Raw genomic sequence first — 288,358 nt, 5'->3', positions numbered from 1 at the left:
ATATTATAAAGACAAGATAGAAACTAGTAATAATTCTAAAGAACTTTATATGGTTGTTAATTCTCTTCTTGACCACAACCATGGTGTCAAAATATTACCCTCCGTAAATAATTTGGACTTGCCAACTCGATTCTCAGAATATTTTGAAAGTAAAATTCTTAATATTAGGAATAATTTCACTGATAAAAATTCCATTCATGACCATGAGATAAACATTTCAAGTGCTCTGGACAGATTTGAAATATTGTCTCAGGACGAAATCTCTCGTGTCATCAAATCTATGGCAACAAAATCACGTGCCTTGGACCCATTGCCAACACAGACACTGAAAGATCAGCTTCTGGTATTACTCCCGACTATTTATGACATCATAAACTCTTCGTTTAGATCCGGAACATTCCCAAATATCTATAAACATGCCGATGTAATCCCTCTCATTAAGAAACCCTCGCTTGATCCAAACCAAGTCAAGAACTATAGGCCGGTATCCAACCTAAGTTTTGTGTCGAAAGTTCTAGAGAAATGCATCGCAAAACAATTGATTGGTTATATATCTGAATTTAGTCTTCTCAGCACCTATCAAAGCGCAAACCGTCAACATCATAGCACAGAAACTGCACTGTTAAAAGTACAAAATGACATTCTCTTGTCCATTGATAAGCAAAGCTGTGTGTTATTGCTGCTTTTAGATCTTTCTGCAGTTGACCACAAGGTGCTGTTCTCGCGACTTGCTGGTGAATTTGGTGTAACTGGTTTAGCTCTCGAACTACTTAAATCTTATTTAACTAATCGTTCCCAATCTGTCATTATACACAACATACAATCTGACAAAAAAGATCTGAGCTTCGGTGTGGCCAGAGCTCAGTTTTAGGCCCAATTTGGTTCAGTATATACACCACCTCATTGTCCAAAATTATTGAGAAACATGGGCTGCAGTTCCAACTTTACGCTGATGACACTCAGTTGTACCTGTCGTTTAAACCCTCTCTGCCTGGAGATTTCAATACATCAAAATATCAAATTGAAGAGTGTATTAGTGAAATTCGCGTATGGATGGGAATCAATTTCCTTAAACTGAACGACGAAAAGACTGAATATATTCTTTTTGGATCAAACAGTTTAGTGTCTAAGTTTGATAAAGGTGTTTCACTCTTAGTTGGTGAGCATGAAATAATCCCAACATCTTCAGCCTGTAACATTGGTGTTATCTTTGACAGTGAACTATCCATGGAGAAACAAATTAGCAATATTTGCAGATCTTGTTATTTTCAACTGAGGAATATAAGTAAAATCAGTAAAAATTTGCCAGTTGAGTCCATCAAAACTGTTGTTCAGGCGCTTGTCACATCACGATTGGATCAATGTAATTCGTTGCTTATTGGTTTACCATCTCGTCTCACTGATAAATTGCAAAAGGTTCAGAACGCGACAGCTCGACTCATTACCAGAAGTAAATATAATGATCATATCACCCCTGTTTTAATTCAACTTCACTGGTTACCCATTGTTTTTAGAATTCAATATAAGTTCATTCTTTTAACTTTTAACTGTTTAAATCATATGGCACCGTTGTATTTATCGTCTCTTTTAGATATATATTCCCCTACTCGTACATTGAGGTCCTCAAGTGACCATTATTCACTTGTCTGTAAAACAGCTAGACTGAAAACTTACGGTGAACGATCCTTTACAGTGCAGGCCCCTAAACTGTGGAATAAGCTCCCACTTACTCCCAGAAGTTCACTTTTATTTAAACAAGCTTTTGATTTATAGATTTATTTTTACTGTATTAATTTTATACAATTTTTTTAATTTTTTTTTGTAATGTATATTGTACAGCGCATCTGAACACATTTTGTGAAAGCGTGCGCTATATAAATGATGATAATAAAATAAATAAAATAGAAAGGTTTTTGGTCAATAACATTGTCAATTATTATTTGATTTTCATAAAATTTTCGCCATGTGATGCCTTATGCCATTTCTGATTTCATAAAACTAATTTAACATTTCAATTCTCACCGGAAGTAATGTCATTTTAGCAAAAACTGTATTTTTAGCCTTCAAAACAAATATTTTTGGAAGTGAGTTATATTTAGTATTTGTTTAACATTATGATATTTCATTCCAAAGGAAATATAGATTGGATCAATACGATCATAAATATGTCAAAATATAGCTTCTAGCATCTTCCCTTGCCAAGAAACGACCAATTTCGTCAGGATCACTTTTTAAGACTTTTCGCATTTTAATTACAGTTTATGGGTTCTAAATTAATTATTTATTGCCTGATTTGTATAAAACTAAAGTTTATATACTCCTTTGTGCAAATTCTTAACTTGTTTCTACCAATAAAGTTTTCTGTCGGCACCAGAAGTGACGTTATTTTGCCTAAAACTTAAATTTTGACGGGTCATTAGGTCTTTTCCTAAGGAAAAATATTAATTTCTACAAATCTTATCAATGAAGATGAATCGGAAAAATATGTTAGGCTTAGTTTTTTTTTTTTAAAATCGGTTTTGTATTTGCGCCATTTTGATTTAAGGGTGAAAAAAAGGAGTAAAAATCAACTATTTACAAATGAGGTCATTTGGACAAAAACTTTATTTTTAGCCCCTAAAACAGATATTTTATTCAAATGAGTATATCTCAGAAACTACTTGTTGGATCAACCCGTCGTGTTTTTTTTTTCGGGAAAGATGGCATGACTAAGCGATTAAATCTATTTCGAACATTCTGCGACAATGCGAAATGTCCGAAATCACCGAAGTTGTTTTTTTCTAAATATTGCCGTAATATTAACAATAATTTCCGGATTTTAATATTTGATACATTTTTTGAAAATGTAATTTTTTTGTTACCGATAGAGTTATCTGTCGGCTTTGGAAGTGACATAATTTTAACAAAAACTATAATTTTGCCAGTTCGGTACCACTTTTTGAAAGCAAATATTATTTTTTCAAAATTTGATATTACCAAAAGGATGCGCCATGCAAATGTGCACAAAACATCGGACTCAGTTTTCTTAATTTCGATTTCGTTTTCGGGCTATTTCGATTAAAAAGGTGAAAAACGGTGTAAAATTAAGCTATTTACCACTCATTCAGCGTCTTCATATTTTAAAATATTTCTTCGTAACTTTCATAAACTCGTAGCAATAATCCATACAAAGAGGGTATATGTGAGAATTAGTTTGTAATATGAGCGGTTGCCGAGAAATAAGCAATTTTGGCATGCGTCACTTTTCCCGTTATTTTGCATGTAAAGGAGTAAATTATTATTCGTATTTCATTTTTTTTACCATTTGATGCCTTATGCTAAGTTTGACTAGGTCAAACCAATTTAACATTTTCACTGTCAGCGGAAATGACATCATTTGGGCAAAAACTGTATTTTTAGCCTTTAAAAGAGATATTTTATTCAAATGATTCTTATTTGTAATCATTTGAAAATTATGATATTTGATTCAAATCAAAAAATACAATAAACCCATACGATTATGAGAAATAAACGATTTTCTACATGTCACTTTTCATGGTTTTTGATGCATAAAAGTGTCAATTATTATCCGATTTCCATAAAAATTTTCACCATGTGATACCTTATGCCATTTATGATTTCATAGAACTAATTTAACATTTTCATTATCCCCGGAAGTAATGTCATTTTTACAAAAAATTGTATTTTTAGCCTTCAAAACAAACAATTTTTTGAAGTGAGTTATACTTATTATTCTTTTAACCTTATGATATTTATCTCCAATGGACATATAGATTGAATCAATACGATCATATAGATTGAATCAATACGATCATATAGATGTCCAAATAATTCTTCTAGCATCTTCTATTGTCGAGAATTAACCAATTTTCTCAGGATCACTTTTTAAGACTTTTTATCCTTTTTAATTTCCCTTTAGAAAGCCAGCTAACTTAGCGGTAAGTTAGTAACAGGATCACTTTTTTGACACGTATAACACATGGTAACAAATGTATAAATAGAATTGATATTGCTGGATTTGGTTGATTCTGCGTCTATTTTATAACACGTCTGCAATGTTTATGTGGAAATCTGTTTATCGGTTTCAATGGTACTGGAAGGGTAACTTGGCACCGAATGTGACATAAGTTCAAGGGTAATGTGGCACCTGTGAAACCCGTCATTACTGCTTCGCAGTTCTAGTGATATATTAGGTGCGAAATTTTGAAAATTTAAATTTTTACAAAAAACTTTTTTTTATTAATGAATATTTTTTGATGGTATTTTACACAGGATTAAATAGTCATCTGCCTTGAGCAAAAATGTGAACAATTCCTGTCTCAGTAATTCGGGTTAGCCGCCATTGGCTAATTCAGTTTTTCCATCCTAGATTAATTATTTATTGTTCGATATGTATAATAGAAAGTTCATAAGGTCCGTTTTCCGAAATTTCATTTTTTTTTGTTACCGTTAAAGTTTCCTGTCGGCAACGGGAGTGACATAATTTTACCAAAAACTACAGTTTTGACAGTTCGGTACCACTTTTTGAATCCAAATATTATTTTTTCAAAATTTGATATTACCAAAAAGGTGCGCCATGCAAAGGCGCACAAATCACCGGACTCAGTTTTTTTTTTTAATTTCGATTTCGTTTTCGGGCTATTTCGATTAAAAGGTGAAAAAAGGTGTAAAATTAAGCTATTTGCAACCCATTCAGCATCTTCATTTTTTAAAATATTTCTTCGTAACTTTCTTAATCTCGTAGCAATAATCCATTCGAAGAGAATGTATGTGAAAATTAATTTGTAATATGTGCAGTTGCCGATAAAAAGGCAAGTTTGCACGCGTCATGTTTCACATTATTTTGTCTGTAAAAGAGTCAATTGTCATTCGATTTTCAATTTGTTTTTACCATTTGATGCCTTATGCAAATTTGGACTAGGTCAAGCTAATTCAACATGTTTACTATCACCGGAAATGATGTCATTTGGTCAAAAACTGTATTTTTAGCCTTCGGAACAGATATTTTATTCAAATGAGTCTGATCTGTAATGTTTTTAACATTATGATATTTGATTCCAATCAACAAATAGAATGAACCCATACGATCATACAGATACCACAAAACGTTTCTAACTTGTACGGTTGCAGAGAAATAGACGATTTTCTTCAAGTCACTTTTCAAGGTTTTTGGTCTATGAAAGTGTAAATTATTATTCGATTTCCATACAATTTTCACGATGTGATGCTTTATGCCATTTATGATTTCATAGAACTAATTTAACATTTTCATTATCACCGGAAGTAATGTCATTTGGACAAAAACTGTATTTTTCGCTTTCAAAACAAATATTTTTTGGAAGAGAGTTATATTTATTATTCGTTTAACATTATGATATTTGATTCCCATGGACATATAGATTGGATCAATACGATCATATAGATGTCCAAAAATGGCTTCTAGCATCTTCCTTTGTCGAGAAATAACCAATTTTGTCAGGATGACTTTTACAGATTTTTTTCCCATTTTAATTTCCCATTAGAAAGTTAGCTAACTTATCGGTAAGTTAGTAACAAATTTTGTTAGGATCACTTTTTTGACATATGTAACACATGGTAACAAATGTATAGAAACAATTGATATTGCTAGATTTTGTTGATTCTGCATCTATTTGTGCAATGCTTATGTGGAAAACTGCTTAACGGTTTCATTGATACCGGAAGTGACACAAGTTCAAGGATAACGTGGCACGGGGAGTGACATAAGTTCAAGGGTAACGTGACACCGGTGAAATCCGTCATTACTGCTTCGCAGTTCTAGTTATTATTATTTTTTTTCCACTTGAGCATATCTCAGAAACTATTTGTCGGATCAACTCGATGTCTTTGGTTTTACTGGGAAAGTGTGTGACTTAGAGATTAAAGCTATTTCGAAATTTCTGTGACAATGCGAAATGTCCGAAATCACCGAAGTTGTCGTTTTTTGAAATATTGCCGTAATATTAACAATAATTGTCGGATTTTAACATTTGATACATTTTGACATAGCCCGAGACACGGCAAATAGCTATGATTGTTTAGATTTTTGATTTTCTATTAATCTTCGAAGATATTAGGCGCCAAATTTTGAAAATTTAAATTTTCACAAAAAACTTTTTTATTTATGAATATATTTTTTATGGCGCTTCACCAATAATTAAAGGGTCGTGTGATTTGAGCAAAAATATGAAAAGTTTTGTCTCGATAATTCACCGTGGCCGCTATTGGCTAATTCAGTTTATGGGTTCTAGGTTAATTATTTATTGCTCGATTTGTATAAAACAAAGTTCATATGCTCAATGGTGCAAAGTCTCAACTTTTTTATTACCGATAAAGCTTTCTGTCAGCAGCTGAAATGACGTAATTTTGACCCAAACTACAATTTTGGCGGTTAGGAACGTCTTTTCGCAAGCAAATATTATTTTTGTTTAAAATAAGTAAAAAGCAAGAAGATGAGCCATGTAAAGGCGTAAAAAAAGTCGGAAGCAGTTTTTTTAATTTCCATTTCATTTTTGCGCCATTTCGATTTAAAGGTGAACCAGCGGCTGCCAGGCAGGATACGCCCACATTTTCGAGAGATGGATAGAGAACAAGCTAAAAGGAAAGTGATTTTTCCTACAATCAAGGGCGATAATTCATGAAGTTACAATTCGATATGCGCAATATCAAAAGGAACCAATTTTTTGGGTTACAAACAAGCACTTCAAGTTTCATCAAAATTGGATTAAAATTGTGAACTCTACAGGGTCCACAACCTTGATATACCATATTTTTACACCTTTCGCGTAAAGAGGCGGCCATTTTGTCCGGCAGTTTTGGTTTGATTTTCAGAAAATTTGAACTCAACCTTTATTATGGTGTTACGGTGATATATTCAAACGATTTTTAAAATCAGATAAAAAGTGTGACCTTCAGAGGGGCCACAAGCTAAAAAATGCGATTTTTCGTATAATCGGGGACCATAATTCAGGAAGGTACAATCCGATATACGACATTATCGAAAGGAACCAAGATCTTTAGGTTATAAACATGCATTTCAAGTTTCATCAAAATCGAATTAAAATTGCGACCTCTACACGGTCCACAATCTTGATATACCATATTTTTACACTATCCGGGTACAAGCGGCGGCCATTTTGTCCAGCAATTTTGGGCCGATTTCACGAAAGTCGTACTGATATAATCAAACGTTTTTTTTAGATCTGATAATAATTGTGACCCCCAGGGAGACCAAAAGCTAAAAGAGGCGATTTTGCGTACAATCAGGGGCCATAATTCAGGAAGTTACTATCCGATATGCGCAAATATCGAAAGGAACCATGACTATTAGGTTATAAACATGCAGTTCAAGTTTCATCAAAATCGAATTAAAATTGTGACCTCTAGAGAGTCCACAACCTTGATATATCATATTTTTACGCTATTTGAGTACGGGGGGGGGGGGCATTTTGTCTGTCAGTGTTGGACCTATTTTTACGAAATTCGAACTCAACCATCCTTAGGGTGTAATGGTGATATCTTCAAACGATTTTTTAAATCGTATAAAAATTATGATTGCTATAGGGTCCACAAGCTAAAATAGCGATTTTTCGTACAACCAGGGACCATAATTCAGGAAGTTACGACCCAATATGTGCGAATATCGGAAGGAACCGAGATCTTTGGGTTATAAACTTACATTTCAAGTTTTATCAAAATCAGAGGAAAATTGTGACCTCTAGAGAGTCCATAACCATGATATAGGGCGGCCATTTTGTCTGTAAGTTTTGTTCCGATTTTTACGAAATTCGAACTCAGCCGTCCTTAGGGTGTTACGGTGATATATTCAAACGTTTTTGTAAATCGGATAAAAATTATGACCTCTATTGGGTCCACAAGCTAAAAACTCGATTTTTCGTACAATCAGGGGCGATAATTCAGGAAGTTACAGTCCGATATGCGCGAATATGGAAAGGAACCGAGATCTTTGGGTTATAAACTTACATTTCAAGTTTCAACAAAATCGGATAAAAATTGTGACCTCTATAGGGTCCACAACCTTGATATACCATATTTTTATGCTATTTGAGAACGAAGGGCGGCCATTTTCTCTGTCAGTTTTCGGCCGATTTTCACGAAATTCGAACTCAGTCGTCCTTAGGGTGTAATGGTGATGCAATAATACGTTTTGTTAAATCGGATAAAAATTATGACCTCTATAGGGTCCACAAGCTAAAATCGCGATTTTTCGTACAATCAGGGGCCATAATTCAGAAAGTTACGTTCCGATATGCGCGAATATCGAAAGGAACCAAGATCTTTGGGTTATACACTTACATTTCAAGTTTCATCAAAATCGGATTAAAATTGTGACCTCTATAGGGTCCACAACCATGATATACCATATTTTTACGCTATTTGTGCAACAAATCGGATAAAAATTGTGACCTCTATAGGGTCCACAAGCTAAAAACGTGATTTTTCGTACAATCTGGGGCCATAATCCATGAAGTTTCAGTCCGTTACATGTCAATATCGAAAGCAACCGAGATTTTTTGGAGATAAACCTATATTTTAAGTTTTGTCAAAATCGGATAAGAATTGTGACCTGTAGAGTGTCCAAAAACAATTGTGGACGGACCCACTCAGAGGAGTTGTGCATATTTTGGCTTGTGGGTTGCACCGCAGTTACAGTGCGTACAGAATCCAGTTCTAGGGTGCACATTATGTCCGTAATCTTAAAAGCTGCAACTCAAAATAAAATGAGAAAGGTAGAATTTAAAGTTACTCTTTTATCGAGATAAGTCAAGTTTGAAGTTCAAAACCAAGAAAGAATGTAGCTGTACTGAAGCGAGGCGATTGTCTCTTCACTGTCATTTACAATAACTTGTTTTAGGTGTATTAATTCCATTTCTAGGGTTCTGTTCCTAACCTTTCTAAACATGCTAATCCAGAAAATTGAGTCGGATTTTCATACAAACTGGGAAAAACAAGCAAAGTATTATACTTCAAACTTCCGTTTTGATACTCTTTTCAAATCAGTTTCTTTTTCTCGAGATTCAATTGTTGAGCTAACCTATTGTTGTGTGTGCCCATATTTTGCTAGGAAAGGGTTCCTAGTTGTTAAATTTGATGACATATCTCCTTTATTACATCACATTTCAATTAAAGAATCACCCCCACCCCCTTCTCTTATGATATGATTCATGATGATTAAGTAATTTGCAATGCATATTTTTCTTCAAATATGAGGTGCAACCCTTGACTAGAAAATGGCAGCACTGATCTCCCCTTTGACTACATAGATTTTCAAATTCAAGACTCAAATTCCCTCAGTCCGAAATTATGAGGTGATCGAGGATGATTGAATGGTTTAGTAAGTTGCAGCACACAAGTAGGTCTTTTTCTTCGAAACAATGAGGTGCAACTCAAGATTATAAAAAAATATGGTTACACTTATCTCCCCTTTGACTACATAGCTTTTCAAATTCAAGACTCAAATTCCCTCAGTCCGAAATTTTGAGGTGATCGAGGACGATTGCATGATTTAGGCAAGGATGGCAAATAGCCTAGATTACAGTGTACAGTATACAACATTATTGTAAAACAAAACCCATGATTTTCTCTCCAACCTATTTGACAAAAAAAAGATCAATTGAAAATATAAATTATAGATGTATGCTCCCTATTGCCCTCCAACTGGCCTGGAGGAGGGAATGGGAAGGGCTGTTTCACAGAGTTCAATGAAATGATGAAAGAAATACCAAATCATTATGCATATCAACTTGGTTGAAATCTTTCACAATTGTACTTGAGAAAAACATGATATTGAAAATTAGTTCTTTTTTGGGGAATAGGCATCTTACTAACCAAATCAAAATAGTCCATAAGGAATACACGAATGAGATGCAAAGCTGATTAGGGGCATGTACAGTGAGCCAGAAAGATGTGATTAACTAAAATACTTGATTTAACGGAATTTGTTTACCACCGGTAACGTATCTAAGAGACCTTATAACAATTATGGTCGGTTTTCATACCACCCATACGTTCAACAGGTAATAAAATCTACTTTGTGGCCCGCTGCATAGCCCCGAAATCGGTCTTGCATCTAATTTGTGAAAAGTCTACTGTGACTTCAGTACAAATAATCAAATTTTACATTACATATAGACAATCATTATATATGACTTCACTCTACTTAAACAATATAAGTATCCCCTTCATTTGAACAAACTTCAGAAAGGACATTTTAAGCATAATGTAAACCAAATTTGGATGAAATCCCTTCAGTGGTTTCAGAGAAGACTTTTAAAGTGACGGCCGTTTTTGCCTTTTTGGACCCCTGGTGGCCCAAACTTCTTCATTTGAACAATCAAAGGATCACGTGTGACAAATTCGGTTGAAATCCATCCAATATTTTTGGAGAAGTCGAAAATGTAAAGTGTGTAGATACAGACCACGACAGGTGTCACATAAGCCCTCTGGATCTATCTACTAGGGCTTGCCGACATTGGTCATAGTAATATCGCGATATTTATTCAAATAATGTCTGTGTAAATATCGCGAAACTTGCTATTCATTCAAAACAAAAGGATTGATGTAAGATGCGAAGCGTTACTGTGAAAACGCCACCAGTGGGCCAGTGCTTTCAATGATTTTTTTTTATCAGGACACCCTAATACCAGTAGACGAAATTTGCTTTAGAAAGAATTATTTTGATTTAGATTCATGAAGATTGCTTATGTTATAGAATCCTTTTAGATTCTTGCAAAAAAGGACAAAATTCTAGAGCCAAATTCTAATAATTAACAATATATCGCGATACATTTGTTTTGAAGATATATTATCGTGATGACGATATTTCGAGATATTAAGAAGACAGCAATATAATACTATAGATAGGAATTTGGATGCCTGCACTGAAAAAAAACTTGTGTTGAAACAACACAAACTTGTGTTGTTTTCAACACAAGTTAGGTGTCTCTATTTAACAACACAAACTTGTGTTGAAACAACACAAACTTGTGTTAAATGTTGAAACAACACAAGACTTGTGTTAAAATTTACCAAACAACACAAACTTGTGTTGAAACTTGTGTGAAAATCTACACAATACTTGTGTCGAAACTTGTGTTGAAGTTTCTGAAACTTGTGTTGAAATTTCTGAAACTTGTGTTGAAATTTCTGAAACTTGTGTTGAAATTTCTGAAACTTGTGTGGTTTCATAAAAACTTGTGTATAACCATTTTCCCTCAATTTAGCAATCTTTCCCATGCAGCCCCCCACCCCTTTTGCTCTGTTTAACCTGTAAAGTTTGATAAATGAGGTAACAATAATTATATTTGTTAAATTATCATTTATTCATAAAATGATAGGAAAAAGTAAATTAACACCACCAAATCAAAACTAAATAGATATCATTTGAAATGTTAACAGAAAAACAGAGATATAATTCTAATACTAATAAAAATTTTGTTATACTTTGCCCCCCTGCCCCCCACATCACAAAATTCAAAATAGCTATTTAATTTTTTCTTTACCCGAAAACAAGAACTGAGAAAAGAAAGATCCCTACCCCATACCCCAAAAATATATAATTCAAATATATCTAAATTTAATAACATCCAAACCAAGCCCTAATTAGATTAATTATGCACTAAATTGAAATACTTTCAGAAACTGAAAAGTGCTACAAAGTCATTACAAGTGATTTGTGAGGCATCTAGAAATAACTAGCATACACAGAAAACTAACAAAAGAAAAATGCACTATTTTGCAGGAGTAATAAATTGATGTAGAACCTTTTCCTCAAACAAAATGAATATTTTGTACATAAAAGGAGCAAAGCATCAAGATTACAGGATTGAAAAATAAAAAAATATCAGAGAAAATCGCAAACATTAAATAATATGTACAAAATATATATAAATAATCACAAGTCAAAAGCAAGGAGGAGCCACTGTGGTTCAGTGAGTGCATTGGCCTAGAAATTTCAACTAGATTTTCCGACATAGTTCCCACACATCAGTAGTGTAGGACATGGCAAGGGATAATTGGGTATAAGCCCAGAATTGAAACTACCCCCACTGCGTTTACTTTAAAGAACCCTTGACAATTGAATTATCTGACTCAATGACAGACCCTTCTGATCCAATGTGCGTGTGTTAACCATTCGGCCCTCCTGGGTTCCCTTTAAACAACCCTTGACAGATGAAATATTTGATATAAGAGTAGGTTGTAGGGCAGAATCACCATAATAACACAGAAAAGTAGGATATTAAACCCTATTTCATTTCATAAGCAAGGGAAAGTCACCTTAATGTAGGTCAAGGTTTTTTGTAATTCTGGGTATATTTGATCTACATTTGGTTTCTAGACTATGCCTATTAAATACTTTATGATTTCCGACCAAATTCTAAGTGATTTATATGTCACTTTACATTCTATATTATACATAAATTTCTGTAGAGAATTAAAATCTAATTGTGTTTGGGATGAATATTTAACAGTAAAAACAAAAAAAAATATTCAAAAATTGGGTCAAATGCATTCTTTTCCAGAATTATGCTTGGGATCTCTTGTTGTTATCATACATCAAATAATCTTCCAGCCTAAAAAATAAAAAGTAGGCAATAAGAATACTTTCTTACTATTTATGGTTCACAATGTTTAAATAAACAATTTATTTTGCCACATCTAGACTGAGTCTCTATTTTGTTTCATCTTTGGGTAACACTTATTGTGTCTTGTCCAGTAACAGACCCAGGCAGATTATTATATTTTATTTCCATCGACAACAAATTGGATATCACCTATTAAAATCTATTTGAAAAGTAAAATATTGTCCATTTTTATACTGCTATTTACTGTAAAAATACACATAGGGTCTATCACAACTTGAAGAAAATCAATGGATGTGATTGTCAAAAATCAAGAATGCCAAGACTTGAATAGGAGAGTCCTAGGCATTGCCCCAAGAAGAATAACTAGATTACCAATCAAGTGTATAGAACTAGTTGATGATTAAAAATACAAATATGTATGTTACTTACATTTTACCTGATTATCAAGCCCTGTGAGAAAAAGTTTCCATAATATGAATAGCCATTTCCAACTGTCTTGATCTTTCTGATGTAGTTAACTGAGAAAAAAAACATACTATGTTTTAGTTGACTTAAATCGATTCAATATTTAAATAGACGAAAGTTTTAATTTAATTAAATTGTATTGTAATGTGTTGGTTTGCTTTGTCACAGATGAGACAAAATGAAAAAAATGAAATGAAATGGGGTTTGGCGTCCTACTGTTCAGCTTCGACTGGGCTGATGAGGTTGGGCATATGCCATACAGTGTGCCACGAGAGAAATTTTGCCGGGTACCGTGACCCTAAGGCCTACTCTTGTATCAAATTCTAACTGCCAGGGGCTCTTTTACATGCACGCCAATGTGTACACGGGACCACGTTTTTTTGTTCAATCTGAACGACTAGACAGCTGTCCTTGTAAGGCCCCCCGTACTGCATCGTCTTACTGCAAACCCGCGACCTTAAAATATGCAAACCAGTGTCTAACCCACTTGGTCACCATGGGTCCCCACAGATGAGATAGTCATATCTACATGTATCTGGACATTAGTAAGATTCTGTCTGTGCACATACATGTAAGTGTACAGTTTTACTATACTAAACTGAATTTTAAATTTCAAAATATTAAAATGAAATCGAGGTTTATGTCACATCAGCTCCAACCGGGCTATATTGTGCCAAACACATTATGGTGAGATTCTAAAATACCACAACAACAATCTTTTCTATTAGAATTGAACACTCACCCTCCAAAAACACCTATGAGAAATCATAGGTGCTCAAATCACCATTTCTTCAGCTCTTTCTTTTCCCATATTTGGGTTTTTTGACTTATTTTATTATATGATCTTTGATTTGCTATGGCATCTAATATGGAAACTGAAAAATATGAATATGTGACATGTAATTAACTGTTTAAGATACCTTACCATATACAAACTGTGTGATATCTAAAACCATTTTAATCCCAAAGATATTACCTAAGCCGTGAAAATCTGTTTTAATAACCCTTGTTTGTCATGTGATTTGAGAGTCACAGTAATTAAAAGAGAGCCGTGTGGCTTAGTGTGTAAGGCACTGGCTTGCTACCCGGGAGGTTGCGGGTTCGCTCCCAGTGTTGACCGAGAAAGCTCATTTGGATTTTTCAGCATGGATTCCCTGTCTAGTCGTCATGGTGGCTAAGTGGGTAAGACGCTGGCTCGCTAGCCTGGAGGTCGTGTGGCTTAGTGTGTAAGGCACTGGCTTGCTACCCGGGAGGTTGCGGGTTCGCTCCCAGTGTTGACCGAGAAAGCTCATTTGGATTTTTCAGCATGGATTCCCTGTCTAGTCGTCATGGTGGCTAAGTGGGTAAGACGCTGGCTCGCTAGCCTGGAGGTCGGGTGTTCGATCCCTGCATTGGCCGAGAAAGTTCACCCAGATTTTCCGTCGTGGTTTCCTCTTGTAAGTGATGCAGGACGGAGGGCCTGACAAGGACAGCTGTCTAGTCATTCGGATGAAATGAAAAAACGAGATCCCGTTTACACGTTAACGTGCACGTAATAGATCCCTTGACAGTTGGAATTCGATACACCGCAGTGCCGCTGTCCGGGCAAAATTTCCCTCATAGCACACTGTGTGGTGTATGCCTGTCTTCATTAGCCCAGTTCGGAGCAAAACAGTAGGACGTTAAACCCCATTTCATTTCATTTCTAGTCGTTTCAATGGAACACAAAACCTGAGGTCCCATTGGCGTGCATTTAAGCCGATAGTATGGTAGTTGGAATTTGTTGGCTGTAGCACCCGTGTCACAGTTCGACTGCTAGTTTGCGATACCCACTCGATATGAATGAGTGGTGATTGGCTAATGAATTCTAAAATCAGACGAATGCTTCGGCGAAGCGGACACACCACTCAAATACAATTCGGCCAAATATATCAAACATGTTTGATTCGGGCGTATGTCAGTGGATAAACTAGGTGAAGTTTAGCGCCAATTGATTCAGCCAAATCCTTTGGCTAGTTTATCCAGCACTGAAGATTTAAGTTTGTACTTTCTTTATATGCAAATATCACATTTGAAAGAGGCTGTAAGCCTACTTTCTTTATATGCAAATATCTTATTTGAAATAGGCCATTATTATGTGATTCCCCACTTGAATGTGATTAGGAATAGGGTCGCCTGTCCAGCCTTGCGGGTTTTCTCCGGGTCCTCCGGTTTCCTCCCTTTCCTAAATACCCCTAGGGTGTATTCGAAACAGTGTTCCGGTGCAGAGAACGGACGGAGAATGGGTTCTTGTCGGACTTGAGCAGTCTGGAATGCGTTCACGAACACATTCCCGTTCTCAAATCCCACACTACCTCATAGCTGGTGTGAGGGAGAACAAACATGGTCGACGTATCGATAACTGCTGAGAAAACAGCATCATGGGTGCATTTATTAATTTAAAAGTTTAATAACGTTCGAAAATTGGATGTAGTATGTGGCCAGTATAACATGAAGTAAGTTAGGTTGCCAGGCAACGAAACATATGCCCACAGCAGTTTAATCGTTTGCGCAGTCAACAGGGATTGTCGCATATTCATTCTTTTGTAGGTAATGTGGGCATTTACAAGAAAATTTCATACAAGATTATAATTTTCGTCGTTTGTGGGTTTACAAAGGTTCTACAAACTGAAACAAGGGCCTTAATTGTTGAAATTTGACAGATTTTTTTGTTTTGTGTTTTACTAATTTAAATAATGCATACAATTTTCATACAAATCGGATGATAATTTTGTTGTTCGTGCGTTCACAAGGTTCGAAAAAGTGAAACAAGGGCCACAACTCTAGACATAATTCACAGAAATCGCAGAAATTTAATAGACGTCTTCGTTTCACTAATTTAAAAGATTTAAATGAATTTCACAAAGTGAAACAAGGGCCATAACTCCAGAAGAAACTAACAGAAATTATTGAAATTAAATAGGATTCATCTCATTAAAATAAACAACATATCAATTTTAAAATAATCAGTTCTGTAGACGACGGACAAACCTACGGACGAGGGCGTATCAAAAGGTGATGTAATCGTCATCCAAAGAATTGAAAAGGAGTAAAACGGTGTCATAATTTATCAAAATTATGCTTAATAGCGAAGTAAATACTAAACAAGTTATCGTAACAGATTGTATGAATTTAATTCATCTTGTTACCATGGATACCGTTCTCTCATGTTCGAGACTCATGAAAGTGTTTTCATGTTCTTCAGCCGTTGTCGAACCTGCGCAAACACTGTTTCTAATACACTCCTACGGTACGCGCAAGCAAATCATTCAAATAAAATTGAACAATATTAGCCTCGAAATTACCTAGCGCCAGTAAGTATAAAGGATCTATCCGACAAACACTAACAACAACTCTAGGTTGATTACATGTAGTTTCCGTGGCGTATTCCCAATAAGCGTTAGAAACAAAGATATACACCCTTAATCCCGGTGCCGATAAATGTTGGGTTGTGTGGAACATGCTAACAAATCTCAGGTACGATATATGTTTGATTCTGGTTGAGAACAGCATGAGAGCAACATGATTGTTTTCATTGGAGATGAGACGCAAATATTCAAAGGGGTCAGACAAACTCTAAACCAACCACGTTCCCTTCACTGAGTCCCTTCAAAGGAGGCCCTGTCTGTCTACCTGTGGAATAACATGCATTTGTATCTGTTAAATTTGTGTGGTAGACAGATTGATATTATTTATATAACGTCTTACCCCAAACAAATTGCAAAAGAAACCATGAAGTTTCTGAGAGCGATATTTCGTAATTAGTGTGCTTTAATGGTGGGAGAATAAATAATTAAATTTTTCAAACACAAACTGGTCATATATAAAATAGCATTTTCTGACAAGACCAGCGATAATCTCGTAAGATATGACTTTTACTATGTCTATTAAATGGTTTTCGACGTCTCTTCAAGGTCACCGTCTTGCGCCAAAGTCGTGAAACGCACCGTCGGGGGATTTGTTGGGGCCTGTCTCCCCCAGGAAAATTTCTAGAAATTTCAAGTCGGTCTTGCCTGGCAGTGAATACGGCAACCTGAAAGTGGTCGATTTTAATGTAGACATCTGAACTCCAATCAACAAATCAATCAACCAGGCTGTTGTCGTTGCATTCACATGACACCAGACGTGTCACCGATGAAACAAATATGCCTGAAACAAATGTCGCTGTTAGTGCGACCCATTTGTGACAATTTCAAGGTCCCAAATAATAGTCCTTTTTTACTATTAATAGTAATTCAATCAGTAAGTGCTATTTACCTTATAATAGTCGTCTTGGCTTTTACCCGACATTACACAAAACACCAATGGTAACTGTCGGGTGGTCTCTCCAGTCTTAATGAAGGCGTGTATGGAAAACAGCTGAGACCATGGCTTGTTCACCACCCGAAAAGTTGCATCCATATACCAAGTTTTTGCGCGTGCGAGTAGTTGCATCTGTCTATCAGTACAAAAAATGTGATGGCGCCTTTCCCCAACTTTTACTCTTTTTTGATAAAATCCCGGTGCACTATGATCGATGAAATCTTCGTCAAGCTAAAACAAAAAATAAATAAAAAAGTACATTTAAGTACATGTTAATAAATAAATAAAATTGTACATTTAATTACATGTTAATAAATTCTTATATACATGAGTATTTAATTGCATGAGTACTTACGCTTGACGACACGTCAGTGGGATCTTTTGGTCGCAGAGTCTGTCGGGTTCTTTATAGCGACCTTACAAGTGCTGCAATGGGTGGTCTGCTATGAATGGGTTCTTCTGCAGAACCGACACTGGATAAAACTCTCTCCGCTATTGAGGAACATGCCTTGGTAAAAACATTTCCTTTGGCTTCATGCTTTGCCTGTAATGATAAGATAAAACATATTAAACTACAAATATATTATTGGTTTATTTATATTATAACTAGAGTTAATTATGCAGAATTAATATAACACAACATACACAGATGGCAATAGAATGAGACAGTGTTCAGAAAAAGGGCGGAAGAAGACTACCTGTCCTACTTGATTCTAGGACATATATATAGCATGGACCTACTTGATTCGACCAATTTAATACAAGGAAATGAATGGCATAGTGTGTGGCAAGTGAATTTAGTGAACTTTAAACCCCATTTACTCGCCCTCTCTCTACAGAGATAAATACTTTTCGTGTTACATACAATAACAATTATTGGCCATTATTAAAAAAATATATTAAAAGGAAATGAAATTCTGTTACCTGTTTTTCTTTGTGTAGTACATGCTAACATCAATGACTGGGAAAAAAAATAACGAAACTGTAGAGAAACTTCTGAATCATTGAAAGTCTAATATTAGGCCTACACATTGATGACATTGATATAAAAAAAAAGGCTGATTTGTTTGTTGTTGTTTTTTTCTTTTACAGAAATAAGATTACATTTCAACTAAACAACTAACACAAAAGTTAGTATCTAGCTATAGTCCATGTCTGGATATACATTTCTCCTTTTGCCCGAACGTCTATAAAAATCAAAGATGGCGGCCAATAATTGCAACCGGGTATTACTATAAAATCAAGACAGATTCTTACCTGCTGGTCCTAGTCGGCGGTTTCTTGCAATTATAAGTATATGAACAACGGTGTAGCGCCGATTAGCTAATAATAATTAAGCACGATTTCAGAAAAATTAAGACAGATTCATTAGATTGCTGAATTAGCGGAACACTTTTAGAACACATCAAAAAAATTTTCTTTGTGGCGCCATTATATAAATAGACTTCCGGTGCAGTCAGTGGCAGTAGTTCTAAATCTGACTGTTTTAAACGAAACGAATTATTATATACATAGAAGCTATATATACATGTTAAATTAAATACACGGTTTTATTTTTTGTAAAAATTTACAAACCTGCGGTCTGGTATTCTATGTGACCATTATAATTTTTTTTAAAATATCACGGCTAAAGCACCCTGTTGATGCTAACTTCACTACATCTATCTAACTGAATGTCGCTGATATAATATCAAAGAAAGAATTTGTCGCAATGACTAAAGTATAGATACTTCTTCTTAGTTAGTTGTATTTTAAGTCCGCTTCCACCGAAGTGATATCGCAGACAAAAAGTATAGATAACTTGGAGAACCATTATATCAATAAGTCGATTATGAGATACACGTGGATGATCAATTAAATTTGATTGGTTACTTTTCAGTTAACCAATACTGTCCAATTTCGATTACATCAACCAATTACATTATTAAGAGTTTTACTCATTTTTTTTGTTCATTGTACATTGAATCAATTTTCGAAAACACCAGGGTGCTGAAAATCACATGTACACTATATATTCATTTGATCTATCAGTTTATTGGGTCAATAAAAAAAGACAGACATTTAACTTTACAGACAACTTAACATCAATTAACATTCAAGTCTGTCTGGCAATTGTCTGATTAATTGGTACTCACACCCTTCCAGTGAAGAACAGCATGTGATTTTCGAGATGTGAATTAAGCCCTTTATTACTTTTCTTAAAACTTGACGACTCCCGAATTCAGACTTTGTATGGAGTTTTTTTTTTAAAAAGAAAACAAATCTTGGAAGGTACACATTACTTGTGTTAATGATATGAAAAAAACACAAGATTTTATAAATCGACACAAGTTTGTGTTAATGCAATGCAAAACAACACATAACTTGTGTAGATTAGTTTTAACACAAGTACTTGTGTTGAGATCCAACACAAGTGTTTTTTCAGTGTGTATTTATCACAATATCATTGACCTGATGGGCCCACCCCATACACATGTAGCCGAACCAACAAAAATTATTTTTTCAATTTATCAATCATTCTATACATTTTTTTTTTCAGAACGTCTTTCTTTCTTTTCCAAATAACCCCTTCCAATTTCTTGCTGACTTTCATAGCTCCACGACAATCTTTTGGTGAAGGCCTAGTTTTAGATTCAAAGTTTTTCTCAAATAGGTGCCTTAATGCAGTTTGTTCCTCTTCTGTCCATTTTGATTTACCATTTAATGTTGCCTTTTTGCCTGGTTTCGGTTGATCATCTTCATGTGTTTCTAATTTATCTAATAAATCAGGTTCAAAAACTTCGTTCTCCAATTTCTTTTCTTAACCAAAAACTATGCAAACATATTAAAGGTTGAAAGTAGGTCTACGAAAGGAAAAAACATCTACATGTATATTCTCACATATCATTGAGCCCATGCGCCATTGGTCCAACATTCTATTGATGTTCTATATTCCCATCTTTAAGAGAATGTTTCTATCATTGTTCACCTTTCAAGACACCTAGTAGTAGAACAACTTTTTAAATTCTAAATCAGAAATGTCTAGAATAGGCTATCAAAAAGGACTAAAGACTCTAAAAACATGTCCTTTTTTTAAGAAATCTCTTAAGACCTAACTCTTTAAATCTGTTTACCCTTAGTGTCAATAACTATTTTGTTTATGGTAATTTGACCAGTTAGGACATTTATTTTGTTCATTCCTTCAATGTGTTTATATGTTTCTTGTGTCATTGTTATTTTCATGTTTTAAAGATATCTTGAGCAACCAGTTTACTGAAAGTCATGCAATTTTTCTATCACCTTCCCCTTTAAGTCATAATCAAATTACTTTATGTATGAAAGCCGCCTCAATATAATCAGGGTCCGAAGAGACTTAAATTCATACCTTCCCGCGTATGGTCAGAATTTCCTGTGATTCTAACAATTTTATTTCAAATGATGTCAAATCGCCAACTAAATGTTCACATCCGTCTCCCTTCTTTCTATTTTCAAGGGAGGTTTAAATTAAAAGGATTGTGGAATTGTGCCTAAAGGTTAGACTCTAAATCTTTGTAATAACTGCTAAAAAAAACAAAAATACAGAACAAGCACACTAATAAACAACGTTTCTTATCATATACAATGCATTTGAGATGAGTTTTGTATTTACCTTTATGCTTGTAATTCTCCTGTTCTTCTATTATATAGAACAACTTCGCTTAAATAGCTTCAGCAACCTTTAGGAATTTATCATAACTGCAGTGTTTGGTATCAAGATCTAAGCTGGTTATTGCATCTTCCAGATACATGTAACAGTTTAATTTTACAATATCTTCAGGAACAGGCAACTTCGTATGCGTGTTGTATTTCCTCTCTTCCAATAGAACAGTAGCCAATTTAGCAGCTCTAGTTCCCCAAAAGATCTCCATTGTTTTGGGAAGATCTTCTGCATGTTTGCGACATTCAGGCTGCGCATTCATAATTGATAGTCCAATCTTGCCATTTATAATTCTCTTTATATCAAAGCCTAATTTTCGTGCATTGCTGGGTTTTTGTAAATATCTTCAGAAAGAACAGAAGCTGTCATTAACGTAGCACGTACTATATGATCAAAAAACTGAGGTTTTAAGTAGAACCATAGATCCTGCTCCTGTTCAAATGGTTCGATTTCGCGTAGATTGATTAATAATCTAGCGCATAATCTCATTATCTGTGCCGTATAAGTCCCACGCATAAGTTTGTTTCCTACGTTTTTTTTCCATCCAGGAGTTGCCTAGTTGCACAATTAGTCCATCTTTTCTGGCTGTATTAGCGATGTGATCCATTTGAATACGTGAATAAACTTCTTTTACCAATATTTGAGAAGCCAATGGTTTTATTCTCCCACAAATTACATCGGATTGCGTCACTAATGAAGAAGAGGAAGTCTCTTTTTGAATGGAACAGGTCGCACAGGATTTCTGGTGATGTCGCATCAGATTCTTGCTTATCCATAGGTAGCAGTTTGGACAGGGGCCATAGTCTTGTACCTTAAAAGACTTCAAAGGTCTTCTCTCTAAAATAATTTCCCCTTTTCCCCTGTTCAAAGATTTCATATTAAATTCATGATTAAATTTTCCTCTTAATAAGGTTCTTAACTGTCTTGAGCGCTGTGGGTCCTTCTCATCATGTATTGCTTTCAGATCAGAATTCGCATGTGCAGGAAGTGTTAAATTTCGTGTTATATATTGCGAAAAATTTGAAACCTTGACTTCGCACAAACTACAATATTGGTAGCTATTATATACCCTACCTATTTTCTTTCTTTTACCAGTTTTAGTGTTTTCTTCTTTCAACACCTTAAATACATAAATGTTTGGTTGATCTTCTGCCCTCCGGATGGTCTCTTCATCTAGATCTTCATCACTCTCAGAATCATTCATTGCTTCAGCATACTTCAATTTACAGGAATCAACATAATTTTGAAATGAATGAGTGGTTTCCATTTCATCTGGCGTAGTAGCTATGATTGTGTCATTTTTGTTGAAAGTTGAAGGCCCAGCAACTTCAAAAGATAAATCTAAAGGCGGGCTTGTATCTTTCCCAGACAGTATTGGAAATATTTCACTCACATCGCTGTTTTCACAGCTGTCAGAAACATATTCATTAGTACACGAATCTGTCGATGGGCTAAGGACATACTCGGAACCACTAGAAAAGAGATCATCTTCGGATAAAGTTTGGTTATTTAATGGCACCGGTAACTGTAGTTGTGAGTTGTTAGTTTGACTATACTCTTCATCGGATAAAGTTTGGTTATTTAATGGCAGCGGTACATATAGTTGTGAGTTGTTAGTTTGGCTATACTCTTCATCAGATAAAGTTTGTTTATTTAATGGTAGCGGTAACTGTAGTTGTGAGTTGTTAGTTTGACTATGCTCTTCATCGGATAAAGTTTGGTTATTTAATGGCAGCGGTAACTGTAGTTGTGAGTTGTTAGTTTGACTATACTCTTCATCGGACGTACTTTCTGTATTTGTCAACTATAACAAAAAAATATGAATTAATGAACAAGAACAAAATCAACCATAATTTTAGTAATACTATAATAGTAGTTAAAGAAAAGAGTGCACTTAACCCCACTTTATTACTGGGTAGAGGCCTTTTTAGCTTTTGTATTCTTGTATAGGTTTCACAAGTTAACATCGATTTTGTTATGTAACAATGAATATTTAATAGACTGACCAAATGAAACTTGAAAGTGAAATGAAATGGAGTTTAACGTCCCACTGTTCTGCTCCGAACTGGGCTAATGAAGACGGCCTACTTTTATATCGAATTCAAACTGTCAAGGGATATTTTATGTACACACCAATGTGTACACGGGACCTCGCTTTTTTGTCCAATCCAAACGACTAGACAGCTGTCATTGTCAGGCCTCCCGCCCTGCATCACTGACAAGAGAGTACCATAGTTGAAAATCTGGATGAACTTTTTCGACCAATGCAGGGATCTAACAACCGACCTCAAGGCTAGCGAGCCAGCGTTTTACCCACCGTGACCCCCGCCCCCAACTTTAAAGTAAGCCAATAAAATACTTATAATGAAAGCCACCAACTTTAAAGTAAGCCAATAAAATACTTATAATAAAAGCGATTGAAGTAGACCTAATTAGTGTTGCTTCGTTTCGGGTTAGGAATGCAACTTAATTTTTAAGGAATACTGTACATGTACATGTATGATAGACTGCAAAGAAATGAACCTACCCTCTGCCCATTTGAGGCCTTCTACGAAACATCTCAATGTATTCTTTAATTTTTTCTTTTGTAGCGTTTCTGAAAAGCCAGAATTACACATGCATCACTAATAAAAACATGTTTTAACCACCTTGACAAAATTAATACATTTAACCCTATTAAGGCAGGGCTTTTCAAGGGCTCCTAAAGCACCCTAAGGGCTAGATAGACAGTTTGGCTTCCCCCAGTCCTTTTCTTTATGAATAAAATATTGTACACATAGATCTTTGGGTTATAAACTTACATTTCAAGTTTCAACAAAATCGGATAAAAATTGTGACCTCTATAGGGTCCACCACCTTGATATATACTATTCAAAAAAAGTAGGGGATATTTGATTTTGGGGGCATAATACTAAAATATGCAAATGACTACGAAAAAAGTCACTATAGAACCTAACAGGAGAAACATTTCCAGTTACATGTGACGCCCAAACGCACCAATAGCTACCGCATGGAATGCAGGTGATGCTTGGGATCATCATGGGGGTCCAACCCAAGATTTGCACGACTCTGACTTTGAATGTTACAGTCATTGTGGCATTGAATTCCAGGGTGGAAACATCAGTTTAATTGTTTTAGTGACCAGAAAACAAATTTTGATATGCGTCGGCTTACCCAAAATGAAAGGTTACGTGCCCTTGGCATGCTACAGATCGGCACAACACAGGCGGTTGTGGCGCGGACGATGAATGTTTCTCAGTCTGTCATAAGCAGGCTATGGTCCAGATACCGTGATACACAATCTGTACAGGACAGACCACGCTCAGGTCGACCAAGGGCGACAACTCAAGCCCAGGATCGATTTATCCGTACCTTGGCCTTGAGAAATCGTGTCATCACAGCAAATCAGATCAGCGCTCGTCTTCAAACAGACACTGATGTGAGAGTGAGTGGCCAGACGATTCGGAATCGACTGCATAGGGGTCACCTACCTTCGCGCCCGACGTCCTCGCGTGATCCCTTGTTTGAGAGATCATCACATTCAGGCAAGACGTCGTTGGTGTAGGGATCGTCAACACTCGGATAATCGACGCTGGAGCAATGTGATGTTTTCAGATGAGTCAAGGTTCACTGTTGATTTTTTGGACAGACGTAGGAGGGTGTGGCGTCGTCGAAACGAGCGCTTCCAAGACGTTAACGTCATCAGACATGATCGATTTGGGGGTGGTTCTGTTATGGTGTGGGGAGGCATCACTGTTGCTGGAAGAACGGCTTTACATGTTGTTGCAGGGCGTGTTACAGGCCAGTACTACCGGGACAACATCTTGGCAGTCCATGTTGTGCCGTTCGCACGATGTCATGGCCGCCGTTTCATCTTCCAGGATGACAACGCAAGATGTCACAGGGCCAGGATCGTTACAGGTTACCTCCAACAACAGAACATCACCACATTACCTTGGCCAGCACTGAGTCCCGACCTCTCCCCCATCGAGCATGTCTGGGACATGCTTGGACAGGGGTTACGTCAACGTCAACAACGTCCTGCCAATGTCCAAGAACTTGCTGCTGCGTTGCAACAGGAATGGGACAATCTGGACCAAAATGACCTTAGACGTCTCATTAGGAGTATGCCACGTCGGATCAATGCTTGTTTGGCAAACAGAGGAGGATTTACCTGTTACTGACTTGGTTGTGATGCTGTGGTAACTTTGCTGTTTGACCCCGGGTATCATTTTACCCTTATAATGGCCAGTCTGTGCCTTACTTAGTCTAACGATCATTTGGAATAAATCGATGAATGTGAACTTCATTTCATTTTGTCATTTGTTTCTTCGTCAGTTTCATTAGGTGACTTTAATAACACTTAAAAATCAAATATCCCCTACTTTTTTTGAATAGTATACCATATTTTTACGCTATTTGAGAACGAGGGGCGGCCATTTTGTCTGTCAGTTTTGGGCCGATTTTCACGAAATTCAAACACAGCCGTCCTTAGTGTGTAACGGTGATATAATGATACGTTTTTTTAAAATCCGATAAAAATTATGACCTCTATAGGGTCGACAAGGTAAAAATTCGATTTTTCGTATAATCAGGTGCCATAATTCAGGAAGTAACGATCCGATATGCGCGAATATCGAAAGGAACCACGATCCTTGGGTTATAAACTTACATTTCAAGTTTCAACAAAATCGGATAAAAATTGAGACCTCTATAGGGCCCACAACCTTGATATACCATATTTTTACGCTATTTGAGAACGAGGGGCGGCCATTTTGTCTGTCAGTTTTGGGCCGATTTTCACTAAATTCGAACTCAGCCGTCGTTAGGGTGTAACGGTGATATAATAATACTTTTTTTTTAAATCGGATAAAAATTATGACCTCTATAGGGTCCGCAAGCTAAAAACGCAATTTTTCGTACAATCAGGGGCCATAATTCAGGAAGTTACTGTCCGATATGTGCGAATATCAAAAGGAACCGAGATCGTTGGGTTATAAACTTACATTTCAATTTTCAACAAAATCGGATAAAAATTGAGACCTCTATTGGGTCCACAACCTTGATATACCATATTTTTTACGCTATTTGAGAACGAACGGCGGCCATTTTGTCTGTCATTTTTGGGCCGATTTTCACGAAATTCGAACTCCGCCGTCCTTAGGGTGTAACGGTGATATAATAATACGTTGTTTTTTTTAAATCGGATTAAAATTATGACCTCTATAGGGTCCACAAGCTTAAATCGCGATTTTTCGTACAATCAGGGGCCACCATTCAGGAAGTTACGTTCCGATATGCGCGAATATCGAAAGGAACCGAGATCTTTGGGTTATAAGCATACATTTCAAGTTTAAACCAAATCGGATAAAAATTGTGACCTCTACAGTGTTCACAAGCTAAAAACGTGATTTTTCGTACAATCAGGGGCCATAATCCATGAAGTTACAGTCCGATACATGCCAATATCGAAATGAACCGAGATCTTAGGGTGATAAACCTATTATTTCAAGTTTCATTGAAATCGGATAAAAATTGGGACCTGTAGACTGTTCACAAACAATTGTGGACGGACGGACGGACAGGGGCGACGACAATATACGTCCACATGAAAATGTGGGCGTATAAAAACGGTGTAAAATTGAGCTATTTACAAGCCATTCAGGCGTATCATATTTTAAAATATTTCTTTGTGACTTTCATAAACCAGTAGCAATAATCCATACGAAGAGAATGTATGTGAAAATTAGTTTGTAATATGAGCAGTTGCCGAGAAATGGGCAATTTTGCATGAGTCACTTTTTACGCTAGTTTGCCTGTATTATTATTCGATTTTCATAAAAGTGACACAGTTTGATGCGTAATGTCAATTTTAACTAGGTCAAAACAATTTACCATTTGCAATGTCACCGGAAATGACGTAATTTGGGCAAAAACTATATTTATAGCTTTCGAAACAAATAATTTATTAAGATGAGTCGTATTTGTTATTTGTTTAAAATTTGGATATTTGATTCCAATCAACTAATAGAATGAACCCATAGGATCATATAGATATCACAAAATGGTTTCTAACTTGTTCAGTTGCGGAGAAATAGGCGATTTTCAACAGGTCACTATTCAAGGTTTTTGGTCCATAAAAGTGTCAATTATTATTTGATTTTCATAAAATTTTCACTGTGTGATACCTAATGCAATTTACGATTTCATACAAGTCATTTAAGATTCTCATTATCACCGGAAGTAACGTCATTTTGGCAAAAACTGTATTTTTAGCCTTCAAAACAGATATTTTATTCGAATGAGTCTGATTTGTAATGTTTTTAAAATTATGATATTTGATTCCAATCAACAAATATATTGAACCCATACGATCATACAGATACCATTGTGAACAATATAAATTCAAACATCAGATTATTTGCTGACGATACCTCTTTATACTTAAAAATTGAAGACCCAGAAGCAAGTGCTGCTACCGTCAACGATGACTTAAATCGAATCAAAATTTGGGCGGAAACGTGGCTAGTAACTTTAACCCCCTAAACACAGAGACACTGATTAAACCCCAGATAGTTAAACCACCATTATTTATGAACCAGGAACAAATCAAAGAAGTAAGTGAACATAAACATCTAGGTCTAATCTTTCAACCTAACTGTAAATGGAATAATCATATAGATAGTATTGTAAGTATTGAATAGAAAATCTTTAAATACAATACACTGTTCTTTTATCCTTCCACACTTTTATTATGCCTTTATTATCTGGGTTTGGTGCAGTGATTATTTAGCTAACAAACTATAATCCCTACAATTAGATGCTCTACGCACTATCTGTGGGACGGTTAGAGGTACTAGCCATGTTAACTCTATAAAGAGACTGGGTTTGTCCCACTCTCGGAAAGACGACGTCATAAATTAAAATTAATGTATAAAATTATTAAAAACCTCGCGCCATCATATCTCTCTGACCTATTAGAACTTTCCTCTAGTCCTATTAATTATACTCTTAGAAACAAAGATAAACTAAAGGAAATCAGATGCAGAACCGAAATTTTCCCCGAGTCTTTCACCCCTTCAAGTATACGAGAATGGAACAAACTTAACGTTGAAATTAGAAACTCTCGATCCCTTGCTATCTTTGGAAATTCACTAAACAAATTAGATACCATCTAGCCACCATATTACTATTACAAATAATCCACTGTAAACTAAGATTATGCTGCTAAAAGCTACAAGGCCATAAATTCCTCAGACACGTCGATGATAGCCCTGTTTTCCTCTGTGGTCACAAATTAGAAGATCCCGAACACTATTTACTCGTATGCCCCTTACATTCAGATGCAAGAAAACAGACAATCCATAACCTTCAACATAATCATATGTATGTATGTATGTATGTATGTATAATGTGTACATGTATGTAAATCAGAGAGAGAGAGAGAGAGAGAGAGAGAGAGAGGGGGGTATAAATAGGCATAGCCTATTTCCCAATCCAAATTCAGATTTAATGAATAAAAATATTGTTTAAAAAAAAGATGTTCTCTACAAAACATGACTATTAGCACTTAAAACGATATAACACTTTCTATAAAACTTTCAACAAAAGGTCTCTAAATATACCTGAGTTGGTGTACGTGCAGTTTCTTGACAGCTTGAATATACTACTATAACTATATTAATTCATGTTATAAAGTACGAGTAATCCGACTTCTGAGGGAAAAAAATTGGCGTTTAATCGTGCAACTATGACGTAATATATAAAGCCTAAAATCTTCAGGGACTTTTGAACCTTATGGTCAATAGTTAAAGAAAGCATTAACTGCCCGTTTGCGTTTATTTCGACAGTCGACGCGTTATCTCTAGTTATTTGTAAAAAGGTTAGGGTTAATTTTGGCGGTTTGATTTACTTCTAGTTTGTCTAGTTTATCTGAAAGAAGTTAGTAGTTCAGACATTTATTTACACGACGAGACGATTTTGGATGGCCAAGATATTAATTGGATTAGAGCACCCGAGATAGTAAACGGGTTAACAAAATTAATTGATATACATGTATACATGTATGTAAATTATTAAATTATTATTTATTTATTTCAAGTACTTCGGTCCACCATCCTACAGATCAAAGTTTTAAATTTCCATTTTCCTAAACATGGAACATAAAATTTTATGGGAATTTGAATATGGTCAAAATTATTTCAAAATTATTTTCGACATACCAACATCAGGTGGTGGGGTGGATGAGATGTAATAAGAATTTTGCGTGCAACCACATTTAATATTGTTTATCTATACCGACTGATTTTAAAATATTGTTTTATGTGGGCTAACAGATAATTCATCAGTTAAAATAGATTGTGTTGTTTCTTAATTAATTATATACTTTAAGATGTAGTTAAAAATCGTTTACAAATGAAATATTTTCACCGTCGCTGTTTTTACTGAACCTGTATTCATTGACAAAAAGCAAGCCTTGAAATAATGTCAGGCTGAACTGATTTTCGGCCGGACTAAGACTTTATGTATATTAATATTATACCAAAAAAACCTGTTGAATTTTATTAAGTTCGATCGGGGTACAAGTCAATACTTATTTCCGCAGAAGTCGGGCCTTCGTCTTATACTCCACATCGACTTACAGATAAAGATAAAAAAAAGATTACAACCCGAAAAATAATTTAAATTATCATACTCGTAAGTAGTACGGTACCAGTAAAGTCAAACATTTGCTATCGTCTAGAACTATTTACGTTTTTCCAAAACAAATACTTGTCGACATTCTTAATATACTCTTCCAAAAAGTTGGGGATATTCAGAAACAATACAAAACTGCGGACATGCACTGCTATTTTTATTAGAGGTAACCAGTGTATGTTAATAACAGGCCAATTGCCTACAAATGAACATAAACAGTTCATATGGGCGACTTATCTGACGGCTCCATTTCACTCGCAAAGAGATACACCGTCAAAAGTGAAAATGGACGTTTTGGATTTTTGTCTTAATAATGAGTAATTGCTCCAATCACGATTTGGGACAATCTGACCCACTCGTCTTGCAGTGCCACGGCTAATTCTTGCAGTGTTGTCGGTTGACGTTGACGTCGACGAACATGTCTCCCGATCAAATTAAACGTAACACACTAAAGCAAAGATACACTAAACAGTAAATCTTATGCAAGAACCGATAAGAAAGCAAACTCTTCCTTGAAGTGTCAAATTGACAATGAACCCCTCCAACGTGTATGGCGCTATTGTGTGTCGCATGTGCAGCTCAGTGGTTCTGTTGGGGCGATAGGTTCTTCATCTGTGAACATACTCTCAATGCATGTCAAATGTCCATGACTATTTATCATATCGCAACCTGCATAGGTATTTGTAATTTCAATATCCCTTACTTTTTTTTGAAGAGTATATATAAAGTGTATTTAAAAACATAACCCCATTCAAAATATAATCATAAACGCTAGAAAACTCCATCAAAATAATTTTTTCTTTCAACATTATTCATTTGTAAATTTTGTTTATGTCATCTCTCGTAATTTCTCGCGTCTCGCGAGTGTTCTACTTTAGTTTTCTGTTAAATTAACCAGTCATACATAGGTGCCATCTATTTTTAGTAACATTCATCGTAATTCATGCGATCACAAACAGCGTGTGTATTGTCTAGTATTCATCGGATATATTGAAATAAAAACTGGTTCAAATGAACCAAGAACAAAACTTGGAATATTACTCAAGTTAGACCTCAATTTATAAACTGATTATTTTACATTAATTAATATTATGAAACAGTTTTTGACGTACATCGGCACAACTCCTGTATCTCGATAAAAGATTCCTACGATGGAGTTAAAAACAAAACATTCGTCTTGTATACTGTTTCGGCTTATAATACAGATGGATGGAGGTTTTCACTATGACTCGGGTCGATGATAGTATTGCAATTACATGACATATACAGCATTTTGGGACCCTCCGTCCCGCATCACTGACAAGGGGAAACCATGCCAGAAAATCAGGATGAACTTTCTCCTCCAATGCAGGGATCGAACACCCGACCTCAAGGCTAGCAAGCCAGCGTCTTACCCACTTAGCCACCGTGATCCCCGTTGTGGCTACCATTCCTGGATTTGAAGGTCAGGTAAAAGATCCCTTGAAGTTCGAATTCGATATTACAGTAGGCCGTAGCACTGCTGTCCGGGCAAAATTTCCCTCATAGAACACTGTATGGCATATGCCCGTCTTCATTAGCCCAGGTTAGGGGCAGAACAGTAGGACGTTAAACCCCGTTTCATTTCATTTTATTTCACATAGGCCAAGGCAATACTGAATAAACAGTAGGCCTAAAATATTTTTTGTCCGATCTTGTGACAGTCAAATCCTTTTATGAATAGCTTGTTTCCGGCATATATCCTCTCACAGTATCATATAACAACCTTTCAGCTTAAACTGGTGTATCAATGAGTTGAACGGTAACCTTTTGTGTCTCTTCAAAATATTTCAAATCTTTTGTCATGGATCAACAATTGCAAATATCTGTGTTAACAGTTATATTTGAAATGTGTTTAACCATTTCTGCAACACATTTCCCTCATAGCACACTGTATGGCGTATTGCCCGTCTTCATTAGCCCAGTTCAGAGCAAAACAGTAGGACGTTAAACCCCATTTCGTTTCATTTCATTTCACTAGCCACAACTCTGTTTTCTTTCACCAAAGACCACATAAATACCTCATTTAGCACTTGTCATTTGTTATTATATCACAAGAAGTTAATGCCTTTAAATTTCCCGCTCAAAGTTTTGAACTTAAAAGCTATAATACTATTGATTTAAACATGTATCAACAAGTCTTCCTGTGGTCCAACAAATATTTTGATAGAAATTTTTTATCAAATGTGAATAAATTGGTTAACCAGTTGCACTTGGGTTTTTAAACTTACATTATGCAAGAGCGAAATATGCCTATTGCAGGTCTTTCTTTATGTCTGAAATCTTATCTAAATTATTAATTTGACATTAATTATCTTATCCAGACCATAATCAACTCTCGATGTCAAGGCTAGCCTTCGAAATCGACTGGATTAGAATCCTATATGCTGCTTAACGCTCATTGATAATTAAATCAAAACAATGGATAATCGAGACTATGCTTTTGAACGTACTACTTAGTAGTGATGAACGAGGCTAGGCGGAAATTTCCAAAGCTAATATCTCGGTTTATATTGGATTAATTTGACTGAAATTTTCAACAAATTACCTTTACATTATCTAGTTTTTAACTATTATAGCGAGAACTGTCAGCTCTTTATCTAATCTCCCATAATGTATCTTTAATGAACAATCAACCGATTCAATAAATTTATATCTTAATTTATATCTTGTTGTTTATGATAAGGCCAAACAAGGGGGTTCTGTTAAGGATGCAAAATAGGGTAGGGTCGGTAGGCTAGATTATGATTTAAATATTTTCTTTGGGGGCAAATGAACTTTTTAATTGTTTCATTATTTAAAAAAAAACTGTTGTAGGGAGGCCAATTAGTTCAAGGGAAAGAACTCATAATGAAAACTTAAAAAATCATATCGTAATATTGCACGAAATAGGTCCGTAATAAATATACTTAACTTTTTTAAAGTACCAATCGAGCAGATCCTATCCACCTGTTTGAAATATACGTTCGCATGTTTCTGTCTAATTGTATACCGTTAATTATTAGAACGAAAGTTGTGAGGATTATAGCTTTTCGGAATGTGCAGTGGTAAATCTACACGAAACCTGTAGTCTCGAATTTCATGTCAGTTAGCAATCTTGCGTCAAAAGTATGGCAGTTTTTAATAAACGTTCACTGTACCAGCCTATTCAGATTTGTAAATGCAGATTCAAAGAACATATAGGCATTTTCAAGAATTGGGTAGGCTTAGGGCATTCTGAACAGTATCTCGATGAACAAAACAATTTAAGTGTCAGCAGGTTTTGTAATGGGTTGGTCGGGTTACCGGCAACAGAACATTTTTGGGGGGCCTAAAGTCATTTAATTTCAATTTTACATGGTAACACCACATCCATGTAGATTACAAATAGCATATCTTCATTAGACTAAAAGTATATGAAAACAGTCTTTATTCCTTTGCCATCTTCAGGGTAGGGTGGATGATCATAACATCCTCCGTCATTGAGTCCAATGGCATGGCTTCGATCCCACGTTCGTACATGACAAGGAGTAAGCTGGTGTCACCTGGCTACCATGTCCGTAAACAAAGCCTTCATAAATCTTTTTGTAACTTCTTTCGCATTACTGCCATCAATGGTGCTCAAATATAGGATCTGTAAAAAAAAACGATTTTGCAGAGAGATAGAATAAAGAACATATTCATAGTATACATGAGAATTATACAGTCTACACATGAGATGTGAATAGAACTTTTGACTATGGACGAAAAGCAATGAATGACTGTCAAGTTGAGAATTATCGGCCAAGTCAGAAGCTCTCAGACAATACTTCTACTCATTTAGGTTTTTAAGATTAGACTGTGGTGAGGCCAAAAATGGTGTAAGTGCTTTGACTAGAAGAAAAAACTTTGCTCTGCACATCAGCGGAGTGCGGGGCCATCATGTATGTAAAGGCAGTTGTTATGGCTATATATTATAGGCCTATATATATATATATATATATAGAAATGCTTAAGCAGGCTTTTTTAAAAATTGAAGTAGGCTGTATATAGACTACAATTGTATTCATTACCACTGTTGATTGCACCTTCGTGGAATGATAACTGAATTGAAAAATGTTTGGTTCCCGAAATTTTTGTTACCAGCTACCCGGTACCGTGATTTTGAAACCGGATTATTTTCAATTAAAGTAGTTTTGATTGTGTATAAATCGTGCAGTTACAAAGTTTTACATTCAGAAAATAACAGGCCATCTAATCTTGTGACTTGTTTTCACCGTTTTACGGTTTTTGTCATTTTGTGTAAAATTGTAACCGGCCATGTATTCGCTGAATTTGTAGATGCACAAATTATATGTAGACGGATGTTCGTATGTAAAAAGGCACTTACTTTCATATATGCTTCTACTAACTTTAAATCAGGCCACCATTTCGTTTTTATGTGAAATAAATAGTATTTTGTCCCAAATATCCGACAATTATCCAATTCTCGCCATTTTGCCGCCATCTTTGTTATACCACAATTCAGTTCGCTTTTATTATTCTCCAACACAGAAGCCGCCGATACGTATTTCTGATAATGGAATCTATCATGTAATCTGTTTCTGTGCGCTCTACTATATTTTATATTAGGACTGTATAACTACTTAATATACTATTCAAAAAAAGTAGGGGATATTTGATTTTTAAGTGTTATTAAAGTCACCTAATGAAACTGACGAAGAAACAAATGACAAAATGAAATGAAGTTCACATTCATCGATTTATTCCAAATGATCGTTAGACTAAATAAGGGTAAAATGATACCCGGGGTCAAACAGCAAAGTTACCACAGCATCACAACCAAGTCAGTAACGGGTAAATCCTCCTCTGTTTGCCAAACAAGCATTGATCCGACGTGGCATACTCCTAATGAGACGTCCAGATTGTCCCATTCCTGTTGCAACGCAGCAGCAAGTTCTTGGACATTGGCAGGACGTTGTTGACGTTGACGTAACCTCTGTCCAAGCATGTCCCAGACATGCTCGATGGGGGAGAGGTCGGGACTCAGTGCTGGCCAAGGTAATGTGGTGATGTTCTGTTGTTGGAGGTAACCTGTAACGATCCTGGCCCTGTGACATCTTGCGTTGTCATCCTGGAAGATGAAACGGCCTGTAACACGCCCTGCAACAACATGTAAAGCCGTTCTTCCAGCAACAGTGATGCCTCCCCACACCATAACAGAACCACCCCCAAATCGATCATGTCTGATGACGTTAACGTCTTGGAAGCGCTCGTTTCGACGACGCCACACCCTCCTACGTCTGTCCAAAAAAATCAACAGTGAACCTTGACTCATCTGAAAACATCACATTGCTCCAGCGTCGATTATCCCAGTGTTGACGATCCTTACACCAACGACGTCTTGCCTGAATGTGATGATCTCTCAAACAAGGGATCACGCGAGGACGTCGGGCGCGAAGGTGACCCCTATGCAGTCGATTCCGAATCGTCTGGCCACTCACTCTCACACCAGTGTCTGTTTGAAGACGAGCGCTGATCTGATTTGCTGTGATGACACGATTTCTCAAGGCCAAGGTACGGATAAATCGATCCTGGGCTTGAGTTGTCGCCCCTGGTCGACCTGAGCGTGGTCTGTCCTGTACAGATTGTGTATCACGGTATCTGGACCATAGCCTGCTTATGACAGACTGAGAAACATTCATCGTCCGCGCCACAACCGCCTGTGTTGTGCCGATCTGTAGCATGCCAAGGGCACGTAACCTTTCATTTTGGGTAAGCCGACGCATATCAAAATTTGTTTTCTGGTCACTAAAACAATTAAACTGATGTTTCCACCCTGGAATTCAATGCCACAATGACTGTAACATTCAAAGTCAGAGTCGTGCAAATCTTGGGTTGGACCCCCATGATGATCCCAAGCATCACCTGCATTCCATGCGGTAGCTATTGGTGCGTTTGGGCGTCACATGTAACTGGAAATGTTTCTTCTGTTAGGTTCTATAGTGACTTTTTTCGTAGTCATTTGCATATTTTAGTATTATGCCCCCAAAATCAAATATCCCCTACTTTTTTTGAATAGTATATATAAAGACACACGTAAAACTTTTAAAATATAAACAAACGATCAAACCCTTATCATGACCTATTTTATACATAAACCGCCACCCAGCGGCCATCTTTATGTACACATTTCAAGACATCTAAATCTTTAAATTTAACTAATGTTGTATTCAGATAAGTTTCATTTTAAGAACATGTTATTATATTGTCATATATGTAAAGATTAAAGCTAAAAGCTTTTAATCAACCCATCTCCTTATATTATTGATCGTGTTACAAAATACAAATACAAAAAATATATCTATGCAATTATTATTGACTTGCTAGGTCTATAATGATGATTATTGTTTGAAATGGTAGAAATTAGCAAATTTAACAATTTAATAATAAAATATAATTCATAGTTGGCATAGGTGTATGCTATCCCACAACATTTGGGCTGTAAGATTTTTTGGACAGTGCAAAAAAAAAAAGCAATTATGGTAGTGGTATATAATATTTGGGGGGAATTTTTTTATTTTACCTTACATGTAGCCCTAGTTGACAAAATAAAGTGTCCAAAATCTGATAATTTTTGAGTCGGGAGCAACTCATACTTTATGGGACAGTTTTCATACATTAATCCATATTTGTTTCATCAATTTTGGGGGAGTTGAAATTATATAATAATGGGATTTAAGTAATTTAACGTCACTGAACCCAAACTAGGATTTGCATATGATTCAATATAATTTCAATAATTCACTTGTGCTCGGGTTCTTTAGTAGTTGGAGGAAATCAGAGGACTCAGAGAAAACCCACGAGGTTGGACAGGTGAATCTATGGTCCATGTCATGTACAAAATGAAATGGGGTTTAACGTCCTACCGTTCTGTTCCGACTTAGCTAATGAAGATGTGCATTTGACAGGAATGTTGCCTGAACAGTGACTGTGCAGGCAAAAGGAATGTTTTACATGCACTCCAATGTGTACACAGACCTTGATTTTTTTTTAAACAATCCTAACGACTATGTACGTCGTCACCCTTCCAGGCCCTCCGTCACACCACTGACAAGTGGCAACCACGCCAGAAAATCCTGATGAACTTTTTCACCATTTCTACTAGGTCAATCGAGGATCAAAGAAAGGACTTGAACCAGCCAACATCTTACTCACTGAGCCTCTGTGGCTGTCCTTGAAACATACAAGCTGGGAGTACAAACCAAGAAATGAATGAAAATTTAAAATCAGCTAGTGTAACAAACAGTGTCTAGCACCAATCTTAATACTTTATTTATAGTTGATTTGTACATGTTTTAGGCAGCAATCATTTTTTGTTTTATCAGCAAGGGTTGGATGGCCGAATGGTTAGTACATGCGCGCTCTATCATAAAGTCTGTCACTGAGTCATATGGCGTGGTTTCAATTCCCCGGTTGTACATGACGAGGAGTAGGGTCGCCTGTCCAACCTCGTGGGTTTTCTCCGGGTCCTCCGGTTTCCTCTCACTGCTAAAGACCTCTACGTGCAATCGAATTATTGAAATAAAGTTGAACCATGTGTTAGTCTCGAAATGACCTAGTTTGTGTCGAGTGGACGTTAAACTCTCTCTCTCTCTCTCTCTCTCTCTCTCTCTTTTTTTTGTTTTATCGGGGATCACGTGGCTAAGTGGGTACGACGCTGGCTCGCTAGCCTGGAGGTCGGGTGTTCGATCCCTGCATTGGCCGAGAAAGTTCATCCAGATTTTCCGGTGTGGTTTCCCCTTGTCAGTGTTGCAGGATGGAGGGCCTGACAAGGAAAGCTGTCTAGTCGTTCGGATGGGACAAAAAACCGAGGTCCCGTGTACACATTGGCGTGCACGTAAAAGATCCCTTTGCAGTTGGAATTCGATATAAGAGTAGGCCATGGTGCCGCTGCCCGGGCAAAATTTCCCTCATAGCACACTGTATGGCGTATGCCCGTCTTCATTAGCCCGGTAGGAGCAGAACAGTAGGACGTTAAACCACATTTCATTTCATTTCTAAGTTTCATAAAAACAGATACAAATTGAACATACCAACAGCCCAATAACGATTACTGGATCCATTTATTTGAATCAAATTTTTTACTTGTGCAATTTCTTTAACATCAGATGAAATAAATAAGTAACCATTTTTTTTTTCACATTCTGATTCAGCCTCATAAAACGTTTTTTCTTCAGAATAAAGTTTTATATCTTTTCCTAATACAGCAGTAGAATTCCATATAAGAATAAGCCATGGCGCCGCTGCCCGGGCAAAATTTCCCTCATAGCACACTGTATGGCGTATGCCCGTCTTCATTAGCCCAGGTTATGAGCAGAACAGTAGGGCGTTAAACTCCATTTCATTTCATTTCTTTGTTTTATCAGCGTTTTCAGAAACCTTTTTTCTTTAAATTGAGCAGAACAGTAGGACGTTAAACTCCATTTCATTTCATTTCATTTCTTTAAATTGACAAATGCCGAAATGGATATTTAGAATTTAAGACTCTTAAAACTGTGGCTATATAGCACTAGACCCATTCTTCATTAATCAGTCTGCTTTAAGCATTAGGCCTGGATTAGGATCCAATCTGCTGCTCAACGCTCATTCATGATTAGTTCAGTTATTTAGTTCAGGTAATTATGGAAATGTGTGTTTAAATTAAAGTTACTTGGCCCATGCAGAGGCAAATCCAGGAATTTTTGCAGGGGGGGGGGGGAGCTTGATACCTAAGACAATCTATCTTAACCCTTAAGCTGATGAATTGTTGACGTCATATATGACGTCGTCAACTGAATTGTTTTGGGAATACATGCATGACGTTGGGTGTCTCTATTAAAACTGATATAGCTGCCAGAATCTGCAAATCAGATTTTTAGCACTGACACTTTAAAAATCTTGAGTCAACAACTTTGATCAAATTTTGACAGAATTCACTACCTTCATCCTTAAATAATACGTTTAACACTTCCTCGACAGTTTGCCGTGACATAACTTCAGGTTTTTTTGGACATGTATCATTACATACGTCCTCCAGATCTTCGAAATATTAGCGAAACAATTGTCAATAAAGCAACAAGAATGACAGCAGACTGCGCTTCTTTCGTTTAGTGAAATGCCATCTATCGAACATGGGAGTTAACTCTATTAAAACGCACGAAATGAATACAATCGGTAATCCTGGAATATTCCGGGTGCTATATATGGCAGGCTCATGCCGATCCGGGAATAATCCGGGTACCGCAGGACAAGGGTTAAAGGAGCAAAATCTCTATTTTTGGGTACCTAGAAATGGACAATGAAATGAAATGAAATGGGGTTTAACATCCTACTGGTCTGCTCCGAACTGGGCTAATGAAGACGGACATACGCCATACAGTGTGCTATGAGGTAAATTTTGCCCGGGCAGCGGCGCTAAGGCCTACTCTTATATCGAAGGGATTTTTTTATGTGCACGCCAATGTGTACATGTCCCATCGTCCCATCCGAACGACTAGACAGCTGTTCTTGTCAGGCCCTCATCCTGCATTACTGACAAGGGGAAACCACACCGGAAAATCGTGATGAAATTTCTCGGCCAATGCAGGGATCGAACATCCAGACTAGCGAGCCAGCATCTTACCCACATAGCCACCGTGATCCCAGGAATGGACACAAATGGGTAGCAAGGCATATAAAAATGTATATATGAATGTATATAAACGCAATTACGTTCAATCATTTTTGTGATTTCTGAAAGTTTTAATCCGTTTTGTTCGACGAAATATGCAAATAGTCGAAATTTAATGACAGTTGTTGATGTTGATTTAAATTGACCAATAAGTTGTGTTTGCGATGTCACACCTACTTTTTTGTTAATATTTTGTCTGTAAATAGTCTAGAGGTTGCAGTTATTAATAGATTTAGTTCAATTTCGACATGATCCACCAAAGGGTTGTACCTATTTATATGGGTCTATGCCCAGTCCCCAGTGAGTAACTTTATACCTAGGGCAGACGAGCATATTTTTTCGCCCAATCACACCAATTTTTAAAATCGCTCGAAAAATCGCACGTGTGCCCGTTCACCCCAATGACGATTCTGCTCGCAGATCCATTTACCCGGCCGATCACCCGGTACCTAGCATGTTAGATAATTTCGGTCGGCATATCCGCTCGTCTTTCCGTGTCCAGCGTATATTATCGAGCAAATCATTTTCATAAGCCAATGGAAACATTATTGATATCACATGATCTCAAAATGGCTTCCTCCACTGCTGAAGCTCTAAAAAATCACCTGTGTGTCCGTTCACCCCAATGACGATTCTGCTCGCCGATCCATTTGCCCGACCGATCAACTGGTATCTAGCATGTTAGATAATTTCGGTCGGCATATCCACTCGTCTTCTCGTGTCCAGCGTCTATTATCGAGCGAATCATTTTCATAAGCCAATAGGAAACATTATTGAGATCACATGATCTCAAAATGGCTTCCTCCACTGCTGAAGCGTGGAGTTTGACGAAAGAAGAAGAATTGGTGATTCTTTGGTCAGAAAGGCCTAGCCTGTTTTAGCAGCTACCACAGTAAGCTTACGTTTTGTACAGGTTACTTGATCGACGTAATTTACTCGCTATTCAGTCGATCACTACATGTGCCCGCTCATAATCGTCCCTAAAAATATCGCTGGTGAATTTTAATCACTGTGATGAGGCGAAAAAAATACACACGTCTGCCCGGAGCTAAAATGAATCCATTGGATTACAATTCTGACATAAAACTAACGTTACATTAATGTTAGAAAACTAACGTTAGATTTACGTTAGCAAACTAACGTTAGATTTACGTAAGCAAACTAACGTTAGATTTACGTTAGCAAACTAACGTTAGATTTACGTTAGAAAACTAACCATAAACTAACGGTTAGAAACCTGACGTAAAATTTACGTTAGATTAACGTTCGATTTGTAACCAATAATACATATTTTATAACTATGTCTGAATTCTGACTATTTATCAATTGTTAGAATGTGCATACACTGATATGGTTATTTAATGAAGAAGTATTCGAACCGAAAAAAAATGGTTAGAAAACCGTCAATAAATTTACGTCAGATTTACGTCATTTTCTGACGTAAAAGTAACCATAACCATTCTGACGTAATAGTAACGTAAATTCAACTGTAGAATTTTACCATTATTGGACGCTAACCAAAATCTAACCATAATGACGTAAAAGTAACGTAAATTCAACTGTAGAATTTTACCATTATTGGACGCTTACCAAAATCTAACCATAATGACGTAAACTTAACGTAAATCTAACCATCAATGTTAACTGGGTCGTTCTCAAATAGCGTAAAAATATGGTATATCAAGGTTGTGGACCCTATAGAGGTCACAATTTTTATCCGATTTTGTTGAATCTTGAAATGTAAGTTTATAACCCAAAGATCTCGGTTCCTTCCAATATTGGCACATATCGGACCGTAACTTCCTGAATTATGGCCCCTGATTGTACCAAAAAAAATCGCGTTTTTAGCTTGTGGACCCTATAGAGGTCATAATTTTTATCCGATTTAAAAAAGTGTATTATTCTATCACCGTTACACCCTAAGGACGGCTGAGTTCGAATCTCGTGAAAACCGGTCCAAAACTGAGACAAAATGGCCGCCCTTCGTTCTCAAATAGCGTAAAAATATGGTATATCAAGGTTGTGGACCCTATAGACGTCACAATTTTAATCCTATTTTGATGAAACTTGAAATGTAAGTTTATAACCCAAAGATCTCGGTTCCTTTCGATATTCGCGCATATCGGAACGTAACTTCCTGAATTATGGCCCCTGATTGTACGAAAAATCACGTTTTTAGCTTTTATCCGATTTAAAAAACCGTATTATTTGATCACCGTTACACCCTAAGGACGACTGAGTTCGAATTTCGTGAAAATCGGCCCAAAACAGACAGACAAAATGGCCGCCCTTCGTTCTCAAATAGCGTAAAAATATGGTATTTCAAGGTTGTGGACCCTAAAGAGGTCACAATTTTTTTAATCCGATTTTGTTGAAGCTTGAAGATCTCGGTTCTTTTCGATATTCGCGCATATCAGACGGTAACTTCCTGAATTATGGCCCCTGATTGTATCCATCTCTCGAAAATGTGGGCGTATCCTGCCTGGCAGCCGCTGGTTTACATCATATTTGACCAATTAGATAATTGAAGGTCCAAAACCCAAAGCTGCAAAACTATCATATTAGTGGGCGATTGGCAGACAACAGCTTGATTCTAGAAGGGGAAAGATGTAAAAGTTTCTAATAGCAGACTTGTCCATTCTGCCTGGCTAGTGTTTGAGAATGACTTTATTATTGTAATCTATTGGCGTTTTTGTGAGTCGATTAGATTAGGTTTTGATTTGCTAGTACGATTTGGTATGATTTCGATTTGATTAGCTATGGTCCACAAATGTGAAATTTGATAATTACGATTTGGTAAGATGGCTGCCATCACGGACACCGATCAGAAAAAAAAATTGTCTCTGCTAATTATTGATGACTTGTTAAAGACAAATGAAGGTTATCTACGCAAAAAAGGAAAATGGTTGCCGTTAGAAACAATCTCCTATGTCCAACAAGTTCAAGAATTTTTTTGAAAACTGAAGTGACAAAACATGTAAAAAGTGTCCTGAGAAAACCTAGGATTGAGGAATATATTGAAAAAACTGTAAATGAATAAAATTGCTTAGAGGTGATCTAACATTCTTGTGGACTATAAAGTTAACATTAAACACGTCAAATGCGTTTTAAAAAAATCATTTTTTTATGGAGAAAAACAACAATAAGCATTAAAAATTACTTACGACGTCGAACATTCCGCCATTTTGAAAAAGTCAAATCTAATCGCCTAAACACCTCCTGGGACGATTAGGTCGATTTGCCTAATCAGTTGAGTTAAATCGGCTCACAAATGTAACGATTAGCATAATCAACTTGGTTCACAAATGCGTATAATAGCTAATCGGCCTAATCTAATCGGTTCACAAAAACGCCTTATACTATGCTTGTATCCATATGTAAGCACCTATGATATATAAAACGTAAAAATGAACTGTTTCATTGATATAACTACTGAGAAGACAAACGTCTTAAGGAAACAGTAAGAAGTAAATACATAACTTGAAGCAGAAGCAAAGACAGCTAGAGACAAATTCTAGACGATCACACGGCTATTAAGATATGTAGTAAGAAAAGATGCATGGGGTGTACGCAGGATGTGGCGACCGGAGTTGGTTCCCCCGCTCTCCACTTCTGACAGAAGACGCATGATGCTACAAAATTAGATTTCTAAGAAGAATAGTAATATGGACATTATGTGTATTATGTATTGTTACTATTGATATGTTATCCACTTGGTTTGGTTTAACACTTAATTTTGTTAAGATTGTCACAAACAAACTAGGAATATCATTTATTGAAACGTTTTTCCCATTTGTCTCTAATATTAATCGATGTGTTTTATTTTCCAATTTCATCACAGTGTGTTTTTTTATACGAGTTGTTTTTACCCATTTAATGTGTAATATTCGATAGAACTCATTTTTTAAGGGCGGGGATGATGCCAAGTAGGAATATGTTGCTTATTCAATTTCCCCCCTATTTCGCCCATTTATGATGTTATTTCACTGTGTTATGGTTTACTTTTATATACTAAACAGCAAACAAAAAAAAACATAAAAAAAACGAAACAAAAACAAACAAACGTCAGTACGATTTCAAAATCAGAGAGGCACTTTAATCAAATCTTTCTAGAAAACGACTTACTAAATGGATCAAAGCATTTATTTTTGTGAACAGTATGTTGACACATTAGTGATTAATTCATCACAGCAGCGCAGCGTCTGTACATGGAGTGGATCAGACGATTTATGAACGCCATTGGCACCTGGAACCACACTCTCAGAAAAGCCTGACGCAATCCATCGGCTGTGTTGGTCTCGGTACGACGTTATTAAGTCTCCTTTGAATTTCATCGTAAGGATGTTCAATCGGGTTTAAGTCCGGACTAAGGGCTGGCCAGTGCATAACGTTGACACCGTTCTGCTGTAGAAAGTCTCGAGTAACTCTGGCCGTGTGGGCACGGGCGTAGTCATGATGTAAAATGTTGTTTCGATGACGTGCGAAATGTGGTATGACGTGGGGTCTAAGAGCTTGATCGATGTAGCGCACTGCTGTACCAAGATTTTGGAACACCACAGGACCCATTCTCTGGTTCAGGCAGATTCCATCCCAAACCATTATGCTTGGACCTCCCCATGAGTCTCGTTCTATGGCACATTGGTCAGAATAACGCTGGCCACGCCGACGCCATATTCTGGTCCTGCCAATACCGGAAAATACCCTAAATAGGTAACCCGGAGACTAGCACCCTAAATAGGTAACCCGGAACCTGGTCCTCTGTCTGCCTGGGTTAAGTTAGGTTTAAGAATTTGGGGGAGAGGTTAAGTCTCCACATAAGGCCTGACCTAGGGCGATGGAAAATTAGTTCGTGATATTTCCTAGTTTTATTAAAATACATACAATATATTAGGTTTATATACAAAGGTAATTTAATTGTTTTTTTGGTGTTGGTGGCGATGATGGTCTTCCTTGGATGGTGCTTCTGGTATTCTGGTATTTTTGTTTCTGAAGAAAAAAAGAATAAATTTGGGGCTCTCGGGGGAGAGCCACATTAGTGTGTTTCCTACTAAGAATTGGATTTAAAAGAAAGGGCTAGGGATTCTTATATCTAGTTGATTTTATTTACTAACGGTTAGGGATAGGATTTGATATATGGTTTGTTTTGGGTGAGGATGGTGACTGGTTTTATTTAATTTAATTTACTGTGCACTAGGATGTCGTTCATATTTTTATTTTTAGAATATGCAATTATAAGTTTCTGTGTGAAAATTTTCGGGTGATTTTCGTGGAGATCAGTATAGTGTTTTCTGATGATTTGGGATGCACTGACAGCTGTTGCGCTAGATGGAACTACAAAAGGGGCTATTGCGCTAGCCGTATGGATATTCAAACCTAGGGGGGGGGGGGCTGTTGTTTTCAATTTGTCAATCCAGAATTTTTCTCTTGTTAGCCTAAACGTTTTAATTTCTTCTGTAGTTTCAAAATCGCTCTTAGCCTTTTCTATTGGTGTGACAATGAGATCAGAAATGTCATGATTTGGTTGGTTGAAGTGAATTGAGACCGGTTTGTCTTTTTGAGTGACTATGTCTGACCGGTGACCGTTAATTCTTTCCCGAAGTGCATTTTGGGTCTCACCTACGTATTGCATGAAATTAGATATATACTATTAAAAAAAAGTAGGGGATATTTGATTTTGGGGGCATAATACTAAAATATGCAAATGACTACGAAAAAAGTCACTATAGAACCTAACAGAAGAAACATTTCCAGTTACATGTGATGCCCAAACGCACCAATAGCTACCGCATGGAATGCAGGTGATGCTTGGGATCATCATGGGGGTCCAACCCAAGATTTGCACGACTCTGACTTTGAATGTTACAGTCATTGTGGCATTGAATTCCAGGGTGGAAACATCAGTTTAATTGTTTTAGTGACCAGAAAACAAATTTTGATATGCGTCGGCTTACCCAAAATGAAAGGTTACGTGCCCTTGGCATGCTACAGATCGGCACAACACAGGCGGTTGTGGCGCGGACGATGAATGTTTCTCAGTCTGTCATAAGCAGGCTATGGTCCAGATACCGTGATACACAATCTGTACAGGACAGACCACGCTCAGGTCGACCAAGGGCGACAACTCAAGCCCAGGATCGATTTATCCGTACCTTGGCCTTGAGAAATCGTGTCATCACAGCAAATCAGATCAGCGCTCGTCTTCAAACAGACACTGGTGTGAGATTGAGTGGCCAGACGATTCGGAATCGACTGCATAGGGGTCACCTTCGCGCCCGACGTCCTCGCGTGATCCCTTGTTTGAGAGATCATCACATTCAGGCAAGACGTCGTTGGTGTAGGGATCGTCAACACTGGGATTATCGACGCTGGAGCAATGTGATGTTTTCAGATGAGTCAAGGTTCACTGTTGATTTTTTGGACAGACGTAGGAGGGTGTGGCGTCGTCGAAACGTCATCAGACATGATCGATTTGGGGGTGGTTCTGTTATGGTGTGGGGAGGCATCACTGTTGCTGGAAGAACGGCTTTACATGTTGTTGCAGGGCGTGTTACAGGCCAGTACTACCGGGACAACATCTTGGCAGTCCATGTTGTGCCGTTCGCACGACGTCATGGCCGCCGTTTCATCTTCCAGGATGACAACGCAAGATGTCACAGGGCCAGGATCGTTACAGGTTACCTCCAACAACAGAACATCACCACATTACCTTGGCCAGCACTGAGTCCCGACCTCTCCCCCATCAAGCATGTCTGGGACATGCTTGGACAGAGGTTACGTCAACGTCAACAACGTCCTGCCAATGTCCAAGAACTTGCTGCTGCGTTGCAACAGGAATGGGACAATCTGGACCAAAATGACCTTAGACGTCTCATTAGGAGTATGCCACGTCGGATCAATGCTTGTTTGGCAAACAGAGGACGCTTTACCCGTTACTGACTTGGTTGTGATGCTGTGGTAACTTTGCTGTTTGACCCCGGGTATCATTTTACCCTTATAATGGTCAGTCTGTGCCTTACTTAGTCTAACGATCATTTGGAATAAATCGATAAATGTGAACTTCATTTCATTTTGTCATTTGTTTCTTCGTCAGTTTCATTAGGTGACTTTAATAACACTTAAAAATCAAATATCCCCTATATTATGTTTGAACTACTGCATTGGGAATTTTCTGCCAGATGTTTTGTTATGGAAATGGTCGGATATTTTTATGATTTTGCATGCTTGTTATCTTGGGTGGCCACAAGTTTTGGTTTTGACTGCTGATGGCATATTATATGTTTCTTTGGCGGCAATATCGTTTGGAGTATCCCCCTCCCATAGTTTGCTAAATACCAATGTACACGCTGACTCAAAGTCGGTCTTCTGATTATATATCCTATGAAAACGGAGAATCTGAGATTTTATGATGCCAGAGAATGTATGTTTTGGGTGAACGGAGCTTTTGAACAATAATTGATGTGTGTCGGTTTCTTTGAAAAATACTTTAGTTTCCAGTTGGCCTGTGATTTTGGTGTTGCTACTTTTAAAAACGGTAGTTTCAAGGAAATCTATGCTGTTATGACTTTGACTTACATTTGCGGTTAACTTGACAGATGGATGATGATTGTTCAAAATGTTGAAAAACGTCTAAAATTCGCCTAGCGTGTACGTCCAGACTATGAAAACGTCATCTCGAAAACGTCCATAGAAATCTGGTTTTAATGGGCAGAGTGGCGGAACTTCCCTTTCCCACTCCGCCATGAAGAGATTTGCATAACTCGGCGCAAATCGGTTTCCCATCGCAGTTCCGGAAGACTGGAGGTATACTTGGTCGTTGAAAGCGAAGTTATTCCTCCTCAGACAAATCTCGAGTAATTTAAGGATTTCTTCGTCCGGTCTGGATGCTTGCGGGTTCCTAAGAAATGCTTTCCTAACTGCTTCAACTCCTGTGGTATTATCGATGTTCGTGTACATGCTCTGTACGTCAATGGATATTAAAATGGTGTGCTCAGGTACTCTTAACTGTTTGATTTTGTGAATGAAATCGTTAGTGTCTTTAAGGTAGGATGGGTGTTGGCATGATAGGGGCAATAAGAAATGGTCTATGTATTGCGATACGTTGTATGATTCGCTGCCACAGTCTGATATTATTGGGCGCCCCTTGTCGTTGTCGACAGTCAGATTTAGCGGATAGATAATCATATTGTTTTGCTGTTATGTATTCCTTCTCTTGCAATTCATGTAAGATGTTGTTTATTAAGGTTGCAGTGTCCTTAAAGATAGGTTGTCTAATTTAGTGTAATGTTTAGAATTATTTAATTGTTTTTTTGCCTCAGAGATATAGTCTGCGCGATTCATTATAACACAACACGAGCCTTTGTCGCTTTTCTTGATTATTATGTTTTTGTCTTTTTTTGAGGGTGTTTAATGCTGTCTTTGTTGCTCGATTGATATTTTGTTTCTGTGATTGTGGTTGAAGGGATAATATTTCGTCGAAAGTTTTTAAGATGGTTGGTGATAATGACGTTTTAGGTGGTTTCCATGTGGATTTTTCTGTGAATAGTTTTTTTTACCGGGTTTGTTCCTAAAAAAATGAGTTAGCGAAAGGGTCCTTTGGAAGCGATCGGTTGCCTGGGTGATGGGGTCTATGGATGTTATTGTGGGGGTCGGGATGAATTTAAGGCCTCTGTCAAGAATGTTCATTTCTAGGGGCTGAGAAGTCTGTCGCTCAAATTGACAGCAGTTGATGATCTCTCTGTCCGTGTCCGGGCTCCAGTGGATGGCGTCGTTACCTTTCAGGTCAATTTTGTCCTTGAAGTTTGGTAGTGTGGTGGTGTTTGGTGAAGGTGCAGTGGAGATCAATTGGTTGCAGCTGGTGAGGTTTTGGTAGGCGATCGGATTTTCTTGTCGTAGTCGGGAAGAAGTGGGGATCTGTGTGGTGAAGAGCTTGGTTGTTGGGAAAGCTGCTCTGGTGACTTTGAGTGAATCTAGCATCTGCTCGTGTTTCTGGTGTTTTCGGGTATTCACTATAACATGGTGTTTTCCGGTAGTTTTCCGGTGTTTTCCGGTATATAGTATAGCCCCCGACTCTTATCTGTGAACAGGAAAGTTCTCCATTACCCGTGTGTCGCCAGTTCTGGTGTTTTTGGGCAAACTGCAGATGTTCACGTCGATGGCGAGGGGTGAGGATCGGTCCACGGTGGTAAGGTCTACGGCAATGGATGTTCTCTCTGGTGAGACGTCTGACGTGCTGTCTCAGATGCCTGTGTAAAGGGATTCTGCACGTGCTCTCGCACAACTTGGCGGTCTTGTCTCCTTGTGGTCACCCTTGGTCTACCAGTTCGTAATCGATCATCCGTGGTGTTAGTGGCCCGAAAGCGTTGCTGAAGCCTGTAGATGGTCCGAACATTGACATGGAAATGACTGGCACTAAACCGAGACGTGCTCGAAGTGAAAAATTTGATATCTGAAGTGTGCATTTCTACCATACTTCCGTAACAATACTTCAAATTTTCAATGAAATAAAGAAGGCAGAAATTATGTTGAAAAAGTGTTCACCTCAACTCAGTGCCTATCGGGTGTTTTCTCACTTCAACCCAGTGTTTATCGAGTGTTTTTCTCATTTCAACCAAATTCTTATCGAGTGTCTTGCTCACGTCAACCTAGTGCTTATCGGGTTTTATTCTCACTTCAACCCAGTCCTTATCGGGTGTTTTTCTCACTTCAACTCAGTGCTTATCGAGTGTTTTTCTCGCTTCAACCAAATGCTTATCGAGTGTTTTGCTCACTTCAACCCAGTTCTTATTGAGTGCTTTGCTCACTTCAACCAAGTGCCTATCGAGTGTTTTAGTCACTTCAACCATGTGCTTATCGAGTGTTTTGCTCACTTCAAACCAGGGCTTATTGAGTGTATTGCTCACTTCAACCCAGTGCTTATGAAGTGCTTTGCTCACTTCAACCCAGTGCCTATCGAGTGTTTTTCTCACTTCAACTCAGTGCTTATCGGGTGTTTTTCTCACTTCAACTCAGTGCTTATCGGGTGTTTTTCCCACTTTAACCCGGTCCTTATCGGTTGTTATTATCACTTCCACCCAGTGTTTATATGGTTTCCGAAAAAGAGGCTTAAGTTTGGATTGCTGAAATTTATAGGATTTGTCCTTTCCTGGCCCCAATGCCACACGCAAAATTAAAAACTGAAGCCTCATCACATTCACAAGCTTTTTCAAAAAGGAGGTTATCTTCAAATCGCTGCATGTAGGTGAGGTTTGTGATCTCACGAACCCAATGCTTCACACCAAATCTGAAAAGGATCAATTAAAAACTGTGACCTCTATCAAATTCAGTTTTTTGCTAAGGGGCATAACTCGGAAGCCAGATCTAAAATGTGTAGGTTCTATCACATTTAAAAGGACTTCATCAAAGAGGGGTTAATTCTCAACAGGGTCCACAATTAAAATCAATGTTTCGTACAATCAGGTGTAATATTCCAGGAAGATAAGGTCCAATATATGCCAAAACTGAACACAAAATGGGTCTCCTGGATGGCCCACAAGCTAAAAACACAATTTTTCGCACAATAAGAGGCAATAATCTGTGAGTTCACAGTTGAATATGCTCGATCCCAGATAGTTTGGATATAAACATATATTTTCAATTTCATTAAAACTGGATACAAAAAATTGTGACCTGTACAGTTGTCCACAAACAAATCTCAACGGAGGTACATCTAACAGAGGCAGCGATATGAAAATGTGGGTGCATAAAAAATAAATATTCATAGACTCAAGGGCAGGTGTTTTGTAATTTGGATAGCGCCAGACTATAATCCCGTACAGTTTACACACTTCATACATTTTCTTGCATCTTTAGCACACCATATTCAACCCACAGGTGACTAATCACTATAAGATTGGTATCGTTTAATATGGTTGTTTTAGCACTAATAACTATGCATACAGTTTAATTTCAAAACATCGTTTGATAATTGATAATAACGCTTGAAAATTACAAAAATCGTTTAATTAGTACTATGGCTTAATTTAATGGTACAGCGTTTAATTTCTCCGAGAGGTGTTTAGAATTGGAGGATCCGTTTATTTATCTAATGGGTTTAATTACTAGCCGAGCACTTTAATTTCCCGAGATGCGTAAATAAATTAACACCCGATGAATTTATCTACAGGGTTTAAATATTAGACGAAGCGTTTAATTTCTCGCAAGTCGTTTATCCGATCGTTTATTTTGATTAGGGTTATTTACATACGAAGTACGAATAAAAAAGGTGAATATAAAAATGCACACACATAGATGCTCACCATACCGTAGTCGTAGTATTATTATCCATTATCCATTAAAAAAAATATGATTCCACCATTGACAAATACATCACAAATCGGTAAGTCACGTCCAATGTTATTATACCATTGGAAACCGGTAAAGCACAGCCCAGGTATTGTATTGTATTTTCTTTAAATCACAAATGAATGAACATAGCCTTTCACCTGTTCACGTCGTTAGAAGACCTGGCAATGCACACGTGACACTGTGATAATCTCGTGAGACCTTTTCACTGGCGCCAAATAGTCGATCTCTATACAAGCTATCGAACCCATTCCATTCTGCTCAGTGAGTTGTGATTATTGACGACAATTGATTGGTGATTGTTAAAGCAGTTTAAAAAACGATTGAGAAAGTATATAATCCGGTGTTGATTATTAAACCCATTCTGCTGAATAAGTTGTGATTGTGATAATTGATTGGTGGTTGTTATAGCGGTTAAAAATTGAATATACTAAGAATTCCAAAATGCGACACGTAATGTATTATTCATTACATAATAAACCTTAAATCAATTTAACTCACTGTAAGGTGGAACTGCATGTTTTCTGATATGGTTGGGTTATTTGAGCCTAAAAATAGAACACAGCAAGTCTCCAAAAGGTGCCTACATGTGAAGATATCACTTATGTGGAAGCAGACGTTGAACACCAAGAACGAACGAAGATGGGCGTACGTGTTTCTTTGATCTGTTATATCATGGACCGTATTACGGTTATATCACGGGGTAATTCTGTTTTTGATACCCAATTGCATGAAAATGGCTTTCGATCGTAACCGATGTACATTTAGTGAAATGCTGAAGCAATTTTAGCTTAAATATAGCCTTTGTGTGTGAATTACTACTATTAAGCAGGCTGTGTAATATCAATATGGAAATTTCTAATTTTTTTTTTTCAATCCATACAATTCACTTTTTGTTATTAATTCATCGTAGGTAATGCTTATTCGGCAGCCATTTTTATAAATGTAGCGCAGCCGTTGGATTTGATCAAATCGTTTAATTATATTTCACCTTTATTTCAATTTCTTTAAACACATTTAGGAAAACAAACTAATCTCGTGCATATTCTAATTAAGGCTCGGCAGCCACTTTTATAAATTTAGCGTAGCCGTTGGATTTGATCAAATTGTTTCACCTTTCAACATAGGAAAAAATACGAATCATGTGCATGCTGCAATTATATTTCTTTATATGTGATTGTTTTTCAACTTTATATCTATGAATCAGTCTTTTCCAGTGTTGTGTATTTTTAGTATTCATGTTATTTTTTAGGTATCACGTCATTTGGGACTCAACATAAACGACATTTGGAACTCAGTTGACGACGTTTGGGACTTGATTGGCGTCAATTGGGACTCAACACAAACGACATTTGGGACTCAATATAAACGACAGTTGGGACTATTTATTTATGAGATATATAGTAACAGCTGTCTTAGTTGTCTTTCGTTTTATTTAGTTGATCGGCGATTGTTGAGACCGCGATTAACACTGCTAGTTCTCCTTTGTTTTGTTTTATCTGCGAGTATAAAACTTCTCCTTTGTTTTGTTTTATCTGCGAGTATAAAACTTGACAATGATATATTGATGAAAATTTGTGTATATTTAGTAATACTTCGTTGTTTTTCTTTTATCAAATAGTAAACGAGCTTGATTGACCGACCACTGCTAATGTTTTTTCGTGAAACGGTATAACTGCAATGAACACACTGCCGCCATTCTCGATGATTGACAACTCACGTTTTTCCTCATCCACCAAAGAACCGTTAGGTTTCTTTGAACATACTGCAATAACATCGGGATTATCAGTTAATCAGCTTTAATTATCCCGCTTTGATCGTTGCCATTTCTTATATTTTCCACAAAAAAACTTTGCCGTGTACGCACTAATTTATCGATTGGTATTGCCATCTACGACAAGCATGTCAACGTGCAGCTCAATTTCTAGGGGCTTGTAAAAAAGATTGCATGTCGTGTAAATATTTATTTTGTTTTTTGTGTAGGTCATTTTCAAATAAATTCATCAGCATATTATTCGTTTTAAATAAATATATAACTTTTATGAGAAACGATGATTATCAAAGAACCGTAAGTGCAACTAATGTTTTATCGTTTGGTTTAGCCTTTTACTAACCACGTGTTCCATGGTAATAAATATTTTCTTTCGTGTTTTGAATTGGCCTATTTCTAATAAATTATCCCGAGTCCCAAACGTCTTATACCCGAGTCCCAAACGACGTATACCAAAGTCCCAAACGTCGTATACCCGAGTCCCAAATGTCGTGGTCATATTTTTTTGAGTCCCAAATGACGCGAGTCCCAAATGACGTGAGTCCCAAATGACATGTAATCATTTTTTAGTGTTCGTGCATATAGTTTTTTAGTGTTTAGTGTTCATGCATATAATACAATTGTTTTTTGTTATTAAATTATCATAGCTATTTATGTGTTCTGTTTTATTTATAAACCCTTTTCTTTTACGGGATCGGTATGACCCCATCAACACACATTATATTTTTTAATACCATACGAGTACATTTTTTGAGAGAGTAATGTTGATTTAGCAATACCGTTTGATATCGTTCTTCTGCAGTCAACATTTTATTACCCCCAATAAAGTGATTACGTAACATCAAGGCAGTTATCATTGAATCCTGTTTCCTTTTGATACTGTTTGAAGCCAGTCCTATTGCTTTGTCGAAAATGAGCGACAGCTTGTGTATTGAGATCGACTATTTGGCGCCAGTGAAAAAGTCTCACGAGATTATCACAGTGTCACGTGTACATTGCCAGGGCCCGATTCCTAGAAAATTCTTAAGCACGTTCTTGTGCTTAGATTTAAGTAGACTTTGCGTTTAAGTAAACTTACCTTATTTTGTGTTCCCAGAAAATTCTTAAGGACGTTCTTGTGCTAAGATTTTAAGTAGACTTCATTGTAAGCACAAGAACGTTATTATGCGTTCCAAGAAAAAACTTAAGCACAACTTCGTTCTTAAACATAGTCAATCTAAACACAAGTCCCAAGCAAGGTATACGGTTTGCTTACAAACCTTAAGTCTGTTTCTGCTTCAAAAAGATGGCTGACCGTAGAGTTTTTCGACGGCATTTCCGACACCTTTTGATACCAAACAGACAATTGCAAGACAGAGAAAATCCTTCTCCAGAAGAGAATTTGCCAATTAGTAAACACACAGGCTACTTTAAGATCAGGCGCTCTCACAATTATTCATTTAGTTTGTATGTGTCTGCGGTTTTTTTTTTATCTTGTGGCACATTTTATATGTGTATAGGAGACATGTCAAATGCATCTAAATCAACCATATATTATATATGACGTCAATGAAGCAGACGATAAATTTATGACGTAATTCGCATACCAAAGTTGTTTTTATGACGTTAAAGAGCATCGTAGTTTCAGTTTATGGTAAACTTTACCAGTCACAATGTGCTTAAACTTATACTTGACTTGTGCTTACGTAAGAATGGTCTTAAGAATTTTCTAGGGACGGTATTTTTATAAGTTTCTTACGTAAGAAAAAGTGAAGCATGTCTTTGTGTTTACTTTAAGAATTTTCTAGGAACCGGGCTCTGGTCTTCTAGCGACGTGTACAGGTGAAAGGCTATGTTCATTCATTTGTGATTTAAAGAAAATACAATACAATACCTGGGATGTGCTTTACCGGTTTCCAATGGTATAATAACATTGGACGTGACTTACCGATTTGTGATGTATTTGTCAATGGTGGAATCATATTTTTTTTAATGGATAATGGATAATAATACTACGACCACGGTATGGTGAGCATCTATTTGTGTGCATTTTTTTTATATTCACCTTTTTTATTCGTACTTCGTACGTAAATAACCCTAATCAAAAAATAAACGATCGGATAAACGACTTGCGAGAAATTAAACGCTTCGTCTAATATTTAAACCCTGTAGATAAATTCATCGGGTGTTAATTTATTTACGCATCTCGGGAAATTAAAGTGCTCGGCTAGTAATTAAACCCATTAGATAAATAAACGGATCCTCCATTTCTAAACACCTCTCGGAGAAATTAAACGCTGTACCATTAAATTAAGCCATAGTACTAATTAAACGATTTTTGTAAATACCAAGCGTTATTATCAATTATCAAACGAGGTTTTGAAATTAAACTGTATGCATAGTTATTAGCGCTAAAACAACCATATTAAACGATACCAATCTGCGAGCGGATATACAATGTTGCTATCAATCACCTCCACACCTTATACGGCCACATTCATAGGTTCTGATATTCTGGTTTGATTAACCTGAAATTAAAACCCCCAAAATGCATTCCATTAAAAGTAATTATAGGGTGGCTATTTCCAATAGAAGTATGGCAAGTTTGGATATGGTGTTAAACATCCACTCGATACAAACTAGGACATTTCGGGACTAACATGGTTCTATTTTTATTTCAATAATTCGCTTGCCCGTAGGGGTCTTTAGCAGTGGGAGAAAACCGGGGGACCTGGAGAAAAATCATAATGTTGGACAGGCGACCCTATTCCTTGTCACGTACAACCGGGGAATCAAAACCACGTCGTTGACTCAATGACAGACCTTATGATGCAACATGCACACGCTAACCATTCGGCCATGCACCACACCCAGATTCCCGGGAAAACAAGCGGATGCCATGCAAGATACACTCACACTTTGTAAGAGGTGGACAGAGAACAAGCTAAAAAAGCCATTTAACTCTCATCGATAATGGAAAAAATTGTGATCTCTATAGAGAGTGTCCACAATCAGGCGCCATAATCCATCAGTTTCGGTCCGATATGTGCGAATATTGAAGTGAACCGAGATCTGTGGGATTATAAACATATATTTCAAGTTTTATCAAAATCAGATTCAAATTGTGACCTCTAGGCGCGAGAGAGAAATGGAGTTTAACATCCATTAGGCACAAACTAGGTCATTTCGGGACTAACACACGGTCCAATTTTATTTCAGTACTTTCCTTGCGCGTAGGAGTCTTTAGCAGCGGGAGGAAACTGGAGAAAACTAATGAGGTTGGACAGGCGACCCTACCCCTTGTCACGTACAACTGGGGTCTCGAAAACACGCCAGTTGACCCAATGACAGGCCTTATGGTACAGCGCGCACGGGCTAACCATTCCGCCACCCAACCCCCCAATTTTTCATACAATTAGGGGCCATAATGTATAAATTACGGTCCAAAATGCGTGAATATTGAAAGGAACTGAGATCTTTGGGATATAAACATGCATTTTAAGTTTCATCCAAATCGGATAAAAATCACAACCACTACATTAGTATCAAATACTTTTACACTATTTGCATACAGGGAGTGGCCATATTGTCTGGAAGTTTCGGTCCTATCGAATTCAATCGTACTTATGGTAGAACATTGATAGGTTTAAATGATTTTTAAAATCAGATGAATATTTTGACCTCTAGATAGACCACAAGCTAAAGACGTGCTTTTTTGTACAATCAGTGGCCATAATCAAGGAAGTTATCATCCAATCTGCGTGAATATAGAAAGAAACTGAGATCTTTAGGTTATAAAAATAAATTTCAAGTTTCATCAAAATCAGATACAAATTTTGACATCTAGAGGGCCCACAACCTTGGTATTACCTACTTTTACATTATTTGAGCGGACACTTTGTCAGGCAATTTCAGTCACAAAAATCAGATAAAAATTGTGACCTCTAGAGTGTCCACAAGCTAAAAACATGATTTTTCGTACAATCAGGGGCCATAATCAAGAAAGTTACGATCCGATTCATGCCAATTTTGAAAGGAAGGAACCAAGATCTTTGGGGGATAAACCTATATTTTAAGCTTGACAAGATTTTGTTACAAAGGGGTGGATGACGGAAATATACGACTATATTAAAATGTGGATGCATACAAAAGATTACCCTATATATATGTTTTCGGGATCGCAGATTCCATTCCTGACATTTACATCCTTGTAAGATGACCACATGTTCACATACTTAGCATATTTCCAAGATGGCTGCCATTTTTGGCGGGAAAAATGAGAAGATGTGCAGATTTTGATTGAGTAGTAGTGTCAGGTTCGGATGACAAAACTAGTTTAACATCCTATAATACTTTTATTCTCTGCTTCTTACATATCAGTTACAAACATTGTAATGTCAAAGACACCCAGAACTAACTTGTATTGAGGGAGCCATGTCCTAGCCAACTCTCGGGCGCTCTCCCTCGTTCCGTCTCGTCCCGTGCTAAGGCCAAACTCTTTCTAGACAAAGGATGTCATATCAAGTCTTTAATACAGATTGCATTACCAGACAATTGATATCTAAGAGATTATGCAGTTGCGTCATAACTCAGGCCAGGGGTCGTAAGTAATGACTTCCGTGTGGCCGTTGGCCGCGTCAGACCAGTGTCAATGTCATAATCTGATAAGGCAAATCGATTTCATGTGTGGAGGTTGTAAATTGATATTTCCTCAATTGTGTAACACCAACCTCCCTTTGTAAAAGAGACAGGGCGCGACATTAAAGGTTGCCTGGGCAACAAAAATCATTTTCAGGCAAGTTAACTTAACAAATTACAAACAATCCCATCTATGAATTAATTATCACACAAAGCAAAATTGATGCAATTTGTACATTTGGGCAATCAGTTTCATTTTCAGGCAAGTGAAATCATTGAACTACTTGTCCGAAGAAGTTAATGTCGAGTTAGGAATGTGTCATGTTTTGTTTTCAAGCAACAATCCCAAGGATGATAATTTACATATTGAAATTTGGTTTAATGTCTACTTTTATGCTGATGGGTACCTTTTCCTACAGGACATCTGGACGACTTAAACCAAATTTACGACGACTTAACTGTAGACAAGTTCGTGTGTGGACATATTAACTCAATAACAGCCCCCCCCCCCTGCCAAAACAACCTGTATTTTGTTTAAAACAACACATTTATGTGGGTTTTCTTTTCTTTTATAATAAGTTTAATACCGGTAAGTTAATATTAATATTCCCCAATGGGCCAAACATTACTCTTTTTTTAAATAAAAATATGTATCGGTAGGTCCATGTTATCGGTGGTACCGGTAAATAAATGGAAGATAAAAAGAAGAAAGATAATTCATATTGATATCATTGTAATTAGCCTAGCCTAAATGAAATCTTATTGTTCTAATGATTTAATGTTAATTATTTTATCTTTACTTTTGTTACGGTACAGGAATTCTCTCTGTTATTTTTCTTATTTAATATTCATTCTGGTTTTACTCATATTACTGCTTAATAATTGTATTTAACATAATAAATTAAGGTTATGTAAGATTTAAAAAAAATCCATGATTAGCCTAAGTGCAGTGAAGAAATACAGGTTGTTAGATCTTATGATGGCCTTATGCCTTATCATCATGCCAGCAATATATAAATCATGATGGAATGGATAAATCAATGGACCCGTTTATAGGCTACATAGTTCAAATTAAGCTGAACAAATTTCAAGAACAAATTGTCAAATCATAATTGGGTGTTCTAAACAGAAAACATAAGCTATCTCATAGCAGTGTATAGCCTATTTTACTTCATCAATCAATCATTGAATATTGAATCAATGAAATGGGTCCTTCCGTTCCACTTCCACCAGTCATTCATGACATTTTTTTCCCCCGCGATTTTCACCATTTATGACATTTTATTACTGATAAAATGTAACTAAACATTAAAATGGATAGCTGGTCATTCATTACAACAATTAAAACTTTGAGACATTATATAAACTTACCTTAAATTGTTATGACTGCGAAAAACATGACGCCGATAATATGAGCCGAAGGCTACGATTGGATTAAATCTCACTCACGTCATTGTTGACCAATCCTTGACCGTTTAAGAAACACCGCTTAATCACTGCGATTGTCAAACACACAAATTTTATAAAATCATTTACTATAATAAACATAAATTCTTGTTCGTTTTGGTTATAGATATATTTCCTAAGCATATGTTAAATTATATATCAAAGCATTGTTTTCCAAGCATTGAGTAATGGCTATGGATTTAAAACAGTTCAGGCGGTATATATAATATAAAAAAACGGTGACGATAAAATGATCATCTATATGGCGATGAAATGATCATCTATATGCACTATCTCCCAGAAGTGTGAATGACAAGCAATTGTATATCGACTATCTTTCAGAAGTGACGATGAAATGCTGTGAAAACAGACCATCTTTTGGAAGTGTCGATGAAATTAACATTTCGGTGGAGTTTTTATAACACTTGAAAGGAAGTGTCTTTGGAAATGTTTCTAAAGTGAACACGTCGTTTAAAGTGTTCCTAGAAGTGTGTTATAAATGAACATTTCGATGGAGGTTTTTAAAAACTTCAAGGGAAGCGTTCCTAGAAGTGTGGCAGAAATAAACACTTCATTGGAAGTGAACACTTCATTTCGGTACGGGGTATGTTCTCTCTGGTGAGACGTCGGCGCACTGTATCGGTACTGATGGGTCTTCCGTGTGTTCCCACTGTCTGACGTGCTGTCTCAGATGCCTGTGTGAAGGGATTCTGCACGTGGAGTCGCACGACATGGCGGTCTTGTCGCCTTGTGGTAACCCTCGGTCTACCAGTTAGGGGACGATCATCCGTGGTGTTGGTAGCCCGAGAGCGTTGCTGAAGCCTGTAGATGGTCCGAACATTGACCTGGAACTGTTTGACAACGACTTGGGCAGTGTGGCCAGCGCTGAGTCTTCCAAGCGCCTGGTTCCTCTGAGCTGTCGTGAGTCGTGGCATGCTGCTGACGTTGTAGTGTGAATGATTCAACCATGTATATGGGTGCATTTTATAGGCTTGGTCCCGGTGAACAGGACGTGCAGCATGAGTTACATGAAAATCATTTAGAACACATTACCATCTCAGAAGTCAGGTTGCGTTTTTGAGAACATTTCCTGGGCTCAATTCTGTGTTTGGGATGGAGCCTTATTGCCCAGGTAAAGTTGGAGATGTGGTCACAAATATACAATAAAAACATTTAATTATTCAATGCCAAGGTGGTGTCTGACAAATCAGAGTACATTACCATTGGCTCAAAATCATCATGTGTTTCATCATTAGATAGGCACCCCATTCGTGTTGGAAGTAATCACATTAGCCCCGTTCAAACTGTTAGAAATTTGGGTGTTATGTTTAACACTACTATAGATATGTCCAAACAAGTCGCAGCGGTATCGAAGGCATATAACTTTCAGCTGTTAAACATTGGTCGTGTACGGAAATACTTAAATACAGATTCAACTAAACTGTTAGTAAACTCTTTAATCACATCTAGATTGGACTATTGTAATTCATTACTTTACGGACTTCCAGCATCTCCTCTTCGCTCATTACAGAAGATACAAAACACTCCTGCACGTGTGATTACCAGAACAAAACTCCACGACCATATTACACCTGTGCTCAAATCCCTTCACTGGCTGCCCATAAACAGGCGTATTCAATATAAAATAATCCTCAAATTTTGGGAACGACAAGGTCATGTTTAGATGTTGATAGAGTTATTCTTTCTCCACTTTTGATTTGTAGAAGATCACTCAGGTAGTCAGGAGCCAAACAACTACAAATGTCTTGCAATTACATAGCTCTGTCAGGGGTACCCCACCACTAGAAGTGTCGGACAGAGTGTTTTTATAATACCTGAAGACGTACGATACACTGCTGTGCGATTTTCATGTGGTACACTTTGGAGCTAATCTAGTCCAAAAATTCACGCCCAGAATCACAACCCTCACAGCAACACCCCACAGCAACACCCACCACCAGATATTGGGCAGACTTACATTCTGATGATACCAGATATACATGCACTGATACCATATAGGAGAAAATTGGTACACTTTTCAGCTAGGTTGACCCCCTGGACTCCCGCTCTATAATACTACCAAGCAGTTAAAATAGTTTAACTTTGTCCTAAAAAATGAACATACATCATTTTCGTTGCAGTAAAAAATGCGAAAATAACTACTACAACAAACGCCATTCGACACAAACTAGGTCATTTTGGAACTAACATAAGGTTCAATTTTATTTTAATAATTTGCTTGCGCATAGAGGTCTTTAGGAGTGGGAGGACCTAGAGAAAACCCACGAAGTTGGACGATCGCCTCTACTCCTTGTCACGTACAAGCGTGGAATAAAAACCACACCACTTGACAACATGTTTAAATCCACAGTAAACACAGTACAAATTTTTTGTATTCAATTTAAAAAAAAATTGTCGCAAAAGAGTGTCTCTCGACAAAATTTTTACATCCAGACTAAACACAGTACAAATTTCCCTTTTTGATTTTAAAAAAAAATTGGAAAATTAGTTTTACTATTACGTAAATGTCATATTATTTATTTCTCCCATAAAATATTTTATTATTTTTTCTTTTACCCGTCTCCCCGCCAAATCTGACACCCCCATCCCTCCTCACCTCTGGCTCGTACGCCTATAGGGGTAGTATTGTAAATGAATTATATGTTTGGCAAATAAAACCTAAGTTTGGAAAGAAAACATATCGGTATAGTAAATGGAGTATACGGGTGGCAAATAAAACACACGGTTGGGAAAGAAATTAATGTAGGCCTTGAGTAGTAAATGAAAAATACAGGAGGCCAACAAAACACTCGGTTTGAAATGGAATATATAGGTATTAAATTGAAATATACCGGTGGCAAATAAAACACGCAGTTGGAAGTGAAATGTATAGGTAGGAAATGAAATATACGAGTGACAAATAAAATATATGGGTAGAAAATAAAACATGCGGTTGACAATGAAATATATGGGTAGTCCGGGCAGCAGGCGGACGGGCAAAGACAGAACCATTTCAATAGCATGATGTTTTCGTTCGAAAATGTGTATTTCAATTTTGGTTAGTAAAAGTTTCTAAATTTCATAGAATATGGAACTTTTTACATGTATGCTACTTCCATCTACACACGATGTTAGTTTCTCTGTCTTTCGCTTCGCCGTGGACGAAGGTGTCTGTTTACACTGTAAAGCTTCAAATAACAAATGACAATTAAAATGGGGTTATGGGTCTGTATTTCCAATAAAAGCACTAACAATCTACTAGAAATTTAGGTTTGTTATATAAAACGAAGTCGAATAACCATGCTAGAACGATAAGGATGGTTATTCGCCAATCGTTTTATATATATAATACACCTAAAATTCTAGTAGATTGTTTTAGCTGTGTAAACAGACACGTTCGTTCATAACGAGGCAAAAGATAGAGAAATCGACATCTTGTGTAGATGGAAGTAGCATGTATGTGAAAAGTTCCGTATTCTATGAAATTTGTTATCTTACTAATCAACATTGGGGTTTAGCGTCGTACATTTCTTCCCAGACTCGGCTATTGAAGACGGCCATACGCCATGCAGTGTGTAATGAGGGAAATTTTGGCTGAACAGTGGCCCTATTACAGCCTACTCTAACATTGAATTCTGACTGTCGAGGGTTCTTTTAAGTATATTTAGGTAAGGTGACCCTGGTACTCACAGAAATACAGTCCACCGCTGATAGTTCGAGACTACCACTGAAGCGTGCACATTCGCCGCGCCGAGACAAACTGTCTGACAGTATGATACTATAAATAGCCATGGCACGTGCAATTCTCTACAAATCTATCAACTATTACAGCCGTAAAAAATTTATTGTTGACGATTTTGAATAGCAGTAAAATTAAGCTTCTTGGTTATTACAGCAGATTTAGAAATTACGTTCGTTTCATTTTTTAAATCGCTTTATCATTAACTGTACCGTTAAGAGCGGCATCTTTTGGTTTAGTACAAATAATATCTCTGAATCACTCGGGTTAGACAGGAACATGATACTAGCAGTAGTTTCATTTTACTTTTACAAGCTTCTTAAAACGATTGTTGAGCTACCTAACGTGCTTATTTCTAAATTCAATTTCTTGTTCTAGCTTTCTGTTATGTTTCGTAAAAAAGTAGTCTTGATTATCCCGACCTGTCAATCAGACGTAGAATGGTCGATAGACTGGTTAAGCGAGACTAATTTCAAAACAAGGGCACGTAACCTATCTTTTACTCAAAAGTGTCTGGATGTTATGGACGACTCTTGGAACCAGTTTTCAGTCTATTATTTATACATGATTAATGGTCATAGCTTATTAAGTACAACATGATCGTTTATTTAGTGACTATAATTGTGTGAAACTGATTTGAGGCTTGGCATATATATAAATATTGTGGCGTAATTGTCGAGATATATGGAGATATTTATTTATGGTGGGTCACCCTAACTTAGGAACTCGGTTTTTCGTCCCACCCGAACGACTATACGTTGTCCCTTGACAGACCCCGTCTTACATCACTGATAAGGAAGAACCACGCCGGAAAATCCAGATTAACTTTTCCGACCATCACCGAGATCGAACACGGAATCACCAGGTTACGAGCCAACGTCTTACTGAATGAGCCACCGCGACTCCTCCCATGTTAGGTACGCTATACTGCATTTGGACGGAGTAAGGGGGAATGGTTAACGCGTGCGCGTTGGATCAGAAGGTCTGTCATCTAGTGAAGTGGCGTGGGGTCGCCTGTCCAACACCGTGGGTTTTTACCGGCCTGCCACTGCTATAAAAACCTCTATGCGCTCGAGAATTATTAAAAAATATGAAATGACTTAGTTTGTGTCGAGTGGACGTTCAAATCTCTCTCTCTTTCTCTCTGTTCGACGCCATTTAATTTTCAACCATATGTCTTATTTCCAATCCGTATATTTAACGTATTTGTATTTATCGAATAAACTTTTTCTTTCCACTCAGTCACCTAAAGACCAGAATTAGAATTTCATAGACGGGGCATACAATATGGTACTTTTTCGGGTAGTCACCGTGTCAATAGCACTGTGTCAATCCGCATTAATTTATTGTAGTAGTTATTTTCGCATTTTTACTTCAACGAAAATGATGTATGTTCATTTTGTAGGAGAAGGTTTAGCTATTTTAAGTACTTGTAGCATTACCATTCGACCAGACATCGTGATAGGACAGAGAATATTGATTTAAAAAAAAAAATGTCAAATAACGGAAACGAATGGTGAATTACTCTTTGCCATTCGGATGGCGAATATCCTCTACCATTAATAAATGGTTGTGTAGGTCTCTGTTTAATTTTACTTTATTTTTCCATAATATTTTATTATATTAATTCATTCAGTAGACTGAACCGCCATACTGTCCTACAACACTAGTTCCTTCCTGTGTAATATAATAAAAAATAATATAAAATATATAGGCGATAAAATGAAATATTCATCAATAAAGCATGCAGAATTGGATAACCCTCTGACCCTGGATTACAGGGCATATAATTTAAGGCCCTCAGTGAGTCCTGCGCAGGGTTTGGCAATCAGGCTCTGGCTTAATCCACTCCCATTCCGTATAAAATTAAAAAAAAACTTAGTTACTTAACCCATCCATCCAAATAGGCGCAAAAAAAACAAAAAAAAACTATATCATCAAACATTGATAATATCTGTTTGCACTTTAAAATTTATAAATTTCACGACTGTTTCTCTAAACTCGAAACAAATAAACTAGGGCGGTTACAATTAAAATTGAGAAATGATCACGTATATGAAAAACGCGCGAAAGTGCGGCGTGGGATATTGGTATCAGTCGGATGTTACTACTTCTTGGCACTGTCGGAATGGTTGAACGGGTGCCTTGCTCCATCACGATCGATAAAAGAGTGTTAGACTCACGGCTATGGGACTAGTTTCTAGATGTAAAGATAGGGGAATGATAATCGTGGGATGAAATACAGAATTAGTCAACCATTCATCTTAACCGGTCTACATCACCATTGTTTGTAATTCACACAAATTGACTTATGGCCACCATCTTCTATCACCAATGTTGAGGTTTGTATCATTGATAATTTTCAAAATGTTTTGTGAATTCGGTAGATTTTGTTATTGTGAAGTCTGGAGATATAAGAAGATTTAGAATCGTGTATCTCAATTATCTGTGCCGTTGAGCCTCGATACAGAATAGATTATGTTTCTTCCTTTTGATCGAAAAATTCAACGAGTGCCACCGGTCTTCAGAACAATACAGTTAGTTGACAAGCCGGGTTTGCTTCGTGTTGTTTGTTTCTCAACAATAATTGGATTAAGTTTATATAGAAATTGGATTTTTCCTCAGCTCAGCAAATTATTTTCTAACAATTATTGAACACATATTTCTTCATTCTGACAAATATGTTATTTTGAACTAATGGGGAGAGAAACAGTTTTTAAAAGGCCTGAGAGATTCCCCGTGACTACATGTTTCAAGACTTAGGTATTCTTTTTTTCTTTTTGGAATGTGTGTCCATGATCAAAACTTTTAATTAAAGGCACAAGAAGCCAAATCATTCACATATATAGAAAGATTAAAATCATATGCTATTAAAATACTATTTTAACGTTATTATGCAATCTAGTTCATTCAAGTATAAAAATAAACTTGATGAAGAATGGGCTATCTTCAAATGTGGCATGCAAAACGGTAGAATTATTATGACTTTTTGGGCGTAAGACACATACAGATACATGGCCATGTGAAATCAATAGAAGCCAATAGAAATAAATGTAGACTTTAAGTGGCCACAACTTCAGTTTATCTATTAGCCTAATTTTTGGGTGTGATCATAAATTCTGTATTTAATCTTTATTCTGACATCTTATATTTTTCACAGTTGTTGAATATCATAATCCTATGGACAAAATTAATTTTTTTTAAAAAAAAAAACGTCTTCAATCTTGTAATTTATTTTAACATTTTTTGACCAGTTTAGATAATGTACAAATTTATCTATTTAAAAGTCGCTGACTTTCTGTGATTAATGGAATGATGTGTTAATTTGTATTAATTTAACTTATCTTTGTCTGTAGTTCGTGATGATTGCTTTCTGGAAAATTATTTGAAAACCATGAAATAACTGGCTTATAAGTTATATCTGTAAAATAAACAACCCTCGGCCTGCCTAATTATTGGAAATTGTTTATTTGCTGAGAAGAGATAATGGATTGAAGTCAGTCAAGTCTTATATAAGACAAGTGTTTCAGACAGTGAGATTGTTTTGAAGACGTTCAAATGAAAAGAAAGTATTTTCTTGTTGAGGTGATGTCGAGTGTTAATCCTTGTGTCGATAAGTAGAACATTTAAAAGTCTTCGTGTCTCATCGAATCAAACGTATCGTTGATTCCAATTTGCTTTTTACTACTCCTGTAACTACATGATTACGCTTTTCATTGTAGTCACAAAATGCCTACCGAAAACGAAAATCAAGTGTTTTTTTGTTCAATTTTTGAATGAGTTTGTTATGGATTTGGTTGTCAGACGTAAAAATGTTGTTAGATTATGTGTGACGATAAGTCGTCATTGGCTTGTCAGTGACATGAACTTAGACGTGAAGAGAAAAAAGGAATTTTTATTTTTGAACTGTGATTTGACAGACTATAAAGTTGATTTTTCATCCACTGACTATCTGATACCACTTGTCATCGGGCTGGTCTGTGAGAGAGGAATGTTGTTGCAGTAAAATATCTTGATATATACCGGTAATTCTCGTATTTAAGCCCTGGGCTTAATTTCAAATTTGACCATGTCAGTGATGAAACATTTCTTCTGAAATTAAGCCCAGGGCTTCAACTCGAAAAGAGGAAAACACGACAAACATTTGGGTTCTTTTTATAATTTTAAATGGAACGAATCAAATTCATCAACAAAAATGGCTTTTAAAACACAATTGTGATACACCGTCACATAAATGTTCTTAAATACAAAAAGAAACTGTCCGTACACTTTAAATTTCAAAGTTCTTTGAACAAATCAGATCTCAGGGCTAGCTTTTACTAGTATGGTGAGCATCGTTTACTCATCAATGTCCTCGTCTGAACTGGAATCCTCGAACGGGTCGTCACTGAGTTGATCCTCGCCTGGCAGTACAAGACCGGAGTGTGACTGGAGAACATCTCGTAGCCTGTAGTTCACAAGTGGTTTGAAAATTTAAAAGGGAGACCACTCTAAAATAAATTTTACATTTAAGCTCATGAGCTTAAATTCGAAATTTAAACTCGTTATTTAGCACATGGGCTTAATAACGGCAGGGCTTAAATACGAGGATTCCCGGTATAATATACAAGGATTAAGCAGACTTACTAAGTGGCTGGGTATTAAATTAAATTCATTCCGACATTATTTTTCGCTGTAGTTGCATTTTAGATGTAAATAATACATGTGTTGTACGCGAGGCAGAGTATGTGTATACTGTCAAAACACCTGATACCTCTTCTTATAACTGTAAGTAATACATGTGTTGTACGTGAGGCAGAGTATGTGTAATACTGTCAAAATACCTGATGCCTCTTCTTATAACTGTAAATGACAATGTTGTACAAAACTTGTATTTAATTAATATCAAGAAATGTTTGGTACACTGTACTTTATTAGATAATGAGTGTAGGAATTTAAAATCTAGTTTTAATAACTATACAGACAAACCAGATCTGTTTGAATAGTATTTGAGAGTGAATATATCTAAAATATCTAATTTTATGATATGTAAATACTGGTAAACAGCAGTTCAAATTCATATCCAAATTTTCCACTTATCAATATCCGACTTCCCTTTATTATTTTAAAGCCAGTGATCATTGTTTGGAGGATTTTAAATACCTTACAAACTATAAAGTTTAATCTCTGTCCAAAAATTGTTTAAATGAACATTTCTCTGCACATAATATACTATTCAAAAAAAGTAGGGGATATTTGATTTTGGGGGCATAATACTAAAATATGCAAATGTCTACGAAAATAGTCACTATAGAACCTAACAGAAGAAACATTTCCAGTTACATGTGACGCCCAAACGCACCAATAGCTACCGCATGGAATGCAGGTGATGCTTGGGATCATCATGGGGGTCCAACCCAAGATTTGCACGACTCTGACTTTGAATGTTACAGTCATTGTGGCATTGAATTCCAGGGTGGAGACATCAGTTTAATTGTTTTAGTGACCAGAAAACAAATTTTGATATGCGTCGGCTTACCCAAAATGAAAGGTTACGTGCCCTTGGCATGCTACAGATCGGCACAACACAGGCGGTTGTGGCGCGGACGATGAATGTTTCTCAGTCTGTCATAAGCAGGCTATGGTCCAGATACCGTGATACACAATCTGTACAGGACAGACCACGCTCAGATCGACCAAGGGCGACAACTCAAGCCCAGGATCGATTTATCCGTACCTTGGCCTTGAGAAATCGTGTCATCAGACATGATCGATTTGGGGGTGGTTCTGTTATGGTGTGGGGAGGCATCACTGTTGCTGGAAGAACGGCTTTACATGTTGTTGCAGGGCGTGTTACAGGCCAGTACTACCGGGACAACATCTTGGCAGTCCATGTTGTGCCGTTCGCACGACGTCATGGCCGCCGTTTCATCTTCCAGGATGACAACGCAAGATGTCACAGGGCCAGGATCGTTACAGGTTACCTCCAACAACAGAACATCACCACATTACCTTGGCCAGCACTGAGTCCCGACCTCTCCCCCATCGAGCATGTCTGGGACATGCTTGGACAGAGGTTACTTCAACGTCAACAACGTCCTGCCAATGTCCAAGAACTTGCTGCTGCGTTGCAACAGGAATGGGACAATCTGGACCAAAATGACCTTAGACGTCTCATTAGGAGTATGCCACGTCGGATCAATGCTTGTTTGGCAAACAGAGGAGGATTTACCCGTTACTGACTTGGTTGTGATGCTGTGGTAACTTTGCTGTTTGACCCCGGGTATCATTTTACCCTTATAATGGTCAGTCTGTGCCTTACTTAGTCTAACGATCATTTGGAACAAATCGATGAATGTGAACTTCATTTCATTTTGTCATTTGTTTCTTCGTCAGTTTCATTAGGTGACTTTAATAACACTTAAAAATCAAATATCCCCTACTTTTTTTGAATAGTTACAAACAAGCCAGCACCATTTTGGTACAATATTTTAATGAGCATCTTTTTCAATCGAATTGGATCCAAGCCAGGAGATTATCTACCATATAATTGAATGTTAAATAATCAATTTGAATACTTTTTTAGCGTCGATTATGCAGTGAGAAATTTGATTTATTTTTTGTCTATTTCAGAGGCGTAGAAACCAGTCTATAATGTTAGGCTACCAATATTTCCTTGTTGATCTTTCAACTTAGACATCATGTCACTTTCACCGTGGGATTTTGGGAGTGTAAGTCTTGGTTTTGGTCTATACAGGCCTCGAAGACCTAGCTACACCCTCGCTACACAATGCAACAGACAACGTAGTGAAAGTTATAGATACGCTACACGGAATGTAAATTCTGAATCGGAACCATGGGAACAATCTGAAGATTTTATAGATGATGTCATGAAGAGAAATCGTAAAGAAAGTTACATTAAAGTTACAAGGAATAGCCATGAAATAGAACTTAAAGATATCCCCGAACAAACAGAAGGTAACGAAATTAAAAACAAAGAATTGACATTCTATATTAATGATGAAAAGGTTCATGAGAAGATGATGCCTACATTAGAACGAATTGACGAACATAAACAGTTCCACAACAGCGTATCCCATATGACAACACTGGGCGATGTCGGGGATGAAGCAACTCCGTGTTCCAGTGAACAGGGAAGCAGTATACCTTCTGTTATTGTTTTTACTTTTAAGAAAAATTTAATTGTTTTATGTGCTGGTTTTATCTTAATTTTCTCAGCTTTTCGTGGAATTCAGAATTTACAATCTTCTATTAATTCTTCCAGTCATCTTGGAATAATAACGATGATGTGTGTGTATGGTTCCATGTTTTTAACGTGTATTTTTGCTCCAATCGTTATAAATGTTTTTACGGCTAAATGGGCGCTTTCAATTGGAATGTTGTGTTTTCTTATATGGTTTGGAGCAAATTTTTATCCACGATTTTATACTTTAATTCCAACAGCTTTGTTAGCAGGATTTGGACAAGGCATATTATGGAGTGCTGAAATATCCTATATATTAAAACTAGCTTTTGATTCAGCGAGAGTTACGAAAGACCAACTTGACCACGAAATGTTCCGTTTCCATGGAATATTTTTAGCATGTTTTCAAACGACACACATTTGGGGAAATTTGATATCCTCAGTTTTATTGTCACAGAAGACAGAAATACCGCCTGCGAACTATAGTAATGTGAACTACATATATGATATGGATACTGCAGTCGGTGAGTCAGTAGGGTCAACGGGACAGTGTGGAGCATTAAGTCCATGTGATCAGAGATCGAGTCCACCTTTATTATTTACAACAGAGTATGCAGGTTTGTTTTTTTTTCTGATTTTCTGTTTTATTTGAATTAATTGAACTTTTAATTAAAGTCAGATTTTTAAGTAGATGTATGGACTACTACTTATTTGTCTATCAGGTTCACGAATAAATAATGCCAGCCACATGGATTGACATTATTGTAAGTTAGTTGAATGCACCATCTTTCAGACATTCATTTATAGAATTAGAAGAATTTATTGTCTGAGACCTGTAAGAGATTTCTGCTCTAATATTTGACTGAATATCCCACCATCGAGATCACGCCAAGCTAATCACATTCTAATTACCGATTACATGTTCCGATATTCTGCTAAAGGTCACAAGTCAAACTGGCACGGTTCCATTGCTCTAATTAGTTGACCAATAGTAAAATGGATTAACCCTCAGGGACTGTTCAATGTTGGTATTTTAAGAGTTATTTCTTTCTTATAGTTCATATTTCTCCAGATTCTAATTCAGACAGTTCTAAATCTACATTATTATATGACATGTATAATGAATATATTCATGTTATGTATATGCAGACTTAGTGTACTGTAAGATCAAATAGTAGTAAAACTTATGCTAGTATTATTCAATATTAAATGGAGGAATATGTTTCAATTTTAATAATTGATAAAAAAAATATAGACAGTTGCTTAAAGTGACATATGTTATAGGACACTGTGAATACAAGTGGGTTTAAATACCGAAATCAAATGCAATATATGAAAAAAAACAGCCTATTTACCATGTCAGATTTTTTTAACTCAGAATATTGAACCGTTGGGATATGTTTGCTAGATTTGCTTAACAGGTTTACAAAATACATTTAAGTAATTTCTTTCTTCAATTATGAGTGACTTAGTAACTGAGATGAACACTTACTTCTATTATTTCAGCAAGATACATGGTTACACAACAAGGAATTTGAGGACTTATCATATTTAGAATAATTGTTTTAATGGGAGACTTTTGCTTTATGAAATTGACACACAGGAGCTAAACCTTTACGAAATTGACACACAGGAGCAAACCTCTGTGATGGAATGAGATGTATAAATAATATATTTATTGCATTAAGACATCCATTCGGGGGCGTAAATGTTGGCGGGGGGGGGGGGGGGGATAGTCGGTCTTACAATAAGTGCAGTCAGTCTTAAAGCTGCAATTTCATATTTTTAAGTTATATTTTTAAAATTTATTAAAATAAAGCCTTAAAATAGATGGTATCCATAAACCGTCCTACCTTGTTAAACAATAATCCTATTAATCCTATAATTCACTGTTGCCAGCTGAGAAATTGGCAAAATTCCAACGTTTGAAGGTAGCTAATGCATGGAGGCAATATGAAAACAAGGGAGGTAATTGTGTTATTATTCCCTGTGTCAATGATTTTTAAGGGTGGGAAATAATGCCCATGGTCGTATAATAATGAGTTAATAACCTATTGAGCAAAAGACATAATAATAATTATGTTTTGACTTTCTTAGAAAATATGAAATTCCCGCTTTAAAATTATGCATCGGTGACTAAATGAATAAATGCGGTAATCAAACTATGCCAAAATAGAGGGGAAAATTCCAAACACTTAAAGGGACATTATGAGAAATTTGATAAAGAGTTGACAGTTCTCCCTATAATAGTTAAAAAAATAGATAACGTAAATAGAATATGCTAAAAATTTCAGTCAGATTGCTCCACTCTGAACCGAAATAAATTATTAGCTTTTGAATTTTAGGCTAGCCTCGATCATCATTACTAAAGTCGGTACGATGAAAAACAAAGTCTTGATTATCCATTTTTACGTTTAATTATTTTTCAAAAAATGTATTCCAATCCGTTAAATATCGCAAGCTAGCGATGGCATCGAGAGTTGATTATGGTCTGGATCAGTTAATTTATGTCTAATTAATAATTTAGATAACATTTCAGGCCTAAAGAAAGACCTGCAATATGCAGATTTAGCTCTTGCATAATGTATGTTTAATATGAATATATCTGTGTATAGGTTTGATTGCTTTGATTAGATATCAATACGCGCCAGTTTTTCAAAGCTCAAATTAGTATAAAACTGTTTATGCGTTCAGTATTAAAACAGGAACCCCTCAATGATCTATTGACTCTTGCATGTGAGCTTAACCTGACGGACACAATCGATCTTGGCAAAATCGCCGATCGGTGGTCAAACTTGACTAAGCGCGGACGCCTGATAAAAATATGAGGACATAGTCATATCTTTGCGGATTTATGTATACTCACCACAACAATATATCGATGATATAGGCCCATGTAAATGATGTAATTATCACTTTCATAAGTTGTTACAGATTCACAGTACTTTGTACATTCTTGCAAAATTCTTAATAAATAACATGAATTCATCAATTTTAATCCTGTTATAAATATTTTTTGGCCATCAGAATTCGGCAAAATTCAGGAAATGGCATTTCAGGGACTCAAGATTGACGAATGACAACCAAATGACAAGGAATTTCTAAGCAATAACTGTAACCCTTCAGCCAACATAATTCAACTACAGTATTGAGTTTAATAAATATCTACTTAATTTATTTTTATTAGTGGTGGATCCGATGCTTACTCCATCGATCCACGAGTTACATTTATATTGAAGATAAATCAATCTAATAACAGAAATGATACATAGAGTCTAGATACTATTTGTTATTTTCTAATATAAAAATCAAGATTCAATTGCTGTGTTTAATTCTATGGAACATACGGTACTATGTATGGAATAGTTCCTAGCTTTGTTTATTGAATGACCAAGATATTGACATGTTCATGAAAAGACTGACGAAGAGAAGGACACGTGTTCACCGGACGAGTGACACAGACAATGATAAGAGATTCATTTTGTCATTCGTCCGTCCGGTAAATTCTGTCATTCACTATGCCATTCGTCCGGTGAATCTGTGTCACTCTGTCATTCGTCTGGTGATTCCTGTCAGTCTCTTCGTCATTCGTCTGGTGAACCCGTGTCATTCTGTGTCACTCATTTTGTCATTCGTCCGTCCGGTGAATTCTGTCATTTACTTTGTCATTCGTCCGCTGAATCTGTGTTCTCTGTCGTTCATCTGGTGATTTCTGTCATTTACTTTGTCATTCGTCTGGTGAAGCTGTAATTTGTCCTCTGAACCAGTGTCATTCTCTGCCATTTGTCTGGTTAACCCGTGTCATCCTGTCATTCGTCTGGTGAGCCTCTGTCATTCGTCTGGTTAAGCTCTGTCATTCGTCCGGTGAACCCATGTCATTTTCTGCCATTTGTCTGGTGAACCCGTGTCATTCTCCCATTGGTCTGGTGAACCTCTGTCATTTGTCTGGTTAAGCTTTGTCATTCGTCCGGTGAATTCTGTCATTCACTTTGTCATTCGTCCGCTGAATCTGTGTTCTCTGTCATTGATCTGGTGATTTCTGTCATTTTCTGTCATTCGTCTGGTGAAGCTGTCATTTGTCCTCTGAACCGGCGTCATTCTCTGTCATTTGTCTGGTGAACCCATGTCATTCTCTGTCATCCGTCTAGTAAACCTATGTCATTCATCTGGTGAACCCCTTGCATTCACTTTGGCATTCCTCCGTTGACAGAAAATGACACAGGTTCAGCAGACGAATGTCATAGAGAATGACAGAGCTTCATCAGACGAATAACAAAGTTAATGAGACGGGTTCACCGGACAAATGACAAAAAGAATTACAAATGTTGACCAGCCGAATGACACGGGTTCACCATACGAATGACAGAGGTTCACCAGGCCAATGGCAGAAAAGGATACACGTTCACCAGACGAATGACAAAGATAATGACAGAGGTTCACCAGACAACTGACAAAAAGAATGACAGAGCTTCAAAACGCGAATGACAGAGAGGATGACAGAAATCACCAGGCAAATGACAGAGAGAATGACATATGTTCACCAGACGAATGACAAAGTGGATGACAGTAATTTACCACGAATGATAAGCTGGATGACAAGAGATTCACCGGACGAATGACAGAGGTTTACCAAACGAATTACAGAGCTTCATCAGACGAATGAAAAACTGAATGAGACGGCTTCACCAGACAAATTTCAGAGAATGACATAGGTTCACCGGAAGAATGACAAAGTGATGACACAGGTTCATAAGACGAATGACAAAGTGAATGACATAGGTTCACCAGAAGAATGACAAAGCAAGTGACACAGGTTCACCAGACGAATGACAAAGTAAATGATACCTGTTTACCAGACGGATGACAGAGAATGACATGGGTTCATCTGACGAATGGCGGAGAATCACACGGGTTCACTCACAGCCCAGCTTAACCGGAGCGGGGCCCCATGCCTGAGCTGGGCTTTGGGTTCACCGGACGAATGACGGAATGACAGGGTTTCGACAGGCGATTGATAAAGTGAATGGCAGAGCTTCGCCTGACGAATGAGAAAATTGTAGTGTTATCGCCTCTTTAACATTGTCACTTTAACGTGACGTCATTACTGTTATGGGCTTTTCATCATGGCTTCCTAATAAACTGTTACGTCTAATTTGCTGTCTCTTTATTACGGCCAATACTGCACAATACACTATACAACATGGTGTCAGAATTGGTCACTTTGTACAGGAGGAACCCGAGAATCTGTTTATTGTCATGATATTGTGTGTGTGTGAAGATTTCAGGAAGTATTTGTGATGAAAAATTTCTAGAAGCTAGTCGTCAATATGCCCACGTTTTCTCGCAGCCTCATTTTCGCTAAAATCAAGCGTGGAAGTTTCCGGACTGCTGAAATCGAGTGTTGAAGTTTCTGGACTGACAGGTTCGACGTAAATAAAAAATCATGAATAATCCAATGTCACAAACCTGATCCACTGAGTTTAAAGGGAAATTTAGCTTAGAAATTTGAAAGTATTTAGGCAGAGTTTCGAGATCAACATGATTGTTTCTGGTTACGACAAAAAAACGCAAAGAAAAGAGGGGCGAACATTCTTCTTCATGTCATCGGAATTAATGCTGTCAAAGTTTATAATGGTTTTCACTGGGAAGATGGTGAGAATAAAGAAAATGTTGAGACTATTCCTGGAAAGTTTTATAAATTCTGTACACCCCTAAAGAACATCCAAGTAGAAAGACATAAATTTAACACCAGGGTACAACAACCTGAAAAGAAATTTGATGCTTTTCATTCTGATATGTGCAATCTTGCCAATGATTGTGAACTCGAACCCTTGAAAGACTCGTGTATTCGTGATAGAATTTTAAATGGAATAAGGGACAATAAATTAAGAAGAGATCTTCTAATGAAAGCTGATTACACGTTACAACAAGTAACAAGTAATTGACTCCTGTAGAGCTGCTGAGATCAGTTACCAAAATAATAAACTTTTTCAACAGTAAGAAAAGGTTGAAGAAACATTCCATGAAGTACGGAATGGCTACACATCACACCAGAGACAACAATCATACCATGGGTCTAGGAATGGTAATAATTATTATGGTAATAAAGGTACTGACAATAAAGCCTTTAGACAAAAGCCGCAAACGACTTACAGAAAACCGGCTGAAAATGGTAGAAACGGAAATGGGCGATGTAAATACTGTGGAAAACATCCCCATGGGGAAGGTCCATGTCCAGCTAGAAGAGCTGTATGAAGTAGCTGTCATAAAGTAGGTCACTACAGATCAGTATGTTTATCGAGGTCAAATGACAGATCAAGAGACGTTCACACGAAAATGAAGACTTTCAGGATGAAACATGTGCAGTGAATTCAGGAGATCAACCCAGTGCTAAATCTACTAATGACTGGTGAGTTAATATTAAACTAGGTCAAGTAGATGCCATATTTAAAGTTAATACAGATGCTCATTGTGGTACCAAAACAATCTTATATCAAATATTTTAACGAGAAAGGGTTACTTACTTCAAACCGTATTCTCATTATATCTGATAATCATCATCTTGATAAGCTGAGTTAAGCTGAAATGACATTATGGTTCGAGAAAAGATATTCGCATAGATCAACTCAGTATGCCTTTATTAAGTAGAGAGGTTTGTCATAAAATTGGCGTTGTACTATTTATGGGTAATATTGATCAATCGTTGTCAACCTTAGCGGGATTTCCGGAACTATTTACTGGTCTAGGTAAATTGGGGGAACCATATCATATTCAACTAACTGATAATGCTGAACAATATTCAGTTGATGTACCAAGAAGAGTTGCTATACCTATGTTACCTTTGGTGAAGGCGGGGCTAAAACGACTTAACTGTACTACTGAAAAAGCGCAAGCTTGATGAAAAACAAAGCGTTCGTATTTGTGTTGACTTGACAAAGCTAAACAAAGCTGTAAGACGAGAACGTCATATACTCCCGTCTGTCGATCTTGTTCCTGGACAAATAGCTGGAGGACGAGTGTTCTCAAAGCTAGATGCTAATGGCGGTTTTCATCAAATTCCGTTAACTGAGGAATCGTCATATCTAACTACATTTATGAGTCCTTTTGGTCGTTTCCCTTATTTAAGGCTTCCGTTTAGAATCTCGAGCGGACCGGAACTATTCATGAAAAAAATGTGTAAAATTCTTGAAGGATTAGAAGGCGTCGCCTGTCTAATGGATGATATAGTAGTATTTGGAATTTCTCAGGAGGGTCGTGATTTAAAATTAAGAAAAGTTCCCACAAGACTTCGCGAACATGGATTAACACTGAATAAATCAAAATGTGAAATTGGAAAAAGTGAAATTAAATTTTTGGGTCAAATTGTGAGCCAACAAACAAGGCATTCGTGCTGAATTAGATAAGATAAGTGCTTTTTAGAATTTCCCACAACCCCAAAATGTTTCAGATATAAGGCGTTTGTTAGGCATAATGAATCAATTGTCGACATTTATTGAAAATCTTGCTGAAATAACTAAACCGCTTCGTGGTCTATTGTGTAAAGATTATGCTTGGATTTGGGACAAAACACAAGAAAACTCACTTCAGAATATAGCTGAAGGGTTAACGGACACTCCAGTATTAGCGTTATTTAATCCTGAGCTTAACACTAAAATAAGTGCTGACTGATCATCCTAAGTTTTGGCGCGGTAATCTTGCAGTGCCATAGTAATGACTGGCGTCCTGTTGCTTATGCATAAAGGGGCTTAACCGAGACTGAGCAAAGGTATGCGCAAATTGACAAGGAAGCTCTTGCCAGTGCCGGATTAACCTTGTGGGGCCCGGGGCGTACCAACTGTGTGGGGGCCCCATTGTTGTTTGTTTAAATTGTTCGTACTATAGTATGTATTCCGCCCCCTTGAGTGACTGGGGTGTTTTCCTCCAGGAATTTTTTTTTAAATTAGGATTAATTTCAGTGCATCTGAGACAATTTAGGTTAAGATTAATGAGGTATTCATATGATATTGTACATGTACAAGGAAAAAACTTGTATAATGCTGATACATTGTCATGTGCCCCTCATGCTAAAGCTATTTATGATGATCTTATATTCCAGAATGATACATGTGTTTATGTCCTTTCTATTATGAATCATTGACCTGCTTCAAATAAAAGATTACAACAAATTAGGTCACATCAAAATAGTGATGACGTTTGTAAATAAATATTATTTCTTTGTTTAAAAGGTTGGCCAGAAAATATGCAAAAGTTGTCCACTAAATTAAGAGTTTATTATTTGCATAGAGGTAATTTATCTGTTGTTGATGAGATGCCGATGTATGATTCCAGGATTGTTATTCCAAAATTATTACAATCTGATATATTGTCAAAAATACATGACGGTCATTTAGGAATAAATAAATGTAGAGAATTAGCTAATAGTTCAGTATAGTGGCCAGGTTTAAGTAACGATATTGCAACATTCATAACAAATTGTGAGTTCTGTTGTAAGAAACAAATTAATAGATTAGAACCTTTAGACCCTACAGAATGTCCAAAATTGCCATGGCAAAAGGTTGTATCAGATTTGTTTGAAAACAAAAATGTAACTTATTTACTTGTAATAGATTATTATTCTAGGTATGTAATAGTTATATACCTTGTTTTCAAGGTGTATGGGTTGATAAACCGTCTCTTTTTTGAGTGGGGCTCCGAGGCGAAGCCGAAGAGATCTCCACTCAAAAACGAGACGGTGTATCAACCCATACACCGAGAAAACAAGGTATATAACTGACTTATACTAAATACTTTTTCGAGAAATAGAGATTTTTTCTATTTTTCCAATTTCAAAAGCATTTTTCATTTCACAAATTTTTCAAAGTTTCCCATTTAGAGCCCCCCCAATTATCTCATCGCAAACGCTTATTTCTACTCAGGTAAATGATGTCAGTACACCGCACGTGCATTTCACGGTTTAAATCAGGACAGGGAAAATGTTCATAACAGGGATATTGATTGGTTGAGAAAAGCAAACGTCATCCAATCATTTTGTACAATAGCCATTTCTTGTTGTTTTGTCAACATCCTGGCTGTGTCGATTGTAGTGGATGGCAGAAATGAATGCGGGAATTCGTCGAAGAATCCTACTTTATAATGTCACAGATATATATTTCTAAGACCGAGAATATCAGTTCTGCAAGATATTTCAATGATCGCGAAGATTTAGATTCCCGATCCTTCACAGAACAAGAAATTAAAGCTGTTGTGGTTAGTGGTCTGAGCCCGACAGTAGACGGGACTATTTTGTTGGGCATTCCTACGCCAGATTGTATATAAGCCGGAGGTGCACATGGAAGGACGCTAGAATTTATAGAAGTTACAAAGTATTAAAAGGTATCGTTGTAGTAGCGGACATAATCCGAAGTGGGACTTCGGTGATAAACACTTTATTTGGTAGTACCGGATAAAAATTATTTAAGTTTACGTTGATTGAAAAAAAGTTTTTTTCTATTGACGGGGAGGAGAAGTTATAGTAGGGATAATTGTTTAATCATTGATATTCATATTGTTGTGTGAATTATACACGTTGTTTATTTATTACTCGTAACACACACGGGTGCGTGTGCATTGCACGTGCAGACTAGCACGTGATTACATAACATTGTGATACATCCCTGATGTCTAATTAATTGGTATTGTTTATACATTAACAAATAAAGTGGTTTAGATCTTGGATAGTTTGAAATTATGTGGGTAAATATAAATACCGCTTCATTGTCTGACTTATTGGAATCTATTGATCATTTGAAATCTTGTTCAAGATCTCCATCTAGATCTCGCTCTCCTTCCAGGGAACAAGTTGCATGTTTTCATTGTGGAAAGCAGGGTCATTATAAGCGGGAGTGTCCGAATTTATTTTCTCCTAGGCATAGTAGGCCTACACCTTTGTCTGGTAAAACGGATGCCGACAAACACGTGGCTTTCGTTGCGGATTTAAACTAGAAAGGATCGTACGAACGGGCGAGCGTCCGGTCCCACCTAATTATGATTCGCCTTTATTACTTTTTGACGAGACGTTAAGCGACGCCGGTCTAAGCAGTACACCAAAATGCAGGAGTGAGCTTCTTGATCCGGTTTGTGATACCACCGTAGCCGTCGGTGCCACTGTTGAAAACACCGTTGCACCGGAGTTTGGTGTTAATATTGTTCCAGCTAATACCGTTGATGATGGTGTCATAGGTATAATATTCGCGCCTGCGAGTATTTGTCGCGTCAATACTGATGCTATGTATAAATTAAAAGTAAAAGTACAGGGAGAAGATATCTTATCTGTCATAGATACGGGTAGTCAATGCACTATTCTTAGTGATAGACGCTATGAAATACTTAAGAAAAAACCGCCAAAAATTACGGATGTTAAGTTGTATACTGTTAGCCGCGAAATGGATTTTCCATGTTTTATCGTTGGCTCCGCTGAAATAGATCTTGGCTCTTTTCAAATGGAACTAGATCATTTGTATGTCGCTCCAATCGAAGATGACATGTTGCTAGGTTTAGATTTTATGCGCGCCAATAAAGTCCGAATTGATATGTTAACGGTCAAGTTGCAAATAGAAGATGATGTTTTTGACTTAATTTATAGTGAAAACGATGAATGTGACGAACATGCTGATATTGCTGTTGGGAAACGAACTCATATACCACCGTTAACTGTAGCGCGTGTGGGATGTAGTCTATGTAAAAGCCTATCGCGATATGTTATAGAACCCATAAATCATCCTAATTTGTTGATAGCTCGATCTGCTCATTCTCACGTCGAAACGGAATTTCCCCGGATATGTTTAATCAATCCGTCACAAGAAACGATTGTATTAGAGACTAATCAAGCTGTTGGCAAGGCAGTCGAATTTAATGAAAATGACGTCTTAAAACCGTTAGAGACGGGTGAAGTGCAAGATAGTAACGCTGGTTTACTTAAGATTCCAGAGCATTTAATAGATTTATATGACAGATCAAAAGGACTGTTAGCTCCAGTTGACCAATTAAAATTGTCTAAGTTACTCGTCGAATACCAGGACGTATTTGCTAAAGATCATTTGATTTAGGGAATTTTACCTTTCTTGAGCACACTATAAAAACCGTGGAAAATGGACGGTGCCAACATGTAGGCCTACTAGAGAAGCCGAATCGTTTTTGGGTTTTGCTATTTATCACCGAACATTTATAAAGCAATTTGCCGAGAAAGCGTTTCCGTTATATCAAATTACTGGGAAGATAAGGACTATGTGTTTCCTAATTGCAATTAGGATTTTGGTCCCGGTACGTTTTGGCGGGTCAAAGGGAAGGGGGTAGGGGAGTACAACTAATAACTCTGTCCTAGGTTAGGAGGGGTTATTATGTGTATAATTGTATATATATTTGTTTGGTTTGAAAGGGCGTGTTTGGGTGAATGTTACGGTGTAAATAAGATACCGTCGCCTGAGTGTATGGTGTGTGAATGGATAATTTCAAATTGTTTCTTATGTAGCCCGGGAGAGGCTAACCTCCCGAAAGAGAACGGGGAGGAGGGTTGTGGTTAGTGGTCTGAGCCCGACTACTTTGTAGGGCATTCCTACGCCAGATTGTATATAAGCCGGAGGTGCACATGGAAGGACGCCAGAATTTATAGAGAGAGAAATGGGGTTTAACGTCCACTCGACACAAACTAGGTCATTTCGGGACTAACATATGGTTTAATTTTATTTACATAATTCGCTTGCGCGTAGGGGTCTTTAGCAGTGGGAGGAAACCGGAGGTCCCGGAGAAAACCCACGAGGCTGGACAGGCGACCCTACTCCTTGCCACGTACAACCGGGGATTTTATAGAAGTTACAAAGTGTTAAAAGGTATCGCGGTAGTAGCGGACATATTCCGAAGTGGGACTTCGGGCATTTATACATTAAAGCCATGCAGATGAGTCGAATTCCGCCAAACACGAGGAAAAATACCAATTGCATAGGAATATGGTGACACTTCGAGATCAGTACAAAAAGTTGGATTTTAACTTTTTTGATAAGCAAGGTACATTTGCTAATTTCCGCACAGATGAATTCATTAACTTCGCGACATCCACTGACAGACAAAAACAAGAACAGCCATTAAATGAAGACGAGTTGGAATTGTAGAGTTCTCGAGTTTGTAGTGTAGAAAATGCCAATGGATTAATTTATACTAGTAATATATTTGGATTACGTGCTGCGGATGAGCATAAACCGCGACAAAATGTGAAAGTTTTTAGTGTTGAAAATGCCAAGAGATTAATTTATAATAGTAAAATATTTGGATTATCTGCTGCGGATGACCATAAGCCGCGACAAAATGTGAAAGTGCGACAAAATGTGAAAGTACGACTAGATATCAAAATGTAACGAAATATGAGACAAAATGTAAGAATATGACTGAGAGTGACGCACATTCGAAAAGTGCTGAGACAGTTGAAAATGATGACTCTTTTGCCATAACATGTTCAAAACGGGTTGTAGATGTTCAAACAAATATGTAAATCATGATTTTGTTATTTTTGTCCCTTTTCAACTGATACACGGACACTTTTCAACTGATGCACGGCCACTTTTCAACTGATACACGGCCACTTTTCAAAAGTGGCCTTGAAAAGTGGCCGTGTATCGGTGTATACCCTCCCATTTTCATCAAAGAGTCGAGAAAAAGTATGGGTATAAATAGAAGTTGTACAGTTAATTGGGTTATCATCTAACTGTGCAATTAATTATTCGCATAACGGTATCCAAGAAATATTGGTCAGTGATAATGGTTGTCATTATTCATCAGATGAATTTGCCCAATTTGCTAAAGATTATGGTTTTACGCATCAAACGATGAGTCCAACTCATTCTTCCGGTAACGGTGAAGCATAACGCCGAGTTCAAACTGCGAAGCCGGTGGGACGATTTACCCAATACTACCCAATACCACCCGAATACCACTCCAATATTACCACATACTACCCAACACTACAACATAATGGTGCAAAATTACCATATTACTTGATTTTTATTTCAAAAATAGTGAGATATATCGCGAGAAATGTACTTCAAATGTGATTAACGACCCGATTGTTCCATTTGCCTCCCTATATCACCCAAATCAAGCAAATAATAACCCAATACTACCAAATACTTATCAAATACTACCCAATATTAGAAAATACAAACCTAATATCGTCAATTAGAAGCACATCAGTATAATAATTGCAACGAATATTCGATATTTTGCAGAACATTGAAATAGTTACACAGTTATCTCCCTTTACAACCGATGAATAGATTTTAGATTGCTATTCAGATTAATCATCTTGTTGGGCTTTGCAGTTTGTTTCCAAGACGACAAAGTTAAAACAAGTTATTATGGATGCCTCCGCTATAGTTTATTCATACAATATTTACACGTTAAAGGCATATCAGCATGTAACATAACATAAAATAAAAGGAGTTTTAAAAGAAATTAACAAAGATTTAACAATGCATTAAAATAAAATCAGTTTATAAAATAAACAGCCAAACATCCAAATAAAAGAGTATTTTAGGGGCTGATTTAAAAATGTTCATTTAACGGTTTCATGGCCTACTCAAAAGTCTTCTTATACTATATTTCTTCATCCTGGTGATTTTAGTATGAGAACACGCTGTCTACAAGTGCACGGTGTCCTGTAAAAATCATTTGGGTATAATTCAGGAAAGCACACGAATTTATCTTCATATCTGTATTATAATAACTTATTTACGCGTTTCCTTTGTCTTTTAAATGATTCCGGTTCCAAACCAGGCGCCTTTGAAAAATCCCCTCTTGTCAAAATTTTACCGATTCTTCGAATATTGTCACTATTGAACAAATTCTAATTATTCTACAGTATATATCCACAGGTGACGATGTCGCGGCGGTGTCATTACCACCTAAATGAATAGACACGGTCTCCAGTTTCCTCCCACTGTTAAAGACCTCTATAAGCGCATGCGAATTATTGAAATATAGACCGGAAATGACCTAATTTGTGTCGAGTGGATGTTAAACACCCCCCCCCCTCTCTCTCACACACACACATATCAACTATTAAATTTAACGAATCTGTTTATGTAGCTGGGTATAATTTGCTACTTTTCAGTTTGTCCGTTTGGTTGTTTGGTCTTGTTATTTAATTAATGGGATTTAAAGTTTTATTTTTCATACTTAAAAAAGTAAAAAAAGATGTTACGGGTTGTGGTGTATATACGTTTCTATTGTAGTTATACTTTTGAAGTCTTGGTTTTGTGGGAACTAAGAATTGATTCTTATGTTTGGTGGAATTTATTCTTTGTGTCCTTAGTTTAAAATATTGAGGAGTTACTTTTGTTCTAGAAGGTTTTGTTGTACATTTCACTTGGAGGTTGTTTATCAGGTGATATGATTTGTTGTATTCTGATTGGTTATTTGGGTGGCGCATTTTATTAAAAGATATGAATCAGTATCTTTGCTCACTCTTCTTTTTCTGCTTGGATGACTGGTTCGTTCCTGAGACTCATACAGCTCATTTCCACAAATTGATAAGACACATTTACATAACTTTAAAATACATGAATGCTAGATATGTAACTTTATTTTGTGAAATAAAGTGTGTAGAATGAATGATTATATATTATGATTTTATGAAATAATTTAGAGACTTTATCCAAAGATGGAACTCAATCATTGGGTTTACTGTGATATGATTGAGATTGTATAACATTGACTTGTATCATTAGTTTAGTATGGAATGTATTTTTGTTTCAGGGCATGTTGTTATTCTTATCCATGAGGCTTTTGACGTTCTTCATGTGATGCTCTGATGCTTCATCTTTAACCTCTAACCGCGTTCGCGGAATGATCATTATATTATTTTGTTGTAACTACATGTATGTGATATTTATATAAACTTTTAAAACCATCTTGCGTTATCATTTCTCCTCAAACTATCCCGAACACTTAAAGCAGCGAGTCTAAACTTTTATTTAGGCGCCGCATATAGCTGCGACATTTAATCCACCAAATTGCATACGTTTGTAATTATTTTAAAGATACTTTCTCAGAAAAGTATTTATCTGGTGTTTATTTCCAATAAAAGTGTGGCAATTCTGGTATAATATATATGGAAAGTAGAAACATCCAATCTTACTAGAAAAATACTGGATTCCATGAAAAACACCCATGGATTGCATACAGGGCAAAAATGTCAAAGGTAGCACGCGAAGATTGCCTAATCACCCAGCGTTAGTGAGCGTTTGATGTATATGTTGATAAACTTGATGGTACAGCAGTTTCTGGGTTAAAATCCATGGAAAAAAATGGGCAGTGGATAATCCGAGAATTTGTTGGGCTTCGATATTTGTAATAAAGACAATATCGTCTTGTATATGGAATGAATTCTCCTCCGGCTTCGCACCCGTTGCTAGGTACCGAGAGGGGTAAGTCACGTGACACAAACATGCCGTCTTTTGATCGATTTTTTATAGCAGGGGTACTCCCTGACAATAACAATGTTTTGAGAAGGATTTGAAGCAAAATTGTGATAAATAATTAGTTTGAATGTGTTCTTAGTCCAAATATATCATCAAATCACTCAGTTTGTAAGCGGGAATGTATTTTTAAATTTCATATGGTTATATTTATATTTTCATGTCAACTATTAAAATTAACGAATGTGTTTCACACCAAATTGCACATATAAGTATTTATTTTAAAATTAACTTAATAGTGATTGCTTTAACAAACAAACAAACAAACAAAAAAAAAAAAAAATGCATATGTTTATATTTTTGTTTTCATGTCAACGATTAAGTTATTCCACGTTTACTTAATGGACAAACAAACAAACAAAAAAACAAACAAAAAAACAAAACGCATATGTTTATATTTATTTTTTCATGTCAACGATTAAGTTATTCCATATTTACTTAATGGACGATGTTTTATTTTAAAATTAACGAAATTGCACCTGTTTATTACAATGCACATGTTTATTACAAATGTGTAATGCTCTACTTCAAAAAATTAATAAAAACTTTATGCAATATGTTTTGTTAAAGGATTAATTTTAAAATAAATACAAACAATCGACAAACCAGGTAATTTCGGGACTAACGTATAGTTCAATATTATTTCATTAACAGCGGCACCCATTTAACAGTGAGATGAAACCGGGGGACCAGAGAAATCCCATCTTGTTTGACAGACGACCCTACGCCTTGTCACTATCAAGCGGTAAGAGAGAGATGGGTCATTCTGAGAATAAAAATATATTGTATATCGTCATATTTGTTTTTCTTATTTTAAGTTTGACGTCTTGGAAACCAGCTGCAAAGCCAAAGAAGATGATTAATCTGAGCAGCAATCTAAAATCTATTTATCAGTTGTAAAGGGAGATAACTGGGTAAACATGTCAATCGTCTGCAAAATATCGAATATTCGTTGCAGTAAATATACTAATGTGCTGTTATTTGACAATATTAGGTATATCGTCATATTTGTTTTTCTTATTTTAAGTTTGACGTCTTGGAAACCAGCTGCAAAGCCAAAGAAGATGATTAATCTGAGCAGCAATCTAAAATCTATTTATCAGTTGTAAAGGGAGATAACTGGGTAAACATGTCAATTGTCTGCAAAATATCGAATATTCGTTGCAGTAAATATACTAATGTGCTGTTATTTGACAATATTAGGTTGTTATTTTATCATATTGGTAGTATTTGTTGAGTATTTATAGCAGTATTGGGTTATTATTGGCTTGTTTTGAGTGGTATAGGGAAGCAAATAGAACAGCCAGACATCGTTATCGCAATTGAAGTACATTTCCCGCGATATAGCCTTCGATTTTTGAAAAAAAAAAAAAATGACATGTCTATTTTGCATCATTATGTTGTATGTGGTGTGGTGATCATTGGGTAGTATGTGGTGATATTGAGGTGGTATTGGGTGAGTATTGGATGCTATTGGGTAGTATTGTTGGGTAAATCGTCCCACCCCTGCGAAACAGCTCATGCCTGCTAAAGATGCTTATATTGCTTTTCTGAATTATAGAAATGCCTCCCTTCGCAATGGATTTAGTCCCTCCGAGTTACTTATGGGTCGTAAATTAAGATCTAAAATACCTGTTGCACCTTATCAATTAGAAAGAAGAAAGATAGATACTGTACGAGCAGCCACTCCTGTTCAGCGACATCTTGTAAGAGGTCACGATAGATTCCCCCCGTAGAAATTCTATTGTTTCATCTCTTTAAATAACGGGGGGGGGGGGGGTTGGTTGGATGGCCGAATGGTTAGCACGTGCGCGCTGCGCGCTGTAACATACGGCCTGTCATTGAGTCAACTGGCGTGGTTTCGAATCCCAGGTTGTACGTGACAAGGAGTAGGGTCGCCTGTCCAACCTCGTGGGTTTTCTCCGGATCCTCCGGTTTCCTCCCACTGCTAAAGACCCCTACGCGCAAACGAATTATTGAAATAAAATTAAACCATATGTTAGTCCCGAAATGACCGAGTTTGTGTCGAGTGGACGTTAAACTCCATTTCTTACTCTCTCTTTAATCAACGGTCACTCCTCTAATGCGGCCAGCGGTCACTATTCACTGACTTACCGGCCCTTGCCGTAAGAGACAAGTGTCCCGACTGTTACTTTGTCTGAAACACTTGAGTAGTCAAGTCAAGTTCGCGCACAAGTTCACGATCTGTTGAAATGTCGCAAACAGCGTGGAACGGGAAAGTAAACCCTTTGCAAATAAATTTCTGAAGGCGTTAAGAGGAAATGGTTCACCCCGAAGATATTGCTCAATATAGTACCTGATGTAAATACCGAAACTTTAAATGCAATACATGAAGATGGAAAAAGGTTTGCGACTGACATAAACTTTGATAATGAACGGGCCAGAGAAAATCTTGGATGCTAGAATGGAGGATTATCGGGCATTATTTCTCGGCTATTAAAGTGTTCGACATGAAAGTATCTGAATCTGAATCTAGAAGATATAGTAATAGCATAATAATATTATATGTATATCAGTATTTGAAGAAAAACGTTGCTATGGGTCACGCACGTGCATGCGTCACGCGTCAATTGTGTTTAGCTGTGGTCGATTGATTAGGATGTATTAAATGTCTGTTTGTCTTTATTAATAATTTTGGGTGAGCCTGTTCGGCTTTGTTGTTCCGCAATATAATTATAACATAGAGCATCCACCAAAGGTTGTCTTATTAATTTCTACTGTGTAGACAAAGTAATGAATGTTTTCTTCAATAATTTGGGCGAGTCGTGCTCAACCTTGTTGTTTCGCGATCTAACATGGAGCACAAAATAAGGTTGTCTTAATTTATTTCAACTGTGTCGCCAAGAAGTAAAGCAAATGTTTTCTTTAATAATTTAGGGTGAAACTGTTCAGCCTTGTTGTTCCGCAGTCTAACATGGGACATACAATAAGTTTGTTTTAATTTATTTCTACTGTGTCCGCAAGAAGTAAACTGAATGTTTTTCTTTAATAATTTTAGGAGAGACTGTTCAGCCTTGTTGTTCCTCAATCTAACATGGAACATACGCTACGGTTGACCTCTTTTTTAGTATATAAAAGGGCTTTACCTGTGTGCAGGCAAGTAGTAAAGCTAATGTTTTCTTTAATAATTTTGGATGAACCTGTTCAGCCTTGTTGTTCAGCAATCTAACATGGGACAGAGACTAAGGTTGTTTTAATTTAATTTAGAGTGAAACTGTTCAGCCTTGTTGTTCCGCAATCTAACATTGGACATACACTAAGGTTGTTTTAATTTATTTATTCTGTGTCGGCAAGTAGTAAAGTGAATGTTTTTCTTTAATAACTTTGAGTGAGACTGTGCAGCCTTATTATTCCACAACCTAACATGGAACATACACTAAGAGGGCTTATCTCTGCGCAAGCGAAGTTAAGGGGGCTTACCTGTGTGGAAGCAAATTAGGGGGCTTACCTGTGTGGAAGCAAATTAAGGGGGCTTACCTGTGTGGAAGCAAATTAAAGGGAGCTTACCTGTGTGAAAGTTGTGGAAACAAAGTTAAGATGGCTTGAGTGGAAGCAATTTAAGGGGAGCATAGTTTAGATGGCTGACATGTGTGGAAGCAAATTAAATGGGGCTTACCTGTGTGGAAGCGAATTAAGAGGCTTACCTGTGTGGAAGCATAGTTTAGATGGCTTCCCTGTCACGTTGAAGCAAAGTAAGTGAGCTTACCTGTGTGGAAGCATAGTTTAGTTGGCTTACCTGTGTGGAAGCAAAAGGAGGCTTACCTGTGTGGAAGCAAAATGAGGCTTACCTGTGTGGAAGCAGATTAAGAGGCTTACCTGTGTGGAAGCATAGATTAGTTGGCTTACTTGTGTGGAAGGGGGTTTACCTGTGTAGAAGCAGATTAAGGGGCTTACCTGTGTGGAAGCATAGTTTTTAAGGGGGTTTACCTGTGTGAAATCAAAGAAAGGTTGCAAAGCAATTTGGGATTTGGGTATTCATCTATAATAGCCATTACCCAGTTAACATTGATGGTTAGATTTACGTAAAGTTTACGTCATTATGGTTAGATTTTGGTTAGCGTCCAATAATGGTAAAATTCTTTGGTTAAATTTACGTTACTTTTACGTCATAATGGTTATGGTTACTTTTACGTCAGAAAATGACGTAAATGTAACGTAAACTTTATGACGGATTGCTAACCAATTTTTTTCCCTTTGAATACTTCTTGATTAAATAACATTACAAGTGTGTGCACATTCTAACAATTGATATATAGTCGGAATTCAGACATAATAATTATATATGTATTATTGGTTATAATTCTAACGTTAATCTAACGTAAATTTTACATCAGGTTTCTAACCGTTAGTTTATGGTTAGTTTTCTGACGTAAATCTAACGTTAGTTTTCTGACGTAAATCTAACGTTAGTTTTCTGACGTAAATCTAACGTTAGTTTTCTGACGTAAATCTAACGTTAGTTTTCTGACGTAAATCTAACGTTAGTGTTAGTTTTATGTCATAATTTTAACCGTTAATTTAACGTTAGTTTTCTAACGTAAATCTAATGTTAATTTTATAACATAAATCTAACTTTAGTTTTCTAACATAAATCTAACGTTAGTTTTCTAACATAAACCTGATATTAGTTGTAAAACGTAAAACAAATGTCAGTTTAATGTCATGATACTAACAATTAAGGGCCTGACAAGACAGCCGTCTAGTCATTAAAATGGGTAAGACCCTGGCTCGCTAGCCTGGAGGTCGGGTGTTCGATCCCTGCATTGGCCGAGAAAGTTCATCCAGATTTCCGGCGTGGTTTCCCCTTGTCAGTGATGCAGGACGGAGAGTCTGACAAGGACAGCTGTCTAGTTGTTCAGATGGGATAAAAAACCGAGGTCCCGTGTACACATTGGCATGCATGTAAAAGATCCCTTGACAGTTGGAATTCGATATAAGAGTAGGCCGTAGTGCCACTGTCAGGGCAAAATTTCCCTCATAACACACTGTATGGTGTATGGCCATCTTCATTAGCCCAGTTCGGAGCAGAACAGTTGGACGTTAAACCCCATTTCATTTCATTACATTTTGTATCCATTTCTAAGTGCCCAAGAATAGAGATCTAGCTCCTTTAGTAGTTGCGGTCTGTAGGTGACACACAAAGAGAAACTGAATGAATGAATGATCTACTCTCATTTCAAATTCCAAATGTCAAGGGTTCTTTTACGTGCACACCCACGTGATGGACTAGACACTGTTTTTTTTAGGTCCTCTGTCCTACACCACTACTAACAAAGGGAACTTTCTCGACCAACATGGGGATCACGTTGGCTAAGTGGGTAAGACGCTGACTCGCTAGCCTGGAGGTCGGGTGTTCGATCCCTGCATTGGCTGAGAAAGTTCATCCAGATTTTCCTGCGTGTTTTCCCCTTGTCAGTGATACAGGACGGTGGGCCTGACAAGAACAGCTGTCTAGTCAGGGATGAAAAACTGAGGTCACGTGTACACACAGGAGTGCACATGAAAGATCCCTTGGTAGTTGGAATTTGATATAAAAGTAGGCCATAGCGCCGCTGCCTGGGCAAAATTTCCTTCATAGCATACTGTATGGCGTATGCTCGTCTTCATTAGCTCAGTTTAGGAGCAGAACAGTAGGACGTTAAACCCGATTTCATTTCATTTTTCTCGACCAACACGGAAATTGAACCCCTCATTTGCTAGCCAGTGTGTTACTAATTACTAGAGAGAGAGAGAGAGAAATGGGGTTTAACGTCTACTCGACACAAACTAGGTCATTTCGGGACTAACATATGGTTTAATTTTTATTTACATAATTCGCTTGCGCGTAGGGGTCTTTAGCAGTGGGAGAAAACCGGAGGTTGGACAGGCGACCCTACTCCTTGTCACGTACAACCGGGGATCCGAAACCACGCCAGTCAACTCAATGACAGACTTTATGATACAGCGCCCGCACACTAACCATTCAGCCATCCAACCCCCCCGTTACTAATTACTAAGTTTGTGAAATGTAGGTTTTTCCTCATGTAGGTTTGTCCTGATGAAGACAGGTACATAACATACTATGTGCTATGAGGGAAATTTTGCCCCAGCAGCGGCACTATGGACTACTAATATCGAATCCAACTGCCAAGGGATCTTTTCGTGCAAGACAATGTATACATGGTACCTCGGTTTTTTGTCCCATCTGAGTGACTAGACTACTGTCCTTGTTCCTGCACCTCTGACAAGGGGAAACCATGTCGGAAAATCCTGATGAACTTTCTCCACCAATGCAGGCATCGAACACGTGCCCTCCGGATTACCGAGCCAGCATCTTACGCACTTAGCCACCGTGGCTTTATCAAAATTAGTAATGAAGATGTGCTATGACAGAAATTTTGCCTGGACAGCAGCATTACCGCACTTACTAATGACGATGTGCTAGGAAAGACATTTTGCCTGGAGAGCAGCATTTCCGCATATAGTCATTACCAATAGTTCTAAGTGCACGCCAACCTGTAAAACAGGTCTTTACACACTTTTCCATCATAACCAATTACTAGTCTGTGGGTTCACTAGTCCGTGGGTGCACTAATCCGTGCATTCACTAGTCCACTAGTCTGACTCTATAAAATACTATAAATATGAGTATTAAAGAAACCCAGTAGATATGGTGACTGATATCACCCTTCGTAAACCGATAACCCAACATCACGGCATTTTAACCCGAAATCACAACATTTTAACCATTATAGCATATGCCCTTCTTCATTAGCCCACTTGGAACAAAATAGTAGGATTTTCAAACCCCATTTAAAATTCATTTTCATACTTTTCTGCACCAATCGGACTATTGAAGATAGTCATACGCAATGCAGAGTGCTATGACGAAAATTTTCTATGGACTGTGGCAGGGCGGAGGATCTGGCAAGGGATAAGGTATAGGTGTTTGGGTCATACAAAAAATCAAGTCCTCATGTACATATTGGCATGCACGTAAAAGACATTCCGACAGTTGTAATTCAATATCAGAGTAGGCCATAGTGCCGCTATCCGTGCAAAGTTTCCGTCATAGTACACTGTATATAGTGTATGCCTGTCTTCATTAGCTCACTCAGAGCAAAACAGTAGGATGTTTAATCTCATTTAATTTTATTTAATTTTCCTACTTTTCTGCACCAATGGGACTATAAAAGATAGGCTGGCAAGCGGACGACCATATATTTATCGTCTCTCGATAAAAGACCTATCTCTGAAAATTAAAATTCCCCGATTTGATTATTCTTTTAATATGACGTAATTATGTAACCTCATATAAAATATAGTAGAGCGTATACAAACAAATTATATGAATAGATTCATTATCAGAAATATTACAGGCCTTTCAAACAAACAGTCGCCATTTTTAGAGATAGATGTACAAATATATTTTTATCGTCTCGGGCAAGGTCAAGGTCACGATCTGTTCACGGTTGATGATTGTGTTTAAATCGGTTTATATCATATTATTTCTATTCACATTACAATATTTTTTTATAGGTTACGGTTATTGTTGTTATTTATCTAAATTGCTTTTATTATTTATTAAATATTTTTTGTTTGTTCGTTTGACCGGAACGTACGGAATTCTGGGATTTAAAATGGCGGCACAGGTTATTATTTTTCCCAAAGAAGAAATGATGCCGTGATTTAAAGTTAAATAAAGCTATTCCACACATACACAGACGATTTTGGATTCAGCAAAGTAAAGTTGAAGGTAAGTGCACTTTTTATGCAAACTTCCGTTGACAGTATACCGATAGATCTAATGTTGATAAAAAAATAATCTGGCCGTGGAAAAAGTTTGCACGCAACTTTGTATATCAGACAGTCAGTATTTGTTTTTAACACGATGCAGTTACATTGTCCGTAAACCATACTATTCATAAACAAAATCAACATTGCTTTAAGTTATCGAAAGTAATACTGGTTCCAAAATTGTTTTTAAAAAATCTGGATTAAAAAATTATCAACCACATAACGAATTTATTAATGATGTAGACTGTTAAAATTCAGCTGTGCTAATTATAATATAAGTACATGTAGTATTTTCTAAACATTTTTATGGGTGTTTCAGGTTGGGTTTTTTGTTATTGTACTGATATTTTTGCAAATTTAATAATGCATAATGCAAGAGCTAAATCTATATATTGTACGTAGGTTAAGTAGGTATTTCTTGAGACTGTAAATGTTAAATTTTTTTATAAGACATTTTAATGTATTAACTTGCTAAGTCTATAATCAAGTCTCAATGCCATCGGGTGCTCGAGATGTTCACATATTCAAACACTGGCGGTTAATGTTAATGATTTAATTTAATTGAAAAATGGATAATCAAGACTTTAAGCTTATATACATAGGCCTATTTAAATGATATAACATTAAATAACAAGTTTGCCCGTACATACTTGTACATAAAGGTTTCAGTCCTACTCCCCAGCTTATTTTTTCTTGTGGTGGCCAAGAAAGTTCATCAGGATTTTCTGGCATGGTTCCTCTTTTAACTGGTACAAGACAGAGGGGCTGGTAAGGGCTAATGTACAGTTGTTCGGATAGGACAAAAAACCAAGCTCTTTTGTACACACGGCCAGTCAAAATTTCCATCACAGCACACTTTCAAGCATTTGTCCAACTTCTTTAGCCCTGTTTGAGCAGCACAGTATGATGTTGAACCCCATTTCATTACAGATCCACAGTAGGTTGGCTGTCAGCCCAGTTGGAGCTGAACAGTAGGCCGTTTAACCCAATTACGTTTTTTTGGGGGAGTATAAAGTTGCTTTTTATTTTTTTTTTTTTTTTTACAGATCCTACATGTATATTTGAGCACCCTTGGTGGCAGTAATGACAAAGAAGTTCTAAAAAGATTTATATGGGCTTTATAATGAAAGTTAGACAACACTACTACTTGCCAAACACTACTACTTGTCACATAATGTAATGATATAAATATATATGTATCTATGGTAGCACAAATATCATCAGAATGTAGGCCAAAGCTTTACAAGCATTGTAGGCCTAAAATACTTTCTGTCTGAACTTTTGACAGTCAATTCTTTGATGACTAGTTAGTTTAGAGCAGATATCCTGTCACAGTATTATATAACAGCTCTTTGGCTTAAAGTCTAAACTGAGTTGTATCAGTGAGTTGAAAATCATCTGTGTTCCTGTTATTGCTCCCTGCTGCAGCCAGTAAACAATAAACTTTTGCGTTCCTTACAAATCTTCCAATTTTTATTGATAGATCAACCATAGCAAAGATCTATATTAAGATTATATTTGTAATGTGTGTAACAAATTCTATGACATAGGTATAATATTGGTGTAGTTAAGTATATACCATATTTATGCACACATTTCAATGTTGGCATATTATTAGTCTCTATCATCTAGAAAAAAATATTCTATATTCTACGAATATTAGTGTGGTTGCGTTGTCAACATTTGAGAATAATCGGTCATAGGCTAGATTATCCGGTCTTTTACATTATCATAAACAAAGTCTAAGGGAGGTAACTAGTCCTAAAACAAGATGTTGACGCCCATGAAATTTATATAAGAATGCCATTTCCGAAAATCCATTTGATTGCATTGTCAGTTCAATATCCAACACTCTTAATTTTTTTTATTGTAAAATTTCTCTCTTCATGGGCCATATCTATGTTTTTTTTTTTATTGAATCCTAATTCGTCATCACGATTCATGTTTGTTTATAAATGCAAGTGTTATTGACAACTGTCCCAGACCCTCATTATTTATATGGCCCAACTTTTCTTCGGCGTACACCCGGCACGGTATTAGACTAGGATAACAGTCCCGAAACTCATGGAGTTGAAAAACATTAGTCTTATATACCGCCTCTACTTAATTATGGAAGTAGGTTGGAAAAATGTAAAATTTGGCAATTTGACTTATACTCAACATCGACTTATACCCTGTATGGTAATGTGATGATGCCCCCTCTTCCAGACAAGACATAGGCTATAACTGTTTCAAATGACAAGTGCTAAATGAAGTATTTATGTGGTCTTTGGTGAAAGAAATGAAATGAAATGAAATGGGGTTTAACGTCCTACTGTTCTGCTCCTAACCTGGGCTAATGAAGACGAGCATATGCCATACAGTGTACTATGAGGGAAATTTTGCCTGGGCAGCGGGGCTACGGCCTACTCTTATATCGAATTCCAACTGCCAAGGGATCTTTTACGTGCATGCCAATGTCTACACGGGACCTCGGTTTTTCGTCCCATAACGACTAGACAGCTGTCCGTCTGTCAGTTCCTCCGTCCTGCATCACTGACAAGGGAAACCACGCCGGAAAATCAGGATGAACTTTCTCGGCCAATACAGGGATCGAACACCCGATCTCCAGGCTAGCGAGCTAGCGTCTTACCCACTTAGCCACTTGATCCCCCCCTTTGGTGAAAGAGAGAGAGAGAGAAATGGGGTTTACCGTCCACTCGACACAAACTAGGTCATTTCGGGACTAACATATGGTTTAATTTTTTATTTACATAATTCGCTTGCGCGTAGGGGTCTTTAGCAGTGGGAGGAAACCGAAGGACCCGGAGAAAACCCACGAGGTTGGACAGGCGACCCTACTCCTTGCCACGTACAACCGGGGTTTCGAAACCACGCCATTCGACTCAATGACAGACTTTATGATACAGCGCGCGCACGCTAACCATTCAGCCATCCACCCCCCCCCCCCTTTGTTGAAAGAAAACAGAGCTGTGGCTAGTGAAATGAAAGTTTAACGTCCTACTGTTTTGCTCTGAACTGGGCTAATGAAGATGGGCATACGCCATACAGTGTGCTATGTGGGAAATTTTGCCCGGACAGTGGCACTACGGCCTTCTCTTATATCGAATTCTAACTTCAAGGGCTCTTGTACGTGCACGCCAATGTGTACATGGGACCTCATTTTTTGTCCCATTTTAATGACTAGACAGCTGTCTTGTCTAGCCCTCTGTCCTGCATCACTAACAAGGGAGAACCACGCCCGAAAATCTGGAGTAACTTTCTCGGCCAATGCAGGGATCGAACACCCGACCTCCAGACTAGATAGCCAGTGTCTTACCGACTTAACCAACGTGATCCCCGTTGTGGCTACAATTCCTGGATTTGAAGGTCAGGTATGAAATGAAACGAATATTTTGAACCGGTTCACCAATGCAACCAATCCGTGACAGGTTAACTGATAGAGGGTTACATCCTTGATATAAATATACTTGTCGCGGGTTTTAAAAATAGAAATATATATATAGAGGTAGCTCAAAATTCATCTCTACATGTACAGAGGCCAAGGGGGGATCATGTGGCTAAGTGGGTAAGACGCTGACTCGCTAGCCTTGAGGTCGGGTGTTCGATCCCTGCATTGGCCGAGAAAGTTCATCCTGATTTTCCGGTGTGGTTTCCCATTGTCAGTGATGCAGGACGGAGGGCCTGACGAAGACAGCTGTCTAGTCGTTTGGATGGGACAAAAAAAAAACAAGGTCCAGTGTACACATTGGCGTGCACATAAAAGATCCCCTGGCAGTTGGAATTCGATACAAGAGTAGGCCATAGCGCTGCTGCCCGGGCAAAATTTCCCTCATAGCACACTGTATGGCGTAACCTTTTGCGTCTCTTCAAAATATTTCAAATCTTTTGTCATGGATCAACCATTGCAAATATCCGTGTTACAATTATATTTGAAATGTGTTAAACCAATTCTGCAACACATGTAATATTGGTGTAGTATATATCTTTGTTTATACACCCACATATCAATTTTGGCCCTGTTTGTCCGTACACTGGGTGTGAAATGTGAATCATTCCGATTGTGAGAGGACAAGCATTATCAATATACAGCTTTTCAGGACTTTGCTTTCCTTGGTTAATTCTCCCTATTCTAGTCGTTTGGATGGTACGAATGATCGAGGTCCTGTGCACACATTGGTGTGCACGTGAAAGATCCCTTGGCAGTTTGAATTCGATATAAGAGTAGGCTTTAGCGCCGCTGTCTGGATAAAATTCCATAATAGGACACTGTATAGCATATTTCCATGTCATTAGCCCTGTCGGAATAGGACATTAAACCCATTTCATTTCACTCATTCCAAAGTTAACTTCTATTCCATCAATACCTTGAGCAAATAAGATAGAGGCTATAGGTTTTGGCCCAATTTGGTCAATATCCCAGTTTTTTCTTTCTTATATGCATATCAACACTTTCATAGCGCTAATTTAGACCTTTTTCTTGAACATTTTCCCGTGTCAGTGATGCCGGACAGAGGACCTGACATGGATGGCTGACTAGTCATACGGAAGTGACAAAAAAACCAAGGTACAGTGTAAACTCAAGTGTGTGTGTGTGTGTGAAAGATCCCTTGGCAGTTGGAATTTTATATAAGAGTACGCCATAGCTCTGCACACTGTGTGGCATATGCCCGTCTTCATTTCTCAAACAGCTGTGGATAAAAACTGTTAATATTTAAATGTGTATTTTGTATTTTATAACATTATATTTTTGTCTTTTAAATAAAGTATATGTATACATACTTGTAGTATATTTTGTCATATAATTCTGCTAGTTTTTAAATTTTCTGTGCAATACATTTAGAATTCTGACTGGTTATGGGTAGATAGAGAGCAATGGGGTAAAACATCCAATAGACATAAACTGTCCTTTGGGACTAAGTGATTCAATTCAAGTTGAATAATTCATCCGCACCAGGAATCTTTAGTAGTAGGAGGACCCAGAGAAAACCCATGTTCAAGTTGGGTGTGGAAACAAACCACTTGACTCAATGACAGACCTTATGATCTAAAGCGCACACGTTGGACCACTCAACTTTTAGCCTCACCCACGGGTCAGGAAAATTTGATTATTGGTTGAATGTACTTCCCATTTACTGCCGCAAATAATGAATAATTTTGAAGGTTTTAATGCTCATCAAAATTTGACTTTAGAATTGCATCCGTAAATGATGTTAATTTAATGTTAGATTTACGGTATAATGATCGGTTAGATATCCATCATTTTGCTCATCCTTTTAACGACAATTTAACGTCAGGAAATGACGTTAATCTAGCGTAAAGTTTACGTCATTTTTACGTTATATTTACATCATTTTCTGACGTAAATCTAACGTAAAGTTTACGTCATTTTCTGACGTAAATCTAACGAAAATGACGTAAACTTTACGCAAATTTTACGTTAGATTTACGTCAGAAAATGACGTAAAGTTTACGTTAGATTTACGTCAGAAAATGACGTAAATATAACGTAAAAATGACGTAAAGTTTACGTTAGATTAACGTCATTTCCTGACGTAAAATTATCGTTAAAAAGATGAGCAAAATGATGGTAAACTGACTGACCATTTTTACGTAAATGTAACGTAAAATTAACATCATATTGTTATGTGGGTATGACCTTTTTAATCTGTGGCATTAAAATTTAGCTAGAATCATAGTGGTTAAATTATCGGGACTGAAACCACGAAGATATTCAAAAATGGGAACAGAATGTATAAAAGTTCAAAGCCTTATGTACGGAATAATTGACCAAGATACCAAAAATGGGTTAAACGGGAAAAATATGTGGTGGGATGAAGTGTGTTATGGGGCGAAGTGTGTTGTGGGGCGAAGTGTGTTATGGGGCGAAGTGAGTTGTGAGTTGAGATAGTATTGGATGTTAATAAAGTTCATGTTGTTGTCATTGTCTTAGTTTTGATATTCGTAAAATGATTCCAGAGCAGAAGCACTGTGCCTGCAATACTTAAATCTATAGGCAAGACGGTAATTCAGTGGAAAGTATACTATTCACTGAGTTACCGGCCCTTGCCGTAAGAGACAAGTGTCCCGACTGTTACTTTGTCTGAAACACTGGGGGACAGTATATGTGAAGGGCACGAGTAGTCATATGAGGTCGTCCGCATGCCTCTTAAGTAGAATACAGTGGGTTAAAGCCGTGTTTAAGAATTATCATAACCCCTCCTTCCAGGCAGCCTACATGGTAGTTAGTAAGATAATGCCAATCGGGCTCTGTCATTTGTCAGTAGTGTACCCCTCATAAGTAAGGTATTAAAAAAAAAATAAAAAAAATAGGGAGTTGCGTTTTGCCTATAGGACTCCTCACAGTAGAAGCATTGTGCCTACAATATTTAAATCTATAGGCAAGACGGTAATTCAGTGGAAAGTATACTATTTGACTAATAAATTTAGCAAAAAAGCGCTTATTCAACTACCATTGTTAAATGATACTATCTTGTCGTACTTCGTAGCACCTCCGCTAATCCCGTGATTAATAGTTAATTATATACTCCCCCACCGATCAGGTAAAATGAACTGTGAAAATAACAATAAACATGAGATTATCTGTTAATTAATCTTTTCTTTTATTAAATGACAAAGCCTGATCATTGTTTTCACACGTAACGAAACATTATTTGATACTGATTCAATAATCCGAGTTTTGTCACGATCATTTAGTATCTATTTTCCATTGCCATTTTGTTGCTAAACAGAAATTTGAGTTCCTTCTATGTGGAGGCAGACCACCATTAAATTTCATCATCTCGGTACCCACGAATTGTAGTTCGTCTATTTATAGCAATTCTCTCTCTCTCTCTCTCTCTCTTTTCTCCACTTTTGCATATGCCCATTTTTGTTGATTTTTTGGTATAGAATGGACGAAGAGGGTTTGAATTAACATTTTCTGCCAGGTTTTGGCATTGACCTTATAATACATGGACTGGCAACGGCTTAATAACCTAACCAGAGATGTGTGCCCCGCTGTAATTTGAGACACGTCGCGGTAATTTGAGACGTGTCAATCACGACCAAACGAAAGTTGTTAACGAGTTATGTCCCTTCACGGCGTCTGTAGTTACCTGGCATCCTTCCTGCTCCATTATGAGTATAATGGCTTACAACACCTATAAATAAATCTGCGAGCCGTCGGATGTTTATATTTTATTGAATAATATGCCAATAAAATTAAACTTATTTTAAACAAAATTTCTCGCTTCTTCTATCTAAATAAACTGGGCAAAACTGTGGGATAATTTGGGTCAAATCAAATACAGGTGGTTTATTCATGATTGTTGAACAGTACATGCATTAGTACTTGAAAATATCACAAAACAAAATAATTTTTTAAAAATGTTAATATTTGTTTTAAAAATAAGAATTTTGCCCAGTAACGTAGATAAGATATCAAAGTTTACAGAGAAAGGGGTCATTAATTCCAAAAATAAATGTTTCACTGATTGAAAGCAAAAATAAAATCACGTATTTTTTCATAAAATTGTCTAATAAGTGTTATTTTCGTTGTTTTTAGGAAGTAATTAACTATATTCCACTTTTTTAAAAATTGATGATTTTTTTCCAAAGCATGCCTTAGATTCACGTGTATCAGAATTATATCAGAAAAATATGAAATAATAAATAGATTTTGATTGAAAGCAAAAATCCTGACGCATGTTTTCGATTGTTCATATATCAACAAACAATGGCGACGTCTTCGTTTCGGAGATGCAGTCTACGTGTACTTTGAAGATGGTAATTACAAAGTTGTTTAAAATAAAATGTATACATATATGCAACGGAAATTATAGTTAATGACTTATCTTGTCAAACAAAAGTTTATTTTAGCAGTTTTTGGTAAATTCAGGACACAAAACGGAACGATGAAAACGGGTGATTATATACTATTCAAAAAAAGTAGGGGATATTTGATTTTTAAGTGTTATTAAAGTCACCTAATGAAACTGACGAAGAAACAAATGACAAAATGAAATGAAGTTCACATTCATCGATTTATTCCAAATGATCGTTAGACTTAGTAAGGCACAGACTGACCATTATAAGGGTAAAATGATACCCGGGGTCAAACAGCAAAGTTACCACAGCATCACAACCAAGTCAGTAACGGGTAAATCCTCCTCTGTTTGCCAAACAAGCATTGATCCGATGTGGCATACTCCTAATGAGACGTCTAAGGTCATTTTGGTCCAGATTGTCCCATTCCTGTTGCAACGCAGCAGCAAGTTCTTGGACATTGGCAGGACGTTGTTGACGTTGACGTAACCGCTGTCCAAGCATGTCCCAGACATGCTCGATGGGGGAGAGGTCGGGACTCAGTGCTGGCCAAGCTAATGTGGTGATGTTCTGTTGTTGGAGGTAACCTGTAACGATCCTGGCCCTGTGACATCTTGCGTTGTCATCCTGGAAGATGAAACGGCGGCCATGACGTTGTGCGAACGGCACAACATGGACTGCCAAGATGTTGTCCCGGTAGTACTGGCCTGTAACACGCCCTGCAACAACATATAAAGCCGTTCTTCCAGCAACAGTGATGCCTCCCCACACCATAACAGAACCACCCCCAAATCGATCATGTCTGATGACGTTAACGTCTTGGAAGCGCTCGTTTCGACGACGCCACACCCTCCTACGTCTGTCCAAAAAATCAACAGTGAACCTTGACTCATCTGAAAACATCACATTGCTCCAGCGTCGATTATCCCAGTGTTGACGATCCCTACACCAACGACGTCTTGCCTGAATGTGATGATCTCTCAAACAAGGGATTACGCGAAGGTGACCCCTATGCAGTCGATTCCGAATCGTCTGGCCACTCACTCTCACACCAGTGTCTGTTTGAAGACGAGCGCTGATCTGATTTGCTGTGATGACACGATTTCTCAAGGCCAAGGTACGGATAAATCGATCCTGGGCTTGAGTTGTCGCCCTTGGTCGACCTGAGCGTGGTCTGTCCTGTACAGATTGTGTATCACGGTATCTGGACCATAGCCTGCTTATGACAGACTGAGAAACATTCATCGTCCGCGCCACAACCGCCTGTGTTGTGCCGATCTGTAGCATGCCAAGGGCACGTAACCTTTCATTTTGGGTAAGCCGACGCATATCAAAATTTGTTTTCTGGTCACTAAAACAATTAAACTGATGTTTCCACCCTGGAATTCAATGCCACAATGACTGTAACATTCAAAGTCAGAGTCGTGCAAATCTTGGGTTGGACCCCCATGATGATCCCAAGCATCACCTGCATTCCATGCGGTAGCTATTGGTGCGTTTGGGCGTCACATGTAACTGGAAATGTTTCTTCTGTTAGGTTCTATAGTGACGTTTTTCTTAGTCATTTGCATATTTTAGTATTATGCCCCCAAAATCAAATATCCCCTACTTTTTTTGAATAGTATAGCTAATTAGCAAAGACATTGAGTAATATCGCTATTGGCTTCTCTCGTGTTTTCTCGCGCGGCAGACATTTAGCGATATTGCTTCTCGTAACCAGTCCATGTATTATAAGGTCCATGGTTTTGGTAAATATTCATGATTTTGAGGCGGAAGGATAAGAGGGTTATCAGGTTAGCTACGGCGATATGTACGGCAACTAGTTACATGTTTTTAGTATGCTTCTTTAAGTTTGTGTATCTCAAAATTTTGGTGGTCAACCTCATACAAATTTTAGTGCAAAGACATGACCATTTGTTCCTCTGTCTGTAGTGAAAAGCATTCAGCCCAACGAAAATTTGGGGAAAAGTTGGAGGTGGGCAAAGAGGGCAGAATTAACATTGAAGTCAATGGGGAAATTAATGGTGGTCTGCCTCCTATATGAAAACAACCTGACAGTGGATGAAAGGCCTAAATTTGATGATATAATCTCCAAATTGTAAGAAAATGTGATATATGGCATTTTGATAGTAAAAAATGTGAAATGGTAAAATTTCAAAAATATTTGACAAATTTTGGAGGGGAAATTTTGATTTTAGTCAAAATTTTGTGATTTTCAGTGTTTATTTACTTTTCAAAATTAGTGGAAAATATTTTAATGTATGATTTTTACTGTTTCTGCATTATAAAGGTTAGACGGGAAGAAAGTATCATAATTTCACTCATGATAAATTGTCTGAAATTCTTCAGATTACCCCCAATATTGCTGTCAAAATTTTAATTATTCATCTGTTGTAAAATGAAGCAAAATGTCTTGCATGTCTTTATTTTCATTGTTAAATAACTTGGCAAGAATCCATGTGTTTGTCAGATTTTAAAAAAGTATTCATGTGTTTGGCAAAAATTTAAAAATTAAAAAACTTAGTCAAATTATGTTCTACTTAGGTGTGTTAGAATTTTCAAAACATGAGTGAACTGCATTTTGCTGCTGTTTTCCTCAGGCTTAACACAATTTTAATCTTTCAAAACCTGAAATTGTTGCATTTCCCTTCTCGAGAAAGTAAAATCTATGTGTTTGCAGGGAAATTTCTCTGTTTTCATTTCATTTAGACTGGCTCACCCTCCCCACCCCACCCCTTATCTTGAAGATGATATTTGGATATTCAATTGAACATTTGTTGACTCCAAATTAGCAGTAATTTGATTTTGTGCTTGAATTGTAACCGAGCATTTTATTTGACACAAACAAATAGTTACATATAAGATTTCAAGGATTTCTAAGGCTTTTTGTTTATGGTCAAACATGTAATCCTATGACATTTCTTCCAAATGAGTCCACACCCCAAAATGAATATGTTGTAGATGTGTTTTTTGCAGCTTAATGTTTTACATTTTGGATGTAAATCTATTATTTGTGGCGATCTTTTAAAATGTGGCACTTACAGGGCAATAAAATATTAATTAATAGCCTTTTCATACCCCTTTTATGCTATGAATTATGTCAGAACTCCCTTTTTCCATCTCATTTTGTCAGGACATTGATGTAAAGATTAAAACAACTTGCTTCCACATAATATTTACACTATGTAATTTCAAGGATACCTCTGATTGTTAAAGGGCTAATCCCGATATTTTTCTTGGAGAAAAAACTGTTTAATTTGGTTTTAAAATCCCTTAAAATCTTTTACCTAAGGGCCGAGCAACTAACTCAATATTTGTGATAAGTTTTCAAATAACTGAAACCCCTCAGCCTTCATCTGGAAATGTGAGACGGGTGTCCCAAGCTGTATTATGCGGTGTCTAGATAAAACCAGACATTTTTTGTATAAAAATAATGTGTAGGTGAAATTTACCTTTCAATATCAAGTACAGCATTTGGGTCATTCACTGTATAGACCTCTCAATGAACGGGAATCGATTATCAGGTCTCCCAACGAAAAAATTGACCCGAAATCTTAAAAGGGTTACATGTCCGGATAAGCAGTTTTGACGGTCACGTTCAAATGACTTAATATTTTGAGCTGAAATTTTGAGATACGGTCAATACACCATTCCTCTATATTTTGGCGTTTAAATTTCATACATACTCAGACTTTTATTTTTGAGACTCTGTTCAAATAAGGGATAGCCCCTTTAAATTATTTTAAAAACTGAAATATTCCCATTTTTCAAAAAAAAAAATAGTGCTTTGCGACCCTTTTATTAGAGTGGCTGGTTGTCACCTAAATACAGCATTTATTTTACATTTATCAATCCATATTTTAATAAATAATTTATACTTCTTATAACAAACTGTGTTTATATGTAGGTATATAAGCCAGGGATAGAAGAACATGGCTTTTAGCCATATTCCCTCAACAGTATTACTTATGTGGACACAAGTGGGATTTGTTACCACACCAACATTTTTAGGGGGTGGGCTTACAGGTTTCACTATAGTTCCTTACAGTTACCTTCAATGCAACAAATTTGCAGCTTGTCTTCCTGTATACCGGGCAAGGTTTCTAGAAATAAATGCCTTTCATCTCAGACTTTCCCAGAAATAGGGAAATATTAGCATTTTGAGGCATACAAAGTGTCAAAAATGGACCATTTTGTAGAAAAGGGTAAAAGAAAGTCAATTTTTGAAAAATATTCCAATATTTTGAATATTTTTGATGTGACTTGTTTGAAACTCTTTAAATCTTTTCGCAGAACTCACATTTCGACAAAATTAAGAAAGAATCTTCAATTCTAGAACAAAAGGTCCATGGACTTGAGCTTCAATCCGGTATACAAAACAGTACATAACTTTAAAGGGTCACCATTTCTGCAGTAATTATTTTTTTTTGATTCTGTATTATAATAATGTTGCAAAAATAAATGTGAAGCTATAAAGAAAAGAATTTTGATGATATATGAACTTATAAAACCATATAGGAGGCAGACTACTATTAAATTTCACCATATCGGTACCCACGAATTGTAGTTCGTCTATTTATAGCAATTCTCTCTCTCTCTCTCTCTTTTCTCCCCTTTTGCATGCCCATTTTTGTTGATTTTTTGGTCTAGAATGGACGAAGAGGGTTTGAATTAACATTTTCTGCCAGGTTTTGGTAAATATTCATGATTTTGAGGCGGAAAGATAAGAGGGTTATCAGGGTAGCTACGGCGATATGTACGGCAACTAGTTACATGTTTTTAGTATGCTTCTTCAAGTTTGTGTATCTCAAAATTTTGGTGGTCAACCTCATACACATTTTAGTGCAAAGACATGACCATTTGATCCTCTGTCTGTAGTGAAAAGCATTCAGTCCAACGAAAATTTGGGGAGAAGTTGGAGGTGGGCAAAGAGGGCAGAATTAACATTGAAGTCAATGGGGAAATTAATGGTGGTCTGCCTCCATATTACATACAGAGTTGCACCCCCTGAAAATCGGTGACAAATTCAACAATGGTTTTTTGGACATGTGCTTATTTGATAAAATGAAATTAATTCACGGATTTTCTTAACACAAAAAGGATAAATATTACCGAATACATCACAATGGTAGACAGTAGTATCAATGTTGGTACAAAATGACACGTTGTCAGAAGATATATCAGAGATTTGAGTCAAGTTTCAGCGACGGCCAAATTTACCGATGCTCCCAATGCATCCAAGCGTAAAATTTACTTAACAAACACTGAGATTTTATTAAGAGGCCACTCCCGTTAAGCGGCCAACCATGAAACGTCCCTTGAGTGGCTGCTTAATACATGTAACGATATTGTAAATGGAGTACCCCCCCTTTAACTGTATTGCTATCTGTGTAATGTAAACTACCCGGATGTATTCATAATGACGTATGTGAGAGAGAGTTAGAAATGGCCGTTACATAAACTTGTCAAACTTGTTACTCGTCTTGTCTTTGCCTACACAGTGAACCTGACCGGGACAAGAGGTACCGAAACATGGTGTCAGAAGTAATGTGAACATTTTGGACTAGCGTATACTATAAATGTAGTTACTGAATCTTAGAACGGGTGGAACGGCAAGGCTGGGTGACCACATGGAAGAAACCAGTTTGATCCGGATTTCCTACCACGCTTTTCCTGGATGCTTCTCTGCGCACCAGGAATTGTCAACAAACAACTCTTCATCTCTGTGAAGTTTGGATTCGTCTCATCTCAGTGATTTGACTTTCTACTACTAAAAAGTCTCAGCGTTTGTAAAGGTTTGATATCGTCTCTGCGATTGACCTGCTGTCAACGATTGTCTCTGCATCGTTAAAACTTTGTTGACATTTTGATTAAATCATCTCTGTGATTAAAAGGCCTTCAACGATTGTCTCTGCATCGTGAAACTGAAATAAAATCATCTCTGTGATTTTACTAGACTCTAGTACGTCTGTCTCTGCAACGTATATTGCTAAGACCTATTCTACATTGTTGACATTGTTTACAATAATGGAACTTATAGTAAAGTAACTCGACTATGAAGATTATTGTGTGTTTTAGTATACTGCTAACAGTCCTACTTCTTGTTTCTGTGTTATCCTGTAAAGAAAATCTAAATACTTCAAGCATGGCTGAAGGTGATAGAAACTATCCTGTGCTGAACATACCGTTCAACTTACCTTTTCCCTCTAAACTTGACTTGAGTGGAAATTTGGCTTCTAACTGGAGAACTTTTAAACGTGTATGGACTAACTATGAAATAACCAGTGGCCTGAAATGGGTCAACGTAAAGCTACCCTCCTCACCTGCTTAGGGCCAGAAGCCCTCAACATCTACGATGGTTTGACTATTGATGATGATAATCAAAGAAATAACGTAGATTCTATTGATCAGAAGTTTGAAACTTTTTGTCTTGGCGAGACAAATGAAACTTACGAAAGATTTTGCTTTAATAAACGGGACCAAGAGTCTGACAATGTGGATACATATGTCACTGTGCTACGCTCTCTAGCAAAAACTTGTAACTATGGTGCTCTGGTAGACAGTTTTATTCGTGATAGAATAGTTCTTGGAATAAGAGACAATAATCACACTCGTAAGAAAGTTTTGCAAACTGCTAACTTAACGTTACGTGTCTGTATCGATATTTGCAGAGAGAGTGAGACTACAGCTGTACAAGTGAAAAACATGGCTGGTGTTGAAGAAATAAAATATGTTAGTAAATCATCTCGCGATGAGAAAGTAAACAGAAGAACTGCAAGAGCTGCTCCTTCTATACAGTCAAGTTCTCCTAGAATAGAGTGTAAATTATGTACTGCTCAACATCCTATATGAGAAAAGAGCTTTGTCCTGCATGGAGGAAGTCTTGTGGTGTTTGTGAGAAACTTAATCATTTTGCTGCTAAATGCCCTAACAAGCCATTGAAGAATCGCGGTTTTAAGAAAAAGTCCAAGTATAACTTTAACTTCGTTGAAGGATCTGACTCGTCTGATGGTTGTGTTATACCTGAAGAGGATCTGCTTACCTGAAGAGGATCAATGCTGTTATGAAAGTTGCTGATGAACTGGCAGAATTTCAGCTTGACAGTGGATCAACCATTAATATACTTCCTCTCAAAGTATATGATAAACATTGTAGTAACTCTACACTTACTCCTACATCAACGACTCTGTATATGTATAATCATTCTAAGGAAACTCCTATCGGTAAGAGCTCTATTAAACTTACCAACCCCAAGCATGGATACAGCTACATTTTGGATTTCCTGATAGTCGATGCTAATGTAAAGCCGATAATAGGTTTGTGTGCTATACAGCGAATGGAACTGATAAGGGTCAATGTTGAAAGTTCGAAGTCAATTCTACTGATAAAGTTGATGAACACTTACTTACCTGTCATAACTCTAGAAACCGTTCATGCTGAATTCAAAGATGTGTTTACAGGTGATGGTTGTTTTGATGGTAAACTTAGCCTTGAGTTAGATAAAGACATTAAGCCTGTACATATTCCGACTCGAAAAGTTCCTGTAGCTCTGAAATCACAGGTCAAGAATGAGTTAGATAGACTTACTCAACGAGGCATAATTGAATCTGTCTCTACCCCTACTGATTGGATCGCATCAATGGTAGTCGTCGCTAAACCAAATGGAAAACTTCGTCTTTGTATAGACCCCAAACCACCCAATGTAGCCTTAAAGAGGAATCATTATCCTACACCGACTATTGATGACCTGCTCCCAGAGTTGTCTAAAGCTAGAATTTTCTCGGTGGGGAAGATTCCGATGGAAACGTCTCTCGTCTCCCATTCGGAATATCTGTAGCTCCTGAAGAATTTCAGCGAAGAGTTGATCTTGCTCTAGAAGGTCTACGAGGTGTTAAAGCAATACATGAAGACATCATCATTTATGGTGCTGGAAACTCTGGTGAAGAAGCCTTTAGAGATCATGATCGTAACTTTATTGCATTGATGAAACGATGTCAACTTAAAGGTTTGAAGATAAATAAAGCCAAAGTGAAGTTTCATGTGGATGAAGTAACTTATATGGGTCACGTGATTACTTTTCACGGTCTGAAAGTGGATCCGACTAAAGAAAAAGCAATCTTAGATATGCTTCAACCGTCTTATAAATCTGAAGTTCAGCGTTTTTTGGGTATGGTAATCTATGTTCAAAAGTTTGTGCCTACTGTGTCACAAATCATTACTCCTCTTCGAGATCTGCTGAAGAAGGAAATTCTGTTCCATTGGGATGACCAAGTTCACGGCAAATCCTTTGAATCTCTTAAAAGGATTCTCTCCGAGGCTCCCGTGTTAAGCTACTTTGGCACAACTAAATCAACTGTGCTCCAGTGTGATGCCTCAGAATCGGGGTTAGGCGCTTGTCTCCTGCAAGATGGACACCAGATCGTGTATGCTCCTCGTTCTCTCACTTCAACTGAGATACACTACGCTCAGATCGAGAAAGAACTACTTGCTATCGTGTTTGGATTATAACGTTTTGAACATTATGTCTATGGCCGTAAAGTACATGTTGACTCTGACCACAAGCCTCTAGAAATCATTACTAAGAAGAGTCTACTTAGTGCTCCTAAACCTTTACAACGAATGCTCTTACGTCTCCAACGTTTTGACTATGTTATTACCTATAAGCGTGGCTCAGAAATGTACATAGCTGACATGTTAAGTAGAGCATACTTACCCCATACTAAGCAGGCAGAAATCAACGCAACTATTCTAGCTGTTGATACCAGATCGTCTATAGAAGTTGAAATAGAACAGATTAATATGCTACATCATTTACCTGTTACTGAGAAATCCTTGAGAAGAATTCAACAGTCTACTGAATCTGATGCTACTCTTACTAAGTTGAAAGAACTTATTCTTACTGGTTGGCCAGGCAAGAAAGACAGTTTGCCTACCTCATTACTGTGGACTATTTTTCTAATTACTTTGAGGTTGATCATCTCAAAGATAAAACAACCAAAACAGTCATACCTAAGATGAAAGCTCACTTTGCACGACATGGTTTGTCTGAACGTGTAATATCTGATAATGGACCTCCTTACAATAGTGCTGACTTTGTAAGATTCTCTAAAGAATATGAGTTTGATCATATTACCAGCTCTCCGACCTATCCCAAGTCCAACGGAAAAGCTGACAATGCTGTGAAGACTGCAAAACAGATCATGCGTAAAGCCCTTGAAGATAAAGCTGACGCTTACTTTGCACTCTTAGATTGGAGAAACACACCTAGTGAAGGTTTGAAATCGTCTCCCTGTCAACGTTTATTTGGACGTCCTTGTAGAACACTTCTTCCAACTGTACTTCATTACTTGAACCTAAGTTAGTTACTGATGTTAAGTCTAAGCTTGAAGAAAGGAATTCTCTGCAGACTGCTTATCATGATAGATCAAGTAAAGAACTCTGTTTATTGAAAACGGGAAATCGTGCGGGTAAAACCTGTTGGTAGTGATAAACGATGGGTAAAAGCTCAAGTTGAAAATCAAGTGGATGTTCGCTCGTATGATATTCGTACGGAAGATGGTAGAACTTACAGACGGAATCGTCGTCACTTGCGTAAGACTAGTGACCTGCCGTGTGTGGAAAACCCCAATTTTCAGTATACACCTACACGTACTGTGCCTGAGTTAGCGTGTGCGCGCTATCCTAATAATTTGTCAGTATACACCTACACGTACTGTGACTGAGTTAGCGTGTGCGCGCTATCCTAATAATTTGTCAGAAACTTGTAATTCTAATCAACTGCCGATAGTTTCGCGTTCACCTGTGAAATCTAAGAACTCTACTGTTAAACAAACTGAAGGTGTTAGTCCCAAACCTACAACTAGAGTTAGTGGAAGAACAGTTAAAAAACCTAATTACTTAAAAGATTACATTACAAATTGACATTTGTGTTGCTATCAAGTTCTCTTTATCATAGTTTTAAAGTAATGTGTAGTTTAAAGTTAAAAGTGACTGTAAAGCGAACTCTAAATGATATTTCATGTAGTAATCTTTTTAATTGTAATGTTAATGTTCAATCGACTTAATAGCTTAGTTGGCTATATCTCTTTCAGTTGTAGTATTAATGTTTTGTTTACATTATGTCTGAAAGGGGGCATGTAACAATATTGTAAATGGAGTACCCTCCCTTTAACTGTATTGCTATTTGTATAATGTAAACTACCCGGATGTATTCATAATGACGTATGTGAGAGAGAGTTAGAAATGGCCGTTACACAAGGCTGTGAAACTGAATTGAGGTCTAAACAGAAACAAGAATTTTGACAATCGACATGGTGTAAAATCTCTTAAATCTTTAGAAATGAGTGATTATGTTTATATTAAGAATAGAAAAGAATCTAGTGTTGTTAACAGTAAAGTCAGTAATAGATCTTATTTTGTCACAACAGATTGTGGTGATTTTAGAAGAAATAGAGAAAACTCCAAACATCACCAACACCATGAATTTTAATAATTACGTTACGAAAGTTTCTGTTTGTTTATGGAACCATTTTAAAACTGTTGGACCCAGGAAAATGAACAACCTAGTAGGTTTCCAGATATTGTTTCAAATAGTAATACATGTAGACCAAAACGTAACACAGAACGTCCAAAACGTTTTGATAATTAATCTCATCATTATAATTATGTTGAATATTATGTTTTCATTGCATATTATCTTTATTGTAAAACAATGTTATAAAGCACAAAGTAAGTGTGCCAAAGGTTTAGTTTAGTTTAACATTGTGACTTTAACGTGACGTCATTATTGTTAAAGGGCTTTTCATCATCTCTTCCTAGTAAACTGTTACGTCTAACTTGCTGTCTCTTTATTACGGCCAGCCCTGCGCAATACACAATGCAACAAAAGTGAATGGCAGGAATCACCAGGCAAATGACAGAGAATGACACAGATTCACCCGACCAATGACAAAGTGAATGACATAATCCACCGGACGGAGAAATGAGGTTCATCAGACAAATGAAAAAGGGAATGGCACGGTTTTACCGCACGAATGACAGAGAATGACAGAGTTTCCCCAGACGACTGATAAAGTGAATGGTTCAACCCCATTTCGACTACGTTCCATTTCGACTACACCTCATTTCGACTACAAATTTTATTACCCTCAAAATCCTGGTCCCCAAATAATCAGCAATAAACTGCTCCACCGATTAAAAGATGTAATTAAAGTATTGTTAAAATAGCTTATTCATTGTATATTATAGCTTGTTTTCTTTAACACCAAAGAAAAAATATCAACTCAGAGTACATCTTTGTTTTGAATATTTGTAATATTTGGAGATTACACTCAGCATGATGATTCCATTTCCCGTTATTCTGAAGGAACACCCCTAGGTGTTTATGGACCGACGTATCTAATATATACGTGTTATCATATTTAATATTAAGCGGATAACTAATTTTGTGATAACTGAAGATCATTAGTTTTGTCTTTTCTAAATTATAAGTCAATAACCATTTTTAGACCATTGTAATAATTTGGATAAATTAAAGTTTAATTCAGATTCAATCTTTTTAAAACATTTTGAAGAAGAAGACAAAGACGTATCGTCAGCAAATAAACGCGTGATTCCAAATAAACCATCAGAAATATTGTAAATGTAAATAAGAAATAATAAAGGTCCGAGGACTGAACCTTGTGGAACGCCAGAATTTGTATGTCCAATATCAGATGATGTGCTGTCTATCAGTACCACCTGATCACGATTTGAGAGATACGATGAAATGAGATCATGTAATTTTCCAGTGATACCGTAATTAGAAAATTTATGTAACAGGGCCCTGTGAGACGCTTTGTCAAAAGCTTTCGACATATCACAAAATATAAAAGCTATAGATTCTTTCTTATCTAGTGAATTGCATATGTGATCGTACATTTCAAGCAGTTAGTGCATGGTTGAAACTCCTGGAAGGAATCCAGATTGATATTTATTAATCAAATTGTTATATAAAAAATAGGTCAATAAGTGTTGATAAACTATACGTTCAAATAATTTAGAAACACTATTTAGTAAGGATATTAGTCGATAGTTTTGAGAATAACATCGTTCATCTTTTTTATGTAGTGGGATAACATGAGCTAACTTCAATTTGCTTGAAAATATTCCATGGCTTACAATACTATTGAATATTAAATATAAGAGGTAACATATAGTTGAATAAACAGAAACTAGTATTGTATTATTTAAATTACCTGGTCCACTAGATTTTGACGTATTAATTTCTTTTATTTTTTGCTTTATAATATTCAAAGATATATCAATAGGTTTACAGTCAGTTACATATCTTTGTGAAAATATATAGATGCAAAATATTCGTTTAATAAATTGGCTTTAGATTTCTGGTCGTAAATTAAAGACTTGTGTTCTTTAGAGTAAAGTGGAGGAATATTTCGGGAGGTTCAGTAGTCCTTTTGAGAATTTGATTTTAACTGATTGATTTTATCATTTATTGTATTATAATAATGCTCCTTGGCATATTTCTTCATATTGTTAACTTTATTCCTGACTTGCTTGTATTACTTAAGAGATGAGTCGTTATTTGATCTGAGTGCTTTCTTTCTTAATCTATCGCGTAGTCGTATTTGAATTCGAATGTCATGACTAAAGCATGGCTTGTTTTTTTGGACGAATTGTTATTATTTTTGAGGGTAGGTGCTAACATATTATTTCATCCATTTTCGTATCAAAGTTTTCAATGAGTTGGTCTATGGAAAAATTTTCACTTAAAAGTTCATCCCAATTTGTATTGTTAATTTCATTATTAATATCTGTAAAGTTTGCGCGTTTATAAATAAATATTTTGCGTTTAAACGCATTATTATGGTGTTCGAATGATTTAAAAAACGGAAATGTAGCATAGTGATCAGACACATGACTGGGGACTTCTAGGGTATAAGCTTTCAATAATTCAATTGTATTTGATATTATAATTGGGTCAATAAGACTACTGGAGGTTTGAGTTATTTTTTAGATCGTGTGCATATAAAATAGGTTGGAGCAAATTAGTTTAACAGATTGGCATTAAGATCACCTAATAAAATAATCTTGTTTGAAATATCAAATGCTTTTTCGATTGACTGATCTAATAAAGACCAGTAATTAGTCGGTGATTTTTCAGATCTATATCTACAACAGAGTACAATTTGTAAATTTATTTTAATCCAAATAACATCAGCATCAAATTCGAGTTCCGTTAGTCGGGTACATGTCATATCGCTTCGAACGTATATCAAAACACCCCCACCGTGACAGTTTCTATCTTTTCTGTAAGGAGAGTCGTATTTGAATTTGAATTTCATGACTAAAGCATGGCTTTGAATTTTTGGTTGAGAAACTTCTGCGGTTTTGACATTAGTTATATCACTGCGAAGTAGGTCATCGATGCAGGTGTGGTGGTCAACTTTTACTATTTTTTCATTAAATGTTACCCTCTGTGGACCAAACATTCAGAACTGATGGATGTTTAGATGTTCTAGAGAGTAACTTTGAATTGAGTGGTGTCAGATCTTCACTAATGGAAATACCACTTCCTTTTAATTTTCGACGATTTTTAATTACCAATATTTTATCTTTTCTAGAGAAAAATTTGACTATGATAGATCTGTTCTGATTAGGTTTAAAGGTGCCTATTCCTTGAGCTATATCGATTTGTTCTTCCATCATGCTAACACCTATTGACAAAAATACTTTTAAAGCTTCCTGAATTGACCCAGAATAATCTTCGTTCATTTTGTCTGGAATTCCAAAAATTCGAACGCTTGAGCGCCTTGTGAGTTTTCACATGAGTTTCGACTATCACCTCCAGTTTCTTGTTTTCTTCCCTCATTTCGTACATATCCTTTTCAGGTTGATTAACCTTATCACTGATTATTTGCATTACATCAGGTCTTACATTTTCTATTTTCAATTCGATAGTAGACTGTATCGTTTTCAACTGGGCCATAAGTTCTTCGTTTGAAACCGATGTAGCCATTTTAGATAGTATCTCCTTGGAGTGTGTTTCTAAAGATTTTTGTTTCTTCCCGATTGGTTTATTTCGGTTGACACTTTCAAGTAATGCTAAATGTAGAACTCTTTTTACGTTTGATGTGTTTTCCCATAAGGACCAGTCAATCACGAAAAATTTCTCGTGCAATAAAACTAATATGATTTTAAATAAAATCAATGTGTTAGTTCATGTAAAATTTGATATCTTCAATTAGCAAACATAATCACCACATATTGTTGAATTTTCGGAGTTAGTTGAATCTTGGTTTCATAACATTACTTTGTTATTTCGGAGTTCGAATTTCGTGAAAATCGGACCAAAATTGCCGGATAAATGGCGGCTCCTGGTACGCTAATAGTGTAAAAATATGGTATATCAAGGTTCTGAACCCTCTAGAGGTGACAATTTTCTTCTGATTTTGTGAATCTTGAAATGTAAGTTTATAATCCAAAGATCTCGATTCCTTTCGATATTCGCACATATCAGATCGTAACTTCCTGAATTATGTCCCCTGATTGTACGAAAAATCGCGTTTTTAGCTTGTGGTTCCTCAAGAGGTCACACTAATTATCTGATTTTTAAAAAAAAACCTTCGAATATGTCACCGTTTTACCGTATTGTTGGTTTAGTTCGAATTTCATGAAAATTGGACCAAAACTGCCAGACAAAATGGCCGCCCGTCTACGCAAATAGTGTATACATCTGGTATATTAAGGATTGTGGACCCTCTAGAGGTCACAATTTTGATCCGATTTTAACGAAACTTGAAATGCATGTTTATAACCCAAAGATCTTGGTTCCTGTCGATATACGCACATATCTGATCGTACCTTCCTGGATTGGTGTTAAGAAAAATCGCTTTTTGTTTAGCTTGTTCTCTTATACATTTCTTGAAAAATATGGGCGTATCCTGCCTGGCAGCCGCTGGTTAACTATTATAGTGAGAACTGTCAGCTCTTTACCTAATCTCCCATAATGTATCTTTAATTAACTTATCCAGACCATACTCAACTCTCGATGTCATCGCTAGCCTGCGATATTTACTGGATTTGAATCCAATCTGCTGTTTAACGCTCATTGATGATTAAATAAAAAAATGGATAATCGAGACTATGTTTTTTATATCGTAATGATGATCGAGGCTAGGCCTAAAATTCAAAAGCTAATATCTCGATTCAGAGAGAGAGAGAGAGAAATGGGGTTTAACGTCCACTCTACACAAACTAGGTCATTTCGGGACTAACATATGGTTTAATTTTATTTACATAATTCGCTTGCGCGTAGGGGTCTTTAGCAGTGGGAGGAAACCGAAGGCCCCGGAGAAAACCCACGAGGTTGGGCAGGCGGCCAGTCGACTCAATGACAGACTTTATGATACGCTAACCATTCAGCCATCCAACCCCCCCCCCCCCATCTCGGTTCAGAGTTGGGCGATTTGACTGAAATGTATCGGACCATAACTTCATGGATTATGGCCCCTGACTTTACGAAAAATCACATTTTTAGCTTGTGGACACTCTAGAAGTCACAATTTTTTATCTGATTTTGATGAAACTTGTATAACCCACAGATCTTGGTTCTTTTCGATATTCGTGCATATCGGACCGCAACTTCCTGAATTATGACCCCTGATTGTACGCAGAATCGCGTTTTTAGCTTGTGGTTCCTCGAGAGGTCACAATTATTATCCAATTTAAGGGCGTTGAGTAGTCTAAGATACACACTAACTTTTCAATTTCAACACCAATTTTATCAAGATTTTTTCCCCGACCTAGATATTAAAGTTCTTGAATTATTTATGACGTCGCACACACCGTTCACGTCATCCGCTGTAAACAATCATGGCCGTGTCCAGCAGCAATTTCACACTGGATCATCGGCGTCTATCTATATATGACATCAGAAGGAATTCCATCTAAGACGCGATTATCCAGGTCTAGCATCTATCGCGACTCGAACATGGCTGATTTTCACTTTTTGATGGTCGAAGGATAAATTTTTTTTTAGAGCAGCGGACTGAAGTAAATATTTACTTTTTACGTCCGAATGGTTGTATTTTAGAACTTGTTGTGGACTATTTAAAGAATTTACCGAAAATCACAAAATTTCGTTTAAAGGCGCCCATTCGAGGTAAAAGGCCCATGCCCTTTTAAGGAATATTAAATGACATGTGACAAGCTCGAACGACGTCATAATTACGAGGAAGAGCCTAGCACATTACAGACGGAAGTTGTTGAACTTTAGCTTATAAGTAAGTATTTTATTGTGTTAACACCATCTTCACTAATTTTCTTATAAAATATGACCTATAGAGTTTAATGTGCATGAACGCCTAAAGTCGGCGTAGAAACATTCTGTTAATATTAGCGCCAACAGACCTGGACGTGTAATCTGTAAAGGGAGCTAATAGTGATCTAGTAAACTTGATAAATATATGAAAGGTCGGACCACAAAAGTTTGTATGGGGGGGGGGGCAAAACGCCCATAGTGTGTGAGGGCAAAAAGCCCACCCTGGGCATTTTACCCCATAAAGTAGACCAAACACGTTATGCATTTTTAAGAAGTAACCTATTTTATTTATATTTTTTCATTGCAGGATGATTAGACATTACAATAAAAAAAACTACTAGAGGTCAATATGGTAACGAAAGATTACAGTCAGCACTGGATTGTGTCAGAAACGGAATTCCATTGATTAAAGCCAGTCGACAATTTGAAATTCCTCGTAGAACCCTAAGACGGCACCGAGACAAAAAAGTAAAGGTGCCCGGAACTTTGCATTTGGGAAAACACACCCCTATCTTGCCCGAGAATGTGGAGACGCAGCTATATGATCACATACAGTTTATGGAAAAACCATTATATGGTCTTACAACAATTGATGTTAGAAAATTAGCTTATGAGATCGCTGAACAATCAGGAATTCCGCATCCTTTCAAGGCAGAAACTAAGAAGGCAGGGAAAGACTGGCTTTCCGGATTTTTAAAGAAAAATCCAGATTTGAGTGTCCGGCATCCACAGGCAACTAGCCTATCGAGAGCAATTGGCTTTAATAAACCTAAAGTAGACCAGTTTTTTTTACATTATACCATGATGTGTTAAATCAGCATAAATTTGTTAGTTCCCAAATATGGAACATGGATGAAACTGGCATAACAAACGTCCAGAAACCAGGCAACATTATAGCTACAAAAGGTGTTCGACAAGTAAGCAAAATGACAAGTGGTGAGAGAGGTTCTACTGTCACTGTTATATGCGCAATGAGTGCGGCTGGTGTACATATTCCCCTTATGTTCATCTTTCCAAGAAAGAAGATGGTGGATCATCTGATGACAGGTGCACCCCCACAGTCTGTCGGATATGCAAGCCCATCTGGTTGGACTAATGGTGAATTGTTTTTAAAATGGATGGAACATTTTACAACTTTTACCAAAACCACAAAGGATAGTCCTGCTATTATCATATTAGACGGTCATCACAGTCACAAGACTCTGGCTGCAATTGACTTTGCGCGTGAAAATGGAAATCATTTACTGACCTTACCACCACACAGCACACATAAAATGCAACCACTAGACAGAACCCTTTTTAAATCTCTAAAACTGTCTTACAACAGCGAAGCTGACTATTGGATGATTTCTAATCCAGGAAAAATAATTTCCTTTGCTGAAATGGCTGGTATATTTGGTAAGGCCTTCCTGCGATCTGCAACTGTTGAAAAGGCCGTTCATGGTTTTGCCACATGTGGATTATGGCCGTTTGACGCTAGTATTTTTTCTGATGATGATTTCTCTGCATCATTAGTATTACTAATAGTAACAGATGAACTCGAAGTCCCAAACCAAGACACCAATACAAACAATGCAACTGTTATTGTATCAAACATCATTGAAACCATCGAAGCTAGTTCGTCTTCCCATGATGTTCCGTCCACTTCACAAATAAATTAAGATACACTGATCCCACCAACAGTTCATTCAGGCACTACTTCAACTTCAAAACCTCATGGAATTTCGACATTTGATTTAATTCGGTCGATTTCACCTCCGAGAAAAGAAAAAGAACACGTAAATCAGAATCTGCTGCCCTCTTAACTTCTTCGCCATACAAAAAGAGTTTAATGGATAAATTGGGAAATTTTAAAGGTTCGTCTAAAGCGGTCGGAAAGGGTAAGGAACCGGTTACAAGGCCAATTAAAGTTAAAGGAAGTAAATCTAAGAAGAACGAAGTAGACGATAATAGTGATGAAGACGAAGGCGATGAGTGGCCATGTTTAATTTGTGCAGAACCATTTAGTAATAGTAAATCACGAGAAACCTGGTTACAATGTAGTGTTTGTAAAAAGTGGGCACATCAAGATTGCACGTCCGGATCACCTTACTTTATATGCCCCAACTGCGACTCTGATGAATTAGACTAATTGTTTATAAACCGTTATGACAAATAAAACACCCCAACACTGTTTTTTTCTTTTTATTGATTTATTTAATTAAGATTATAAAAGTTCAATGGAAAGGGGTAAAGCGCCTATCTATGGGCTTGCTGGCCCACTGTGAAGGGCGTTTTGCCACAGGCCGGGACAAAAGGCCCACTTCCAAACCATTTTTTGAATGTAAAATTTAGAATAGTTTACAAGTCTCTGTACGTATGGGATCCGTAAAATGACGTAATATGACTTCCTTGTTAACTATGTTAATTTTCACGTTTGTGCTATTGTTACGGGTTTCGCTATATCATTTTCCGCTTAAGGGGGGGGGGGCGCCTTTCCCACCCTACACTAAATAATGAACAAAGATTTTTAAAATACTTTGAGATGATATTTTACGTTTTTATGTGTCGAAATATCATTTATAAGTCTACTTTCTATCTACTGGGGGGTTATTATGGTTGCTGATTGGTATCATGTCGTGATGTCGTGGTGCCGCCCTTCATAAGGCGACAACCCGACATCACGACATCACGACATTATAACCCGACACCACGACAACCCGACATTTTAACCCGACACTACGACATTTTCATCTGACACCACGACATTAAGAATGTCGTAATGTCGCGTAAAGATGTCGTTTTGCCGCGTAAAAATGTCGTATTGTCGCGTAAAAATGTCGTGATGTCGGGTTTACCAGTGTTGAAGCGGCCATGAATAATAGAGTGCTGTTACGAGTCTTCTCTAATATCTCTGTAAGAGACGACTGCTTTTAACACGTGCCGTCACAGCACGCTGCGTCAATCATTGGCTGAATGGTGCGTGCATTGTTTACACAAGACGTTACTGCTTCGAGCAGAATGCTGCCTTTTAGTCATTTTAATACCCATTTACACTAAATAGGAAATAATTTTTACCTACAAATACGTCAAACGTCTTTATTTATTTTTCTAATACATCAAAAAAAAGTTTTAGAATTTAATTTGTCGGTTGAAAAAAGTTAATATTTTAGACTCATTAAGTCGCATTGATGTCATCCTTATCAGTGATTATAGAGGCCTAGCGAATATTCACTGCTGATCAGTGTGCATAGATCGTACAGTTCTATGCCTTCACTAACAGCGAATCAAGCTGAACCTCACTACCAAATACGCTGGATGGCCATGACTTAAGTGTAATCATGACTTGAGTGCTCGGTATGGGCTAAGTCGAGCCCTCGATAAATAAAATGAATTGAACATAGTATATTATTAGTAACCCATTTCTTTGCTCAAATAAAAATGCTGTTATCTCTTCTAAAGTATGTAATCATGAATGTGCCAGAAAATAACAAGTAGATTTAAAGAGCCATAGAAACCTACTTTCCAGTGATGTATGACACAATAACTGGAATTTCGTATTAAGACACGTATTTTGATATTAAACACTCGCCCAACCCCACCACTCCCTTTAATTCAGCCAGTAAAGGCTACCAAACTTTAATTTAAAAAGTATATGCATTCCGTCGAAAATATAATAAATACATTTCAAGAGAGGATTAACATTACTTTTCAGTATAGATATTCGGAATTTTGGATTATGCCTGCATTTTTATTTCACCCCCCCCCCCACTTTCCACTTTTCAAGGCAAGTAAATATAAATGTGCCAGAAAATTATTTATTTATTTGAAAAGAACACTGAATGTGCTTTCTACTGATATGTAGCATGATATCTGGAATTTCGTATTAGAACCCGTAATTAGACATTGAATACCCCCCCCCACACACACACGGAATTACTTAATAGAGTTCAGTATTATCCAACTTTGATAGTTTGCCAAGGTAAGTAAATATAAATGTGTCAGAAAATTATTTATATATTTGAAAAGAAAAATGAAAGTACTTTTCAGTGATATATAACATATTATCTGGAATTTCGCATTAAGACCCGTATTGTTTACTTTGAATACCCCTACCCCCATCATTTAATAGATTTTTTGTACCATTCGTCTTTGATCACTTTCAAGGCAAGTAAATATAAATGTGCCAGAACATAATTTATAAATTTGAAAAGAGCAGTGATGTCGGGTTGTCGTGGTGTCGGGTTATAATGTCGTGATGTCGGGTTGTCGCCTTATGAAGGGCGACACCACGACATCACGAGATGATACCAATCAGCCCCCATAGATTATCGATATATCTTTTTAGCATGTGTAGTAATAGAATTTCCAAGAAAACTCGTCGTTTTTTTTTCCATTTCCATGGATACCAGACAAACCACAGCCTATAGCCAAACATTGTCCAGTGGCTTTTTTGGACTTGCAATTAGCATTGTTCATGCCAAATTTGATAAAAATCCATGTGGGCATAACTGAGAAATTCGACTTGTTGTCATCAACACTCTTTATTATCATGCTTTTGGGGCCAAGTTTGGAACATAGATGGTAAATAAAATTGGTATATTTTTGGTGCTTAATATGTAGTTTATCACCCCAAATAACAAAAAATGTCATATCTTATCAATAAAAATTGTGCATTTTAGACTGCTCAACGAAAAAAAAAAAACGTTTGAATATATTACCGTTACACCGTAATGTTGGTTGAGTTCGAATTTCGTGAAAATCGGACCAAAACTGACGGACAAAATGGCCGCCCTTCGTACGCAAATACTATAGTGTGAACATATGGTATATCAAGGTTATGGACCCTCTAGATGTCACAATTTTGATCCGATTTTGATGAAATTTGAAATACATGTACATGTTTGTAACCAAAGGATCCTGGTTCATTTTGATATTCGCGCATATCGAAGCATAACTTCCTGAATTATGGCCCTTGATTGTACGAAAAATCGTGTTTTTGGCTTGTGGTCCCTCTAGAGGTCATAATTTTTATCCGATTTGATAAACCGTGTGAATATAACACCGTTACACCTTGATGATGGTTGAGTTCGAAAATTTTAGCAAAACTGCCAGACAAAATGATCGCCCCTCGTATGCAAATAGTGTAAAAATATGGTATATCAAGGTTGTGGACCCTATAGATGCCACAAATTTTTTTTATACGCCCACATTTTCATTGTCGTCGCCCCTGTCCGTCCGTCTGTCCGTCCACAATTTGTTTGTGGACACTCTACAGGTCACAATTCTTATCCGATTTTGACGAATCTTGAAATATGGGTTTATCTCCAAAAGATCTCGGTTGCTTTTGATATTGGCATGTATCGGATCGAAACTTCATGGATTATGGCCCCTGATTGTACGAAAAATCACGTTTTTAGCTTGTGGACCCTATAGAGGTCACAATTTTAATCCTATTTTAATGAAATTTGAAATGTAAGTTTATAACCCAAAGATCTCGGTTCCTTTCTATATTCGCGCATATCGGACCGTCACTTCCTGAATTATGGCCCTTGATTGTACGAAAAATAACGTTTTTAGCTTGTGAACCCTATACAGGTCATAGTTTTTATCCGATTCAAAAAAACATTTTAGTATATCACCGTTACACCCTAAGGTTGGCTCAAAACTGACACACAAAATGGCCGCCCCTCGTTCTCAAATAGCGTAAAAATATGGTATATCAAGGCTGTGGACCCTATAGTGGTCACAATTTTTGTTTGATTTTGTTGAAACTTGAAATTTGAGTTTATAACCCAGAGATCGATTCCTTTCGATATTCGCACATATCGGACCGTAACTTCTTGAATTATGGCCCCTGATTGTACGGAAAATCGTGTTTTTAGCTTGTGGGCCCTATATAGGTTCTAATTTTTATCCGATTTCAAAAACCGTTTGAATATATCACCGTTACAGCCTAAGGATGGTTGAATTCGAATTTCGTAAAAATCGGACCCAAACTGACAGACAAAATGGCCGCCCCCCGTACTCAAATAACGTAAAAATATGGTATATCAAGGTTGTTGACCCTCTAGAGGTTACAATTTTCTTCTAATTTTGATAAAACTTGAAAAGTAAGTTTATAACCCAAAGATCTCGGTTCCTTTCGATATTTGCGCATATCGGATCATAACTTCCTGAATTATGGCACCTGATTGTACGAAAAATCCCCTTTTGTTTAGCTTGTTCTCTATCCATCTCTTGCAAAATGTGGGCGTTGTACGATTTTTGATGAAACTTTAAAATTTACGTTTATATCACAAAGGTCTTGGTTCTTTTCAATACTCGCGCATATCCGATCGTAACTTCCTGGATTATGGCCCCTGATTGTTCGAAAAATCGCATTTTTAGCTTGTGGACCCGCTAGAAGTCACAATTTGTATTCAATTTTAAAAAAAACTGTTAAGATATATCACCGTTACACATCAATGAAGGTTGAGTTTGAATTTCGTAAAAATCTAACTGTAACTGCTGGACAAAATGGCTGCTCCTTGTACGCAAAATATTCAGACGCTTCTATCTCGAAAACTACTGTTATTTCTCTTCTTAAACTTCTGTTACTCAGAGTCCTATCGGTGGTCTAGGGTGTGAATTCAAATTTAAAAGCCTCAATATGATATAAAGAGTCCAAAAATGGCCTCGATCTGAAACTTTTGGAACAGGAAGTTAAGTAGCAACGCCACGTGTTAAAACTATCCCGACAATGATCTGTAAACCGGAAGTAGTCGAAAAAATATCCGATATTTTGAAAGAAAAAATGGCCAAAAAATGAAGGTTTTTTTTCGAAAAACTCGATTTCTGCGTCGGATATTACCGGATCGAAACAGCTATCGTTGGAGAGCCCGGTAAATGAACCCTCGTATGATTCCGTACGTGATGTCCATCCGATTCCAGCGATATAAGTTTTATTCAGAGTTATCGCCCTTTATTTTTCGAATTATTTCGAATTTTCTACCCATTTGTTAACCCTTATATTTTTTGAAAGGATCAATCGATGTTTCTGACACCCCTGCAAAATAAAGCCATATGGTCAAACCGATCGATAAAGCAATTACAACAACGCTCCTTAAACCGGAAGTAGTCGAAATAATGTCCGATATTTTGAAAAAAAAGTAAAAAATGGATGCTTTTTGGATTAAACCAATTAGGGTATCGTTGAGTGGCCCGAGGATTGCACTGCTGTGTGATACCCAATTCATACGGATACTATGACCAGACAGCAAAATAATGGCACCCTGATAATCAAGTATCTTTTTTTATTTGGAGCGTTTTTGGAAACTTAACCTACGATTTTTGTTTAACTTTCTCTATCGAGAGTCCCTTCGATAGTCTTGTGTATGAAGCCATTCAATAAGATTTTGAAATAATTGGAATAGCACAAAAAAGGGACTGAAAATGGAAAAAAATCGAAAAATCGTGAAATTTTGGAAAATGCTACATTATTTTTTTATTTTAACAGATTTAAAAAAAAAAAGGGTTATACATTCAGATAGTTGACCTAATTACGATTCTAACGATGTATAATATGAATTGAGTTATTGAAATTTAATTTTCGATAGTTTGACATTTTTGCATTTATAGCGCATTTTAACATGGGATTCCTCATGGTGATTTCATCTAATCAGATAATGTAATATATCATTATAGAGCCCAGCGACTATTTAAACCGGTTATTAAAACTATCCCGACAATGATCTCCATACCGTAAGTATTCACAAAATGAAAATAAGGTTAAACAATATGTGCTCTTGTGAAAAACTTGATTTCTCCGTCAGATATAAGCGGACCAAAACAACCAAAGTGCTGTTGTATAGGCCCATTATTGGACTATCATATGACATCTAAATGATGCGAATTCAATGATTATGAAATAAATTATGGTACGTCGAAAATCTACAATTTTCCAATTTGGAGCCTTTTGTGACGCATTTTTCTCGAAAACGACACATACAAATATTTCCAAAACTCTCTTTACCCAGAGTCCTATAGGTGGGCTATGGTGTGAATCCAAAAATAAAATCATTGAAATAATATAAGTGGTCCAAAAAGGGTCTCAATCTTTGAAAAAAAAGGTTGAAAAATCGTTAAATTACTGAAAATGCACTTCCATTTTTCTTTTATTTTTTTAAAACTGCTCAATGGATGCTTCTGAAACTTCTGGAACAGGCAGTTAAGTGCCAACGCCGTGTGTTAAAACTATCCCGAAAATGATGAGTAAAGGGTCCAAATATGCCGTTATCTTTGAAAAAAGTTTAAATGCATTTCTAATCTTTTTTTTAAACAGCTAAATGGATGTTTCTGAAACTTTTGGAACAGGAAGTTAAGTGCCAACGTCACGTGTTAAAACTATCCCGACAAGGATATTAGCGGACCAAAACAACCAAACTGCTGTTCGATAGTACCATTATTGGACTATCATATGACATCTAAATGATACGAATTCGAAGGTTAGGAAATAAATTATGGTACGTCGAAAATCTACTATTTTGCATTTTGGAGCCTTTTGAGACGCATTTTTCTCAAAAACGACATATACAATATTTCTCAAACTCTTTTTACTCCGAGTCCTATAGGTGGGCTATGGTGTGAATCCAAAAATAAAAGCATTGGAATATTTAAGTGGTCCAAAAAGGGCCTCAATCTTTGAAAAAAAATCATATACTTATAGCCATTGGTTACTATATCCATTTTACGAAAAGTTCAAACCAATCTGATTAAAATTAATTCGTTCGTTTGTTCTTGGTGTTTAACGTCTGCTTCCACATAAGTGATATCGCAGACAAGACATAGGAGAGCCGAAGCTGATTCCTGTTTTTTAGAATATGATTTTGCAATCTTTCCATTTGACCTTAGGCCATGGATTTGGTTTAGTGGGAAGTTCTTCCCTTTATTTAATATAAAACATATCGTTTGGTAGATGATCTCTAATTCAGCTATTAAGGTTTAAGTATCCGAAAGCCAAAAACGGTTTGCAAATTTTCAATTACAACCTTAATCCGGTTGATTGGCTGGTGACGTCACAGGCACTACACATACGATATACATTATCTATGCAACTATACAAATTAGAAACCATTTTCTGGTATCTGTATGATCGTATGGGTTCAATCTATTTGTTGATTGGAATCAAATATCATACTTTTAAAAACATTACAAATCAGACTCATTTGAATAAAATATCTGTTTTGAAGGCTAAGAATACAGTTTTTACCAAAATGACGTTACTTCCGGTGATAATGAAAATCTTAAATTACTTGTATGAAATCGTAAATGGCATTAGGTATCACACAGTGAAAATTTGATGAAAATCGAATAATAATTGACATTTTTATGGACCAATTTTTATAGAAACAATTTTGTGAAATTTATATGACCGTATCAATTTTATTAATATGTGAATGTAAACCAAAAGTTAAAATTATTAATACATATTAAATAATTCTTGGTTGAAACAATTATTGATTTTAAAAGTTAAAAATGCATTTTTTGACAAGATGCATTTTTTGACAAAATGGCGTCACTTCCGGTGTCAATTTCAAATTGTAATCAATCTGATACGACGCATACTTGCTTTTTGAATCAAATGATGTCACTTTTGTGAAAATCCAATAATAATTGACTATTTTACAGGCAAAATTACGAAAACAGTGACTTATGCAAAATTGCCCATTTCTAGGTAACTGCTTATATTACAAACTAATTTTAAGATACATTTTCTTCGTATGGATTATAGCTACAAGTTTATAAAAGTTACGTAGAAATATTTTAAAATCTAAAAACCCCGAATGGGTTGTAAATAGGTCAATTTTAAACCTTTTTTTCACCTCTTAATCGAATTTGCTCGAAAATGAAATCGAAATTAAAAAAACTGAGCTCACACTTTTTTGCGCCTTTAAAGGGCACACTCTTTTAGTTATATCAGTTTTTAAAAAAAAAAAAATAATATTTGCTTTCGAAAAATGATACCTAACTGTCAAAATTGTAGTTTTTGGTAAAATTACACCACATCAGGTGCCGACAGATAATTCTATCGGTAACAAAAAAAATGACAATTGAGACAACGGATCATATATACTTTGTTTTCTACAAATCGAACAATAAATAATTAATCTAGGACTGAAAAACTGAATTAGCCAATGGCGGCCAAGTAAAAATTACTGAGACAAAGAAATAATTTCACATTTTGCCCAAGTCAGATGACTCGTTACATTTGTGTAAAACACGACTAAAAATATTCATAAATAAAAAAAGTTTTTGTAAAAATTTAAATTTTCTAAATTTGGCGCCTAATACCTGCGAAGATTTGACGAAAATCAAAAATCAAAAGTAGCGTAGCTATGTGCCCTGTCTCAGGCTATGCCAAAATGTATCGAAAGTTAAAATCCAACGATTTTTTTTAAAAATTACTGCAATATTTTTAAAAACGATAGCTTCGGTGATTTCTGACATTTCGCAGAACGTTCAAAATAGTCACACCCATTTTCCCAGTAAAACCGAAGAAATCAAAACGATGCGACAAGCAGTTGCTGAGATCTAATCAAAATGGAATTTGAATAATAATAATAATAAGAAGAATAATAATTTTAACAAAAACAATAGTCTGAAAGCCTAATAATCTTAACAAAAACAATAAGCTTTCATATGAAATATGAAAGCTTAATAATAACTAGATCTACATAGCAGATATCAAAGCTTTCATATTAACTGCAACAGGGGTTATTAGAATCTATTGAAACGATAAGTATAAATGTCATCAGGTAAGCAATAAGCTTTCATAATAATCTTAACAAAAATAATAAGCTTTCATATGAAATATGAAAGCTTAATAATAATCTTAACAAAAACAATAAGCGTTCATATGAAATACGAAAGCTTAATAATAATCTTAACAAAAACAAAAAGCTTTCATATGAAATATGAAAGCTTAATAATAACTAGATCTACATAGCAGATATCAAAGCTTTCATATTAACTGCAACAGGGGTTATTAGAATCTATTGAAACGATAAGTATAAATGTCATCAGGTATCTGAAAGATAGATTGCCAGGCAACGAAACATACGCCCACACCAGCTAAATCGTCCGATGAGTCAACAAGAGTTGTCGCCTATTTTTACTTTTTTCGGTAATGAAAGATTTATAATACACTAAAATCTGATTAAGAGCAACAACTCATGAAGTAATTATCAGAAAACCATTAGAATTTGTTTGGTTTTTATACAGTTCTGCCCCATGCTAACGTTTTGTATACAAAACTTTTAATATCATGGATTTAGCTGTTCAAGTCATAAAAATTCATTGTTCGTCTCAAGATCTTAAACTCTGTGTATCAATCTGAAGTCAATCGGATGATAACTTTAGCCTTTAGAGCGTCACAAAGGGATCAAGGGCCATAACTTTGGCAGTAATTATCGGAAATCGCTGAAAATCAATAGGCTTCTTCGCTCAAGACTTTAAACACTGTGTATAAATTTAAAGTCAATAAGATATTAACTTTAGCCTCTAGAGAGTCCACAAGCAATTGTGGACGCCGGACCGACGGACCGACAGACGGACGGACGGGGGCGACGACAATTATTGAAATGTGGTCGTATAAAAATTACATTTACCTTATGAACAAGATGGGGAAAATACAAAACAGGCATATTTAGAAAACAGTATATTATATACAGAGTACGCAGGCCAGGAAGTAGTTGTGCTTCAATGTAAACAGGCCCGTTCCTTGCATTTAGTTAGGTGTGATTTTCAAAGGATTCATTCGGAAATCGCTGACAATCAATAAGCTTCTTCGTCTCATGACCTTAAACACTGTGTATAAATCTAAAGTCAATCAAACATTAACTTTAGCCTGTGAAGAGCATCGACAAGAATTTTCAAAGTGGTCAAGGATCATAACTCTGACAGTAATTATCGGAAATTATTGAAAATAACTCTAGCCTTTTTTCTCTTGTGACCTGAAACACTGTGTATCAATTTAAAGTCATTCGGTTATTAACTTTAGCCTCTAGAGCGTCCAAAAGATATTTCTAAGAGATCAAGTGTAGCACCATGGGTTTTTCATCTGACGCGGAGAGCGGGCGATGGAAACCGGTCGCCACATCCTACGTATGACCATGCACCTTTTCTTACTACATATCTTAGTAGCCTTGTGATCGTCTAGAATTTGTCTCTGGTTGTCTTTGGCTTCTCCTTCACGTTGTGTATTTACTTCATATAGATTACAATGTTAAATTTATTCTCAAACCCTAGCCAGTCAGGCTCGCTGAGCGAGTCTGCTGATAGAAACTACTACATCTTTTCCCTTCTGGAATCAAGCTGCTGTCTGACCGATTCTCACAAGTATTATAGTTTTGTAGCTGTGGGTTTTGGACGTTCAATTATCTAATTGGTCAAATATGATGTAATTAAGCCAAATGATGCAATCGTGATTTTCCTATCACATATTTTTCGACACAATCTATCCTTGAACTTAGACCCTCTTTTCTGTTATTCTCACACTATTTCATAAACAATTAATTTGCGTTTTAAATAAACTCATACCATAGCTAATATACTGACAATAGAGAATAATTTGTAAAGATAAAAATATTGTTTAAACCATCTTATTTCTCTATTTCTTGTCTATAACTTTAAAAACAATGTCGCAACGACGATATTGCTACACAAGGACCATAACTCTGGCACTCCCAGTGTTGACCGAGAAAGTTCATCAGTATCTTCCAGCGTGGTAATGCAGAAAGGATGGCCTGACAAGGACAGCTGTCTAGTTGTCTGGATGGCACGTAAAGATTAATTGGCAGTTCGAATTCGACATAAGAGTAGGTTGTAGCGCCGCTGTACGAGCAAATCTCCCTCATAGCACAATGCATGCCATATGCTTGTCTTCATGAGCCCAGTCGGAGCAGAACAGTAGAACGTTAAACCCCATTTCAGTTCATTTCGACAGGACTAAAAATATCAATTATTCATTTATCCAGTTGTTTTCTTGGTAAATATTGACCAGATCGTATTGTAGCACCTAAATCGCATATATGTATCCTATCTGCAGTGGCTATATCCAGCATTAAAATACAAAGTCATCATTTCACAAGATTAGACAAGTCGACAAGAAACTGCAACCACTTTCCTCAGGACCTGGAGAGGAAATGTATTGTCTCAAGCTCCTTTTATAAATAGCTGACGGACAGTTTTGTCGTATGGTGCAGACTATCTCTACAGAACAAGAATGAACGACAGTATAACTTGTACCTGTGATGTGTCAAATTGTCAATCCTAAGTGTTTCAGCATAAGTTTTCTTCCATGTCACAACACCCTGAGTGAAAAAAACTACTTTCTTTTTGTTTTCAAGTGTCTGTAGATTCAATGTTTTTGTTGAAAATAAATCAGACATACTGCAGCACCATATAATAAAATTTAAAAGTGGTGGCCAAGTTTCAACTCCTCTCTCTGACTGATGAAATAGCTGTCTGAATTATGATAGCTGACTTGTATAGCTGTGCAAAGGTGCCCAGTTTAGAAGTGCCATATTCCATTGCAATATCGAGAGCCCGATTAACCGTCATTTTCAAGTTCATTGCTGGGAATACTTAAGATAGACGTATTCATGCCATTACTATTATAGAAAACAAACTTGCAACTGTTGGATTTTGGGTGGACAAATTCAAGTTGTGGATATTTAGTCGAAAGCCTAAACTTCAGTTGACAATTTCGATAACCAATGACTTCAATGCCCTCTATCTTTAGAAACAATTTGAACAGATGACTTAGACAGCTGTACATGTTTCTCTATAATTGCAGTGCAAAATAGAGAAAATGATTCTATGAGAGGATGACGTTTTTTTGTCGGTTTCTCCTTCATAGAGACATCTTGTATACATATGTCTTATAACACGACGCATGGAAGAAGACTTTAATAGACACAGGATCAAAATCTTGTACCTGAAAAATTGAATATTAGGATAGAGTTACAAGTTGATTGGTTGTACTCTCAGCTAGTGATTATTAGAACTAGATATTTTTTAAATATTTAGTGTGATTTCTTGGTGTCAGTGGGGGTGGGCCTGGCAGTTAGGAAAAGTGTCTAGTCGATCAGAAGGGAAATAAGAGTAGGTGGTAGCGCCGTTGTCCGTGCAAAATTTCCCTAGTAGAACACTTCATTCCGGTTAGTGCAGAATTTTATTCATTCATTCTTGAAATCTACAATGGGCAGAGAACAAGATAAAAAAAGGAGCGATTTTTCGTACACATTCAAAACTCAACGTTCATTACAATGTACTGGTGATATATCAAAACAGTTTTTAAAATTGGATAACCAGCGGCTTCCAGGCAGGATACGCCCACATTTTCCAAGAGATGGATAGAGAACAAATTAAATCAAAAGCGATTTTGCGTACAATAAGGGGCCATAATCCAGATAGTTATGGTCTGAAGTACGCAAATATAGGAAGGGACATAAACATATATTTTAAATTTCATCAAAATGGATAAAAATTGTGACCTCTAGAGGGTCCACATCCTTCCTATTACATAGATTATTACGAAATTCAAACTCAACCTTCATTGATGTGTAACGGTGATATATTTAAACCTTTTTTAAAATTGAATACAAATTGTGACTCGGGTCTACAAGCTCAAGATGTGATTTATCGAACAATCAGGGGCCATAATCCAGACAGTTACGTTCGGATATGCGCGATTATTGATAGGAACCAAGATCTATGGGATATAAACATAAATTTGAAATTTTATCAAAATCGGATATAAATTGTGGCCTCTTACTAGAGGGTGCACAACCTTGATATACATGTACCATTTTGTCTGGCAGTTTTAGTCTGATTTTTACGGATCAGGGTGTAACGGTGATATATTCACACATTTATTTTTAAATCGGATAAAAATTGTGACCTCTAGAAGGACCACAAGCTAAAAACGCGATTTTTCGTACAATTAAGGACCATAATTCAGGAAGTTACAATCCTATAAGCGCGAATATCGAGAGGAATCGGGATCTTTGGATTATAAACATGTATTTCAAGTTTCATCAAAATCATATCTAAATTGTGACCTGTAGAGGGTCCACTACCGAAACATACGATTACACTACTTGCGTACGAGGGTCAGCCATTTTGTCTGGCAGTTTTGGTTCAATTCTCACGAAATTCAAACTCGATCAACATTACGGTGTAACGGTGATATTTTCAAATGTTTTTTTTAAATCGGATGAAAATTATGACCTCTAGAAGGACCACAAGTTAAAAACGTTATTTTCAGTACAATCAGGGGCCACAATTCAGGAAGTTACGATCCGATATGCATGAATATCGAAAGCAACCATGATCATTGGGTTATAAACATGCATTTCAAGTTTCATCAAAATTGTAACCTCTACAGGGTCCACAACCTTGATATACTATATTTTTACACTATTCGCGTACATGCGGCGGCCATTTTGTCGGGCAGTTTTGGTCCGATTTTCATGAAATTCAAACTCACCCTTCATTACGGTGTAAGAGTGATAAAATCAAACGATTTTTATACGCCCACATTTTCATGTGGACGTATATTGTCGTCGCCCCTGTCCGTCCGTCCGTCCACAATTGTTTGTGAACAGTCTACAGGTCACAATTTTTATCCAATTTCAATGAAACTTAAAATATAGGTTTATCACCCTAAGATCTCGGTTCCTTTCGATATTGGCATGTATCGGACTGTAACTTCATGGATCATGGCCCCTGATTGTACGAAAAATCATGTTTTTAGCTTGTGAACACTGTAGAGGTCACAATTTTTATCCGATTTATTTTAAACTTGAAATGTATGATTATAACCCAAAGATCTCGGTTCCTTTCGATATTCGCGCATATCTGAACATAACTTCCTGAATTATGGCCCCTGATTGTACAAAAAATCGCGTTTTTAGCTTGTGGATCTTATAGAGGTCTTAATTATTATCCGATTTAAAAAACCGTATCATTATATCACCGTTAAACCCTAAGGACGGTTGAGTTCGAATTTCGTGAAAATCGGCCCAAAACTGACAGACAAAATGGCCGCCGTTCGTTTTCAAATAGCGTAAAAATATGGTATATCAAGGTTGTGGGCCCTATAGAGGTCACAATTTTTATCTGATTTTGTTGAAACTTGAAATGTATGTTTATATTCCAAAGATCTCGGGTCCTTTCGATATTCGCGCATATCGGACCGTAATTTCCTGAATTATGGCCCCTGATTGTACGAAAAATTGCGTTTTTAGGTTGTGGACCCTATAGAGGTCATAATTTTAAACCGATTTAAAAAAACGTATTATATATCACCGTTACACCCTAAGGACGACTGAGTTCGAATTTCGTGAAAATCGGCCCAAAACTGACAGACAAATTGGCCGCCCCTCGTTCTCAAATAGCGTAAAAATATGGTATATCAAGGTTGTGGACCCTATAGAGGTCATAATTTTTATCCGATGTTTTTGAAACTTGAAATGTAAGTTTATAACCCAAAGATCATGGTTCCTCTCGATATTCGCGCATATCGGACCTTAACTTCCATAATTATGGCCCCTGATTGTACGAAAAATCGTGTTTTTAGCTTGTGGACCCTATAGAGGTCATAATTTTTATCCGATTTAAAAGGACGGTTGAGTTCGAATTTCGTGAGAATCGGCCCAAAACTGACTGACAAAATGGCCGCCCTTCGTTCTCAAATAGCTTAAAAATATGGTATATCAAGGTTGTGAACCCTATATAGGTCACAATTTTAATCCTATTTTGATGAAACTTGAAATGTAAGTTTATAACCCAAAGATCTCGGTTCCTTTCGATATTCGCGCATATCGGAACGTAACTTCCTGAATTATGGCCCCAGATTGTACGAAAAATTGCAATTTTAGCTGGTGGACCCCATAGAGGTCATAATTTTTATCCGATTTAAAAAAACGTATTATTATATCACCGTTAGACCTTAAGGACGACTGAGTTCGAATTTCATAAAAATCGGTCAAAACTGACAGACAAAATGGCCGCCCTTCGTTCTCAAATAGCGTAAAAATATGGTATATCAAGGTCACAATTTTTATCCGATTTTGATGAAACTTGAAATGTAAGTTTATAACCCAAAGATCTCGGTTCCTTTCGATATTCGCGCATATCGGACCGTAACTTCCTGAATTATGGCCTCTGATTGTACGAAAAATCACTTTCTTTTTAGCTTGTTCTCTATCCATCTCTCGAAAATGTGGGCGTTTCCTGCCTGGCAGCCGCTGGTTTTAAATCGGATAATAATTGTGACCTTCAGAGGGACCACAAGATTAAAAAGGCGATTTTTCGTAAAATCAGGGGCCATAATTCAGGAAGTTATGATCTAATATGCGCCAATATCGACAGACACCAAGATCGTTAGGTTATAAACATGCATTTCAAGTTTCATCAAAATCGGATTAAAATTGTGACCTCTACAGGGTTCACAACCTTGATATAATCCAGACAGTTACGTTCGGATATGCGCGATTATTGATAGGAACCAAGATCTATGGGATATAAACATAAATTTAAAGTTTCATCAAAATCGGATTAAAATTGTGATCTACAGGGTTCACAACCTTTATATACCCTATCTTTACACTTTTCGCGTACAAGCGGTGGCCATTTTGTCCGGCAGTTTTGGTCCGATTTTCATGAAATTTGAACTCAACCTTTATTACGGTGTAGCGGTGATATAATCAAAAGGTTTTTAAAATCAGATAATAATTGTGACCTTCAGAGGGACCACAAGCTTAAAAGGGCGATTTTCGTACAATCAGGGGCCATAATTCAGGAATTATCAACATACATTTCAAGTTTCATCAAAATCGAATTAAAATTGTGTTTTCTACAGGGTCCACAACCTTGATATTCCATAATATTTGTACACTATTCGCGTACAAGCGGCGGCCATTTTGTCCAGCAATTTTGGTCCGATTTTCACGAAATTCGAACGGTGTAACGGTGATATAATCAAACGTTTTTTTTTTAAATCGGATAATAATTGTGACCTCCAGAGGGACCATAAGCTAAAAAAGGCGATTTTTCGGACAATCAGGGGCAATGATTCAGGAAATTATGATCTGATATGCGCAAATATCGACAGGAACCAAGATCTTTAGGTTATAATCATGCATTGCAAATTTCATCGAAATCGGATTAAAATTGTGACCTCTACAGGGTTCACAACCTTGATATACCATAATATTTGTACACTATTCGCGTACAAGCGGCGGCCATTTTGTCCAGCAATTTTGGTCCGATTTCACGAAATTCGAACTCAACCTCCATTGCGGTGTAACGGTGATATAATCAAATGGTTTTTTTTAAATCGGATAATAAGCTAAAAAGGGCGATTTTTCGTACAATCAGGGGCCATAATTCAGGAAGTTATGTTGCGATATGCGCAAATATCGAAAGGAACCAAGGTCTTTGAGTTATAAACATACATGTCAAGTTTCATCAAAATCGATTCAAAATTGTGACCTCTATAGGGTCCACAAATTAAAAACGTGATTTTTCGTACAACCAGGGACCATAATCCATGAAGTTTCGATCCGATACATACCAATATCAAAAGCAGCCGAGATCTTTTGGGGATAAACCTGTATTTCAAGTTTCGTCAAAATCGGATAAGAATTGTGACCTGTAGAGAGTCCACAAACAATGAAAATGTGGGCGTATAAAAAGGTGATTTTTCGTATAATCAGGGGCCGTAATTCGGGAAGTTACAATTCGATATGCGCAAATATTGAGTGTCCACAAACAATTGTGGACAGAGGGACGGATAGGGGCGACGACAATATACGTCCACATGAAAAAGTGGGCGTATAAAAATTGTGACCTCTACAGGGTCCACAAGCTAAAAACATGCTTTTTCGTAAAATCAGGGGCTATAATTCAGGAAGTTACGATCCGATATGTATGAATATCGAAAGGAACCAAGATCTTTGGGTTATAAACATGGACCCACAACCTTGATATACCATATTGTTACACTATTTGCGTACGAGGGGCAGCCATTTTTCGATCCGATTTTTCCGAAATTCGAACTCGGCCATCCTTAGGGTGTAACGGTGATATATTCAAACAGATTTTGAAATCGGATAAAAATTGTGACCTCTACAGGGTCCACGAGCTAAAAACGCGATTTTTCTTACAATCAGCGACCATAATTCAGGAGGTTATATGGGTTATAAACATAGATTTCAAGTTTCAACAAAATCGGATAAAAATTGTGACCTCTACAGTGTCCAAAAGCCCAAAACATGATTTTTTGTACAATCAGGGGTCATAATCCATGAAGTTACGGTCAGATACATGCCAATATCGAAAGGAATCAAGATCTTAGGGAGAGAAAATTCAAGTTTTGTTGAAAGCAGATTAAAATTGTGAACTGTAGAGTGTCCACAAACAATTGTGGACGGATCAGTCTGATTAAAGTACAGATCTATATTTCGTTTCGTTTTTTTATACTTTCAATTGCCTACACTACATGAAGATCTGACCTGTTTTAGCGATCGTTCGTGTCCGAGGTCATACGCGTGATTTTTGCCCCTATGATGTCAGACATTTTGATTAACCAATCAGCATTGACGTTTCTAGTGGATTACCCACAGTTCCGTGCAAAACACGCCTAAAGTTCGCCGTAACAGACCGTTTCATTGGCTAATCCCTCACACCATCAAAGACACGTCAGTGATAACAACTCTTCCAAATCCTAGTGTAGTAAAGACAAGTTAAACAAAATTTTGAACTATGAAAAACGAAACGAAATATGATCTGTGTTTTTTTTTTTATCAGATTGCACCCCAATATGCGCCAATATCGAAAGGAACAGAGGAATTTGGGTTATAAACACACATTTCAAGTTTCATCTAAATCAGATAAAAATTGTGACCTCTAAGAGGGCCCAAAGGCTAAAAACACGATTCAGCCATTCAGGAAGTTATGATCTTATATGCACAATTAGCGAAAGGAACCAAAATCTTTGGGACATAAAGATACGTTTCAAGTTCCATCAAAATCGGATCAAAACTGTGGCCTCTAGTCTAGCGGATCCACAACCTTGATATACCATATTTTTGCACTATTTTCGAACGAGCTACGACAATATACGTCCACATAAAAATGTGGTTGTATAAAAATAATAATAGAATAATTACCTTTAACTAGTATTCTCCCATCCATGTATAGCTGTGAAAAGATGCCCTGTTTAGGAGTGCAAGGAATTGGACAAGGCATTTCATATTCCAATTCAATACCAGAGCCTGATTCGCCATCATTTGGGAATACTTAAGATAGACGTATTCATGCCATTACTATTATAGAAAACAAACTTGCAACTGTAGGATTTTGTTTGGACAAATTCACATTGTGTATATTTAGTCATAGAGACACCTTGTATACATATGTCTTATAACACAAGGCATGCTAGCGGACTTTAATAGACACAAGATCAAACTCTGCTACCTGAAATAATAAATATATGGATAGAGTAACAAGTTGATTGATTTTACTTTCAGCTAGTGATTATTACAGCTAGATCTTTTTTAAATCTTCGGTGTGATTTCTTGGTGGCAGTGTTGCAGAATAGCGGGCCTGGCGATTAGGAACAGCGTCTAGTTGTTCGGAACGGATATAAGAGTAGGCCGTAGCGCCGCTGTCCGGGCAAATTTTCTCTCATAGAACACTTCATACCGGTTAGTGCAGAAAAGTAGGATGTTAAATCCAGTTTTTTTCATTCATTCTTGAAATCTTCAAAAACCCAAATTCAACAGTAATTGAATGAAATCATTGACCTCTAGGTAAATCTATGGACTGGTTGGCCAGAGCAGGCATCGTAGCTTCAAAATCAACAAAATAATAATAGAATAATTACCTGAACTAGTATCAGCCGTTGACTTGATCGGTGATCGTACTATTTTGTGGGCTGTCTTTAAGCCTGTGTCTATGTTTTTCTTGTCGGTAAACTTTGATAACATCGTCGGTAGTCTGATAATTAGGTATTTAGGCCGGGGATAGTAGCCTAATCCCCCCCCCCCACCCACAAGCTCTGACTTGAGACGCTGCGTATGCTCATTCAGGGCCTCAAGGAAATGAAATGGGGTTTAACGTCCTACTGTTCTGCTCCTATACTGGGCTAATGAAGACGGACATACGCCATACAGTGTACTATGAGGGGAATTTTGCCCGGGCAGCGGCACTATCGCCTACTGTTATATCGAATTCCAACCGCCAAGGGATCTTTTACGTGCATTCCAATGTAAACACGGGACCTCGGTTTTTCGTTTCATCCGAAGGACTAGACAGCTGTCCTTGTCAGACCCTCCGTTCTGCACCACTGACATGGGGAAACCACGTCGGAAAATCAAGATGAACTTTCTCGGTCAATGCAGGGATCTAACACCCGACCTCCAGGCTAGCGAGCCAGCGTCTTAACCACCTAGGCGACCTTCGGAAGTAGACTATGGTCGCGACTACAGTCTGAACCAGCACCCAAACGCAAATGGCCCTATCCATTGACTATTCAATATGGTGGCGACCATGTCAGTTGTTCCGCCTGCTATATCTTCTCCTATTTACTCATGTATTTTTAAAAAACTGGTTAATTTTCCATACTGCAATGTGAAGGCAAGCTTAAAATAGGTTACAAATAGGATTAGTCAATATCAGAATATTTTTCATTGGATTTATGTCACCCAACCAAGATCACCCAACGTACAGTTTTTTGTCATGTGCCTATATATATTCGAATAAGAAGATCCGAATTTGTCAAATTCATCCAAAAAAGACGAAAAAAAAATCAAATTTAACATCTATACTACAATGGCCTAGGGTGACCCGTGCACTCTACAGAAAGTTGGTCTCGACACGGCTAAATGTGCACGCTGGAACTGATTTCTGACTACCCCGCACTCTCTTTGAGTCGATAAATAGCCATGGCACGTGCAATTCTCTACAAATATATCAACTATTACAGCCGTAAAAAATCTATTGTTGACGATTTTGAATAGCAGTAAAATTTAGCTTCTTGGTTATTACAGCAGCTTTAGAAATTACGTTTGTTTTATTTTTTTAAATTGCTTTATCATTAACTGTAGGCTTGGCATATATATAAATATTGTGGCGTAATTTTCGAGATATTTGGAGATATTTATTTATGGTGGGTCACCCTATGTCAATGCCCATTCACTAACTTTCGGGTGTTAACATGGGCCCTATAATACCGACCAAGGTGTAAATAAGACAACGGCAATTTAATTATATTTGTCAGAAAATCTTCTCAAGTGTCAGTTTTGTCAGCTATCTTTGAACTATCCCGACCTTGCTTTATCGCATGGTACGGCTGGTCACGACCACCGGTTGAACTAAATGCCATTCGCATGCAGATGGTTCGACTATACTACGAAAATCCGTGCAACCGAAGGTCGCCCTAGCCACCGTGGCTCCCTACTCGTAAAAAGAGGTCAACAGGTTTTTTTAGGGGATTGCTATTGAAGGCAAATCTCAATAAAGTTTTGATTTCAACTGTCAGATTTGAACTTGGGGGGAAATAAACAAACAAAAAATAAACAAAAAAACGATGTAATGATATTTGAGTCAAAGAAACTATTCCCAAATTTTAGCCAAACCATCGACCGAGTTTATTGACTAGAAATCTTAGTGGTACTCAGGGTAATTGGTGAAATCAGATTGGCTAAAAAATGGTTGTTGCTATGGCCAACTTAAACAAAAGAATGCAATTTTAAATGCTAATAATTACTAATTAGCAAACCATTTCTATCGGGAGAACTACGGTCTATGGTCTATGTACGGCCTATGTTCTAATGTACTATGTAGCCTATCTATTATTTATAGATAAATGGTTTTTGTCAGTAAAATTCCGTTATTTTAAAACATTTTTAAAATATATTTATTCCAAAGAAACTATCCAAAATGTATTAATTTCGGAAACAGGAGACGTATTCACGAAACGACGGCCTATTCCGAGATTTTCAAGCCGTTAATGGGAATTTTTCACACTTAAACAACTTTGTCGACACTGAAAAAGTCAAAGGCGAAATCCGAAATTTTGAAATATTCAAATACCAAAAATTCGACCATGAGCCAGGTTATCCAGAAATGTATTAATTTCAGAAATACTAGACGAATTGAACAAACTACGGCCTATTGTGTTTATTTACACGCCCGTTAATGTAGACTTTTCACCGTTTTCCATATTCAATTCAAAATGGTGACAGTCAGTTGACCTAAATCAAAATTCTGCTTGGACGATTTTTTAGGCATTCCTGCAGGGATTCAAAAAATATAACTCCCGTGTCTGTTAGTAAAATATTGCAAAAGCCTTAGGGATTTTTCACGTTTCAAGACGGTGGCACTTCCGGTTCGATCGACAAACTGCATATTTGTGTACTCATCCGTAATTACTTAACTAGTATAGAAAAAAAAATCAAGGCCATCTGACCTATATTTCGTCGGGTTTTTTTTTTGGTTGAACACTTTGATCATTAATTTCTCCAAGGGGAGATAAGTTAGAAAATTTCTAAAGTCATTTTTCAAGTTGCATCAGTAAGATCTACTTACATACTAAATTTCACGAAAATCGTGAAACTATTAAAGAAGTTGTCAAGTTGGTCTCAACTTCCGGTTCGAAATCACAGCGACGAATTTTCGAAATTCGAAAATCTGAAATTGCAGGTGAAAATGCCTTTCGTCACGGTACTTAAAGAAAAAAGAATTAGTAAAATAGGTCAATAAACAACAGAGTTACGACTGTGCATTGTTAGTTTTTTCGTTCGTAAAATTCGGTGATTTCGAATTCGTTAAACGTTTGGAAAATATATCTAAAAAATACTCACCATCCATTTTTTTTTTTGGAGGGGGGGGGGAGGTCAAAGTTTCAGAAACATCCTATGGTTAGATTCTGAGAACTCCGATTTGCAGGAAACACACACACACACACAAAATAATAATAATCTTAACAAAAACAATAAGCTGCTATAAAGAAAAGAATTTTGATGATATATGAACTTATAAAACCATATAGGAGGCAGACCACCATTAAATTTCACCATCTCGGTACCCACGAATTGTAGTTCGTCTATTTATAGCAATTCTCTCTCTCTCTCTCTCTTTTCTCCCCTTTTGCATGCCCATTTTTGTTGATTTTTTTGGTCTAGAATGGACGAACAGGGTTTGAATTAACATTTTCTGCCAGGTTTTGGTAAATATGCATGATTTTGAGGCGGAAGGATAACAGGGTTATCAGGTTGGCTACGGCGATATGTACGGCAACTAGTTACATGTTTTTACTTAATTTTTAGTATGCTTCTTCAAGTTTGTGTATCTCAAAATTTTGGTGGTCAACCTCATACAAATTTTAGTGCAAAGACATGACCATTTGTTCCTCTGTCTGTAGTGAAATGCATTCAGCCCAACGAAAATTTGGGGAAAAGTTGGAGGTGGGCAAAGAGGCCAGAATTAACATTAAAGTGAATGGGGAAATTAATGGTGGTCTGCCTCCTATAGTACATTACATCCATAATACAAAAGTGGAGTTATCTCCCTTAGTGTAGACCAAGGCCTTAATTATATATGTTCTGGGCATATGTTCAAAGTGTCCATGGGTATAAACATCAAGGCAAATTACAAATTACTCTAGGCCACTAACTCTGCTTCAAAGATCTCAACTACTATGTTTGCCTTTAATATTTATCAACATGTACAATTTGAATAAAAGAATAAAGATAATCAAAATCCCTAGTGTTGTTTACTTTTTTTACAAATGAAATATTGCAAGACCACGCAGAACCAAGTGAGAGACCTCATAAATACTCATAATGCGCATGAAAGTCTTGCGGTGCTGCGCAGAAAACAGTATGTTTTCCCGCCAATTGACATACACCTACATGTATTTGAGGGATTATGCATCAAGAAACTGACACTTTTACAATCAGTCTTATTGTTAACAAATTCTAACACATCTAGATAATGATATTATGCCCAGAAAATGTGTTGTTACAATCATACATTTCAGTGGTCTACAAAACTAAACATCCACAAGTGACCGTTTCTCACGTGATCAATGGCATGGTGTACAGCGCTTTGTGACTAAATTTTCTATCACCGATCACCGAAAGACCTTTATTTGTAAAGGTTTAAATGTTTGACAGAATTAATCCCTAATCTCTTATACATGATAAACAATGACAAAGTGTATAAAATTATCAAAATACCTGAAGAGAGAGAGAGACAAGATATTTTCAAACATCCATTTTTTTATTAACCGGAAACGAATAGCGACGCACTCCTCAGTCTCGATTTGCAAGACTCTAATTACGAACCAACCGCAACGCTTGGCTGGAGCAGGAATGCGCAACCTTCCCGGTCAAAGTATGTCTGTTGTTAGATTTGGAATATAAATATTAAACACATGTAAATAGTCATATATTACCAATCGTAACACGGATTTGAAGTAAATGTTTCAAGGTACTCATAGAAAAAAGAATTAGTAAAATAGGTCAAATAGTCACAAAGTTACAGCAATGTAGGTCAAATGCATTCGTTCGTATGGTTAGGTTCTGAGATATAAGATTTGCAGGAAAAGAACAAAAATAATAATAATAATAATAACTAGATCTGCATAGCAGATATGAAAGCTTTCATATTAACTGCAAAGGGGGTTATTAGAATCTATTGAAACAATAAGTATAAATGTCATCAGGTATCTGAAAAATTACATTTACCTTATGAACAAAATGGGAAAAATACAAAACAAAAATTGTCGACTTGTGGCTACCATCCAAGGCATATTTAGAAAACCGTATATTATATTTATAGAGTACGCAGAACAGGAATTAGTTGTGCTTCAATGTAAACCGGCCCGTTTCTTGCCTTTAGTTTTAGAGTTAGGTGTGATTTTCAAAAGATTCAATCGGAAATCGCTGAAAATCAATTGGCTTCTTCATCTCATGACCTTAAACACTGTATAAATTTAAGGTCAATCGGTTATTGAATTTAGCTTCTAGAGCGTCCACAAGATTTTTTAAAGTGATCAAGGGCAATAACTCTCACGGTAATTATCTGAAATGGCAGTAAATATCAGATATCGCTGAAAATCAATACTGTAGGCATCTTCGTGTCATGACCATAAATTTAGAGTCAATCGGATATTAACTTTGGCCTCTAGAGCGTCCACAAGATATTTTGAAGTGATCAGGGGCCACAACACTGCGCATAAATTTAAAGTCAATCGGATATTAACTTTGGCCTCTAGAGCGTCCACAAGATATTTTGAAGTGATCAGGGGCCACAACTCTGGCAGTAAATATCAGATATCGCTGAAAATCAATCGCCTACTTCGTCTCATGACCTTAACCACTGTGTATAAATTTAAAGTCAATCGGACATTAACTTTGGCCTCTAGAGCATCCACAAGAATTTTTTTAAGTGATGAAGGGCCATAACTCTGACTAATTATCGGAAATCGCTGAAATTCAATTTCAATGTGGGCGTATAAAAATTAACCGATGGCATATAATATTTAATGTATGATAAAGACAAAATAGTCGATTTCGGTTTTTGGTGTTGCGCTCATTTTAAAAAAAAATGTCTTTTACGGATAATGTGTATAGTACTAATAGCAATCACATACGGAAGAGGCGATAAGATCCCTTTGCATTTGGAATTTCAAAATTAATTAAAACCAAATTTAAATTCCGAAAATCGGTTGTTTATTTTTTGCTGAAACTCCTTTTTTTAATCTGATCATTGGCATATTGTGTCCAAATTTCATGGTTTTGGGACAATCGGTGCCGGTTTCGTGGCGAAATTCCACTTTTTTCGCCCTTACAGAAGCCGTAAATGGCGGAAAAAAACGAACGGCAGGAACCGTGTCAAGAACAAACGATCTGAACGAATGCAGGTATCGCCTTGAAGTTTTCAGTGCACCTAGGTACCAACGTGAAAAGTTCCTCGCCGGAATTTGGTAGTCAACGTACCTTTGGTTCCAGCGTGGCACATGCGCGAAGCAAAAAGAAATTACGGTCGATTTTGGGATTTTGGCTATATTTCGGAGTGGTTTGGTAGATGACGGTGGATCAGGGACTCAGATTGATCTAAAATGGCGATCATAACACAACATGATAATCACTTTGAAGTATAGGTAAATTTTCGCGACCGGGTTGTTTTGCTCTTCCTGTGCTCCGATTGCCTTCAAATTTGCACAGAATGTACCTTGGGATTCTAGCTATCACATATTAAAAATAGAAGAGTGTTGGATTCCGATGGGATTCTAGCTATCACATATTAAAAATAGAAGAGTGTTGGATTCCGAGAACGTTCAAAATATATTCAAAACCCACCCCCAACAATCAAAGGTTTTTTGCTTAAAAAATTGCCGTATTTTATCGAATTTTTATTGTTCTTGATATCTGAGGATTTTCTCAATTTAATATGTGATAAATATCATCGCGGCGCAGCCAACCGCTAGAAATTCCAGAGATTTGGACCACCGGAAGGATGCCTCAGCAGTCAAAAAAGGTCAAAATAGGCGATTTCGGTTTCTAGTGTTGATACATCGTTACGGTCATTTTAAAAAATTGTCTTTTAAGGATAATGTGTATAGTACCAATACCTATCACATAAGGAAGAGGCGATAAAATCTCTTTGCATTTGCAATTTCAAAATTAATTAAAACCAATATTAAATTCCGAAAATCGGTTTTTTGCTAAAACACTTTTTTTTTAATCGGATCAAAATGGGAGTAAGGCACAGAGTCCGGGGTGGTAATGGGCGTACTGTGTCCAAATTTCATGGTTTTCGGACAATCGGTGCCGGTGTCACGGCGAAATTCCACTTTTTTCCCCTCATGGAAGCCGTAAATTGACTTGAAGCCAGGGTCCTTGAAGTTGTACAGCTGCACCCGGTGACCGATATTTATTTAACGGGGAATAAGTGATAATTCATATTATAGCAGTAAATAATTAAAATATTTCATAGGGATTATAATAATATGTATATCTTGTCTGGGTACAGGGTTAAAACCAATATTAAATTCCGAAAATCGTTTTTTTGCTAAAACTCTTTTTTTTTTAATGGGATCGAAATGGGGGTAAGGCACAGAGTCCGGGGTGGTAATGGGCGTATTGTGTCCAAATTTCATGGTTTTCGGACAATCGGTGCCGGTGTCACGGCGAAATTCCACTTTTTTCCCCTCATGGAAGCCGTAAATTGACTTCGAAAAAAAACGACGAAAGGCAGGTGACAAGAACAAACGACTTGAACGAATGCAGGTATCACCTTGAAATTTTCAGGGTACCTAGGTACCAACGTGAAAAGTTGCTCGCCGGAATTTAGTACTCATGGTACCTTTGGTTCTAGCGTAGCGCATGCGCGAAGTCAAATCCAGCTAAACTCGAAAACAACCTTGTCGGCACGGAAAACATCAAAGGAGAAATTCGAATTTTTGAAATATTCAAATACCAAACGTTCGACCATGATCCAGGCTATCCTGGAGACATATTCTCTAGGTCACGACCAATTGTATATGTTTTCAAGCCCATAAATGTGGATTTTTCACTAATTGTCATTTTCAATTCAAAATGGCGTCCATCATTTGCCGGAAATCAAAATTGTGTTATCTACCGTTTTTCGGCTTTCCTTCAAGGATTCGGAAAATATAATTGCCTTGTCTGTAAGTAAAATATCAAAAAAGCCTTATGTAATTTTCACATTTCAAGATGGTGGCATTTCCGGTTTGAGCTACAAACTCAATTTTTTGTGTACGAATCAGTAGTGTCGTAGCTAGTAAAGAAAAAAAAAATCAAGGCAATCTGACCTATATTTCGTCGATTTTTTTGAAAACTTTGATCCTTAATTTCATCAAGGGGAGATAATTTAGAAAATTTCTAATGATATTTTTGAAGTCGCATTGATAAGATCTACTTACATTCTAAATTTCATGAAAATCGTGCAACTATTAAAAAAGTTTTCAAATTGATCTCAACTTCCGGTTCAAAATCACAGCGACGAATTTTCGAAATTCGAAATTGCAGATTTTAAGTAAATGTTTCAAGGCACCCCTCAAAAAAAGAATTAGTAAAATAGATCAAATAGTTACAAAGTTACAGTAATGTAGGTCAAATGAATTTGTTCGTAAAATTCGGTGATTTCGGATTCGAAAAACGATTTGAAAATATATTTAATCAACATTCGCACCCCATTTTTTTTTGGGGGGGGGGGGTAGGTCAAAGTTTCAGATTGAGCCTATGGTTAGATTCTGAGAAATCCGATTTGTAGAAATGACACAAAAAAAAAAAAATAATAATAGGAACAAGTGGTATCAGATGCCTCAGAGAGAATATTCAAATGCTCCTTGTGATACGTTTGTAACACAATTATAACCTAATGTATTACACGGGAGTGGAGTGGGTGGGTCGGGGGGCTTTTCGATTGGCAGGGGACTATTAAAATGGGTAAGCAGAGATAAGCAATTTGATGAAACTTTGTGTATAGTTTCATTACATTAGTACCTTGACCATATTACCTTGACCAAGTTCGACAATGAGCATTCTCTTAGTCAGGATAAGCAAAGCAACTTGATTGGCCGGGACTTTGAATTGGTTGATGCTTTGGGGTATGATAACTTTGGTTATAATGAAGTACTGGAACATAACAACCCAGCTTTTAATTGAGCTAGAATGTTTAAACTTGGTGTAGATGTTCATCAGGTCTTGACTGAACATTTTGAGCTACAGCTTGGCAATTTCATTGGTCGATGCTTTGGGACAAGATAACCTTGATTTCTATCTGACAGAGAGTGATGAAATTTACAGTATAGTTTGATTGCTCGATACTTTTGAAAAAAATATGAAAGTGCGATTAATTAATGTGTCATCTTTTACTTTGGGGTTTTGGCGGGAGACATCAGCCATACTGTTTGCTTGTTTAATATCCCCCATACAATATACGCTCGACCTCATTACCCGAACTGGGGTAGAAAAGTGGGATCTTTGACAATGAGGCAATGAACTTGTACATTCTTTTGCAGCTGCACAAGAGGGAACATCAACGCCGGATTAACCATGGTGGTGGGGAGGGGGGCTGATACCGACCGTGAAGCCCCGCAAGGGGGTCGGGTCAGGGGGTTCTCCCGCTAAGAAATTTTAATTGGAGGCCGAAAACGTGATTTCATGGCATTTCAGGCACTTGTGTCGGAGCCATTTAGAAATACCTCCCCCAGAAAAATAAAATTCTGCCACAAAATTAGCCACAATCCATGCGGGTGCTGTGAAATTTCTAGAGGAGGGAGCTGGAACCCATGAGCCCGTTAAATTCGCCACTGTAAATGAGCAGAGCTACATCAAACCTAATTTTGAGTCCCTCAGTGATAAATAACTTGATTCAAAATCGTATTATAGCCCCAACGACGATTTGATGAATGGAGACCGTAACGTTACGACAAAGTCTAACACTGTAAGTACCAAATAGTCATACGAGATATGTGCATCTCATCAAATTCAGCTTATACCATACCCACAATAATGTTACGGAGTCAGTGAGTTCAAGTTAGACAATACGCTGACCTTCCACTGACCATGCTTTTAATATAAAATCTGTCAATGACAGTTGATTCATTGTTTAGTTTTTTATATGATATATTTAATATCAATAATATATGTATATGCATGCTTTATTTTACTTTACACGACCTCTAAAAATGCCCCAAATCGTAAAAATACGACTTTTTGGATTTCGATCTCCTTTTTTCGGCTACCCTGGACATTTTCAAAAAATGATACAATGATTTCACACAACAGGCCAGCTATTAGCCTCTCGATTGACAAGAGTTTCATCGCCCTCCATTCATTATAACCAATGTCATCGTGCCCTAAAGAATCAACAAATCAGCTTGCTTATCTCTGCTTACCCTAGGCAAAAAATGCTCATCTTTGAACTCAATCATGACATTGACCTAGTGAACGCCTACACCAAGTTTGAACATTCTAGCTTAATTAGAAGGAGAGTTCTTGTGTTCCAAAGTCCCGGCCCTTCAAATTGCTTCTATTTTTCATTTTCAATTCAAAATGGTGACCATCACGTGACCGAAATCAAAATTCTGATCCGATAGATTTTTAGGCATTCTTTCCAGGATTCCGAAAATATGACGCCCGTGTCTGTAAGTAAAATAGCAAAAAAGCCTTTTTGATTTTTCACGTTTAAAGATGGTGGCACTTCCGGTTCGATCGACAAACTCCATATTTTATGTACGAATCAGTAATTACTTGTCTAGTATCGAATTTTTTTTTTAAGTCATTCTGACCTATATTTCGACGATTTTTTTGAAAACTTTGATCCTTAATTTCACCAAGGGGAGATAATTTAGAAAATTTCCAAGGACATCATTGACGTCGCATTGGCAAGATCTACTAACATTCTAAATTTCACGAAAATCGCACAACTATTAAAGAAGTTGTCAAATTGGTAATAACTTCCGGTTCGAAATGACAGCGACGAATTTTCAAAATGCCAAAATCCGAAATTGCAGATTTGAAGTAAATGTTTCAAGATACTCAAAGAAAAAAGAATTAGTAAAATAGGTCAAATAGTCACAAAGTTACAGCATTGTAGGTCAAATGCATTCCTTCGTAAAATTCGGTGATTTCGGATTCGTAAAACGTTTTGAAAATATATTTAATCAACAGCCACCACCCATTTTTGGGGGGATAGTTTCAGAACGATCCTATGGTTAGATTCTGAGAAATCCGATTTGTGGACAAAACACAAAAAAAAAATAACAATAATAATCTTAACAGAAACAATAAGCTTTCATATGTAATATGAAAGCTTAATAATAACTAGATCTGATATAATACTGTCCCATGCAGATACGAAAGCTTTCATATTTATCGTCACGTGTCATGGATTATATCAAGTATGTTAAAAGCAAAAAAAACCAAGAAAAATAAATTATCAAAATCGGTGAAAAACTCTCGAAGTTACAAGTCTAAATGGGGGGTTGGGTGGCTGAATGGTTAGCACGTGCGCGCTGTACCATAAAGTCTGTCATTGAGTCAACTGGCGTGGTTTCGAATCCCCGGTTGTACGTGGCAAGGAGTAGGGTCGCCTGTCCAACCTCGTGGGTTTTCTCCGGGTCCTCCGGTTTCCTCCCACTGCTAAAGACCCCTACGCACAAGCGAATTATTGAAATAAAATTAAACCATGTGTTAGTCCCGAAATGACCTAGTTTGTGTCGAGTGGATGTTAAACCCCATTTCTCTCTCTCTCACAAGTCTAAATATAGCGAGAAACATTGCACCCGAGCAAAAAAATAACAGAAAACTAAAGGGAAATAACTGAAACTTGTATTGCTGTAATCGGAATGACTTCCCTTTCCAGAAGTTTCAGAAAAATAGACCAAGCCGTTTAAAAACGAGACGGATGAGAAATTGAAATGAAAATGGCTGGAAAGAACTAATCGTGAGCATCGCTAACGCTGCAATATACGTCCACATTCCTGCTTTGATTGATATGGTACCATTGATATGGTTAGCTGTGTTAAGACCTCAATGAGAAGCGGTATTAGATACCCCAGAGAGAATATTATGCAAATACTCCTTAGCCAAACTGGAGCAGAGAAGTGGGACCTTAAACCTCATTTTATTTATTCTTACAATACCTTCACTACAACGCGGATTAAGGCGTGTTAATCATTTGCAAAGTTATACATATACCGTAACCTAAAATGCACATTTCATGCTTACAAAGAATGTACTTGACGAGCACAAACTGTTTAAATGTAACATATACATAGGTTTATTTTGGAGAAACCACCCTTTTCCCTCATATTAGGACACTTTCGAGGTATAATCTAAAATGACTTGACCACTTTGATTTGGTTAAAAGGTGTAATATCAATTTAAATGGACAGCTTTTACTAAAGCTGATAGGCTTTAGCCTAGTATTTGAATCAAGTTCTTTTTTTAATCAACTTTTAAACACTTAGTTAAAAAGGAGAAAAATGGATATTCACAGATCACTTCCTGTCACATGGCATGGGTTATATAAAGAATCTCAAAAAAAGCTATTGTATTTGAATTGAGTTCTACTTTTAAACATTTAGCTAAAAAGGAGAAAGATGGATACTCACAGATCAATTCCTGTCACATGTCATGGGTTATATAAATAATCTCAAAAAGAGCTATAGTATTTGAATGGAGTTCTTTTTTTTTTTCCTTTTAAATTTACTTTTAAACACTTAGTTAAAAAGGAGAAAGATGGATATTCACAGATCACTTCCTGTCATATATGTCACGGGTTATATAAAGAATCGCAATACATGTATATATATATATGAAAAGTTAAAGATAACTACTCTTAGGTATTAAATACACAAAAATATACAAGTTTTTGAAAAAAGAACTACATTATTTGTCGATTACTAGCACTTTCGCTTATTTGATTAAGCCCTTCAGGTAAACAACATTTAGGTAATACAACAATGACTATGACGTCATAGCGTCATAATAACACAGTAATACATAAAAGGGACATTTAATAGAATATCAAATCAGATAACAATAACTAGGCCTATATGCAATAAAACTACTATAATTTTACATTTAAAGCTGGCCGATATTTGTCAATAAAATATGCCACTTTGGCTTCTAACAAATCATTATTATTGTTATTTAGCTTGTACATTGGAAAAACACTAAATTTGCAACCACCACAAACATCTATATGTTCACTAAGTGGGATCATCCTATATTGTGGATTGAGTATATGCTGCCGATGCAGGTTCATCCTTGTCTTTAGCATACTTATAGTTTTTCCAATGTATGTCTATTATAGCCAGAACAAACAATCACATATATGACATAACTGGATTTACAGTTCATGGGTTGCTTAATATGAAAAAGTTTATTAACGGTGATCTGGAATGAGGAGCCCGTAATTATTATTTTACATGTCTTACAATTTATTTCTCCACATTCACTTACCATAGTCATTGTTTTTTTAACTAAATGTTGTTTACCTGAAGAGCTGAATAAAATAAGCGAAAGTGCTAGTAATCGACAAGTAATGTAGTTCTTTTTTCAAAAACTTTTATGTTTTTGTGTATATATATATATATATATATCGTTATCGTTATCAAACGAATCGTCAGGCCATTTTAATGCCTGACGATTCGTTTGATAACGATGAAAGAACTAGCCAACATTTTAATTTTTAGTGTTTTTTCTCTAATACTTGAATTTTACTTTTATATATGATTATTTTATTACTGACATGTTTCATAAAATTTTCAAAGTAATGTAGATAACTACATTACTTTGAAAATGTTACCTACATTACTTTGAAAATTGTATGAAACATGTCAGTAATAAAAAAATCATCTAGAATGGACGCATTTACTTTATTTTATGTATATAATCCATTTCTAATGGAATCCTCTAACTACTTCTTTTGTCAAGAATCTTAAAAAGAAAAAAAAATTGTTAAAATCGGTCAAAAAGTCGCTGAGGTAATATGAGAAACATTTCAACCAGGCAAAATTTTCCGTTTAACATTTTATAAGTTGCATAATCTTAAAGAGAACAGAATTATTAACTAGGTTATCAGGGTAAATATTTCAACCGGGCAAAATTTTCTGTTTTAACAGTTTAATTTTCACAGGATCCTTTGATTACCACAGATTTTTTTTTTACAAAACCTGAAAAAAAAGCCCCCACTGACAAGCTTAATCCTTTGCGATCAACGTTTGACCTGAATTGAAAGTTCTGCACTTCTTTTTTAAAAATGAATGAAATGGTGTCACTTTAATAAACAAATTGGCCAACAACTGACTGAATTATAACGAGAAATATTCCAACAAGGCATCACTTCACGTCAGATGTTACTGATGTTGTCAAGAATTTTTAAAACAAAAAGGAAATATTAAAATCGCCCCAAAAGGCGCCGAGTTCTAACAAGAAACATTTCAACCGCGCAAAATATCGTTTCGTTACCAACCGATTTTGATAAAACTTTCAAATTAAGCAAATGATGTCCAACTTAATCGTTCGCGATCAACATTTGACCCGATTTCAAATTTCTGCAGTTTTTAAAAAAATTAAATTGAATAATGTGACTTTAATAAAAACAAAATCGGCAAAATTCGGCCGGCCAGGCATCACTTTACGTCAGGTGTTACTCACTTTGTCAAAAAGATGAAAGTATTATGTGTCATTTAAAAAATCTGTACAAGAAAAAATAATCATTAAAATCGGTCAAAAACTAGCGAAGTTAATGCGAATTTTCACTCGTAAACAACTTTGTCGGCACATAAAAGGTCAAAGGCAAAATTCGAAATTTTGACATTTTCAAACACCACAAATTCGACCCCGATCCCGGCTATCCAGAAATGTATTCATTTTGGAAATAAGAGACTTATTCTCTCATCTACGGCCTATTGTTTTCATCTTCATGTCCGTTATCGAAAATTGTTCACTTTTTCTCATATTCAGATCAAAATGGTGACCATCAGTTGACCGATATCAAAATTCTGATCCGATAGAGTTTTAGGCATTCCTTAAAGGATTCAGAAAATGTAACTCCCATGTCTTTAAGTAAAATATTGCAAAAGCCTTATGGATTTTTCACGTTTTAAGATGGTAGCACTCCCGGTTCAATCGGCAGACTTCATATTTTGTGTACACATCAGTACTTTCTTAGCTAGTATAGGACAAAAATTTCAAGGCAATCTGAACTATATTTCGTTGATTTTTTTGAAAACTTTGATCCTTAATTTCATCAAGGGGAGATAATTTAGAAAAATTTCTAATGACATCTTTCAAGTCGCATCGGTAAGATCTACTTACATACTAAATTTCATGAAAATCGTGCAACTATAAAGAAGTTGTCAAGTTGGTCACAACTTCCGGTTCAAAATCACAGCGACGAATTTTTGAAATTCGATAATCCCAACAAGGAAAAAACAATTATTAAAATAGACCAAAACTCGAAGATATATGCGTATATATAGTGAGTAACATTGCATCCGGGCAAAAAAATCTGGGAAATAACTGAGACTTGTATTGCTGTAATCGAATTGACTCCCCGTTCCAGAAGTTTAAAATACGGATCTAGATGTTGAAAAACGGGACAGATGAGAAAATGAAATGAAAATGGCGGGAAATAACTAAGAAAATGGCAGGAAAATGTCGAACAAGAAAATTGTGTCGTGCTGTTCTGCTTCTACTGGGCTAATTAAGACAGGCATGCGCTATACAGAATGCGATGAGGGAAATTTCGCCCGGGCAGCAGCACTATGGCCTACTCTTATATCGAATTCCAACTGCCAAGGGATCTTTTACGTGGGCCCCAATTTATAGAACGGTCCTCAGTTGATCGACCCACCCGAACAATTAGACAGCTGTTCTTGTCAGGGCCTCCATTTTGTACCACTGACAAGTGGAAACGAAGATGGAAAATGGTGATATTTATGCGTATATATAATGAATAACATTGCACCAGGGCAAACAATTTTTGGGAAATAACTGAGGCTTGTATTGCTGTAATCATCTCATTTTTACTATTTTAAAACTTGAAAGATATTTCTATAGTTCAAAGAGCTAGAATAAAGTCACCTGGCTGGGACAGCAGGTGTTTCCATATATCAGACAAAATAAAAACCATGCTATGGACAATAATGTACAAACATGAAACCCCCCAAAATGACAGAAACTGTTCGAATAGAACATATTGAATAGGTTTTGTGTCGGAGAATTTACTTTTTCCCCCAGATTACGACACTTACGAGGTTCAGTCTAATATCCCAATACCCCCCCCCCCCCCCCCCCCCGGTGCAATCCGGGCAAAAACAATTTGAAAATAAAGAGAAATAACTGAGACTTGTATAGCTGTAATCGAATTGACTCCCCGTTCCAGAAGTTTAAAATACGGATCTAGATGTTGAAAATATATTTAATCAACGTCCGCACCCCATTTTTTTTTTTTTTTTTTTTTTTTGTAGGTCAAAGTTTCAGAAAGATCGTATGGTTAGATTCCGAGAAATCCGATTTGCAGAAAATACACACCAAAAAATAATAATAATACTAGATCTGCTAGGCAGATATGAAAGCTTTCATATTCACGGTCAGTTTCTGTCACATGTCATGGGTTATATAAAGAATCTCAACAAGGAAAAGGAGTTATTAAAATCGATCAAAACTCGAAGTTATATACGTATATATAGTGAGTAACATTGCATCCGGGCAAAAAAAAAAAAAAAAAAAAAAAAATCTGGAAAATTAAGGGAAATAACTGAGACTTGTATTGCTGTAATCGAATTGACTCCCCTTTCCAGAAGTTTAAATTACGGATCTAGATGTTAAAACACGGGACAGATGAGAAAATGAAATGAAAATGGCGGGAAATAACTCATAAAATGTCAGGAAAATGTCGAATAATTAAATTGTGTCGTGGGATGATCATTTGAAAAATTATACAACCCTAAATTGCGCAGTTATTAATATGAAATGAAATGGGATTTAACGTCCTGCTGTTCTGCTTCTACTGGGCTAATTAAGACAGGCATACGCTATACAGAATGGTATGGGGGAAATTTTGCCCAGGTAGCGGTACTATGGCCTACTCTTATATCGAATTCCAACTGCCAAGGGATCTTTTACGTGGACCCCAATTTATAGACGGGTCCTCGGTTGATCGACCCATCCGAACGATTAGATAGCTGTTCTTCTCAGGGCCTCTGTTCTGTACCACTGACAAGGGGAAACGACGCTGGAAAATGCTGATATTTATGCGTATATATATAAACATTGCACCCGGGCAAAAAAAAAATTGGGAAATAACTGAGACTTGTATTGCTGTAATCATTTCATTCTTATTATTTTAAAACTTGAAACTACGGCCTATTGTTTTCATTTTCATGTCGTTATCGTCGATTTTTCACTTTTTCTCATATTCAGTTCAAAATGGTAACCATCAATTGACCGATATCAAAATTCTGATCCGATAGATTTTTAGCCATTCCTTTAAAGATTCGGAAAATGTAACTCCCATGTCTGTAAGTAAAATATTGCAAAAGCCTTATGGATTTTTCACGTTTCAAGATGGTGGAACTTCCGGTTCAATCGGCAGACTTCATTTTTTGTGTACGAATCAGTAATTTCTTAGCTTAGCTAGTACAGAAATAAAAAATTCAAGGAAATCTGACCTATATTTCGTCGATTTTTTTGAAAATTTGTCAAAGTTTCATAAAGATCCTATGGTTAGACTCTGAGAAATCCGATTTGCAGGAAACTACTACTAAGTCGAGCGCTCGAGATACTAAGTCGAGCGCTCGAGATAATACAATCGAACACGGGTCAACCGATGTTCTAATCTGTATAATTGTGTGCATTATTTAATGATAATCTTGCAGAATAAAGATATTCATTTGTTTGTTTTTACAGCACATCCAAAACTGCAATGACGGAGCGGACCCGCACCCATACACTAAATATTTCCCGTTATATTTACACCCTTCCAAGTAGGGAGTATATCGCATGTTATTATACGAATCAATAATTGTATATATCGAGGTTACAGAGTTTTGCTAGGAGAAACTGACATGTCCTCTTATCTAGAAGCTCAGGTCTGATCCAAGGTTATTTATTTCATATGTAGGAACTGATCATTGCCTAATTTACCCTGGCGCAAATGTCGTGATCGATCGTGGTGGAGGGGGGGGGGAGTGGCGCTCCGTCACTGCAGCTTTGGATGGGCTGTAAAAACGAACAAATGAATATCTTAATTCTGCAAGTTTATCATTAAATAATGCACAAAATTATACAGCTTAAAACATCGGTTGACCCGTGTTCGATTGTATTATCTCGAGCGCTCGACATAGTATCTAGAGCGCTCGACTTAGTATCTAGAAAATTTTCTCTAATATAGACACTCTCATTGATAGTATAGAATGGTCAGGTTGGTTAAAATGTGACGATGACCGTTAATGTGTAAATGTAAAGGGCCTTTAGTTTCGCCAAAATAACCCAGTCCGCCGAGTGTACATTCTATACCGTAGATAACATTGGAGGTTTTACAATTTAATTTCTCAAACCCACGTGTAAAATATGTTTTATTTATAGACGGAAAATCAGAAATTATAACCAGGCTAATTTTGAAGGCTTATGTAATTCTCTTAAACAAATAGAATGGTCAACAACGGTTTTTAATAGTAATGATATAAATAAATTATATAATGATTTTAAAAATGTCCTTGACGAAAACACATCAACATTCATTCCTAGTAAAGTAGTCACAATTAGTCCAAACGATAAACCTTTTATGAACAACTGCATCCGCCTAAAAATTCGACAAAGAAACCGAGCCCATAAGCGTGCCAAAAAGTCAAATAACCCAAACCATTGGCTACAGTTCCGTAAAGTTAGAAATGAGGTGATTTCACTCATACGTCAAGCGAAAGATGATTTTAAATAAAAAATCACTAATAAAATAAATAATCATAAAGTCACATCAAATCAGTTGTGAAAATGGAAAACGTAAACAGCAATAATCAAACCCCAATTAACCTCAATGGCAAAATTTATTATCATCCAATTGATAAGGCGACGGTATTAAATTCATACTTTACATCTGTTTCAAAACTAGATACCTCACATGAATTACTTCCCTTTGATGCACGCTCTGACATCACAATGAATGATTTTATCGTAACTGAACAAGAGGTTAAAGACCAATTAAAAATACTCGAATCTTCAAAGCCACCAGGTCCAGATGAAATCAGCCCATTAATTCTAAAAAAACATATCTCCCGCCATTGTAATTCCATTAACTCGTCTATTTAACCCGTGCCTTACAACTAAACAACTTCCAGACATATGGAAAACTTCACATGTCACAGCTGCCTTTAAAGGGAAGGGTGATCCACAATTACCAGATAATTATCGCCCCATTTCCTTAACGTGCACAATTTGTAAGATTTTTGAAAAAATTATCCTAAAACACCTGTATAACTTTATTAAAAAATATGATTTATTATCTAAACATCAGTCAGGATTTCAAAAAAATGATTCAACAATAAACCAACTTCTTGAGATATATAATACTATTCAAAAAAAGTAGGGGATATTTGATTTTGGGGGCATAATACTAAAATATGCAAATGACTACGAAAAAAGTCACTATAGAACCTAACAGAAGAAACATTTCCAGTTACATGTGACGCCCAAACGCACCAATAGCTACCGCATGGAATGCAGGTGATGCTTGGGATCATCATGGGGGTCCAACCCAAGATTTGCACGACTCTGACTTTGAATGTTACAGTCATTGTGGCATTGAATTCCAGGGTGGAAACATCAGTTTAATTGTTTTAGTGACCAGAAAACAAATTTTGATATGCGTCGGCTTACCCAAAATGAAAGGTTACGTGCCCTTGGCATGCTACAGATCGGCACAACACAGGCGGTTGTGGCGCGGACGATGAATGTTTCTCAGTCTGTCATAAGCAGGCTATGGTCCAGATACCGTGATACACAATCTGTACAGGACAGACCACGCTCAGGTCGACCAAGGGCGACAACTCAAGCCCAGGATCGATTTATCCGTACCTTGGCCTTGAGAAATCGTGTCATCACAGCAAATCAGATCAGCGTTCGTCTTCAAACAGACACTGGTGTGAGAGTGAGTGGCCAGACGATTCGGAATCGACTGCATAGGGGTCACCTTCGCGCCCGACGTCCTCGCGTGATCCCTTGTTTGAGAGATCATCACATTCAGGCAAGACGTCGTTGGTGTAGGGATCGTCAACACTGGGATAATCGACGCTGGAGCAATGTGATGTTTTCAGATGAGTCAAGGTTCACTGTTGATTTTTTGGACAGACGTAGGAGGGTGTGGCGTCGTCGAAACGAGCGCTTCCAAGACGTTAACGTCATCAGACATGATCGATTTGGGGGTGGTTCTGTTATGGTGTGGGGAGGCATCACTGTTGCTGAAAGAACGGCTTTACATGTTGTTGCAGGGCGTGTTACAGGCCAGTACTACCGGGACAACATCTTGGCAGTCCATGTTGTGCCGTTCGCACGACGTCATGGCCGCCGTTTCATCTTCCAGGATGACAACGCAAGATGTCACAGGGCCAGGATCGTTACAGGTTACCTCCAACAACAGAACATCACCACATTACCTTGGCCAGCACTGAGTCCCGACCTCTCCCCCATCGAGCATGTCTGGGACATGCTTGGACAGAGGTTACGTCAACGTCAACAACGTCCTGCCAATGTCCAAGAACTTGCTGCTGCGTTGCAACAGGAATGGGACAATCTGGACCAAAATGACCTTAGACGTCTCATTAGGAGTATGCCACGTCGGATCAATGCTTGTTTGGCAAACAGAGGAGGATTTACCCGTTACTGACTTGGTTGTGATGCTGTGGTAACTTTGCTGTTTGACCCCGGGTATCATTTTACCCTTATAATGGTCAGTCTGTGCCTTACTTAGTCTAACGATCATTTGGAATAAATCGATGAATGTGAACTTCATTTCATTTTGTCATTTGTTTCTTCGTCAGTTTCATTAGGTGACTGTAATAACACTTAAAAATCAAATATCCCCTACTTTTTTTGAATAGTATATAATCATAAGTAATCTAGATAAAGGGAAAGAGCTTAGCTTTGTATTCTGTGATATTTCTAAAGCGTTTGATAAAGTCTGGCACATGGGAATTATATATAAGCTGCGAAAGTATGGTATTAGTCTAAATTTATGTGATTGGATATACAATTATTTAACAAATCGTAAACAATGTGTTGTCCTTGAAGGTTTTCAATCACCTTATTTGTCAGTTGAATCCGGGGTTCCCCAGGGATTGATACTCGGTCCTTTTCTATTCTTAATATACATAAATGATATTTCAGACAATCTAGATAACAATGTACGATTATTTGCTGACGATACGTCCTTATTTGCAATTATAAATGATAACCCTTCAGAAACTGCTAATTCAATTAATAGTGATCTGAAGCTAATATCAACGTGGGTAAATAAATGGCAAATAAAATTTAACCCAAATAAAACTAAAAACTTAATATTCACACGTAAAAAAACCTAATCATCCTAATCTTATGTTTGAAAATAAAATTATTGATAAAGTTTCCTCACACTACCACCTGGGACTAACATTTCATCTAAACGGAACATGGGCAGAACATATTTCTAAAATTCACAAAAAAAGCTTGCAATAGACTCAACATACTACGCCAATTAAAATTTAAATTAAACCGATCTACGTTATGTATGATATTTACGTCATTTATACGTCCTCTTATGGAGTATGGGGATAGTATATGGGATAATTGTAGTATTGAAGATTCGGAATTACTTGAGAATATCCAACTAGAAGCAAGGAGAATCATAACTGGTCTGCGCCGAAATTCCCACAGAAAATATGTTTATGACGAATTAGTGTGGGAACCACTGTTCAAACGCCACCAAAAGCATAAACTCGTCTATTTTTATAAAATCCTTAATTGCTATAGTCGTCAGTATTTGCCCGATATTCTAATGAAAATACAACCTGAAACAAATTATTACAATCTTAGAAACGACAAACTGAAAATACCACAATGTAAAACGTCTTCTTATATAAAAGGTTTTTTCCCAAACACAATAAAACTATGGAATAGTCTTCCTGCGCACGTGCAGTTATCACCGTCTCTGAATACTTTTATGTCCAGTCTCCTGAGTCAGTACCCTATACATAAAAAACCTAGTTATTTTCACTATGGAAACCGTAAGAAAAATATCATTCACTGCCAACTAAGAAATAAATGCAAAATGTCCAAAATGCAATTCTTCGGATGAAGATAACTTCCACTTTTTCTTCTCTTGCCCATCTTATTCAGCTATCAGAATCGAACTATTAAATTCATTAAAGGTATTCACAGAAAATATTAATCTAGATTTGATTTTAAATGGCTCTACAGATCTTTCGAATACCTCCAATATCTTGATTTTTGAAGCAGTCCATTATTTTATTAAAAGTACCCAAAGGTTTTGATTCGCTTTTACATATTATTGTTGTATAATATCAAATAATTCCATCGTATATATCATTTCCACATGAAACTGTATACATGTTCGGTTTTACAATTTATTATATTTAATCTTTTTTTTATGTTATATTTATCGTTTATTATTTTCTGTATCCCTGGGAAAGAACTTATATAGGCTTTGCCTGTTGTTCAATCCTTTTAAATGAATAAAATATTGTTTAAACTAAACTATACTAAACTAAACTCGTAAAAACAAATAAACGAGTAGTCAGACATTTTAATTTCTCTTATCGATATATCGATGATGTTCTATCACTGAATAATCCCAAATTTAGTGATTATGTAGAATTCATATATCTTGATGAGTTCGAAATTAAAAACACTACTGACAGTGAAAATTACGCTTCCTACTTGGATCTGCGTCTTGAATTTGACAATTGCCATAAATTGAGTATTAAATTGTATGATAAACGTGATGACTGTGACTTTCCGATTGTTAACTTTCCATTCATTAGTAATAACATTCCAATATCACCAGCTTATGGAGTGTTTGTGTCTCAGCTAATTCGTTGCGCAAGATCGAGGCATTTGTCATCTAAGCTTCAACTACAGGGATACTTGCCCACTAAACTCACAAAAACTATTTCGGCTATTATTCTAGATAAATTTAATTGACGCGTATACTACCTCCCTGATTATTTCTACTACATCGTTAACACTGTTCATCGCGTGCATTTTGCAAAAGGGGTAGTCCATTGGCCAATCACGCTATTTTACCGAGATTTCGTCTTATGGTTTGGATGCAGCTATGGCGGGTGTGGCGCCAGGCAGGGTAAGCTTACTCTCCCGGACACCTGTTACCACTGTTGATTACACCATTTTGCCTATACCGTTTTTTTCAGCACTTCGAGTTTTGTCTAATGGTTTGGATTGTTCATAGTTGGTTTTATTTTATTATTATCTTAACAGAAACAATAAGCTTTCAAATGAAATATGAAAGCTTAATAATCTTAACAGAAACAATAAGTTTTCACAGAAACAATAAGCTTTCAAATGAAATATGAAAGCTTAATAATCTTAACAGAAACAATAAGTTTTCACATGAAGCAGATATGAAAGTTTTCATATTCACAGTCACTTCCTGTCACATGTCATGGGTCATATAAAAAATCTGAACAAGAAATAATAATCATTAAAATCAGTCAAAAACTCGCGAAGTTAATGGGATTTTTCACACGTAACAAACTTTGTCGGCACGATAAACGTCAACGGCCAAATTCGAAATTGTGACATTTTCAAATACCATAAATTCGACCCTGACCCCGGCTATTCAGAAATGTATTCAGTTTGGAAAATAGAAGACGTATTCTCCAAACTATACTAATGTCCAAAACAAAGTATACACTGTACATTTCGTGCTGCATCAACCAAAGTCGTTTTCCATCGTACCGGCATTTGGGTACAAGGTCAATTTGTTTCGCTTTTTTATTTTGCTTAGAAATGTTGAGTTTTGACGCAAGAGACAAACCCAGTAATGTTTTATCAAATATTTTTAATCTAAATAAAACTTAGTCATATTTTTAGTGCGTATACATTCTTTTAAACATTAGTATACGTCCGTTATCGTCAGTACTTTCTTAATTAGTATAGAAAAAAAATCAATGCAATCTGACCTATATTTCGTTGATTTTTTTGAAAACTTTGATCCATATTTTATTATTCTTATTCTTATTCTTATTACAGCATATTTATAGTGCACCCTTTCATATAACATGTTCAGGGGCACTTTACAAAGTGACAATGTAAATCATTCTCCAAGGCGAGATAACTTAGACAATTTCTAATGACTTTGTTGAAGTTGGATCAGCCAGGTCTATTTACATTCCTAATTTCATGAAAATTGTACTAATATTCAAGAACTTGTCATGTTGGTTTTACTTCCGGGATGAGATGTTAATGACGTTATATTCGAATTTCGAAAATCGGAAATAGCAGATTTAAAGTAAATGTTTTAAGGTACTCCAAGAAAAAAAAATATAGTAAAATAGATCAAAAAGTCACAAATTTACAGCTATGTAGATCAATTTTTTCATCAGTAAATTTCGGATTCGTAAAACGTTTTGAAAATCTATTGATTCCAAAGCCACAGCCAATTCTTGGAAGGAGGCTAACAAGAAATGTATTAATTTCCCAAAAAGGAGACAAATTCACGAAACCGCTCGAATTTTCACTCGAAAACAACTTTGTCGGCACGAAAAACGACAGAGGCGAAATTCAAAATTTTGAAATATTCAAATGCCAAATATTGGGCCATGAGCCAGGCTATCCAGAAATATATTAAGTTCAGAAATAGAAGACGAATTCAACAAACTACGATCTATTGTGTTTATTTACAAGCCCGTTAATGTAGAATTTTCACTATTTTTTATATTCAATTCAAATTGGGGACCATCACTTGACCTAAATCATAATTCTGCTCTGAACGTTTTTTAGGCATTCCTTCAAGGATTCTGACTTATATTTTGTCGTTTTTTTTTCAAAATTTGATCCTTAATTTAGAAAATTTCTATAGACATCTTTCAAATCCCATTAGTAAGATCTACTTTCATTCCAAATTTCATGAATATCGTTCAAATATTAAAGAAGTTGACAAGTTGGTCTGAATTTCCGGGACGAAATTCGAAAATCCGAAATTGCATTTGAAAAAGAATTTCTTCATGGTACTCAAAGAAAAAAGAATTAGTAAAATAGGTAAAAAAAAAAACCACAAAGTTATGACTATGCATTTTTTTTATTTTTTCGTTCGTAAATTTCGGTGATTTCAAATACGTAAAACGTTTTGAAATATATTTATGCAAAGGCCACCACCCATTTTTGGTGGGATAGGTCAAAGTTTCAGGAAGATCCCATGGTTAGATTCTGAGAAATCCGATTTGTGGACAAAACACAAAAAAAAAAAAAAAAAAAAAAAATAATATATGAAAGCTTAATAATAATAATAATCTTAACAGAAACAATAAGCTTTCAACTTTAACTGTATATCTAATGGAATTTAGTTATTTGGCGTGGTGGTTAGAACGGCCTGTTACTCAATTGTTTATCTTGTTGTATTTACAGTGTTGTATTCAACTTTCGTCGTCAAGAAACATGTACTTTATCATATTCTTGAAATATCACAAGTAAGTAATATAAACATATATGAAGCAAATTAATATAAGCTTTTAGCTTTTTTTTTTGTATCATATCTTAAAATCGTAATGTATTATTTGATATTTTATGAATAAATATTGTTTAAACCAAATATGAAAGCTTAATAATAATGATAATTTTAGTAAAAACAAGTCTTTCAGATGGAAGTCTGAAAGCCTAATAAAATTTTTAGTAAAAACAATAGTCTTTCAGACAAAAGTCTGAAATTCTAATTAAAGAGCCAGTGTTAGCAAAAGGTGCAGTAAAAATAGTCTTTCTAAAAATATCTACATCTGTGAATATATACGAGTTTCCACTAGAACTAGTCGAAATAAATCCGTATAAATCGGCTTGCCATACTTCAAACGGCGCAGTTGGGGTAGGATATGCGATAATTCCTGATTTGTTATGATCTTTAGTCAACTTTCTGCGTTGACAGAAATCACAAGATCGAATATAATCGGACACTCTTGTACTCATATTTGGATTAGTGTCTACAATATCACAATTATGTTCAGTGTCTGCATCATACACACTTTCAACAGAATCTGACACAAGATATTGTTCTAAATTAATAGCACATTGATTCTAGGGAAAGTAGGGATCCTCTTCCGCAGGGCTTTCAATACACTTGTAGAATTTGCTGTTAGGTTGTTCATAAATACGCGACAGTGCATCAGGTACACACATCTGATCAGCTGGCTTGTAAACAATTTCAATGTAAAATTGTTGTAATATTGCGATCCAACGTTTATAAATTGTTCCACGTAATTTCTAGGGCTTGATGATCAAGATAACAAAGAACACTAGTAAAAGTTAACCCGTGTAATACTTTATCCATTAAGAGCTGAAATAAATTGGGTGAGGATTTTAAACCCATAGGTAAACGAAGGAATTTATAAAAACCAAAACAAGTCGAAAACGCAGTGTATATTTTGATGATGAGGGATCTGACCCCATTTGGAAAAATCCAGTTGATCAATGAATTGAGGTTATACAGTGAAACAGTCTTGTGTTGGATCTCAACACAAGGATTTGTGTTAAACACAAGCTTGTGTTGTTTTACATTGCATTAACACAGGTTTGTGTTCTTTTCAATGCCTTAACACAAACTTGCGTAGATTTATCAAATCTTGTGTGTGTTTTTTTTATATAATTAATTACGTCGAACTTTAAGATAACATTTATTATGTTACTTTATTATCTGTAATAATATTATTTTTATTTATTGAGAAAATCTGAATGGAATTGGGGAACTGGCTTAGGGATCTGGCTTAGCCTATATGTAAAACCCCTCTTCCCGATTTTGAATGTTGAGGAATTCATTCCACTGTTAACTTGATTTCTATAATATTTGTAGTTATCTAAAACCTTATATCAATTATTACAAACGTTAAGTAGAGATCCCCATGTATGTATAGTGCAATACATGTAATATAGTTAAAACAACGTATTTTATAACAGTATACTGATATAAAGAGATCGAAGTTTTAATCAATTGTTATCTAATTATAAACTATTTATTTAATTAGGCATAATAAAAGATTATTCTGATTATACCCTTGTCTCAGACAGTAGACAGAGACAGGTTATTACAATGTCTGCATTTGGAAGTGTCTGATTGATATCGCCCTAATAAACTTGACACATCAAAGAATTTGTCGAAGGGTGTGAAAATTAGAATAATAGTATTATATTTAGGTTTTAAAAAATGTCTGAATGGGTGTGGAAATAGTTGAGTTAATCTTTTTATTTAATTTAATTGGTTTATGTGCTTACCTGTAAATGACCAATCAAAATTAATTAATCTAAAAAAAAAAGGAAGAAATATTTATTGCAGTATTTTACGATACTAAACCCTATTATACTACAAAAGTTAAATGTATTCGTAAGCAGTGTGGTAATTCCTTCCTGGATTAGTATCGATTAATTAAATAGTTCGGTGTTAGAACCAATTTAAAAAGTGATATTGTTGTGAAAAAAGTATGTTCAGAAAACAAGATTATCAGGTTTCTTATTATTGTATTTTTTAATACAATGTATTTATTAAATTAGATATCTGTATGTGTATCGAAACGTAGCAAGTCAAAAAATTCAGAAGTAGTATATCCATATAAGTGTTTTTAATTTGTGAAATCTGCTTCTTTATGTCTTATAAAGACAATGTATTTATAACGCAAATTTTTCGTTTCGGTTAAAACAAAATATACGCCCATTTCAATTGGCCGAAGGACGTCTGGCTTATAGTAATATGGCGGGCGGGCAAACTGACCAAACAATATATTTCGAGGTATTTGAGGTAAGCTAATTCAATATTATATCATATCCGCATGTGCATAATTGTGTTTCTGTGTGATTACGTTTTCAAAAAACTACTCTTAGGATACAACTTCGACACCAGTCAGTCCTGAACTGCAATGTTTGTTTTGTGTTCTGTTGCTTTCTGAGCGCCATTTTGAAAAACAGACATGACCTACTTACTTGTAGATAGTTGATAACTGATTGTGTTCTATTTTTCAGATTGCAGTAAATTTTAGCAATACAATCCAGCGATAGTGCAGTCTAATTGCTTTAAAAGGAAATCTGAATCCAGGTGAAGTTATCAGTTATATTCATGATATGTTATATTTATTCAAATCATACCATAGCTACTTGTAAATGCCCAGTTGTCTTAGAGAAATAATAATTCAAACTTCAAATCAGTTATACCCATGATATGTTGTATTTATTCAAATCATACCACCGAAAGTTGTATTAATCCAATTGCATAATAATAAAAACTTGACTTTTATTATTTTATTTGTTCAGGCCAAGAAAATGGAAAATTGGTAATTGCCTTGTATCACTGCCAACTATAAGACACAGACAGTCTTGAGCAAAAATAATAATAAAAGAAGAGACTTTTTAAGAATGCGTTTGCGAGAGAACCAAGCAGGGACCGGCACATGGTGTGTGACCGATTTTCACCATTTTTTTAAACGTATGATGGGTAACCCCTCCAAACCCCACTGCCCCAATTTTAGATCAATCGAACAATTTTTTAGAGTGTAGAAAAAAAATTGAAATTTTAAGACCGAAAAAAGCCAAAAAATCATCATTTTCAGGCCACTTTTCTATTATGGCGTACAACTAAACTACGGCGAGTAGATTAATGAAACTTTTTAGGGTAGCAGATATGGTTATTAAGTATACAATCTGAAAGTTTGATGGACTTACGTTGAACGGTCCTTGGTATAGAGACTTAGTGCTGCAAGGTACCAAAATAGCTCAATTTAGGTATGTCATTTTATTCTATCTATATCTCACCCACTGCGGGTATAAGTATTTTTTTGGAATGCTGACTGAAAAGGCAATGGTCTATAGTATTTAGATCAAGAAAAAGATTGGGTGGCACTCAACCCGTTTAGTAGTAAATAATTTCCATTTTTGTCCAAAAGTAACGATTTTCAACAAAAATGACGAAACATAAACCGCTTTATTTACACTGAAAAGTGTAACATGGCACTGGAAACCAAATTAACGTGGGTGCTAGTTCAATTAAGAGCACGTCATAATAGAAATAAACTTTCATCAAACAATTCAAGTTTAAAAAATGTTCCATTATCAAAACTACAAATACATTAGCAATAAGTATTTCAAATTGAAAAATATCGCTAACTTTACTATCTGCTATCTATCTATTCATCTATTCATCTATCTATCTATCTATCTATCTATCTATCTATATATCTGTCTATCTGTCTAATAAGTATCTAATCACGAAAACTGATCTCACAATTACACCGTTAAATTTTGAAAATCTTAATTTACTGTAAATGCCAAAAGAGCTGTTCTTGGTAAATACAATTAATCTCTCTCGCCTATTTTTCAACATTTTATTAATTCGGCAATATAATCCCGTGATCTAGTAGAAGGATGATGAATTTTTGAACAACAAATCGTAAAAACTAAATAGTGTAGTAGTCATGTACATCTGTCTATACTTGACAAACACACAAGCGATATTTCAAAAAGACAAAAACAAATAGTATATGAGCGTAAGGTCACTATTGTTGCAGGTTTTGTTTGATTAGACCTAATCCCACTCAACACTGCCGTAATGAAAGCCAATTTCTGTTCCAAATTATGACTGGTCAATAGTCCGATTAACAACCAATACCTAACTGCGTAACAATATCATTCGAGTTTAAGTAGAGCTCCAAATATTACTGAGCGTCATGGAAAACGCATCACCTTTTTTCCCCAAATATTTTATTACTAGGTGGTTTTGTATGTATACTATTATGCAAAGACGTGTGAAGGAATCGAGCTAGAGATGCCGAGACTTACTGAAAATCAACGGAATGAAGCCATGGGAATGTCCAGAGCTGGCATGTCTACACATGCTATTGCCAGACACTTCAATTGTCATCAGTCCACTATTGTAAGGTTGGTGGAACGTCTTCGAGTTACTGGATCAACACGTGACCGTCAACGTCCTGGTCCACAACGCGGTACAACCCAGGCTCAAGACCGCTACATCCGGGTCACTCATCTGCGTGACAGATTCCGCCCAGCGACTCGAACTGGTACAGCAGTCGTCGGAAGACAAGGACCAGTAAGTGCCAACACCGTAAGACGTCGTCTAAGAGAAGTAGGACTCCGTGCACGACGACCTTATGTTGGAGCTATCCTCAGGGATCATCACCGTCAGTGGCGTTTGATATGGGCTCAAGAACACCAGACATGGAGAAGAGTAGACTGGCAAAGTGTGCGCTTCAGTGATGAGAGACGTCTTGGGGAACGTCTTGCAGACTGCTGCGTCTTCGAAATGAATCGATGGGGTGGGGGAAGGGTAATGTTGTGGGGTGGCTTCACATTTCATCACCGGACCGCCCTACACATTTGCAGGGGTCGCGTTAATGCTGTAGCATATCGTGATGATGTCTTGCAACCAATTGTTGTTCCGATGTTTCGAGCGCACCCACAACTTCAGCACTTCCAACAGGATAATGCACGTCCGCATACCACCCGTTTTAGTATGGACTACCTGGCTGCTAACAACATCAATGTCGTGGACTGGCCAGCCATGTCTCCGGACATGGCAGCGATAGAACATGTCTGGGATGAGATTGGACGCCGTCTGAATCGGAGACCACAGATGCACACCATTGCTGCTTTAGAAGCTGCTGTTGTCCAAGAATGGAACAATTTGCCCCAGGCCTTTTTTCAAACATTGGTAAATTCCATGCGATGTCGCTGCACAACGTGAGTAAGAGCCCGTGGAGGACATACGCGCTACTGTCATCTGTGTCGTACTTTTGGTTTTGACCCCTCTGACTTTGTACCGTTGATTACAGATTAAACATCCATAAGTGTACAAATGTGTTGTTATTGATGTGTTCCCATTTGAATATTGTTCACAATAAGAAGAAAAATAAATAAGATATGTTTACAGGATCATTTTGTTATACGAAAAACTAAGTGATGCGTTTTCCACGGCGCTCAGTATATGTTTACATACCGTTACGTCATGATTCACGAAATTTATTACGCCCATAGCAGAATGTTGCAGAAAAACTAACTGCGCGATAGACGAGGCTATCAAAACGGCTACAATGTAAACAATGCTGTTTGGAGACGAACAATACTTTCACCGTTTTTACTACCTTAAATCACTGTCCAAAGTTTTAGGGAAGGCCCCAGATTAAACGCAAGACTGTACTTAGGAACGATTTGATTTAACGGGAAGAATAGACACACTCCCCGAAAAACGTAAGTATTAGAAGTCAATCCAGCAATGGCCAGAGCGGTATTTCTAGGGCTATTGCTTCGGGAATATGCTACTGTAGTTTCTTTCGGATAACTGGCTACTAAACCGCATTTTATTTGTGCAAAAGACGGGGAAATGAACAGCTGATTTCAGTCGCCATCTTTGATGTTGGAGTGCAAATCTAGCTTCGGCCTGACGAATAATAATAATAATAATATGTACATTTGTATAGCGCACGTACTCCATGTACAGAGGCATGTCCACTGCGCATACACTTAAATTAATTTAATTAATCCTGATAACAAGATGAGTTTTAAGTCTTGATGTAAACAAGAAAGGGTTTAATGATGATTTAATGATCTCTGGAAGATTGTTCCGCAGTTTAGGCGCATTCACTGAGCACGATCCGTATCCAAATGATTTTAATTTGCACCTTGAGCAACACAACTGATGAAGGTGTGTTCGGACGGAGGTTACGCGAGGGAACTTGTATTTGCATAAGGTTAGACATGTATATTTTAGTTAAGCCACACACTGATACGTCAAAGACGGACTTTTGAAGATGATTCTTTCATGAATTGGCAGCCAATGGAGTGATTTCAGAACAGGAGTTATATGAGAGTATTTTGATGATATTGTAAGAATTCGAGCTGCGGTATTTTGTACAAGTTATTTTTTTTTAATATTGGCACTAGATGTTTCTACTAACAAGCTGTTACAGTAGTCAATCCTTGAGAATACCAAAGAACATAAAAGTGTAGCAGCTGCTTCCTGGCTAATGAAGTATCATATGTTCCTGTACCGAAGATAACAGTTTCGACAAATTTCACAAATGTGACTGTCTATGTTAAGAGGACACCTAACCTCTTCACAGTGTCTCATGGTACAAATATTGCATCTCGTACAACCACATCATTTGAACGTGTATTTTTCAGATGTGTATTTGGCCCACATAAAATACATTCTGATTTACTTAATTCAATTAAATTTCATTCCAACATATTTCTTGTCATCCTCTCTTTAATCTTAGAACTAGTATTCTAGTTCTATGCTTTAATGTCATGTGTACAAATAGGGGTTGGACCAGTTTTTGAAAGGGAGTAATTTACAGAAAAGACAGGTCCAAGGACTGATCCTTGTGGAACTCCCGAATCATCTGTACCGGTCCTACACAGGGTTGCTGGAAGTCGGTTGCTTGGGGCATTATCTGGTCTAATAATCTAGACAATGAATGATTTTTTTGGAAAAATGATGTCAAAAATGAAGTCATTTTCTTCAAGTTCGAACATCAAATTTAATATGAACGAAATTTATATGTTTTAGCATATAGCAAAAGCTACGTCTCAAAATACATCCCTCATAGCCTCAAGGGGGGTTGGATGGCCGAATGGTTAGCACGTGCGTGCTGTATCATAAGGCCTGTCATTAAGTCAACTGGCGTGGTTTCAAATCCCCGGTTGTACGTGACAAGCAGTATGGTCGCCTGTCCAACCTCATGGGTTTTCTCCGGGTCCTCCGGTTTCCTCCCACTGCTAAAGACTCCTACGCGCAAGCGAATTATTGAAATAAAATTAAACCATATGTTAGTCCCGAAATGACCTAGTTTGTGTCGAGTGGGCGTTAAACCCCATTTCTCTCTCTCTCTCTCATAGCCTCAAATGATTTCGGAAAAAATTTCATAGTCATATATATTGAAGTAGTAGACAAGTACATTCATAAAAAAATAATTTAAAAAAATAAAAAATCAATAGGCAATTTATGGGAAACATTTGAATTTAGGGAATTTTAAAAAAATGACGTTTTTTTTTACTCTAAAATGGCCATAGCTGGTTCTCCGTAACTACAATGTTGGTGACCCTCATATTTCATGTGGGGTATACGGGGTACCCAATGACCAATGACCAAATCTGCTTGTGCCGGTTTTTCTAAATTCTGCATGATTCTCTCGCGAACTCATTCTTAATACCTATATTATACTTAATAGGTTAAATATGGTTGTCAGATCTGTTACTGTGTACAGAATGAACAGAATGTACAAACCACATTAATACACTTGCTATTAGGTTATTTTGCTCACAGAGAAGCGGGTGAGTAATCATCAGAAACAGATGTAAACTTCAAATGAGCATAGCTATTTGGATAATTGCTTTGTGGGGTTCTAAACTGATATAATGCCATCAAAGTGGTCATTTGGTTCAATGTGCAAATTGGCGATTCCACAGCAATTTGAGTTTAAAAGAGGAGTAAGCAATAATGCTACCTGACTAAAATACTTTCCCTTGTATTCACATGTAGCCATACTCAAAATAATGTATATTGTTAAATTATGCTCTATTCATTTCCCTCCCTAGAATTAAGTTACTTTACCTTTATTCGGCCATCTAAATAACTCTGTACCCATGACTGGTATGCCAAGTAAAAACCAAATCGAAACCCAATTTGTCTACATGTGTATTTATGATCATCACTTTTATATTTTCAGAGACTTGAACATCCATGGAGAAGTACATGTATTTAGTAAATATTAATACGAAAAAAGAAAAAAAATGTACATTCTGAATATAAAGCCATCAAATTCTTTTATACATCTTATTGTGGAATCCCAAAAGTTATTTTTCACCATTGCCTTTTTTTAATCGTTTTATTTTAAATGTCAAATACCACAACCTCTCTTAATATTGTTTCATTATATAGACTGCAGTGTAATCCTAAACAGTAAGAATTTGGCCAGAAAATTTGAAATATTAAAGAGCAATTATCATTAATTAATAGTAACAGTCGATAATTATAAAAAAAATTCAAGCCCTGGTCGGGAATGAATTATTTGTGCTAGTAAGGTGCTAGCAATTTTATGATTGGGGGAGGGTGGGGGATATTTTTTCATTGTATAACACAATTTTATTAGTATTGGAATTAACGTTGTTTATTAACCTTCGAAATGTCTGTTTAGTATCGATTAGACATTAATTTAATTTTTCATATCCTTTATTGAATAAATAATAATTTAACAAACAAAATTATTGTTATGTCATTTATGAAGTATTGCATTTTAAACAGAACAAACGGAGGGGGCTGCATGGGAAAGTTGCTATACTGGATATAAATTGGTAAAATACAACACAAGTTTATGTTGGTGGTTATGTACAATGACAAACTTTCTTCTTTGGATCCAGGATTGTAAGTTGTCTTAGAATTATTACGTTTTGTAACCAAAACAACAGGGCTGGTAATAGGTACATCCTCCGATTCTGAGATAGGACAAATAGCACCTTGCGCAACTAATTCCTCCAATTCCCGCTTGTCAGGGAGAACTCTATATGGATTCTGATGTTTACCTACAGTATCCGGTTTTAACAAGATTTTATGCTCAACAAAATCAGTTAGTCCTAATGAGGAATTCTCAGTAGTGAAAAAGATGTCCTTATCAGCAATTAGTAAAGATCTAAGTTTTTCTAAATCTTTCCCGTGTACACCACAATTTGAAAAATTTAGTTGCTCTAAAAATGACTCATGAGTACTAGTATCACGATTACCATCACATTAATCTGTTCATCCGATTAAGACACGGGAGTTGATGATTTGTTTACATCCGAAATAAGGGGAGTAAACCCTGCAAGAACAGTTCCTTTAAATAATGTCACAGGATTGTCAGTAGTATTCAAAATTCTTAAAGGCACCTTATGGGATTTAGAGACAGTACACAAACTTTTACACACAATAACATTTTTTCGCAGTATATTTTGGGATGCAACACACAAGCCTTGAATACCAAATTCTTGAGACAATTTATCCCAAATCATAATTTTTTTGACAACAGGAATTTGGACAGTTTTAGGACATTTGACATATGTGGCATTAGAAACATTAGAAAAATCAAGAATACATTTTGATTTCTTAAGAAACTGTATACCCAAAATGACTGGTTGGGAGGTGTTTTAAGTACATGAAATTTACAACAATAATTCACACTATCATCAGTAGTTCGAAAATCTAAATAACAAGTACCTAAAGCAGAAATACAACTATTATTGGCTAAAACAATGCTTGGAACAACAGGATTAAAATTGTACTTAAAAGAATCAGGCAATTGACAAAATAAATCATTAGAAATAGTATTAATTGAACTACCACTATCTAATAATGCATATAGTTTGATAAGGTGAAAATAAACAGAGAGATACAAATATTTACCCTTAGACTAATACAATGATTATTTATATTGGACGTTGATTCTTGTGGTAGTAGTGGTTGGTTGAATTGTTGCGGAGGTTGATTTTGCCATTCTAGACATTTTGTCTTGGGTTGAAAGACACTGAGTTGCTGGTTGTTGACGTTGATTGTACTGTTGGCGTTGTGACATGTGGTAAGAGGTCGGTTGCTGTTGTGGCCTTAGGCTTAGGTAGTTTTCCGATGCACTAATTTTACATTTAGTACTGGAATATCCAAATTGTTGACAAACACTACAATGAAACTCTGGACGAAGTTGGCCTCCTGGCGTTTTATTACACTGTTTCTGCTGATGACCTATGCCATAACAAGAATAAAATGTACCAGTAATGGATTGAGAGTAACTGGGTGGCTGGAATTGTTGAAATCTGGAAGATTGTATTAGGGGTGATTTCTGTGGGTGCAAGAAGAAACTGTTTGAGGCGTATCCTAATGACTCACCCGTCTTTGCTGCCAAGAAAGCTTCAAAAGATGAGACTGGGTTTCTGGCTCGAACAAATAATGCAAGAGATGTAGGCAGACCCTTGATAAACTTCGATAAAATATCCATGTCTGCTTTTGATAGCTGCTAAGAAATGCATTAATGGTTTCGCGACCTTGGGTAATCGATTCATATTCAGCTTGGAAATGAAATGAGATTTAGCTCCTACTGTTCTGCTACAAACTTGGCTAATGAAGACGGGCATACGCCATACAGTGTGCTATGAGGGAAATTTTGCCCGGAGAGCGACACTACGGCCTAGTTTTATATCGAATTCCGAACGACTAGACAGCTGTCCATGCCAGGCCCTCCGCTCTGCATCACTGAAAAGGGGGGGGGGCGCCGGAAAATCTGGAGGAACTTTCTCGGCCAATGCATGGATCGAACACCCGACCTCAAGGTTAGCGAGCCAGCGTCTTACCCACTTAGCCACCCTGACCCCCCATTCACCTTGGAGGGCAGGTTTTTCTTTAAGTGCTATGGTAAAGGCTGTCTTGAAATGTTTGATGAAACTTTTCCAAGATTGCCCATAAAAATAATTCTGTGGCAATTTTTCAAACCTACACTTTGCTGAGCCTGTTAACAATAAGTAAAAAGCAGCTTTTTTTCTTCTGGATTGTATGTAAATTATTAAGTTCTATACATGATTCAAACTCGATTTATTAAAATGTCCCTCAAAACGCCTCATGAATGTAGAAAATATATGGATGATGAGGCGTGTGTGTCATCGTACCCTGCGCCACCACTGACACTGTTGGGCTCGAAATGATGAAGACAAGACAGGCGAATCACCATCAAAGTCAATTAAATTATATTTTAAGGATACCATCACTTGAGTTATTACGGCTCATAAGTCATACTTATCGTTAACAGTTTTCATTCTTGCAGGTCGATTTATGTAGAGTAGGCCCACACGTCAGGGCAATCTTGACAAAAAAAAAAAATTGCGGAATTCTCTCACGTTGTTAATTTTAAGGATGCCATCACTTGAGTTATTACGGCTCATAAGTCATTAACTTTTCGTTAACAGTTCTCATTCTTGCAGGTCCATTTATGTAGAGTAGGCAATCTTGACAAAAAAAATTGCGGAATTCTCTCACGTTGTTAATTATTTTACTAATTTTAGGAAGAAAAGAATGCATCTCCACCATGTGACGTGTTTTTACGAGGATGTATCGTACATTTTACAACCATAGTTCACATTGGCGATGTTCTATCCACTCCACTCATTCAGCTCTCCCACCAATTGTCTCGATGATACTAAACGCCTTTATACTTGGCCCGAGACTCGATCATACGGGCCCATTATCAAAGTATAAATGTAACAGTCTTGTCCATAGATTTGTTTTTGTGTAAATTATGTGTGGTGCAGCCCCCCCCCCCACACTTACTAATAGGATAGGATGGACAAACCCCTTGCAATATAAACAGATATATAAAAGACAACAGGCGATACATTAATAGCATTATAGGCTAATCTTATGAACAGAACAGACGATAGAAATGGACACATCCAGCAACTTGATGCGTACTCCTCCATCGTGAATTGTACTTTACAACTCGGCTATGTTTAGTACATTATAGTAGCGCTTATGAAGTCCGGATAAGCGCTTTTGAATATACCTTTAAACGATTTAGATCACATTATTTTGTTGTGCAGAACCTTTATTTACAAACTGTCCGGCCGTCACACTTTTTGGGACACAATAACTCTCCATCTAATTGAGCTATAAAGTTCAAACTTGGTGTAGGTGTTTATTAAGTCAATGCCCTGATGGGGTACTGTTACCCGCAAACACCAAAGAAAAGACAATTTTTATACTTTTCAAATAACTTTATTCCGAGCGGTCATGAATAAAATATATGGAAGGGTGGATAAGAACGACATCGACATTAATTTTCCTTTAATCATATATTTGGAACCAGCCTTCCCCGATAAAGAAAAACCCTCCCTCTCCCTGACTAAACTTGCTCTATATATGTGTTACTGTGACAAAAAAATGTTAATGATAATTATCAATGTGAATCAGCCTGATAATGATTAAAAGAACGTCAACTTTTACAAATTACATTATTTATCCAAAACAACATGCATGTACGGAGATTTTGATATACAAATAATACAGATGTTATTTAAATTAACTTTGATTTGCACAAAATCTTACAGCAGGCATAGAAATACTCAGTAAAATAAAGGCACGGACGGTGTAACATAAATTCAAGGTATGCACGTTAAAGAATAATAGTTTCCCTATAAATAAATATAACAGGCATGTGTTAAAGTTATTTGGCCTTAAAGTAAGTGTAACAAAATCAATGCCCCCTCCCACCATTCACTGAATTAGCAGTAAGAAATATATATTAAGAGCAATGTAAGATTTGTCACACTACCCACCCTTTCGAAAGGCGATCGTCCTCGATCGAGCTTTAATCATAATAATAAAACAAACTATTAATGTACAAAACATTCGACCATTCTCATTACAAAAACATCTTTTAACTTTCAAAGTCAACTTAAAATGTTAAAAATCCCTCATTTAATCACATAATCTCAAACATATAAAACACATAATAAACTTAAATTTCCGCATCACTGTCAAGATGTCCCCAAGCACTGGACACTTGTCTAAACAAATGGTCCGCCAACACGATACTCGATAGTTTGTTCTATAGGCGAAGTGTTCCGGAGCACCGAACACTTATAAGACATATAAACTACTAACATAACACATAACATTATATGAATGTCTTCTTCATACGTCTTAATAAACAAAATAAACCGCGAAGTTAATTCCAAATGCGATTACTGGAGTTACGAATCTTTCTTCCTCAATCTAAGTTCTTCATCTTCTTCTATAGGTGATGGTTCAGGTTTGTCTTTTGGCCAATAGAGAGAATAGAGAGTTGTTGTGTAACTCGTAACTTTACCTCCTTTGTCAAAATGTGCAACCTCTTTACCCCATCGAGGGATCAATTTATAAACTCTTTCACCTTCCGATGAAGGTAAACTAGTTACCGTAGCAGTAATCTCATGATTAGACGTTTTATTTTGTTTCGGTTGAAGTAAGGGTTCACGATCAGCATGTTCCACAACCCTAAACATATATAACATTCCAGGGTCTGCAATACCAACATCAGACTCCGGACCAATATCATCATTTTCCTCTTTCAGACTTTTCACAATAAATGCTTCTAAAACCTTGTTTACTTTTTCGGTTCTGGGTAGATGCGTTAATAGGTGTCTTCTCCAATTATATTCATTAGAAAGTACTTCAACACAAACGCCGATAGAACACTTATAAGCCATCTCACATTTAAAGGGAACTTCTCTACCTGTAGAAGAATGAAACGTGGTTTCATGTAGCCTTAAATCTCTCCCATAACTGAACGATGCGCTACATTCACTACAAGTATAATTAGGAACAGGCTGCGGTCTATACTTTTCCTGTCTTCTAGGGCTAAACTTCCCTTTTCTATCCATCTTCTGCTGCAATATGAGTAATTGATAATTAATATAGAAACCGACAAATAGATTAAGTCTTAAAAGGAGCAGGGATCAATAACCCTTGTCCTGGTTCGCTTTACAGCCTCATGAGCATTAAACATATTGGGATCACCAGTTTTGTCACATACATCTTCAAAAGACTCAACTTCAATATGCTCTCTAGAATTAACCAATTTCAATTTGTCATGGTGAATAACGTAACGCACCCCCGTAGAATCAATGACAACCTCATACAACATATCAGCTATCCTTCTTAACACAGTGCAGGGACCGTTCCAAAACTTCATTAGTTTAGGAGAGAGCCCTGGCACTTTTCGAGGAATATATAACCAAACTTTATCTCCTATTGAGAACTGATTTTGTGTACAGTGCTGATCATATCGTTTCTTAGAACGTAGAGCGAATTTCATCAAATTGTTCCTGGCATATTCATAAACAATATCAAATTTACGAATAATATTGTTTGCGAATTCAACAGGTGTAAACAAATCACCAGGGGGGTCTTCCGGCTATAATATTTAGAGGCAAACTAACCTCCCGTCCTAGCATCAATTTATTTGGTGTATAACCAGTGCTGTCGTGTGCTGTAGCTAGATAACAAACCTTAATCTCTCAACCCTCCATGTTTCGAGATAAGAGATGATGCTATTACCTTTGATGTAGCACATGCGGGAGCGATTCGCATCCGGCATTTGTAAACAAAATTGACAATATTTTTAATCAAAACAACGATTGGTTATTGTAATTCACAATATTTCTGCCACACCCAACTACAATTAAGCATAATATAATCCTACCTGAAACGGGAACAAATCCCTTCTTTTTAAATCAAAGCGACAGTAGATTGCCTTTTCCGACATTTTAAATTTACGCCTGTAACACATAAAGGCGGGGCCTCGTGTGCAATAGCCAATCAAAATACCCATCTGATCAGAGTTGCGCAGTAGTAATACGGCGTAATTATGAACGTCCGAATCAATTTTGATAAAAACAACGCTTGGTTTACTTTATTGTCAATATTTGCTGATAAATGAATGTTGTTTCAGTAGATTGGACTGCGTGTGTGTAATAAGTACTAATAGTATAAAATTAACTTATTTTTAAGAAGGTACATACATTAATAAAGAAATTAATTTTGCCACTTAGAAGTAAATGCATCCAATCGCCAGATCATAGTAAGCAAAGCATTTGCTACAGTTTCAGCTCGCATATCAGATATTCCTAAGTCCTCAACTCACTTTGTAAAATAATTCTGTGTTAAAATAATATATCTATTTCCAAAATCAGTTTTAGGAAGTGGACCCATTATATTTACTGCTATACGTTCCATTGGGAAACCACTAACAGATGGTTTTAACGGGGCTTTACCACGTATTACAGGATTCTTTCTTCGAGCACAAGACTCACAAGAACGAACCCACTGTCGAACACTATCTCTCATGCCTAGCCAATAAAATAATTGAAGAAGTTTAGAGTATGTTTTCTCCTCCCCAAGATGTCCACCAGAAGGAATATCATGGACAAGATGCATTAATTCATCCCTTTTATTAATGGGCACAATAACTGTGTATAGTTCCTCGTCCCCTAAAGATACCCATTTTCTTGTCGAAACACCATCCTTAATCACCAGTAACCGCCACTGTGACCACAAAGCCTTTCAATAAGGGTGTTCACCAGAGATTTCATCCAACAGTGGTCTCTCATGACTGATCTACCCCATTATCTTACTTAAAACAGGATCCTCTGATTCATAGCTGGAATAACACGAAGGAAGTAAACATATTTCTCATTATCACTTATACCACTGTAATCAAAACAATGACGAGGTTGACAATGCTTTCTTGACAAGGAATCAGCATTCTGGTGTAATTTACCAGGACGATGAATAACATTAAAATCGTATGTAGCTAGAACTTCAAGCCAACGAGCAAGTTGCCCATTCGGATTCTTAAAATTCATAATCCACCTAAGGCTGGAGTGATCTGTCCTTACAATAAAATGACGACCATACAGATAATGTCTAACATATTGCAACAAATACACTACAGCGAACAACTCTTTTCTTGTCGTACAATAATTCCGTTGAGAACGGTTCAAAACTTTACTGGCGTAAGCAATAACCTTTTCTTTCCCATCATCATCTATCTGACTCAATACACTACCAATCCCAGTTTCACTTGCATCCGTATCCAATAAGAATTCCCTTTCCATGTCTGGATGAACCAGAACGGGTGCAGCTGTCAAAGAATTCAGCCTTTTCACATTCATCAGTCCATTGAAACTTAGCCCTCTTATCAGTCAATCTATACAGTGGTTCGGAGATTTTTGCAAAATCCTGGACAAATCTCCGGTAGTAACTGCATAGACCCAAAAAGCTCCTAACCTTTGTAACACAGGACGCCGTCCTCCAATCTTTGACACATGGAACCTTATTTGGATCAGTTTTCAGTCTATCACAGCCAACAACATATCCCAAATAAACTACCTCCTTAGCAAACAATTGACATTTTTTAGGTTTGAGTTTTAACCCAGCACCTATTAACCGTTGTAAAGTTTTCTCCAATCGTAACAAATGTTCCTCAAAATTTGATGTGATTACGAATATATCATCTAAGTAGATGAGACAAGTCCTCCAATGAAAACCAGAAGGAACACTCTTCATCAGTCGCTCAAATGTGGCATGACTTTGAACTGATATACTCCCCACGGTGTTGTAAAAGCCGTTTTAGCTTTATCCTTTGGGTCAAGCTTGACTTGCCAGAATCCGCTCTGCACATCGAATCCACTCTGCAGATCAAGACAAGAAAACCACTTAGCACCATTTAAACAATCTAAAGTCTCGTCTAGCCGTGGTAATGGATAGGCATCCTTAATTGTTATCGCATTTATCTTCCTGAAGTCAATACAGAATCTAGTTGTGCCACCTGTTTTTCCAACAAGCACAACCGGAGAAGCCCAAGGCCCAAAACTCTCTTCAGTTAAATCACGTCTGGACATCTCAACTAGATGTTTTCTAATTTCCTCTCTAGAGGAAAACGGCAATCTCATCAAAGGTTGACGGACTGGTCTTGCTGAACCAGTGTCAATGGAATGATGAATTAAATCTGTTCGACCTAAATCATCATCTGATTTCGTATCAATACTCTAAGCGCTTCCTCATATTGTTCCATTGATAGATCCTTGCAGGTTTGTAGAGGGTCTATAATCTGATCATTATTACCATCTTTACACGAGACTGTTGTATCATCATGAATTTGAGATACAGTTTCCTTAAGGCCAGTAGTATCATGCTTTTTCATTAATTTCTCTTCAGAATATGGGTGTACGACTCTAACGAACACAGTGCCATCATCGGCTGGTCTCACCAAAGTTCTCCGAAAAATAGGATTATCAATTATCAAAGTTTGACTTCAATCTCTCTACTATCCCCTCAACAGGAATAATTTCCGACCTGAAGAATTCACTTTAGCAGTGATTATACTCTCCTCCCCAGGTAGCACCACACAGTCCTCTGTCATACGTACCCGAAAAACACCTATTCCCCCTTTGAGTCTACAAAGTAAAACGTTACCGTTATGATACAACTCCCTCCTAGTTGGATCAATGATGTCTTTCTCCATCAAAAAGTCCAGCCCCAAAACAACATCTGTGGAAAGTTTTAAAACAATACATTTGATTTGCATATTTGTCCCTCCTATAGTTACAGAAAATATCCCTTTACCTCGTACATCCATGACAGAACCATCAGCCTGTTTTTCTTGTATAACTGGTATTGGCTAACGGGGGTCTATTTTTAAGTTTATTGTAGAATTCGGTTGATATCATAGAAATACTGACCCCAGTATCAACCAAAATATCTGTCGGTAATCCCTCAACAAAACTTTCCAGAAATAATCCATTCGAATTTGGAGTCATCATTCCGACACTCCGTTCAGCATCACTTCTAATAATATCCTGGGAAATCCCAGTCCCCGACTTTAGGGTTCCTTGAAAAGAGCTTCCATTAGAACATGATGATGCATAATGTCCCTTTTCTAAGCAAAGCCAACACGTAATAGAAGCAAGAGGCGGCTTATTCCTTGAGTCGGCATTCATTTTAGATGAAAGATTTGTTATTATATCTTTCATTGCCATTATTTCATCCTTCAGCATTTTTATTTCAGCTGAATGATCGATATCCTTCCTATCAACCTTTGTCTGCTCTGAATCCTCCTTTCTCCTAACCTCCTTTTTGTCTTTCTGAACGTCACTTCGAACTGTTTTAGCGAAAGTCACAAAATAGGCCGATTCCTGAAAACTCTTTCTATTCTTATCAGTTCGCTCTATATCTTCTATAGCTACAGCATGATGAAGAGCACTATTCAGATCTGCTGGTTTAGCTTGGCTGACCAACATTCTCATCTGTATATTATTTAAATTCTCCAAAAAATGATCCAAGGCTAAAATTTCCCTCATTTCTACGGTGGCCTGGGGATAAGCAAGACTCACCATTTTTCTTATAGCTTGAACAAACTCTGGAAGAGATTCTGTATTACATCTAGTTCTTCCACGGAGCTCAGTTTTGTAAACCTGTGTCACCTGAGGAGGGGCATATCTTTGCCCGAGCGCATCAACCATCAACTGATAATTTCCAATGACATGTGGACCCAAAGTAGCAAGTAATTCTTGGGCAGATCCGACCAAACTAACCACTAAAAATTCTGCCTTTTCTTTATCTGTCCAACCATTAATCCTAGCGGTTACCTCGAACTGTATAAGGTAATCGCTAAGTCTAGATTTACCGTCAAATATATTAGGGGTAGATATAGGCTTTCTATACATACCAATTGGATTAGTATCGAAACCAACATTTCTGTCCTGGTCATCCTGATCATTGTGTGTAACTCTTCTTTGTACATTACAATGATAAGGCGTTCTTTCAGTGACAGCAGCCACTGGTGTTGATGTAGCTCGATTGGGTAGACCGATCGAACTTGGGACTTTAGATCTGGATCTCGAAGAAATACATGGAACTGTGGAAGCATTCAGACATTCCTCTGTATTTTCAACAGTAGAAAACAGCGATGGGGTATACTGGTTCACCACATCTTGTCTCCTTTGTCGTGCGTATGTTGAAGAAGGTGGGACATGCAATCTACTCTCCTTCATTCTAATCATCTCCTCCAATCTACAGAGATCCTCTTCAATAGAGCACTGTTATGCACTTACCACAGACTCAAGACTCCCTGTGGTCATTGAGGCTGATTGTGACCTGTGTCCAAAGAGACGATTTCTAACTTCCATAATTTTAATTATTATTTACAATTTAGCAAGATAATCCCACTCCAGCCACCAAATAAGAATATATATATATATATATATATATATATATATATATATATATCTATTTCTTTAGTGTTACCCGCAAACACCAAAGAAAAGACAATTTTTATACTTTTCAAATAACTTTATTCCGAACGGTAATGAATTAAATATATCAAAGGGTGGATAAGAACGACATCGACAATCCTTTACCTGCTAAATCTGTAGAATTTCCCTTTAATCATAAATTTGTAACCAGCCTTCCCCGATAAAGAAAAACCCTCCGTCTCCCTGACTAAACTTGCTCTATATATGTGTTACTGTGACAAAAAATGTTAATGATAATTATCAATGTGAATCAGCCTGATAATAATTAAAAGAACGTCAACTTTTACAAATTACATTATTTATCCAAAACAACATGCATGTACGGAGGTCGGAGATTTTGATATACAAATAATACAGATGTTATTTAAATTAACTTTGATTTGCACAAATTAGATAGTTAGAAAGTAAATTACCTCCCCTCATACTCAACGCTTAAATTAAAGAAAATCTTACAGCAGGCATAGAAATACTCAGTAAAATAAAGACACGGACGATGTAACATAAAGGCAAGGTATGCACATTAAAGAATAATAGTTTCCCTATAAATAAATATAACAGGCATGTGTTAAAGTTGTTTGACCCGAAAGTAAGTGTAACAAAATCAATGCCCCCTCCCACCATTCATTGAATTAGCAGTAAGAAATATATATTAAGAGCAATGTAAGATTTGTCACGGTACGAAAATGAGCATTTTCTGCTTAGGGTAAGCACAAATAAGCAATTTGATTGGTTGATGGTTTGGGGCACGATAACTTTAGTTCTAATTAAGTGAGAGTGATGAAACTTGATGTATAGTTTCATTACATCAATACCTTGACTAAGTTCGATAATGAGCATTTTTCCTCAAGGTAAGCAGAGCGATAAGCAGTTTGATTAAGCGAGACTTTGGAACACACAATGACTTTGAATTCAGGTAAAGCGTCGACGACAAACGATAAATTTCGTGCATATTCTGAAAGTTTTATCAAAAACACAAATGTAAACAAATGCTCTGAGCAGCTTTTAAAAAAATATTAATGTGATAGATTATGGCACAACACATTTAATATTGATTATGTTTACTTTATATGTTTACCAAAATATGTGTTTTTGGCTTTTACAGTGGAAATAAGTCATCTGAATATGTAATTGTTTGCCATCGAATTTATATGACTGGATCAGTTAGTCTACGTAGCTCAGTAAGCATGCATTTCGCTGGCTAACAAGGACGTCACGAGTTCGGTCCCGCTGATGGCCATTTTCATTTTTTTCTCAATTTTCTGAAATCATGAAGTTAGTTGAGTAAGTTATTGTTTGCCATCAAATTTATATGACATATCCTTTGTCTTCATGACATCTTCTTTGAATACCAGTAAAGCTACAGCTAACATGTCCTGCTGTTTTAACTGATGGGGTTTAACGTCCACTTGGTTCAATTTTTTTTCAATAATTCGCTTGCACATAGGGGTCTTTATCACATACAACCGAGTAATCTAAACCACCCAATGACAGAAATGAAATGAGGTTTAACGCCCTACTGTTCTGCTCCTAAACTGGACTAATGAAGACGGGCATACGCCATACAGTGTGCTATGTGGGAAATTTTGCCCGGGCAGCGGCACTACGGCCTGCTCTAATATCGAATTCCAACTGCCCAGGGATCTTTTACGTGCACGCCAATGTGTACACGGGACCTCCGAACGACTAGACAGCTTTCCTTGCCAGCCCTCCGTCCTGCATCACTGACAATTGGAAACCACGCTGGAAAACCTGGATGAACTTTCTCGGCCATTCACAATTTGCAATTGATCGATCGTTTTGAATTTTGATATCTGACCTAGATTTTTGTTAAAGTGATGTCATATAATTGATGTTTTTTTTTTTGTTTTTTTTTTTAAAGTGTAAGACTTTGAAATCAGGTAAAATGTCAACGACAAACGATAAATCGAGTCATTTGGTGCTTATTCTGCAAGTTTCATCAAAATCGGTGTGTAAATAAAGGTTCTAAATACATAGGCGTACCGGCTCGATGACAGTTAGGGGGGCAGATCCCGAAATGCCCGAAAAAATTTCGGGTTTACAGAGAGCGGCGTCGGTCTTCCTCGAGAGGCGAAGAAACAGAGCTTACCTTGCATGCCCCCCCCCCCCCCCAAAGAAAATTTTGGAATATTTGACGGCTGCAAAGTGGTCTATTATAGCCTAATTAAGATGGCTGACTCGAATTCCAATCAAAAGATCAATCGTTTACAGTCCACGAAGACGGGACCGTTAGCAGAAAATTTTGAAAATTTAACTGCCGCAAACGCGTTTTCCTGCTATTCCAGCCTGTGAATACAGCAACTTCAATTTCGTCCAATATAGCCCACCTGACTGATCCGAATTCCAAACAACCAATCAATCGTCATGGAGTTTGGAGGCCTCCCCCCCCCCCCCCCGGAGAAAATTTTGAAAATTGAACCACCGCATATGCGTTTTCTGCTATTCTAGCCCGTGTAAGAAACTCCAACAATATCCAATGGTTTTGTAACCTAAATCCCATTTTGAATTCCAACCATTCAATCAGACTGTTCCAGCTGCATTCAAAAATAATAATCCATGCCCGAAAAATGTCGCACAAAGTAGAGTGGCTCCAGACAAAATGTTTTAATCCATAATCAACTCAGTTCAAATTCGTGGTATTCAATTAAAAGATAAGTAAAATTAGTGTTTTATTAGGGCTCGGTGACAGGGAAGCAAAACTAGAAATGCCCGAAAAAATTTCAGGTTTACAGACAGCAGCGCCGTTGTCTTCGAGAGGCGAAGAAGCGGAGCTGACCTTGCAAGGACCCCCCCAAGAAAATTTTTTGATTATTTGACGGCCGCAAACGCGTTTTACTGCTATTCCAGCCCGTAAAATTAGTGTTTTATTAGATTTCGGCACTTTATTTTGCCAAGTAGATGAAATAAAAAATTTTTTTTTTCACTTTACCCGTCTGCCCGAAAAGTCAGCTTGCCCGAGAGTTAGGGGGGCAGCTGCCCCCTGCCCCCCTGGCTCGTACGCCTATGTCTAAATATAAATAAGTGATATAAATCGTTTAAAGGGATATTTAAATCCGCTTATCCGGCCTTGATAAACGCGACTATAATGTACTAAACATCGCCGAGTTGCAAAGTACAATGCGCAAAAGACGATTACGCATCAAATTGCGGGATGTATGCATTTATATCGGCTAACTGCATACAAGCTTGGCAAAATATAATGTATGTGGATCAAATTAGATGGAAATGGCAGGCTTGTGTCGGAGAGAAATGCTGATATGTTGGACAAAGAACTACGGGTATGTGCAGAAAAAAGCGGTCACTGGGGTATCACATTCCACGTTACCGCGTAAGAAAAACGGTGTATGAAACATTATCACGATTCCAAGTTTTTTGAAGAAAGTAATGTTTAGAAAGAAGAAGCTAAAATTCCACCAACAAAAAAAAAAGGAAGAAAATTACGCTCCGCCACAGCAAGTAATGAGTAAAGAGAAAATCCATTTTACCCAAAGTTTGCATTATTTGGATCTGAAAAAATAGCATGATTTGTTTGTGAATGGCTTTGGCAGAAAGAGTACGAGATAAATTGGTAAAAGCACAAACAACAGCTGGTAAGTAACAAGTATTTATCATACATGGATATGCTTGTCAATGGTTTGCTTCTTAATAGCAATACTATCACCTATACAATTAAAAGTAATAAATAAAAAGTGTACTATAGGAGTAGTAGTAGTAGTACCACTAGTTCCTTTAGGAACTGTCTCTGATCGGACGATGTCCTCTGACAGTCCGCTGACAGTTCATATCCCTTCCTGTATAGCTGCAATATGAAAATACGGTAAAATACCGCCCTTCCTCACCCCTGCCTCAGGCTATTTTGAACCCTTACCTTCTATTTTAACTCGTGATTCCTTTTTTTCGCAAAGGGAATTATTCCTCAGCATATCTGACACAAATTTATAATAATTCAACACTATTCTCAAGTAGAATTTAGCGATTAAATAAACACGTGGTCTGCGCATGTTCGAGTCTCGTAATGGCTGATCAGTTCAAACGTAATGGCTGATCAGTTCAAACGTATTTTGTGTATGTTTTTAATCGCAAAATTCTACTTGAAAATAGTGTTGAATTATTATAAATGTGTGTCAGCTCTGGCAGGAAATGATTCCTTTGGCAAACAAAGAAGAATCGCGGTGAAAAATAGTCTGTAAAGATTCCAAAAAGGCCTTAGACCAGAGGTGGGGGATAAGCGGTGTTTTCATATTGCAGCTATATAGGAAGGGATAGGAACTGTCAGCGGACATCGTCGGATCAGAGAAGTATAGTACCACCATCGTACTGTCATTTAACACAGCACCTCTGCTTATAGCCAAGTTATGAACACGTTTTGTTCCCATGACGACCTCTCGAACTCGATCCACACATACGATAGTTCAGACTCGGCCAGACGACGGTTCGGACTAGTATAACAAAGGTTTAGACTTGATTTGAACGAGGTTTCAGACAATAATAGGTCTTGTTAATTTATTGAACATACATTATGCAAGAGCTAAATCTGCCTATTGCAGGTCTTTCTTTAGACCTGAAATGTTATCTAGATTATTAATTAAACATTAATTAGCTTATCCAGACCATACTCAACTCTCGATGTTAACACTAGACTGCGGTATTTATTGGATTAGGATCTGATTTGCTGCTCAACTTTCATGATTTAATCATGAAATGGATAATCGAGACTATGTTTTTTATCGTACCGACTTTAGTAATGATGATCGAGGATTGGCCGAAAATTCGATCGCTAATATCTCGGTTCAGAGTGGATCAATTTGACTGAAATGTTCAGCAAATTCCCTTTACGTTATCTAGTTTTTAGCTATTATAGTGAGAACTGTCAGCTCTTTATCTAATCTCCCATAACGTATCTTTAAGGGGATCATATCTTAACATTTTTCCATTTTTTTAGTACTTTTGCGCAATTTACTTGAAGCTGCTATCCAGAAGGTTGATGAGGATATTCTCATAAATTGAATTGGGGGGGGGGGGGGGTTGGATGGATGAATGGTTATCACGTCCGCGCTGTATCATAAAGTCTGTCATTGAGTCCACTGACGTGGTTTCGATTCCACGGTTGTACGTGATAGAGAAGTAGGGTCGCCTGTCCATCCTCGTGGGTTTTCTCCGGGTCCTCCGGTTTCTTCCCACAAGTGTACTTGAGTACTTACTTTTTTTGAAAAAAATATGTATGAATTGCTTCTGCACCAGATTGAGCTTGCATGAGTCTCCTGGCTGAAAATGTCGCTGATGTCCTTGCATCACCAATGAAAAGGGGGCATATTCTGCCCCCCCCCCCCACACCTACGGTTGCCGTACTGTGGCTGTGGAAATTTATGCCATCTTGTTAAACTCTGCTGTAACAAATGACAGGTCCTCCGGGTCCTCCGGTTTCTTCCCACTGCTAAAGATCCCTGCGCGCAAACGAATTATGGAAATAAGATTGAACCATATGTTAGTCCCGAAATGATCTAGTTTGTGTCGAGTGGACGTTAAACCCCATTTCTCTCTCTCTCTCTCACTCTGTCTCTCTCCTAAATTAAATGCATGACAACTCACACCAAGGACTACTGGGACCAAGACCACTCAGACCAATAGAAGACCACTCTGACCAAGACAGAAGACCACCCCGACCAAGGCAGAAGACCACTGTGGTAAAGATTGTGTCACCATTGAGGTGAAATACCTTGTGCAGTACTTTAAGAAATATACCCAGGACAAAATGAGAGCCGAAATAGATGAGTTGGTACAAGTGTACTTACTTTTTTTGGAAACAATATGTATGAATTGCTTCTGCGCCAGATTGAGCTTGCATGAGTCTCCTGGCTGAAAATGTCGCTGATGCCCTTGTATCACCAGTGAAAAGGGGGCATATTCTGGCGCACCCCCCCCCCCCCCACACACACACACCTACGGTTGCCTTACTTTGACTGTGGAAATTTATGCCATCTTGTTAAACTCTGCTGTAACAAATGACAGGAGTAGGGTAACTACAGATCATAGCCACAAAATTTTCACTGTGGATGTAAATCAGGCTGCAGTACAGATAGATGTACTTGTTACAAGTGAAAACTTTCTTGTATGGATTTCTGTAAATGTGTAAATTGTTCGAATGTAAAAGTGACAGCCAAACTTATGCTGACAGTGACATTGATTTCAGTAGTGATGACGATATTGATGAAATTATGCGATGTTTTATGGGTAGGCCTACACCTGTATACATGTAATTTTGTAAGCGGTTTTTAAATATTACATATTTTAAACATGTTTTACTTAAATGTTCTTTTAGCACGTGTGCGCTGTATCACAAGGTCTGTCATTAAGTCAGCTGGCGTGCTTTGGATTCTCCGGTTGTACGTGACAAGGAGTAGGGTCGCCTGTCCAACCTCGCTTTATAAATAACGATATTATTATTATTATATATATTTTACATTAATACCAGTGATATTATTGGTGTGTATGAGGAAATTTATATAACTGTATTTGTTTATTGTCCCTCGCCTTTCGAAGAAAGCAGGGGACTATTAAAATGGGTTCGTCCGTCTGTCTGTCCGTCGCACTTTTTGGGATACAATAACTCTCTAAGCTTCTAATTGGGATATCTTGTTCAAACTTGGTGTAGCTGTTTATTAGGCCAATGCCTTGATTGAGTTCGAAGATGAGCATTTTCTGCTTAGGGTAAGCACAAATAAGCAATTTGATTGGTTGATGGTTTGGGACACGATAACTTTAGTTCTAATTAAGTGAGAGTTATGAAACTTAGTGTATAGTTTTATTACATCAATACCTTGACTTAGGTCGATAATGAGCATTTTTTGCTCAGGGTAAGCAGAGCGACACGCAATTTGATTAGCCGATAGTTTGGAACACAATAACTCTCCTTGTAATCGAGCTAGAATGTTCAAACTTGGTGTAGGTCTTTATTAGGTCATTGCCTTGATGGAGTTCAAAGATGTGTATTTCTGCTTAGGGTAAACAGAGATAAATAATTTGATTGGTTGATGCTTTTGGGCACGATAACTTTGGTTATAATTAATGGGAGCAATGAAATTCAAAGTATAGATTCATTATATCATTACCTTAACCAAGATCGATGATGAGAATTTTCTGCTTAGAGTAAGGGGCGATAAGCAATTTGATTGGTCAAGACTTAGGAACATAACAACTCTGCTTTTAATTGAGGTAGAATGTTTAAACTTGATGTAGATGTTCATTAGGTGAATGTCTTGACTGAGTTCAACGATTAACATTTCGAGCTAAAGCTAAGCAGATCTAAGCAATTAATTCATTGGTCGATGCTTTGGGACAAGATAACTTTGATTCTATCTGAGCGAGAGTGATAAAACTTAGTGCATAGTTGATAATCATTTAGATTGCTCGATACTTTTGAAAAAAAAAAAAAATGTGCGATTAATTAATATGTGTCATCTATTTATTTTGGGATTTCGACGGGGGACATCAGCCTCACTGTTGGCTTGTTTTGTTTTGGTGTTTTTTGGGGGTTTTTTTTCGGGGTGGGGGGGGGGTATTTCTTTCTTTCTTTAAATAAATGTACATATTTGACTTGTGTTATACCCTCTTATAATAAGTCTATTGTTTTCTTTCTTAAAAAAAATAGTATAACTGATGAAGGTGTATTATTATTAATTAATTTAGTTTTATCGTTCAGATCAGACGGTATTATTATTTTTGATCTTTTCTTAACATTATATATAATTATAATACCGAACCAGTATTTCAATCATGCCCAAATCGTTTTCATCTGTATATATTTCTCTTGGATATTGTTTCACTGAAATAAATTTGAAAAAATACCTGTTTCCAGAAAATATCTGATTCATTGGTGCAATTTCCCTTTTGACCATATTTATGCCACAAATCAGGGGATAGCCGTCTTCACCGTGTCAACCTAACATTTATCTGATGTTATTGTCCTGTAATCCCGGCATATTTGCAGAGAAATTCTCTCTGATAAATGTAAACAAGTCAACGTGTTCCGGCTCGTAAAAGGTATTCACTGGTCTATTTATGGCTATTCACCCGTTACCCTATGACGTTTATTGGTTTTATGGTATCTCATTTTTACCTGACATTTGCTGCGACGAGATGAAACGATTTTCGGGGCTAAATCACAGCCTAATAGTATAATAAAGGTGGCAGTGCAATGACAATCCTGTAGTCACTATCACGATCAATTCACCACCGAATGGGATTATGAAATCCAAATTTATTACTAAAGAAACAGATCTGAGATATAAAAAATAAGTAGGCCTACGCACTTTGGGCAAAAATATTTTCGGGATCATTTATTTATTAAGGATTTCAATAATTTATTTTTCAGAATTTTATTAGCCAATTCAGAAATTTGTAGTCAAATATTATATTCCTATTCGTGTGTTTCTTAATTAAAAATAAATATTTAATATGTAGGCCTACTTATATAATGCACGAGAGTATTATTTTTTACCCTGTCGGTAGTTCACATTTGCAAGGCACCAAAATAATAAAATTCTGTCATACAAATGTCACTCGTACACTCATCACATTCACATTGTCGCCTTCAGTAACTTTCTATAAGAAGTAGAAATTGTATCTGCCGCTTCGTTAATAGTGTGCTTCGCGGATGAAGGTAGTAAAAATGAATCTATCCTTATTTTCGGTTCGGTAAATAAATATTAGTAATCATTATTCATTATTATAAATTGAAAACAAATTGGGAAATTTATAGCTAAGCCAAAGTAAAACACAGCAGCGCCATACAAAAGGGACGTAACTGTTGTCGTTTTTAAAAATGCGTAACCATTGACTAATTTGCACATGCAAGATTGAGACTAGAGTCAGTTATTAATGTACTAAAAATAGACACTACACCGAGTCAATTGAAAGAAATGTTGAACTAGACAATTTCAAGAATAAAATTATAAGATTTTCGAAATTACACTCTCCAAAATTCATTCGCCAAAACTTTCGCCAGTATCATCAATTTGATGGCCAATAAAAAGAATTATCGCCATTGGTGAATGTCCAGGGCGGTCACTCGATGTAGGCCTACATTGTTTACTGCAACACAGCTGAATCCAGTCAAATAATATGAAATGTTGATATTCAAGTAAATACACAATTTTCTGTGTTACATTTTATATTCCATTTCTCGACAAATTGTGCCGTGTCATGTAAAGAGCGGGTTATATCTCCTCTAACGCTCGGATTTCATACAGGACAACAAAATATATTAATCTACTAGATGTTGAATATAATGTATAAGTGTATGATTGGGTTGTATAAAAACTATCAAACCTGTTATGAGAACAGGTCTAGTTTTTGTTCGGATTATTATTATTTTTATTTTTTTTCCTCGCGTTTTGGGAAATAGTACATATTCTACAGAATTAAACTCTATACTATCCTTAAGGTATTTTGTTCAAAAGCTGAATGAATAAATAAAACTTTAGAAATGTTATCAGGAAGCCACGTCATCAACGAAAAAGACCAATATGAGACATCAAAGGAAACTTTTTTGTTTTTGAACCAATTTGAATGCGGTTTTCACCAATTTGTAGCTGTTTGTATTTCTCAATTTTTATGACAGGGTATTGTGGCCTCTTCGACGCGTGCGTATGACCTAATTTAAAGCTCAGGTGTGAAGAGAGTGAAAATTCTGAGCGTAACTTTTTTTATTTTGGAAGATTTCGACTTGAAACTTTCAGAATACATTACAAATCCGTTTATCTCAACTTTGAAGATGGAGTCAGATTTTCAACTTCTTTAATTTTGCCTTATTTAAAAATATTTGTTTGTGGGAGTCGTCCATCAACTTTTTAAAGTTAAAATTCACCGGAAGTGCCACAATTTTGAAAATGTAAGTCATACAATTTTCATCCATTTTCAAGATCGTCTTGTTTTTTTAGAAAGCATTCACAATTCGCAATAGATCTTTTTAAATTGACGTCATAAGTTTGTTTTTTTTTGATTTGAAAAAAGTGTAAGGCTTTGAAATCAGGTAAAATGTCAATGACAAACGATAAATTGAGTCAGTTGGTGCATATTCTAAAAGTATTATCAAAATAAGTTTTCAAAGCTTCTGTGCATCTTTTAAAAAATATTAATCTGTTAGATTATGGCACAGCACCTTTAATATTGGTTATGTTTAATTTAAATGTTTACCAAAATATATGTTTTGGGCGTCTACAGTGAAAATAAGTCATTTGAGTATGTAATTGTTTGCCATCGAATTTATCTTTTGTCTACATGGCGTCTTCATTGAATACCATTAAAACTAAAGCTGTTTTAAAAGTAAAACGATTGTATAACACTTAGAAGATTTGCCGGTGTCGTTAAGAACATATGAGCCTTTTTGAAAATCTAATCATTCTTGTATTTTTTTTCACAAGAGCCGTTGTGGCTCAATAAATAAGGCGCTGCCTCACTAACCAGGAGGTTCAATGTTCAGTCATTCAGATGGTACACATTGTCGTGTAACAAAAGGAACCCTTGGCAGTTTTAATGCGTAATACGACTAGGCCAAGGTTGTGGACCCTCTACAGGTCATAATATTTTATCTGATTTTGATGAAACTTAAAATACGTTTATATCCCAGAGATCAAGGTTCCTGTAGATTTACGCATATCGGACCGTAACTTCCTTTATTACGCCCCATGATTGTACAAAAAATCGCTTCTTTTTTTTAACTTGTTCTCTGTCAATCTCTTGCAAAATGCGGGCGTTTCTTGCATGGCAACCGCTTGTTCGAAAAAATGTCAAGCTTTGAAATCAGGCAAAATGTTGATGGTAAACGATTAACTAAGCCATTTGGTTCTTATTCTGAAAGTTTTACCACAATCGATCTGTAAACATAGGTTATGTGCAATTTGTTTTTAAAAATCCAGGAAATTTTGCTTGCTGAAATGTTTTTGCTATATAAGATAGGAACTTTTTGATAGATTTCAATAATCCCTTTTTTCTTTAAGACGCTTGAGAAAAAAAAATGGACAATAAAACATTAATCTAATAGTAGAGTGTCCCACAGCCTCAATTATTTGTACTATATAAACTGACCTGTTTTAACAGCATGTTGTCACGCGGATCAAAACAGCGTTTATGAGAAAAGTGCGCTCACGGGCTCGCTCATGCACTGTAGGCAGTAAACAGTGGCCCAAAATAGACATTCACGTGACAATATTCATTCACTTATTTATCAATGAAGCCATGAAAAAAATCTTCTTTACTCGTTGGACTTTAAAAAATAAATAGTTACGAACTAGATTAAAATTTTGGCTAAACCTCGGCGATTTAATTTCTAAGTTAGTTGATTGTAACCAATGACGTATATATTGTAACGGTTCGCATGTAGTTTCGTCCTTTCTCTATCTTTTAAACTCACTCTAGCGGCAACGTACCGACACTGCAAAACTGTGAATGATACTTGTATTTAACCGCAAAACCCTGCTGTTAGTTGTAGCGTTAGTGAGTTTAAAAGTTACATTGTTGCTAGCTCTTAAATACACAGAAAAAATTTGAGACTGGAAATTAATCGAACGAAATGTATATTGTAACGGTTCGCATGTAGTTTCGTCCTTTCTCTATCTTTTTAACTCACTCTCGCGGCAACGTACCGACACTGCAAAACTGTGAATGATACTTGTATTTAACCGCAAAACCCTGCTGTTAGTTGTCGCGTTAGTGAGTTTAGAAGTTACATTGTTGCTAGCTCTAAATACACAGAAAACATTTGAGACTGGAAATTAATCGAACGAAATTTATTTTCCTTAGTTTCAATTAACCAGACGTGTATGATTAAAATTAAATTACGGTACTGGGTCCGTATTCAAAGGATATCTTCACTTAACTACTAGATTTAACTTAAATATACGCAACTTCCTGTATGTTAAGGGTAAGTGGTATTCAAAGGCAATGTTAAGTATAAAATTTTCCTTTAAGTTAAGCTGCCTTTTAAGTGTTTGGTCTTTTAGCGGTATTCAAAGGCCAGTTTAAGAGAGAAAAATCCACATAACTTTAAGTGACCTATGGGAGGTACCTTAATGTTAAGCGAAATTATAATGTAGTAGCAGGCGCGTAATGGCGATTTTAAAAGTTAGGGGGTTGAGATTGAACAAAGACAATGTAGCCGAGCGTAGCTTTGATGTTGTGGTGACATAAAAGTGTAAAAGGTTACTACAACCGAGATGGTCAAGGATATATTTCTTTCCGATCATTTTATCCTTTTCGTATTGTTTTCCACGACTTTCTTATAATAAAGTTTAATGCGCTAAATTTATTTGTTAAAATTTGACACTGCGTTGATATTCCATTGTAGATTTCGACAAACATTTATACTATCATGAGTGAAAAAACTAAGTATTTTTACTCAACTTTAAGAAAACCTTTGAATACGGACCCTGGTCACAAGACTCGAATTCTAATCATTTTAGGGCGCTGCGAATTTGGCCCCCGATTTTGGATCGCAGATTTAATAGCAGGATGTGGTGTACAAAAGGGCTATGCCATTATTCGTGTTTAGTATGCTTATGCTTTCGCGCGTAAAAACTGCATTTGCAATTTCTAACATGGTGGTTACAAAATGTTTCAGTTATTATTAATTCAGCAACAACCCATTTTTCTAGAACCGAAATATGACTAAAAAGACGCGCATTGACTTTTTCATAATTATTAAAAATATGAAAACGCGATACGATGCCTAAATTGTGCGTCTTACTTTCAAAAATACTATCTATAAAATAAAAAGAAATTTCCAGATTGATACATAATACGACACAACCAACCATTAAGTGATAATTCAAACACAAAGGATATATTTAAACTTAAATTACTTTAACATTTCAACTAAAGATCCTTATTGCAGAACTTCCAACTTATTACGTAGGCATTTTCATGCAGGTTGTTTTAATAACAGAATTTTCACGTGATATAACAGATCAAAGATTTTTTCGAGACGCATTGTCACGTATCGACTTTTATTTTTAGACTATCTGGCGCCTCAAATAACCCAACCATATCAAAAAGCATGCAGTTCCACCTTGAAATGAGTTCAATTAATTTAAGGTTATTCTATAATTTATAAGATAGTTTAGAGCGCAGTGTGTTAGGAGTCGCATTTTTGACTTTTAAGTAGATTCTTATACGAAATTCCGGGTGCGATGATAGACATTTGGACCACTACTGCCGAACCGAATTGAAAATGAAAATTAAGACTTTTTTCTTTGCGTGTGTCGTGTACTCTGTTTTGGATGTGTATAATTTTTATATTTGTCTGTGGTAATCATTTGAAACAAAATAGGATTATCATAAAGGATATTTAACATCTACAAGATGAGTACGACAAGCATTCTCTACATATTGCGTTTGTAAACCACGAAATTCCCCCTGCCGAACCGAATTCAAAATGAAAATTAAGACTTTTTTCTTTGCGTATCTCGTGTACTCTGTTTTGGATGTGTATAATTTTTATATTTGTCTGTGATAATCATTTGAAACAAAATAGGATTATCACAAAGGATATTTAACATCTGCAATATGAGTACGACAAGAACTCTCTACATATTCCTCCTTATTAATTTTTTTTAACTATAGTCTATTGCATGTAAACGTTAAAAAAATCAGCCGAAAAGGTTACTGATAAATACAGACTCTGATGGCTAAATCACACAAAAATCCAACTTAGCAATAGTTTAATTTTCATGAATGGTGATTTTAATGGTAAGTCTTATGATATAAGCTCCAAGTATAGCTCGTTTATTGGATTTTTGTTCTGTGCATGAACCACCCTACCACTAGATGTTGAAATTAATGTATAAGTGTATGGTAGAGTTGTATAAAAAAACTATCAAACCTGTTCGAGAACAGCTCTAGTTATTATTACCCCCCCCCCCTCGCGTTTTTGCAAAAGCTACATACAGAATTAATAGTCTGCCGGATTTAGATTATTTCCTGGAAAAAAATCCCATCACAGCAAACTTGGTCTCAAATGAAAGGTGGTGTTCGTAGGTACGCCAGAAAAAAATAACCCATCATGATCGCTTGGGGAAAATTTTAGGGGCGGGGTCAAAGGTCAAGGTCGACCAATAAGAAAACAGCAATCAATATCTCAAAAACTATCAATGTTAGACCCTATAAATATATTATCAAGATATAGGAACTCTATTTCTCAGAGTCGAATAAAGCAGTCTGTACTAATGGACTTAAAATAACCCATGGGGTTGTTCCAAAATGACAAAGGTAATGTGTAGACGAAATGTTTAACTCAATTCTATTATATTTCTAAAACATTAAAGGAGCATTAGGTAAGATTATAGTAAGGGGGTTAGGAAAGACATTGGTGGGGGCTTTGGACACATGCTCCTTACTTCGGAGGTCTAGGGTCGTTTGAATTCACCAATGTAATATTCTCACATCTACAGTTAATTTGGTAGACACAGCTTTCCGGGAAGTTAGGCTTTGTGAGATTTGACTTTCCATTAGCATTTACTAACTCCTTAGTTATTGCGCCTTTGGGGAATGTGGTTTCTATGCCTGCTTCAGTTTTAAATAACCTTCTAAATTGGTTGGGGGTATATGTTTTTTTGGTTTATCAAGATTTTATAGGTTGAATAATGTAGTTTTGGTAAAATTGGGTTATGTTTTGAATAGTCGTTGTGTTGGATGAAGACGTCTTTTAGGTGTTGTACTCCCAGGATGAGGGATTCGGGGGCGCAAATGGTTTTGGCTCTTTTAGTAAACGTGGTGATAACGACTGACTTTTATGCATTTGGGTGATTGGATTTGTAGTAGATATATTGGTCGATGTGTGTTGGTTTTCTGTACACTGAGGTGGTGACATTGGAGTTATCTGTTCTTACCATTACATTAAGAAAACGGGAGGCTGCTGTTGGTTTCATTCTCCATTGTGAACTTCATTCTTGGATGTTGGTTGTTCAAGTGATTCAGTGGGATGACAGTATCAACTTCTTTTTGTAACATGACGAAGGTGTTATCCATCTTTCTGAATCAGAATTAAGAGGCTTCCTCTGGTGACATCATGTAAATTTAGGAAAACAGCGGGGATAAGGATTTCCCATTGGTAAACCATAGATCTGTCCATAATAGTTTTTCCTCATGTCGAATATGTGGATTCTAGGCATTGCCTAATTAAAGGAATACTTGTATCAACTTGTAGTGATGTATCCAGTGGTGTAGAAAGTTGTCGAATACGGGTTTCAAGAACTCTGAAATCAAGGCTTCTTCTCTTGGCACATTAGTGAGTAGGTCAACAACATTTTATATTAGAGTTTGCAGTTAATTAGTTTTTATACTATTACGTTCAGATTATCATTATTATTATTAGGCTTTCAGACTTTCATCTAAAAGACTATTGTTATTACTAAAATTATTATTATTTATTATTATTATTGTTATTATTATTATTATTATTATTATTATTATTTACCGCGGGGGCCCATTTCTCAGTACTTGTAACAGATACCAATCAGGCACCTAATTTTCTATTGGGAAACTAGGTGGTGGTTAGACGATCAACTATTTTTGAAACTTATGCGCAGACCGGAAGTGTCCGAATTTTGTACGGTGCCCCGAAATTAAAAATCAGCCGTAGTTTTGTCAATTCTTTACCTATTTTCAAACAAAAGACATTTTCGGAATCCCACAACCTTTTCCTAAACAATAGCAATCTTACATTTTGCAATTTCGAAACTTCGTCTTGACTTCTATCGGATCAAAACAACTAAAGTGTCGATGTATAGTCCCATGGATGGACTATCATATGGCATCTAATAAATTATGGTACGTCGAAAATCTAGTATTTTCCAGTTTGGAGCCTTTTGAAACGCCTTTATCTCGAAACATACGCCTATTTTTTTTCTTAAACTTCTGTTACTCAGGGTGTTCATCCAAAGCCAAATGTAAGGGTCTCAACCTTTAAAAAAGTTGAAAAATCGTTAGATTACTGAAAATGATCTTCTATTTTATTTTTTTTTTCTAAACTGCTCATGGATATTTCTGAAACTTCTGGTACAGGAAGTTAAGTGCCAGTGCCACGTGTTAAAACTAACCCGACAACGATACGTAAAGCTGAAGTACGTAAAAATGAAAAACAAAGTAAAAAAAAATTAGACCTCTTGCGATAAACGTGATAGTTACGTAAGATATCACCGGATCAAAACAACTAAAGTATCGTTGGGTAGCCTGTATGGATTCTCGTATGATTCCTTCCGGTCTGTATATTCTATACTGCCTGAAAGGTATTTACTGGGAATAGATAATGAACAAATAAAAATTTAAAAATATCATCAGGAAGTGATGTCATCAACGAAAATAGACAAATATGAGACATCAAAGGAAGCTTTTTTTGTTTTTCAACCAATTTGAATGCGGTTTTCTCAACTTCTATTTTCGAACATTGTGGCCTCTGCGACGCATGCGTATGGCCTCATTTTAGGCTCAAATGTGAAAAGAGTGAAAATTTTGAGCGTAACTTTTTTTATTTTTGAAGATTTCGACTTACATATGGGTGGATTAAGCTAAAAATGTCAACAAAAAAAATCCGATTATCTCCCCTTTGAAGATGAAATTGCCACCATTTTGAAAATGTAAGTCAATCCTCAAGTTACTACTCGTCCTACAATTTGTATCCAATTTTCAATATCCTCATATTTTTTAAAAGCATTCACAATTCGCAATCGATCGGTGCGTTTAGAATTTTGATATTTGACCTATATTTTTTTTAATAATGACGTCATAAAATTGAATTTTTTTTTTACTTTGAAATCAGGTAAAATGTCAATGAGAAACGATAAATTGAGTCATTTGGTGCATAGTCTAAAAGTTTTATCAAAATCAGTTTATAAGCCAAGGTACTGTGTAACTTTTCAATATCCTTATATTTTTGGAAAGCATTCGCAATTCGCAATCGATCAGTGGGTTTAGAATTTTGATATTTGACGTAGATTTTTTTAAAATGGCGTCATATTTGACGTAGATTTTATTAAAATGGCGTCATAAAATTGAAGTTTTTTTTTTTAAAAAAAAGTGTAAGACTTTGAAATCAGGTAAAATGTCAATGACAAAAGATAAATGGAGTCATTTGGTGCATATTCTGAAAGTTTTATCAAAATCAGTTAATAAACGAAGGTTCTGTGCAACTTTGAAAAAGGATTAATCCGATAGATTATGGCACAACAATTTTAATATTCGTTATGTCTAATTCAAATGTTTACCAAATTATGTGATTTTGGCTTCTACAGGGAAAATAAATCATTTCAGTATGTAATTGTTTGCCATCGAATTTACGTAACACGTCTTTTGCCACATGACCTCTTCATTGAATACCATTAAAACTAAATCTCTCCCGTGGCGCTGTTTTAAAGTAAAAGGATTGTATCTCAGTAAGAAGAATTCCAGTTTCGTTAAGAACAGTTGGGCCTTTTGAAAATCTTAACTTACTTTTATTTTTTCAAAAGAGTCGTGGTGGCTCAATGCGTAAGGCACTACCTCGCTAACCAGGAGGTTCGTTACCGGTATTGTCTGAAACAGTTCCTCGTGGTTTCCTCGTGTCCCTGGTGCGGAGTGGTGAGCCTGGCAAGAAACAATATATTTGATATTCATAAGGCCAAAATTGGAATACGCATGTGAAGTGTGGGATGGGTGTAACGTTTCCAATACCGATAAACTTGAAAAGGTACAGCTAGAAGCTGCCAGGATTGTCACTGGACAAACTAAAACTGGTTCTTGTGAAGCGCTTTATTTTAAAACCGGATGGAATAAATTGTCAGACAGACGTACACAAAAGCGACTAACTACATTTTTTCAAATCAGAGAAACCCAGCATATTTATATGACATTCTGGAATATTATCAACAAACACCACAACAATACAATTTAAGACACATTAGCGAATATAGAAATCCTTATTGTAGAACAACATTACACCGAACTTCGTACTTCTCCACAACAATTCGAGATTGGGAATTATTAGAGGACCCCTTAAAGCAATCAACCAACATTAAATCCTTCAAATATCTATACAAACAAAAATTACGTTCTTTAATACATAAAGCGCCAATCTACTACTGTAAAGGTAATAGACATGAAAATATTTTTCACACTAGAATACGGCTTGGGTGTAGTTCGTTGCAAAATGATTTGTATGAAATAAACGTTGTGAATGATCCCACATGTTCTTGTGGCAAATTTATAGAAAATGCTGAACACTATTTTCTGCAATGTCACGTATATGATGTAATTCGTGCCGAACTATTAAATACATTGTCAAATTATTCAGTGATAAATATAGATATCATATTGTGCGGCAATTCAGAATTGTCAATTGAGATGAATACAAACCTTTTCCTTGAAGTTCACAAATATATCAAACTTTCAAAACAATTTAAATAAAACTTAATGATATTAAAGCTTTTTTGGTGGATAACATTTTTTTTTTTTTTTTGTTGCTGTCATATCATTATAATATATTTCCTTTATTCCCTTGCACTTTTCGCAAATTTTCGTTCGTAAGGGTAATAAGGGAGCATAAGTAACTAGATTGTTTAGAATTATTTAGCAAATCATTTTATACATGCATCAGTTCAATTATATCCCATTTATTAAACTTTATTTTTCAATGTTTTAAATATATTGAACAAAATGTATAACACTGATATTGCGATATAATTTTGAATATAATTTTATATTCTCTTTATCACCTCTTCACTTATTTTTATACAGAGCTTTACGATATAATTCATCTGATTTTACTTATATTACTTATAAATTATTTATTATTGTATATACTATTTCGCAATCTTGTTTTTATTAAATTTTGTCTATTATTTGTATGTATGGAAAGGGTTTTTCTAAATTTTTGAAACTTGTGCTCAATCCTTTTGATATTTTTCAATAAAATTTGTTTAAACTAAACAATGTTCAGTCGTTGAGATGGGAAAATTTTTTTCGTTCGTAAGGGTAATAAGAAAGCATAAGTAACTAGATTGTTTAGAATTATTTAGCAAATCATTTTATACATGCATCAGTTCAATTATATCCCATTTATTAAACTTTATTTTTCAATGTTTTAAATATATTGAACAAAATGTATAACACTGATATTGCGATATAATTTTGAATATAATTTTATATTCTCTTTATCACCTCTTCGCTTATTTTTATACAGAGCTTTACGATATAATTCATCTGATTTTACTTATATTACTTATAAATTATTTATTATTGTATATACTATTTCGCAATCTTGTTTTTATTAAATTTTGTCTATTATTTGTATGTATGGAAAGGTTTTTTCTAAATTTTTCAAACTTGTGCTCAATCCTTTTGATATTTTTCAATAAAATTTGTTTAAACTAAACAATGTTCAGTCGTTCAGATGGGAAAAAAATTGCGGTCCCGTGTACACATTACCGTGCAACAAAAGGAACCCATGGCAGTTGGAATTCGAAATGCGAGTAGACCGTAGCGGCGCTGTCCGGGGGAAAATTCCCTTTTGGTACATTGCATGATAGGGCGTCCAGGGGTCTGTGTCTACATTGACAATCGCGTAAAAGAGTCATTGACGGAATTTGAAATAAAAGCAGGCCGGTGCGCCGCTGTTCAGGTAAAATTTCCCGAATAGCACACTGCATGTTCGTCTGCCTTAGACCTGTTAGTCTAGGTAGGTCAATTAGCATGTTTTTCGCTCGCTAACCAGGAGGATACGATTCACTCCCGGAGTTGGCCATTTATTTATTTATTTTTTTTTTTAAATTTTATAAAGTCAAGGTCAACAACACACATTACTTTACTATATATTTACAATTAATGTATAATTTTGTGATAATATAGTATAAAAACTCCCAAACTTGGTAATTATTAGTAATATTAGTTATTAGTAATTCAGTTGTTTCTTTCATCAGCTGCGTGTATTCTAGTATTTGTATTGTCATCATCCAAAGATTAGAACGGGTGGGGGGGGGGGATTGGCTGAATGGTTAGCGTGTGTGCGTTGTATCATAATGTATGTCATTTAGTCAACTGGCGTGGTTTCGGTTCCCCGGCTGTACGTGGCAAGGAGTAGGTTCGCCTGTCCAACCTCGTGGATTTTCTCCAGGTCCTCCGGTTTCCTCCCACTGCTACGCGCAAGCAAATTATTGAAATAACATTGACCAATATGTTAGTACCGAAATGTCCTAGTTTGTGTCGAACGGACGTTAAACCCCATTTCTTTTGTTAGTAAGTTTGGTAAACGTATTTATTCATTTATGTGTTTGTGTACCGACCTCTGATTGGACACGGCTGTGGTAAAGGTAGATGGTTCCACTACTGATGTCTTCCGCCTTACTCCAGCCACAGTAGTGGCTCGTCTTACCGAGTTCCTTTGCGCAAGTTTTTTAGTCAAATGACTACAAGAAGTTTACTAGCCTATAGCCCTCTTGAAATAAAGGTGAAGTCTTATGAAACCCAACTGTTACGCGAAATTTGGCGAGATTTCATCTGGCTGGTGTCATGGCGGCTTACTTTAAAAGAAATGTCGCTTTGAAAATGTAGAACGCATAATTACATGTACAAAAAAAGAAAAACTGTTCAATAACTATTTTAGTGGTCCAGTCTTCACTATTTGTGATAGAATTACTTATTTCAATACAAACTATAATGATATGTGTTGACAATATTTGTACTTGCGTAAGGAGTCTTAGAATGTATCAATTGTATCGTTAAACACAGTTTAACGGTACGACATTTGTAGCTATGGTAAAGGGTGATAACGTACCAAAAAGTTTGGGAATTTCGGAATAAATTTAGCAACGGCTAGATGTTAAAAAAAACTCGCGGTCGTTGCTACAGGAACATGCTTGACAATTGAACTTTGATGTTTGGGACTAGAATAAAGGGTCCTTTGGAGCCTTTAATCACTGAAATACACATGTATTTAGAGCTTTCCACACATTCCGACTTCATACGTATTCAAATTTGTTCAGCTAGATTCATGTGACTTGGCAGGGTTGGTAAGGCGTATCGAAAATTTAAACCGTTTTACACATTCTCCTAAACTTCCTTCTCTTTTACAATGTTTTTTGGGTTACGTTTGTTATATAATCTAAGATTTGAAATATTGGTATCTTTTCTATGATGGAAAATAAATCATATTAAAGAAGATGAAATCTGAATTAACAGTGCGTGTGACTTTGACAAACAAGTAAATAATTGGATCATGTATATTAAAATGTGTGTTCCATTCAAACAAATATTTAATCATTAATTCCTGTTTTGAAAAATGTTGGAGAACAGAAATAATGCACCAATTAATCACTTCTGGGTTTAAAGTTAAGCCTTCTAGAATGGTGTCAGATAATCCTTTTACAATGGTATACTTTAACCCTTTTACAATGGTATACTTTAACCCGTTTACAATGGTATACTTAACCCTTTTACAATAATGTAAAATTAACACCTTTATATGTCACCCAACTTTATGTTGCTTTGGAAATGTGCCTCCTGGATTTCTTAGGTTTGAAAAGTGTAACAGATAGACAACTGAATTAGATCAAACATGTTTGATGCAGAGATACACTTTTTGAACATTTTTCGCCCATATGTGTTCCTTCAAATTTTATTTCAATAAGTCCATTGCGCATAGGGATTTTTAGCAGTGGGAGGAAACCGGAGGACCCGGAGAGATCCCACGAGGTTGGACAGGCGACCCTACTCTTTGTCTCATACAACCGGGAATCGAAACTACTCAAAGGCAGACCTTATGATACAACGCGCACGCGCTAACCATTCGACCATCCACCCTTCTAGAAAATCTAGAATCACATGCTTGATAAATAATCAAATCTTCTCTGTTTTGCTTTATTGAAATATGATTATCAACGCTGAGTCACGAAGGTATTGGTCTGTGTGTTAACGTGATGTAATATGATCGTTACCATGTCATCTGTCATATGAACACATGATTGAACTATAATTTAATATTGTATATAGAGTTACAATGGTTGTACAAACGGATGTGAGCTGTGTCCGAGAGATGTTTATTTAAATCATCTTGTTAACAAGCCATTAATAAAATGGGCCACAAGATTAATTAATAAATTGTTTGTCGTCTGTTTTCCCTATCACTCCTGCCTGCAGCTCTTCGATCATAGAATCATCCATATTGTCATTTTGTCTATCCACCAATTACTTTCAAGGTCACCTTGACAACAAGCTCTTCAGAAAATGAGGTTTAAAACAATAGCAGCAATCAGTTTGCGTCTAGTAACTGCTACATTATACACTCCCTCTAAGGAGTAGTCTGATCTGGTCTAAATTCAATTTCCGTACTAGCTCTTAAATTGTGCTACCTGATAACACATACTATAGATATCCTACTGGCGACACATTACTTCACTGAATAATCAATTCACTTATATTCAAGTAAATGGGAATATATCTATAAGCAACCAGTAATATCTCATAGCACCCGATTAGATTTTATTACATACTTCGAGAAGGTATTTGGTGAGTAATAAAACCTTCTAGTAGTTTATCGAGGGCTGGCCGTCCTTACCGCACGGTACAAATAAAACCTTCTAGTAGTTTATCGAGGTTCGGGTGCTTCCGGAGTCCAAAATGGCCGCTTTATATAAATGAGAATTTTGGGGATAACTAACCCGAACCCTAAACCTAACCCTAACCCTTTTTTTTAAAAGACTGAACTTGGGTCTAATTTAGTTTTTACTTCTCTTAAAAGGGTTAGGTTTAAGAATTTGGGGGAGGGGTTAAGTCTCCACATAAGCACTGACCTAGGATGATGAAAAATTAGTTCGTGATATTTCCTAGTTTTATTAAAAATACATACAATACATTAGATTTATATACAAAGGCGATTTCACTGTTTATTGGTGTTGGTGGCGCTGATGGTCTTCCTTGGGTGGTGCTTCTGGTATTCTGGTATTATTGTTTCTGAAGAAAAAAGAAAATAAATTTGAGGCTCTCGGGAGAGAGCCACATTAGTGTGTTTCTTACTACGGATTGGATTTTCTAAAAAATCGTGTTTGTTCCACGTCACCGGGTTAGGGCTAGGGATTCTTATATCTAATTGATTTTATTTACTAACGGTTAGGGATAGGATTTGATATATGGTTTGTTTTGGGTCAGGGTGGAGACTGGTCTTATTTAATCTAATTTACTGTGCACTAGGATGTCGTTCAGATTTTTATTTTTAGAATATGCAATTATAAGTTTCTGTGTGAATATTTTCGGGTGATTTTCTTGGAGATCAGTATAGTGTTTTCTGATGATTATGGATGCACTTGCTGCTGTTGCCCTAAATGGAACTACAAAAGGAGCTATTGCGCTAGCCGTATGAATATTCAAACCTAGGGGGGCTGTTGTTTTCAATTTGTCAATCCAGAATTTTTCTCTAGTTAGCCTAAACGTTTTAATTTCTTCTGAAGTTTCAAAGTCGCTCTTGGTCTTTTCTATTGGCGTGACAATGAGATCAGAAATGTAATGATTCGGTTGGTTGAAATGAATTGAGACAGGTTTGTCTTTTTTGGTGAATATGTCTGACTGGTGACCGTTAATTCTTTCCCTAAGTGCATTTTGAGTCTCCCCTACGTATTGCTTGTCACATTTTCTGCATGAAATTAGATAAATTATGTTTGAACTACTGCATGAAAGTTGGTCTAATATTGGGAATTTTGTGCCAGATGTTTTGTTATGGAAATGGTCGGATATGTTTAAGATTTTGCATGTTTGACATCTTGGATGGCCACAAATTTTGGTTTTGACTGCTGATTGTATATTATTTGTTTCTTTGGCGGCAAGCTCAGCGAGAGTGTTGTTTTTTATACGTCGTAGATAGCGTTTGGAGTATCCCCTTTCCCTTAGTTTGCTAAATACCAATGTACATGCTGACTCAAAGTCGGTCTTCTGAGTACATATCCTATGAAAACGGAGAATCTGAGATTTTATGATGCCAGAGAATGTATGTTTTGGGTGAAAGGAGCTTTTGAACAATAATTGATATGTATCGGTTTCTTTGGAAAATACCCTAGTTTCCAGTTGGCCTGTGATTTTGGTGTTGCTACTTTTAAACACGGTAGTATCAAGGAAATCTATGTTGTTATGACTTACATTTGCGGTTAATTTGACAGATGGATGATGATTGTTCAGAATGTTGAAAAACGTCCAAAATTCGTCTAGTGTGTACGTCCAGACTATGAAAACGTCATCTAAAAACCGCCCATAGAAATCTGGTTTTAATGGACAGAGTGGCAGAACTTCCCTTTCCCATTCCGCCATGAAGAGATTTGCATAACTCGGTGCAAATCGTTTTCCCATCGCAGTTTCGGAAGACTGGGGGTATACTTGGTCGTTAAAAGTGAAGTCATTCCTCCTCAGACAAATGTCGAGTAGTTTGATGATTACTTTGTCCGGCCTGGATGCTTGCGGGTTCCTAAGAAATGCTTTCCTAACTGCTTCAATACCTGTGTTATTATCAATGTTCGTGTACATGCTTTGTACGTCGATGGATATTAAAATGGTGTGTTCGGGGACTCTTAACTGTTTGATTTTCTGAATGAAATCGTTAGTGTCTTTAAGGTAGGATGGGTGTTGGCATGCTAGGGGTAATAAGAAATGGTCTATATATTGTGATACGTTGTATGATTCGCTGCCACAGTCTAATATTATTGGGCGTCCCTTGGGTATTTTATTAGGTATAAACCATTCTGTTTCTGGATTTTTATGTATTTTTGGTAGTGTATAGAGATGTCTTTGTCGGCAGTCAGATTTAGCAGATAGATAATCATATAAGATTCATATAAGATGTTGTTTATTAAAGTTGCGGTGTCCTTAAAGATGGGTTGGTCTAATTTAGTGTAATGTATAGGATTACTTAATTGTTTTTCTGCCTCTGAGATATAGTCTGCGCGATTCATTATGACACAACACGAGCCTTTGTCGCTTTTCTTAATTATTATGTTTTTGTCTTTTTTAAGGGTGTTTAATGCCGTTTTAGTTGCTCGGTTGAGATTTGGTTTTTGTGATTGTGGTTGAATGGATGATATTTCTATATTCATTTCGTCGAAGTTTTTTAGGATGGCTGGTGATAATGACTTTTTAGGTGGTTTCCATGTGGATTTTGCTGTGAATAATTTTTTACCTCTGCCGGGTTTGTTCCTAAAAAAATAAGTCAACGAAAGTGCTCTTTGGAAGCGATCGGTTGCCTGGCTGATGCGGTCTATGGATGTTATTGTGGGGGTTGGGATGAATTTAAGGCCTTTATCAAGAATGTTCATTTCTAGGGAGTTGAGAAGTCTGTCGCTCAAATTGACAACTGTCTGTCCTAAAGACGGCTTCTCATTCCTTTTCCCTAATCCTAGTTTAAATTCCTCATCCAGCAGTTGATGATCTCCCTGGCCGTGTCTGGGCTCCAGTGGATTGCGTCGTTACCTTTCAGTTCTATTTTGCCCTTGAAGGTTGGTAATGTGGTGGCGTTTGGTGAAGGTGCAGTGGAGATCAGTTGGTTGTAGCTGGTGATGTTTTGGTAGGCGATCGGATTTTCTTGTCGGAGTCGGGAAGAAGTGGGGATCTGTGTGGTGAAGAGCTTTTTTGTTGGGAAAGCTGCTCTGGTCACCTTGAGTAGATCTAGCATCTGCTCGTGTATCCTTGGTCCACTTGAGCCCGACGTGTATCACTAATTCTTCTGGTGCAGGACCCATGTAGTTCTGGAGTATCTGTTTGATGTGGCTGATCTTGGCTCCAGAATAGCTATGGATCTCCCAGTCCCCGAGGAAGGATGCAATCCTAGCCAGGTTAGAGGATCCAATAACCAGGGTCTTTGCCATGACGGGTGGTAGGAACTATAAATCCATCTCGTCTTTACCTTTGTAGCTGTGAGGTCTTTTTAGGGATAGGTTGAGTGATCGCCTACATCTGGTGGAAGATCTGGTGGCGATTCTAGGGTTAGGAATGATGGGCGATCTAGGGGACAGACAGTCGACAAGCGCGTTTAGTGGCGATATAGATCCCGAGGAAGTAGGTGAGCCAGACACAACCCGGGGCGAACTGGTTGATCTAGCTGCACGCTTCGAGGGAGTGTTAATGCAAGTGCCTTCTCCAGGGGATAATTTTCTCTTGTTGGGTGTGTATCGTTTTGGTGTGTCCCGGAGAAGGTTGTGTGTAATGTGCATGGGTGATGGGGGAGGGGGCGTGACAGTTTTAGAGACCGTGGACAGTAGGCGGTGGAAATCTGTCTTCACACTATCCTGAAGTCGCTTGCCGTAGGACTTCTTGGCCCATGCTAGGGCGTGGCTAGAGTACTCTTGTACAGCATCTTTGGTAAAGTGACGTGACTTCAAGTACTCCAGTTTCTCCGCTAGCATGGCTCGGTAGTGTGTCGACAGGGATGAGGCGACGTCCTTGGCCCATTTCAAGTTCAATGTCTCAATGGTAGTGGCTATGGTAGGCGTGTTCATGGCCGGCTTCACGAACTTATTCAGGTCTTGAATCTTCCAAGTGAAACTTCTGGTTGGTGTTCCATTCTCCTGGCTCTCCATAATGGTAAAGTGGTGGAGGCATTGGAGGACCTGAAAGAAGGCTTTCACGACACCTGCATTTTCTTGGGGTTGTTGGCGCTCCTTTGGTAGACGTTGGTTTGGTTGGCGCTCCTTTGGTAGACGTTGGTTTGGTTGGCGCTCCTTTGGTAGGCCCTGGTTTGGTCGGCGCTGGAATCCCGGTGGTGGTTGGTGGAATCCAGGTGGTGGTTGGTGGAATCCAGGTGGCGGTTGGTGGAACCCAGGTGGTGGTTGGTGGAACCCAGGTGGTGGTTGGTTGAATCCTGGTGGTGGTTGGTAGAAGCCTGGTGGTGGTTGGTAGAAGCCTGGCGGTGGTTGGAATCTATTTCTTAACTGAGGCCAGTCCATTGGTAGATGCGTGGGAAGAAGAGGACGTCTGGTGCGGGACCTATCCATGTTCCAAAGGTTGGGGAAGGTGTTTGTAATTATGCAAATGGGTGCGACGAGACAATAGAGGGGAACAAAAATTGATGTGTATAGGTTGTGTTCGGATCTGTTCTCTGTAATATATCTGGTGTAATATGTGAATGCAAGGCCTAAATGTAAGTTAAACTAATATATATGCAGTTATGTTCTATGCCAGATATTCGGCGATGCTAAGACAAAGAATGTAGAATTAAATGGCGGATTGATTAAGGCTTGTGCTCAAGCGTCCTTTACCAGATATTCGGCGATGCTAAGACAAAGAAATGTGGAATTAAATGGCGGATTGATGTGTATAGGTTGTGCTCGGACCTGTTCTCTGTAATATGTGAATGTAAGACCTAAATGCAAGTTAAACTAATATATATGTAGTTATGTTCTTTGCCAGATATTCGGCGATGCTAAGACAAAGAATGTGGAATTAAATGGCGGATTGATTAAGGCTTGTGCTCAAGCGTTTATAGTAAATTCCCTGAATTGTAACGTAACGGAATGAAATTGGAAGAACAGTAACTGTGAAAATACAATAAATCGTTTGAATTTAAGTGTTTATTGGTCACACGGTCTGTAGTGTGGTTAAATCCCAATAATTCAATTCAAAAAAGAAAAAGAATTTAACAAGTATAACAAAAGCGTGGGTGTTACATAAAATATACAATAAATATACAAATACTCATTTGTATAAAGCGGCCATTTTGGTATGAGTTCTGGCTTGTTCTGGAATTTGTTGCTTCTAGTGGTGATAATATTTTACCGTGCGGTAAGGACGGCCAGCCCAGCCCTCGATAAACTACTAGAAGGTTTTATTACTCAACAAATACCTTCTCGAAGTATGTTATGAAATCTAATCGAGTGCTCATAGATAGACAATTACGAGGACATAAACCAAACTGATAACTTCCATAAAAACAAGAATGAAACTCTTGCCAAAGAACTAACAATTTGTCATGTGACACAGCAATTAACTCCCAATCTGGTAGACTTACATATTGTCTAGAAAAAAAAATTATAAGTTTAAAATTTGAAAAGGCTAATGTGTGAACCGTATAAGAAAATAGTCACGTACATTTAATCAAACACTTTTTTTAATCAGCACTGTTTAAATGCAGATAATACTTTTACATTTAATTGTGCCGTTAAAAATAGTCTTCACGTTTTTACAATAAATAAAGAACACCCCTCTAGCCAAAAGATCTAATTCATCTTCAGTGTCAGCGATTTGCAGTTTACAGCTATGAAATTATAATTTGATAATCTGGTCTGGCCAGGTAAGCTAACCCCACAGAGTTGTCCAGATAAGCTTAATATACTCCATTCTCTTTCAAATTTTCATTTGTCACCTAATAATTAATATTCCCTATTCCCGTGAATTTTTCATTTGGTACCTGCAATATAAAGGTGATCAAATGGACAAATACCTGCGCCACTTCATTGCTATTGTACGTGACAAGGAGTAGGGTTGCCTGTCCAACCTCGTGGGGGTTTTCCGGGTCCCTCCCACTGCTAAAGACCCCTACGCGCAAGCGAATTATTGAAATAAAATTAAAACCATATGTCAGTCCCGAAATGACCTAGTTTGTGTCGAGTGGACGTTAAACCATATTTCTCTCTCTCTCTCTCTCTCTCTCTCTCTTGGTTGCTAAATTTTATTTTATTCTATTTACAGGTCCAAGTGACGTGTCCCAAGTGTTATGGAAGTTGATGTGTGCCTATATAGTTCTAGGATTTCTAGGCTTCTGTTTGATTTTACTTATACTAGATAGAATAGGCGCAAGATCAGATCCAGAAAAAACAGGTTATCAGGTTAGAATTCATGTTTAACTTATTTTTTGATGACTATAGAATCCGGTCAACTTTTTAATCAAACAATATTGACCTGTATCATCCATCTTCCAGAACACATTAAAAACATTATTTCAGTACAAAATTTCTATTAGTATGACTGGTTAAGTGATAGACAAGTTTATACCGAAGATCGTCTTCATTAGCCCAGTTGGTGGAGAAAAGTAGGACGTTAAACTCAATTTCATTTCATTATACTAAGGAGATTTGGCCTTTAAGAAGTGAAAGTTTTAAACAAAAGAACCCAGTTTAATTCACTGAATAAAACTTGGTAGTTTTGTTATACAACCATATTTTCATGTGGACGTATATTGTGGTCAACCCTGCCCACCCGGTCGTCTGTCCACAATTTGTTTGTTGCCAGTCTACAGGTAACAATTTTCATCCGATTTTGATGAAACTTAAAATGTAAGTTGATAACCCAAAGATCTTGGTTCCTGTCGATATTCGTGCATATCTGATCGCAACTTCCTGGATTATAGCCGCTGATTGTACGAAAAATCGCGTTTTAGCTTGTGGTCCCTCTAAAGAACACAATTTTTATCTGATTAAATAAAAACCGTTCAAATATATCACTGTTACAACATAATGACGGCTGAGTTCGAATGTCGTGAAAATCGGACCGAGACTGCCTGACAAAATGGCCGCTCCTCGTACGCAAATAGTGTAAAAGTATGGTATATAAAGGTTGTGGACCCTCTAGAGGTCACAATTTTGATCTGATTTTGATGGAACTTTAAAAGTTCCTTTCGGTAGGACGTAACTACACAGATTTGAAAAACCGTTTAAATATATCACCGTTACACCCTAATGATGGTTGAGTTTGAATTTCGTGAAAAGCGGATGGAAACTGTCCTACAAGATTGCTGCTACTTATACGCAAATACTGTAAAAGTATTCATGCATATCGAACCATAACTTCCTGGATTATGGCTCCTGGTTGTACAAAAAAACGCATTTTTTTTAGCTTGTTCTCTGTCCATCTCTTGCAAAATGTGGGCGTACATGTATCTTGCATGGCAACCGCTGGTATGTATAAATATAATACGAAAGTGTAGCGCTAGTTCCACACTTAAAGATGTTCTATCCGCTTGTTACACAGTTTTAAATTAAATATAACGTTTATAAATACTGGAAGATTGTTCCATTTTGATGGAGAAAGAAAACCAAAGATCTTACTCTAAATGTTTTCATTTTTCACCCTGGGGTTACCAACTCTATTTGATCACATGAGTGTAAACTCTGGGAAGGCTCTTATTAAACCATTTATTGTTGTCACACGTAACTATCTTATATTCTGTGATATTGTTAAGCTGGGGGTTCTTCTTTAAAAAGACACACTAAGGCTTTTATTATACTTCCTCATTTTCATGTGCGAGAGTTCCAATAAATAGAAGCAGGTAACACAAACGAATTACAGATGGTTTGGTGGGATCAATTTTGACTAAGTCAAATGATTCATTTGATATTAAAATAAGTTGATATACAATATGATATAGAATACAATATCAAAAAAAACATTGTTTTATCCCAACGTTTCGTTATTGAAATATCAACTTCTTCAGGGATGAAGTATTAATGGCTGGAAATTAAAAATGGCCGGCAAAATTTAAGCCAAAATTACCCGAATTTTGCAATATGTCTTATACATGTGTTTTGGGGTTGTTGTGTTCAACTCTGATCTCAAAAATAAATTTCAAGAATTCTTGATGGTAGAAATTCAAAATGGCCTGCAAAATGAAATCCAAAATGGTGGAATTTTAATTAATCGTCATTTCTTTCCGTTGGGTATGGCTTGTAATATGTCGTATATATGGGTTTGGTGGTTACAGGGTTCTAATTATGAATGGTCCAGATGGTTTAAATATGAAACGACAATCAAAATAGAAACGAAAATGGCGATGCCTGTCCTTGTGGATATTGCTTGTAATAGGGTTTCTAGGGTTACTGAAATCAATACTGGGTTCAAAAACTTACTTTCAGATAGGATCGTCACACATCAAATTTGTGCGTAAGCTAGAACTATCAGGACAAATTTCAGAAAACATTTTTACGGTCAGTTTTATAAAAGCAAGGAGAAAACCCCACCTGACCCCCAATAGAGTGGGGACCCCTCGCGAGGCCAAGTTCGTCCCCTAGTGTATCTTGCTTTTGAAAAACTGTACTAATGAAGCAATCACAAGAGCCTGTCATGAAATAAATAACAAACAGAAATGAACTTGTGGCAACTATCGGCCTTCATGCTACCAGGGACAGACCGGGGATAGCGGATATCTAAACCATGATGCAATAGACTTGCATCTGGATGCAATAGACTTGGTTTAGAAAATTCTAGGTACGCACTGTTAACCACCCATAAATGTTTTAATGACAAATCATATAGTTTATTCAACTCGACGAAAGACATAAAGGGATATTCCCAGACGGATTTTGGAGAATAAAACTGCTTAATTTTGTGTTAAAAGCTCTTAATAACCTCTAACTTAGATCCGAGCAACTTTCTCAAGCCATGTAATACGTTTTCAAACAACTTCCAATCGTCGGTATCGCTCTATGTTTGAAGATTTGTTTCCTGTTTGCGTTGTACAGAAGTGCCTGGATAACACGCGACTATGTGCTGCGCGTGCGCAGTGACCTTTCCAGTTTGTTTTTTCTAGTCCGGTGACCATGGCACAATACTAATTCTTTGTACGATCTGGAAAATATTTTTATCTAGGGTTTAGGTTTAAGAATTTGGGGGGGGGGGGGGTCAAGTCTCCACATAAGCACTGACCTAGGGTGATGTAAATTTGGTTCGTGATATTTCCTAGTTTATTAAAAACTACATACAATACATTAGATTAATATACAAAGTTGGTTTCGCTGTTTTTTGGTGTTGGTGGCGCTGTGTGTTTCCTACTAAGGATTGGGTATTCTAAAAATGAGTTGTTTGCACTATCCCGGGGTTAGGGCTAGGGCTAGGGATTCTTATAACTAGTTGATTTTATTTACTAAGGGTTAGGGCTAGGGTTTGATAAATTCTTTGCTTAGGGTTAGGGTGGGGGCTTGTGTTATTTAGTCTAATTTACTGTGCACTAGGATGTCGTTCAGATTTTTATTTTTAGAATATGCAATTATAAGTTTCTGGGTGAAGATTTTCGGGTGATTTTCTTGGAGATCAGTATAGTGTTTTCTGATGATTTTGGATGCACTTGCTGCTGTTGCGCTAAATGGAACTACAAATGGGGCTATTGCGCTAGCCGTATGCATATTCAAACCTAGTGGGGGGGGGGGCTGTTGTTTTCAATTTGTCAATCCAGAATTGTTCTCTTATTAGCGTAGACGTTCTTCTGTAGTTTCAAAGCCACTCTTGGTCTCTTCTATTAGCATGACAATGTGTTCAGAAATATCATTATTTGGTTGGTTGAAATGAATTAAACACTGCCCTTGGAGGGCCCCATTATATGCCGGTTGCGCCGGTCTCCTGATTCTTATCAGTAACGCTGGCATCAGGGTGGTACGAATTAGTGGAAGGCACGACTAGGCCAACTCCTCCCTAGGTAACAAAAAATCGCATCATAAAACAGCAAGTATCATCAAAAGCGAGTAAATAAATCTCTGAATAGTTCGAGTTGAAGTTCCAGGTTTAACCGCTATGTGTCCTAATCACCAAACGAAATGGATGCCACGCAATTCTCGGATAGGCTGTAATCTGAAAAGTGTCTACCCTTTCCAAGAGCTATCCATCTCGTTGGAAGGGCTAAAAATCTATTTGTTTCTGAGCTTACTTTCATTCCAGGGTCAAATATAATCACTTGAACCATAATAATATTCAACATATTCCATCATATTCCGAGGGCCGCACACAGGATTTTTTTCTCGATTACTTTTTGAGCTTTTTTCCTCAACTTGTTGACCAGTTTTCCTTGAGAAAACTCCAACTTTCGCCCAATTGTCCATGAGAAAACTACATATTCTATCTTACTGCACTGACGGAAAGTGGTAAGCTGGACGTCTGTGAAAAGGGTTGATCGATAAATTTTCAAGGAAGCAATTGTTGTTTTTGTTTGTGAAATAGAGGACTCTAGCCGATGAGACTACCCCCCCCCCCCCCCGAGAACCTCAGGCAATCAATTTGTTTTATGTACTACTATCGTAATAAAACATTATGTTAACCACTTCCTGGTGGCTGAAGACTTACACCGAATGTGTATTCGGAAAAAAAAGTCCCCGAAAAAATGTTTTTTCAGACTATCGATATTCGAGATGTCTTCTGTTGCACAAATTATGCTGCACTGTGTAAGAACTTGCATCCTTTGATCTGAAGATTGTAGATGGAAAAGTATCATTTGCACTATTTCAAAATAAACCTGCATTTTCGTAAATCATCCCGTAATTTGTGATTAATGACAATGACTGTGGAAATAATATGGGTTGAGGAACGGAAGATCTATGTTCGTCACGTGACTGGACAATTCCACCCCCGTCCCACCCTGACGATGATCCCTCCCGGGGCGGCGCGGCGCGCTCGCTAAAAAAATCTCGGGCACAGTTTACTCTTCTAAGTTTTCCGGTGGCTATTTAATAACCCGGAGTTTGGTCCTCGTGTGTGGTTTTGGACCAGGTGAGCGCTGATGAAATAAGTTCATTAACATACAAGCGAGCGATCGCCTACGGTCAAAGAAAAATTTCTTTTCAGATTTTTTTTAACAATTTCCTCTCCCAAATTTCTCTAGTATTTTTCTCTGTAAAATTATTTTCTACGGAATGTTTTTTTTGTAAAACCAATTTTTCGGAAAAATTCGAATTTTTTTTTGGTGACACAAAATTTTTTTCGTCAAAATTTTTTTGTAGAAATAGAAATCGGAATTTTTTTTGGGGGGGGTGGGGGGGGGCTATTTGTAAAATGAACATCGTAATGACCTTGGCCTTCCTTCTTCGGGCTCCGGGTGACCTATTTAGGGTGTTTTCCGGTATTTAGAGTGTTTTCCGGTATTTACTGTTTTTCCGGTGTTTTCCGGTATTCAGTATAAAATGGTGTTTTCCGGTTGTTTTCCGTTGTTTTCCGGTATATAGTATTGCCGATGTCTGACCGGTGACAGTTAATTCTTTCCCTAAGTGCATTTTGAGTCTCCCCTTCGTATTGTTTGTCACATTGTCTGCATGGAATTAGATAAATTATGTTTGAACTACAGCATGAAAGTTGGTCTAATATTGGGAATTGTGTGCCAGATGTTTTGTTATGGGAAATGGTCGGGGATATGTTTATGATTTTGCATGTTTGACATCTTGGGTGGCCACACGTTTTGGTTTTAACTGCTGATTGCATATTATTTGTTTCTTTAGCGGCAAGTTCAGCTAGAGTGTTCTTTTTTTATACGTCGGAGATAGCGTTTGGAGTATCCCCTTTCTCTTAATTTGCTAAATACCCGCGTACATGCAGACTCAAAGTCGGTCTTCTGGGTACATATCCTATGCAGACGGAGAATATGAGATTTTATGATGCCAGAGAAGGTATGTTTGTGGTGAAAGGAGCTCTTAAACAATATTTGATATGTATCGGTTTCTTTGGAAAATACCCTAGTTTCCAGTTGGCCTGTGTTTTTGGTGTTGCTACTTTTAAAAAAAGGGTGGTGTCAAGGAAGTCAATGCTGTTATGACTTACATTTACGGTTAATTTGACAGATGGATGATGATTGTTCAGAATGTTGAAAAAAGTCCAAAATCCGTATAGTGTGTACGTCCAGACTATGAAAACGTCATCTAGAAAGAAAACGTCCATATAAATCTGGTTTTAATGGGCAGAGCGGCAGAACTTCCTTTCCCACTCCGCCATGAAGAGATTTGCATAACTCGGGGCAAATCATTTTCCCATCGCAGTTTCGGAAGACTGGGGGTATACTTGGTCGTTGAAAGCGAAGTCATTCCTCCTCAGATAAATGTCGAGTAGTTTGAAGATTTCTTCGTCCGGCCTGGATGCTTGCGGGTTCCTAAGAAATGCTTTCCTAACTGCTTCATTACCTGTGTTATTATCGATGTTCGTGTACATGCTCTGTACGTCGATGGATATTAAAATGTCAAACACGGAAAGATATTTTCCAGATCGTAGAAAGATCTAGTATCGTGCAATGAGTCTTAGCCGTTCATGGCTCTGTGTTGATTACGTTTGATCAATATGGATATTATAGACATAACCACAACTAAACACCATTTGAAAAAGATCCTATTTCATGTCTCTCGAAACTCGAAATGTTTAACTTTTCTCTTCGGAGTCACGTTTGCTACAACAAATCAATCTTTAGGATGGGTTGTTGTTTTTATATTTTCGTGTGATAAAATAGATACTAAATGGCTTGACTTTTGACCTGCAAATGATACATTGTATACAGAATGGATTCTTTGTAATTTGGAAGAGGGAATTATAGTAATAGCCCCTTCTGATAATTTTTGTCAATTGAAAAACTGGTTGAGAAGTGTGTAAATTGTAGTAAGGCAGTGAAGAAAAACCAACAGGCAATGTCATGTAACAAGTGTGATCAGTGGACACGCAGGACTTGGGATACAAGTATGTCTTCATTCTTTATTTAATTTTTTGACCAAACCGAAAACGGGCATCCATCACAAACTACCAAATAATAAAGATTATTTTCTGTTGAAAGAATTGAAAAAAGTAATTATGTATTACAATGTGTATATTTGTTTTAAATTCAATAAACGAAGTCTATGACTAATTTATAAATCAAATGACAATATCCTTGGTATGATTTTTGTTGATATTTTCACAAGTTTTGAATGTTTTGTTTTCTTCAGAATTGTCTAGAAAAGGCTATGTAGAGGCAGCAACAGTGTGGAAAACTATTGAGTTTTTTGTGCATTATATGCCGTCACATCAAGTAATCCACCCACCACTATCAAGTTCTGATGATATTGAATTTTGCCGGATTTGCCAACATCAGAAAAAGCTACGTCTGACCCATCTACAGACCCCTTCTCTCCACCAAAGCATAGGAAAACTTGCACAGACGTGTTATGAGGCATCCAAGTGATGTCACAGAGACCACAGAGGAAAGGGTGGCAAGGTTGAGATCACAGAGAATTGATGGATTGAAGGTATAAATAACAGTAATTTCTTTACTATAACCGTGCTGTAGATGAGGGGGTTGTGTAGTTCATGTTGCAAACCCAGAATGATTTTGTTTAGAGTACCAAATGACGATAAACAGATAACTGATAAGTCGTATCATTTACATTTTGTATGGCATGCAAATACATATAAAAACAAAATCATTTAAATTCTTTGGCTGTCATGTGAGCTTATTTATTATAAAAAATATATATATATATATTTCATTACATCAAGATTACATTTAATATTTACAGATGTTAATATCACAGCTGGATGATTAAAAAAAGAATGCTGGTTGGCATATAACAGAAAGACAACCAGGCTTGATATTTGCGACAGTTTGACTATTCCAGCTAGAGACACACTAGTCACGTCACCACCACCACCGACAAGAAATCATGACTGGTGTACACATATTAATTGTCAAGAAATTCCAACAGAGAGAGAGAGAAACTATGTTATAACCTTTTGCCTCAAAATTGCTTATCTCTAAGACCGGTAAGTACATATAATGTATAAAATCTAAAACTTCATGCAGTGTTAACTTTTATAGTTGGAATATCGGTGATTTCACTATTTATTTATGGTAACTTGTGATTTGATGACAACCAAATAATTATCACATCAACAACTGGTTTACCCGCGACTCTTAATATTTACATTCAGGACAAACTCTGTTTACAAAATACAAAAAAAAAGCATTTGACAAAAACAACAAATAGTTATATATAGAGAATCTCCTACGAGTCTTTTTTGATATCAAAAAATATCAGCAAGTCGATAAAGTAAAAAAAAAAGACAAGTAGGAGATTTTATTTATCACCCAATCTTTTCTTACATGCCTAAAAAAAAAATATATATATATAATTCTTTGCTATAGATTTCACTTTTACTGTGTCTGATTACATTACGGCGTAGTGATATATAATGTCTTTGACAGTTGAAAAATGGGCAAAAGACCTACCCAAATTTTCAAACAAAACATCCTAATTTATTAGTTAAAGATACATTATGGAAAATTAGATAAAGATGTGGCAGTTCTCACTATAGTAAAACTAGATAATTTAAATGGAATATGCTGAGAATTTCAGTCAAATTGCTTCACTATAAGCCGAGAAAACCTGATTGTAAAAATGACTGTAACCTCGATTGTCATTGTTAACGCTGTAACGATAATTAACAAAGTCTTGATTATCCATTTTTGCATTTAATCAACAATGGACCTTGAACAGTAGATCAGATTCAAAACCGGACACATAATTGCTTCACTCTAAGCCGAGAAAACCTTAATTTAAAAATGATTGTAGCTTCTGTTGTCATTGTTACCGCTGTCACGATAATTAACAAAGTCTTGAGTATCCATTGTGTTTAATCATCAACAGATGGTGAACAGCAGATCAGATTCAAATCCAATGAAGACACCAAGAGTTGATTATGATAAATGTCTACTGTCTGTTCTAGGTGACAGTACGACACGAAAATTGCTTGCCATTTTTTCAATTTTTAATTAACGCGGCTAAAACTTAGTTACACACCTGGAATTGCCATCTCATTACTTTCTTATACAAGAGAACCAATTTCAGATCAAGCTAGATAACCTCTCTCTCTTGAAAAATCGTGGTTTGTTTACATCGCGCTACTAAACATCAGCCATGTTTGATCTAGTTATCAGGAAGATCCGAAGAGGGAGGGAGTGTTGGTTTGGCCAAGGGTCGTTTCCGCTTACTTGGATGTTACGGAAGTTGTTTCGGCCTAGTAGAATATAACTTTTATTTTTACGGAATCCAAGACCACAGTTGTTTGTCCAAGTGACTTAAATATTTAATTGGCTACGAGGGCCAATGGAAATTTGGAAGGAGGCTATAGGCGTACACAATAATAACACAGTTCATAATATGCAAAAGTAATCGCGGGTTGCCTTTGGAAAATTTGCCTTTGGAAATTTAAAGTTGAATTTAGGCTGGAGTGATGATCAGACTAATTGTATATGTAACATAATTTCTCGCGAAGCCTACAACAAAAGTAAAACGATTTTTATATAATAATTAAGTCTGGAATATTATCGCCCGGTTGATGCTTTCGTACCACTAAACATCAATTACATCATTTCATTTCATGTCTTCAATCAAGGTTATGAAACACAGAACACGGCATATGTGTCTGTAGAAGGTCTCACTTATTATATAATTTTGTCCTTTTCCGGTTTTGTAGATGGGCCCTCCTTTAAAACGGATTTTACGGATGTAATTAATGCGTAGGAAATCTCGTTTTTTGAACATGTATATTTAAATAATTCTGTTTCTCGAAATAACTACATAATAGTTTGGTTCATTCCTTGAAATAATAAACTGTAGATAAACAAAAATCAATTATCCAAGAGGTTATATTTTCGAATATCTATGATCCAGTAGTGAAATGTGAGGAATATTAAAATAACGGTATTTATTTTTAAAAAAAGAGTTTTAGAAACAGCTCAGATCATTACGGGTTTCACCGATGCCCGTTATTCTTTAACGGACGTCATTTAATATATTCCCATGAGCATGATACACGTGTTACAAATTTAGGCGAAATGGTCATTTATGATAGCATGTTGACGTGTGGAGCCTTTACAGAGTGACCAATGCTGGATCGTATATCTACACAATATTACTTAAAGGGAATTAGTAAACAATATTATTAAATGGTAACAAATAACACTTTTTTTCAAAATCACTGTAAATGTGTTGGACAAAGCAACGTACAATGGTATTTTTGGACAATTGCATAAAGTTATAAACTATATTTTGATATATTAATATGTTCGCATTGATTTGTGCTTTTCGATAAGTGGAATTAAAGTTTTAAAATTAATTTAAATATAAACAAGCAGGTACATTTGAAATTACAGTTTGTTTTAATAAGGATTAAAAGTACGAGGTTTGCTAAAATGACGCCATTTCTAATGACAAGAATGTTACAATAATGAACAGTCGTAGTAGGCATCAAGTAGTGCAAATGTCATGAAAACTGAACAATATTTTATTCTTTTGAAAAGTGACTTCCACAAAATTGCCCATTTCTCGGATATAGCCAAAATTCAAAATGATTCATGGATATTTAGTTGATCTTGTATATCAACACTACGTGTATATAAATGTTTAGAATACAAATATTATATAATAAGAACGTTAAATAACATTTACGGGAAAATGGAGTACGAAAATCGATTCCCGAATTGCTCTGCTTATTTACGAGGACTATCCAGATATATATCAGCTAAATTGCGATGAAATAATATTTTGTATCAATGATTATTAAGCTAGTGCCATCGTGTATACTATGCCGTTGATTCTGTGTCAACCGGATAATTATTATCTAGTTATATGCTAAAATCAAGAAGGCCAAAGAGAGGTAATTTGGATAAATATACTATTCAAAAAAAGTAGGGGATATTTGATTTTGGGGGCATAATACTAAAATATGCAAATGACTACGAAAAAAGTCACTATAGAACCTAACAGAAGAAACATTTCCAGTTACATTTGACGCCCAAACGCACCAATAACTACCGCATGGAATGCAGGTGATGCTTGGGATCGTCATGGGGGTCCAACCCAAGATTTGCACGACTCTGACTTTGAATGTTACAGTCATTGTGGCATTGAATTCCCGGGTGGAAACATCAGTTTAATTGTTTTAGTGACCAGAAAACAAATTTTGATATGCGTCGGCTTACCCAAAATGAAAGGTTACGTGCCCTTGGCATGCTACAGATCGGCACAACACAGGCGGTTGTGGCGCGGACGATGAATGTTTCTCAGTCTGTCATAAGCAGGCTATGGTCCAGATACCGTGATACACAATCTGTACAGGACAGATCACGCTCAGGTCGACCAAGGGCGACAACTCAAGCCCAGGATCGGTTTATCCGTACCTTGGCCTTGAGAAATCGTGTCATCACAGCAAATAAGATCAGCGCTCGTCTTCAAACAGACACTGGTGTGAGAGTGAGTGGCCAGACGATTCGGAATCGACTGCATAGGGGTCACCTTCGCGCCCGACGTCCTCGCGTGATCCCTTGTTTGAGAGATCATCACATTCAGGCAAGACGTCGTTGGTGTAGGGATCGTCAACACTGGGATAATCGACGCTGGAGCAATGTGATGTTTTCAGATGAGTCAAGGTTCACTGTTGATTTTTTGGACAGACGTAGGAGGGTGTGGCGTCGTCGAAACGAGCGCTTCCAAGACGTTAACGTCATCAGACATGATCGATTTGGGGGTGGTTCTGTTATGGTGTGGGGAGGCATCACTGTTGCTGAAAGAACGGCTTTACATGTTGTTGCAGGGCGTGTTACAGGCCAGTACTACCGGGACAACATCTTGGCAGTCCATGTTGTGCCGTTCGCACGACGTCATGGCCGCCGTTTCATCTTCCAGGATGACAACGCAAGATGTCACAGGGCCAGGATCGTTACAGGTTACCTCCAACAACAGAACATCACCACATTACCTTGGCCAGCACTGAGTCCCGACCTCTCCCCCATCGAGCATGTCTGGGACATGCTTGGACAGAGGTTACGTCAACGTCAACAACGTCCTGCCAATGTCCAAGAACTTGCTGCTGCGTTGCAACAGGAATGGGACAATCTGGACCAAAATGACCTTAGACGTCTCATTAGGAGTATGCCACGTCGGATCAATGCTTTTTTGGCAAACAGAGGAGGATTTACCCGTTACTGACTTGGTTGTGATGCTGTGGTAACTTTGCTGTTTGACCCCGGGTATCATTTTACCCTTATAATGGTCAGTCTGTGCCTTACTTAGTCTAACGATCATTTGGAATAAATCGATGAATGTGAACTTCATTTCATTTTGTCATTTGTTTCTTCGTCAGTTTCATTAGGTGACTTTAATAACACTTAAAAATCAAATATCCCCTACTTTTTTTGAATAGTATATATTTTGAATATTTATTTACAGCTGATCAGAACCTATGTTCTTTGGAAAACTAATAAAGTGTTTATAAAAATGTCATATCTCCAGACCTTGCTCTCGAAAACAGAGTGGCGTAATGATTAGTTTCTGCGAAATAAGCAGGTGGAAATAGAACATATATCCGACCAAAGAACGTGAGTGTTTAACACAAGATTTACAGTACGAAACCTAATAAGTATTACTGCCGCAAAAGAAACGGGCGAATTTTCTTCACTAAATATTTCTAACCGAATGTACCCGATTTGAAGATACCTGTCTACCCTTTACGCGAAATGCAAGTCTCCCATTACGCAGACGCACTCGTAATGGTTATGTTTTGAGAAAGAAACTATATCGTAATATGTGAAATTTACAAGAGAGTAGTGGATTTTATCGAACTTCTAGGCGTTATGGCTCGACGAAGAGAGCAACGGGGTGACAATTACAGGTATGTCACTAACTTTTGACCGTTTAAATTTAAAACTGGAGGAATGGCGAGGAATTTTAGAGTCGGAGTATCTCTTGGAACAGACAATAATTAATAGTTTATATAACATTTCAGACCTAAAGAAAGACCTGCAATAGGCAGATTTACTTCTTGCATATTGCACGTTTAATAAACATTGATGTTATTAAACACATTCCTGTTTTATATTGTGTATTTAATTTTGGTCACAATATATTATATTCTGTAATATACTTAAAATAGTGTGGCCAGTCTGTTCACAATATCTTCTTGAGTGGGTGAACTTGAGCCGATCTTTTTGGGTATATTTTTATATCTGAAAAAATAAATAAATTAAAAAGATTAAAGGAAATGGGCATATGTCATGCAGGGTTATATGTGGAAAATTGTCCGAACAGTGAAATTTCAATTTGCAGGAGATCTGTATCATGCTGCTAATGGTATACAGCATCCCCCCCCCCCACACACACACGCACTCACACACATTTCTGTATCACTGACCTTAGAAAACTAGGATTGATAATGTAGAAAAACTTTCTTGGACCTCATGGTTCGTGATCGTGAGCCAGCTACAAAATTACTGTTTGATTTACTGAGATGAGACACAATAATTGGACGTTTTCTCATATTTTATAAACACATTTGATCCGTGGTTAAAATTGACCAATCAATTTCTTACATGACTGTGGGATGGGTCATTTATTAGATATTGTTGAATGTTATTACATAAGTAAGGGGAAAACTAACCTAATATTTCCGTCGGCTGCTTTTAGTGGTTCTCGATTTGCATGCAAATTAAAATCAACTGCTACCAACACAAACTAGGTCTAACTAGGTCTAATATGGTTCAATTTTATTTCAATAATTCGCTTGCGCATAGGTCTTTAGTGCTACCACACAACTGGTCTCAATGACAGATCGCTAATCTAACGCAAGATTATGCCATAGTGCCGCTGCGCAGGCTAATGTTCCCTCATAGCACACTGCATGGCGTATGTCAGTCTTCAACAGCCAAGTCGGGACAGAACAGTAGGACGTTAACCCCCATTTCATTGCATTTCTGTTCTAACGCAAATGTGTTAACGATTCGGTCACCCAGCCGAACTTGAAAATGAAATGAAAATCATAACAAATCATCATAACTACTAGGCCTAGTGTGAACTACAATTGCAGGTCTGTATTGGTTGTAATTACCTGTAACTTACTGGCATGGGATGACTCAATATTTCCTTGTGCCTGTAAAATAAAGAAGTCATTGTATTTGATGTTTATTTTTCCTATGTTTACATCATGTACTGGTAGGCCTATAGTTCACTATGGTACATTAAAGCATAGAAATAAATGGGAAGGTAACTCACACCTCAGAATTATAAATTGAAAAAATATTGATCTTTTATTTTTTTCTCAATCGAACAGAGCCAACAAAGATAAAACTAACTGAATCAAACTATATGTAATATTACTAAAAAAAGAAAATAAATAATTGTTAAAAATAAAAGCTGTGAGTACAACATTACATCTCAAACAAAAATGGCAGATTCCAAAAGATACTAAAAAAATATTTTTTTTATGTTATACCAGTACTACTAATTTACACTATTTACAGATGATTCCTCCAATAAAATTTCATACTTAAAAGTTTTTATTACTTCTGCCAGCAGGTCCTGCAAGTTAATATCATCAGTTGGCCTACATTTTCGTTTCTGATTGGAATTTTTTTTTGGGGGGGGGGGGGGCGCTATAGCACTTTCACAGCTTTACCAGTTCCCGTGGTCGTAGGGACTTGAAATTTTAAGGGGGTATTACAATGGACCAGCCATGGCCACACACCAAATTTCAGACGAATCGACCAATAACTTTTATTTTATTTTACCGACCTTTTAGCTTCTACGGGGAGATGAGTTTATCCGTTCGACGCCATTTTCTTTGTTGACTATTTAGACTCGAATAACAAGACACTAAGACGGATTCCGACACACTGCGTTTCCTGTCTAACGCTGTAGTTGCTAATAATAATAATTTTCGTATATTTTAATTTTTGCGCTAAGCCACTATTTTTGTATAAACGACTATTTGGCGTTAACTAGTTTGGTTGGCCTTTACGTGTGAATATCGCTGTGACCTTGACACTGACCCTGACTTCAAATTTCCTATCGAGATCGGGACCTTTGCACTTATATGTGCTACGGCCCTATTTTTTGCTGTAATTTCGATTTTAATGTCCGGGATGAAAGCAGGGAACTTGAACTTTTCAAAGTCAGTTTTTAAACACGTATCCATTTCAAATGGCCTTTATCGACCTTTACCGGTGTGACAGTTTGAATTGACTCCCGGTGTGTTTGCTACTGGGAACTTGCGCATGCCCGAAACTTTTGTTTGCATTAACAACGAAGCTATATGTACTTCTGGAAAAAATATTACGTATACCAAATGACAAAACCCTAACCAATAGAGTTTTGTCATTAATAAACATACTTGTTATCGTGATTAGCTGTTGTTTTAGTGATCAGTAGTTACACGATCAACGGATCTAAATTGATTGTCTTGAAATTGATACTTCTATCGTTCGTGATTTGTTGCCGTTGGTTTTTTTAGTGATTAGTCATTACACTTTTTGAAGTTTTAACTGTTTTAATAATTAACTATTTTTCACATTGACTATTGGCCTTTATATGATTGGCAGTTGGAATTCGATATAAGAGTAGCCCGTAGGCCGCTGCCCGGGCAAATTTCCCTAGTAGCACACTGTATGGCCCGTCTTCATTAGCCCAGTTCGGAGCAGAATAGTAGGACGTTAAACCCCATTTCATTTCATTTCTTATATGAGTTTTAGAACTTCACTAAATAGCCTATTTGTTTTATTACTCAAACACAAATCATTTGTCATGCAAACCACGGGATCTAAATCTGAAACTAAATCTGAAAACACTGATTTCTTGAACATGAATATATATTTATCACCCCATTTCATACAAAGAAAAGAAAGTGGTAATACATACTCATTCTAAATTTGGGTTCAAACATGCATGCAAATTGCACAAGGGACAATTATTTTGTATTAAAGTTTCGCATTGTAGACGTGAATATACTGAATAATAATCAAAATCGTCAATTTGTATTTCTACTTTTTATCGAAATAAACAAACAATAAAAACTCGACACCCTCTCCTGATAGTAATACTGTAAATATTGGTAGACAAAAGTGTACAAACCGATTTGACCATAAGAAAATCTTCGGGGAGAAAGATTATGGCTTTTTAAAACGGTTACAGAGTGAAGGTCGTCAATCTGTGCCAAATGCCCCAAAACTGCCTTTAAATAGTTCGAGTTCAGTTTTCCGTTACATGGCCTTGATCCACAACTTTGACCCAGTTATCTTTTCTGAGGAGCGTCGTCTCTGCTTTCACCTCGAACATGTTTTATAAATTTCCCGAAACACACCCACAACGATAGCCTACGTGGACTTCGTCAGGTGAACATAAACATGCCAAAGTTGATGTGAGATAACTACAGACTTCTTTCTTGTCGCCTGAGTCTATACGTTCTTCATAGATCCCACACAGGATAATCGAGACACTACTGCAACAATGGGTCACGAAGTATTTCTGGTCGCTCTAGTCTAATGATAGACGTCTGACTACGGGCCACGTAAGGAATTATTTTTTTTCTTCTGGTTTTTTTTTCTTTTTTTTTTTTCTTTTTTTCTTTTTTATTTTTTTATATATATATTTTATTAATTATTTTTATAGATTTTATTTTTATTTTAAATATTATTTTTTATCTTAAATGTTTCATTATTTTAAATATTATTTTTATTTTAAATTTTAAAAATATTTTCTTTTTATTTTAAATTTTTTTATTTTTATTTACATTAAATTTTAAGAATAGGTTTTTCTTATTTTAAATTTTAAAAATATATATATTTTTTTAATTTCAAATTTTAAAAATATTTTTTTTATTTTTTTTATTATTATTATTTTAAATTTTAAAGATAACCCCAAAACGCCATTGAGACCATGGGCCACAATACATTTCCTACACCACGCCTGTTATCCCAACAACTGTAATCAATGATTCATCCAATCAAGACCATTCTCTGCCAATGAAATATGGGGTATCCGTTTCGTGGGATTTCCTCATTAAAAATTTGTTCACAATTCGTACAGAAACAATGACATGTGCGATGACAGATTTATCTAAACTTACATTAGTTAAGAGTTTTAAAAAGAGTTGGCCATTCTTCCTATAATAATTCAAAAATAGATGATAAAAAAAGAAAATGTTGAAAATTTCAGTCAAATTGCTTTGTTCTGAACGGAATTGTCACTGTTGGAAGTTTGGACTAGAAATAGACATCAATTGTGTCTGCACCGTTTATGAGAATTGGCGATCGTTTGATTGACAGACGATAACACCACCCATATATTCTCAATTATCAAGTAACATGCTCAATGGCCTCGCTTGGCAGGCCTTTCATCACCAGTTTCCGGTAGTCACATCAACGACTAACGGTAAACGTTAGTTTCGTCCACCATTTATTGATTTAATCTTAAATGGACGACTGTTTAAATCCAAACTGTGTCCAAGCCCTCCGTGGGCCTACAGAGTTGATTTTGAGCTTGTCGTGTAAATAAAGGTCTAATTAATAATTTCTATAACATCTGAAGCATAAATAAAGACTTGCAATAGGCAGATTTAGCTCTTGCATAATATATGTTTAAATTGAAATGAAAGTATAATTCGTCTGCTATAACAGCTTTGTATAATAGGCCTAGTTGTGGTGTTAGATCTTTATTTATAGGACTAACATAATATCTAGTCATAATATTTTTGAACCTTTGTTTGATAGTTATGATATGCATTTGTACAACGTAGCTGGTCATCCACATTCCTGTTTCCATTTTTAAGATATTGTGAGTCATAAGTGTTCATCATCTAAATGTGAATTACTTGTGTATAACGAAGTAGATGTTGTATTATTTTCCCGCCATTAGAGCAGTAATGTTTTCAATGTAAGGGCAGATAATGTGGCTGAACAGTGTTTACCGCAGGCCAAGTTTGATTAAACTAAAATGTCAACAAAAATAGATTTATTCTTTCGCCAGGGAAGCGCGTAAGCTAACTGGGGAGCCAGGTCTCTGCGAGTAAAGCTTTCGCGGTGTCGTTCGAGCTGGTGAGACAGGACAGTAAACACTGCAACCTAGCATCCCGATACAGAAAGAAGGTAAAGGATTTCATTCCACGTTGTCCACACACCTAAAAACAAAGGCTTCAACGCATTTAATTACCTCACCATGGCAAGTAAAGACGAAAGCATATACGGTGATGCCGGTAAACAAAAACTAGAAATGTCCGTTAGAAATAGAATCCATGGAAAAGAGTTTAAAGTTATCCAAATTACGGAAATCTTTAGAAAATTAAGTAAATGAGGTGATTAAATCGAATCTTGACAATTCAAATGTTCCAGATCTTATTCACCAGTTGGAAACAGCGCAACAGACTTGTGAAAAAGAAGTGAACGAGATGGTTCAGTTTTTGAAAGAAACAAAAACCGAAGCTCGAGATCAGGAAGCAGACAGTATCTTGACAAATTCAATTGAGTGGCTTGAAATGTTCCAGATCTTATCCACCAGTTGAAAACAACGCAACAGACTTGTGAAAAAGAAATGAATGAGATGGTTCAGTTTTTGAAAGAAACAAAATTCGAAGCTCAAGATCAGGAAGCAGACAGTATCTTGACAAATTCAATTGAGAGGCTTGAAATTTCAAAAAAATGCCATAGAAGAAGCTAAACTCGGAATAAATGAAGTCATTGTTAAGAGTTCACAACCCCAGGCACAAGCACCACTACCGATACAGACGGCTAGCATAAAATCAAAGCGATCACAATTTGTCTGTTCAACCTCAAGTACAGCCAGACGATTAGAAGCAAACGTTTAAGCCACCAAGGACAGAGCTAGGTTTGTATTTAATACAAAGATTCGTCACTTAGAGTTAAAAAATAATGGACAACGGAAACAGAAACACTAAAAGCATACAATCAAGCCAATTCATCAGAAGTTAGTACTTGGAAACCAAATTAGAACCTAAACATGGTACCATGCAGACAACACAAGAATCCGTTGACAGTACTGAAGAAGGGTCAAGCCTACAGCAGGAAGAAGACGTAGACAATTCAAGAACTGCGATAGAAAGTTCTCAAAGTAAACCGGTCAATAACTCAGATACCCTTGTGTTACCTACTACAACAAGTACGCCTGGTTTTATAACCCGGCCTTCGCCCCAACACAGAGCAATCATCAGTGGTCTAACTATTCCTTTATATGCACCTTGCTTTTGATCATGTTGTTTTGATACCTTTGATCTTGTTTTTGTCATGCATGGTTTCTGACTTGTTGTTATTGCTTGTCTATATATAATTGCCCTACATATTTGTTACTGTGTGCTAAACTAGACAATTTAAAATATCAGGCAATAAAGACAGCAACGAAAGCTTCATTTGGCACAAAAAGGGAAAGTCTATTCACAGGAAGTAGATGAAATGACATTCGAATTGATGCGAAACGAACTGGCATTTTCCATTAAATTTTTCTCTTCCAATTTATTGCACACAATGATTACATGATTAACGGTCAAATTGTGGCCACATTCGCACTTGACTGGGTTAAATTTATGGTCGGTAATTAAATCCTTAGTTCTTAATCTTGTTACAGTATCTTGGGGACAGCTGTCCAACATTTAAGTGTACAAAAAACATCAAGGAAAAAATTCAAAAGAAATGTCAAATCAGAGACTCCGCCGTTCGGTCACAGAGCACATGATCTATTAAAAGACCCAAGATTAGATCACTATCAGATTACTGACAGGGAATTTTCGTATCAAGCCCCATGGACTTTATTAAATCCACACTATGACATAAGCCTAGGTAACGTTGTCAAGAAAAATCCACAACACGCTCTATTGCCATCGAGGGAATTCTTGAACGAAAAATGGTCACCGCATGTGAAAATATACACAAGATTGGTCTCACGATCCAAACACTACCAAAACTGCATTAGGTGTAGTCATTCCCGAATTTAATATTGATATATCAAAAATACTACAAGATGGATGCTTTATCTATGCAGAAGAATTAAAGGCAATATCCACAGCTCTTGAGTGGCCCATGTCATCCACCGTTCAAAGAGCAGTCATTGTGTCAGACTCCCTTAGCAGCATAAAGTCAACAATATATGACAAAAAAACCCACCTAGACCAGAAATTGTCCAGAATATTCGAACAAGTGTTTATTCCCTCCGAAACAAAAATGAAACCGTAGAATTGATATGAATACCATAGCGGGCAATGAGTCGGCAGACAATCTGGCTGGCAAAGGACTCAGACTCTACGAGACCGAATACTTAAAATATAGCGTTCAGGAATTTAATAGCATCGTAAAAACTAAAATTAAATCAGAATGGAAAATTGAGTTGGCTAGAGCAAATACTTTTAGATCCAATTTAAACAACCATCTGGTTGTAAAGACGGAGATCAATCACAAGTTTAATGGAAGATGCCAAACTTCAATATACCCTCCAAAATGTACCCCCCCCCCTCCCCTCGGAATATGTCATATAAAATTTATGAAGTTATCTCAAGATTCATAGCAGAATCGGGAATTAACTGTTAAGTTAGTTGCGTTAAAAGAGCACTAGTCAAGAAAAGATAACTGGTTGTGTAGACCACGTTGGCCCCTAAGCCATCTGGATGCTTTAATAATATCAGAATAAATTAACGTTAAAATAGGGAACTACATATCTAGTTTTACAAAGGAAGGAATTATTGTTGTAGGACAGTATGGCGGTTCAGCCTACTGCATGATTTGATATAATAATATACTAGGGTAAAATAATGACAACCATTATTAACAATGACAGTGCACATAAATCAATTTAATTTAACCGGTGTTTAAAATTTTATTTATCCCTAAAAATGGTTCAATTTGTTTTATTGTTTTGGTTTTTATACGCCAACATTTTCATGTGGACGTATATTGTCGTCGCCCCTGACCGTCCGGACGTCCGTCCGTCCACAATTGTTTGTGGACACTCTACAGGTCACAATTCTTATCCAAGTTTGACGAAACTTGAAATATAGGTTTATCCTCAAAAGATCTCGGCTGCTTTCGATATTGGCATGTATCGGATCGAAACTTCATGGATTATGGCCCCTGTGTGTACGAAAATTCACGCTTTTAGCTTGTGGACCCTATAGAGGTCACAATTTTTATCCGATTTTGTTGAAACTTGAAATGTAAGTTTATAACCCACAGATGTCGGTTCCTTTCGATATTCGCGCATATCGGACCGTAACTTCCTGATTTATGGCCCCTGATTGTACGAAAAATCGCGTTTTTAGCTTGTGGACCCTATAGAGGTCATAATTTTTATCCGATTTAAAAAAACCGTATTATTATATCACCGTTACACCAAAAGGACGGCTGAGTTCGAATTTCGTGAAAATCAGCCCAAAACTGACAGACAAAATGGCCGCCCTTCGTTCTCAAATAGCGTAAAAATATGGTATATCAAGGTTGTGGATCCTATGGAGGTCACAATTTTTATCCAATTTTGTTGATACTTGAAATGTATGTTTATAACACAAAGATCTCGGTTCCTTTCGATATTTGCGCATATCAAATTGTAATTTCCTGAATTATGGCCCTTGATTGTAGGAAAAATCACTTTCTTTTTAGCTTGTTCTCTATCCATCTCTCGAAAATGTGGGCGTATCCTGCCTGGCAGCCGCTGTTTTTTTTGTGTGTTGCTGCTGGCTCTTCTTTATCTTTTCAGGTAACTTTTATCTGTGGAGAGCCGTTCACAAGAAAAACTCTAATGGAATGCCTATAACTTTAAAACTTTGAAGTCTTAAACTTTTAATTAATTTTTAACCATATGGAACTTATTGGATGAACACTTTTAATATTGAAATAATCTACGGGTCCAGCGAGCACTTTGCTTTTCCACATAAAGCCTGCGGATTCTTTTCCCCGCGGTTTTTTTTTCTATCCGCTCTGATGACGCCAAACATCAGTCAGCTGGACCTCCTGTTTTAACTTTATTATGACAAGGGGAGAAGATGACCCGCCCTCTCTTCTCACGACAGCGAATTTATAAGTTTGTTTTAAGGAACTTTTGATATCCGAGGACTTTTTTATTTTGTGTTTTTAACAATTTTCAAGTGTAAATAATTTAATTAAATCAACCTGTCCGTAATATCATATTTATTGTATTGACGTTAAATCTGTTATAAATAACAACAACATTTGTTACTGTACTTGCTTGAAAACGTGGAGAGAATACTCTTCAAAACGTCGTCTAAAAAAATCAGTAATTGTTCTTCCATAAGTATGTGTTATAGTTTATTGCTCTGTCCAGTTATTGAATGCCTCTAAAAGATCACAGAGCAAGTACAGGTTTTGCTGGTAATACTCATCTCATCCGACCTCACATGCAAACGGAACAGTATAATCAGGTCACGTCTGAACAAGGTGCTGCCGCACAGCATGATGACTTTCAAAGCGAGATGTATCATAGACTTGTATCTTCTCTAACCAAACAATCATTGCCTAAATGTGAACCTGATATCTTTCCCAGCGATGCTCTTTTGTTCCTGCCATGGAAAATAGCCTTCAAGTTATTGATCAAAGATACAGATGCCTCTCCAGATCAAGAACTTACGTATTTACTCAGATATACATCTGGAAAACCTAAAGAATTAGTAAAGTGAAACTAGACAACTTCTGGAAAACTATGGAAGAACGTTCTGGCCATGATTTTGAATTAACAAATGCACTTATAGAAATCTCGTCAAAACTGAACACCTCAAAGCTGATGGCAGAGAAGCACTCAAGAAGTTTTATGATATGCGAAGATGTTAATAGCCAAATCCCATACCTAAAAGGACTTGGCATACTGAATTTTTCTTAGTTTATTAAACCGCTGGTTGAGATAATTCTACGAGTGATCAGGGATAAATGGGAAAGTAAATTTACAAAGTATATGGTTGATAAACACACTGAAGATACCTCCATTCACAACACACCACTCAGCAAGAATCACCCATTGATCATTAAAATACAGGCTGTGGATCATGAAAGACATCTTCAAAAACAGAAAATATACAGTAGCAGGCATGCAGTCAATCCTAGTAGACTTCCAAAGCCAGGTTACACAAAGTTATTAAAGACGGATGTCACTCCAAATAAAGAAAAGGATGGTCCAGGCAGTACCGGAAATGCTGAACAATGTTTACAGAACCTTTGCAGAAAAGACCATAGATGAGAAAGCTCAAATTATTCAAGAGGCTGGAATTTGCTTTAGATGTCTTGTCGGTCGACACTTTGCAAAATGATGCACCGCAGACATTAAATGTACCAAATGTGGACGCAGACATCTTTCGATTATGAATAAAGACACTGATACTTCTACAGAAAAAAAAACAGACAAAGGAATGTACACTCAAAGTGTAGAGGCTTTTGGTTCTGTATGTATGAATGTATGCGGTAACGAAGTTCGAGGACGATTCTGTGGGAAAGCAGTATTAGTTGATATTTTCCATGAAGATCAACCCTCTACAGTGCATCCTGGTTACGCTACGAAAGATGATCACTCAAGTCACACTTTAGGAGATCCAGCATTGTTTGATTGTCTTAACATTAATGGTGAACAACAAGCTTACACTCTAGAAACATGCCATGAAAAGGAAGTCTGCCAGGGATGTAGAGGACAAGTCTTTGTAATACAAGCTCTCGATGGAACAACTTGCAAATTACCTACAGTCATAGAGTCCAATTACATTCTTGGAGACAAAAGAGAGATTCCAACTCCAGATATAATTGAACATAGTCCATATCTCCGTCCGATAGACAAATTTATACCACTATTAGATACAGCTACCCGAATTGATCTGATAATAGGAAGAGACGCCACAGAATTACTGAAGATTCGAGAATCAATTAATGGCCCTAAAGGTGCACCGTGGGCACAACGGTTAGATGTAGGAGGTAGAGTTCACATTAATTCACGGAAAACTTTCGTTGGTTTAGAATACATCTATGAACCCTGTGACAAAGTTATAAAATATAAAGGGCATATAGCACCAGATGCCGTAATTTTCAATGATCGCATTCTCTCAAGAAATTCTACAGCGAACGACTTCAAGAAAGAAGTTTTACATCAGATAGAAAAGGATGTATTTCGCTCAACAAAGAACAACAACGAAATTGGTATGTCATGTGAAGATCGTCACTTCATCAACCTGATGAGCAGGGTTTCCAAAAAAATAAAAATGGTAACTGGGCACCCCCCCCCGCCTTTTCGAAATCCTGATGTCATCATGCCTAATAATCGTAACCGAGCAGAGAAGAGATTTAAAGACCTTCTCAAGAACTTCGCACGCGATGTTCAGTTGAAAGTTGACTACATTTAATTTATGACCAAGATAATAGAAAGAGGTCAGGCATCACCCGCATCTAAAGAAAAAACTAAAGATGGAAAGTCTTGGTTCCTCCCCCATCTTGGAGTTTACCATCCAAAGAAGAAATCACAAAATAAAAATTGTATTTGATTCCTCGGCAGAGTATGCTGACACATCTTTAAACACTGAATTGCTTGCTGGCCCCTACCTTATGCATAGACTATAGGGAAGGTTTTAAAGATTTCGCCAGGAAGAAGTCGTAATCATGTACGATATTGAACAGATGTTTCACAGTTGCATGTGGATAAAGATCACAGAAACATTTTTTTACAATTTCTTTGGTTTAAAGATAGTGATTCTGCATTACCTGTAATAGATTACGATATGAACGTACATCTAGATCGCTTGCTTCAATCTCATCTATACAAACGTTTGACTTTTCTACTTTTTACACTAAAATTGCCCATAGTAAATTAAAAACTCGGTTAAAAGACATTATTCACAGTGTCTTTTCATCTAAATCGGGAAATGTTAGATATCAATATTTAGTTGTTAATTACAATTCCACATATTTTGTTAAGAATCATAGTGCTATTAAAAATAAATTCACCGCCAACAAGATAATTCAGATGTTGGATTTTTTAATTGATAATATCTTTGTTGAATTTGGGGGGCAAGTGGTAGGTATCCCCATGGGCACCAACTGTGCACCTTTGCTTGCTGATTTGTTTCTCTATTCCTACGAAGCCGATTACATTTACATACAGGCACTCGTATAATCAAATAAACGATTAGTCAGACATTTTAATTTCACTTATCGATATATCGATGATGTTCTATCACTGAATAATCCAAAATTTAGTGATTATGTAGAATTCATATACCAGTGACAGTGACAATTACGCTTCCTACTTGGATCTGCGTCTCGATTTTGACAATTGCCATAAAACTTAGTGTTAAATTGTACGATAAACGTGATGACTTTGACTTTCCGATTGTTAACTTTCCATTTATTAGTAGTAACATTCCGATATCACCAGCTTATTGAGTGTTTGTGTCTCAGCTAATTCGTTACGCGAGAGCTTGTTCATTTTATTCTGATTTTTTAAGTAGATCGAGGCATTTGTCATCTAAGCTTCAACTACAGGGATACTTGCGAACTAAACTTATTAAAACATGTAAAAAGTTTTATGGCCGTCATATTGACTTGATTGGTAAATATAACATGTCTCTCGGCTATTATTCTAGATATATTTGATTGACGCGTATACTATCTCCCTGATAATGTCTGTCTACTACATCGTTAACACTGTTTATCACGTGCATTTTGCATACCGATAGTCCATTGGCCAATCATGCTATTTTACCGAGATTTCGCCTAATAGCGTGGATGCAGCTATGGCGGGTGTGGCGCCAGGCAGGGTAAGCTTACTCTTCCGGACACCTGTTACCACTGTTTGTCGTGTATTTTGTACATGGTGAACAGTCCATATGCTGATTACACTATTTTGCCTGATTACACTATTTTGCCTAAACCGTTTTTTAGGACTTCGAATTTTGTCTAATGGCTTGGATTGTTTGTACTTGGTTTTATTTTATTTATATATATCTATTTGGTAACGGACCTATTACAGCCACAGCAACATTTGGACTAAGGAAGTCAGCCGACGAGGGAAGAATTAAGTACATGAAGAATTCTATGTAGACGATGGTGTTTATTCCTGTGAGACACCAGAAGAAGCCATCGCTTTAATAAAGTCTGCACAGAAAATGTTAGCAGAATCAAACCGTAGACTTCACAAGGTAGTGTCTAATGTTCCTGCAGTTATGGAAGACGACAGAGTTAAAGGTTTGAAAGACTTAGACTTTACTAATGTTACGTTGCCTGTCCAACGTTCATTGGGGGTACAATGCTATCTTGATGAAGATGTATTCACATTTCAAGTGTCCTTTCAATTATTCACTCTTTGTATGCCCCCTTTGGATTTGCAGAACCTTATGTCATCGTTGGGAAGAAGATACTACAAACCTTGATATTACTGGGTAATACTAGAGACCTTCCACTCGACTGCGATGATCCACTTTCAACAGATTTGGAAATAGAATGGGATACATGGAATAAACACCCAGAGACTATCAACAGCGTTAAAGTGAAACGTTGCTTCAAACCTACAAACTTTGAATAAGTCACAAGAATAGAGCTCCATGTCTTTTGTGATGCCAGCCAGGGCGCAATCGGAATAGTTGTTTATCTACATATTTTCAATGACGAAGACAAGGTGTGGAGTTCATTCGTTAAAGCATCTGTCAAAGTAAAGCCACAAAAACGTGTTACTATTCCAAGAATGTAATTATCTGCTGCAGTACTGTTAGTTAACACAAGAAAGACTTCGAGTATCAAATAGACGATGCATTTTTATACGCCAACATTTTCATGTGGACGTATATTGTCGTCGCCCCTGTCCGTCCGTCCGTCAGTCCGGACGTCCGTCCATAATCAATTTGTTTGTGAACACTCTACAGGTCAGAATTTTTATTCGACTTTGACGAAACTTAAAATATAGGTCTATCTCCCAAAGATCTCGGTTCCTTTCGATATTAGGCATATATCAGACCGTACCTTCATGGATTATGGCCTCTGATTGTACGAAAAATCACATTTTTAGCTTGTAGACACTCTAGAGGTCAACATTTTCATCTGACTTTGATGAAACTTGAAATGCATGTTTATAACCCAAAGATCTTGGTACCTTTCGATATTTGCGCATGTCGTATCGTAACTTCCTGAATTATGGCCCCTGATTGTACGAAAAATCACGTTTTAGCTTGTGGTCCCTCTAGAGGTCACAATTATTATCCGATTTTAAAAACCGTTTGAATAAATCACCGTTACACTGTAATGACGCTTGAGGTCGAATTTCGTGAAAATCTGACCAAAACTGCCGGACAAAATGACCGCCCCTCGTACACAAATAGTGTGAAAAAATATGGTATATCAAGGTTATGGGCCCTCTAGAGGCAACAGTTTTGATCCGATTTTGATGAAACTTGAAATACCTATGTATAACCCATACATGTTTATAACCCACAGATCTGGGTATCTGTCAAAATTCGCGCATTTCGGATCATAATTTCCTGATCTATGGCCCATGAGTGTACGAGAAATCACGTTTTTAGCTTGTGGTCACTCTAGAGGTAAATTTTTTTTATCTGATTTCAAAAAAACGTTTGAATATGTCACCATTACACCCAAATGATGGCTGAATTCGAATTTCGTGAAAATCGGACCAAAATTGTCGGACAAAATGGCCGCCCCTCCTACGGAAATTAGTGTAAATATATAGCATATCAAGGTTGTGGATCCTCAAGAGGCCACAATTTTGATCCGATTTGGATGAATCTTGAAATACCTATCTAGAACCCAACGGTCTTGATTCCTTCCATATTCGCGCATATCGGATCATAACTTCCTAAATTATGACCCTTGATTGCACGAAAAATCGCGTTTTTAGCTTGTGGTCTCTCTAGAGGTTACAATTTTTATCCGATTTAAAAATAAACGTTTGAATATAGCACCATTACACCCTAATGATGGTTGAGTTCGAATTTCATGAAAGTCGGACCAAAACTGCCGGACTAAATGGCCACCCCTCGCACGTAAATAGTGTATATCAAGTCACAATTTTGATCCGATTTTGATAAAACTTAAAATATATCTTTATAACCCAAAGATCCTGGTTCCTGTCGATATTCGCGCATATCGGATTGTACCTTCCTGAATTATGGCCCTTGATTACACGAAAAATCGCTTTTTGTTTTAGCTTGTTCTCTATCCAACTTTTGCAAAATTTGGGCGTATCCTGCCTGGCAGACGCTGGTACTACACAGATTCCAAAGTCGTTTTCAATACCACCCAACACAAACCAATAATAACCCAATACTACCAAATACTTATCAAATACTACCCAATATGATCAAATAGCAACCTAATATTGTCAAATAACAGCACATTAGTATAATTTCTGCAACGAATATTCGATATTTTGCAGACATTTGAAATGTTTATCCAGTTATCTCCCTTTACAACCGATAAATAGATTTTAGATTGCTAAGCAGATTAATCATCTTCTTTGGCTTTGCAGTTGGTTTCCAAGACGACAAACTTAAAATAAGTAAAACAAGTATGTCAATATACCATATTTTATTCCCAGAATGACCCATCTCTCTCTCTTACCGCTTGGTAGTGACAAGGCGGGGGGGGGGGGGGCGTCCGTCAAACAGAGTGGGTTTTCTCACTGTTAAACGGGTGCCGCTGTTAAACACCTCTTCGCGCAAGCAAGTTAAATGAAATAATATTGAACTATAGGTTAGTTCCAAAATTACCTAGTTAGTGTCGATTGTTTGTATTTATTTTAAAATGAATGCTTTAACAAAACAAATTGCATAATGTTTTTATTCATTTCTTCATGTCAACTATTAAGTTATTGCATATTTACTTACTGCACGATGTTTTATTTTAAAATCAACGAAATTGCCCATGTTTCTTTCAAGTGTTTCACCAAAACTATCATTTGCGGCCTGTTACAGCTCTGTCGGTTTCTTTGATAATATAAATAAACCAGAACTTGATTACCCAATCAGCAATCTTAACACCATTGGCTAATTCTTAAGTCAGGTGGAATGTATATACGAGTAGAGAATTACACATTTGTAATAAACATGTGCATTGTAATAAACACGTGTATTGTAATAAACAGGTGCAATTTCGTTAATTTTAAAATAAAACATCGTCCATTAAGTAGATATTGAATAACGTAATCGTTGACATGAAAACATAAATATAAATAGATGCCTTTTTTTCTTTGTTAAAGCACATACTATTAAGTTATTTTTAAAAAAAAAAATACAAATATATGCGATTTGGTGTGAAACACCTTCGTCAATTTGAATAACTCGAGAGGGGAGAGAGAGAGAGAGAGAGAGGGGGGGGGGTCAACATCCACTCGACACAAACTAGGTCATTTCGTCACCTGTGGATATATACCGTAGAAAAATTGGAATTTGTTCAATAGTGACAATATTCGAATAATCGGTAACATTTTGACAGTGTGAAGTTAGCTCGATTTTCGTTTTTCGTTTTTCGATATTGGCGAATAATGAAAAACAACTAGCTCGTTTTCCTACAGAATGTCTCCAAACCACATTTGATTAAATCAGTGTTCTAAACCGAACAAAAGATATCATAAATGAGGATGCCTGAGCAGTGGATTCACAAAAAAACTGCACTTTCTCTTTGTTTTTTGATATTGGCGAATCACGAAAAAACGAGCTACTCGTTTCTCAAAAATACAGATTTTAATCATGTATATCTACAAAACACATTTGATTAAATCAGTTCTGTAAAATGAACTAAAGATATCATAAATGAGGATGCCTGAGCAGTGGATTCACATAAGAACTGCTCTTCCTTTTTTATTTGATATTTGCGAATCTCGATCGATATTCAAACTTGAATCTCAAAAATACAGATTTCAATCATGTATATCTATAGAAAGTCTCCAAAACACATTTGATTAAATCAGTTTTGTAAAACGAACTAAAGGTATCATAGATGAGGATGCCTGAGCTGTGGATTCACATAAAAACTGCTTGTTTTTTGATATTGGCGAATCTCGAAAAATTGAATCTCAAAAATACAGATTTTAATCATTTATATCTACAGAATGTCCCCAAAACACATGTGATTAAAACAGTTTTGTAAAACGAACTAAAGATATCATAGATGAGTGCAGTTTTTATGTGAATCCACTGCTCAGACACTCTCATTTATGATATCTTTAGTTCAGTTTACAAAACTGATTTAATCAAATGTGTTTTGGAGACATTCTGTAGAAATACATGATTTTGTTTGTGAAAATGACATTGATTTATTCGCTCTTACCGAGACTTGGCTAAATTCCGATTCACAAGGTGTGACGTTATCTGCTTTAGTTCCAGAGAGCTACGCGATAAAACACATTGGTAGAACTTCTCGTGGAGGCGGTGTTGCCTTGATATTCAAGTCATCTATATATGTTGTTTTAAATAAACAAGATACATTCAAATCATTTGAATATCTAGATATTACAATCTCTCTAAAATCGATTAAAATCGGGAAAATTATTATTTACCGCCCACCAAATCAAAGTCGTTGTAGGTTACAGCTTTGTCAGGGCTGGTCTACAGGGGCTTTCTTTCATTCTGCAGGGGTAAACTGGCTTGCCTATATTTAGCTTATGCAATTCAGACTTTCTTTCACCCAAGTAAAAAACTTTCTTTCTTTCTACATTTTATTGAGGAAATTCTACAAATCTGAACTGATTGCCTGAAAAGACAATAACAACAATAATAAATATGTATACAAATAACCAAGTCGACAAAGAAATACATGTACAAATAAAAAGAATTATGCGATAATACTATTAAATTTGCTTGTGTGACAATCGAGGCTACAAAATGAAAATTTGGACAGGGAACGCCTTTAGACATGCTATGTAAGATAATCGAGGCTACGACTGTTGAGACTGACCGCGGACTATGTGAATCTTTTCAAGACAATAATCAAAATTCTATGCAATGACAACAAACTTACGATACGCGCTACATTAATTATATATCTGTACTTTTACATACCATAATTATAGGTCCATGTATCCCTTCTTTCTCCCCAAATTTGACTCAACAAAAAGCATCAGAAAATCATAAGTTTTACAGTGCATCACGTTTTCTTTCGTTTCCGGGAAAAAATGACCACGTGACCATACTCTACGAGGCGTACTGCTCACTTAAAGGGACACTGTCATGTAAATATTATTTAATACAAGTTTATGTATTTTGACCCTTACACACCGGCTCCCTAATATTAATCCCTTTAATATTATTTAACATTAACCTTAAAAGGGCAAAATTAAAGTAAACTATAAACATATTAAATTAGTGTCAGTCCTTTCTAAATCTAAACAGTTTCATAATATCCAACACAATATTAAATGAGGATATATCAATACTTATAAATATTGATACAATTAACCCTTCACTAACTAAAGTGTAAAGATCTTTCACTTTAATGTCCTGCTTAAAACATTATCGATGAAATTAAACACTAGCTTTCACAGATTTTGACAAACAGTTAATTTTATGATCGTCAGATGTCGGTTCACCATTAGCTTCTAATATCAAACAAAGTTTATCAACCGGTCTCTGAAGTACAGAATGCTTAGTTTTCACATTGACGATTCTTACAAATCCTTTCTTTAATAGTACTCTGTATGCGACCAAGTGACCAAGAATTACGTGGGGTAGAATCCACCAAGAGCACAATATCATTTTCAGCTAGGTTCCTTTGTGTCTTAATCCATTTCTGTCTTTCTTGAAGTAGAGGTAAATATTCCTTGACGAACCTCTTCCAAAACACATCTGCAAGGTATTGAATTTGTCGCCATCTTTTCTGAACATAGTTGTCTTTTCTGTCAAACTTTCCTGGTGGTTGACAAGGACCTTGACGCAACAGCAACAGATGATTTGGCGTCAAAACCTCCATGTTTAAATCATTTGGGTCGTTTGACAATTCAGTTAACGGTCTTCCATTCACGATGTTTTCAACTTCGCAAAACAAGGTGACCAAACCTTCATCGTCACATTTCAGAGGTTGTTCCTTAAGAAGCGAATATAATACTTTCCTAACAGTTCTTATCATCCTCTCCCAAATTCCTCCGAAGTGGGAACCTGTAGGAGGATTGAAACTCCATCGAATTTTATCTTGAATAAAGGACTACTGTATCTGTTCAACATTCCACTTTTCTATTTCTGACTTCAGTTCCCTGTGTGCTCCCACTAAATTTGTACCATTGTCTGACACTATTTGCTTGGATGGACCTCTTCTTGACTGGAATCTACGAATTGCATTTATGCAAGAGTTAGTGTCTAAAGAATGGGCCACTTCCAGATGAATGGCACGGGTAACCAGGCAGGTAAAGATGACCCCATATCGCTTAACTATCGACCTTCCTCTCTTAATCTCAATGGGGCCAAAGTAATCCATTCCTACCCGACTAAAAACTGGATCTCCAATCTGTAGTCTATCAAACGGTAGGTCAGACATTTTCTGAGTAAGAGCTTTAGCATTGTACTTTCTACACAGAACACATTTTGACATCATCCCTTTTGCTGTTAAATTTACACCGATTATCCAATACTTCTGTCTGATATGTGCAATTGTAGATTTCTTTCCTAAATGCCCAACTGCCTTATGACTATCTTCTATAATTAAACGTGATAAAGGGCAACCTTTAGGAATAACCAATGGATGTTTCTCATCGTAATTAATAGCGGCTCTTTCCAGGCGTCCACCAATTCGAATTAACCCGTCTTCTAAATATGGATCAAGTTTATACAGTGGGCTGGACTTCAACAAAACTGTATTACCAGATAGAGACTTGATTTCCTTTGAGAAATGCTTTTGCTGAAAGTAATATATAACTTTTCTTTCTGCTTCAGAAATACCTTTAACATCCACATTTCTTCCTAATTTATCTTCTGTTCTATCTTTAATAATTAAAGTTTTCTTTTCTTCTCTTTCCTTCTGAAATCTATTATTATATGCCTTTTCTTTTCTTCTTTCTTTCAATCTGGATTTTAAGTTTTCAATAAACAGAAGTACATAAGCAGTTATCTTCTTTAGCTTTCTCCAACTACTGATTCTTTCTACCAATACTTCTACAAAATGTTTTTCTTCACTTACTGTTGTTACTGAATTAACAACATGCTTAATTTCTGGGTCATTTTCAAGTGAAATGATTGGCTTCAATGGTGGCCAATGACTTTTCTTTTCCCACAAAAACTGTGGACCATCTTTCCAAAGTTGAGTTCTAGTGGAATCGTTGGCTGAAATACCTCTAGAAGCAATATCAGCTGGGTTATCTTTTGTTGGACAATAATACCACTGGTTAACATCAGAGAACTCCTTAATCACTGCTAACCTATTTGCTACAAAGGTCAGGAAACGAGCATTTTGGTTACTAATGTAGCCTAAAACTGTTTGGCTGTCTGTCCAGAAGTATATTTGGTCAATATCAATATCTAATTCTTCTAAAATCATCTTAGCAAGTCTTACAGAAACTGTTGCTGTTGTGAGCTCTAATCTGGGTATAGTTATTTTCTTCAGGGGTACGATCCTAGACTTTCCAATTATCATTACAACATGAACTCTGTCATTTTCGTCTGTAAGTCGAAGATATGCCACTACACCATAACCCACATTACTAGCATCCGAGAATATATGGAGTTGGCAAGTTGAAATAGTACCATATTCTGTTGGAGTTAAACATCTGTCAAACTGTAAAGCTTCCAATAAAGGAAGATTAGTAAGCCATTTCTTCCAAGTATTGATTTCTGTTCCAGAAATTTCTGTATCCCATGCACGATTCTTCTTACACAAATCCTGCAGCAATATCTTTGCAGGAAGTATGTACGGTGATGCGAAACCCAATAGATCATACATGGAGCTTGTGATGGACAAAATTCCACGTCGAGTAGCTTTACTTTCTGGTATATTTATTTTAAATCCAAAACTGTCTGTTTGGGGGTACCATGTAACTCCCAATGCTCTTCCAACAGGCAAATCTTCCTTTTCTATGTCAATTCCTTTAATTTCCTTTGAACGTTCTTCCACCGGAACAGATTCGATTACATTTCTGTTATTACTACTCCACTTTGTTATATTAAAACCACCTTTTTTACAGAGTGCTTTCAATTCAGTAAATCGTTTAATTGCTATTTCTTCACTCTTTTCAGATCTCAAACAATCGTCAACATAAAAGTTACGGAGTATGGTTTCGACAGTTTCAGGTTCATATTTTTCTGCATTCGAGGTTGCGGTTAATCGAAGAGCGGCATTTGAGCAGCTTGGTGAGGATGTTGCTCCAAAAATGTGGACTTTCATGCGATAAGTTGCAGGCTCTAATGAATAATTGCTATTAGGCCACCACAAAAACCGAAGACAGTCTGCATCATTTGATGGTACCCTAACTTGGTAGAACATAGCCTCTATATCTCCTAAAATCGCTATCTTTTCTTGTCGGAATCTTAAAAGAACACCAATCAGGTTATTGGTTAGGTTAGGTCCAGGAAGAAGCAATCCGTTTAGTGAGACACCTTCATAAATGGCTGCACAATCAAACACGCTTCTAAGCTTATCAGGTTTTTTCGGGTGATATACACCGTGATGTGGTACATACCATCTTCTATTATCTGTCCTTTCTAACTCATCTTCTGGTACTTTCTCAGCGTAATCTTTTTTAAACAAGTCTTCCATAAACAATATATAATCTTCTGCGAATCTGGGATTCTTTATCATCTTTCTCTTTAAACCTTGTAATCTGTTGAAAGCTTGTCGATAGTTGTTTGGAAACTGTACATTATTTTCCTTAAATGGCAAACTTACTTCGTATCTACCATCCTTGAATACAATTGACTGCTCAACCTTCCTTAAAAATTGCTTGTCTTCTTCAGAGTTTTCTTTCCTATCGTCAATCAACCTTTCTGGAAAGTCAAAATTGTACGATTCTCTTACAAGTATTTCATGTTTATCCATATCTTCTATAGCTTTTGTTTCTATTATATTTAATATCTGATTTTGATGTAGACTTTCTTTTCTCTTAACAATGTTCCAAGGAATCCACCCTAATAGAGTTTTCGTAGCATGGGGACTTCCGCTAGGACCAACTCTGAATTCCATGGGACTGTAGGCTTCTGGTACATTCGTTCCTATAAGTAGACCGATTTTCACATCCATCTCATGAAGATCGATGTCCTTTAGATGGGGCCAAACATCTATATCGTCCTGGGACGGAATGTGACTCCTGTCAACAGGCATCTTTTCCTTTGTGTAAACTGTAGGCAAGGAAATGAAATCTTCACTGTTCATGGCTGAAATTTCTACACCCTTTACAGCAGTAGACAACATTTCATATGGTTCACCAACAGTGTCCAAAGTAATCTTTTTTGGTTTTCCTGTTCAACCAATCTGGTTAACCAAGTCATCAGTAATGAGTGTTATGCTACTTCCATTATCAAGAAATCCATATGCATAAACACATTTATTTTTGTCCTTCAATCGAACCTTCAGCAATACTATGGCCATTTTGCATTCTTCACCGGCTCCCATAACTTCTCCCGGATTCGTAGGGGAACAGGCATTTAATGGCTTCTGAACAGTTATCACATCTTTCTTTTCTTTTCTTTCTTCAGTACTTCCACTTTTCTTACTATCATTAACATGAAGTACAAAGGGGTGGTAACCATAACAGACTTTACAAGTGATCATTTTCTGACAAGATCTTCTTCTGTGTCCCTCTTTTAAACATCCAAAGCAAAGACCTTTCATTCTTACAAATTCGGTTCTTTCATCTGGTGCCTTTGTTTGAAGTTTATTACAATCAGGTAATTCGTGACTTGTGTCTTGACAATATAGACAACTACCTCTCACTATCCGCTTACTAGTCATATCTGGAATATTAGGTGAATTCTGTGTTGATTTAATTCCTTCAGTCTTCCTGAAAGATGAAGCCTTTTCTTGGGTACTGTTTACTAAATATGGTCTCTTCTGTTGAGATTGTCTCATATTACTTTTAGGTGTTGTTGATTTCGAATAAGATCGATAATCTCGATTAAGTGCCTCCTTACCATACGTTGGATCATTAGCCTTTCTAGACTCGTTTCTGACAAAGGATGCAAACTCACTGAAACAGACAGGCTTATGATTGTCTTTTAATCGAATTACCACTGAACGCCATCTTTCTTGAAGATAATATGGAAATTTCTGTACTAATCTCCTGATATTGTCCGGATATTCTAAAACTCTAACAGCGTCAAGGTCGACGATTGCAATTTTACTTTCTGTCAGGAAAATTGAAAATTCGTCTAAATTCTTAGAATTATCTGACTTGATGACGGGCTAGTTAAGTGCTTTCTTTACGAATGCACTTGAAATAACATCTTCAGAACCATAGCGCTCCATTAGCTCCTTTAGTACAGCTTGCAGACCAGCACTTCCCTTTAAATAACTAAATCCGATCACAATACGATTTGCCTCGCCGAATGTGTACTGGAGAAGATAATTCATCCTTTCATCATCGTTTTCGCATGTATTACTGATCTGTGCATTAAATTGTCTCATAAATCTTAAATAATCAAGATGATCGCCACTAAATTTCTTAATTTCTGTCGGAGGTCTCATAAGTATTTTAGCCATCTTTACCATGTCCAAATCTTCTTGGTTTGGTGTCTTCATAATATTACATGTAGGAATGAATTCTGGTGAAAGGGGATTTAAATTCGGCTGAGTGTCATTCGATTCTTCCACTTCGTTTCTACATTTGGTTTCTTTTCTTTCTTGATTTGGCTTAGCTAAATTATCTTTAACTTTCTTCACCCCTTTCTGCTGACTTAGATTCTCTAAGGCTTCACACTTCAAGTGTATTTTATTTAATTTCAGCTTCAAATCCAATTCCTCTTCCTGTTGTTTTAGTTTCAGTTTAGCATTCTGCAATTCTGAACAACTAGAATGGTGAGACGGATGACTATGTTTCGAAACCCTCGAACATGAATGCTTAGATGATTTACTCCGCTGTGAAGAACAATCAGATGACCTTGATTTATCACTGTGAGTTGATCTAGATTTCTCCTGTTTTGCAGACTCGTCGTGTTTACCAGGGGTAGTCTTCAAATAATGTTCATTACCTTTACATGTCTTAAACGTGCTACTATCCGCATGTTGGCTAAATTGTGATGATCTAACAGAAATCTTATCCTTATTGAGACTGGTAATTATTCCTTGAATTCTAGACTTGAATTTTCTCATGGCTGCATCTTGTTCTGCGAAGACCTGTCGATAATACATGACAAGATCAACCTCGGGTAAAACGTCACAAAACTCATTGTGATCAATTAAATATAGTTCATACAGTTTCATCCAATGTTTATATTCTTCTCTTAATCTATCTTCATCTACTTTATCTTCATCTAAAATTCTGTTAATCAAGACTATTTGCTTTTCTAATTTTCTAAACTTTTTCTTTAGATCTCTTTCCTTTGTTTCCATCAAATACTGTAGACCCTTTTCGGATAATTTCTTCATTCTTATTGTTGAAGTTTGCTTTAAACTTTCTTTTTCTTCATCTGTTTCATCAGTGACTTTAAGTTTAACTGATTTTTCTTCATCTTCTTCTAATGACTGTTTTTCATCTTCTATTCTAATACCACACACCTCACTGTCAGACATATTCGTAACCTCTTCACCTTTGTTACTCTTCTGATCACCTTTAACTGATTTTATTTCTATCGTTCCTTTCTTTAAGTGGTCAACACTGGTTAGGTTTTCTGATTTTGTACTGGTACTCATGGTTAAGAATTAAGACACCTTTTCTTTTCTTTCTTGGTATATGTTGATAATTCTTACCAATTATGGCAATGTCATGTAGGTTACAGCTTTGTCAGGGCTGGTCTACAGGGGCTTTCTTTCATTCTGCAGGAGTAAACTGGCTTGCCTATATTTAGCTTATGCAATTCAGACTTTCTCCTTTCACCCAAGTAAAAAAACTTTCTTTCTTTCTACATTTTATTGAGGAAATTCTACAAATCTGAACTGATTACCTGAAAAGACAATAACAACAATAATAAATATGTATACAAATAACCAAGTCGACAAAGAAATACATGTACAAATAAAATGAATTATGCGATATTACTATTAAATTTGCTTGTGTGACAATCGAGGCTATAAAATGAAAATTTGGACAGGGAACGCCTTTAGACATGCTATGTAAGATAATCTAGGCTACGACTGTTGAGACTGACCGCGGACTATGTGAATCTTTTCAAGACAATAATCAAAATTCTATGCAATGACAACAAACTTACGATACGCGCTATATTAATTATATATCTGTACTTTTACATACCATAATTATAGGTCCATGTATCCCTTCTTTCTCCCCAAATTTGACTCAACAAAAAGCATCAGAAAATCATAAGTTTTACAGTGCACCACGTTTTCTTTCGTTTCCGGGAAAAAATGACCACGTGACCATACTCTACGAGGCGTACTGCTCACTTAAAGGGACACTGTCATGTAAATATTATTTAATACAAGTTTATGTATTTTGACCCTTACAGTCGTTTTCCTCTGTTTATCGAAGAGTTCTCAGCACTGCTAGATAAACTGTCTTCATCAAATCTCAAACTGTTCATTGTTGGCGACTTTAACTGTCATGTTGACAGTGTGACAGAACCAAATGCGCGCAAATTTAATGAACTTTTAGATGCTTACTCACTTAAACAAAATATTGACACCCCCACTCATACCCGGGGCATACTCTTGACTTAGTAATCACCAGAATAGATGAACTTGCAGCTAATAATGTTAACATTGAGGAAAAAACTCTTATCGGATCACTACCCCATATTTTACTCCCTTGATATCAAAAAGCCCCTCCAATTAAAAAAGTACATAACCTTTCGGAAGTATAAGTCACTTTGCCTCGATGATCTAAAAGACGCAATCAGCAACTCAAATTTGTCAGACATCTTGTTGACTCTAGTGTACCGTTCAAATCCAAATATATCACAGTGCGACCTGGTACTAGATGGTTCAATGATGAAATTAGGTCAGCTAAACAGCTCCGCAACAAGGCTGAAAGTACTTGGAAAAAAAGCAACCTGGTAGTCCATAAAGAGATCTATAAATCATGTAAAAACAGTGTCACTCGACTTATTGAAACCGCGAAAAAGTCTTACTTCTCAGAAAAGATTGAGTCCAGTGAAAATAAACAGAAAGAACTCTTTAAAGTAGTCAATTCGCTCCTTGATCTGAATTTCGATAAAACTACTTTTCCCACTGACTGTGATAGTGCCGACTTAGCAGAGCGTTTTTCTCATTTCTTTACCAATAAAATAAGTGATATTGTAATATTCCGTCACTTACTATGTTGAACCACCAAACCCACAAGTAGACGAGCTGTGTTAGCGACGTGTTGATAGTTTGGTAGCTGTATAAGTGACTTGTTTAACACCATTTACGTCACACGTATCCTGTATAGAACTCATCATTTACAACATTCTTCCCCATTTTGTTGGCACTTGGTCACGTGTAAGGGTATAGGGAGGAATCATACAGGGACCAAACATCTTCATAAAATTAGTATATGAATAATATATACAGGGTAAAAAATCCAATGAAGCTAAATACATCTACAGGGTAAAATTTCCAATAAAACGGGACACTGCCTATACATTAAAATCATTAAAACTTCTGGCGAAGACTTCAGGTCAGAGTAAAATCATCCTGCAACGCTTGGCCAGGGAATGAATCAGCTGGAACCAATTCATCCAACTGTAAGCCTGTTATCTTCCAGAACATCATTAATTCCAAGTGAATAGATTCCAGGCAGGGCAAAACAGCGCAGTTTCTAGATCTGGAAATGAATGTCTGGGTTGCTCCAACCATAATGGAAAGTCGTTCAAGTCTTGCTTGACCCAATCACGGTGGATAGCTATTTGCTGTTTTCTGGCATCCAAACGATACAATGTGAAGTTTGCACACCTTCCAATCGTTCCCACCTGCTTGTGTATCAAAACCGTTGTAGGGCTCAAGTCAGAATGAAATGGCATAACATTTTTAGCACCAATTTTTGTTCCTATGAAAAACCTGTCTGAACTTTAATTTTGGTATCAGGATCTACAGACAGCACAGAACTTTGTCCTAGACAGACAAAGCACACCACACCAAAATCCAAGAAAGAACTTTCAAATGTTGTAGTATTAACAGGTGATAAATGACCAGAAAACGGCTGGGAACCGATTCTCTTCAATCGAACAGCTTTGCCTAGCTCTACTTTCTCCACCCCATTCAAAAAAGATGTTGCTATCACGGCATCAGTTTGCTGTTCAAACAAGTAGATGGGTAACACTAAATTTACCTCAGAAGGCTCACTACAAACATGACAAATATGATTAGTATGAATTGGGCTTTCTGTTCTTGAGACTAGTTGAACACCCTCACAGCCAGTCGACTGAAGTTTAAAGGATTGATTCTATCCCCAGAAACTGATTGCGAAGGTGCGTGTTGATCCGCAGTGGAACCACCTGGTGAAGCAGAGCGACGACGAGACCAAGATGGTGACCTGGACAACTGGCCAGAAGAGCGGTCAAACATGTTGCGCGCATCTTAAGATGAATGGATATAAGGGTTAGGAGATAGAGACTAGCTACGATCAGAAGAATTGCGATCATCTGAATTCTGATACCTCCGTTTGGGCACTGGATAGCTGAATCTGGGAAAGAGATGTTGGGCTGTAATTGTATTCTGTTGAATGAACCGCGTGTCATAACGCAGCATACTCTGTTGAATATCGAACATTGCTGGTCTTTCAGCAACACTGCGAACTTTAAAGGTTGATATTGTCTCCGTCTGTTGCATTGGGACAGGTTTAACTCCAGAAGCTGATAGTGATTGTGTATGGTGATCCCGATTTCGAGATGATGAAAATCGCCGTTGAGCGACAGCATCACCTGGAGAATGCCGAGGAGTCCAAGTTTGTTTGCGGGAAGGAGAATTGAGACCAGACCTGGGCTGTGACATGAAGGACTGACCATAAGTGCGGTCAAAGGTTTTACGTGAATCCTGAGATGGATAGGCATACCAATTGGAAGGTGGAGACCAGCTGCGATCCGAAGCATTACGACCAGTTGAATTCTGATATCCCCGAAACGGCATTGGACAGCTTAATCTATAAAAAGGACGTTGAAATTCAAGCAGTTTGTGTTTGGTGGACCGCGTATTATAACGCAGCATACGAGTGTCACACATTGCATCCTTAATCCAAGCTATATCCTTCCGCAATTGTGGAAACGGAGTCCGAAAATGAGCTGGCCTTACAGTAACGCCACGAACTTCATTGGCTCGTGGTGACTCGGCCTGAAATGAAACTTGACACTGATGCAAGGAAACGGATTGCACCCCAATTGTCACATTTGAACTGGACAAAGACTCCTTCGTGTACTTTACCGAAGATGTAGACAGTTCATTAAGGGAATGGCTCTTAACCATACCCATGAATGGATAGTTAGAGACTGGTATTTCGTTCAGTGACTTTCCCTTCCAACTACAAGAATTGTGGTGTGTCGGGTTTATCTCATCGCAATGCCAAGTCCCTTTATTATATCTGCTTCCAGCTGGTGCATCGAAAGCATTAGCTCAATCAGGTGACACTGGTCTGGAAGTAGCATAATACCTCTCAGCACGACCTGGCTCCTTTTGTCTGAACGATTGTAATTCCCTCCCAGAGACAACAGGAGCTTCCGTTTTGTTAAAGTGACTGTGCAACTCCTTGACCAGTGATGAGTAGCGAGGACGAATACTGATCTTGGTGACATATTCCAGTGCACTACCGTGCAAGCAATCCACCATGAGGGAAAACTTCTTTCTCTCGCTCCAATGTTGTCGGTGTGCCAAACGTTCAAATTGGGTATGAAACAGCAACCAACTGAATAAATCATCCCCCGAAAACTTTACCATCTCTGGTGAACCTGGACTGGGATTATGATTAACCTCATCATGGGAAGACACGTCATTATCTGCAATGGTCTTAGTTTCCACCTCAGATGACGAAGAAAATGATGTGGACATTTCGCGTCGGGAACTCTTCATCCTATCTATGAACGCATTAGTGCGAACATGTTGCACTGATCGAGAATTGGTACAATACCTGTCATCAAAACCTGGCTTAGAAACCGGTATTTGCTGAGAAATTCCTACTGGAGTCCGGGAATTGACAACGAGAGCAAAAGTATTAGTCAAAGGATTTTTATTCATCTCAGAAATAGAGCTAAAGCCATCAGCAGGGACCGACGACTGAACATCAGAAACAAAATGACCAGGTCTTTCACACCTGCTTTCTTTTGGAATGGTGGCTAAGGTGTTGGTTAGTACAGGACCTGTAGCTCCTCTCAAAATTTGTGGAGTAGGTATAACTGAAGAAACTGGAGTAGGAATAACTGGAGTGGGCAATGCATGCAGTTCTGTAGATTCAGACAAGGGAAACTGTAAACCAACACGTTCCAATACTGAAGTCATCATTCCACAAACCTTTCTGTTGTTTCACGCTATAAAGTAAATAGAGCATCATACTTCCAAGACAATTGGTCGTAGAGCTTCGCTTGGCTATCCTCAAATTTGGTTAAAGTCAACGCCTGCGTTTTTTCTACTGGTCTGCCATCAAATACGGTGCCAAAGGTAACACGGCCCTCATCAACCCATTTGCGCCAAATGTTAGGTTGCAACCCAGTGACTTCAGTAGCATCTATCATTGTTATGATCTTTAATACTTCCCTTTCCTCAATGATGCTTTCCGCCTCCATTTTCCCAATCTCCTCCAGACACATAAAGGATCTCAAATCAGCGGTCTGCATTCCTATAGGAGCCATTCTCCCCTCTTCTTCAATGAAAACTGACAAAGAAAATTCAGACAATAAAACAGGTTATCTTTATTTTGAATAATCACCAATTAAGGCAGTAAGTCAATATTCAGAAGTTATTTCGTCAGAGATTATCTTCCATACACCAAGTTAAATTGACTATGTATGCACCTATGCCAATAACAAGTACAATGACAACTTGAAGAACCGACTTGAAAAAGTCAGCAAAAATATTAATTTATAACTCAGATAAGAATTAAATAAGTTTTCACTCGATGTACATCAGCACAATTCGTGAAAATTATATGGAATAAATACACTGACTGAGATTAATTAGAAGATGTAATTTTTGGCAGCTATGCCGCCTATAGTAAAGTGTAACTAAGCTATCGTGAATGACAACAACTCACGTGACCACTTTTCTTCGTTTACGAGAAACAAAGAATAATACTGTAATTATCTGTAACAATGGATTTATGCTGAAATACAATGGATTTATGCTGTAATCTTTAATATGGTTATTGAAGTGTCGTTTATATACTCTTCTCTCTCCTTTCTTCTTTATCCGGATATATCAAATTGCAATGAATAAGCTATGACCCAGTTTTCAAGCGTGAAATTTACAACACACCTGATTGACTCGATCTACTTGAAATTGCTAAATCAGCACTTTCTTCAGTCGGTAAACCAATATTCAATCGTAGTCGTAGACGAGTGAATTTACGGCGACTCCAATGTAATATTTCGTGACTTACTATGTTGAACCACCAAACCCACAAGTAGACGAGCTGTGTTAGCGACGTGTTGATAGTTTGGTAGCTGTATAAGTGACTTGTTTAACACCAGTTAGGTCACACGTATCACGTGACCTGTATAGAACTCATCATTTACAACAATATTAGAACTGAACTGGAAAATAACACTTCTTCTCAACCAACAACAGGCCACTACAATCTCCAATTTGATACCAGTCAAACAATTGATCACTTTAATACTCTGTCCGGAAACGAAATTAGAAAAATAATACAGTTATCAGCCTCAAAGTCTTGTTCGTTGGACCCCTTACCGACATGGCTTCTCAGGGACTGCCTGGATGAACTACTTCCCATTATCACACATATTATCAATTCTTCTATCAATGAGTCAGTCTTTCCTGGAGTATTTAAAACAGCAAATGTTGTGCCGTTGATTAAAAAATCGACCCTTGACCCAAATCATTATAAAAACTACAGGCCGGTCTCTAACCTTCGTTTTATTTCTAAGATTCTCGAAAAGTGCATTGCTTCACATTTAGTTGAATACATTGGCGAAAACAGTCTTGTCTTCTTGAAACATTTCAAAGCGTTTATCGCAGAAAGGCTGTTTCGTGTGCAAAATTACATTTTATGTCCCATTGACTCTCAGAAATGTGTTGCTTTGATACTCCTAGATCTGTCATCAGCCTTTGGCGCAGTTGATCACACAATTCTCTTTGAACGGTTATCGAGTGATCTCTGAATCGTTGGTCATGCTCATAAACTACTCGAGTCTTTCTGATAAGAAACAGCTAAAATGTGGAGTGCCACAGGGATCTGTGTTGGGGCATATCCTCTTTAGCATCTACACGACCCTATTGGGCAGAATTGTCAAAAAGTACGGCATCGCACCCCATCTCTATGCGGATGATACCCAGTTGCATTTATCCTTTAGGCCTTCTTCCAACTTTAACCCATCTAAATCCCAACTAGAATGTTGCATCGAAGATATTATAACATGGATGTCAAATAACTTCCTTAAGTTAAACGACAATAAAACTGAATATATCATTCTTGGTTCTGATAATTTACTTTCTAAAATTGATTCTGAATGTAATAAAAATGTTTTAATAGGAGATTTTAATGTAACCCCGTCAAACTATGCCCGTAATATAGGTGCTATCTTCGACAGTCGAATGAGCATGGAAAATCAAATAAATAGTGTGTGTAAATCATGTCATTATCAACTTCGTAATATTGGCCCAATACGTAAATATATTTTAGACGAAGCAACAAAGTCTTTAGTGCATGGTCTGGTTACATCTCGTCTTGACAATCTTAACCCTCTTTTTGTTGGTCTTCATTGTCGCCTATTGCATAAACTACAGAAAGTCCAGAATTCAGCTGCTAGACTGGTTACCAGAACAAAACTGAACGAACATGTTACACCCATTTTGTACACCTTACACTGGCTGTCAATTATTTATAGAATCCGTTTTAAGATTTTACACCTAACTTTTAAATGTTTAAATGGAATGGCACCTGCGTATTTGTGTGAACTGGTAGAATGGTACTCACCATCACGAAGTCTACGTCCATCAAGTGACTATCTCCTCAAACGTCGAACTGCGAGACTATCGACATATGGAGAAAGATTATTCTCGTACCAAGCCCCACCTTACCAACTTTTAAATCACTTCTTAAAACTCACTTATTTGTACAAGCCTTTACATAATTTATCTATGTTTTATAATTTTATAGAGGTTCCATATTTTTTTTTATTTTTTTTTTTTATAAACAATTTATTTTGGAATAATTTTGTCCATTATAGTTTTAATTATATGATTTTATTTCATTTTGTATGATTTTATACTATTATTTTAAGCGCATTCGAACACTTTATAGTGGAATCTGGGCTATATAAATTATGTAATAATAATAATAATAATAATAATATCAAAAAACAAGGAGAAAGAGCAGTTTTTATGTGAATCCACTGCTAAGGCATCCTCATCTATGATATCTTTAGTTCGTTTTACAAAACTGATTTAATCAAATGTGTTTTGGAGACATTCTGTAGATATACATGATTAAAATCTGTATTTTTGAGATTCAAGTTTGAATATTGAAAAACGAGTAGCTCGTTTTTCGAGATTCGCCAATATCGAAAAACGAGCTAGTTGTTTTTCGTTATTCGCCAATATCGAAAAACGAAAAACAAAAATCGAGCTAACTTCACACTGTCTAAAATTTTGACAAGAAGGGATTTTTCAAGGGCGCCTGGTTTGGAACCGGAATCATTTAAAAGACAAAAGAAACGCATTAATAAGTTATTAAAAAACAGATAAATTCGTGTACTTTCCTGACATATTATTATACCCAAATGATTTTTTACAGGACCGTGTGCACTTGTAGACACAAGACCGTTAAATGAACATTTTTAAATCAACCTCTAAAATACTCTTTTATTTGAATGTTTGGCTGTTTATTTTATAAACTGATTTTATTTTAATGCATTTTTGAATCTTTGTTAATTTCTTTTAAAACTATTTTTATTTTATGTTATGTTATATATTGATATGCTTTTAACGTGTAATATTGCATGAATAAACTATAACGGGGGCATTTATAATTACTTGTTTTAACAAGATTATTTATCTGAATAGCAGTCTAAAATTTAATTATCGTTTGTAAGGGAGAAAAATGTGTAAATATTTTAATTTTCTGCAAATTATCGAATATTCGTTGCAATTATAATACTGATGTGCTGCTAATTGACGATATTAGGTTTGTATATTATAATATTGGGTAGTATTTGGTAGTATTTGATAAGTATTTGGTAGTATTGGGTTATTATTTGCTTGAGTTGGGTGATATAGGAGGCAAATGGAACAGCCAGACATCGTTAATCACATTTGAAGTACATTTCCCTCGGTATATCTCACTATTTTTGAAAAAATCAAGTAATATGGTAATCTGGTAATTTTGCACCATTATGTTGTAGTATTGGCTAGTATGTGGTCATATTGGAGTGGTATTCGGGTGGTATTGGGTAGTATTGGGTAAATCGCAACTAATCACCTACGGCTTGGGGGTACATAAATACAGAAACCAATCCAGCAGATATCGCAACACGTGGATGTTCTGTCTCCAAGCTCATAAAGGGAAACTTGTTCACAGGTCCCGACTTCTTGTGGATTCCTCAAAGGGACATACCGTTTGAAGCATTCTCTCTGCACGATGAGAATGACGAAGAACTGCGCCCAGAAGTTAAAGTTAGTAAGATCTTGGCGAACATTCATGATACCGGTGTACTCTGTGCATACTTCAAACGCTTTGAAGACTGGAACAAACTTTGCAGATGTGTAGCCCTTTTAAAGCTGTTCGTTAAACTGCGAATACAACCACCAGAGAATAGAGCAGCAAAATCCTAAAATAATAAAAGAAGCCGAAGACGTCACCATCAGTCATGTTGAACATGACGTCTTCTCAAAAGAGATCTCCATTTTGGAAGATAAAGTAACAGATACTTCAAACGCTTTGAAGACTGGGACAAACTTTGCAGATGTGTAGCCCTTTTAAAGCTGTTCGTTAAACTGCGAATACAACCACCAGAGAATAGAGCAGCAAAATCCTAAAATAATAAATGAAGCCGAAGACGTCATCATCAGTCATGTTGAACATGACGTCTTCCGAAAAGAGATCTCCATTTTGGAAGATAAAGTAACAGATGTTTCTAAGAAGATTCCATTACCACTTCAAGACTTGGACCCCTTCATCCATACAGATGGTTTGCCCAGGTTTGGTGGACTCTTGAGACGAGCACAATGGCCTGTTCCAGAGAAACATCCAGCGATATTACCAAAATTGCCTAAACAGTAGAGCCATCCACATAGAAATTGTTGAATCCATGGATACCTCATCATTCATTAATGCCCTACGTGGACCTGTTACTGTTCTACGGCAGACACATTATAGGTGCTAGAGCTGAGTTAACAGAGGCACTCAAGGAAATCAATAATGACCGAATTCGACAATTCCTAATACAGCACGAGTGTGATTGGAGGTTCAACCCTCCACATTTTGGAGGCATCTGGGAGCGCCAGATTGGTGCGTTAAGACGACTATTAGACGGTATGCTTCTTGAGTTAGGTAAAACTCAACGGCGAACTCAACTTACACATGATCTACTAATCACTCTAATGGCAGAGGCTGCTGCAATAGTCAACTCTCGCCTAATTACAGTAGTACCTGCAAATGTCGACGAACCTCAACCACTCTCACCAGCAAATATCTTAACAATGAAGACATGCCCTTATCTGCCACCCCAGGCGAATTCACTGTTGGAAGGAATTATTAGTGAGCAGAAATTCGGCCGTGTATCTGTTATCACTCGTCACATCAGTCAGTTATATAGAGGTATGTATCTGTTATCACTCGTCACATCAGTCAGTTATATAGAGGTATGACTCGTGTTTTCCTTTGGCGTTCGTCACTTCCGATTCAGGAACCCTGTATTACTCAGCTATCGTAGCAGTGATGTCTGTGTTAAAATTATATTTGGAATGGGTTTAACCAGCTCTATCACATATGTGATAATGACTGGCACCAATATTGTCCTTTAATGTATTGTGAGTCAATAGTGTCCATCATCTAAATGTGAATTACTAGTGTATAACGGAAGTAGATTTTGTATTATTTTCCCGCCATTAGAGAAGTGATGTTTTCAATGTAAAAGCAGAGAATGTGGTGGAACAGTGTTAACGCAGCCCAAGATTGATTAAACTAAATGTCAACAAAAATAGATTTATTCTTTCGCCAGGGAAGCGCGTAAGATAACTGGGGGGGGGGGGGTCTCGTCGGCGAGCCGGTGAGACAGGACACTTAGTCAACATGTGTACACTTGATCTGTGTAAATCTGATCCTAAATGATATTTTGACAGATTCCAGCTTCAACTTTGAAGGGCCTGGCCCAGAATTCACAAAGCATTCTCAGAATTAAGTTAAGAAGTTACCCAACTTTCAATCATTGTTTATGAGAAATATCTCTAATTCCGAAACACAAAACTTTGTACATAGTTTCTTTTTGATGTACATTAAAACAATAAAAGTTTTATAAAGATCTATAAAAAAAAACAATTGGTCGCCTTATTTTAACTAAAATTTAATGAAATAATTTGATACTATGTGATGGCTTCAAATTTACATGGGGTAAAAAATATTGAATAATAGATTGTGTGCAAATAGATATGTTGAATATGTTGAACATTAAAACAACAAAAGTTTTATAAAGAGCTATAAACTAAAATATAGCCCTTTATAAAACAATTGTTTGCCTTATTTGAACTAAAATTTAGTCCTTTAAAAAACTGTTGTTGTTTTTATGTATCAAATACATCTATAATAAACTATGTGCAAATGTTTGTGTTTCTTCATCAAAGATATTTTTCAAAACTATGATTTGGAAATTGAGTAAATTTCTTAACTGAAGTCAGAGAAAGCTTTGGGAACCCGAGACCTGATGTAGACAGTACTTAGCAGATCTAGAAAGTGTGAATAGAGGGGTGGGGTCGGTTCCAAAGATAGGGCGCTAACCACAATCCCAACCCACAATGAATGTCAACAGAATATGTAATACCAGTGGCTGCCAGGCAGGATACGCCCACATTTTCGAGAGATGGATAGTGAACAAGCTAACAAGAAAGTGATTTTTCCTACAATCAAGGGCCATAATTCAGGAAATTACAATTCGATATGCGCAAATATCGAAAGGAATTGAGATCTTTGTGTTATAAACTTACATTTCAAGTTTCAACAAAATCGGATAAAAATTGTGACCTCTATAGGGTCCACAACCTTGATATACCATATTTTTACGCTATTTGAGAACGAACGGCAGCCATTTTGTCTGTCAATTTTGGGCCGATTTTCACGAAATTCGAACTCAGTCGTCCTTAGGGTGTAACGGTGATATAATAATAAGTTTTTTTAAATCGGATAAAAATTATGACCTCTATAGGGTCCACAAGCTAAAAACTCGATTTTTCATACAATCAGGGGCCATAATTCAGGAAGTTACAGTCCGATATGCGCGAATATCGAAAGGAACCGAGATCTTTGGGTTATAAACTTACATTTCAATTTTCAACAAAATCGGATAAAAATTGTGACCTCTATTGGGTCCACAACCTTGATATACCATATTTTTTACGCTATTTGAGAACGAGCGGCGGCCATTTTGTCTGTCAATTTTGGGCCGATTTTCCCGAAATTCGAACTCAACCTTCCTTAGGGTGTAACGGTGATATAATAATACGGTTTTTCAAATCGGATAAAAATTATGACCTCTATAGGGTCCACAAGCTAAAAACGCGATTTTTCGTACAATCAGGGGCCATAATTCAAGAAATTACTGTCCGATATGCGCGAATATCGAAAGGAACTGAGATCTTTGGGTTATAAACTTACATTTCAAGTTTCAAAATAATAGGATAAAAATTGTGACCTCTATAGGGTCCACAAGCTAAAAACGTGATTTTTCGTACAATCAGGGGCCATAATCCATGAAGTTTCGATCCGATACATGCCAATATCGAAAGCAGCCGAGATCTTTTGGGGATAAACCTATATTTCAAGTTTCGTCAAAATCGGATAAGAATTGTGACCTGTAGAGAGTCCACAAACAATTGTGGACGGACTGACGGACGTCCGGACGGACAGGGGCGACGGCATAATACGTTCACATGAAAATGTGGGCGTATAAAAATGCATAAAATAGTACTTAGCGCCCCGGTAGAACAAAGTTATTCGCCGATTGCTATCTCGCCGGAATCAGTTTTATTCAAATTATCATAAAGTTCATGTAATATTATGATTGTTATTAACTTTGTTATTTTTTGTGAACCTTAGGGGCGCTTATACTTGGTCTCATGGGGGGGCGTAGAGCACCCAAAATATTGGGAAGAGACAAAAATAATCTTAAATCTTAAAATGACAATGTTTAAAAATATCTAACTGTGCACATTGACATAGAAATTAATTATAGTATTTAAATACACATTCCAGTTTGACAGTTAGATAAGCTGTTTTATCACCCAATAACTCTACGGCAATCGGGGCGGGGGGATTTTAAATTTTAAAATGGCTTACAAATTGCTTAAAAATCACCCATATAAGGCTTTAGGAAAATACATCATATTGTAATACATGTATATACTCTTCAAAAAAGTAGAGGATATTGAAATTCAAATACCTATGCAGGTTGTGATATGATAAATAGTCATGGACACTTGACATGCTTTGAGAGTATGTTCACAGATGAAGAACTGATCACACCAACAGAACCACTGAGCTGCATGTGCGACACGCAATAGCGCCATACACGTGGGAGGGGTTCATTGTCAAATTTGACACTTCAAGGAAGGGTCGATGAAAACTGCCGCTTGATGGTTTATCTTATCCATGTTTGATTTCCTATCGGTTCTTGCATAAGATTTACTGTTTAGCGTATCTTTGCTTTAGTGTGTTACGTTTAATTTGATCGGGAGACGTGTTCGTCGACGTCAACGTCAACCGACAACACTGCAAGAATTGGTCGTGGCACTGCAAGAGGAGTGGGTCAGATTGCCCCAAATCGTGATTGGAAGGTTGATTAGGAGCATGTCACGACGAATTGCTGAATGTCCTAGGATTGGTGAAACAATTACTCAGTATTAAGACAAAAATCAAAAACGACCTTTTTCACTTTTGACGGTGTACTGCAAGAGAAGTGGGTCAGATTGCCCCAAATCGTGATTGGACGGTTGATTAGGAGCATGCCACGACGAATTGCTGAATGTCCTAGGATTTATGAAGCAATTACTCATTATTAAGACAAAAATCAAATACGTCCATTTTCACAGTGTATATCTATGCGAGTGAAATGGGGCCGTCAGATAAGCCGCCCATATGAACTTTTTATGTTCATGTGTAGGCAATTGGCCTGTTATTAATATACACTAGTTACCTCTAAAAAAACAGCAGTGCATTTCCGCAGTTTTGTATTGTTTCTGAATATCCCCTACTTTTTTTCAAGAGTATATATTTGTATCTCAATTATTTTTTTTACATTATCGACTTGTGTTGAGAATCTTTATTTTTCATATAAGTTTATATCCTTCTTTCTTGTTATTATGGTACATCTGCATAACTAGTCAAAAGTCAGTTTTATTTTTATTTTTATTCTCTCCTCCGAAAGAATATTATTGCCCGAGAAACCGAAAAAAATAAATTGGTGTGGCCTAAGCATGGGTTTAAAGTAGCTAAGTCAATATCATCTAACGTCTTCGACATTGAAAACACGAATTATTTGTCAATTTAAATCAACATAGAGGCTGTGATCTTACCGGGAAAAGGTGGGCTTCTGATATTCAATATTTAAGACAAAATAAACACCGTGTACCATAATGCGTTTCAGCGCCATTTGTAACAAAGGATTTGAGAAACAAGCCTAGACATATTCCACGTCATGTGAAGCGGTGACCGCATATTCTTATCCTGAGAGCAAGCGCAATAAATACTATCGGTGTAGACTGTAATAACCAGACGCTAGAGATTGCCATTCGAACATAACTGATTTGAAATTAGAGTAAAAACGGAAATGATTGAACGTAAATCGGTTTATATACATTCATATTACATTATTATAGGCATTGCGACCCATTTGAGTCAATTTCTAGGTCCGAAATATTAGTGATTTAGCTCCTTTGTAGCACCATGGGCCTTCTGTCAGACGTGGAGAGCTGGCGATGGAAACCGGTCGCCACATGCATCTTTTCTTACTACATATCTTAGTAGCCTTTTGATCGTCTAGAATTTGTCTCTAGCTGTCTTTGCTTCTGTTTCACGTTGTGTATTTACTTCTTACTGTTTCTTAAGACGTTGTCTTCTCAGTAGTTATAACAATGGAACAGTTCGTTTTTACATTTTATATATCATATAGCTGCTTACATATGGTACAATGCATAATAGAATAAAGTCATTCTCAAACACTAGCCAGACTCGCTGACGAGTCAGCTGATAGAAACTGCTACATATTTTCCTTTCCAGAATCTGTCTTCTGTCCAGGAACTCAGATCGTAATCTCTCCGGAATCTAATGAAAATCTGTCTTAAAAGTTTACCATGGTTTCTTTTATAGGACGCATGGAAATCACGCACAGAATAAGCTACTCATGACCCTGAACCTGTGCAATTACTGATTATGAGTGGTTACTTTAGCCAAATGATGCAATTAGTAAATTTCCAAGCACGTGTAATCTATGATATCCTTATTCCCACAAAACCAGCTAATGTTTACCAAATTATAACCCTTTTTTATGTAACCATCTGCTAACTTTCCAAAGATATTAATTAATGAAATATAATGGCACCATTAATTTCAAGAGCAAAAATTCTACAATATAAAATTGTTCGTTCCTCTATTAAAGACTTATTGCTGGGTATTAGGTAGAGTTATATAAGTATTCATAAATGTAGCAGAAATCTCGAAAATCGACATATATAATTATCTCCTCCCCCACTTGTAAGATTTATGCGAAATGAAGAGGTAGGAAACTAAATTTCCATGACTAAACACTATAATTATTCATGCAACATGCACATATATATGATTACTATATGATTGACATACAAGTGTACACATGATCACAATCTGTGTCAATCTGTTCCAAGAATTTAAGTATCAATGAAAACACAAGTAAACAAAAATCAAAAGTCAAAAGAGAAAAATCAAAAATCAAAAGTCAAAAGTCGCATGCAAAAGCTCTCCAAAAAGTTCATCACTGTACGTCAAATATACTTTTAACCTAAACACAGAAAACACAAATTGTCTTTTTTAAATCTTCAAGTGTCCTAATTTCAAAACACTATAACACATCACGTAATATTTATAAAGTTCAGGTTTCACTTTAAATTCTGACTCAGGAAATCTCAATTTGGTAAATTGGTAAACCATTTCTTCTTCTTGGATTTCCATTGATCTGTTTCAGCTACCATAGTGCCAGGTTAAAACTTTCAATTTTTTCTTCTAAGTATCATTGGTTTGAGACAAAATACAAATTTTATCCGTCAATCACACATGTCATTGCCATTAGACCAAGAACTAACTATTCCTAAATCTTATTATTAACTCTGACTCTTAATTAAAATTAAACTTCATTTAATTATTAATAAACTTCGATGTGTCTCTTTAATTATAAATCTACAAACTAACTTTGACCTCTTGACCTTACAATTTTATAATTTTTATAATTTCCGTTTCTGTTTTAGAATTCCGCCATTATTATTTTATATTTCTCAGTCAGTAATGCGACCTTTTTGACCTAATCATTTACAATTTTGTATTTCGTTTTTTATAAACATTATCCAACATTACATAAATATTTCCTATCAGACGGACACTGGCACAAGCGGAGCTCAAACTTATGACAATACCAGACTATAATTTATTTAGAATAGAACTTTGTTGAAGGAAATGGTTGCGCATCCATTCCCCCAAAACACCAGTCTATATTTATATAAACATGACAATCAGAATATACCTAGCTTTTACTTACACATACAGTTAACTATATCCTATATATTAACAACTCATCACTGAAGTCACGTGACTTCCACACACGTCAACGTTAACATAGTGTGAATACTATAATAACTAGACATAATGTCAAATTACACATTGGTAATTTAAAGCAAAATTTAATAAATGACATAAAATGGCATTTAGCAGATATATATATATAACGTTTATATTACGTTTCTATAGCAAAATTAAATTACACAAAATTATATTTGGACAAAATGTACCGTATATCTACACACTTTTCTAAAAAAAAAAAGTGGCCTATTCTTAGCTTAACCTCGTATTAAACTCGTATTAATGACTTTGCGATAATCTCACAATTTAACGAGCCGTTAATTTTAGTTTTCCCAGGAAAAAGTATACACAAATCCCTAAATTTAACCACATGGGATTTTTAACATAACCCAACTTTTTATTCAAAAAATAAACTACCATAACTTTGAAACTTGGACTAAGGGTCTCAAAATTACATAGCTGAACACATGGACGACACAAAGCCACAAATAATAGCAAATCAACCTTTTATTCAAAGGCTAAATTACCCAATTTAGTCTTTAATCGACTAAAACTATAATTTTGAAACTTGGACTAAGAGTCTCAAAATTACATAGCTGAACACATGGACGACACAAAAACACAAATAATAGCAATCCAGCCTATTATTCAAAGGCTAAATTACCCAATTTAGTCTTTAATCGACTAAAACCATAATTTTGAAACTTGGACTAAGAGTCTCAAAATTATTATAGCTTTACTTATCTAAACATATACGAACGACACAAAAACACACATTTTAACGAATTAAAGCAGAAAACACGAAAAACTCTATCCTTAGCTCTGCCATCTTCCTACTTTGATCCGGAGACAACGTTAATTCCGTATTTTATTCCCTATTCCGTTTCCTTATTATATTATTCCTTAGTTATTTCACAAAAAAAACCCCTACTCCCTAGACTCTCTTTAATTTCAATTTAATTACTCAAATTTACTATATTTACTACAGGTTATGTTAACCTGACAATATACATACTTAACTAATGCTATTCTTAATAACCCTGTCTATCAAAATATGACTATATTTTATTCTTTATACAGTTGCATTTTAACATTTATTGTATTTTAATCTGATTTTAATCTTACTATTATCTGGTCAGTATTCAATTTTCCAGACAAAATGTATTTACCCAATTCTGCGAATATTTCCCCCCCAAAAATGTTCTTCCTCCAGATTTCTATTTGTTCTTCCACAAATATTTTTCTCCACCAGATTTCTTTTTTACCACCGGATTTTTTTCTGTTTGTTCGGGATTTCTACTTCCAAAGCTGCTGCTTAACCAAAAGGTCGAAACTGAGGTACGGCACCAAATAGCATATGTATTCTTTTAGATTCCCTTTAAGGTCGATTCTGGTCACGGAAACCAAACAGAATATGTAGCACCATGGGTCTTCTGTCAGACGTGGAGAGCGGGCGTCGCAAAACCCGGTCGCCACATCCTACGGACGACCCATGCATCTTTTCTTACTACATATCGTAGTAGCCTTGTGATCGTCTAGAATTTGTTTCTACCTGTCATTGCTTCTGCTTCACGTTGTGTATTTACTTCTTACTGTTTCTTAAGACGTTTGTCTTCTCAGTAGTTATAACAATGGAACAGTTCGTTTTTACATTTTATATATCATATAGCTGCTTACATATGGTACACTGCATAATAGAATAAAGCCATTCTCAAACAAATTTTTTTATGTAACCATCTGTCATTCATTCACTAAGTTGATTTAAGTACATACTACATATATGTGAATCTACTAACTTGCCAAAGATATTAATTAATGAAATATAATACCACCATTAATTTCAAGAGCAAAAATTCTACAATATTAATACATCTTTAAAGGTAACGTTCCACGCTTAGGCTATTTTCATATCTTACGGGAATATTCATTATTCCTCTGTGGATGTGCAAGGAGTTTAAAGGTGACTTCAGCATTTGTTTTTTTATACCCCCTCCTCACCCTCTAGAGAAATGGATCTCACAAGATTACATATTTGGCTATTGCCAGATTAAGTCTTCAGTAGAGATTGCATTACAAGACATTACATAGTCGGGCCAGATATAAGTTTATATTATGGTAAGACTAATGAGTGCAATATGGACAACCATGGATGCCAATAGCCGACATACAGATATTTTAATCAATTCTGCTTTCAATAACATCAATAACATCGGCCATTATGTAACACTCTAGAGGGTCCACAAGCTAAAAACATGATGTTTCGTACTGTAGTAGGATGAGTTTGGATTGATTTGCAATAGAGCTCTTGTGCAAACTGGCAGTTCCAAATTCGTATTCAGGTTTTCAGTTTTCTCACGCGAATGCAAATTAAAATTAAACACTTCTATAGATTTAAATACTTTTATTAACTAAAATTACAATCCCAGTCGAGAAGATCGCGTCCTGTATCTGTTGCTCCCTCCTCCAGGCAAGAGTTATAAAGCTGAAAGGAAAAATCAAACTGGAACAAAATCACGCAGAATTCAATTTCCCATATTAAAACATATTCTCAAATTGAATCCACGCTTCAATTTATACAAAATACATGTACTTTTATTAACTAAAATTACAATCCCGTTCGAGAAGATCGCATCCTGTATCTGTTACTCCCTCCCCCAGCGTATTAAGACGCGTATTTTGACTTCTTAATACCCCCTCCCCCCACTAAATAGAGTTCAGACGATCCAAATTATATCTGCTTTAACATATGAATATGTCAGAAGATATTTTACAATTTTGAAAATGTATTCGGACCTTTTTAATGGTATGCATTATTTGTATTTGGTGTCATTGCCCGTATTTTGACGTTAATTCCCCCCCCCCCCATTTAATACATGTTAGTGCCATTTCAAATCCGTTCTTTTTTCAAGGTATGTAAATACAAATGTGAAAGAAAATAATTTACATTTTGTAGCAAACAATAAACATACTTTCCAGCTGTATATGAACAGATATCGAGAATTTCTTATTAAGATCGTTTTTTTACTTTAAATATCCTTCCCCTCCCCCCACTTAATAAAGTTTAGTACCGTGGAACATTGATCCCTTTTCAAGGTATGTAAATATTAATGTGCCAGAAAATAACTTGAAAAGTTGTATGCTATTAAACTCTATTAATTGATTTGGAGGGGGTGGGTGGGGTCTTAAATGTCAAAATACGGGTCATACTACGACATTCCAGGTATCACACAGAATACCACTGAAAAGAAGTTTCATTTACCTTTTCAGAAATGTAAATAATATTCTGGCACATTTAGATTTACCTTGAAAAAAAGGTATTACTGTTAGATGACGCTACGCTAAATATTATTAAGTTAGTGGGGGGGGGGGGGCAGTTGGGTGACGCTAAATACTATTAAGTTAGTGTGGGGGGGGGGGGTATTGCATGAGCGGATAGTATTTATTTCTTTATCCCTCTTTCAATACATTACTTATTCCCTAGCACATTCATGATTACATGATTTAGTTGAGATAAAACACCCTTTCGTTTGAGCAAAGAAATATGTCGCTATCAGACAAAACCTAATTTCTGAAAATAGACTACTTTCAATTTATTTTCTTTCTCGAAGGCCCTTTCCGATAAGCCATACAACGCACGTTCCATGGTTTCACTAGAGTCGCGGTCATCGAGCAATTTTTCTTATTCTATATATGCTTGCTCGATTCTCCTTTATTGTATGATGACTTATTGTATGCAAGGTTGATTTCCGCCCATGTCGTCATAATATTCCGGTTCGATGGATTTCGAGAAATGTTTTTGGAGAAATGTTATCGAAGAAATGTTTTGCAAGATTTGTATTTAGAAATTTGTTGTTCCAGATTTGCTTTTCGTTGTATTTCTCTGATGAAATGTAAATGTAGGCTAATTTTTGATTTTCTAAAATAAATGTTATCTTTATATTGGAATACAATTAAAATACATTTTACAAATCTGATATGACAAATGTCTGATTTGTAAAACAAATATGGATTTTAAGATACAAATGTTAATTTTAATATATAAATGTCGAAATGCGACAACAAATTAAGAAATAAGAATTAAGGACTATGAATTAAGAAATAATGATTCAGACCATTGAATAAAGAGCTGTTTGATCTTCCATATATGTTTGAAGAACAATAAAAGTACCATATGATGTTAAACTAGTGTTGTCATCAAGAACATGACATAAAGAACCCACAAGTATAACAAGAGGTCACAATTTTTATCCAGTTTGGATGAAACTTAAAACATATGTTTATATCCCAAAGATCTTGGTTCCTTTTGATATTGGCGCAAATGGGATTGTAACGTCTTGGATTATTGCCCCTGACTGACGAAAATGTGTTTTTAGCTTTTTATTTGATTTAAAAAAACGTTCGAAAATATCACCGTAACACCATGATAACGGTTGACTTCGAATTTCGTGAAAATCAGACCGAAACTGCTCGACAAAATGGCCGCTCGTCTGTACGCAAATAGTGTAAAACTATATCATACCAAGGTATACTCTTCAAAAAAAGTAGGGGATATTGAAATGCAAATACCTATGCAGGTTGTGATATGATAAATAGTCATAGACACTTGACATGCTTTGAGAGTATGTTCACAGATGAAGAACTTATCGCCACAACAGAACCACTGAGCTGCACATGCGACACGCAATAGCGCCCATACACGTGGGAAGGGTTCATTGTCAAATTTGACACTTCAAGGAAGGGTTGATGAACATTGCCGCGTGCTGGTTTATCTATCCATGTTTGCTTTCCTATCGGGTCTTGCATAAGATTTACTGTTTAGCATATCTTTGCTTTAGTGTGTTACGTTTAATTTGATTGGGAGAAGTGTTCGTCGACGTCAACGTCAACCGACAACACTGCAAGAATTGGCCGTGGTACTGCAAGAGAAGTGGGTCAGATTGCCCCAAATCGTGATTTGACGCTTGATTAGGAGCATGCCACGACGAATTGCTGAATGTCTGAGGATTGGTGGAGCAATTACTCATTATTAAGACAAAAATCAAAAAACGTCCTTTTTCACTTTTGACGGTGTATCTCTTTGCGAGTGAAATGGGGCCGTCAGATAAGTCGCCCATATGAACTGTTTATATTCATGTGTAGGCAATTGGCATGTTATTAACATACACTGGTTACCTCTAATAAAAACAGCAGTACATTTCCGCAGTTTTGTGTTGTTTCTGAATATCCCCTACTTTTTTTGAAGAGTATATTTTATCCGATTTTGATGCAACTTGAAATATATGTTTATATCCCAAAGATTTCGCTTCCTTTTGATATTAGGGCATATCGGACCGTAACTTCATGGATTAAGGCAACTGTTTGTACGAAAAATCGCGTTTTTGGCTGAAGGACCCTCTAAGAGGTCACCGTTATACCATAATTTTGGTTGAGTTCGAATTATGTCAAAATCGGACCAAAACTTCCCGTCAAATTAGCCGCTCCCCTTTAGACAAAAAAGTGTAAAAGCATGTAATTCCAATAGACCAGTCAGTTTATGAAAAAAAAAGTTGTTTTGATGGTTTCTGGTAGCGTTGGACGCACTGAATGACATCCTAAAAGTTTACCAAAATAGGAGTACTCGAAAGTCCCAGATTTTGAGGGTAAATGTCAGATTTTTAAAGTCAAGCACACTTTTTAAAAGAAACACACGAAACTCCATTCTTAAGGTTGTCAGCGTCAATCTTTTATTTGAAATGGTTTTCATAGATGACCGATGCTCTCTCTGCACTGTTTTATCATAAACTAGCAAGTTAGGTCTCTAAATTAATATAATTGGGCCATTCTTTCATTTTGAAGATATATATACCTAGTGGTGTTAACTGATCCCTTATACCATTTTCGGGGATACCCCTACCCCTACAACCTGTGACAGATAAACGAAATTTACGAATAGGCTTCACTATCATCATAATATAGCAAAACTGGTATCTGAATTATGTTTTTAGAGATCAGTTTTTTTCATTTGAGATATGCTCAGTGGTGCTAGGTGGTTCATTATGGCTTTTCGGGGTATCCCCTGGACGCCAACCCAAATTTACAAATATTTGTAACTCTGCACTACTTCATCACATACTGTCATATTTGGTATGTACATGTTTTTGGTGGGACACCCTCCATAACCTGCTGTCGTGAAAAAGGGTGAAGTAAATAGATGTGTTAGAAATTACTTGACAATTTGCTCTACATAGAATGAAGCACGTGCACCCTGCCATCTATGATTTCTAAAACATTCTTTATTAACTGAGCGACTTTCGCTAAAATATATGTGTATTGTTATACATTTCGTGGAACCTCAAGGTAAGGCTAAAGTTTAATACATATGGTTGCTTTTTGCTGTACAGGGGGAGCCGCGGTGGATCATTGAGTAGGAAGTTGATTCGTTAACCTGAAGGTTCTGTTTCCTATCCCGGTGTAATCCGAGAAAACACATTGGCCTGCACCTAAGAGAACCCATGCAGTTGGAATTCGGTATCAGAGTAGGCTGTAGGGCCACTGTCCGAGCACAATTTCTCCCTTAGCACACTGTATCGCGTAGCCCAGTCATGCTGGACAGGTTATTTGAAATAGGGGTGTGGCCTTTTCATTTCTATTATACTGTATTAGAAGGCCACTGTGTAATAATTCTTGGACGTTTACATGCCAAATCACATTCTATGTAGGACTCAGTTTATGTGCCACATAGTAAAGCCAGCAGTTTGAAGTATGGGATAGTTCTGTTCTAGACATATAAACTACCAAAATGTTAATTGAATTGTTTGTGTATCATATTGTACAACCAGTTAAGTTTTAGCAATTATGAATCTTAAGTTTACCAACACATATTGGAGTGATCTTTTAGAGGCATTTAGTAACTGAATAGAACACTAAACTATAACACATACTTATAGAAACAGCTACTATTTATTTTGAGCGACGTTTCGAAGAGTATTCTCTCAACGTTATCAAGCTAATACAGTAATAATGCAGGAATGTCATAAATGGCACGAAGATTATGGGTAGCTAGAGCCATCACAATCAAAGTTGGCGCGTTCCTCATTTGGCCAACCGCCCAGCCACATGTACATAAAACAATAACAACATAATAAATGATACATGGAGGTAGCTTTACCTTTTCAACAGACTTAGTGTTTTCAGTGTATGGGTCATTCTAGTGTGATGATCAATAAATAGGGTTTAGGTAATTCGTTTCGTAATACCCATATCTTATCTGATAATTTTAACTTTTTTTCGTCGCATTTTAATAACAAATTATGGAATCCATTTTCTTCACTAAAGTAGTCACTTAAATATTGAACTCGTAGTTTATGATATGTCTTACAAACAATGAATATTATGATACAAATCCTCAGTTGTATTTGGTGTACAAAACAGGCATAATTTTCTCTTATACAAATTTGCTCCTGTTGAGAAGAGATTTAACCTTAATTTTGTGACATTTCGTTTCACCTGCTTAGGGATTTGAGCAGACAAATATTTTTCTTGACACAGATTCAGTTTGTAATTCTTATAGACTTCAAGGCTTTCAGAATTATTAATTCTTGCCTATTGATATCGGATAGTCTTTGTTTTAGAGATACAATAAATAACTTAACATTACCAACCGACTGAGCATACCATATATAGGGGAAACCCAGAGAACTTAACAAAATTCTTATTTTGGTTGCCCAGGTGTCCCTACCTAATTCATCAAGTTTACATAACATTAGATAAACCTGTTTGGGATATCGGTTATGGGACATACCAATTAACTTAATCCAATATTTTATACAGGATATCATGTATGAAAAAGACAAATCGAGGCGGCCACATTCACCTAAGGCCCCGGGTGTAGTGGAGCTCTTATGGATTCCTAGTACAAACTTGACAAACTTACAGTAGACACGTTCAATGTCATAAAAAAAGTATTGGTTTGATGATTGCGTCAACAATTTTGAATAAGAGTTCAAAGGGAGGATTTGTTTTTCTGAAATAAACATTTGATAGGGATTAATGCCTTTTCAGCCTTAACTGACAAATGATGCAGAGCCTTGCTCCATGCCAGCCTTGATGAGAACAGTATGCCTTAATAGTTATAATACGTGACACACTAACAAATTGTTTCCTAGGAAAAACATTTCATTATTCCTTAGCGCTCCTCCATTCCTAAATACAAGAACCCTGGTTTTAGTGGTATTCACAGATTAAATTCAGTACAAAATCTGTCCAAAATATTGATTTTTCTCTGCAAATAACAACTGATTCACCTAAAATACCAAGGTCATCTGCATATATGAAAATAAGCATTCCTCTTACATCCCCGTTTTCCATAATATCAACCAGCTGGTTTATATAGAAACAAAACAAAATAGAACTAAGAGTGCATCCCAGCCTTACTCCAGACACGCTTTCAAAAAAGGGTGATTCGATTGCCAATTTTGACACATAATGAGACAGAGATGTACATGGATTTAAGCGCAATAAACATTTTCCCACGAACACCATTCTGTAAGAGTAAAGACAATAGTTTAGACCGATTAATCGAGTCAAATGCTCTGGAAAAATCGACAAACGGTGTATAGAAGCGTCCCTGGGTCTGGACAGATATTTCTGTGCGAGACCAAACAATGTGAAAATATGATCCACAGTTGAATGGTCTTTTCTGTAGCCAGCTTGGGCCTCTTTGTATTTGTTTTCCGATTCACACCATTTTTGAAGCCTGAAATTGAGAACAACATTATACAATTTACCAGTACAATCAAGCAATGAGATTCCTCTATAATTGTTTGTATCGTTTTTTGAACATTCTTTATATAGTGGTGCGATCAGTGCCTTAGACCACGAGTCAGGAAAATGCCCCTCATCAAAGACCTTGTTAAATAAAAAGCTAATAGCTGGAATGAGAATATCAATGCCAGCTTTGTAAAAATCAATACCGATTCCATCCGGATCGGGCGAAGTTCCTGACTTCATGTTCTTGACACATTGCCTGACTTCTGACTCAGAAATTTGTTTTATAAGAATACAGTTGTCTTCTTCGAAATTTTTCTGGAGTTCAGAATTTGAAATAAAGATAAAATATGATTTACACTCTTGTGACCCGAAACATGGATTCAAAACTGCTTTGAAATGTTCAACCCAATTTCCTGGGATAATTACGTCCGAGATCTGTGACTTGGGCAGGAAAATCTTAACAGTTTTCCAGAATTCATCTGGGTCAGGTAGATTTCTTTGAAGCGTGTTACAAAGCAGGGGCGGATCCAGGAATTTTTGCAGGAGAGGGTTTGCCAGGTTCCTGAGAAAATGTATCACCGCCCCCCTCCCCCCCTCGGCTTGAAATTTTTTGAGAAATACATGGTCTCTATCGTCATTTTGGCGTATATACATACACATTGATCTTTTTAAACAGAGGAATCCAACATCCTGTTTGACGTCAATTTTTATTATGAATTAATACGATGACATTGTGATTCAATTTTATTGATGCAAAGCATTAACTGTGATATCACATATGTCTATATCATTATCTCGCGCTTTGAGTGCCTACCCTGTCGCACCATCTGAGGATAAAGGATAAAGCACAGTTATGGCACTTTTCTCATAAAAAAGGTTGTTTTACAAAAAATTTTATGTAGCAGGACCCGCGCCTGCAAAGTGTGTGTTCATACTCTATTTTCTTACTTCTACAAAGATGTTTGAACTCATTTTTACATGTATTGTAAGCACTAAAGTGTAAATTACAGTTGCATTTTCTGAATTTATTTAATACATCAAACTTGTGTTTCGTACTAGATTCACAGCTTCATCAAACCAAGGTGGTTGTTTGTGATTTGATGTACTTTTAATTACAGGTCCAGGCCTGATGATCATGTATGAACCACAAAAATTGATGAAATCTGTAAAACAAGATAGAACATGATTAATACTTCCAGACAGTGTGTCTGTAAATTCTCTAAATAATTTATCAAATCCAATTGAAACCTTAGCAGCGAATTCATCTCTGAACGCTTCCTGTCATTTTAATTTTGAATAAGAACCTAAAGTAATGTCATGCGAAACATTCGGATTCTCAACTTTACATGTAACAACATCAAATTCTACGGGGTTATGATCTGATTCAGTTCTGGGTCTGATTATGAAATGACAGAAAAGAGAGAACAAATATGATGAGGCTATGACTAGATCCACAACGGATGCTCCCTTAGATTTCAGACATGTGAACTCACCCTTCTTATCATCATAACGATATGAATGTAAATATAGAACATGGTGTCAATAGTCTTCGCCCAAAATTATTAGTTTCACTGTCTTTAGATTTTCTGGCTAAATTGAACGTATCTGTTTCGTAGTCAGCTTGTTCTAGTCCAGGTAGAAATTTAATGGAATCCTCACAAAAAAGTGTCTTTTAAGCCCCACCCTGACATTAAGGTTCCCAGCTAAATTAAGTGGAGATTCTGGCCATTCATATTTTAGTTCTTCAATACATTCTTCAAGTTTGTCGAATATGCACTCCTCATTGTGCAATCTTGAGCTCTCTGGAATCACATAAGAAAATAGCAAAATAATATTATTATCCCATCCAAACGTATGATGATCAAATCTTAAGTCAACAAGTTCATTGAAATCATCCTTTACACGCTGAACACCTTCAAGGATGTAATGTCTACATAGAACGACAATACCTCCCCCGCTGCTTTCCGTTTCCGCGAATACAGAAACATCCATGGAAGTCCGGGAAAATATGTTAATGTCAACATTACTATCACACCAAATTTCTAATAAACATATGACATCAAAGCCGAGAAGACAAGAAACAAAGTCGGCATCCTGCAATTATTTTTTTAAGACCATTCTTTAAAACATCACGTGTTATTTCACCCAACGATTGTACCATCGCTGTCTCACTCGTTATCTAGATCATCAAGTGTAAACAACTCACCGTCGATCAAACTTCAAACTGGCTTTCTTTCCACTCTCTCTTGCTTGTAATGAGGAATTAATTTCTTTCTAATCTGTCCCACCTTGAAGAAATAATCACAGGATATATAAAATTCTTCACTATGCGTATTTTTGGCAGCTTGTCTACTATTCAAAAAAAGTAGGGGATATTTGATTTTGGGGGCATAATACTAAAATATGCAAATGACTACGAAAAAAGTCACTATAGAACCTAACAGAAGAAACATTTCCAGTTACATGTGACGCCCAAACGCACCAATAGCTACCGCATGGAATGCAGGTGATGCTTGGGATCATCATGGGGGTCCAACCCAAGATTTGCACGACTCTGACTTTGAATGTTACAGTCATTGTGGCATTGAATTCCAGGGTGGAAACATCAGTTTAATTGTTTTAGTGACCAGAAAACAAATTTTGATATGCGTCGGCTTACCCAAAATGAAAGGTTACGTGCCCTTGGCATGCTACAGATCGGCACAACACAGGCGGTTGTGGCGCGGACGATCAATGTTTCTCAGTCTGTCATAAGCAGGCTATGGTCCAGATACCGTGATACACAATCTGTACAGGACAGACCACGCTCAGGTCGACCAAGGGCGACAACTCAAGCCCAGGATCGATTTATCTGTACCTTGGCCTTGAGAAATCGTGTCATCACAGCAAATCAGATCAGCGCTCGTCTTCAAACAGACACTGGTGTGAGAGTGAGTGGCCAGACGATTCGGAATCGACTGCATAGGGGTCACCTTCGCGCCCGACGTCCTCGCGTGATCCCTTGTTTGAGAGATCATCACATTCAGGCAAGACGTCGTTGGTGTAGGGATCGTCAACACTGGGATAATCGACGCTGGAGCAATGTGATGTTTTCAGATGAGTCAAGGTTCACTGTTGATTTTTTGGACAGACGTAGGAGGGTGTGGCGTCGTCGAAACGAGCGCTTCCAAGACGTTAATGTCATCAGGCATGATCGATTTGGGGGTGGTTCTGTTATGGTGTGGGGAGGCATCACTGTTGCTGGAAGAACGGCTTTACATGTTGTTGCAGGGCGTGTTACAGGCCAGTACTACCTGGACAACATCTTGGCAGTCCATGTTGTGCCGTTCGCACGACGTCATGGCCGCCGTTTCATCTTCCAGGATGACAACGCAAGATGTCACAGGGCCAGGATCGTTACAGGTTACCTCCAACAACAGAACATCACCACATTACCTTGGCCAGCACTGAGTCCCGACCTCTCCCCCATCGAGCATGTCTGGGACATGCTTGGACAGAGGTTACGTCAACGTCAACAACGTCATGCCAATGTCCAAGAACTTGCTGCTGCGTTGCAACAGGAATGGGACAATCTGGACCAAAATGACCTTAGACGTCTCATTAGGAGTATGCCACGTCGGATCAATGCTTGTTTGGCAAACAGAGGAGGATTTACCCGTTACTGACTTGGTTGTGATGCTGTGGTAACTTTGCTGTTTGACCCCGGGTATCATTTTACCCTTATAATGGTCAGTCTGTGCCTTACTTAGTCTAACGATCATTTGGAATAAATCGATGAATGTGAACTTCATTTCATTTTGTCATTTGTTTCTTCGTCAGTTTCATTAGGTGACTTTAATAACACTTAAAAATCAAATATCCCCTACTTTTTTTGTATAGTATATAATGCGATTTTTGTCTCTAAATTCCACAGCTTCACAATTATGGTTTTATTTTTATTCACCAGATAGACTTTCTCAATGTCAACTTGTACGCTTATATTCAGTTTCTCATAAATAAATGCTTCCACAACTCTTCATTATCCCTGGCTTTCAGACCATTTATCACCAAATTTTCTGTCGTGCTGGGGGGTGGGGGTGGATGGCCGAATGGTTAGCGCGTGCGCGTTGTACCATAAAGTCTGTCATTGAGTCAACTGGAGTGGTTTCGATTTCCCGGTTGTACGTGACAAGGAGTAGGATCGCCTGTCCAACCTCGTTGGTTTTCTCATCTCAATACCCCCACTGATCAGAATCAGCAACATCGACACAAAAGCTATTACAAACTTTGATTTTGTTTTCATCATGCAAGTACGGTAAAACGACCCATCCGCCATCTTGCATGACCACGTGAACCTTGTGAACCCCGAAACGACGCAAATTGCAATTTGATCTGTATGAAATTGTCTTTGAAATTCCCCCAATTACCTGCAAAAGGAATAAATATGCGACAACCATTATCTACCACTCGGACGATTTAGCTGCTGTGGGTGTATGTTTCGTTGCATGGCAAACTATCTTTAACGGTAACTGGCACTTTACTTTAAGAACCATGAAAAAATTAATTAAATTTAGACATGGAAACATCCAGTTGATTTTGAATAATGAATGTCTTTCGTTCGTTAGTTCCTGGAGTTTTACGTCCACTTCCATTAATTAAGAGTCTATATAAATATCACTAAACTTTATTTTACTTTACTAGACTGTAATGGTCGAGTATTGTTGATTTAATAATTCTATTTCACATGTAATTTTATTATTTTAGGTTACGTCAACCAGTAATGTTTCTATCTACGTTATAGTTACCAGCAAGTGATCTGATTGGTCACATCTGCTAATTCTTCAGCATTTCATTTCCACAAGGCGATAAGACCGCCATGTTGTGCGACAGCACGTGCAGAATCCCTGCACACAGGCATCTGAGACAGCACGTCAGACAGTGGGAACACACGGAAGACCCATCATAGACCTTACCGTGGACCGATCCTCACCCCTCGCCATCGACGTGAACTGGCGACACAGGCAATGGAGAACTGTTCTGTTCACAGATGAGAGTCGGTATTGCGTATCAATTGCAGATGGCAGGACAAGAATATGGCATCGACGTGGCCAGCGATATTCTGACCAATGTTTCATGGAACAAAACTCATGGAGAGGGCCAAGCATAATGGTTTGGGGTGGAATCGGTCTGAAACAGAGAGTGGGGCCTGTGGTGTTCCAAAATCTTGGTCCAGGGAGATGAGGCGTCACCACAGCAGTGCGCTACATCGATCAAGCTCTCAGACCCCACTTCATACCACATTTCGCACGTCATTGAAACAACGTTTTCCAGCATGACAACGCCCGTGCCCACACCGCCAGGGTTATTCGGGACTTTCTACAGCGAATGGTGTCAACGTTATGCACTGGCCAGTTCTTAGTCCGGGCTTAAACCCGATTGAACACAGCCGATGGATTGCGCCAGGCTTTTCTGAAAATGTGTTTCCAGGTGCCAATGGCGTTCATCAATCGTCTGGCCCACTCCATGTACAGACGCTGCGCTGCTGTTATTGACACTTGTGGTGGACACACCAGATACTGATGTATAGACTGTGTACAGACTCTAAACCTTCTCGTAATGTCTTTGAATTGTGATACCACATTGTCATATCACATTTCGCACGTCATTTAAACAGCGTTTTCCAGCATGACAACGCCCGTGCCCACACCGCCAGAGTTACTCGGGACTTTCTACAGCAGAATGGAGTCAACGTTGTGCACTGGCCAGTCCTTAGTCGGGACTTAAACCCGATTGAACACAGCCGATGGATTGCGCCAGGCTTTTCTGAGAATGTGTTTCCAGGTGCCAATGGCGTTCATCAATCGTCTGGCCCACTCCATGTACAGACGCTGCTCTGCTGTTATTGACACTTGTGGTGGACACACCAGATACTGATGTATAGACTGTGTACATCTCTAAACCTTCTCGTAATGTCTTGTGATGAATTAATCACTAATGTGTCAACATACTGTTCACAAAAAATGCTTTGATCCATTTAGTAAGTCGTTTTCTAGAATGATTTGATTAAAGTGCCTCTCTGATATTGAAATCGTATTGACGTTTTTTTTTTGTTTTTTTTTTTTTTGCTGTTTAGTAAAGTATGGAATACAGGGATAAAACGTCTTATTCGAGGTTACAAGGATTCCACACACAGCTCAAGTAAGGACAGAACATGCAACCATGCGGTTACAGATCTAACTTGCTAATCATTGTACGGTACTGTTTCCCACCTTTTACTCTGCGAAAATGAAATTGTTGCTATGCTGTACATGGAACTATATTGCTAAATGCACAGTAATAAAAATGACAATGTGTATATAGTTATAGTGCACGTCTTATCCACAAAACTAACGGAATCCTCAAAGGATAAATGTTAACCCTGGTTACCTCCATTTACCTTCAGAACTCATTAAATCTTAGAAAGAGCCCCAACTTGTGCTGCTCAATGTGTAATTGCATACACCATTCTACAAGTGCCTCTCGTGTTCATCACCCCAATCGGAGCAGAACAGTGGGATGTTAAACCCCATTGCATTTCCTACTAGTGCCAACAAGAAAATTCAAATATAGTTTTCATTAATCTATCAAATGGTTGTCTTATATAGGTCTCGCAGTGTGAAATCTAGAAATAACTGTCTAATCGCAGAGTAAAATCTGTGACCTTGTTTTGTAGATGGTATAATTACGCGATTCGCGTCTATATTTGGTCTGTAGAATATTTCACAACATGACTTAGATACGGAAAAACAAATAATTCTGTTTGGATCTCGGCTTCATAGGTTTAAGAATAAGACTGTGTCAAAATGTACACAGATCTAGTGATATTTTTACACAGTTTTGTCTCAGTCTGTTTCTGTTTTTATTATATTCCCACATTTTCATGTGGACGTCCAGATGTCGGTTCACATTGGTTTGTGGACACTCTACATGACACAAGTTTTATTCAAAACTTATAAAACTCAAAATATATGTTTATATCCCAAAGATCTTAGATGGGTTCTATTTTGGCACCTATCGGACCGTAACTTCCTGGATTACTCCCTCGGATTGTACAAAAATACAAAGCTTATGGACCCTCTGGGATCATAATTTTTATTTGATTTTGATTAACGTTCAAATATCTACATGTATTTATAAAACAAAAATCACAGATGAGTTTGATTTTCATGGAAATTGGACTATACCTTCCTGTTAAAATTGCCCTCGTTTACTCAAATAGTGGCAAAGCATGTAATGCATATACCAAGGTTGTAGACCCCCAGAGGCCACATTTTTTGTCCAATTCAAATGAAACTTAAAATATATTTTAAAGATCAAAAGATTGCATATGACCGCAACTTCTTGGGTTACGGCACCTGCTTTTTATGCATCATGTATAACTAAATTTGTGTAACTCAAATTAGGAAGATGAGAGCATGAAACCTATTGATTCTCATCATTCTCTGTAGGTCCGTCTGCCAGGTAGTTACGAACCCTATCGATAATCCAAAGTTAAACCCCTCTCCCTATTTGCTGAAAACTTTGTGAAGGTCACGAGAGGACCAGCTTAATTGATAATCATCGTTCCCCGACATTTTGTTCCAGAGTTATTTCCCTTAGTCGAAAATGTGACAGGAGCTACAGATTCTTTTTTCAAATTTGGTATGCTTGATAACAATTAGTAAAAACTTGTTCAAACGTCGTGTGCGTATATAATTTATAGATTGTTATCCATAGAAGTGTGTTGTGTTATATTGTGAAGCATTGGGTTCATAAGAGGATGGACCCTATGGATATTCAGCCTTCCTTAACTTTCCGTTACAGATTTACCCCCCTTTAACAAAAACCTTCTCTATGCGATTGAGGCTACAGTTTTTATACGTCCACATTCAAATGTGGTCGTATATTGCCGTGTAGTACTATTTGATAATTTATGCGAAATTGTATTGAAATGTGGTCGTATTGCCGTGTAGTACTATCTGATAATTTATGCGAAATTGTATTAGACGAATATAAGTGCACGAGAGGACATGAGTTATAATTTGATAAATACATATATTTTATTTCTATTCTCCATTGTTAGTATAATAGTTATGGTATGATTTTATTTAAAACGCAAATTAAATCATTTATGAAATATTGTGAGAATAACAGGAAAGGAGTCTAAGTTCAAGTATAGATGTCTATGGTCTAAAAACACGCGATGGGCTTCTTGACCAATCGTCAGACAGCCATGTAGTTTTTGTAGGGAGAAGATGTAGGAATTTCCATCAGCAGACTCGCTGAGTCTGCATGGGAGAGGGTTGGAGAGAATGACTTTATTATAACGCTTGTAACTAAGTAACCTACATGTAGCAGTGCTTAATATAAAATGTTGTATTTGTTGTTCCTATTAGTGATACTAATTAACATGCAGTATATTCAATCACAACGCGAGGCTGTCATTAATGTGGGATGTCAGCGTGGCATGTAATAGTTATATACCTTGTTTTCAAGGTGTTTGGGTTGATACACCGTCTCTTTTTTGAGTGGGGCTCCGAGGCGAAGCCGAGGAGATCTCCACTCAAAAAAGAGACGGTGTATCAACCCATACACCGAGAAAACAAGGTATATAACTGACTTATACTAAATACTTTTTCGAGAAATAGAGATTTTTTCTATTTTTCCCAATTTCAAAAGCATTTTTCATTTCACAAATTGATCAAAGTTTCCCATTTAGAGCCCCCCAATTATCTCATCGCAAACGCTTATTTCTACTCAGGTAAATGATGTCAGTACACCGCATGTGCATTTCCCGGTTTAAATCAGGTCAGGGAAAATGTTCATAACAGGGATATTGATTGGTTGAGAAAAGCAAACGTCATCCAATCATTTTGTACAATAGCCATTTCTTGTTGTTTTGTCAACATCCTGGCTGCGTCGATTGTAGTGGATGGCAGAAATGAATGCGGGAATTCGTCGAAGAATCCTACTTTATAATGTCACAGATATATATTTCTAAGACCGAGAATATCGGTTCTGCAAGAGATTTCAATGATCGCGAAGATTTAGAAGCCCGATCCTTCACAGAACAAGAAATTAAAGCCATGCAGATGAGTCGAATTCCGCCAAACACGAGGAAAAATACCAATTGCATAGGAATATGGTGACACTTCGAGATCAGTACAAAAAGTTGGATTTTAACTTTTTTGATAAGCAAGGTACATTTGCTAATTTCCGCACAGATCAATTCATTAACTTCGCGACATCCACTGACAGACAAAAACAAGAACAGCCATTAAATGAAGACGAGTTGGAATTGTAGAGTTCTCGAGTTTGTAGTGTTGAAAATGCCAATGGATTAATTTATACTAGTAACATATTAGGATTACGTGCTGCGGATGAGCATAAACCGCGACAAAATGTGAAAGTTTTTATTGTTGAAAATGCCAAGAGATTAATTTATAATAGTAAAATATTTGGATTATCTGCTGCGGATGAGCTTAAGCCGCGACAAAATGTGAAAGTGCGACAAAATGTGAAAGTGCGACTAGATATCAAAATGTAACGAAATGTGAGACAAAATGTAAGAATATTGTTGCAGACGTGAGCTAGTTCCCCCTTGTGCCAAAATGGACTAGCCCGTCTTTGACGTTTATTCAGTTTCTGCACCTGCGTGGTGGGTTTTATATAAAGGCCTGCGTTTGGTCCATATCCCCCCTACTTCGACTTGGATGATAGCTGAGTACAAGTGATCATCAACCTTTGTGGATAATTATTAACTTACCTGTTTGTGGAAGATAATCCAGTGGTTATTACGGAAAGATTTCTATTGTGCATATATTGAATTGTAAATTCCCAATAATAAGGATTGTTTGTAGTAAGTAGAAAGCTTTAGTTATCTATTTATACTAGGCTGAAATATATGTAAGCTTTGATATGTATTGCATGTTGCATGTAGCTTAGTAGATTAGTGGCTGTATGTAATCCTAGTAGTAATAACTTGCCCGTCAGTCTGTCTGATAGCACCCCTCAACCCATTAAGCCTTACACCCGGCCATCTCTGGTTTAAGTGGGTATCTTTCAAGGGCGATTAGACTTGGGAAATACTAGATATACCCTGATTTTACAATAAATGGCGCTGTCGCTTTTGAACTTTTGTGGGTAGGGTGTTAGTGGGAGTTAGTTTAAAATTCCCGTTTCCCCTGGATTGAGTGGATATAATTTACCTAATTGCCCATTGTAAATTATAAAAAGTAGTAGTGATTGTAATTTCGTATCTGATATATTCATTAGGGTAATTGTAGTTCATATTGCAATAAGGCAAACGCACATATTATATATTATATATTATCTAAATTGTTGACATAGTTACTCGAAAGCGCGGGAAAGTACTAGCCGTCACCTTGGTAAGGCATGCTTTTTGAGTGCTTGGGGTTAGCTCTAGCTATATCGATAGTATCAACCATATAGAAAACTCAACAAATAAGTTAGATGACCTCACTTTGGATTATAATATTTCTCTCACTTTTATTAATAATCTGCAGGGATATTAATTTGTACTTAGTGATATTTATTGGTCTAGGTTTACGTTAGGTGGAAAATATAATTAACTCAGGAATTTCCCGATAGGCATTTGGCCGGAAGTAAACAAACAAAATGGCCGACTTCTGAGAAAATAATCAAACTTTTGGGAAATGTTTGGATTAAGTTTAATTCTTGACTTGATTAAGTTGAATTATTTTCTTAGATTACTTTTATAGTAAAGCCCCTATATCTTAGGTTACTTGAAAGGGTTATTTGTTAGATTTTTGTTGCAAATAAAATTAGTTTACTGAAATCAACAATAATCATATCATGGCAGATAAATTAGATTTTGGTACCGAGTCTAAATGGCCTGTTAAATCGGAACCCTTTGATTATAGGGAAGCTTTTCTTGAGGAGGCAGAGGTATTTTTAGAGGATCCATGGTCATGTATGCAACCCCCTTTGTACCCAAGGCAGGATGTGAGAAGTAGGGAACCCCACCCGTACCCCAATACATTTGAAAGGGAGGGGAGGTTTGTAAGACATGACAATAGACATCACCCAAGGGAAGACTCCTTTAATCCCTCAACTATTCCTCGCTCTTTAGTTTATAACGGGAAATCAGATGGAAGTTGGGATACTTTTAGTGATAAGTTTATCCGTTTTGCCCTGTCCCAGCCCTGGGGGTCTCATAGCTCTCGGTGTAAGGATTATCTATGCACATAAGGCAGCGGAATATTTTACAAGTATAACTCGAAGATTTCCTCGCATGAATTTTAAATCGACTTTAGAAATGATGCAAAAACGCTTCGGAGGTCAAACTATTCCGGAGGCTGCTCAAGTTGAGTTTCAGACCGCAACTCAAGGTCTTAATGAGTCGATAAGTGATTGGAGCGATCTTGTACAACAGTTAGCATTACGAGCTTACTCTGGTTTGTCGTTGGATGATTTTATAGCTAGGCAATCTGTTTTGAAATTGGTTTCGGGATGTAATAATCCAGAAGCGAGCAGATTTGTCGCTAACTTGAGATTAACTGACATCGAGGAAGCGGTTGAACGGTTGCAGTGGTTCACTCATGTCAACAGCGTAATTCCGTTAAAATCTAATTCAGATAGGAATAGGGGTAGCGGTTATCCCGGGGGAGATAGAGAGGTAGGAGTTCTTAATGCACCCGAGATTGGAAATTTTCCCCGAACAGATAGGAATGATGACTATGATTCGGCTAAGTTTACGTCTCGTCAATCTCGATCTTCGCTCCCTCGACGAGGATATAAAGACCCAAGATCCCCTCGTGTTAGTCGTACTTATTACTACCCTGAGTCAAGATCACCCAGTCCATCTCAAGTAGGATTAAGGGAATTGCCTCAAGCAGATATGCAAACAGCTGTGGAATATAGTCCGGTATATCCCCATGTACGTAGGACTAGTCCTTCGCCTGTGCGAAATCAAGTTAAACCTCCCAGTTTAAATGTTAAGGCCACCCCTGAAAAACCTAAAGAGGAGTCTGAAATAGGTCAGATGAAGACGGAAATAACTCAACTTAAAGACATGATAGCCACTTTAATTTTGACTTTAAATAGGAGAAGGCCCTCCCCTTCACCTAATAGGGCAAGTGTGACATGTTTCGGATGTGGACAGGTGGGACATTATAAGAGTGAATGTCATTTGCGAACTTCTAATTCGCAATTACCTCCCTCTGCAATGAAACAATTAAGCTTTAAAGACAGTGATAATTTAAACGATCAAGGGACGAGGCAGTAGGCCTTCCCTCGATCCCTGTTGAACAAGGCCCAAACTTGAAACAAGCACCCCTACCTGAACCTGTAGACAAATGTCATGTTGACATTGCCCCTATATCCAAGGTGGGGAGGAGTGATAGTGTTTCTAAGCCTGATGATGAAATTTCTGTTGCTAGATTACCCTCTGTTATTGCATATAGAGTCCCTTTAACAATAGAAAATTTAGTTACTGAGTCGTTAATTGACACGGGTTCGGATTGTACTATAATATCGCCTGAGGTTTATGATCAAAACGAAATTAAGCCACCCAAAATTAGGGATATTACCATACACGCAGCAGCCGAAAATATGACATTTCCTGGATTCTTGATTGGCCCCGTTACTCTCCGAATAGGGTCTTTTACGTTCACGGATAATGTCTATGTAGCTCCTATAGCTGATACAGCCCTTCTGGGTTTAAATTTTCTTAGAAAATGGAAAGTTGTTATTGACTTATTAAATGAATGTTTAATAGTAGGTGATGAGACTATTCCCATAGTAACAGGACTAAGGCCTACGTGTAATACTGATAATACTCCTTATACTGCCCGAGTTATGGTCCCTACTAAAACTATTATTACGGCTAGGTCGGTCACATGTCTACCTTGTAAAATGGATAGGACATTAAAAGATTATATGATAGAGCCTAAAGAAAGTGAAAAGTTACTTATCGGTCGTACTCTTCATTCGAATACTGATTACCCTACTGTATGTTTGATTAATGCGTCTGATAAGGAAATTGTTTTGAAATCTAATGACATAATTGGACAAGCCTATGAGGTTGGAAAGGAATCCATATTTCCTTTCCCCTTAGGAGATTCTTTCCCGGGGTTCCCCACCCTTAACCCTGTAGGTCCCTCCAAGGTCAATGAGGTATTAAATGAAGATGGTATTCAGGAGATGCCTGAACATTTAATTGCTTTATATGAACGATCAATTAAGCATTTGTCAAGCGTCCAAGCAAAGCAATTAGCTGATTTATTGATTGAGTTTAGTGATGTTTTTGCTCAAACTGAATATGACTTAGGAAATTTCACTTCTATAGAACATGCCATTCACACAGTTGATGCCTTGCCAATTAAGGAACGGATGCGTAGGACACCTTTGTGTTTTGCCTCTGAGGAGGAAGCCCATTTAAAGAAAATGTTGAAAGCAGGTGTTATTGAACCTTCCAATTCGGATTGGGCGTCGGCCCCCGTATTGATACGCAAACCTGACGGAAATGTAAGATGGTGCATTGACTATCGAGCTCTTAATGCAGTTACGACTAAGGATGTATACCCGTTACCTATTATCGAAGAATGTTTAGATACCCTTGCAAGTAATCAATGGTTCTCTAAGTTAGATGCGAACTCTGCATATTGACAGATCAATGTCAAACCTGAGGATCAAAAGAAAACAGCATTTTAACTAAATTTGGGCTCTTCGAATTTAAGCGTATGCCATTTGGACTTTCCAATAGTCCCTCCACGTACAGTCGCGCTGCACATTTAGTCTTACAAGGCCTTAATTGGAATATATCGTTGGCCTTTATTGATGATGTGCTAGTTATGGGGCAAAAATTTGAAGATCACATATTTAATCTTAGAACTGTTTTAGCACGGGTCAGTACGGGTTAAAAATGAAACCTAAAATGTGTGAATTATTCCGGCAAGAAGTAGAGTTCCTGGGCCGTATCGTGAGCAATAATGGTATAAAAATGAGTGATAAACACTTAGCCCCGGTGAGAGATTGGCCGGTTCCTAAAAATACCAGGGAGGTAGAAAAATTCCTGGGATTCGCCAATTATCACAGAGTATTTTTAAAAGGATACGCAGAGAAGGCGCTGGCCTTATACTCTATCACGGGTAAAAAAACCTTTTTATTGGGGGGAGGAGCAGCAAGAGGCTTTTGAAAATATAAAGACTGCATTA

At 36.7% G+C, this 288,358-nt stretch overlaps 1 protein-coding gene and 3 long non-coding RNA genes across 5 annotated transcripts; 3 read left to right on the top strand and 1 right to left on the bottom strand.

Annotated features, from left to right (window-relative positions):
- Positions 1-12,848: 12,848 nt before the first annotated feature.
- Positions 12,849-18,661, bottom strand: LOC126808785 (uncharacterized). Of its 2 annotated transcripts, none has more exons than XR_007674761.2 (5): positions 18,054-18,141; positions 17,764-17,952; positions 17,364-17,639; positions 13,831-13,963; positions 12,849-13,141 (listed from the first exon to the last, which is right to left on the bottom strand). It is a non-coding gene; the product is annotated as an uncharacterized LOC126808785 (long non-coding RNA). The 2 variants fall into 2 exon arrangements; XR_007674760.2 differs by lacking the exon at positions 18,054-18,141 and adding an exon at positions 18,333-18,661 and having other exon boundaries at positions 13,042-13,141.
- A 50,377-nt stretch (positions 18,662-69,038) lies between these two features.
- On the top strand, positions 69,039-280,086 carry LOC126808781 (protein unc-93 homolog A). Its single transcript, XM_050533765.2, has 4 exons — positions 69,039-69,092; positions 69,244-70,182; positions 211,375-211,511; positions 278,907-280,086. The coding sequence occupies exons 2-4, from the start codon at positions 69,252-69,254 to the stop codon at positions 278,955-278,957; spliced, it is 1,119 nt and encodes a 372-aa protein (XP_050389722.2). The 5' UTR covers positions 69,039-69,092; positions 69,244-69,251; the 3' UTR covers positions 278,958-280,086.
- Positions 92,520-97,646, top strand: LOC130010562 (uncharacterized). The gene is made up of 2 exons (XR_008785873.1): positions 92,520-92,824; positions 93,912-97,646. It is a non-coding gene; the product is annotated as an uncharacterized LOC130010562 (long non-coding RNA).
- On the top strand, positions 163,229-166,244 carry LOC130010563 (uncharacterized). Its single transcript, XR_008785874.1, has 3 exons — positions 163,229-163,292; positions 165,823-165,895; positions 166,111-166,244. It is a non-coding gene; the product is annotated as an uncharacterized LOC130010563 (long non-coding RNA).
- Positions 280,087-288,358: the final 8,272 nt, after the last annotated feature.

Source organism: Patella vulgata, chromosome 1, assembly GCF_932274485.2.
Source record: "Patella vulgata chromosome 1, xgPatVulg1.2, whole genome shotgun sequence".
Taxonomy (NCBI): Eukaryota; Metazoa; Mollusca; class Gastropoda; family Patellidae; genus Patella; species Patella vulgata.
This window is presented reverse-complemented; position numbering and strand designations above follow the sequence as displayed.

Coding starts and splice junctions, on each gene's coding strand:
- LOC126808781 (XM_050533765.2), top strand. CDS start 69,252: ATGAAGAGAAATCGTAAAGAAAGTTACATTAAAGTTACAAGGAATAGC. Junction 70,183..211,374: donor ATTTACAACAGAGTATGCAG/GTTTGTTTTTTT, acceptor TTCTATTTACAG/GTCCAAGTGACGTGTCCCAA. Junction 211,512..278,906: donor CAGAAAAAACAGGTTATCAG/GTTAGAATTCAT, acceptor TTATTATTTTAG/GTTACGTCAACCAGTAATGT.